The 273,216-nt window shown below is 62.4% G+C and overlaps 9 protein-coding genes, 3 long non-coding RNA genes and 1 gene segment (V, D, J or C); 5 read left to right on the forward strand and 8 right to left on the reverse strand.

The window, feature by feature from the left end:
- LOC130544844 (Ig alpha-1 chain C region-like) overlaps positions 1-14,363 on the forward strand; it is a 137,909-nt gene extending 123,546 nt beyond the window's left edge. Inside the window, 3 exon segments of the C gene segment in view lie at positions 12,921-13,226; positions 13,417-13,767; positions 13,921-14,363. Of these exon segments, the coding sequence occupies positions 12,921-13,226; positions 13,417-13,767; positions 13,921-14,315 (1,052 nt within the window).
- A 34,389-nt stretch (positions 14,364-48,752) lies between these two features.
- TMEM121 (transmembrane protein 121) lies at positions 48,753-52,215 on the reverse strand. 3 transcript variants are annotated; one of them, XM_057318577.1, is made up of 2 exons: positions 52,133-52,215; positions 48,753-50,184 (listed from the first exon to the last, which is right to left on the reverse strand). In XM_057318577.1, the coding sequence occupies exon 2, from the start codon at positions 50,027-50,029 to the stop codon at positions 49,073-49,075; it is 957 nt and encodes a 318-aa protein (XP_057174560.1). In that variant the 5' UTR covers positions 50,030-50,184; positions 52,133-52,215; the 3' UTR covers positions 48,753-49,072. The 3 variants fall into 3 exon arrangements, with proteins under 3 accessions (XP_057174560.1, XP_057174561.1, XP_057174562.1); XM_057318578.1 differs by having other exon boundaries at positions 52,129-52,203; XM_057318579.1 differs by lacking the exon at positions 52,133-52,215 and adding an exon at positions 51,913-51,996.
- A 14,534-nt stretch (positions 52,216-66,749) lies between these two features.
- TEDC1 (tubulin epsilon and delta complex 1) lies at positions 66,750-75,080 on the reverse strand. 2 transcript variants are annotated; one of them, XM_057318639.1, is made up of 8 exons: positions 74,566-75,070; positions 74,371-74,467; positions 73,756-73,958; positions 73,304-73,459; positions 71,538-71,636; positions 69,145-69,231; positions 68,572-68,739; positions 66,750-67,641 (listed from the first exon to the last, which is right to left on the reverse strand). In XM_057318639.1, the coding sequence occupies exons 1-8, from the start codon at positions 74,704-74,706 to the stop codon at positions 67,318-67,320; spliced, it is 1,275 nt and encodes a 424-aa protein (XP_057174622.1). In that variant the 5' UTR covers positions 74,707-75,070; the 3' UTR covers positions 66,750-67,317. The 2 variants fall into 2 exon arrangements, with proteins under 2 accessions (XP_057174622.1, XP_057174621.1); XM_057318638.1 differs by lacking the exon at positions 66,750-67,641 and having other exon boundaries at positions 67,803-68,739; positions 74,566-75,080.
- A 1,993-nt stretch (positions 75,081-77,073) lies between these two features.
- Positions 77,074-79,296, reverse strand: LOC113267173 (cysteine-rich protein 1). The gene is made up of 5 exons (XM_026515137.3): positions 78,536-79,296; positions 77,578-77,672; positions 77,437-77,494; positions 77,312-77,358; positions 77,074-77,201 (listed from the first exon to the last, which is right to left on the reverse strand). Exons 1-4 carry the CDS (start codon positions 78,573-78,575, stop codon positions 77,318-77,320), a joined length of 234 nt encoding a protein of 77 aa, XP_026370922.1. The 5' UTR covers positions 78,576-79,296; the 3' UTR covers positions 77,074-77,201; positions 77,312-77,317.
- Positions 79,297-85,590: 6,294 nt separating this feature from the next.
- On the reverse strand, positions 85,591-90,637 carry LOC113267174 (cysteine-rich protein 2). 2 transcript variants are annotated; one of them, XM_026515138.4, is made up of 8 exons: positions 90,522-90,637; positions 87,637-87,731; positions 87,457-87,514; positions 86,990-87,130; positions 86,832-86,900; positions 86,657-86,751; positions 86,330-86,387; positions 85,591-86,250 (listed from the first exon to the last, which is right to left on the reverse strand). In XM_026515138.4, exons 1-8 carry the CDS (start codon positions 90,562-90,564, stop codon positions 86,183-86,185), a joined length of 627 nt encoding a protein of 208 aa, XP_026370923.1. In that variant the 5' UTR covers positions 90,565-90,637; the 3' UTR covers positions 85,591-86,182. The 2 variants fall into 2 exon arrangements, with proteins under 2 accessions (XP_026370923.1, XP_057174623.1); XM_057318640.1 differs by having other exon boundaries at positions 85,591-86,387.
- Positions 90,638-93,604: 2,967 nt separating this feature from the next.
- Positions 93,605-126,171, reverse strand: MTA1 (metastasis associated 1). 2 transcript variants are annotated; one of them, XM_048220043.2, is made up of 21 exons: positions 126,078-126,171; positions 114,006-114,073; positions 109,848-109,941; positions 107,006-107,056; positions 106,704-106,830; positions 106,572-106,635; positions 105,043-105,160; positions 102,534-102,636; positions 101,843-101,942; positions 101,281-101,469; positions 100,149-100,223; positions 100,002-100,060; positions 99,575-99,690; positions 99,167-99,318; positions 98,885-99,074; positions 98,643-98,732; positions 97,474-97,626; positions 97,289-97,324; positions 94,683-94,714; positions 94,341-94,492; positions 93,605-94,258 (listed from the first exon to the last, which is right to left on the reverse strand). In XM_048220043.2, the coding sequence occupies exons 1-21, from the start codon at positions 126,103-126,105 to the stop codon at positions 94,108-94,110; spliced, it is 2,148 nt and encodes a 715-aa protein (XP_048076000.1). In that variant the 5' UTR covers positions 126,106-126,171; the 3' UTR covers positions 93,605-94,107. The 2 variants fall into 2 exon arrangements, with proteins under 2 accessions (XP_048076000.1, XP_048076001.1); XM_048220044.2 differs by lacking the exons at positions 93,605-94,258; positions 94,341-94,492; positions 94,683-94,714; ... (1 more) ...; positions 97,474-97,626; positions 98,643-98,732 and having other exon boundaries at positions 98,970-99,074; positions 99,167-99,271.
- A 2,828-nt stretch (positions 126,172-128,999) lies between these two features.
- On the forward strand, positions 129,000-139,093 carry LOC113267177 (uncharacterized). The gene is made up of 3 exons (XR_003320608.4): positions 129,000-131,892; positions 137,957-138,090; positions 138,253-139,093. It is a non-coding gene; the product is annotated as an uncharacterized LOC113267177 (long non-coding RNA).
- TEX22 (testis expressed 22) lies at positions 132,762-145,264 on the reverse strand. Its single transcript, XM_057318509.1, has 4 exons — positions 144,747-145,264; positions 144,220-144,443; positions 133,408-133,536; positions 132,762-133,265 (listed from the first exon to the last, which is right to left on the reverse strand). Exons 2-4 carry the CDS (start codon positions 144,379-144,381, stop codon positions 133,086-133,088), a joined length of 471 nt encoding a protein of 156 aa, XP_057174492.1. The 5' UTR covers positions 144,382-144,443; positions 144,747-145,264; the 3' UTR covers positions 132,762-133,085.
- Positions 140,554-151,798, forward strand: LOC123001940 (uncharacterized). Of its 2 annotated transcripts, XR_008961384.1 has the most exons (4): positions 140,554-145,401; positions 146,150-146,801; positions 147,142-147,304; positions 147,527-151,798. It is a non-coding gene; the product is annotated as an uncharacterized LOC123001940 (long non-coding RNA). The 2 variants fall into 2 exon arrangements; XR_006411263.3 differs by having other exon boundaries at positions 140,554-146,801.
- Positions 148,330-202,821, reverse strand: PACS2 (phosphofurin acidic cluster sorting protein 2). Of its 9 annotated transcripts, none has more exons than XM_044389936.3 (26): positions 202,668-202,821; positions 173,183-173,270; positions 170,321-170,410; positions 169,970-170,026; positions 168,969-169,094; positions 167,412-167,574; positions 166,818-166,891; positions 166,491-166,547; positions 165,296-165,355; positions 162,899-163,056; positions 161,064-161,154; positions 160,672-160,746; positions 159,930-160,072; positions 158,844-158,976; positions 158,446-158,550; positions 158,104-158,210; positions 157,584-157,738; positions 157,091-157,201; positions 156,733-156,841; positions 155,894-155,926; positions 152,610-152,652; positions 151,262-151,304; positions 150,999-151,134; positions 149,999-150,225; positions 149,664-149,777; positions 148,330-149,022 (listed from the first exon to the last, which is right to left on the reverse strand). In XM_044389936.3, the coding sequence occupies exons 1-26, from the start codon at positions 202,784-202,786 to the stop codon at positions 148,904-148,906; spliced, it is 2,736 nt and encodes a 911-aa protein (XP_044245871.2). In that variant the 5' UTR covers positions 202,787-202,821; the 3' UTR covers positions 148,330-148,903. The 9 variants fall into 9 exon arrangements, with proteins under 9 accessions (XP_044245871.2, XP_048075920.1, XP_048075919.1 ...); XM_044389935.3 differs by having other exon boundaries at positions 148,803-149,022; positions 166,467-166,547; XM_048219963.2 differs by lacking the exon at positions 169,970-170,026 and having other exon boundaries at positions 202,668-202,820.
- Positions 202,822-211,483: 8,662 nt separating this feature from the next.
- On the forward strand, positions 211,484-214,762 carry LOC130544819 (uncharacterized). The gene is made up of 3 exons (XR_008961449.1): positions 211,484-211,671; positions 212,257-212,344; positions 212,839-214,762. It is a non-coding gene; the product is annotated as an uncharacterized LOC130544819 (long non-coding RNA).
- An 8,147-nt stretch (positions 214,763-222,909) lies between these two features.
- Positions 222,910-273,216, forward strand: part of BRF1 (BRF1 RNA polymerase III transcription initiation factor subunit) — a 57,977-nt gene continuing 7,670 nt past the window's right edge. The window contains exons 1-17 of one of the 5 annotated variants that reach the window (XM_057318515.1): positions 222,910-223,129; positions 230,770-230,850; positions 233,019-233,078; positions 237,606-237,611; positions 241,343-241,480; positions 253,056-253,087; positions 255,490-255,562; positions 261,878-262,027; positions 262,841-262,934; positions 263,769-263,895; positions 264,331-264,370; positions 264,456-264,548; positions 268,538-268,807; positions 270,282-270,343; positions 270,715-270,796; positions 270,871-270,926; positions 271,915-272,171. In XM_057318515.1, the coding sequence (XP_057174498.1) occupies positions 222,946-223,129; positions 230,770-230,850; positions 233,019-233,078; positions 237,606-237,611; positions 241,343-241,480; positions 253,056-253,087; positions 255,490-255,562; positions 261,878-262,027; positions 262,841-262,934; positions 263,769-263,895; positions 264,331-264,370; positions 264,456-264,548; positions 268,538-268,807; positions 270,282-270,343; positions 270,715-270,796; positions 270,871-270,926; positions 271,915-272,171 (1,805 nt within the window). In that variant the 5' untranslated portion in view covers positions 222,910-222,945. Of the gene's footprint in view, positions 223,130-230,769; positions 230,851-233,018; positions 233,079-237,605; positions 237,612-238,385; positions 238,488-241,331; positions 241,506-253,055; positions 253,088-255,489; positions 255,563-261,877; positions 262,028-262,840; positions 262,935-263,768; positions 263,896-264,330; positions 264,371-264,455; positions 264,549-268,537; positions 268,808-270,281; positions 270,344-270,714; positions 270,797-270,870; positions 270,927-271,914; positions 272,172-273,216 lie in introns of those variants that run through there. The other 4 variants (XM_048219974.2, XM_048219975.2, XM_048219976.2 and 1 more) reach the window with 4 other exon arrangements.
- BTBD6 (BTB domain containing 6) lies at positions 256,936-259,139 on the reverse strand. The gene is made up of 4 exons (XM_026515148.3): positions 258,732-259,139; positions 258,550-258,640; positions 258,306-258,424; positions 256,936-258,128 (listed from the first exon to the last, which is right to left on the reverse strand). The coding sequence occupies exons 1-4, from the start codon at positions 259,097-259,099 to the stop codon at positions 257,096-257,098; spliced, it is 1,611 nt and encodes a 536-aa protein (XP_026370933.2). The 5' UTR covers positions 259,100-259,139; the 3' UTR covers positions 256,936-257,095.

The raw sequence follows: 273,216 nt of genomic DNA on the forward strand, positions 1-273,216 counted from the left end.
CCTCCAGCCGGGACCTGTCCGTGTTCCCCTTGGCCTCCTGCTGTGACATCGCCAGTACCCCCTCGGTGACCCTGGGCTGCATGGTCTCGGGCTACCTCCCGATGCCGGTGACCGTGACCTGGGACACAGGGTCCCTAAACAAGAGCGTTGCCACCCTCCCCACCACCTTCCACCAGACCTCCGGCCTCCACAGCGCCATCGGCCAGGTGACCACCTGGGGCGAGTGGGCCAAGCAGACGTTCACCTGCAGCGTGGCTCACGCGGGGTCCCCCGCCATCAACAAGACCTTCCGAGGTGAGCCAGGCCTGGGCTGCCCACACGACCCCGGAGGGAGGAGGGACCGGCTGAACGGGAGCGGTGCGTGGGCTCCCACACTGCCATGCCTGGTAGTGCCCGGCCCACATGGGGCCTAGGCTGGCGGGCGAGTCCTTGGGCTCAGGGAGGCCAACGCCATGCTGCCACCTCTACCCTAGCATGCGCCAGGAGCTTCACTCCGCCCACCGTGAAGCTCTTCCACTCCTCCTGCAACCCCCTCGGCGACACCCACACCACCATCCAGCTGCTGTGCCTCGTCTCCGGCTACGTCCCGGGGGACATGGAGGTCATCTGGCTGGTGGACGGGCAGAAGGCCACAAACATGTTCTCGTACACCGCGCCCGGCACACAGGAGGGCAACGTGACCTCTACCCACAGCGAGCTCAACATCACCCAGGGCGAGTGGGTGTCCCAAAAAACCTACACCTGCCAGGTCGTCTATCAAGGCTTGACCTTTAATGCTAACGCTCGCAAGTGCACAGGTACGGCCCCCCACCCCCACCGACTCCCACACACTCGGGCTCAGAGAGGGGCCACCGCACGCCCTCACGCAGCCCCTCCCACACACGCAGAGTCTGACCCCCGAGGCGTGAGCAGCTACCTGACCCCGCCCAGCCCCCTTGACCTGTACGTCCACAAGTCGCCCAAGATCACCTGCCTGGTGGTGGACCTGGCCAGCACGGAGGGCATGAGCCTGACCTGGTCCCGGGAGAGTGGGGAACCCGTGCACCCAGGCAAACCGGAGGAGAGGGCTCAGTTCAACGGGACAATCAGCGTCACGTCCACCCTGCCAGTGGACACGGAGGACTGGATCGAGGGCGAGACCTACCACTGCACGGTGACCCACCCAGACCTGCCCAAGGACCTCGTGCGTTCCATCGCCAAGGCCCCCGGTGAGCCACAGCCCCAGGGCAGGGGGTGGGCCTCCCGGGCGGGAGCCTGGGCTGACCCCACACCTGTCCCCAGGCAAGCGTGCCGCCCCGGAGGTCTACGTGTTCCTGCCCCCGGAGGAGGACGAGGGGACCAAGGACAAGGTCACCCTCACGTGCCTGATCCAGAACTTCTTCCCTGCGGACATTTCGGTACAATGGCTTCGGAACGACAGCCCCCTTCAGACAGACCAGCACGCCACCACGTGGCCCCACAAGGTCCCGGGCTCCAGGCCCGCCTTCTTCGTGTTCAGCCGCCTGGAGGTCAGCCGGGCGGACTGGGAAGAGCAGAACGCTTTCACCTGCCAAGTGGTGCACGAGGCGCTGTCCGACTCTAGGATCCTCAAGAAAACAGTGTCCAAGACCCCCGGTAAATGACGCCCCTCCCCCACCCGCTGCCCCCCTCCCGGCTCCCTCCTGCTGGGGCAGGGGCGGGGCTGACCAGGCCTCCCTCCCTCATTCTCAATAAATACTGCAGTGTCCGCTCAGAGCCCCGGGCACAGCCATTCTTGCGGGCAGGCAGGGTCGCAAGCAGGGAGGTCTTGGCACAGAGGAAGGGGCCCCCAGCAGAGGGGACAGGAGGGGGCGCAGCAGGGCTGAGGCCGGGCTCGGCCCACCATCGCCATCCAAGTCATGGGGCCTTCCCTGCCACCCCACTAGGGGTCATGCCCACTCAAAGGAGTCCGAAGAGCTGGGGCGGCTGGGGTCCCCGCAGAGGGACCAGAGACTACAGACCCCATAGCCCCTCCCTCTCCTGAAGGCCCAGAGGCCTCAGCCTCCAGCCAGCCCCCTCCCCAGTCTCCTGCCAGCCCTCTGGACACAGACAAGTCCCTATCGCCAGCCCCAGCTGCACACAGGCCCTCTGAGTGGAGAAATGGACCAAGTCACACCCCCACACCGGTACCTGCACGCAGAAACCCCACTGCCCCACCTGTCCGTCCCCTCGCTGTCACCTCCCTCCTACACGCGGACCGGGCAGGCCTCTGACCGCACACTGTGGCCAGTGCCAAGCCTGGTCCCACACCCCACCTCCAGCCGCATCCTGCCTGCCTACTGGTCACCCAGGCAGGGGTCAACACCCTCTGCCCTGCTTTCTGCTCACCGCCGTTCCACCCTGATGGATCCCGGGACCCCCAGGGCTCACACGAGTCTCCCTTCAACCACACCAAGTCCTAGGGAAGCTCCAATATCGCCACGGACCACCAGCACCCACGTGGTCACTAGTGGCCTCCCACGGCCTGCCCTGTCACCCAGGCTACTCCCTAGCCCTTTCTCACTGTCACACCTGGACCAATGTATCCATGATGGACGTGGAGAGGCCTCCTACCCCCACCTGGCAGTCTCCTCCAAACCCTGGCCTCCCAAGTCCAAACCCTCCTTGTCATCCTCTCCCCAGGGACCAACACACACACCCACACCCACACGCACATGGCTAGAGTGTGGACTCTGTCTCCTCCCTCACTGCACCACACCCCAAACAGGCCACGGGCCCCATCCCAGGGCAGGAGGCTGAGGGGCCAGAGCCAGGCTCCAAGCCCACCCCTGCCGTCACCACGCCTCTGTGCAGGTCTCCAACAGCCCTAGGCCCTCTGTTTCAGCCGTGCTCACACACACACACACACACACACACACACACGTCCATGTGAAAAGCGGCACACACCTGGCCCACACTCCGCGCACACAAGGTCGGAGGCACCCGGCTCCGACGCGCCACGTGGGAGCCCCAGGGCCATGCACACGCCACACCCTCACTCATCAGCATGGAAGCCCACTGTGCAGGGGACGGTGGGCCAGGGAGGAGGAGCCCGGGGACACCGGGGGCCCGGGATAGGGCCGGGGGCAGCTCTGGGCACCTCGGGCCTCCACGAGGTCCGCACGGACCAGCCAGCCCCCCGGAGCACCCACGTCATGGATTCCCGGGGCTACCCCAGGTCCTGTGAGCTCGGCTACACAGCTGAGCCCCTCAGGGCTCCGGGCAGGCTGCAAATGCGTGTACACGTCACAGAGGTCCTCAGGCTGGCAGGAGTAAGACTGAGTGGGGACGGGGCTGGGGGACGGGCCGGGGGCCACGGGCCGTGCAGGGACAGCAGAGCCGCTGGGCGGTCTGGGCCAGGGCTGCGGGTGGGGACCCACAGAGAGCGGGTCCCTGCCACACCTGCAGCCCCGCGGGGCATCGGACCCCGGCCACCAGGGCCGGATGCAGAGCGGGTGGGTTGGGCGGCTGGACTGGCCGGCCTGCCACTGCAGCCACCAGCAGGACGGCGGAGGCCAGGGCGTCATGATGCTCTCCTCTCCTCGGGGTGGGGGGCCAGGCCTGCCGTCCCCACCAGCCCGTGCGGAGGCTGCGCCGGGGCCGGCTGACCGGCCCGTGCCCGCAGAGTTGGAGCTCCAGGAGCTCTGTGCGGATGCCTCCGAGAGCACGGAGCTGGACGAGCTGTGGGCCAGCCTGCTGGTCTTCGTCATCCTCTTCCTGGTCAGCGTCAGCTATGGAGCCACCGCCAGCCTGTTCAAGGTGGGAGCCTGGAGGCCCGCGGCCAGGGCAGGGCAGGCCCGGAGGGAGGGAGCGCGCCCGAAGGAGCCGTCCTCACGCGCGTGCCCTGCCCCCAGGTGAGGTGGGTCCTGGCCACCGTCCTGCAGGAGAAGCCCCATGCCAGCCGAGACTACGCCAACGTCGTGCGGCCCGCAGACTAGGTCCGGGCACAGAGCAACGAGGCCCTGCTTTCCCCTCCCCGTGTCGCAGGCGGTCTGCTTGCCCGCCGTGGGAGGCGAGGCCACAGCCAACACACGCTGACCAGCACGCAGACACGCAGACGGCTCCAGCTCAGCTCCAAGGCCCCAGGCCCCACGGGCACCTGCCAATCACAGCCCCGACCCCAGCCCGCTCTGGGACAAGCCCCTCCCACGCAGCGACCTGAGCTGGGCACGGGTGCTGGCCCCTGGGCTCTCCCTGGTCCTGGGGGTCAGGGCTACTTCTGCTCTCACGGAACAGTCCCCAGAGCACAGGGAGGGGGAAGCCCATGGCCCGCCCACCACTCAGAGTCCAGAGCCAAACCGGGACTCACAGTCCAAGTCCAGTGCGGGACCTCGGCTCCCACACTGGCTCCCACCTCCACGGCACCGGGTCCAAGTGCCCTGCCCCTGCCCAGCCCCGGGCCCCTGCCCAGCCCTCCTGCCGGCCACTGGCAGCTCCCACCCTGCACAATGCCAAGACAGAGAAGAGCTGCTGGGGAGAAGCCACGGGACGGCTCGGGGCTGTGGCCAGGACTCCTGGGGTGGGAGGAGGGGTCTCCCAGCAGAAGGAGCTTCCCAGGGGTCCCGCCTCAGCCAGCAGCGCCCAACCCCATCCACCCTGGCCTCCCCTCTCGCTCCGAGCTTGGCAGCCCTGTTGCCTTCCTTTTGAGTCCCTCAGTAAAGTTCCTTTTTACAAATCCCATGCGCCCGAGCACGCTTTGGGAGAGGTATCCACCGACCTGGGGGGCTGGGGGGCGGGCCCCCCCAACGATGTGGACAAGCGTCCAGAGGGAAGGGAGCAGAAGGCCCAGGTGGCCAGCCGGCTGCTCCCTGCGACTGTCCCTTTGACACCCCCAGAGGCACCCAGCTCAGTCCCTTGCACCTGCTCTCCTGGTCTCCAGCCAAGACTCACCACCCTTTCCCACACCGACATGAAAGGCACGGTCTCCCCTGGACACACCCAAAGCAGCTACTTCCGTGGTCAGCGCAGGAGGCCATAGGAACACAGCTGCACAAGCACCAAGCCCAGAGCCACCATGGGCCTCCAGGGACCGCTGGTCGTCCCCCCAGCTGTCCACCCCCTGAGCACACACACACAGACCAAGCCTGGGCCCCCATCCCGCCAGCCAGCCTGGAGGTCCCCATGAGCTGAGCGAGACACGAAGCAAGAGCTGTCGGGGGCTGGCCACCGCCGTCCTCAAGAAGAGGCCTGAAGAGCCCGGAACGCAGGAGCCAAGGTGCGGGACAGATGGCCAGCTGGCCAGGCAGTGTTGGGCTTGAGGCTGCGCCCCTCTCAGAAGAAAGAGGTGGTTTCCCGGCCTGGAGACCCCGTCCCACTAGGGTCTCTGCAAAGTCCACTGGAAACGGGGAGACTATGTGAACACACGTGATGAGAGGCAGGATTCCCTCATCTACCAAGAGTGCTCAGGACCCAAGACAAGGAAAGACGTGAGCAGCCCGGGGCGCCCTCTGGGCCCTGTCTGGGGCGCGTGAACTGTAGGTACCACGGCTCAGGGCCCGTGGCCACACGTCCAGCGCACAAATCCCCAGTCCTCTGGACGGGAGATTCCACACGTGGGGACGGCCCTCTGGAGACAGGCTCCATCCCTGACGCTTGTCACACAGACTCAGAGGCGGACTCGGTCCCGGACCAGGGAGGGAAGTGAGCGAGGCTAGCGTGCAGGCTGACGGGGGTCGGACCTTGGCCGCTGGCCTCCCGCCCGGGGCACAACTCCCAGGACCCGGCAGCTCCGAGGCTCATTCCCAGACCTGGAGGGTTTGGTCTAAATAGAACATCAGGGAAGCAGGGGTGCGGGCTGAAAACAGGACGAGGCCACGGCACGGCCCCACCCGGCACTCATGCAGGGACACACGCCGTCTCAGGAAACCCACCCCCACACTGATCAAATAAAGGAGATTTTCAGCTTTAAGGCCATTCTGGAGCACCCAGCCAGGCTCTACTCTAACTGGGACCAGAGTCACAGGGATGTGACCAGACCTCAGAGCAGGGGCTCCATCTCTGCCCCCAGCACACTCTGCATGTCAGCTTTGGCTGTGGACAACCTGCAGGAAACATCCAGATAAGTCCTCACAACGTCGGAGCCATGCAGCCTCGCACAGACGCAACAAGAGATGATCTGGAGCTTTCTGGAATGTCCTTGGTCACGAAGATCTGTACCTCCGATGGGAGAAACCCTGCCCTAAATGCTGCTGCCAGGGCCAGCGCGGGTCCCAGGGCTGTCCTCACTGGGCCTCCAGGAAAATGCTTCTCCTTCTCCCTTACAGTTTTTAAAAGGGGGTGCATGCTAGAACATGCCCTGTATTCTCCCCACGGGGTCTAGGGCCCATGAGAGCACAGCAAGGGGGGAGGAAAGTACCACGGACCTGGAACCTGGATAACGCCCAAAACTACACATAGATAGATAGAGAGATAGCTAGATGGAGAGAGATGGTTAGATGGATGGACTGATGGATGGTTGGATAGACAGATGATAGATAGATACAAATAGAAGATAGATAATACGTGGATGGATGGAGAGATGATAGATAGATTATAGATAGATAGATAGATAGATAGATAGATAGATAGATAGATGATAGATAGATGATAGAAGTATAGATAGATGGATGGATGGATGGACAGATGATAGATACGTAGCTAAATGGATAGATAGATACATGTATATAGATAGATGATAGATAGATGATGATGATAGATATATGATTGATAGAAAGATGATAGATAGATACAAATAGAAGATAGATAATACGTGGATGGATTGAGAGATGATAAATAGATGATAGATAGATAGATAGATAGATAGATAGATAGATAGATGATAGATAGATGATAGATAGATAGATGATAGATAGATGATAGATAGATAGATAGATAGATAGATAGATAGATAGATAGATGATAGATAGATGATAGATAGATGATAGATAGATGATAGAAATAATGCAATTTTAAGGGAGTTTTGTTCATTTGGAGCTGACAAGACCCACACCTACCAGCAAGGTTCTCCGAACTCAGGCCTGGGTGCCTTCCTCCCATCTCCTGGACTGACGGTCCCCCAAGGGCAGAGCTGAGTGTCTTCCTTCTTCGACTGGTGCCCCAGGTCAGGAGACCTGGCCCGTGGACCCCAGCACAAGGAAAACAAGGGCTCCCTCACACCGGCCCTGAGAGCCAGAGGCCGTTGCACATGGCAGAATGCATCTCCCACAAGCCTGGGAGGCCAGTGTGTCTGTCACCGGTCAGGAGGGCCAGCGGGGTCCTGGCACAAGGGGAACACAGCCTGAGAGCAGGCCGCAGGGTGGACACTGCCAGGGATGCTGCCTTCACGGTCCCTCCCAGCAGGAAGGGGCTCCCTCCTCAGGGTCCCACAGACCCACTTGCTTTCCTTCTGTTATGAACCCAGCACAGTGGGCTCAATGCTGACCCCAAAAGCTATGTCCACTGCCTCATCCCTGCAACCTGTGAATGCGACCTCCTTTGCAAAAGGGTGTTTGCCGATGTGATTGACGTTAAGGACCTTCAGGTGAGATGGTCCAGCCCCTAAATCTGATGGTAGGTGTCCTTACCAGAGGCTGGGGAGGAGAGACACAGACAGAGGAGAAGCCCCATGAAGATGGAGACACGGGAGGGAAGAGTGGGTACAGAAGCCCAGAGGTGACCCTGACCCGTGGAAGGTGCTGGGTCACGTTGGGCACAGACCCTGACCCGTGGAAGGTGCTGGGTCACACCGGGCACGGACCCTGACCCATGGAAGGCACTGGGTCACGCTGGGCACGGACCCTGACCCGTGGAAGGTGCTGGGTCAATCTTAGAAGAATGCACGTCAGACCTCTTTCCTGAGTTCCAGCTGTTTCCACTCGTTGCCGCAGGCAGGTGGGCGATACGATGACGTCATATCTCAGCCCAAACGACACCTCGTCTGCCCTGTGTTCCAGGCTTCGTGTGCCCATGACGCATGGGAGTGTCTGGGCTGAGGAGCAGTGAGGCTGAGGGAGAAGGCGGCCCACCACGTCTGCCCAACCACTGGGTGCTGCCCAAGCTGATTCTCATTCCTCCTGGTCCCTGGGGCGGTGACTGCTTTGGGGGTCCTGAGTGTTTTGGAGCCTCAGAGGGTGCAGAGCCCAGGGACTCACAGGCGGGCTGCAAGGCCGAGCTCCAGGGGCAGTCACCTGCAACACAGACAGGTGTTCACAAGGGTGTGCGGGGGTGTCCCTCACGGTGATGCTGCGGGGATCCCAGGTTTATAATAGTACCCCAGAGTTCCCTTGAGCCAGGCCACAGGGTGTCTGCACCCCCCTGGGCTCCCTTCCCTGCATCCGTCTCCTCCTCTCCCATGACCAGGCCGCCCGAGTCCACAGGGAAGAAGCATGCTTGGCAGAGACCTCCATTCACCCTGAAGCTTGTCGCCACTCCCCTGGTGGTGTCCTTCCTGGGGGCAGACCATCGGCTCCCGGGCGTGCTTGAAGAAGTGAAGGATCAAATGGGCACAGACACCAGCTGGACCCACGCTGCCCCTGGGAGGGCAAGGCAGGGTCCGGGGGACAGTCAACATGGTGCGGCTCGGGCACTGGCGGGAGAGCCCTGGGCTAGAAGCATGGGGCACGGGGGGCCCCTCAGCTGCCCCGCCCCCCTGGGCTCCAGGCTCCCAGACACCGGTACTGCCCCCCACCCACCCCAGCTGCCGGAGAGCTGGCCGAGGAAGGGGAGCCACTGGTGACGGCCAGACTGGAGCGGTTCCTCACCCTCACATCCTCACCTGTGGCCATAAGGTCCACTGAGGCCTGCTGGCTCGCCAGGGGGTCACTCTGGGTAAACCGTGTCCCTCCAGGCCCCACCCCTGCCAGCCGCCTCTCCATCCCCTCCTCCTAGAGCGTCTCTACCCCAGTGTCCCTGAGCCCCTCGCAGTGTCCGCTTCAGCCTCTGCTTCCTTGCCTCTCGTCCCCAGCCGGTCGCATGGAGCCATGACCTCCACCGGGGCACCCGCCTTGAACCCACATGGCCTCAGACCAGAGCCAGGCTCCCGGGGGTCGCACAGGCCAGGCCACATACACCTGGCCCCGCCACAGCCAGACCACAGACCAGACATGACGTGGAGGCGAGCAGCCACCACTGGTGGGACAGGAAGTGGGCGAGTGACCCCATCTGTGGGCCAGACGCAGTCATGCAAACCCTCCCAGCCCACCCCTCACAGCCTCAGCCGGCCTACAGCAGCAAATACCCCAGAGCAGGGCGGGGGGCTGCTGAGACCACACAGCCAGCATGCGGCCTACAGGAGGCCGTGGTCTCCATCCTCACGCCAATCCTCTGGGGAGGCAGGCCGGTGGACGTGCAGCACTGGGCCACCAGGCAAAGGGAGGCAGGCCTGGCCTCTCAGAGGTAATGGACCCCCGGGCAGTCTCGAGCAGGTGGGTCCCAATGTGGTTCAGACCTTATCTCCTCAGTCAGACCATCTTGAACCCTGCTGGGCCCAAGAGGATGGAGAACAGGCACCACGTCAGAGCCGAGGAAGGAAGGAAGATTCGCTGGGAGGCCATAGACATCACAGAACAGAAAACTAGAATGAGCACAATTACGGCTACTGTGGGCTATGCTAGACTGGGCTGAGCTGGGCTGAGCTGGGCTAGACTGGGCTGAGCTGGGCTGAGCTGGGCTGAGCTGGGCTGAACTGGGCTGAACTGGGCTGAGCTGGGCTGAATTGGGCTGAGCTGGGCTGAATTGGGCTGGGCTGGGCTGAATTGGGCTGGGCTGGGCTGAGCTGGGCTGAACTGGGCTGAGCTGGGCTGAATTGGGCTGGGCTGGGCTGAGCTGGGCTGAGCTGGGCTGAGCTGGGCTGAACTGGGCTGAGCTGGGCTGAACTGAGCTGAACTGGGCTGAGCTGGGCTGAGCTGGGCTGAGCTGGGCTGAACTGGGCTGAGCTGAGCTGAGCTGGGCTGAGCTGGGCTGAACTGGGCTGAGCTGAGCTGAACTGGGCTGAGCTGAGCTGAGCTGAGCTGAACCGGGCTGAGCTGAGCTGAACTGGGCTGAGCTGAGCTGAGCTGAACTGGGCTGAGCTGGGCTGAACTGGGCTGAGCTGGGCTGAGCTGGGCTGAGCTGGGCTGAGCTGGGCTCAACTGTGCTGAGCTGAGTAGGGCTGAACTGGGCTGGGTTGAACTGGGCTGAGCTGAGCTGAACTGGGCTGAACTGGGCTGAGCTGGGCTGAACTGAGCTGAACTGGGCTGAGCTGGGCTGAACTGGGCTGAGCTGAGCTGAACTGGGCTGAGCTGAGCTGAGCTGAGCTGAACTGGGCTGAGCTGGGCTGAACTGGGCTGAGCTGGGCTGAATTGGGCTGGGCTGGGCTGAGCTGAGCTAAGCTGGGCTGAGCCAGGCTGAACTGAGCTGAACTGAGCTGAACTGGGCTGAGCTGGGCTGAACTGGGCTGAGCTGAGCTGAACTGGGCTGAGCTGAGCTGAGCTGAACCAGGCTGAGCTGAGCTGAACTGGGCTGAGCTGAGCTGAGCTGAACTGGGCTGAGCTGAGCTGAACTGGGCTGGGTTGAACTGGGCTGAGCTGAGCTGAACTGGGCTGGGCTGAACTGGGCTGAGCTGGCTGAACTGGGGAACTAGGCTGAGTTGGGCTGAACTAGGCTGAACTGGACTGGGCTGGGCTGGGCTGAGCTAACCTGGGCTGAGGTGGGCTGAACTGGGGAACTAGGCTGAGCTGGGCTGAACTAGGCTGAACTGGGCTGAGCTGGGCTGAACTAGGCTGAACTGGGCTGAGCTGAGCTGAACTGGGCTGAGCTGAGCTGAACTGGGCTGGGCTGGGCTGAACTAGGCTGAACTGGGCTGAGCTGAGCTGAACTGGGCTGAGCTGAGCTGAGCTGAGCTGAACTGGGCTGAGCTGGGCTGAACTGGGCTGAGCTGAGCTGAACTGGGCTGGGCTGGGCTGAACTAGGCTGAACTGGGCTGAGCTGAGCTGAACTGGGCTGAGCTGAGCTGAGCTGAGCTGAACTGGGCTGAGCTGGGCTGAACTGGGCTGAGCTGAGCTGAACTGGGCTGGGCTGAGCTGAGCTGAACTGGGCTGAGCTGAGCTGAACTGGGCTGAGCTGGGCTGAGCTGAGCTGGGCTGAGCTGAGCTGAACTGGGCTGAGCTGGGCTGAACTGGGCTGAGCTGGGCTGAGCTGGGCTCAACTGTGCTGAGCTGAGTAGGGCTGAACTGGGCTGGGCTGAACTGGGCTGAGCTCAGCTGAACTGGACTGAACTAGACTAGCTGGGCTGAACTGGGCTGAGCTGGGCTGAGCTGGGCAGTGCTGAGCTGGGGACTGGGGTGAGCTGACTGGCCTGAGCTAGGCTGAAACGAGCTGAGCTGGGGTGAACTGGGCTGGGCTGGGCTGGGCTGGGCTGAGCTAACCTGAGCTGAGCTGAGCTGGGCTGAACTGGGGAACTAGGCTGAGCTGGACTGAACTAGGCTGAACTGGGCTGAGCTGGGCTGAACTAGGCTGAACTGGGCTGAGCTGGGCTGAACTAGGCTGAACTGGGCTGAGCTGAGTAGGGCTGAACTGGGCTGGGTTGAACTGGGCTGAACTCCGCTGAACTGGACTGAACTGGGCTGAGCTGGGCTGGGCTGGGCTGGGCTGAGCTAACCTGGGCTGAGCTGGGCTGAACTGGGGAACTAGGCTGAGCTGGGCTGAACTAGGCTGAACTGGGCTGAGCTGGGCTGAACTGGGCTGAGCTGGGCTGAGCTGGGCAGGGCTGAGCTGGGGACTGGGGTGAGCTGACTGGCCTGAGCTAGGCTGAAACGAGCTGAGCTGGGGTGAACTGGGCTGGGCTGGGCTGGACTGGGCTGAATTGGGCTCAGGTGGGCTGGGCTGGGGTGGGCGGCTGGGGTGAGCTGACTGGCCTGAGCTGGGCTGAAACGGGCTGAGCTGGGGTGAACTGGGCTGGGCTGGGCTGGGCTGAACTGGGCTGAATTGGGCTCAGGTGGGCTGGGCTGGGCTGGGCTGGGCTGGGCAGCTAGGCTGAAATGGTCTGAGCTGGGCTTGGCTGGGCTGGGCTGTAGTGGGCTAGTGACCGAGGTGAATGGGAAGGGCAGGTTGGGTTTGTGACCCACCCCCGAGATCGAGTCTCCAGCCAGGCTATTCCCTGTGTTCTAAGGGGTGCATGGGGGCATGCTACTTAGGCTGTACCCATGATGCTGTCTCTCCCCTCCCCTGTGCCCTGAAGGGAATTGGTCCTGTACACGTAGGTAGACGACACACTGTGTTTCTGGCTTTTCCATCAGGGACATCCTCTAACCGAGCTGGAATTGGGCCTCTGACCTCCAAAACCTCGTAGACCAGAGGTCAACTGTCGCTAACAGGGAAGCTGGGGGTGGGATTAGTGAGGGGTGAGTGGTTCAACCGGGAGCCTGACTGGGAAGTGGCAAGGGGGTCCCAGGAGGAGCGGGCTCTCTCCTCCCCTGTGCCACCCCCTGCACAGCCCAAGAGGCCGAGGCGCAGGCTCGCTTCAAGCTCTGTCCTGGCCTGTGCCCTCCCTCAGGGCCCACCTCTCATGAGCCCCAAAGCCCAGCAGAAAGTGTGTCTGTGCCCGCTGCACATGGGAAACTGAGGCCCCAGCAGCTCCTGCAGACTCAGCCAGTGCGTGGGAGGGCCACGTGCGCCCGGATCCTGTGTGGGAGTGGCTTGTGCCCGAGGCCTTCCCCGAGGAGCCTGTCCAGGTGGTCGTGCGAGAACCCTGAGGACCACGTTCAGAAACAGCACAGCTGGACTCAGGCATCTGGTTCTGACCCCAGCTTGGCACGTGAGCTGCGTGACCTTGGGGCACTCACTGGCCATCTCTGTGCAAGTCTCCTCCAGTGCACAGAAGAAACCAGCTCCGTGCCAGGCTTGTGAGGCTGCGTCAGGGGTCCGGGCCGCACTCGGGCCCCGGCCTCACAGAGCGTCCTGTGTTGCAGAGCCCAAAACCAGCCCCAGTGTCTTTCCGCTGGGCCTCTGCAGCGCTGCCGCAGCCGAGTACGTGGTCATCGCCTGCCTGGTGCAGGGGTTCTTCCCGCCGGAGCCCGTGAGCGTGACCTGGAGCCCCAGCAACGAGAATGCAACCGTCAGGAACTTCCCTCCCGTGAAGGCCGAGGCGGGGGCCTCGTACACCATGAGCAGCCAGCTGACCCTGCCGGCCAACCAGTGCCCTGACGACTCGGTCCTGAAGTGCCAAGTGCAGCACTCTTCCAACACCCTCCCACCTGTGTCTGTGCCCTGCAAAGGTCAGAGGGCAGGCTGGGGAGGGCGGCAGGGCCACCACCTTCTCTCTCTGACCGGCCACCTGGGACCGTCCCTGAGGGCGCTCCACTGGGACGAGGGTGGGCTGCCGAGATGGGGCCCCCAGGAAGGAGCTGCGGGTCGGAGGGCAGGCGGGCAGAGGGCCCCACTGATCTGCTCCAATCTCTCTCTCAGTTCCAGATCCGTGTCCGGTTGTTCCCCCCTGTAAGTGTCCCTCGTGCGACCAGCCCCGCCTGTCACTACGCCAGCCCGCACTCGAGGATCTGCTTCTGGGCTCCAACGCCAGCCTCACGTGCACACTGAGTGGCCTGAAAGACCCCACGGGAGCCTCCTTCACCTGGAAGCCCTCAGGCGGGAAGGACGCCATCCAGAGGAGCCCTGAGCAAGACTCCTGCGGCTGCTACAGCGTAACCAGTGTGCTGCCGGGCTGTGCGGAGCAGTGGAACCGTGGGGACACCTTCTCCTGCGCGGCCACCCACCCTGAGTCCAAGAGCTCATTAACCGCCACCATCAAGAAACCCACAGGTGAGCACAGACCCTGCCCGGAGCCACAAGTTTCTGAGGCGGCTCCTGAGGCCGCCTCCTCCCTCTCCCCCTGGGCTTGGGGGCTCCCACCCACAGCTCACAAAGGGAAACTGAGGCCCCGCCCAGATCCCTGACAGGCTCTCTGCCCTCCAGGAAACACCTTCCGGCCCCAGGTCCACCTGCTCCCGCCGCCGTCGGAGGAGCTGGCCCTCAACGAGCTGGTGTCCCTGACGTGCCTTGTGAGGGGCTTCAGCCCCGAGGACGTGCTGATCCGCTGGCTGCAGGGCACCCAGGAGCTGCCCCCAGAGAAGTACGTGACCTGGAAGCCCCTGAAGGAGCCCGGCCAGAGCGTCCCCACCTTCTCCGTGACCAGCGTGCTGCGGGTAGACGCCGAGGCCTGGAAGCAGGGAGACAAGTTCTCCTGCATGGTGGGCCATGAGGCCCTGTCCCTGTCCTTCACCCAGAAGACCATCGACCGCCTGGCGGGTAAACCCACCCACGTCAATGTGTCTGTGGTCATGGCAGAGGTGGACGGCGTCTGCTACTGAAACGCCCGCCCGCCCCTCCCTGAATAAACTCCATGTTCGCCCGGAGCAGCCCCGTGCTTCCATGAGGCCACTGTCTGTCCATACTCGGGGTCTGTGGCACACTGAGGCGGGGGGGGCCCGAGGAGGAAAGGGCATCTGCTTCCCCGACCCTTTTGGGCCTCACTCGCCTGGCCCAGCCTTCACACCGTGGGCTCGTGTGCGTGTGAGTGTGTGAGCATTAGTGTGAGCGCGTGGTCCATGGCAGGCAAGCCGCGAGCAAACTCTGGGATTGACCATCAGCGAGGGGCACAGCAGGGGGTCCTGAGAGCAGGGGCGCCAGCAAAGCCCTCCGTGGGCAGGGACGTGGTTGCTTGTATCTCAGAAAATGCCTCTAGGGGCAGCCATGAGGGACCCGAGGGAGGCAGGGGAGCAGGGGCCGGTGTCCCTGTCAGGGGTCATGGCAGGAATGGGGGGGAGGGCAGGATTCCAGGAGGGCCCACCCCGCCCTCGGTGGGTGCAGCGCACACAGTTGTGGGACGGCTCCACCGGTGCACTAGACAAGGGAGCCAGCCTGCTCCACACTGTTCTGCACACACGGTCTCCCCCATGCTCGTGCTCGCGTGCCCGCCAGGTGCAGGGAGTGCCCGGCCCAGACCCAGACCCAGCCCCAGCCAGATTGCCCAGGCCCTTCCCTGTGTGCCCCGCTGGGCACAGCTCAGGGCCCAATTCCACAGACCCCACCCAGGCAGCCCCTGCCCCCTGCCTGACCCCAGACTCAGGTCTCCCACCCCTCCCTGAGCCCAAGGATGGTCCAAACCATAGATGGGGAGACAGGCTGGGGAGAGGTCAGCAGACACAGCCCCCACCCAGGGCCCCTCTACAGCTCCTACTGGAGGCTTCTGGCAGAAAGGGAGGTTTGGGGAGACGGAGCATAGACGCAGAACCGTGGCCACCGTGGGGCAGCTGGCAGCACAGTCCCCACAAGGGGGCAGCGGGGCCCCTGCTCTTGTCTCAGACACCTTCCGGCTTCCCCAGGGGACCTGGCCTTCTGGCGTCCTCCCTCTGCTCCCAAGACCAAAGTGAGGTGGGGACCCCTACCCGCATGCCCACTGCTTGCCTCTCAAGGGTCCAGTCTCCACAGGACAATAGGGGAAGCAACAGGTAAATTGGGGGGAGTGCTGCCATAGAGAAGGTACTCCAGCCAGCAAGGGAGCCAGCACCTGGCCCATAGAAAGAGTATTCTAGAGAGATGGGGAGGGGAGGAAGGGTCCATAGATGGGTGGGCAGCACATGGACAGATCATAAGACACATAACAGATGGAAGCATGGATGGATGGATGGATGGATGAGTGGATGGATGGATGGATGGATGGATGGATGGATGGATAGATGGATGGACGGGTGATACATGGATAGATGGACGGATGGATGGATGGGTGGATGGATGGATGGATGGATGGACGGATGGGTGGATAGATGGATGGACGGGTGATACATGGATAGATGGACAGATGGATGGATGGATGGATGGATGGATGGACGGACAGATAGATGGGTGGACAGACGGACAGATGGGTGGATGGATGGATGGACGGATGGATGAATGGATGGACAGATGGACAAACAGATGGACGGATGGATGGATGATTGGATGTGTCAGCATATGACAAGTGGGTCCAAATCCCATTTAACATAGAAGGTCTGGGGCCTGGGATTCTGGAAACAGCCTGTGGCCTTCACCTGGGTCTCCCTCATGCTCCTTGTAGTTCATCAGCCACATTCCCTGGAAAGGCAGCATGCCCGTCCAGCCCTTGGCACACTGAACCCCAGTCGCAGATTTAGATGTCAACCTGGAGCACCCTCAGGGTCCATGTCTGGTCCTCTCTGACCACAGCCAGGGTCCAGACCAAGGCCAAGACAAGAGCAAGGGCTTGGTGAGGGCTGGCTGAGCATGTCCATGGGGCTGGGGCCCAGGAGTCCTTGGGCTTGGGCTCTATTTAGAGCAGCAAAGCCAGTGCCCAGGCCTCTCTCCCTAAGGTTCTGCCAGGACTCCTTTAAACATGGGCGTCCTTTGGGGATCTGTCATCTCATCCTCCCTGAGGCAGACTCAGACCTGAAAAATGGCACCCCCGTTGCCCCTGTCCCGACCCTGAGGGTGTGTGGGAGGGGAAGGCATTGGCTCGGCCCCCACCCACACAGGCATGGGTCTGGCAGACCCACAGTGTCTTGCAGATTGCCAGGAGCCACGTCCCTGGCTGGTGCTGGACCTGCCACAGGAGGACCTGGAGGAAGACACCCCAGGAGCCAGCCTGTGGCCCACCACCGTCACCCTGCTCACCCTCTTCCTACTGAGTCTCTTCTACAGTACAGCACTGACGGTGACAAGTGTGCGGGGCCCAGCCGACAGCAGAGAGGGCCCCCAGTACTGAGCAGAGGCCAGCCAGGCACAGGTAGGGGTGAGGAGGCAGACCCCTGGGCTGGCTGGGGCAGGGATTTCGGCCACCAGAGCATCTGCCTGCTCCCCACCCCTGGGCATCTGACTTTCCAAGGAGGTAGTCCCCCCTCGTAGACGCTGTGAATACAGGCAGTCCTGGGGGCAGAGCTGAAATGTCCCCCAGCAGGATCTGGGAGTTAGCAACCTTAGGGGCAGTCACTGCAGGGTTCAATCCATCTCCCCTGAGGCAGGCAGGGTTGGGGACAAGGCCCAGGAGCTCCCCTGGGCCCTGACCCCACTGTGTTTGCAGGGAGGAGTCCGGAGGAGCCTTCTGGAACCCCAGCTGGACGCCAGAGCTCAGCCCTGCTGAGAAGCTGCCCACCCACCCCACACACAGGCCCTGCTGGTGCAATAAAGTGATACCAAAGACAAAAGTTCTCAGAGTCTGAGTGAGAGGAAGGGAAAGGAGAGGGACAGAGGCTTGGGAGAGGGGAACACTGGCCTCATGGCCCAAAGGGAGGCCCCCTTCACCTAGAGCCCACCTGATCTGGTCTTGCATAAGGCACAGACACGGGACAAGAGCCATCCTTCACCAGGGATAGTATGAAGCAAGACCACTCCCAAGCACTGTACCTAGGACCCTGGTCCTGGTCACTGGGCCCTGATCCTGACCACTGAGCCCTGGTTCTGGTCACTGAGCCCTGGTCCTGACCACTGGGCCCTGTTCCTGGTAACTGAGCCCTGGTCCTGGTCACTGAGCCCTGGTCCTGATCACTGGGTTCTGATCCTGGTCACTGAGCCCTGGTCCTGATCACTGAGCCCTGGTCCTGACCACTGGGCCCTGGTCCTGGTCATTGTGAACCTGGTCCTGATCACTGAGCCCTGGTCCTGGTCACTGAGTGCTGGTCCTGGTCACTGAGCCCTGATCCTGACCACTGGGCCCTGATCCTGGTAGCCGAGCCCTGGTCCTGGTCACTGAGCCCTGGTCCTGGTCACTGAGCCCTGGTTCTGGTCATTGTGAACCTGGTCCTGATCACTGAGCCCTGGTCCTGGTCACTGAGCCCTGATCCTGACCACTGGGCCCTGATCCTGGTAGCTGAGCCCTGGTTCTGGTCACTGAGCCTTGGTCCTGGTCACTGAGCCCTGGTTCTGGTCATTGTGAACCTGGTCCTGATCACTGAGCCCTGGTCCTGGTCACTGAGCCCTGATCCTGACCACTGGGCCCTGATCCTGGTAGCTGAGCCCTGGTCCTGGTCACTGAGCCCTGGTCCTGGTAGCTGAGCCCTGATTCTGGTCGCTGAGCCCTGGTCCTGGTCACTAACCTCTGGTCCTGGTCACTGAGCCCTGATTCTGGTCACTGAACCCTGGTTCTGGTCACTGAGCCCTGATTCTGGTCACTGAACCCTGGTTCTGGTCACTGGGCCCTGGTTCTGGTCACTGAGACCTGATTCTGGTCACTGAACCCTGGTTCTGGTCACTGAAACCTGGTACTGATCACTGAGCTCTGGTCCTCATCACTGGGCCTTGGTTCTGATCACTGAGCTCTGGTCTTGGTCACTGAGCCCTGATTCTGGTCACTGAGCCCTGGTTCTGGTCACTGAGCCCTGATTCTGGTCACTGAACCCTGGTTCTGGTCACTGAAACCTGGTACTGATCACTGAGCTCTGGTCCTCATCACTGGGCCCTGGTTCTGGTCACTTAGCTCTGGTCCTGGTTACTGAGCCCTAGTCCTTGTGAATGAGCCCTGGTTCTTATCACTGGGCTCTGGTTCTGGTCACTGAGCTCTGGTCCTGGTTACTGAGCCCTAGTCCTCATGAATGAGCCCTGGTTCTTATCACTGGGCCTGGGCCTGGTCACTGAGCCCTGGTCCTGATCAATGGGTGCTGGTCTGATCACTGAGCCCTAGTCCTGATCAATGGGTGCTGGTCCCAGTCACTCTCCCCTGGTCCTGGTCACTAATCCCAATTCCTGGTCACTGAGCCCTTGTCCTAAAAACTGGGTCTTAGTGTTCAGTACAGGGTGTAGTCCTGACCCAATGCCCATTTATTCTGAATAGGAGCCCTTGTTCACGGCCTGCATCACACTTAGATCTGGAGTCCTGTCCCCATGCTTTGGGTCCTTAGTCCTGACCCTCATCAGAAGTGACCACATGAAGGAGAGGGAGCCTCCCGGGAGGCCCAAGACCCTCTTGGCCTGGGCACTGGATGGAGAATGAGGTGCTGACCCCCACGTCTGGTTTCACCATTTCCACGGCCCAGAGGGGCATATAGGTGCAGACTTGAGGAAAAGACAATCGGCCCAAGTCCAGGGCCCAGGGGGACATGAGCCAGACCCCCAGTTCATGAGGGTCACCCATACGGAGGTTGTTACCAGGGGAGAGGGCTCAGGTGCAGGGGTGGGGACAGGGGTAGAGGCGATGGTGTTTGCGTTCTCTTGTTTTTCTCTTTCTTCTCAGGCTTCACCTGCTGAACACCCAAAATAGCCTTGGGGAGGCTGAGTCATTGTGAGCGCGGCCTGGCCCAGGTGTCCCCACCCGAGACCGCTGTTCCCAGAATCAGACCCGAAAACCGAGACCTGGCCAGATGGGCCTGGGGCCTGGGCGGCGGGCTGGAGCCCAGAGGGCAATGTGGTGGCAGGAAGGTTCCCAAAGCCTGCAGAACGCCCCAGCCCCCACCTCACGTGGGCCCCCATCAGCCAGGGTCAGCCAGGGTCCGTCCACGGTCAGCTGGGATCACCTTGGATAGCCAACATCAGTCTGGGATCAGCCAGGGTGCACCAGGGTCAGGCCTTAGAGAGGCCAAGTTCAGCCAGAATTAGACGAAAGTCATCCTAGGTCGCCAGTGTCAGCAGGGTCCACCAGGGTCAGCCCAGGTTCAGCCAAGGTCGCGCTAGGATCTGGGCAGATCATTCTGACATCCACGGCATTCAGGCCAGGTCAGTGGGGCTCTCACAGCCACAGGACTCATCAGCATGCGGCCCCCACGGGCTGTGAGGTTTGTGCCCACAGAGCAGCCAGGTTGGCTGGGACCCTGGCATTACAGCCTGGCACTGACCTCTGCTGGTCCTGCACCCACGCACCCTTCCCTCTCTCCCACCAAGGGCAGATGGTGGGCACAGCACACAGCCTGGGCTGTGGACCAGGACAGGCACACTCTCCATGAGGCTCACGGCAAGACCCACATCCCACACCTGGGGACGCTGAGGGTCCAGGAAGGAAGGGAATGGGAGAGACAGAGACAGAAAGGGAGAGAGACGCAGAGATGGGAAAGGAGAAAGGACTGGAGAGCCACAAAGGAAAGGTCAAGGACCAGGACACACAGACAGAGGGGCAGGGCCGGGTACAGGCCCCGGGGCAAGCCCCTCCCGCAAGCACCAGCCCACCCATGTACACTCACACACCCGCGCCCTGCTATGCGTGCACTCACGGACGTGCCTCTGAACACACTGACCTCCTCACTCTCAAGCTCCCACACTCCTGTCCACACACGTGGGCATCCAGACACGCACATGCATACAGCCACACTCCCACCCACCCTCCAGCTCCAGGCCCTGGGGGCTCAGGGGGTCCCTCGCTCAGGCCTGGCCACTCCCTATAGGGCTGAGCAGCACACCCAGGTGTCTGGGGCCCAGCCTCACCACTCACGAGACCTGCACCCTCGTCCAGCCTTGGCGTCCCATCTGTGAGGTGGGCACATGCCCTCTGCGCAGGGAAGGCCCCCCCCCCCCCGGCCAAACGGTGCAGGAGCTCGTGGGCAGAGGTCAGCCAGCAGCGGGGAGCAGCCGAGCAAGCCCTGGGACAGAGCCAGGGGGCTGTGTGCAGGTGGGGACAGAGCAGCTTGGGGACCCCAGTGCCCCTCGGGGGTCCGGCCCCCACGGCGCTGGGATGCCCACCCAGCCCCGTGCGCTCTGCATGGTCACTGCCGGCCTGAGCAGGCCCTGGAGCCTTGGGAAGAACCCCGCAGGCCTGCCTGAGTCCCCAGCAGGGGGCTGGGAAGAGGGGGCCCCCGAGGCAGGGGAGGCACTGGGACTCCAGCTGCGAGGCTCAGGCCTGGGGCCAGTGCAGGTTTCCCCACAAGGAGCTGACAGCCAGGGCCGTGGGCCTGCTGCCCTTCTGGCCGGTGCCTGGGGGACAACCAGAGAGCAGGACGACCACACAGCACAGCCTGAGGACAGGGATGGACGCTGGGAGGTCATCAGGCCAGAGGGACGGGGTGACTCCCAGAGTGCTGGGGGCCCTGGCAGGGCCATGTGTGGCGTCGGTGTCCGTGGGAGGGGTCCAGGAGCAGCCCAGAGTGGCCAGGCTGGGTGGGGAATGGGGGCAGAGGAGCAGTGAGGCGGGGGCCTCTGGGGGAGGCTGACCTTGCTGGCAGGGAGCTCAGGCCCAGAGGGGCTGCCACGTGGGGAATAGCCCTGGAGCGCGGGTGGGGGCAGGGGCATCGTGGGCAGCGGTTGGGGGTCCGGTGGACTGCAGGGGTGCAGGGCGGGGGCCAGACCGGGAGGGAGTGTGGAGGTCAGCGGGGGTTTGGACTGCTCAGAATGGGTGTTTCAGACGTGCCCCAAGAAGAGCAAGCTGGTGGTGGCGGGGGCAGGGGCGAGGGTCAGTGGCATGGATTGAGGTCACGGGGATGAGCGCCCAGCGCGGGAGTGTTCTCACGGGCACGGTGATGGCGGAGTGGGGCATGGGTGCCGCCTGCACTCCCCAAGGGGAGCGTGAGTCCTGTGCAGACCTGGGTGGACTTGTGCCGTCACCCTGTCCCGCACCTGACACCAGCGGGACGTGGTGTGTCAGCTCGGCTCCGTAGGAAGTAGAGCCTGCCCCAGCCCAGGTCCCACCACCTCGCATGTCAGAGTCCCTGCAGCCCCTCCTCTCCTCCTCCGCACCTTTGGAGGCCCATCCGAAAACCCTTGCTGAGGAGGGCGCGTGGCGGGGGGCTAAGGGTCAGGGCACGCCCGGGCTCACACCCTGCCCGCAGCCCCAGACGCCCCAGAGCTCACCTGCGAACCCTCCGCGTGTGCCTCTAAATCCCGGGGCCTTTGCAGGCAGCCAAGCTGTGCTGTGCTCACTGCTCCCAGTGGCGACCCCTGACTTCCCGGTGTCCCCCAGGCCCACTCACATTCCCCCTCCGTCCGGATGGAGTCCGGTGGCCGCCCCCCTCCCACCCACCACATGCACGTCGTGTCCCCTGTCCTTGGCGGTCCCACCCGGACCCTCGCCCTGGTCCCCTGTCCCTGCCCTGCCGTTCCGGGGGTGGGTCTGGGCACGGGGGCAGCCCCGGCTCCTTGGACCCTCCATCCCATGTGGTGAAACCCCAGCTCTCTCTGGAGCTCACGGAGCTGCAGGTTTGGGCATGGTGGCCACTGGCCATCGCTGCCCCGCCGTGCCCCAGACTGGCCCACCGGGTGGGTCGGCATCAGGAGACTCTAGAGTCCCCCGTCAGGACCACTGGCCTCGGACACTGTCACCAAGGGCCACACGACGCCTTGGGGCGTGACCCTGCTGTGACCCCATCCCTTGGCTGCCATGTGCAGCAGGGACCCAGGGTCCAGGCAGAGGCAGGGACACCCTTTCATTGAGGGTCGGGGGTGGGGTCTCCCACTTCATTCCCTCTCCGTGTGTTAGCCGGGAGCCCTCCAGAAGAAGTTCCCTCGTCTGCTTTCTAGCTGGTGGTTGTGGAGCCCAGATCCTTCTGGAAGGCGCGCTCTGAGCCGCTGGGATAAGGCTGCCTTCCCCCCACTCATCAGTTTGAGACATGAAGAGACACCAGTGGAGAGAGACAGATGTGCAGAGAGAGACAGAAAGACAGAGACAGAGAGATAGAAAGAGACAGACAGAGAAAGAGGGAGACAGAAGCAGAAAGACACAGATAGGGAGAGACAGACATATAGAGAAGGACACAGGGAAAGAGAGACAGAGAGAGGCAGAGACAAAGAGACAGAGAGACAGAGGCAGAGAGAGAAGGGGTGAGAGGTAGAGGGGAAGACAGAGAGAGACATGGGCAAGGAAGAGGCAGAGCCAGAGGTTCAGATGCAGGCAGGGTGTGGACAGGTGGGATGGGGACGAGGACAGGCCCAGGCAGGGACAACAGGCTGACCCGGGCTAGGTGCTGTGGACACCCATGGGCCCACAGGCTCGGGGGCCCTGGTGCCCATCCCCACGTGACCTCAGGCCAGCTCCGTGGCCCTGCCGAGCCTCCCTCTCTTGGTGTGTAGCGTGAGGACTACCAAGCTGATGGGGTGGCCGGTGCACGGGGCACAGGGCCCCTGGGCTTGTCCTCAGCACACCCTCTTGCTCCCTCTACACCCCACCCACACTGGAGCTTGGAGCACCCCAGTCTGGCCTCCGGGGCGCCTCCCTGGGGACCCTGGTCACAGAGAGGAGACACGCTGAGAACCATCTTAACTCACTAAAGGCACCATTTGCAGGGCAGTCACTGTGTCAGTAACCCAAGGTGGGCCTCTGCCAGCTGGGAGGGGTGGAGGGCTGCCCCGAACCCTGAGGCCGGGGCTAACCTGGCCGTGCTGTGGGGCGGTGGCTGGGGCTGCAGGTGGGGATGGGTGCAAGCTATTTCTGGAAACAGCCCCCGCGGGTGAGAAAGATGTTTTTCAGTGTGGAACAAACAGCCATTTGCATGTCCCCTTCAGGGCCAACTTTGCCCAAAATGAGTAACTCGGGGAGACACGGAGGCTGGAGCCCTGACACCTGTCTTGGGTGGGGGTGGGGTGGCAGGGGTGGGCGCAGTGTCGGAGCCTGGTGTGGGGACCGGAGACCCTGACGGTGCAGCCCCAGCCCCGCACAGCCGTGCCGGCTCAGCCCAGGGCCTCAGAGGCCGACTTGGGCTGGGACCAGGCCACGCTAAGCCGTGGCCTCGCTGCACGCCCGTGGCCAGCCAGGATGTGGCACCCTCAGGGGGCAGGGCAGTCAGAGGGAGCAGCCGTGAGACCCCGGCTTGCCCTCTGGGGCTCCCAGGCAGAGTGAGGGTGGGGCGCTTGACCAGCGAGGGTGTGAGGAGGTGGGGGTCCTCAGGCACCGCCTCAGCACTCGGGTCTGTGGGACCCCGGCCGGCGCGGCTCCCCCAGCAGCAGTTGTCGCTGGTCCAGACGCAGGGCCGTGCCCAGTGCGGGCGATGGGAAGGCAGGGAGGCCAGAGGGCTGGCTTGAAGGGGGGCACCATGGCGTTCATGTTCCAAAAGTAACCCTTGACACTTGGGACCTGATTCCTTGTTGTGAAAACATGAGTGGGGGGAAGGCAGCCTTATCCCAGCGGCTCAGAGCGCGCCTTCCAGAAGGATCTGGGCTCCACAACCACCAGCTAGAAAGCAGACGAGGGAACTTCTTCTGGAGGGCTCCCGGCTAACACACGGAGAGGGAATGAAGTGGGAGACCCCACCCCCGACCCTCAATGAAAGGGTGTCCCTGCCTCTGCCTGGACCCTGGGTCCCTGCTGCACATGGCAGCCAAGGGATGGGGTCACAGCAGGGTCACGCCCCAAGGCGTCGTGTGGCCCTTGGTGACAGTGTCCGAGGCCAGTGGTCCTGACGGGGGACTCTAGAGTCTCCTGATGCCGACCCACCCGGTGGGCCAGTCTGGGGCACGGCGGGGCAGCGATGGCCAGTGGCCACCATGCCCAAACCTGCAGCTCCGTGAGCTCCAGAGAGAGCTGGGGTTTCACCACATGGGATGGAGGGTCCAAGGAGCCGGGGCTGCCCCCGTGCCCAGACCCACCCCCGGAACGGCAGGGCAGGGACAGGGGACCAGGGCGAGGGTCCGGGTGGGACCGCCAAGGACAGGGGACACGACGTGCATGTGGTGGGTGGGAGGGGGGCGGCCACCGGACTCCATCCGGACGGAGGGGGAATGTGAGTGGGCCTGGGGGACACCGGGAAGTCAGGGGTCGCCACTGGGAGCAGTGAGCACAGCACAGCTTGGCTGCCTGCAAAGGCCCCGGGATTTAGAGGCACACGCGGAGGGTTCGCAGGTGAGCTCTGGGGCGTCTGGGGCTGCGGGCAGGGTGTGAGCCCGGGCGTGCCCTGACCCTTAGCCCCCCGCCACGCGCCCTCCTCAGCAAGGGTTTTCGGATGGGCCTCCAAAGGTGCGGAGGAGGAGAGGAGGGGCTGCAGGGACTCTGACATGCGAGGTGGTGGGACCTGGGCTGGGGCAGGCTCTACTTCCTACGGAGCCGAGCTGACACACCACGTCCCGCTGGTGTCAGGTGCGGGACAGGGTGACGGCACAAGTCCACCCAGGTCTGCACAGGACTCACGCTCCCCTTGGGGAGTGCAGGCGGCACCCATGCCCCACTCCGCCATCACCGTGCCCGTGAGAACACTCCCGCGCTGGGCGCTCATCCCCGTGACCTCAATCCATGCCACTGACCCTCGCCCCTGCCCCCGCCACCACCAGCTTGCTCTTCTTGGGGCACGTCTGAAACACCCATTCTGAGCAGTCCAAACCCCCGCTGACCTCCACACTCCCTCCCGGTCTGGCCCCCGCCCTGCACCCCTGCAGTCCACCGGACCCCCAACCGCTGCCCACGATGCCCCTGCCCCCACCCGCGCTCCAGGGCTATTCCCCACGTGGCAGCCCCTCTGGGCCTGAGCTCCCTGCCAGCAAGGTCAGCCTCCCCCAGAGGCCCCCGCCTCACTGCTCCTCTGCCCCCATTCCCCACCCAGCCTGGCCACTCTGGGCTGCTCCTGGACCCCTCCCACGGACACCGACGCCACACATGGCCCTGCCAGGGCCCCCAGCACTCTGGGAGTCACCCCGTCCCTCTGGCCTGATGACCTCCCAGCGTCCATCCCTGTCCTCAGGCTGTGCTGTGTGGTCGTCCTGCTCTCTGGTTGTCCCCCAGGCACCGGCCAGAAGGGCAGCAGGCCCACGGCCCTGGCTGTCAGCTCCTTGTGGGGAAACCTGCACTGGCCCCAGGCCTGAGCCTCGCAGCTGGAGTCCCAGTGCCTCCCCTGCCTCGGGGGCCCCCTCTTCCCAGCCCCCTGCTGGGGACTCAGGCAGGCCTGCGGGGTTCTTCCCAAGGCTCCAGGGCCTGCTCAGGCCGGCAGTGACCATGCAGAGCGCACGGGGCTGGGTGGGCATCCCAGCGCCGTGGGGGCCGGACCCCCGAGGGGCACTGGGGTCCCCAAGCTGCTCTGTCCCCACCTGCACACAGCCCCCTGGCTCTGTCCCAGGGCTTGCTCGGCTGCTCCCCGCTGCTGGCTGACCTCTGCCCACGAGCTCCTGCACCGTTTGGCCGGGGGGGGGAGGCCTTCCCTGCACAGAGGGCATGTGCCCACCTCACAGATGGGACGCCAAGGCTGGACGAGGGTGCAGGTCTCGTGAGTGGTGAGGCTGGGCCCCAGACACCTGGGTGTGCTGCTCAGCCCTATAGGGAGTGGCCAGGCCTGAGCGAGGGACCCCCTGAGCCCCCAGGGCCTGGAGCTGGAGGGTGGGTGGGGGCTGAGTGTCTCTGCATGTTTCGTGTGGTGTGTACGGGGAGTGGGTTCCAAGTGTCCATCTCTGTGTAGGTCTGGGCCACCTGACCTGAGCCAGGCTCCCCCAGGAGGCTGAATCACAGGGCCCCCCACCCTACCCTTTCCACTCACCCTGCCCCCCAGGGCTCCACAGCTGACCGAGTGCCTCTGTCCCTGCCTGGCTATGGCCCTGACCACCAGCCCAGCCCTGTCACTGCCCACGGGGCTTGGGGGGCACAGGGAGAACCAGGACGACCCAGGGTTGTCCCGGAGGCAGTGTGGTGATGAGCCAGCCTGGAGAGTGAGAGGGGCGCCCACCGCCGGCTTGTGCACACACTCACTGCACACATCTTGCACACCCTCCACACCGCAAGCCCCTGTGTATATCTGTGCACACGCACGCATGCCCACGGGCCCTGCTCGCCCCCACTCTCGGCACACACACTCGTGTGCTCACTGCACACTCGCGCTCACACGAGCAGCACTGTGGAGCTGAGCTCCGTCCCTGGGGCAGGAAGTCTGCCTGAGTGGGCACAGTGGCCCCCCTGGGTCTCCGTGGTCAGAGACGAGGTCAGAGCTGTGCGGCCACGGCAAGAGGCCAGCTCTTGTCACCCTCACCTCAAGGACACCCAGGAGGCCGGTGTAGCAAGTGTGTGCACATGCACGGGCTATGAGTGTGCAGCTGGGACCTGCCTGCCACTGAGGCTCACTTTCCTTCTGTCCCTCAGCCCAGGGACACAGTGCTTCTGGAAGGTTTTGGGTGGCAGGGCCCTGGGCCACACCCAGGACGGGCACCTTGGCCCCTAGGGCCTCCCCACCAAAGACACAACCCAGGCCTGGGCTCCACTTGCTGCCCAGAGTGGAGACACACACCCTGGGGCCTCACCAGGACCCTCACTGCCCTCCCCGTGGAGGCTGGATGCAGGACTCCCCTCCCCCCAGCCCAGTCTGAAAAACATGACCCCGTGGGCACTGGTGCGGCTCCCGACCACACCCTACATGGGCACAAACATACACTTGCAAATATTTCTAAAAACACCAAGGTCAGGAACCGCAGAGCAGGTGGGGGCCGGGATGGAAAGCCCCACTGGCCCCTGAGACTGAAACAGCCCGGCCAGAACCCTGCAGCATTTGCATTGGGGAGGCGGGGAGGCTGGTGCCAGCTGGCTGCTAGTTGGGACGATTCCTGACCACTGTCCCCCTGCCCTGGCCATCCCCCCAGGGGACCAGGTCCAGAGTGGCCAGGCCCCCGGGGTGCCTCCCAGAGGACTGTCTGCTGGAAGGGGCCTCCCTTTGCTGGGGGCGGGAGGGGACAAAGCCCCTGGCCCATAGCCAGTTTCCACCCACCCCTCAGCTCCAACCTGCACGGCCCCTCACAGTCCATCCTGCCCCCAACCTTTGTCCCCGCTGTGCCCAGAATACGGGCTGCCCCCTCCATGGCCAATGTGTGTGCCTTCAGGAGGCAGCCCCTTGCTGAGGGCACCCCTCCCACCCCGGCCCAGAGACCCTCAGGGCCTGCCCCAGCTGGCCACCCTGGATGCAGGCCTGCCCTTGCCCCAAGTGGGCTGTGGAGGCCCCGTGAGCTGCACACACAGAGCTGCCCCTGGTGCCAGCACCCCTGCCTGAGAGCCTTGGAGGACCGGCACGGGCATGACAACCGTGCTGAGGGACACCCTGCGGAGGCCCAGCTCCAGGACGTGGGCTCCCAGTGTCCTGACTGGGCGGGCCGGTCCCCACCTCGGCCACCTAGAACAGGGGTCTCTGCCTGCACCCACCTCCCCATCCAGGCCAGAACCCTCCACAGAAGACCTAAACTTGACCCAGGTCTCCGGGAGGGTGTCCAGCTGTGGCCTAGATGACGGGGGTCAGTGTGGTGGCCCTTCCACATAGTCTCCCACACACGTAGCCACACAGAATCACACAGCCACATGGACAGACACACAGACACACACACACACACACACAGGGCAGAGACACACTCTTAGAGACACACACACGCATATGTACACAGGCTTCCACACACAGAGGTGCCCACTGACCAGACACACGGACACAGACACACACAGACACCTCCCAGCCACTTGACCACACTCGGAGACACACTCAGTCACAGCCACGTGCACAAGCACACATGAACATACACTCAGACACACACAGGTACCAGAGGCTCACAGAGCGGCAGTCACATAACCTGCCACGACCACGAGTCCTACAGGCTCCCACAAACACACCACAGTCACACAGGTGCACAGGCTCACAGTCACACACAGACACACAGACACACACAGGCTCACAGGGTCACACACAGTCCCACAGACACACGCAGCTCACACGGTAACACACGGACACACAGACACGCACAGGTTCACACGGTTACACACACACACAGGGGCTCACACAGTCACACACAGACACACAGACACACACAGGCTCACACGCTCACACACAGTCCCACAGACACACAGGCTCACACGCTCACACACAGACACACAGACACACACAGGCTCACAGGGTCACACACAGTCCCACAGACACACGCAGCTCACACGGTAACACACAGACACACAGACACGCACAGGTTCACACGGTTACACACAGACACACAGGGGCTCACACAGTCACACACAGACACACAGACACACACAGGCTCACACGCTCACACACAGTCCCACAGACACACAGGCTCACACGCTCACACACAGACACACAGACACACGCAGGCTCACATGGTCACACACAGACACAGACACACAGGCTCACACAGTCACACACAGTCCCACCAACACACACAGTCTCATACACTCACACACAGACACACAGACACACACAGACTCACACGGTCACACACAGACACACAGACACACAGACACACACAGACTCACACAGTCACACACACACACACAGGCTCACACGGTCACACACAGTCCCACAGACACACACAGGCTCACACAGTCACACACAGTCCCACACAGACACACGCAGGCTCACACAGTCACACACAGTCCCACAGACACACACAGGCTCACATGGTCACACACAGACACACACAGGCTCTCACGGTCACACACAGACACACAGACACACACAGGTTCACACATGGTCACACACACACACAGGGGCTCACATGGTCACACAGAGTCCCACAGACACACGCAGGCTCACACGGTCACACACAGACACACAGACACACACAGGTTCACACACGGTCACACACACACAGGGGCTCACATGGTCACACACAGACACACAGACACACGCAGGCTCACACGGTCACACACAGACACACAGACACACACAGGTTCACACACGGTCACACACACACAGGGGCTCACATGGTCACACACAGACACACAGACACACGCAGGCTCACATGGTCACACACAGACACACAGACACATGCAGGCTCACATGGTCACACACAGACACACAGACACACACAGGCTCACACACGGTCACACACACACAGGGGCTCACACGGTCACACACAGACACACACAGGCACAGGCTCACACGGTCACACACAGACACACACAGGCTCACACGGTCACACACAGACACACACAGGCTCACACGGTCACACACAGACACACAGACACACGCAGGCTCACACGGTCACACACACACACACACACACACACTCTCTCCAGAGACGCACATGCAGCTTGGGGTGGGTATAGCCATGGATTTCCTGAGGAGCCCGAGGGAGAAGCTGCTGAGCCCAGAGACCCCCAGGCCTGTTGTCCCACATCTTCCCGTTGGCTTCATTCTGGGAACACGGGCCCAGAGATGGACTTCCAGAACGGGACACACAGTGCCCCAACCCCACACCCAGAGCCCCTCAGACACACATCCACCAGCATGGGGTCCACACCCAGAGAGTTGGCGATGGCTCGGGCTGTGAACACATGTCCACCCTGCACACACAGAGCCCAGCTGGCTGGCCAGCAGCCCCTGAGACCCCAGCAGTCCCGAGGGGCCGAGCAGTTCCGGCTCACGGTCCAGCTGTCCTGAGTCAGTCTACTTCAGACCCTGAGTGTGTGTCTCCCCACAGCTAGGCTCTGCACTTCGCCATGGACCCACACTGACCCTTTCCCTGTAGGGCTCTCAGCCTGCAGCACCCCTGACTCCTATCTGCCACCCTGGGGATTGTTTCAGAACCCACAGCAGACCATGGCCTCCAGCACTCTTGGGGTGAATCCTGGCCAAGCCCTGCCCTCCTGCACAGCCACCCTCAGCCCCCTGGTTCCACACACCAGTGCTGGTGGGGTCTCTGAAGCAAGGTCTGTGCATGGAGCTGTGAGGGCCCCAGCCGAGGGCAGCAGGTGCAGGCATGATCACCACTGCCTCTGGTCCCCTCCTGCTGCCCTCCAGCCAGCCTGGACCCTGGTGCAGGAAGCTTCCTCGTCACCAGCCACCACTACCCAAGCAGAGGCCAAGCTCCCCCACGGTCACCTGTGCCCACAGGCTCCAGGGGACTGGAGGGGTACAAGGGCCCCTCAGAAATTGAAGCCATGAAGTCTTGGGTGCTTTGGGAGGATGGGGCTGCTCCAGCTGGGCCAGGGGTGGGTATGCGTCTTGGCTTGGGGCACCGTGCTGTGAGAATGGGACATTTCACAACAAAAAGGGACTTCTATTCTTTAAGATAAGAGAAAAGGAAGACAAGCCCATCCTGGGCAGAGCAGAAGCACGGGCTGCCAACCCGGGTCCCCTTCAGTGAGTTTGGCAGGCTGGGGCCAGGGGAGACTTCAAAGGGTCCCATGGGATGGCGGGTCACGGCACCGCCCAGAAAGCCCCACTCTCGGCTCTTTCCTCCCCACCAGTCCTTCCCCCATTGTCCCTTGGCTGATGGGAAGGAAGTTCTGGTGACCCTGGGAGTGGAGGGTGCCCCCCTCCAAAACCTCCTGCTTAGCCCCCGGCCCTGCTCCACCCAGGAGAGGGAGGGGATGCATATGACACAGGAGCCCTGGGACACCCCCAGGACTGGCTGGAGGAGGGACCGCCATCCTGAAACTGAATGGGGGCTGCTCACCTGGCCTCGCCTCAGGCTCTCCCTGCACGGTTAGAACACCGATGTTGTGTCATATTTCTCTGTGTTGAAAACACTAACTTCTTCTCAACATTTGCTGCAACATGGACGGCACTGGAGGAGATAATGCTAAGTGAAATAAGTCAAGCAGAGAAAGACAACTATCATGTGATTTCTCTCATTTATGGAACATAAGAAGTAGGAAGATCGGTAGGGGAAGAAAGGGATAAAGAAAGGGGGGGTAATCAGAAGGGGGAATGAACCATGAGAGACTATGGACTATGAGAAACAAACTGAGGGCCTCAGAAGGGAGGGGGTGGGGGAATGGGATAGGCTGGTGATGGGTAGTAAGGAGGGCACGTATTGCATGGTGCACTGGGTGTTATACGCAACTAATGAATCATCGAGCCTTACATCGGAAACCGGGGATGTACTGTATGGTGACTAACATAATATAATAAAAAATCATTAAAAGAAAAAAAAAGAAAAAAGAAAAGAAAACACTAACTTCTAACACTGCTCTCATAAAACTCTGACACCATATACCACAAGTTGCAGACATGTGCACCATTTGCGATCCAATGTCCTGAAGGGAAAGGAAGACAAGCCCCCAGGGGTGTCCTCACTGGGGAGCACACCTCCAGCCTTTTCCACGCATCCAGTGTGATACCTTTCCAAATATAATTAGACACAGGCAGTAGCATTGTGTCTCCACCAGGGTCTCTGGAACAGCCCCCTACTCCAACCCTAACACCCCATGGGCTCAGGACTCCCTCCCAGGGCCCTATCTGGGGAGAAGTCTGTTAAGCCTGGGGCCTAGGTCAGATCAGGTGGGGCCTGGTTGATTGACATGGGGCCTGGATCAGGTTAGCTTGGGGCAGAGGTCAGCTAAAGCTGGGGCCTAGGTCTGGTAGGCTAGGACCTGGGTCTGGTAAGCCTGGGACCTGGGTTTGGTAAGACTGGGGCCTGAGTCTGGTAAGATTGGGGCCTGGGTCTGATAAGATTGGGGACTGGATCTGGTTAGCCAGGGGCCTGGGTCTGGTAAGCCTGGGATCTGGGTCTGATAAGACTGGGACCTGAGTCTGGTAAGCCTGGGACCTGGGTCTCATAAGGCTGGGACATGGGTCTGGTAATTCTAGAGCCTGGGTCTGGTAAGCCTGGGGACTGGGTCTGGTAAGAATGGGGACTGAGTCTGGTAAGCCTGGGGCATGAGTCTGGTAAGGCTGGGACCTGGGTCTGGTAAGCCTGGGACCTGGGACTGGTAAGCTTGGAACCTGGGTCTGGTAAAATTAGGACCAGGGTCTGATAAGGCTGGGACTTGGGCCTGAAAAGTCTGGGGCAGAGGTCTTGTAAGGCTGGGACTTGGGTCTGGTAAGCCTAGAGCCTGGGTCTTGTAAGTCTGGAGCCTGGGTCTGGTAAGGCTGGGGCCTGAGTCTGGTAAGGCTGGGACCTAGTTTGGTAAGGTGGGGGCTGGACCAGGTGAGCCTGGGACAGAAGTCTGGTAAGCATGGGGAAAGGTCTGGTAAGGCTGGGACCTAGGACTAATAAGGCTGGGACTAGGTCTGGTAACGTTAGAACCTGGGTCTGGTAAGGCTGGAACCTGGGTCTGGTAAGATTGGGGCCTGGATCTGGTTAGCCTGGGGCCTGGGCCTGGTTAGCCTGGGGCCTGGGCCTGGTAAGCCTGGGACCTGGGTCTGGTAAGCCTGGGACCTGGGTCTCATAAGGCTGGGACATGGGTCTGGTAATTCTAGAGCCTGGGTCTGGTAAGGCTGGAGCCTGGGTCTGGTAAGACTGGGATCTGGGTCTGGTAAAGCTGGGGTCTGGGTCTGGTAAGACTGGGATCTGGTAAGATTGGGGACTGAGTCTGGTAAGATTGGGGCCTGGGTCTGATAAGATTGGGGCCTGTATCTGGTTAGCCTGGGGCCTGGGTCTGGTAAGCCTGGGATCTGTGTCTGGTAAGCCTGGGACCTTGGTCTGGTAAGATTGGGGACTGAGTCTGGTAAGCCTGGGGCCTGGGTCTTGTAAGTATGGAGCCTAGGTCTGGTAAGGCTGTGGCCTGGGTCTGGTAAGGCTGGGACCTGGGTCTGGTAAGGCTAGAACCCGGGTCCTGTAAACCTGGGACCTGCATCTGGTATGATTGGGGCCTAGGTCTGGTAAGCCTGGGATCTCATTGTGGTAAGCCTGGGAACTAGTTTAGTAAGGCTGGGGTCTAGATCTGGTAAACCTGGGAATTGGGGCTGGTAAGGCTGGGACCCGGGTCTGGTAAGGCTGGGACCTCGGTCTGGTAAGGCTAGGGCCTGAATCTGGTAAGAGTGGGGCCTGAGTCTGGTAGGGCTGAGGCCTCGGTCTGGTAAGGCTGGGACCTGGGTCTGATAAGGCTGGGGTCTGGGTCTGGTAAGGCTGGGATCTCATTCTGGTAAGCCTGGGACTTAGTTTAGTAAGGTTGGGGTCTAGATCTGGTAAACCTGGGAATTGGGTCTGGAAAGCCTGGGATCTAGGTCTGGTAAGGCTTCGGCCTGAATCTAGTAAGGGTGGGGCTTGGGTCTGGTAAGGCTGGGACCCGGGTCTGGTAAGTCTGGGACCCGGGTCTGATAAGTCTGGAGCCCGGGTCTGGTAAGGCTGGGACCTGGTCTGGTAAGACTGGGTCTGGGTCTGGTAAGGCTGGGACCTGGGTCTGGTAAGGCTGGGACCTGGGTCTGGTAAGACTGGGTCTGGGTCTGGTAAGGCTGGGTCTGGGTCTGGTAAGGCTGGGACCCGGGTCTGGTAAGACTGGGACCTGGTCTGGTAAGGCTGGGACCCGGGTCTGGTAAGACTGGGTCTGGGTCTGGTAAGGCTGGGACCTGGGTCTGGTAAGACTGGGTCTGGGTCTGGTAAGACTGGGACCTGGGTCTGGTAAGGCTGGGACCCGGGTCTGGTAAGACTGGGTCTGGGTCTGGTAAGGCTGGGACCTGGGTCTGGTAAGACTGGGTCTGGGTCTGGTAAGACTGGGTCTGGGTCTGGTAAGGCTGGGATCTGGGTCTGGTAAGGCTGGGGCCTGAGTCTGGTAAGACTGGGTCTGGGTCTGGTAAGGCTGGGGCCTGAGTCTGGTAAGACTGGGTCTGGGTCTGGTAAGGCTGGGGCCTGAGTCTGGTAAGACTGGGTCTGGGTCTGGTAAGGCTGGGGCCTGAGTCTGGTAAGACTGGGTCTGGGTCTGGTAAGGCTGGGGCCTGAGTCTGGTAAGACTGGGTCTGGGTCTGGTAAGGCTGGGGCCTGAGTCTGGTAAGACTGGGTCTGGGTCTGGTAAGGCTGGGGCCTGAGTCTGGTAAGACTGGGTCTGGGTCTGGTAAGGCTGGGGCCTGAGTCTGGTAAGACTGGGTCTGGGTCTGGTAAGGCTGGGGCCTGAGTCTGGTAAGACTGGGTCTGGGTCTGGTAAGGCTGGGACCTGGGTCTGGTAAGGCTGGGACCCGGGTCTGGTAAGGCTGGGACCTGGGTCTGGTAAGGCTGGGACCTGGGTCTGGTAAGGCTGGGACCTGGGTCTGGTAAGGCTGGGACCTGGGTCTGGTAAGGCTGGGATCTGGGTCTGGTAAGGCTGGGAAATGGGTCTCTAAGGCTAGGGTCTGGGTCTGGTAAGGCTGGGGTCTCGGTCTGGTAAGGCTGGGACCTAGGACTTGTAAGGCTAGGACCTGGTTTGGTAAGGTGGGGCCTGGACCAGGTGAGCCTGGAGCAGAAGTCTGGTAAGCATGGGGCAAGGTCTGGTAAGGTTGAGACCTAGGACTAGTAAACCTGGTACCTGGGTCTTGTAAGATTGGGGCCTGGGGGTTGCCTGGGTGGCACCGCGGTTAAGCATCTGCCTTCGGCTCAGGGCGTGATCCCGGCGTTATGGGATCAAGCCCCACATCAGGCTCCTCCGCTATGAGCCTGCTTCTTCCTCTCCCACTCCCCCTGCTTGTGTTCCCTCTCTCGCTGGCTATCTCCATCTCTGTCGAATAAATAAATAAAATCTTTAAAAAAAAAAAAAAAAGTTTGGGGCCTGGGTCTGGTAAGCCGGGATCTCTTTCTGGTAAGCCTGGGACCTAGTTTAGTAAGGCTGGGTTCTAAATCTGGTAAACCTGGGGCCTGAGTCTGGTAAGACTGGGATCTGGGTCTGGTAAGGCTGGGGTGGGTCAGGTCAGCTGGGCTTTGGTTGGGGGACCTGGTGCCTGCGCTGGGGGACCTGGGGTCCCGGTCAGGTGAGCCTGGCACTGGCCTCAGTGCAGCCTCCCCTCTGTCCCACTCCCAGATGGCGCCCAGCACAGCAGTCCGGGAAGCTGGACCTCAGGCACCTGCGCGCGCCAAGCTCTGCTGCCCTCATGTGGCCATCAGCAGCACTGCATGCACGCTGCCAACCAGAGGTGTTCCCAGACCTGGCGCTACAGACCAGGGGGCAGGAGGCATAGACCAGGGACAGGGGGCATAGACCAGGGACAGGGGGCATAGACCAGGGGAAGCGGGCATAGACCAGGGGCAGGGGGCATAGACCAGGGACAGGGGTTAGACCAGGGGCAGGGGGCATAGACCAGGGGCAGGGGGCATACCCAGGGGCAGCGGGCATAGACCAGGGGCAGGGGGCATAGACCAGGGGGCGGGGGGCATAGACCAGGGGCAGGGAGCATAGACCAGGGGCCGGGGGGCATACCCAGGGGCAGCGGGCATAGACCAGGGGCAGGGGGCATAGAATAGGGGACACGGGGCAGGGGGCATAGACCAGGGGCCGGGGGCACAGACCAGGGGGCGGGGGGCATAGGCCAGGGTCGGGGAGCACAGACCAGGGGCAGGGGGCATAGGGGCTCAGCCCCAGGGAAGACCTGCAGTAGTACAGTCCATGGCCTCACACCTCCGAGTGTCCCAGGAGCTCAGAGGGCCAGGACAGGCCAAAGGGAAGACCGTGGCCCAACATCGGGCTCTGGGCACAGGCCGTGCGGGGGTCAGGCTGAGGCTGGGGCAGCCAGGGCTCAGTCCGCTCGGTCACCCGCCTGCGCGGCCAGGGCCCCATGCACAGCAGTCCGGGTCACCGCGGCCACACCGTGGGGTTCGGGCGCCCCCCGGTGGCCATCCTGCGCCACCGCACGTGCCCCTCGCCAGCCAGACAGGTCAGGGGGCTGCTGCGGCCACCGCCCACGCCCCGCAGAGCCGCCTACGCGAACCGGACAAAAGCGGACATTTCACACGACCAACGGTGTGCCCGAAGCCAGGAAGACGGCGCCCGAGAAAGCCCTGAAGCCCGAGCGGACAGCGGACCGGGAGGAGCCGCACCCGGACACGCAGCACGGCGCGGGGCGGGGCCCTGGACACGCCCAGGAGGGACGGTCACGTGGCGGGCGGGCCTGGCTGGGAGGCCAGGGGGCCACGGTGCACTGACCACAGTGTCCATCAGCCTAGTGACCCGGGCCCCAGCCGATGCGCCCCCGGGGCCAGGCTGGGAGCATGCGCGTCCCTTCTGGTCATGCCCGGGACGAGCCCAAAGCATAAAGTAGTTGCCGCGCCCGCCCTGCTGGAAGCAAATCCTGGAATACAAGATTCCTTGAGCGGGAGACACAGATCTTCCGGGCTGGGAATCCAAACAATTTGGGTGGGCGGCTGCGGGAGGGGGTGTGGTGCGCCCTGGAATTCACCTGTCCCGCTGCGCGTGCCGTTCTGCAGCGAGCCGCCGCTCGCTCGTCTCTGCTTCTTGGCAGGACTGACGCCCCTAATTCCCGCTGGGCTGTCGAGCGAGTGCTCCCCTCTGCGCTGCCCAAAGGGCACAGACCGCCCCGCCCTAGATGCCTGCCCCTGAGATGTTCCGACTGTGCGACGGTGTGGAAGCCTTACGCACTCGGAAAAGCACCCTTTGAACTGTGGGTGCGCTGTCTCCCCGGCACCTCAAGGTCACGACCGGGGCCGCCGGCTCAGTGCAGAGCGCGGGGTGGCGGCCCTCCGGTCAGCCGGTGGTCAGAGGGCCAGCAGGAGCGGCGAGGGCTGCGGGGCCCCAGGACTCACGGATGCGTCCCCTCCTAAGGGCAGGGTTTGTGCAGCCAGCCGTCAGACCCTTCGCTCTCCGGCCCCTCAAGCAGGCTAACCGCGCGGCAAGACGTTGCTGAGTTTGGGGCCGCGACCGTGCGTGATAATCCTGCTCCCCTTGCTTTAGGGCAGGTGACCAAGCGGACCGTACGGGGGCGCGCGGGGGCCTTCAGCGTGCGCTCACCAGGTGCAGGCTCCGAGTTAGAGCGTTTTGCTCAGCTGTGCGCTGTGAGCACTCTGAGCGCGTGGAAAGCGGGCTGTGATGCCCAGCAGGGTGAGTGTGGGGCACGCATCTCTGGTTTAGGACGTTTTCCGCGGACCATAGGCTTCCCGGGAGGTAACCTCACTGTCAGACCGTCTTTCCCGCAGAGCGCCCCTTGTGGCCGTCCTGCGTCACTGCATGCCCTACCGGGCGGGGCAGGTGGTGCGCGGAGACTGGTCCGGCCCCAGCTCCGCGGAGCAAGCCCCGCACAGGTACGCCTGCGTGCGTGTGCCTGCGTCTCTGCGTGTATTCACCCTGGCTCTGCCCAGTCCCGGGACAGTAATCAATAAATGGCATATATGTTTGTAAAGTGCCTGCAAAGTTTCTGAACTTTGAAATGATCTCAGTGTGCACGCGCGCACTGCCATTCCTCGGGGCCCGTTCTCGCAAATGGACTACGAGTGTGACCCCCTCTACGGGGGGCTCAAGGCGGCGTCCTTCCCCTGCTGTCTGCAGCGGAGAGCCGCCGACGCAACACCGCGCGCGGCCTGCTGTGTGAGCTGCCAGACTCCCAGCCGGAGACACTGGGGGTGGGAGGCCCCCAAGAGCCGGCCTGGGTTTCAGAGGACCCAGCCACCAGCAAGCACCCGCACTCGATGCCAGCGAAGCCTGAAGCCCTGTCCACACCCCTGAGACTGATGCGGGGCAGCGGCTCAGACAGGAGTCCGGGCCGCTGGTGATGCAGCGTCCAGAGCCCGCGTGTGTCACCAGAGGTCAGCCGGCGTCTCCACGGAAGACGCAGACGGTCCTCCTCTTCATGCACGTGCAAGGCGCTGTAATTGTCAGAGCCTTCGCAGCCGTACAAGCTATGACTCGGCACTACTGTTCTAGAACCAAGAGCGGCACTCTCAGCTCGAATTGTTGGCCCTCGGAAGGGCAAACCCCACAGCTGTGTGCAGATGTGCACAACTTGAGACCTGGATCCCTGGGGGCCCCAGAGCTCCTGACGCATAGGAGCTGGTTCCCTTCTGGGTCTGACCAACCAGACCCTCCCCTGGAGGCCCAAGCGGCCCCCACAGGCCCAGACTTCCTCCTCCTGCCCTCCTGGGACCCCCACCCTGAAGGGCCCAGCCCAGGACATGTGACCAGGAGTGGGGTCCCTCCACCCTGTTTACCAAGCACCAACGTCAGTGCCCAGGGGCCCAGCGTCCCCAGAGGTGTCCAACCACAGCCCTCAGGGTGCACACTGCTCAATGCAAGGCCAAGGGCCGTTGAGCTTGGCCTGACCAGGGCCAGAGCTGGGGGACCTGGGGCCTGGGTCAGGTCAGCTGGTGCCTGCGCTGGGGGACCTGGGGTCCTGGTCAGGTGGGCCTGGCACTGGCCTCAGTGCAGCCTCCCCTCTGTCCCACTCCCAGATGGCGCCCAGCACAGCAGTCCGGGAAGCTGGACCTCAGGCACCTGCGCGCGCCAAGCTCTGCTGCCATCATGTGGCCATCAGCAGCACTGCATGCACGCTGCCAACCAGAGGTGTTCCCAGACCTGGGGCTACAGACCAGGGGGCAGGAGGCATAGACCAGGAGGCAGGAGCTACAGACCAGGGGGCAGTGGGCATAGACCAGGGGGCAGGGGGCACAGACCAGGGGCAGGAGGCATAGATCAGGGGGCAGCGGGCATAGATCGGGGGCAGGGGGCATAGATCAGGGGCAGGATGCATAGACCAGGGGCTGGAAGCATGGATCAGTGGGCAGGGGATAGACCAGGGGGCAGGAGGCAATGACCAGGGGCAGGGGGCACAGACCAGGGGGCAGTGGGCACAGACCAGGGGGCAGGGGGGCATAGACCAGGGGGCAGGGGGCACAGACCAGGGGGCAGGGGGGCATACCAGGGGGCAGGGGGCACAGACTAGGGGGCAGGGGGCACTGACCAGGGGCAGGAGGCACAGATCATAGACCAGGGGCAGGGGGCATAGACTAGGGGACACAGGGCAGGGGGCATAGACCAGGGGCAGGGGGCATACCCAGGGGCAGCGGGCATAGACCAGGGACAGGGGGCATAGACCAGGGGCAGGGGGCATAGATCAGGGTCAGCGGGCATAGACCAGGGGGCGGGGGGGCATAGACCAGGGGCAGGGAGCATAGACCAGGGGCAGGGGGCATACCCAGGGGCAGCGGGCATAGACCAGGGGCAGGGGGCATAGACCAGGGGCTGAGGGCATAGACCAGGGGCCAGGGGCACAGACCAGGGTCGGGGAGCATAGACCAGGGGCAGCGGGCTTAGACCAGGGGCAGGGGGCATAGGGGCTCAGCCCCAGGGAAGACCTGCAGTAGTACAGTCCATGGCCTCACACCTCCGAGTGTCCCAGGAGCTCAGAGGGCCAGGACAGGCCAAAGGGAAGACCGTGGCCCAACATCGGGCTCTGGGCACAGGCCGTGCGGGGGTCAGGCTGAGGCTGGGGCAGCCAGGGCTCAGTCCGCTCGGTCACCCGCCTGCGCGGCCAGGGCCCCATGCACAGCAGTCCGGGTCACCGCGGCCACACCGTGGGGTTCGGGCGCCCCCCGGTGGCCATCCTGCGCCACCGCACGTGCCCCTCGCCAGCCAGACAGGTCAGGGGGCTGCTGCGGCCACCGCCCACGCCCCGCAGAGCCGCCTACGCGAACCGGACAAAAGCGGACATTTCACACGACCAACGGTGTGCCCGAAGCCAGGAAGACGGCGCCCGAGAAAGCCCTGAAGCCCGAGCGGACAGCGGACCGGGAGGAGCCGCACCCGGACACGCAGCACGGCGCGGGGCGGGGCCCTGGACACGCCCAGGAGGGACGGTCACGTGGCGGGCGGGCCTGGCGGGGAGGCCAGGGGGCCACCGTGCACTGACCGCAGTGTCCGTTGCTGACTCACTACCACGCCCTGAGCTCTGTGCGTGCAGGTTACTGGGGTCACCAGATTGCACTCGTGCTGTCACTCATCACCCAGACTTGTACTGGGAAGGAACTCGCTAGGTCAGCTAAGACTTGTCCAACACGGTGGCACTTAAGGAACCATCACCATCGGGCAGCCGGTCGCCCGACACCAGTGAGAAACCGGGTCCAGTGGGCAGTTCAGCACATGCCCTAAACCTCAGGTGTGCTTACACAGAACTCCACCCAGCACGCACAGCGCCCCGCCACTAGCATTCTGCAGGGCACAGCTAAGATGCTGCCACGGACGCCAGGGCTGACGAACGCCAGGTCCACGGCCAGGGTTCCAGCTCAGGCGTGACCAGCATCAAGTCCATGTTCAGCTGAGCTCAGGGGATTGGTCTATGATGAGGGTCGGTCGGGCGACAAGCCACAGACTCACACGGTCACACACGGACACACAGACACACGCAGGCTCACACGCTCACACACAGACACACAGACACACGCAGGCTCACACGCTCACACACGGACACACAGACACACGCAGGCTCACACGCTCACACACGGACACACAGACACACGCAGGCTCACACGCTCACACACGGACGCACGCAGGCTCACACGCTCACACACGGACACACAGACACACGCAGGCTCACACACGGACACACAGACACACGCAGGCAGAAGCAACCAGGTGTATTCCTGCCCTGGGTCCGTGTCTGGCAGGGGTCTGCAGGATCAGCTCCACATGGCCCCTCTGGGGCCCAGGATGAGGAGGTCGCCCTTCCTCTGCGGACCCCCAAGCTCACAACATCGCAGGTCACAAGATGGCTGACAGCTTACACATCAGCCCAGATGTGACATACGCACCACTCTGTCCTCAGCCCTTTGGCCAGGCCTCGCTGCAACAGGGCAGCAGACGGGGGTCCGGCGACCACCGCGCAGACCAGAGTCAGGGTCTCACTGACAGGTGCACCTGTGGCCTGTGACTCACAGGCCAGCCTGGCAGAGATGAGGCTCTGGAGCCCCCTTGTGGCCAGCCTGAGCCATTGCATGATCTGCCTGCAGGTTGGGGCCCCGGGGCCCCTGAGCTGTGTGCAGGACAAGGTTCCCCCCCACCGTGCCCCCTGTCCCCCCTGGTCCAGCCCCAGCAAAGCATCCCCTAGTGGGGATGACGCCCCTGCTCTCCCCTGCATCGCACTGGCCACCCGCCTGCACGAGACGTGTCTCCCCCAGGCCCAGAGCTTCACCTCCCCGGGAGTGACAATCAGCACAACCTCAACGCCCAGAGGCGACGGGGGCGGGGCCTCAGGGGCGTTCTAGCCAAGCCTGGGGGACACACACACGCGTGTGCGGCTCAGGGCCCCAGGGCGGGCGGGAGGCCGGGGTGGGATCTGAGCGTGGGCTGGGCTCCTTGCTCACAGCCGCCTGGATGGGGCACCAACCGCTCACGCCGCTCTCCCGGGGAGGCATTTCCTGGAGCGAAGCCACCGTCCTCGGCTCTCTCCGCACTGCCCTCACGCCACTCCCAGTACCCTCCGTTGTCACCCACATTCATTAAAATAATAACGGTTCTCTTCCTTATCAAGTGTACGGTGAGGACTTGATTCGCAGCCAGCGTCCACTCACACCCCGTCTCGCCAAATGGAGGCTTCTGTCACTGTGAGCTTTCTTTTGCAGCCGCCGTGACTGCCCAGTGCGACCTTCCTGGGCAAATCTTGCAGCACTGAGTTCCGGGAAGACACTGTGGCCTCCCTGCCGAGGCCTGGCGGAACAAGCGTTCCTGTATGCGGACTTAACACTCCGTCGGTCAGTCGATGCGTTTACCGTTTCATGCTCGATATTCCTTTGCGACGTAATAAAAGGTTGAAAGTTTGTTTTCTGAGACTCCCAGTAGGGCCTAAAGGCTTGACCGTGTGCGTCACTCGTGCTCTCTCCCAAACGGCATGCCGTAAGAACCCTGGCAAGACGGCCACCGACTCGGCTGTGGCTTCCAGACACAGGCGCTCCACCCGGAGCACAGCGTTTGAGGCAGAGGGTGGGACCCGTCTGCTGTGCGAACTCCAGGGGAAGCCAAGCTGGTGGGCAGAGCTCAGGCAGAGGCCGAAGCCGGGGAAACCGGGACCGCCGCAAACGCTCACCGTAACAAAGGGACCTGGAGCTGAACCCGTGAGGAGCTCACAGCAAACCACACAGAGCACGACACCCGCGATCTCACGGGAGCTTTCTGCCCAAAACCAAGACCCGTCCTTCAGACAGCAGAACTGGCACCGATGGCATTCGGAACCTCACCGCCGCTCGATTCCTGGCACAGAGACATCAGGCCCAACGGGGGAGAGAAGCAGAGCTGCGCACAGCACGGCACATCCGAGACCACGGCAGACACATTCCCCACGAAGACTCAAGACTCAGACTCACCGGAGAGTTTCCGACAGCAACACGGATGACAAAAATACCATGTCTGAGAGCATGGCGGGGCCGCGGGCTCCATGCACGATGCCGGGTGTCCCTTGACACAGCACTCTTGGGAAGCCACGTGGCATTGCTTCGGGACGGGTACCATCCCCTTACCTGCGTCCTGGCAGACAGACTGACGGACTGCTGGACGTGTGCCACCAAGAAAGCTCGCCCGCAGGAGGGCTGTTCACCGTTGCAGTGCCCAGCGCTGCTGACACCGGCAAAACCACAGGCAGATCCACGGCCGGCCCCGGGGACAGAGTGGACCAGAGGAGAATGAGCATGCCCTGGAATTAACCCAGACACCAGGCAACACGGGCACATCTTCGTAAAACACGGACGGAAGAGATGAGTCACAGAAGGACACAGAGAGCACGACACCCTTTCCAGGAAGCCAGAAGCAGCTGGCACCAAGGCCAGCTCGCGAGGATGCTTATGGATTCGGTCTGTGCGGAAGGAGGCTCCTGGCCTCGGGGTGAACAAGGCTCGCTCCATGCAGTTATTATCGAGACTCATGCGGGGCGGGGGTGTCTCCAGAGGCACAGATGCTCTCCCTCCGGAACTCTCAAGGCCAGGCGAGGGCGGGGCGGAGCTGCTGGAACCCCCACACTCTCCCACCGAGACCGTAAATGAGGACAAAGATTTTGGAGGGAAAAAACTAAAAACTGGGGTCAAATTCTGAGGTGTTGCTCCTTTGCAGACCAGTAAGTGCCCCCCACCCAGAAGCAGAATGTCACCTGGACCCCTGGGCACCCCGCAGCTCAATGTGCCCACGTGTCCACGTTCAGGACAGTGGGGTGAAAGCCACGGGCCTCTCCCCAACTTCCGAGAGCCACGCGGACATCCCACCAGGGTCCCTTTCAAGGTGAACCGTGGGAGCAGGCCTCGCACAGAGGAGTGTGTCCTTGCCAGGCTGGGGGGGACAGCAGCCTGGACAGCCTGCCAGACTCGCATGCGAGAGGTGTGTGAATGTGCACGTCACTGAGCAACCACCATCCCAGGGGACATGGACGAGGCCACAGTCAGTGGGAGGCTAGTGCACCTTTCCCAGTGACTGACAGACAGAGCCGTGATCACTGGAGAGGATGGAGAGGGTCCCACACTGACCACGGGGCTGAGGAGAGACGCAGGGGTGACCACGGGGCATCCACAGCAATGCCCGACTCACAGCCCAGCAGGCATCACCCGCGCCGACCTTCCTCCAGCACCCAGTCTTCCCTCTGGTGTGCCGTCCGCGCGTGGGCTGCCAACCCCACGGTCCTCCCTCCGCACCTGTGCAGCTTACTCGTACGTGTCAGGGCCCCGGGGTGTGAGGATGGCGCGTCAGACAGGGTGCCTCCACGAGCGATGGGCACCACGTCCGTGGACAGCGTGAAGCAGGCAGCCCTCCCAGCACGGGCAGCCCCGCCCAACCCAGCACCAGGAAGGGCTAGAAGGCTCTGAGAAGGGAGGACTCCGTGCTGGAGCTGGGACCCCCGTCTTCTGCCCTCGGACAGACACTGGGGCCCTTGGTCCCTAGACCTTCGGGCTTGGACTGAGTCGGACCCCACCTGGCAGACTCGGCAGGGGCGGGGGGATGTCCCAGAGCCCAGGTCCTCATCACATCTCTTTCTGTGTGTCTCCATCTGTCCCAGTGGCTGTGTCTCCGCCTAACGCTGACTGAGGCCCACCTCCGGAGCCCCTGCCCCTCCGCTCTCAGCGTCCGGCGCAGCCCTCCCTGCAGCCAGCTCCCAGAAGGGATCCTTCTGAACGCGGCTGCTCACGCATCAGAGCCCCCAGCCCAGGCTGACCCCCTCGCGCAGTACTCTGGTCGGGCTGTGTCTTCTTAGTCTCGCTGGTTAGACGCAGTGACCTTGCCAAGACTGGCAAGGTGACCACAGTGTCCTTCGTCCTTGGCCTGGGGCCACCAGCCCCGCCCCCTCCCCCGCCACGGGAGGCAGAAGACACGGGGCCATCCTGAGCTGGACAGGGGTGCTGGCGGCTTTTCTTCCCGTGCCGTCGGCGAGTGGAGCGCTAGTACCGGCCGCACAAAATGAACCTGATGGTGTGAGGTGTCAGGTGTCACTTAACACGAGTGGGTTCAATTTTGCTAAATTGTTCTACTGTTATGAGGCCGTTTTGCTACAGAAAGTGTGAATGTGCTTTGGGTGGAATGTGGAGAGTCGGACGTTCATGTTTTCTGTTTCCGAGTGACCCCACAGGCAGGTGAAGGTGGGCCTGCCCCCCAGCCCAGGGGAGGACGGGGCTCGGAGGTGGGTGGGGCTCCAGCCAGGGACACCCCAGGACCGCCCAGAGGCCCAGCAGCAGTTCCAGTCTTGCTGTTGGGAGCACTCGGGAAGGGGCGTGATTCACACGGTGGGCGACCTGCACAGCGAGGGGCCCTTTGGGGGCTTCCCTGCATATTTCTTCGTCTGGGGACTTGGACGTGTGCTGGCATCACGCGGAAAGTCTCAGCAATGGAACCGGGGATGAGTACGGCTTTGACCCGGTCAAAGGCAGTGCGCGCACGCCCGGCCTCTGCGGGGGAGCTGGGCCCCCGGGCCAACACCTCGGATGCCACCGAGACATCAAAGGGAGGGTGCCACACCCACCGGGCCCTCCCCGCGCCCCCCCACGGGCCATGGGCAGAGGGACCGGGTGGCAAGCTGGAGCTCCTGCTGCGCCGTAATGAAGTCCCCTGTCTCGGACCCGGGGAGCCGGCCAGTCACGGCCTCCAGGCCCCACAGCCAGCCCTCAGTGGAGGGGCCGTCACGGGAGCCAGAGCTGGACCGTGGGGCCCAAGGGAACCAGAGAAAGATTTTCCTACCAACAGGAGGGGCCTCAGCCCTCTTCTTCCTGCATTTGGACGTTGTTCTTGAGAAGATGTCTGCATGGTGCTGTGTGGACCTTGGGACGACCCAGGGAGACATCGCCAACCCTCCAAAACGCGAAGTAGTCAGACAGAGCCCGCTGCTGCCTGACGTGGCCAACCTGCTGCAGACACCCTGGGAGGGCTGGTCGCAAACTCCGAACAAGGTGACCGATGTCCTCAGGGCCACAGTCTGACCTTCCCACCTGAAGCAAGCTAAGCCCGAGCTCTCGTTGGAGGTTATCAGGCTGGGGCCTTCTCAGAGCGGGACCAGTGGCCCTGACGTCCCAGGTGACCGCAGAGCTAGGGCTGGAGCAGCACGGTGAGCAGCGAGGCCCCGCTGGGGACCTCACGTGTCCAGGCACGACACCTCTGGTGGGCTCAGGACGGCACCTCAGATCCTGCTGGGGCCAGCTCCCCAGGCAGCTGGAACTGGGGGTCTCTCTGGCCAGGACAGCCCACGCTGGGAGGAGGGCATCCCCAGTCTGGGGCATGGGCGCAGATCGCAGTCCAGCCGTTACCATATCGGGGTTTTCTCCTAGGACCCTCCATGGACTCTCCCGTTGGCAGAGGGTGGGGAAGGGCGGGGCATCTGACCTGGCCCGGCAGGAAGGGGCTGCAAGACAGGCAGGCTAGACCCATGGGAGGGGCACGGCTCCCAGAAACACCCCCTCTCTGGACCTCACTGCCCAGGTCCTCCCCTCTGCCCCCCTGCTGCCCCTCCCCACGGAGCTGGCCTCACCCCTCTTCATTCTCCTTCCCACTCCTACCTGAGCAGCCCAGACCAGCCGCCACCCAAAATCCATGGATGCAGTTTTATCAAGTCGCCAGTGGTCTCCCGGGGGCCCATGGACGTCAGTCCACCCCACATCCCCCGGCCCACCTCTCAGTCCCTGCCCTGCTGGCCCAGAGCCCATCACCCTCACTGCAGCCCCTACACCGTCTGAGGAAGGCTTCCCCGCTCTTCCCAGACCCGACCTCTCCCTCCAAGAGTGTCCCGCAGGGTCTGGCCGCCCCCCAAGTCCGCCCCCCACCTACACAGGGACAGCCTCTGCCTGGGCTCAGCACCAGGACCAGCACAGGGCTGGTCAGTTCAGCCACTGCAGAACTGCATCAGGACCTGGGAGCTCACCAGCAAGAGGACGAGGGGCAAGGGACCAGGGGCTGGCTTCTCTGCCACGTCTGGCCACGCAGGCCACCTCAGGAAGCCAGAGAAGGGCAGGCTGGAACTCGGCCGTCCGCATCTTGTTGCCAAGGCAGACCCCAGAGAACAGACACCTCAGGCCACAAGCCTTCCAAACGCCCCCGGTTCCCAGACCTGCTGCAGCCAGAGCCCAGCTCTGTCATGAAAACAGTGGACGCCGGCCACAGGCCTCACTGCAGCCAGGGGCCCCTCGCATCCTCCACATCTGTCCAGATGCCCTCAGAGACCATCGGAAGGGCACATAGGAAACCAAGTCAGGATGGGGTGGGGACAGTGTCCTCGGCACTCAATGGCCTGGGGAGGCCAACGGAGGCAGAGATGGGAGGCAGTGACCAGTGCTGAGGGTTTACTTGGGAGTCTGACCAGTTCTCACTTCTGACACTGGACGCGGGGGCCTCACAGCAAAGCTGACCCCCCAAAATGTTCCCCAACCCAAGGGCCAGCAGGGGCTCCTCTGAGAACAGGCTTCCAGGGTAAGAGTCAAAACAGGCCACGGGGAGAGGGTGGCAGGAGCCTAGACTTGTCAGCCCCCCACGCACCCCTCACAGCATCCCTGTTTCCACAGACTCACCAAGGACACACCACAGAGACCGGAGGGGACAGGATGGGCAACACTGAAGCTCACCCACTGCCCCCACCCCAGACCACACACTCCCAAGACTGCACCCACACCCTGCCCCACTACCCCCTGCCCCACTCGCAGGCTGGACCCCTTGCAGCCCCTCACGCTCTCCGGGCCTCGCCTGTGGCCTTTGCCGGGCAACTCCCCACTAGCACCTCCTCTGCACCACCTCCTCCTCCCCCTTCCCTCCCCCCCTCTACTTGCCAACACAGGAGGACAGAGCACCCCTGCTCCACAGCTGGGCTCCCCAGGCTCAGAGAGACACTGCCGAGGTTGTGGTCAGAGCGCGGGGCCGAGCGGTCACGTTGGAAGACAAGAGCAGTGTTGTAGCCGTGAGTAGTCCCTGCGTATCTGAGGACAGGGACTGTCCTCAAGCTGGGGGAGGCCAGACATTAGGGGAGCGGGGACCCACACCCTGCCAAGGGGGCCCAGCGACCAGCCAGCCAAGCCCTGACCAGCGGCTGGCGGAAGGGAGCTCGGACAGGACCCTGCTCTGCGCCCACTCCTCTGAACCCTTCTGGGAGCTGTGGGTTCTAGACACAGTCAGGCAACGGGGTGGTGGGCGTTGTCCCCCAGCAGGGACGCGAATGCATGAGCGCAGGCCTAGCCTCACGGTGCCATCAGCCAGGAATCTCACAAGGCGTCCTCAAACAGCCACGTCGACAGCCTGCTAACCCTGAGGCAAAGAGCCCCTTCCCCAAACGCTATGGAGACTGTCCCTGGCCGGGTGGGTGCCCAGGGCCACATCACAAGGGCTTGGTGCCAGGCAGAGGCAGGTCAGACAGCCTGAGGCGTCCCCTCTGCCCCACCAGGGCACCAAGCTACTGGGGCCACGCTGCTGTGGGCTCCATGGGTATCTGTCCCCACCAGGCCCAGGTGAGGTGGGGCCAGGCTCCGTGCTCCTGGCCTCAGCCTACGAGGTCCACCTGGGAGCAAAGCCGGCACCTGGTCCCACACCGCGCCCCCCCCCATCCCACCTCCACCTCCCACCCCACCTCCCACCCCTGACGCTGAGGAGAGAACCCGGGGCTCGGGTCAATTCTGGCCCTCAGGTGTGCACGCGCTTACGTGGTTAAGATACCCCAGGAAGCCCAGAGTCCGCGTTCTGGCACCTGTGCGGGTGGGGACGGTGAACTGGGACAGGGTCTCTGTGACAGCGCAGCAATGGTCGCGCAGCCAGGAGCTGGCCCAGACCCCTCGCCGCTGCCGCCCCCCCCCCCACGTCCCCCTCCCACCCAGTCCGGCTGTCAGAAACAGGCTCAGGAAACACGCAGGGCACGGCGGCTTTGGATACAAAACTGTAAACACGAGTCTTTAAAATGAGAGGCCTCCTTGGCCCCAAACTCTGAGCCAGAGGCCCCCACCAAGGGACCCCGAGGGACGGGACCTCCGCCCGCTCTGTTCTCCCTTCCCCCCACCAGGCCCCCACAGGAGGGGTGCGCCCAGGCCAAGCACACACGGGCCCACGCACTGGGGCGGCCGCGCGCTGGGGGAGCGGGGCTGCGAGTCCACGGTCCGAGGGATTCCTGAGATGAAGAAGTGGCCGCGGCCCCCGGGCCCTGTGGGGAGCCCGCCCCCACTCCATCCCATGCAAGCCTCGCGGGCACTGTCACGTGCCCAGGGCGTCACGCGTGGGCGAGGGCCCGTGGGGGCGGCCGGGCGGGCAGTGCAGCGGCGGGGGCGGTGGCACGGAGTTGCGCTGCGGGGGCGGCGGCTGCAGCTCCAGCGCCAGCGCAGGCGGCGGGAAGTCGCGCACCTGGCGGCGGTACTCGAGGAACGTGCAGGCCTTGGTGGCCAGCGCCACCACGTTCTTGCCCACGAAGATGGCCGAGACGCGGCTGTCGCGGAAGAGCGCCATGTTGGCGGCCCGCGCCAGCACAGCCACCACGTTGACGGTGGCGAGGCTGAGCACGGGGTAGAGCATCATCTTCTGCGGCGCGATGTGCTCGCCCTGCATGCTGACCTCGCTGAGCGCCACGCACGGCAGCACCAGCAGCAGCATGTAGCAGTAGAAGAAAGTGAGGCCCTCGGCCCACAGCGGCAGCCCGGTGCGCGGCGGCTCCCACAGATTGGCCTGCATGTCCAGCAGGTCCAGGAGGTCCAGCGCCACCCAGAAGAGGCGGCCGCGCAGGTCCTCGCGCTTGCGGAACGTGCGCACGTACTCCATGCGGTCGAGCGCCACGAGCAGCAGGAAGAGCCCGGGCACGCACACCGACAGCAGCAACGTCAGCGCCTTGCGCGCCACCGGGTCGGCCGCGCCTCGCCGAGCCGCCTTGTAGTTCTGGAAAATGAAGTAGAGTTTGATCTCCAGCACGAAGATGTAGAGGAACCAAAGGATCATGGCGTAGCCGCGTTTGGCGGTGCGCACCTCGGCGCCCACCCACACGGCCACGTAGCGCAGCACCAGCAGGAAGCACACGTCGCCCACCAGCACGATGATGCACACACCGATCTTGCGCGGGCCCTGGTTCTGCTCCACCAGGTACGCGTCCATGACCGCCATGCTGCCCATGATCACCAGCGTGGTCAGGCACACGTGGCGCCGGTCCGGGGGCGGCAGCACCATGGTCGGCCGCCGGGACCCCGGCCTGGGCTCACCTGGCCCCCACGCGAGGCGGGACGAGGCCCTGCGGCGGCGGCGCTCAGCCCGCGGGCATGGCGCGACGTGGCCTGTCCAGCCGCTCTGAGGGCGCCACTGCTGCCGACTGCCGAGCTCGGAACCTGGGGAGACCAGAGGGGACAGTAAGGACGCAGTGCGGGGGCAGCCTCCGCCCTCCCGGGCCCCCGCTACGTGCTTCCTGCGCGGGGCGCTGTCCCCTCGGCGGGCGCCCGGGGCCTCTGTGGCACGCACGCGCCGAAGCGCGCGGGGGACCGGGAGCGGGAGGGGGAGCAGGGCCTCCAGGGGGCGCTGCAGCCCCACCTGAGACCCGAGACCTGGTTCCCGCGCCGCCAGGAAGGAAATGGAACGGAAGTGGTTTCTCGCCGCCGCGCGCGTCCCGGGGCCCCGGTGGTTTGTCCCTGCTGGGCCCACGCCGCCGGCCCTCCGGCGTCCTTTCCCCCTCCCCGGGCGCCTTGCTTAAGCGGGGAGTCGGGCCCGCGGCCTCCGCTCTGCGCGCTCGCTCGGGGAGCGCCGGAGGCCCGCGGAGGCCCAGGCCCCATCCCCGGCGCGGCGGCCGCGCTCCCGGCATGTTTTCTGGTCCAGGACTGAGGACCCTCTCTCACAAGCCTCCCTACCCCAGCCTTGCATCTCTTCTCCCTGCCTCGGCCGACTCAGTGTCCCCTACTCACCCGTCCACCCACCCCAGGCCGTGTGGACCATTCCCAGCCCCGCTCCCACCAGGGCCCCCCCCCCCCCCCCGGCCTACAGAGGCTCGCGTCCCAGCAGCGTCTCCCGCCAGGTGCACGGCCCCGCCTGCGCGCCCGCGCACCCACACTGCCCTGCTACTGTGAAGGGGTGGACCCTGGCCACTCCCCCCCCCCCCCCGCCCCGCACCTTTGGGGCCATCTCAGGAAGCCCGCCCTCCACTGTCGCCCACCCGGACCTTCTCTGGGCTCTGCAGCCCCCTGCACCTCTCCCAGCCTTGGCACAGACTGTTGTGACTGTGCTGGTCGGTGTCCCACAGTCCACTGGGTCCTCACACCTGGGCCCGCACGCCCGCCCGCACCCTCTGACCGTCACCTGCACTCACTTCCAGCCAGGCCCCCTCACCCCGCCTCCTCCTTCCACAGCACCCCTGGCCCTGGGCTCTGTTTACTGCCCTGTCTAGACAAGAACATAAAATTTAATGTCACCCGTGACTGTGAAGCGAGTGCTCAGCTTGCCCCTGGTGACACCACTGCCCCCAGGACTGGGGAAGGAGGCCCTCCTCCAAACAGGCACCTCCATTCCCCACCTCAGCAAGCCTGCTGCCCCACCCAGCACCCGCCCCCCGGGGACCCTGCAGCCACACACAGGACCCCCACACTGAGTTCAGACACCTGGAGTGGAGGGTATCTGGGGGAGCGCCATATACGGCTACCTCCACAGTTCCAGGAGCTCCTGCTCCCCACCCACCCACTCACCCCATTTTCACCCACCAGGTGGGAGACCCCTCCCACCTGGGGCCTCCGCGGGCCGCAGCAGCCTTCCGGCCAGGCCACGTAGCCGAAGAGCCAGAGCCGCTGCCCCGCTAATCCCTCCCCCTCTACTCCTCAGCGTTCTCGTTCCCTCTCTTAGCCACTCGTCAAACCCGGGCTGAGGATGCCAGGGCAGACCCCGTCCCGACGGGAGTTCGCAGGAGAAGCCCCCGCCCCTGCCCCAGGAAGCCGGAGCCAGGGCCTCAGCACCCTTCCCGCACACCCTTCCCGGCCTCTCCCTGGAGACCTGGTCCCAGGCCCTCCTGCCTTGGCTGTCCTGATCCGGCCCTGCAGTCCCCTGCATGCCCCCTGCCCGCCCTCTCCCCTAGCCACCTCCTCAGTGCCCACTGGTGGGGGCCAGCAGGAAGGGGCCGCCAGCCCCGACCAGACCGAGGCTGCTTGCGGCAGGCTGCGTCTCCGCCCTTCTGCCCGCACCGCCGGCGCCCCCAGCCGGGGCCCGCCCTGCAGCATCGCTGCGCATCCCAGCCCCTGCGCCCGGGCCCCCGCTCGCCCCGCTCGCCCCGCTCCCGCCTCCGGCCCCGCGCCTACCCACCGCCGGCCCACGGAGCCTCCGCGCCGGGCCGAGGCCGCGCTCCCTCCGCTCTGCTCGCTCGGCTCGCTCTTCTGCAAGGCCCCCACCAGAGGCCCCGCCCCTGCCCGAGGCCCCGCCCCGCACGATGGGGGTCCCGGCGCCCCGCCCCCCCCCCCGCAGCTCCCGTTGCCACGGCGACAGCCCTGCACCGCAGCGGGGTCGGGGACCGGTGACCCTGGGGAGCTGGATCACGCCAGATCCGCGCGCCGTCCCCGGGAAGCCTCTGCACCTTGCTTCACCCCACAGCCAGGATCGATCGCCCCGCGGGCCCTCAGTCCTGCTCACCCCCTGAAATTCTACTGCAGCCCCACCCAGGCCGCCCACCAGGGTGACCCCACTCACCTTCGACAGATGGCCCGAGGACCCCGTTAGCTGATCGCGACGTGGGGCCGTGCTGACCACTGGCCCTCTGCAAGTGGCCTTTGAGGGCGGAGAAGTGCGGTGGGCCTCCGGGCACCGCGCCGCGTCCTTTCAAAGACGCCCCACTGATAAGCAGGCTGTAGGTTGTTGTGTTAATTCAGATTATGTTAGGCTTTGATACCCATGTAAGACGTACTAGCACTATAGTAGGAAAAAGGATCTTAGCATTGTAGGAGGTTGAGTCCTGGGTTTCTTCTGAGGGTGGAAGGCAGGGCCGCTGGGTGGTCTTCATCTTCAGCATCCCGGGGCATGCTTTCCCCCAACCCCAGCCTGTCCACCCTGAACCCCCACACCCACACCCCAGCCATCTGCCCTTAGGGTGGAGGAGGGGAGTACACCTGCTGCTCTCCCCAGAGCCGCTTCCAGGTGCCTCCATCCCTCCAACAGAGGAGGGGACGCAGGATCTCCCAGGATCCCCCTGATGCACAGGGGTGAAGCATGACTCACACCCACGTCTGCTGACACCGAGGCCCTAAGCAGTTCTTGGGTCTGTGCAGGTGACCCAGCCCGCCACCCTCCGTCCACGCCGGGGGCCAGGGACATGTCGGTGCCCCTGGTAAGCGAGGATAGCTGGCCGCTATGGCCATCCAGGAGCAGCACAGCTGAGGTGCTGTGAGAAGCTCAAACCCTCGGGATAGCTGGTTGGGAAAGCAGCCCCCACACCCACTCACACAGCTGCTTCTCCTTCCCTGCCTTTGTGCCCAGGGAAGAGCCCCCACAAACCTCGGGGATGGTTCATCTCCCCCAGGGATGCCTCCAGAAGCCCCCCCCACCCCGCCTCAAGGGACAAAGGACCTGCATTGAAAGGCCACACATGCAGCATATGGAGGGAGGAGGGGAGGGAGCATCAGCTGCCCCCTGACAGGTCCACCCTGGCAGGCCCAGGAGGCCGAGGAGGGGCAGGTGGAGTAGGAAGAGAGCCAGAAGCACCTCCCTGTGTCCTCCACTCTCAGGGAGGGGCTGCCCCCCAGGTCCCCCTGCCCCTCTCAGCAGCCGTTCTCCCTCTGCCCTCCCCCACATCCCCCAAAGGCATGCTCAAAAGCCCCATCTTTAGCCCCAGACCTGCAAGGCTGCATCCCTACTCCCGTCACCCCAGCATCCTGTTCTTGTCTCCAGTTAGGCAGCGCCCAGGCCCGTGTCTGTGCTGACCTCACTGGTGCTCCCCCCAACTCTTTGTGTTTCCATCTTCTCCGGGTGGGGGGTGGAGCCGTGAGTGGGTGGGGGGTGCAGGCTGGCCCTTGAGGGCAGGCCCAGAGTGGTTGGGGCTGGGACCCTGGGCAGGGTGGGCTCCTAGGGCAGAGTCTGTTCCTTGCCGGTTCAGCCGCAATGCTTAGCCTTCCTCAGCTTGTGGACGCACCACTCCCATCTGCCTTGGACATCAAGGGGCCTTTTCCGTGTCGTGAAGACACGTGTCATGTTGGAAAGGCCCACCCTAGTGACCTCATCGTAACTCGACAACATCTGCAAAGCCCTTGTTTCCAAACAAGGTCGCCTTTGGACACGCCAGGGTTTACGCTTGAACGTACCTTTGGGGGACATAGTTCAACCCAGAAACACCTTCCCAGCCTGCCAGTCTGTCTCCCCTCACTGCCGTGCGTCCCCAGCTCCTAGGCCTGGCTCTAAAGTCCCCCCACATGCCAGCTCTGGCCCTGCCAGCCCCCCAGCCATGTCTCTCATGACAGCCCTCGTAGCCTGGCCAGGTCTTGTTTCCCTGCCGCACACATTGTCCTGGGGCTCCCCTCGCTTTGGGCGGCAAGCCCGACCCCATGCACCTCACTCCGGGCCAGGCTTCCAGCCAGCTGCCGCCTCCGCTCCGGGGTCTGGCTGCCTGCCCCAGCCGCAGCCCCTCCGCACTGGCCATCAGTCCATGCAGTCACCAGGATGGGCTCCATGCCCCCAGCCCGCCTGGAAGGCTGGTGAAGCTGATCCAAGCCCACAGAGAGAGCGCGGGGAGCCCCGCGGTGCCCGGAGTCCCTCAGGAGAGAGCAGGAGCAACTCCACATCTCTGGCGGCCATGCCAGATGAGCTGAGAGCGGGTCATCAAGCTCTGGAAGGGCCCAGGGTGACAGCAGCTTGGCCTGGAGGGCTGGGGTCTCGGGCCCTGACCTTGGCTGCAGGTGACCGGGGCAGGCCTCACCTCCAGGGCCCGGCAGAAGCACGTGGAATCGCTCAGGGCGGGAGGGATCTCCACACAGCCCTCACTGGTCCCACAAGTCATTGTTCAAACACAATAGCCCAGCACACTGGGCTCCAGGAGCGAGCCAGCAGAAACACAGACAGAAGCCAACAGAGACTGGAGGTGCCAGGCGGGGTCCAGGACCCGGCCCTGAAAACCGTCGATGCCACGGACAAGATGGGGAAGACGCACTAAGCAGAAATGGTGGGACTCAGAAACACGGTGACCAAAACTGAGGATCAGAGGAAGCATTACGAGCAGAGTGGATGCCTGGGTGAGCCCCGAGGATGGAGGGAGGGCGGCATGGAGGGCAGGGGCGGGGGCCACGGAGGGGAGAGGATGGAGAGCAGTGGCAGGAAGCTCTACCCCGCATGTCACTGGAAGCCCAGCGCCCCGACCAAGGCACAGCGGCACTCTGAGGACGTGGCTGAGACGTTTCTGTCTGTTGAAAGCGGCCAAACCCCGAATCCAAGTAGCCCAGCCAACCCCTAGCATTATTTTAAAAAACAAAACAAAAAACAAAAAAAAAACCAGAGCTGGTCCCCTCATACAATCTGTCTTTGGTGAAAACCAGAGGCAGAATCTTGAAAGCGGCCGGACGTCGGAGGTCTGAGAGCTCTCTGACGGCTGACTTTTCGGCTGCAACAGCAGAGCCCACCCGACAACGGGGTGATGTCTTCACTCCGCTGGAGGGGAATAACGGCCCCAGAGACGTCCGCGTCCCAACCGCCAGAACCTGGGATCAGCTGGCTCTGCACGGCAGCCGGGATGCCGCGGCTGTGATGGGAGTACGGCCCCTGACACGGGCGATTGTCCTGGGAGCGTCAGAGCCCGTGAGGGCTCCGCGGTGCGGGGAAGAGCCGAGGAATGCGACTGGAAGCTGGGAGGGCAGGACAGCAAAGCCTCCAGAAGGAGCGGCCAGGATTTTCGCCCAGTGGGACTGCTGACCCCCAGACCTGCAAGGGGGTCAGTCCGTCCTGTTGCTTTCAGTGTGGGCCACGTGTGGCCCGCGTTACAGCACCGACAGGTAAGCCACGTGGTTGCCGGCCTACAACAGTTCTTCCCTCAAACAGGAACCGAGCGCGTCAGCGGCAAGACAAGTGTAAAAGATGCCGTCCCGGCAAAGAAAATAATTGCAGAACGAGGCTGGGGGGGGGGCAAGGACGATTGAAGAGCTGAGAGCATGTGGTCGTTGTGATGAAATGCTGAGGGATGAGGATGTGTGGAAAACACAGAATTAAAGCATGACCGGCCGCGGCATCTAAGGCCAAAAACAAACAGGAGAGGGTGTCAGCGAGCTCTGGGGAGGGGAGCGCAGAGAGCCCCGTGGAAGTGTCCTCAGAGTCAGCCCGAAGAAAAGAGAGGGAGGGAGAGGGAGGAAGCGGCTGCGTTTAAAATGGCAGATTGAACGCTAACCTAGCAGGGATCACATCCGATGTGAATGGCCTGAACGTGCCCACGGAAAGGCCAAGACGGTCAGTCTGAGTTTTGTTTAAAGAACAAAGTGCATCCGTTTACCAGGGACGCATGTAAACCACGAGGAGGGAAGGAAGAGGCGTCGTCTCACGTTCGCAGGAGGAAGCGTGGTGCACGGGAGGGCTTCCGCCGTCGGTGCGCAGACGGCCTCGCGCCTGCTGAGAGCATTCCCGCTCTTGAGTGGTGCGTGACGAGTGTTCAGGGTGACGCGGTGCCCGCGCTTTACTTCCACGAGGCCTAGGACACGCAGGCGCCAGTCAGGATCAGCCCCGTGGGGCTCGGGCGTAAGAGCTGCTGAACCCAAGCCAGGGCCGCAGGTTTGCGCCCTGCGCTACTCCTCTCATGTCCTGGGTTCCCTCCCCAGGTGAGACGAAGCAGACGCCGTCGGCCCTGCCTCTCCCACCCAGCGCAGCTCTGAAAGAACACGGTGAGTGGGGCTGAGGGGACTCTGGAAAGCGCATAAGAACAGGCAGGCTGTGGGGAGAGCCAGAATTTGAGGTGGGTCTCAGGGTCGTCCTCCAACTGCCCGGCCTGGCCTCAGCCCACCCTGAAAGCCAGAACAGGGTGGGGACCGGGGCAGGGAAAGCTCCAGGGAAGCCCTCTAGGGTGGCCCAGGGGGCAGGAATGAAAGGGGCAACCCGAAGCCCACGGAGATTGAGGGAGCTGCAGGCAGAGGGTCGGGGTGTCCCTCACATCTGCCCCTAGGCGACCCCACCCAGCCGGCAATGGAGACACAGTCTCACCAGCGCCTTTAGGGGGACGACCTTCATCTCCCGTGGGAGGAGACGTGGTCCCCAGAGGGTGAGACCCTCCTGCCCGAGGGGAAGGGCAGAGAGCCAAGCCCTGCTCTCTGTCTGCAAATGCAGGCACGGTCATGGGGAGTGTGTAGTCGGGGCGGGGGCGGGGGCGGTGACTAAAGCCCCAGACTTCTGACAGAGGATTGGAAAGGGGAGCCCCAGGGAGCCAGGAATTCCTGGAGAGACGGCAGAGGGGAAGACGCTCCAGAAAGCATCCCCGTGGCATTTGTGCCCAGACCGTGCACGCGTGCCCAGTCTGCACGTGGAGCCACGGGACAGACCACGGCCCGGTTCCACACTGGCCACCAGGTCGTGCTCACACAGGACGATCCAAGTAACACTGAAAAGGCTTTGAAAACAGAGCTGATGCTGAAACCACACCACAGAAGGCTGGGTTGATCGTGTGCTAAACCAAAAATATCGACATTCTTGGGGCACCTGGGGGCTCAATGGTGAAGCGTCTGCCTTCGGCTCAGGTCATGATCCCAGGATCCTGGGATCGAGTCCCCCATCGGGCTCCCTGCTCAGCGAGGAGTCAGCTTCTCCTTCTCGCTCTGCAGCTCCCCCTGCTTGTGCTCTATCAAAAAAATAAAATATTTTTTAAAAAATACATCAACATTCTCAGTGGGATTTTCAGAAGATCGGGTATTCATAACATAATATTTGAATGCACAGGATACAATCCAAAATGATTCTGCATGTGAAGAACCAGGAAAATCCAACCCACAGGGGAAACGGAAATCTAAAGCCACCAGGGCCAATGGGACAAAACCCTAACAAAACATCAGCAAACAGAATCAGTCCACATGACAAAAAAAGTAGCACAACCACGTGGCTGGACAACGTACATTTTAGTTAACTTTACAGTAGAGGGATCCGTCAGATGCCTTTCTCACCGAGTAATAAAAATGAGTGGCACCAACCGCGGGACAGCTTGGCCCCCCCGTGGGCTCCCCAGCTGGCGCACTGAGAAGGCACGGCCTCCCTCGAGCAATATCCATGCCCACCAGTCGGGGACGCGATGGAGAGGCATCCTACAGACTGGTCATGGAAGTCAGGAACACACGGAGGAGCGTTCCAGGTGGAGGGACACGAGGGAGCGGTGGCGGCCAGATGCACACACGAGCCAGGCCTGGTCACGGACCCACGAAGGGTGTCGGCAGCACCGTGGGGGAGTCTGCGTGGCCTCTGCCAATAGACGGGGACGCTGGGCCCCGGTGTTTCCCTGATTCTGAAGGTGGAACTGAGGTTATGTAGGAGAAAGTCCTTTTGCTTCCGGAATACTCCGAGGTGTAAGGGGAACAGACGTGTGACTGCAGCCTGCTCCCCGAAGGTACAGAAGAAGCACATGTGTACAAACACACGTGAACGTACACATACCGCACCTATCACACGTGTGTACGTGTTACATGCGTGTGCAGACCGAGAACAAAGGGGTAAAGTGTAGGAATCTGGGTGAAGGCGTACGGAAGGTATGGGTATACCGCTGCAGGCTTTTTATTTGAAATGATTTCTTAAACGTAATTCTTCACATTAACAAATTAAATGAAAAAATAAGATTATATCAATAGATGCAGAAGGGACACTTAAGAGAATTCAATAACTGTTGGTGACGTATTTAAAAAAACCTTCAGGGGACTAAGAGTGGAAGGGAATGCTTTGATCCGATAAAACGCGTCTACAAGAATCCGTCGCAAAGAGCAGTCCCAGTAAGGAGCTGGAACCTCTCTCAGCCACACGCAGACAGACGCCGGCAATGGCCCTGTTGGCCGCGTCGACTCAGCATTGTGCTAGGAGCTCCCGGAAGCAGCCCCTTCTCTCAGGAAGCAAGAAAAAGAAACCAAAGGAATAGGAATTGGAGATTAAGAAATGAAGCCCTCAGTTGCTGCAGGTGATATCACTGGGTGCTTCGGAAAGTCCAAAGAACCATAGGAAAGTGTTCACAACTGACAAGTGAGTTTAGCGAGATCGTTTATACCAGGTCAGTACGCAGAAGTGAGTTGTATTTCTGTAGCTTTCAGCAGACTTAGAAAATCTGTGTGTGTGTATAACATACATATGTGCTTGTGTATCACATCCATGCACACGTATTTACACGTGCTGTTTGTAATCCTGAGGAACAAATCTAACGAAGGAGGTATTTCAGGTCTATCTGAAAACCAGAAAGCATTAATGAGATCGCCACACCTAGGATGTGTTCATAAATTGGAAGGAGCAACGTTATAAACCGGTCACGTCTCCACAAACGCATCTATACGCTCCATGGGATTGCAAGCGAAAAGCCAACAGTTTTTCCCCAATAGTTGAGAAACTGATTATAAAATGTGTATGGAGATGCAAAGGGCCAGGCAGACTCAAAACCTTCGTGAAGGGGGAGCCTGCGTGGCTCGTCGGTTAAGCGTCCCACTCTTGATGTCAGGATTGTGAGTTCAAGCCCCGCGCTGGGCTCCACGGCGTGAAGCCTGCTTAAAACAAAGACGAAACAGAAAAACCTCCGTGAGGCAGAGCAGGATGACGAACTTAGCTAACGGGGTGGAGACGGTGGTCAGGCCGGAGTGGTTACCAGCGCGCGTTCACGGGGGCGGGGAGAGCGGCGGACGCGCCCGGGCACCGAGGCGCCCCGCCGACGCGGCGAGAAGGCCGGTCTCAGAGCGGGAGGCGCTCTCTGCAGCACGAGGGACGGGGGACCCCCGTGTGGAACGCAGTAGCAGCCTCTGCATAGCGGAGAGAGGACAGGCAGCCCAACGGGGAAATGGGGGGAACGCAAACAGGCACGTCCCGCAGTGTCAGTGAGCAGATGGCCAAGACCTCGCTGTGGGTGGGGCCGCAGTGAGACCCCAGCGCACAGCCCCGGGCGCGGCTGCGGGCCAAGTGCGGGCCGGGGTCTGGAGCCGTGGCAGCCGTGCACGCCGATGGGGTGCGAGCCGGTGCACCCGCCTAGGAAAACGGGCCTCGCCCCTGCCGCTGAGCGCAGGCCCGCGGTGCGACTGCAGGGCGGCACGGCGTGCGCGCATGAGCCGCCGGTGTCCGCAGACGCATTGCCCGAAATCGCTGAAAACGGCGAGCAGCCCCACGTCCCCAGCGCGAGCCGGGCCGCTCCGTCCGGCGGTAGGGATGGCGGCTCCGTGCAGCAGCGCGCCTGAAGCCCACAAGCACGTCGCTGGGGAAAGGACACGGGGAAGCTGAGCGTAGGACTTCGTAGAGCTCAAAGCCAGACGGAGCTAAGGGACGGCGCTGCCAGGTGCGAGCTTCGCTGTCCGCCGTGCGGAAAAGCGCTGGCGCCCCGGACGCGGTGTCCTTCCCCTGCCGCCGGCCGTGCCATGCGAAGTCCCCGGGGCTCGTTCGCCGAGCTCCGCGCCGAGTATCCGCAGCTTTCCGTACCCGCGCGTGCCGTCGCCCACAATAAAACGCACCAAGGAAAAGATTAATGAAAGAAGACAATGGATAAAACATTTTTGTAAAGATTTTATTTATTTGAGAGAGAAAGAGAGGGAGAGACCAGGGGAGGGAGGGGCAGAGGGAGAAGCAGGCTCCCCGCGTCTGACGGGCCGGGTCCCAGGACCCCGGATCATGAGCTCAGCCGAAGGCAGATGCTTCACCTGTGGTCGGAGCCCCCAGGCGCCGCGTGGATAAAACGTTTTTAAGTATTAAAGTGAAATAACTGGGTGCCTGGCGGGCTCCAGTGGTGGAGCATACGCCTCATGATCTCGGAGTCGTGAGTTCAAGCCCTGGGGAGGGTATAGAGATCACTTGAAAATACAACATGTTTAGGGGCGCCTGGGTGGCACAGCGGTCTGCCTTCGGCTCCGGGAGTGATCCTGGCGTTATGGGATCGAGCCCCACATCAGGCTCCTCCGCTGGGAGCCTGCTTCTTCCTCTCCCACTCCCCCTGCCTGTGTTCCCTCTCTCGCTGGCTGTCTCTCTCTCTGTCGAATAAATAAATAAAATCTTAAAAAAAAAAAAAAAAAGAAAATACAACATGTTTAAAAATAACAACAATAATAAAGGAAAATAACTATGAACCTAGAATTTTATATCCAAGCAGGTTTTCACTCACATGGGGGGGGGGGAACAAAGGTATTCTCAGGCACGAAGGGGCCCAGAAAGTTTGTCACGACAGGATTACTTGAAAACATGTTTGGATTAAAAGCAGAAACGAATCTAAGAGACTCGTAAGGGTACTCATGGTTTCAGTAAAGTTTACGGTTATCTTAAAGAAAACACATTCATGGGGCACCTGGGCGGCGCAGTCGTTAAGTGTCTGCCTTCGGCTCAGGTCATGATGCCGGGGTCCTGGGATCCAGCCCCACGCTGGGCTCCCTGCTCAGCAAGAAGCCTGCATCTCCCTCTCCCTCTGACCCTTCCTCCCCCTTCCCCCCATGCTCGCTCTCTCTCTTGAATAAATAAATCTTTCTTTAAAAAAAAAAAAAAGTTAAGGGGGCGCCTGGGTGGCGCACTCGTTAAGCGTCTGCCTTCGGCTCAGGGCGTGATCCCGGCGTTCGGGGATCGAGTCCCACATCGGCCTCCTCGGCTAGGAGCCTGCTTCTTCCTCTCCCTCTCCCCTGCTGTGTTCCCTCTCTCGCTGCCTGTCTCTCTGTCAAATAAATAAAAAAAATCTTAAAAAAAAAAAAAGTTAAAATAGGGCTTTTTACAGGAATGCAAGGATGGCTCGACGTGCGAAAGAGTATTGGTGTAGTTAATGCAATGTATTTCATTACAAAAGGGAGAAGGAGAAAATCCTGTGATTGTCTTGATTTGTGAAGACAAAGCATTTGAAATCTATGATCTAAAAAAGCTCTTCAGAAAAAAAGAGCAGAAGAAAACTTTCTAACAGTCCCAAAACTCCACAGAAAGCACCCAGTGAGCGCAGCAGTTAATGGGGAAGCCTTGGGTGTGCGTCCTGGCAGAGGGACATAGGGACGCCTGCCGTCCCGCTGCTGATGGGTGGAGTGTTAGCCACGTGGCCAGAACGAGACTGCAGCCGCCACAGAGGCTTTCCGTCCCTTTGCCGGAGCCCCTCCAGCCTGTGCCCTCCAGGTGCATCCTGACGCAGAAACAGAGCCCTGGGACAGATAGGAACTGAGTTTGGAGGACGTGGCAGAGCAGATCAATGAGGAAAGGGCGCGTCCGTGTGGAGACGGTATTGGGCACTGGCTCACGTGTAGGAAACCATGACACCATCCACGCGGTGGACTCTGGACGAGGGAAGACGTGAGCGTGAAGGAAAAATCCGAGAGAAGGAAACGCAGGAGAATATGAGGTAGGAGAGGCGGCGTGTCTCCAGACGCTCGCCGTGAGAACCAAGAAGCAACAAGATGATCGATTGGGTGAAAACAAAATGTAAGTTCTCTGTTCAGCAAAGGGAAACCATGAGCGAGTGTTTAACCAGATGGCAGAATGGAGACCATACTTGTGATGAGTAAAACCAGTCAGGGGTGTGCCGTCCCAGACACAAGGGACCCAAGGATTCGAGCAGACAGCCGCATCAGAGGGAACCTGAGAAGTGCAGGCGAAGATGCTCACGGGCAGTGAGTGGACAGATGTCAGGTAAATTCGGAGACCACTTAATGCCCATTCCCCTGCAAACCTGTGGAAGCCGGACGATGCTGAGGGAGGGTCTCGGGGACAAGGATGTCACAGCTGGTGGGAGTGTGGGCGGGAAGGGAGCCCAACCAGGTGTCCCCAGCCAAGTGCAGGGCTCCGCTGCTCTGCTCCTGGGCTCCCAGGCTCGTCGGAGGGCGGCGTCTTCTGTGATGGCAGAGCTGGTGGCAGCAGGTGTCCCCCCGTGGGAAGTGGACAGGTACTTGTGGGCTGTCACCCACTGGACAGAAGCAGGGATGGGCTGAACACACAGCTTCAAGGACAGATCTGAAAACATGACACCAGTGGAGGGAAACAGAAGGGGAAAACACAAAAACTTGCATTGCCTAGACCCACAGTTCCCAGACTGTGTGCCGAGGCACCCAAAGGTGCCACAGCGAATTCTCGGGGGCACCGCAAGGTATTTGAATTACCAGACAGCTCGGAGTCCAGGAAGGCGCAGCACTGCTTTCCCTCCTACGGCACCTGCACAAACCTAGCTTCACGGCCCTTGCCGTCATCTGTGGTGAAGAGCAAACACCAGCCCGAGTCAGCAAGGCCGGCGGTTCCGACGGCGCGCGCGACCTGACTGAGGTTCCAGAGGCGCGCAGAGCCTCACAGTTCCTGCTATCCTACGCAGGTCAGTCTAGTGACGCAAGAGTTCGTGTTTTCAGTGTGCGGGTAGTTGGGTTTTTGCTTTTTTCTGAACTGCGGCTGTGGTGTTAGGACTAAATACATGTTACACTGCTGGGCCCTGAGGAAATGTTAGACATTTCTCCTGTGAAGAGCCCTGAGGGAGGGCAACGCCAGACCCCAGGACGTGACCTTGGGGGAGAACCGCCTGCTGCTGCCGAGCTCCCCCCCAGGGAGACAAGCCCCAGGCCCGTCTGGTCCCTGCACCTGCGCACGGCCCAGCGTCGCGGGGGCTGCCCTCCCTCATGGCCACATCTGGCCCCTGGCGATCCAGGCAGCCCTAAAACTAAAGCAGAAGAGGGGTATTTGCACACCCACGTTCACCGCCGCATTATCCACAACAGCCAACAGCTGGAAGAAGGAGAAGAAAGAAAATGTGGTCTGTCCATAAATGGAATCTTCTTCAGTCTTACTTTAAGGGAGGAAGCCTGACACCTGCTACCGTGAGGACGAACCGCGAGGACATCATGCTGAGTGACCTCGGCCAGTCCCAGGAGGACAGACACTGTGTGCTCCACTCCTCGGACGTCCCTAGAGGAGTCCAGTCCACACAAAGTGCTGGGGAGGGGCTGCGTGTTGATGGGGCCAGGCAGCACTTTGGGAAGGTGAGAAGGTTCCGGAGATCTAATTCACAGCAGGTGAATGTGCGTAACAGTGCTGACCCATACACGTAAGAATGGTTAAGATGGTAAATTTAAGGCTAGCTTTTTACCACCAAAATTTAAAACTGTCCCCAAAAGGGGAGGGAACAAATCTTGGCTGTTATAAATAATCATCTGAATAAACCAGACGGGAAAACAAGAGCGCTGTCAGCTCACATGCCGCACAACCTAGACAGCCACGACCCCGGACCTCAAATCTACCGGAACCCGCCCGGCCCCAGCCTGCCCCCCCCCACCGCCCCCGCGGTGACCCCCAGCACATCTCACCCAGCAGCACAGGGGGCCTTCAGGAAGAGCCCAACGGCCGGGAGAGTCTGCAGCCCCTGCCCCTCCCTGTCCCCCCTCATTGCTGTGCTGCCCCCCTCCACACAGACCCTGCTTCCTCTGTCTGACCATCCTCCGTGGTCACCAGTGCCCGTCCTCCAGGCTTCCAACCACCACCCTCTCTGACACCTCAACCCCAATCACACGGCCACGGCCGCCCTGTTCATGAGGGTCATTCTCTGCACCCCAGGGCACTGCGTGAATCCTGGTTGACGGATGAGTGGGGAACAGCCAGCTCAGCCAAGCAGGGGCAGAGAGGGGAGGGCGGCGGCTGGCCACACTCAGTACCCAAGACCCTGTGGGGGACACAGGAGCGTGGGGCCCAGGCAGGGCTGGGGGCGACAACTGGCAGGGCAGGACCCGGGCAGGGGGCGAGGGGCTGGGTGTGGACCAGGCCACCAGCTGTGCCCTTCCGGCTGGATTTCTCTCCTATGTGCCGCCGAGAAGCGTCGCATCCCCGGAATCTGGACTTTGAGAGCAGGACACTGGAAACACCCCGCCCACAGGTGTCCACCCGAAGGTGTCCTGACCGGCCGGCGGCCAAGCCAGCCGCACCCCGCCCCAAGCCCAGGTCTGGCCAAGGTCAACCAACAGCGTGAGAAGACCCTGACCTGAAGGGACAGGAAGCTGGCCAGTGGGTGGTGAGGTCAGGGCCAGGAGGCGGGAGCTGGCACGGGAAAGGTAGCCGCGGGTGCCGGAGATGAAGCGGACGCACCTGCTGGCGCCATATCCGATAAAACGCCGAAGAGGCCAGCACAGGTACGGCACACAGGTCTGCAAAGCCGGCGGGCCACGCCACGGAGGCCCCTCCTCGCTCTCTCTGAGGGCCTCCTCGTAGGTCCTTCCTCTCACGTTCCCCAGAGGCCTGGTCCTCTTACTGAGGCGGCTGCTGTGCGGGGCAAGCTCACAGGTCACGGAGCAGCCCACCCCTGCCCTGCGCAGGCCCTGCGCCCACCCAGCGGGTCTGGGTCACACGATGATCCCGATTCCTCTTCTGTGGGGTGCCTGCCTGTGTCCGCCACGCTGGGTCCTCACAGCGTCACGGGGATTCTGCTCTGGCTCGGCCCTCCTTGTCTCTGTGGGGTCTTCTGAGAAGCGGGTTTCTGGGGTGTGGTGCCCTTGCCTCCCGCAGGCTGCGCAGCCCTGCACGTCTCCCTGGGGAGCCGTGCTCACAGACACCCGCCTGCCCCCTGCTGCCCCCGCTGGCCGGGCCGCCGTGTGCCCATAAGCTCGGCACCTGCGTCTGCCCCAGGGGCTGCCTCAGGCCTGTGGACCTGCGGTGTCACCACAGGGGAGGCGGGAGAGCGTCACAGACCGCAGCCTGCGGGGGACGGACATGGCTGGTCTTGCGCCTCCTACCGCCTACAGAAAGGCAACCCTTCATCTGTGCTTCCGAAGCCACGGAGCGTGTGCCACCTTCCCGCGGTGTCCTCAGCAGCCAGAGTGCACCTGCTCCCTGGGCCACCTCAGCGCGCCTCGCCCCCCACAGACTGGGCCTCCCGGGGCCTGTCCCACCCCATGTGACCCAGAGTCCACACCAAAGCCGCACAGACACGCATGGGGTTCTGAGTGGGGTTGTATTGGATCCGCAGATGGGTCTGACAAGGGCGGCAGCTCCATGACACCGAGCTTGCATTTGGCTTCTAAACGTCAAGCTCCCAGGGGCCAACGGGTGTCCTGGCTCAACAGCAGTCCCTGGACGGCAGGGAGTTTTGAGTGCACTGTTTCCAAGATGAGAAGGGTCCCATCCGGTGGTCAGGACAGCTGAGGGCATGGCAGGCGGAGAGGGCCGGCCGCAGGGACTCCAGAAGGGACTTCAGACATTTGGAGGTCGGCAGGCAGAGGGTCGGGGCCCCGTGTGCCCTGGAGCACAGCTGGAGCCCCGAGGAGGAGCTGGGAGGGGGGCTGTGGTTTGGAGGGAGGGAGGGACCCCAGGCCAGAGACTCTCCAGGGTCCAGGCCAATGAGGAGGTCAGGGATGCACTCCTGACCAGTGTGCCTGGTCTGACCAGTGCCGAGGGAGGGCCCCAAGGGACGGGGAGGCGGCCGGGGTGGCTGAGACCAGCCCAGATGTTGCTGCAGCACACCCCCAGCCACGCAGGAAGAGCCACTGAGAGAACGTTCTGCCGGGGGCCCCAGGTTTTGGAAGTGTCCGCGGGCCTGACCTGGCTGGCAGCAGGAGGCAGCCGACAGGCCCTGAGCCCGCCCAGCAGGGTTCAACTGGGAGCCAAGGGGAGCCAGGCGAGGGAGGCGGATGAGGCTGAGCCCCCTGGGACGGAGGCGAGTCTGTTCCGGCAAGCTGGGGGTACATCCCCCGGACACAGATGGCCCTTTGTCAGGACCGAGCCCAGCTCCCTGAACAGTCTCATGAACAAAGCCCCCTCTGTCCACAGTGGCCTCCCCCTCACCCCCAGCACCGCCCCCAGGAAAGGAACAGCATCCCACCCCCAGGCTCCCAGCCAGCGTCCCTGCCCAACACACACGCACACACACCAGGCAAAGGCACAAGGTGGGGCGTGCAGTGGGGGCCCAGGACACAGTGTGCATGGGGTGTCAGGGCTATTGCCTCCCCCAGGACACTGGTGCCCAGCCCATGCTGCAGGCTGTGCCTGACCCTCAGGCACCGGGGCAGCCCTGGAGCCGCCCAGCTTTGGCCACCACGACCCAGGGTCCCCTTCCCCTGGGGCTGAGCACAGACCAGACCCTCCCCAGACAGGAACCGGGGGGGGGGGGGCAGGACAGAGCCTCACCCCTGCAGGGAGGCCTCTACGACTTATTTCTGCGTGCTCTCTTGATCCTGGATGCCCACGGACACCACACTGGGGCTGTCATGCCTGCACCCGGTACTGCTAGCCAAGGGCCTGAGCTGGGCCCAAAGCAGGGACAGCCTGGGGCTCAGGGTGAGCACATCACGGGGTTGTGCCTGCATCATCCCTAGGGCCACCCTGAAACCTGCGCCTCCGAGGCCCAGCCAGGGCGTCAGGGCAGGTCCCCTCAAGGAGAACACACCCACGGGCCCTCAACGAGCAGGCGGCGGGATCCAGATGAGGCCGGGTGTGGCTCTGGCCAGCCTGCCCAGCTCCTGCCGACACTGTGTCTGCAGCCGGCACAGCTCGGCCTCCAGGCAGCTTTCTCGGCTCCTCAGCGCCCCAATCACCTCGGCAGCCCGCAGGCCTGGGCCCCCCGAGGCTCCAGTGTCCCTCTTCACCAGCCGGCGGGGCCCATGGGGCTGGGCCAGGGCCCCACCTTGCTCCCAGGCCCACTGAAGGGCTGTCAGCTCCCGTCCCACGGCCTCCTGTGAGGCCCGCTGCACAGCACTCCACTCTGGCCCCCAGCCTCCACCCTGCACGGGAGAGAAGGCAGCTCTTGAGCCAGGGGTAGCCACATCCTGCCCAGGACACAGGCTTCGGGTCCTCTCAGCCCCAACACCAGCCCCCAGCAGCGCCCTGAGATCCCACTCCTCCCTGGGAAGGGGCCGACCCCAGTGCCAACCCTCACCAAGCACCTGAGCCAGCACTGGGGCTCCGGGGACAGGGCCAGCAGCCTGACCCCCCCGAAGGCCCTGTAAGACTACCCAGCTGCAGGCCCAACCCACTCACCCAGGTCACCAAGTCCCCCCGTTCAGAGCTAAGTGCAGACCCTCGAGCCACCTAGCCCCAACCCCACCCACCGTGCCGGAGTCAGTGTCAGCGTCCCACACCCTCTGCTAAACTGGCCTCCTGCCTTCCCAGTCTCCCAGGACAGGGAGCGTGCAGCGGGGCGGACCCCAGAGGACACCACCTGTGGAGGCCACTTCTGACCCTCCAGGCAGGCCCATCCCAGAGGCTCTGTAGGCAGCTGGCCTGGCGGGGCAGGGGAGGGAGGAGAGGCTGTGCCCCCAGGTCGTGGCCCTGACCTGGCCCTCAGGGAGCTCGGCTCCAAGGCCCTGCGGTGTGGCAGACAGCCCGTGAGAAGTGCCTGCAAGCATCCAGCACCCTCCAGCGGTCAGCACAGCAGAGGGGAAGGGGCTGCAGGCTGCTGGGAACACCCCCCTCTTGATGGGGTCCTGAAGATTTCGGGGGGAAACTATGCCCCAAGTTCCTTCAAGACGCTTCAGAAGACGTGAAGCCACTGTGGCTTGCCCCTGCTTGCAGACAGCAGTGCAGCACGCAGGGGGCTGTGCGGGGGGACAGTGGGGACTCCTCTCGCCACGCTCCCTCCCAGTGGATTCAACGGCAGCAGTTCCACGAGGGGCTGCGTAAACACACCCTATGTCAGCGCCCCAAGCTCTCACCCTGGCCTCCCAGGCCGCCCGCCGAGATTCTGCAGCTCCCTGCAGCTCCTCGTGCACGGCCTGCAACTCCCGGGCCACCAGCTCCAACTCGCCACCCCCCGACGCGGGGGTCCTGGGCGGAAACGTGGGCGGCGAGGTCTCCAGGGGGCAGATGTCCAAGACCGTATCCTGCAGAGAGAGACCCAAGTAAGAGGCAGGCAGCGAGCCCGGGCCTCATCAGCACAGGCCCAGCTCCGCAGCCAATGGGGACAGACGGCACAGAGGCCTGGGGGCAGTGCCCACCCCCCTGTGCACAGCTACCCATCACGCCAGCAGGCCTGGAGGCCAGGGAGGCGCAAAGGCCAGATTTCTGGGAGACTGGACCCCTAAGAAGTCTGGGCTCCTCAGGAGCTGGGACAGACCTCTGGGAAGGGCCCCTGGCTCTGAGCCCGCAGGCCTGGGTCGTAACACCAGCTGCGTGGCCAAGTGTGTATGTGGCCTCCCCCAGCCTCCTCTCCTGTCTGGGAATTAGGGAGACCCCCGCCCCGGGTTGCTGTGGTCAAGGCTGGGAGAAGAGAGGGGAGCCGGCCACACCATCCAGCGCCAGAACAGCAGCTCCTGACGTCGCCAGGCCAGGGCGGCCTCCAGGCGCACATTCTCGCTCTCCAGCCTCCGAAGCAGCTGCAAAGCAAACCACAAACCGCGGCCAGGTCGGGACCCTCCTTGGGCACCGACAACCCGACCCCCATGCCCACCAGTGCCTCGGGCCTGCAAGCTAGTCACTCACCAGTCACCGTCCAGCAGAGCCGTCTCCCTGCGGGGCAGGCCGCACCGCCAGGCACAACCAGACCAACCACACCCACGGTCCCCACGCCAGCCCCAAACGGGAGTCCCCACGGGGCCAGGCGGTGACATCCAGGACCCTCGACTCAGGGCCTCTGCCCCACGTCCCTCACTGGCTGGGGGCTGCGGCTGAGATGTGGGCTGAGGAGGAAGCCCCACAAAGGGCAGCCTGCCAGGCTCTTGGGAAGGGAACCCCTCCTGTGGAACCTAGGAGCCCCAAAGGCAGGGAGGAGGCTGGGCCTGCACACCCCCACCTGCAGACCCCACACACACACGGGGGCCCACAGTGGGCCACGTGCTGCAGTTCCGGCTGTGGGCAGCACCTGCCCCAGCCTTGGCCTCCAGAAGCTGGCGGGGAGAGGGCAGGAGTCCCAGCACCCGAGGGCCCACTGATCGCTGCAGAGGTGCGGTGCAGGCCTCCCCCAAGCCCCACCCAGAGCCCCCCTTCTCCCCTGCACCTGCCACCTCCACCAGGAAACCACAGGCACTGCTCCTTGCCGGTACACACGCCCTACACAACAACAGGCACGCATGACCTGCGGTTCCCGCTGGCCAGGAACGGGCCCCTGCTCAGCGCCTGCTCCACAGAGATGGCCAGCCAGGCAGCCAGGAGCCTACTTGCTGCAGCTGGAACGGGGGCTCAGGGGTCAGGATGGAGGCTCGCCTACAGAGAGAACTGCCCGTGGGCCTAGGGGAGTAGCGCCTGGGAGTGCTGAGACGGGGGGGGGGGGGGGGGGGGGGGGGCTGTGTGTGTGCAGGCCACACGCATGCGTGCACACAGCTCAGGGGGTTTCCGACAACAGTCCCCAGGGGCTCCCCACATCCCCGGCTTCAGGCAAGGGGGGCAGGCACAACAGGAAGGGGCAACAAGTCCTCTCTGCACCCCCACTTTCGGGCCCAGTGCTGGAGCCTCCTGGGGCAGCCACTCCCCGCCCCACCCCACTGCCCTGCGGCCAGGCACGGGGACGTGAGAAGGCTGCAGGCCCAGCCAGGCAGCAAGCACGCTCACTGCCCCGCGGCTCACTGCCCGGCTAGTCCGCAGCACACCTGGCCACGCAGCAACCACAGATCACTCCAGAAGCTTCTGGGACCCATCCCAACAGTGCAGGCCGTTTGGGTACACTGGAAGGAAGCCAGTCGTGACCCCCCATCCACCTCCTGCCATCGCCAGTCCTGCAGCACCAGCACACCCCAGCCTCAGAGAGGTGGGGGAGCCACACAGGCCCCCACGCCACAGGGGCCGGGGCCTCAGGCAACACCTGGCTGGGACTAGTGCAGCCTCTGCTCTGCTCCAACCCGGGGCGACCAAGGGCAGGAAGCCTGGGCCTCGCTGAGTCACCCGTAGAAGGGGACCTAGCCAAGGGCACCTCGGGTCGCCGAGATTCTGCCTCCGCACCGCCAGGGACAAGTGCAGCCCTGCCTGAACAGGGCCAGCCAGGTATTGGCCAGGGACACAGGCCTAATAGGCACCCCCAGGTGGCTACCCCAACCCCACAAAAGGGAGCACACGACTCCAGAGCTGGGATCTGTGGGACCTGGAAAGAGGAGCCACACCAGCCCTAAGCCTCAGCCCTCCTGCCGGGCCAAGTGCCCCCTGGGCTGGACAGTGCCAGCCTCACACTCTGGGCAGCCAGAGCCCAGCCCTCAAGTGACAGCTAGCCCTGGGCCTGTCCTAGGACACCCTGGCCATGTCAGCCCAAGGGAAGGAAACAATCATGACAGATGGGGTCTCCTGAAAGTCAGCACACGAGACCAGCCCTCCTCCCACCACCTCAATGGCCAGCTGACCCCTGCACGGGCTCTAGGCGCCAACACCGTGAGCTTGAACCCTCAAGCAGTCTTCCTTAATTCCAGAGGCCCCCTCTCACCCAGCTGCCAGCCCAGCCACACACACACACTGCAGCTGGTCCAGATTCCTGCACCAGTGGATGGTCCAGGGAGCTGGGAAAGGCCCAGAGGACATGCCTGTCCCCCACACCAGCAAGATGGTGAGTTGGTCAATCACACGGAGCTCAAAGCTGGTCGGCTGCACCCTCCTTCTCAGGCTCCTTCCCACCTCAACCCGCACCACCTCACGTCTCTGCAGTACTACACACCAACACACGCCAGCCTCAGACAGGAAGGGGTCCCACACCAGCCCTCACCTGCCGGCCGCCCTCCGGGTCCCTGAGCAGCTTGGTCTCAGCAACAGACAGGTGGCCAAGGCTGTGGTCACTGTGGCAGCCACGGGTATAGGAGTGGATCTGAAACAGGCAGTGCAAACCCCAGGCTGAGCAGGAGGGGCACCTCTCCCAACACCAAGTGAGGTTTTTGGAGCCTGCCTTGCCGGCAAGGAAACAGGCCATGCCTCGCCAAGGTGCTCCGCGGCAGGCCAGGGTCAGGCTCAGGAGAGGAGTCAGCACTGCTGGAGCACTGCCCCAGGGCCCAGAGCGCTCCAGGAGGCCCCTGCAGTGTGAGGGGCACTGGGCACTGGGCAGTGCCGCCTATAGCCTCCCCATCCCACGCAGTTCCCAGGGGTATAGTGGGGATGGAACGGGGCACCCCTGTTTCTCCCTAAGCTCATCGACTGCCAGGTCCAAGTGGTGGAAGAAACAGCCTCTTGATGGGCTGGGGGTCCAGTGGAGCCAATGGTGGGGACACAGAGTGACTTTTGGGTTTGGGGGGCAGGAAGGCTGCCTGGCAAGGTGAGACCAGAAGGCATCACGGAGGTTAATGGGTAGCCATGTCCCAAGCAGGAGGATCAAATGCAGCCCAGACCAAGCAAGACAGACACAGGTTCCAAGAAGGGCTGAGGGAGCAAAAGGCCTTCTGCAGGGGTCCAGAGGAGCAGCATGCAGAGGTGCACAGGTGCAGGGTTCACAGGTTCAGGGTGCAGAGGCGCAGGGTGCACAGGTGCAGGGTGCACAGGTGCAGGGGTGCAGAGACGCAGGGGTGCAGGATTCACAGGGGTGCATGGGTGTAGGGTGCCACAGGTGCAGAGGTGCAGGGGTACAGAGTGCACAGGTGCAGGGGTGCACAGGTGGAGGGGTACACAGATGCAGGGGTGCAGAGGCGCAGGGTGCACAGGTGCAGGGGTGCAGAGATGCAGGGGCGCAGGATTCATGGGTGCATGGGTGTAGGGTGCCACAGGTGCAGAGGTGCAGGGGTGCAGAGTGCATAGGTGCAGGGGTGTACAGGTGGAGGGGTACACAGATGCAGGGATGCAGAGGCGCAGGGTGCACAGGTGCAGGGGTGCAGAGGCACACGGGTGCACAGGTGCAGGGGTGCATGGGTGTAGGGTGCCACAGGTGCAGAGGTGCAGGGTAGGGGGCCCAGCATTGAGGAGCCCTATGCTGGTGGGAGTCTGAGACTCCCTGCCCAGCCACCTCTCAGCCTAGACTATGCACTAGACCTGTAAGACGGACCTGTGCCCCCACAGCTGAGGCTTACCAGCCCTCAGGAACCCTACAGAAGCTGCCCACTGCCCATGAGCCTACACCCAGAATGTGGTAGAAGGAGGGGGTACCTTCCTCCCCGAAACAGGCCCAGGCAGCAGCAGCTCCCCCAGAGCCCAGGGCCCATTTCTTCTCAGAGACAGAGCCTAAGGCCTCTGATGACTTCCAGGAACAGGAAAGCCAACCACACAGGCTCCCTGCTCCACTGGCTCCCTGCCCCAGGGATGCCCAACTCCACCTGCCCTAGGACCCCTGCTGGACCACCTAGAGCCCTGGGCTCAGGTTCTGGGCCACTGCAGGGCAGTGCCCAACCGGTCAGCTCCCAGCCAGAACTGGGAAGGGCCCCGTGCATCCCAAGACCAGGCTCCAGCCTGTGCCAGGCCTGGATGGACAGGCCTCGGGCAGAGAGAGGCAACCAACAGCCTGTAGCACGGAGAGTAAGTGCTCCTGGGTGGACAGTCCTCAGGTGACAATACCTTGCCCAGGAGGGCACACTGCTCCTGCTGACTGGTGCTCAGGTTTCGCCACTGGAACCGCAGCTTTCCCATCAGCCACTGCAAGTGGCGTATGTCCACAGGGCCATCTGCTTCCCGCCGGGGTGCGGGTGGGCCAAGACTGGCCAGGGCTTCACACTGGAGAGGGCACAAGGGTCACACCCTGCTCCCATATCCCCTGCGGAGACCCCAAGAGAGACAGAGAAAAGAGGCTCCTGGAGGGAGAGCCATGGGCCCCCAGAGGTACCAAGGGGAGATTTGGGGGCCACACCCTGTGAGCATACACCCCACTCTGACCGGAAGCAGGGGCAGGGGAGGACGCAGGAGCAGGGGGTGGCAATGCCGACCCCCACAGGGCTGCCCTGAGGGCTGGCCCAGGCTGCACCCAGGCTCCCTGCCAGGACCCAGCCCCACCCCCTTCACCGCATACGCACCTCGCACAGGGGTATCTCATCGCCCAGCCGCACATGCGTCTGGGCCAGCAGCTGCTCGAGCAAGGGCCCGCGGGCCAGGAGCCAGGCCAGGGCCAGCAGAAGCTCACGGCTGCCCTGGGAGCCGTCCTCAGGAAGCTGTGCCAGCGCCTGCCTGGGGTAGCCCTGGGAGCGCAGCGCCGACTTCACCAGGCGGACTTGGGCCTCTGGGGATGGGGGACGGCCTGCTCAGGGGGCCGCCCACTGGGAGAGACCCCGCATGACCCCCAAACAGCGGCCAGGCTTGGAGGGAACAATCGGGACTCACGGGATGAGGGGACCAGGGCTAACGGGGACTGGGCTTATGATGTGGGCGGGGCTTTGCCCGAGCAGGTGGAGTGGGCGGAGCCAGCGCCCGCAGGGGCTTCTTGCCAGGGAGGCGGGGCTAACCGGGCCGGGGCTTTACAGGAGGCGGACCCAGCCACAGGGTCTGAGTGGACCGAGCCAGCGCCCGCGGGGACGTGGCTTGCTGCGGGGGCGTGGCTAACAGGGACAGCTGGGCTAACCGGGGGCGGGGCTTGCGTGAGCAGGTGGACTGCGTGGTGAGTGGGCGGGCCTTACGGGAAAGATGGGGCTTACCCAGGGCGGGGGAGGCCGGGGACCCCGGGGAGGCCGAGGCGCCGTCTGCCGGCAGCGGCAAGAGCACGCGGAAGACCAGCTGCCAGAGCGCCGGGGCCTGGGGGGAATCAAAGAGCGGCATTCAGCGGGGCCGGCCGACGCCCTGCGTCCGCCCGGGCCCCCGCCGGGCCCCGCCGCCTGCCCCGCGGGCCTCACCGCCTCCGGACGGTCGAACTTGGCGCGGCGGAAGATCTCGGGGCTGGGCCCGGCAGGCAGCGTCTGACTCAGCGCAGCGATGGCCTCGGGCAGGGCCCCGACCGCGTTCCTCCGATCCCCCCGGCACCGCCGCCGCCCCATGCAGCCGGCTTCCCGCTCGGATCTCGCGCCGCGGCCTGCAGGGGCTCCCGGCGTCCAATTACCGCGCAGGTGCCGTCCCTACTGGGCCCTCGCCCAATCACCGAGCGGGCAGGGGCACGCCTCCAGCGCCGGCCCAATGAGCGGTGCTCCAGGCCTTTGAGTGCAGTCTGTTCCGTCCAGTGCGGAGGCATTTCCTGTGCAGCAGGGACCAATTGGCGTCGACAGCTCCGCGGGGTCCGCCCTTGCGGCCCAATCGCGTCGACCCGACACCCGCCTAGCTCAGACTCCACCAATCAGCGCCTCGCCCACCCTTGAGCAGAAAGGCAGCCCAGGCACCGCGGGACTCCCGCGGCCCCGCTCCGGGCGCCCCCTGCGGCCGGGATCGCTGACCCGCGCGGGAGCCCCTCGGCCCGGCCCGCACGCCAGGGGCTCGTGCGGGATGCGGCGGCGCCGTCCGCACCCCAAGCCCCCCCCCGGGCCCCGGCGCGGCCCTCCGGGCCTGGCTGTCTCCACGCTGAGCCGCTCCTTCCGCAGGCGCAGCGGCGCGGCCCCTGGCAGAGCAGTGTGGCGGCTCCCCGACGCGGTGCCAGGGCGGAGAGCGCGAGTGTCCGCCGGAGGCACGGCGGCCGCGGTCCCACGGCCCGCAGGGCGCGCGAAGGAAGCCGGCAGCTCAGCGCGGTCGCGTGTCTCCGGTGCGCGCACGAAACGCCCCAAACAGCACAGGGTCGGCACGGACGGCGCACGGCACCAGGGGCAGCTGCAGAGCCCTGCGCGTTGGTTAAAGCCGGCGAACCGCACAGGTGCATTTTGAACGTGTGGCGTGGAAAGTACACCTCCGCGAGGCGGTGGAAGGGACCGATCTACCAGCCCTCCGAGCCCAGCCCTGCCCACGCACCCCTCCGCCAGCCGGCCGTGGCCGCGCCTACAGGAAGTGCATCGCGGGGGGCCTGGCGTCCCCGGGTCCTCTCCCTCTCCCGCAATGCCGGCGCCTACCTCACCCCTACCCGGGAGGACCCGCCCCCGCCCCCGCGGAGCCGCTCTCCTCCCCCTCCCGCAGAGGGCAATGCTGCCTGCTCCCCAGCCCCCACCTTCCGTCCCCTTCAGCTCTGCCAGGTCTGGTCTCCGCGCGCCACTCTGCGGGCGGACGCCAGCTATAGCTCCCTGTGGACTTCGAAATAAAGACCACGTTCTTGACGCACCCGCCCAGCCTGCCGGCCCTTCTCTCTGGGCCTTCTGTCGGAAGTGCTTTTCTCCACCTGCGTCCCGACCCTCTCCGGCCGCAGGCATCAGATCTCAGCACTCCTGCGGCATCTGCCCCACCTGGCTGCAAGTTGCACCCGGCTGGCCGAGCCCCAGAACGGGGAGGAGGCAGGAGCCTCTGCGCCCTTGTTCAGCGCTGCCCCTCCAGCACTTGGTGCAGATTTTCCTGTGTACCGCAACTCCTCACTCTGGCACAACACCCGGCTGAGTCTCAAAGCCCCCAGCCCCCACCCTACCACTGTCCACTGAAAAACCCTGCCTCACCTTAGCACCATCCGTTCCCTCCTACCCCATCCCTGCAGATGAACTCTGGCTCCCACCCTACAGGTGGCCCTGAGACGCCCCCAACAGACTGTCCAGCTGTGGCCTGCAGTGCCACCAGCAAAACCCTGGAGCAGGGCTGAGTGCTGGGAGGGGTGGCCCTCTGCCAGGGCTGGAGTCTGAGTGGCCAGGGGTGGGGAATGGGGAGGGCTCTGAGTGTGGCCCAGTGTGCAGTTGCTGCCAGAATTGACATGGGAATTTCCAGAAAGCCCCCACCTATGCACTGCTCAGCCAGTCCTCAAATTCCCCATTTAGGGGCTGGCCACTTGGTACTAGGGGTGGTGAGTGTGCGGGGAAGCAGGGTGTCCAAGTGCATGCTCCTGCAGGAAGGTAGCTGGCCTGGTCCATCAGGGCTGGTGGGTAATGGGGACAAGGGTGGGGCAGGAAGTGGAGAGAGCAGGCAAGGACTCCCTACCACAAGTCCCCCAGAGCTTCTCAAAAACGGAACCAGGGTGAGCACAGCTGATTCACCCTGTGGCCACCACCCACCAGCTCTTAGGCCACATGTTCCCGCTGACCTGTTGACCATCCCTTCAGGCCATTCCAGAACCTCTGGAGGGCTGGGACATTTGCAGGGCTGGGAGCTGGAGAGCTGAGCCACCATGGGGCCTTCCATGGTGGCCAGCGCTTCAGCCTGAGGTGGCCCCCAGCACAGCATCCCGCCAGGGCAGTGGGCAGCAAGGCTGGCTGCAGCAGGAAGAGCCAGTGCCCTGGTAGGGCCTGAAGTCAGAGCAGCCAGCTGCTCCCCAGCACCATCCCCCCATCCTCCACGCACACAAGCAGGGCTTCTGAGTGTTCAACTTTATTGAGGGCATGGGAGTCGACAGGGGCCCCCGGGAGCCTGGGGATAAGGCCTGCCATCAGCCTGGAAGGGCAGTGGCCCGGCGGGCAGCCAGGGATAGCGTTTCCATGACCTGCGCAGAGAGAGACAGAGGTGAGTGCAGGCCCAGTGAGCAGTCAGCCCTCACTCCACAGTGGGGGGACCATCCCAAAGCCCAGAGGGTCTGGGCTGGGGGAGACCTACCTGGCTTTACTTGAAAGTGTGACTCTCGGCTCCGCCCCGCCCAAAGCCTGCAGAAGAAGGGTAGGCAGGTTAAGGTGTCCAGGGGCGGGGAGGGGGCGGCGGGGTCAGGGCCCTGGGAAGCCTACCTTTGGGCCCGAACATGGACGCGTAGCAGGGATGGTTGCAGTAAGGTTTGCCTTCATGCTGTAGAGAGAAGGGCCTGATGGGCTGTCCGCCCCCACCTTGGCCCCCACCGTGGCCCCGGCTGCCCTCCAGGCCCCACCTACCTCAGCGTGGCCCCCTGACGTCAGCGTTTTCCCGCACTTCTCACACTTCAGGCAAGGCCGATGCCAGTCCTTCCCCAGAGAGGTCACCCGCTCAGCTGCGGAGGCAGAGAACAGCCCCGCCCCCAGTATGAAACCCTGCTCTGGGGTCAGAGGGCACACCCCCTACTCACACACCAGCCTTCTCCAGTTCCCTCTGCCCTTGGTCTCACGCACGCACGCCTGGTGGCCCACCCCGGTCTCAGCCCTGCGCCCCATCAGTAGGGAGGGGCACCTCCAGTCCCCTAGGCCAACCCGGCCAAACAAACGGGAGGGGGCGCTGGATGGTACTGCGGAAGGAGGCCTCGAGGGCCAGGGGAGGGGGCCGGGGTGACCGGCAGCGGCGTAGGGGGTGGGGCCTTCAGGGCGCCCTCCTCGGGGCGGAGTCGGGAGAGACACTTCCCACTTCCTCCCGCCTCTCCCCTGGGTGGGCCCCGGGGCGCGGGACAGGGAGGCGGCACCCGGGATCTGAGCGCGCCGGGGATCGCGCCCCGGGCGCTGGTTTCCGCGTCTGTTTCTACTTAGCGATGGGAGGGGCGGCTAGAACTCAGCGTTTCTCCCTCCGCCGCGCGGTCTGCGCCCAGGGCGCGCCGAGGGGGGCCGGGAGAGCTGCGGAGACCCAGCGACGGGGAGACCTGGCGAAGGGGGTACCCAGACAAGGGGAGACCCAGAGGGACCGAGAGGAAGAGACAACGGGGCGGAGACAGAGACAGCTGGCCGTCCGACGCCGGGGTCCTGACCCGCACACCCAGGCGGTCGCCCGCAGGGCTGAAGGGTCGGCTCTCGGCACACAGCCCCAAGGTCCCCCGGCGCGCCCAGCCCTCCGGCGAGGCCCGACCCGGTCGTCCCTGGGCCGCGCTTCCTCGTGGGGGCGGCGCGCTCCCGGGCCCGGGGTGAACTGGGGTAGGCGGGGGGCGCTCACCAAAGTACACCTCCTTGTCGCACTTGGGGCACTTAGGCATGGCGGCTGGGGGTCCGGCGAAGACGTCTGGGCAGGAGCAGACAGGAGAGCCGGACTGGGTGGGTCCGGCTGGGAGCGCGCCTTTCAGGGACCCCAAGACCCCGCCCCTCTGACACCCGCCCTTCGAGCCCCGCCCCCTGAGCCCGGGATCTGGACCCAAGGACCTGGGTTCCACACCAACCAGCTAAGAAAGGTCATCTGGTCCAACCCCGCCTCCGGGCAGCACCCAGGCCTAGCCGACAACCGAGCAGGGGGGCGAGGGGTTTGGGGGGGTAGCCAGGGAGCGCGCGGGATCCCTGGGGATGCACTGAAGGGGCGGGGCTCCTCCGGGGGCTGCAGCCCCGCCCCTAGCCTAAGGTCCAAGATCTATGGAAGGGACTCCCCAGGGTCAGGAAGGCGCTCCCTAGCCCTAGCCCCAGCCCGCCGGCACGTGCCCGGGCCCCCAGATATTCGGGAGCCAGGGAGGGACGAGTCGCCGCTAAAATGCAAATAGATGCAAACCAGCGTGGGCCAACTTCTCCCCACACACTTTGACCCGACCAGGGACGTCTCAGCCTGGTAGCCCCCGCCCCCAAAACTCCCCTCCGGCCTTAAGCACACGCGGGGCCAGGAGGCCCGCCCCTCCCCAGTTCCACATCCCCAAGGGACATCCCGGCCTCTTTGAGCCCCCCATCCCCGCCGCTGCCTGGGAAGACCATTGGACAGCACCCCGGGGAATTTGGAAGAGGGGACTCCGAGACAGGGCGTCCCCTCCTTCCGTGGTAACAGCGATCCGTGCGGGGGCGGGGGACTTTGCCGGGGAAGGTGGACGCGGCCACGTCCAGGCCATCTCGTCTAGGGAGGGCTCCTTATCGTTGCGGGAAGCGCCCGAGTGGGTAGGGCGGGGAGTGGTTCCGTCCGCCGCCCAGGGCAAGTGGGGGCTGGCGCCAGGTGAAGACCGTCCGACTCCACCCACCCCGGGAGTAGAGAGGGCCCAGAGGCCCGGTGGGGTCTCCCATCCTCCTTCTAGCCCAGGCCTGGGTGGGGTCCTGGCCTCCATGCCCCCTTGGGAAACCCCTGCTTGTAGGGCGCTGTTTGCATAACTGTCCTCCCTCCAGGTTGGCAGCCCGCCTGCCTCCCTCTCTCTCTGCTGGGGAGGGGCCGTCCCCTTGCTCTGTGGACCCTTCACCTCCCGGCTCAGCGGCACCACACCCAGGTTCTTAGCTGCTCCATGCCTACTCGGGCACTCGCTCAATCCCGGCCCCAGTGTATTTGCTCCTCCTGCCCTTCCTCCCCTCTGTCCACCGTCCCTCCCTTCAGCTACCATCGTCCTCATCTCCCCTTGACACACCCATCTCTCCAAACAACACTCAGAGTCTGTGCCAGCCCCATCTTCATGGAAGGTGCTGGAGACCACCTTCTAACAGGACCTAGGGGCTCCTGGCCTCCCCACAAAGGCACTCAGCCCTCCAACCTCACCCTCCCTAAAGCCCATCTACCACCATAGGCCCCTTGCCTGGCAATGGGAGAGGGGAGGGAAAACTTGGGTGCCCCCATCCCTCACCCCCCAGTTAGGCCTGGCTTGGGGTGAGGGTGGCAGCTCCCGGGGTAAGGGCCAAGCCTCTGTGGGGATGGCACACTAGACCCCACACCCTCATGTCCTGCTCCTTACGCTTCCCTCCAGTTGCCCCCTGCTCCCCGGGACCCCCCCCCCCTTTCTGAGGCCACAGTTCTGCCCCCAACTGGACTCTGCAAGCCCCACATCCAAGAATCTGCCAGTGGCTGGCTGTCCATTGTCCTCAGGAGTGGGGGTGCACACGGCACACTGGAGCAGCCCCCAGTCTCCCGCCCACGGACACGGGCCCGCTGCAGCCTGGAAGCCGCGACACCGTCGCGTCCCGGCCCGAGGTCCTCTCTGCCCGGTGCTGGAGCACCTCGGCTCAGGTTCTGGAAGTAAGGCCGGCAGCCCAACCTCCCGCACTACCCCCACCCGTCCCTTGGCATGTCCCTGGCCTGTGCCCAGTGCTGCTGCAGGCCGGTGGGGGTAACTGGGGTGGGTTCTGACTTCCCTCATCTCCCGGCTCCAGATCCAGAGAGATGCCGAGCTGGGGAAGAGCAGGAGAGTGGAAGGGGGGGCAGACAGACACACAGAAGCAAAGACACAGCAGGGGACAGTGTAGACCGCCCAGTGAGGTGGGCAAGCAGGAGGACAAGGGCCCTAGGCCCAGACCACTGGTGACGCCACGGGGGGGTCACAGTGGCACACACATGTCGCACAGACCCCCTGGCAGCTTCCTGAGAAGGCTGCCCTGCAGGGGTGCCCTGGGCAGAGGCCTGGGCTCCAGGGCAGGGCTGCCTCCACCTCTAGCGGGATCATGGGCCACACACAGGGTGCGTGGCTACGCCCACATGTGTCCTGGTGCCCTTGGACACAGCTGTGTATGGTGCATTTGTCTGGGGATCCCAGCTGCCTTCCCGTGTTCCCCGTCCAGCCCACACCCCCGGCCCACGTTCAGGCTCCAGGCAGCTGGGGCGGTGAGCCGGCCTTGTCCACTTCTCCACCCCACCCCTCCCACCCCAGGGATGCCCCCCCATGTGACGCCAACCCTGCGCACCACGGGGGAGCCCCCCCTTTGAAAACTGGGGTGATGAGTTTCTTGAAAGTTCCCTTGCTGTTATTTCCCGTTGCCATGGTCACAGGGCTGCAGAGGGAGGAGAGGATGCCAAAGGGGCCCCAGGGCCATGTGACCAGCCCTCCGGTCGGTACACAGCACAGTTTTTCCAGACACTTAGACACACTCACACGCACAGGCATGCGCGTGTGCACACACACACACAGACGCACACACTCCCCAGACCCCTCCCAAATCTCCAGCCATGGACTGGCACGCTCCTCCAATCCCCTGAGCTCTCCACCCATCTTGCCTGCTATAAGGACGGGAACCCCTCAGCCACGGCAGCCCCCATCACCCCCCAGACTCTGTGTCCAGGCACACCCCGTCTCAGGCTTGGCTGGGTACCGGGCAGGGCCCGGACAGCCTCCCTGGAGACCCGGGCCCCACCACGTGCGAGGCCACCTCCTCCCATCAGCTCCCCTGGCTCCAGATGGCCCTAGGGGGGAGGAGCACTGACCTGGCCCAGGGGGTCAACCTGACCAAGAACCAGCCAGCCAGTTCAAGACCCAAATCTGCCCTGCGCAGACTCCCAGCCCTCGCCCCACTCCTCTGTGGGTGCTGTGGCCTCTGAACAAACGGAGGACACAGTGAGCCTCCTAACACACCCTGAGGTGTAGCCTCCCCCCTACCTTACCCCCTCGTGCTACCGCAGACGCAGGGACTGTGTCTGGAGCCTGAGGGACAACGTGGCCAGGACAGAGACGCCAAGCAACTCAGCTGCTTGCCCCAGGCTGCCTCTGTGCCCAGAATGCCCCACAAGGCACCAGGACAGCACGAGGGCACCCCAGGACCCTGAGACCTGGGGGGAGGCAGCGGTGGGGTTCGGGGTGCACCAATCGAGGCCACCTCCATCGGCTCGCCCTTCCCTCTGCACACCCCCATGCCCTTGCCTGTCCGTGCACTGCCCGGGGAGCTGGGCCTGGCCCAGGGGACCCAGATGGGAACCAGGAGGAACCTGCCCTGCAGGACAATTGCAGAGAGGGCCCAGGTGCAGCTCCCCAGCAGTGCTTGGGCTCCAGGCACCTGAGAACCAGTGAAGGCAGGGCTGCACCCAGTGACCCCTGAGGAACCCACCTATGGGGCCGGCCACCCACCCCCACTGGTAAAGTTCTGCTGCTGGAGCTGGACAGTCCCCCTGCGCTCCCTCCCACTGTGGTCTGTGATACTTGCTCTGGCCTCCCCCACGTCCTCGAAGCCCCCCACCCAGTGTCCTGGCCTCCAGGCCCCTTCCTCAATGTGGACAAGAGGGATGTGGACAGGTGTAAGGTTGTTCCCTCCTAAGGCTGAATGGCCAAATGCCCGGGGCAACTGCTGGGCTCCCTCTCCAGTGTCCACCCCCTGCCCCTCCCCCAGGCTCAGCTGAGTCATGGACACTCAGACATTCCCAGGGCCTATTTTCAGCTGCTTGTCCCCCGGGACCCCCAGTCTGTTCTGAGGTTCTGCCCCAGAGTGGGTCTGCTGGGCCCTCCATGGCCCCTCCTTGGCCCTGAGGCAGGGAAGGGATCGGACACTGCACTTTCCCACAAGGACTCTGCTCCTGTCCACCTGGACCTCACCCAGAACAGGTGAGAGGGCAGGTCCTCTCCTCCTCACTTGGAAGCAGTGCCATGCAGAGAGCTTGGCAGCACGTACAACCTTGAGCTCCCTCCGTCAGCCCTGCCTGGGGTCCATACCGTAGTCTGGCCAGGTCAGGAGACCGCTCCTTCCCCTGAAGGCTGAGCCTTGTTCCAAGAATCTGTCCTACAGCCGAAGCCCACGCAGAAGGGCCCCAAATTCTAGCCCCACCAGTCCAGCAGCTAAGCGTTTTCATGCCCCCCAACCCCCCCTCCCCCCGGAAGCCAGCAAAGCCCTGGGAAGGTGTGCTGCCTACACCTGGCTGCCCTGGTCCCCTGCCAGTCTTCATTTGGCCCAGCCTCCAGCAGCCCACCGATTTCGTGACACTCAGGCCCTGGGACCACAGCTAGGGGCCAGTGAGCTGGTGCTTAAACCCAGGGACAGGAAGGAGTCCTGCCCCCATCCACCAGTGCTAAAGAGATTCAGGGAGGTGAGCCTGAACTGGGTGGGGTCCTCAGGGAGCCTGCAGCTGGGTAAGGGCTGCCCAGGGCTGATGCCCAGGGTCACTGACCCAGGGGAACCTGGACAGGGCTTGGAGGGAGACGGGCTGGGGGTCTAGGACACGAGAATCTGGGATCTGGACCTCAGGGAAGTGGGGGCAGAGGGAGGTGCAGGCAGAACAGGCCCCACAGCAGACTGGGGACCCCAGCCAGGGCCACCCTGGCCCAGGTCAGAGGTGGAAGGCACGGGACCTTGGAGGAGCCCGGCTTTTCCAAGTCCAGAAGCCTGGGCTGGTGGGAGGTGGGGTTCAGCTGGGGAGCAGGCCAGCGAAGCAGGCCTGGGGCTCTGGACCCGGAAGGAGGCTGTTAGATGGCATTTCAGGGCCGCCTCACTGGCTGGCGCAGAATGGAGGGGTGGAGGTGGAGGCCAGGCGAGGGGCAATGGCCAAGGCGGCGGACCAGAGCGCACGGGCCCGTTGCCGCCTCCCCTGCCTCTTGAGGGAGGGTCGGGGGCTGCGGGCGTCGGAGGAAGCACCTGACTTGTCGGGTTTCCTGGAGCCAGTGCCGCCGAGGAGGCCGGGGCAGTGCAGGGGCGCGGGCCGTCCCACCGACACGCCTAGCGACGCGCGCCTGACCACGGGGAGCGGCACCGCCCCGGTTTCCACGACAACCGCGGGGAAACAAACAAGGCGGCGCGTCATCCTCCGCCCGCAGGAAATGGGACGCGCCTTCCCCCGCCAGCCCCGGGGGCTGGGGCGCACTGTGTCCCGGGCGGGGCCGGGCCCGTCTTCCCTGAGGCGATCCCTGCCCCTCACCCCCGCGCTGCCAAGCGGGCTTCCACCCACCGAGGGGCCGCGGCCGCTCCGGGTCCGAGGAGAGGGCGCGCTGCCTACCACGTCTCCTCCGCACATAGTTTCCACTGCCGGCTCCCGAGGGAGGGCCCGAGCTGTGCCCTTAGCAGCTCCCCACGCGGCAGGGGGCAGGAATTTCCCATCCAACGCCGCAGCGAGGGTGGGCAGGCCGCGCTCAGGAAGTCTGGAGTCTCCCCCAAATGTCCCCCCCAGGGAGTCAGGCCTGGCGGTAGTTGGGCCTTCGGCTGCGCTTGCACCGAGCGCCCCCCCGCCTGAGGTGGACGCCGGCTGCCCCTGGGGTACCAGCCCCCCCCCTCCCCGCCGATGGCCGCTCCCCTGCAGTCTGGCTGCCTTTCCAGGCTGGCCAGGTGGGAGGAGACACTGCCGCTCACAGTGGGTACCTGGATTGGACGCCGGGGAGGACGGCGGCCTGGCATCGCTGGACACCGGAGCCAGCCGATCCACCCCCAGGGACACGGACGGCTGCTCGCGGGACAATGGCCATCGCGTCCAGCTCAGCTATGTCTGAGCCAGTGGGCTGGAGGGTGGGTCAGGGAAGGGCCTGTGCCAGGGCCTGGGGCACAGGGAGCTGGAACTGGGGAGTAGGGTAGGTGGGCCTCGAAGGGCCAGGGCGGGTCAGCCTGGTTTCCTTCCCAGAGCCGGAGTCGAAGAGACGGTGCGCCCTCTGGTGGGCTGTCCGGGAGCAGCAGATAAAGGGAACAGACCGTGAGGAGGGGCTCCTGGCGGCGGCCAAGGGGTCCTGGTTCAAAGGGCAGAGCCGGACCGCCTGGGGAGGCTGCGGTGACTCCATTATCACCGCAGCCCCAGACACAGGGACACTGGTTGGGCAGGAGCACCTCAACGGGGGGACTCGAGCCTCAAGTCCTGGCCCTCAGACTGCCTGTGTTCTGCCCCCGGCCCCCACTAGTGCTGAAACAAGGGGACCAGGCTCCTCTGACCACACCCCTGCCCCAACCAAACCCACTGTACTTCCAGGCTGTCCTGGGCTGAAGGCCCACCTCGCCCCTGCCTCCCCTCCCCAGCTCCCTGCACTCCCACACGGGACCCCTCCTCTGGCCCCCTGCCCCGCCCCCCACGTGCCAGGCCCCGGGCTCTTTCCTGAGGCCGACCCCTCCCTTGCTTTGGGTCTCTGATGGATACAGGCATCTCCTGGCATTTCTGGAGACCAGAACCCCAAGCCCAGAGCGCTTGCCATGCTCCCCTCCCCACCACCTGGCCTGGTCCCCGTCTCGGGGGCCTGTCCCACCGCACTGTTGGCGTCACCGCCCAACAGAGCTTCCCTGCCTCCCACCCACCCCAGCTAACCTTGGGCACAGGACCCCAGCCCCACCAGAAGCCAGCCCACAGGTGCTGGGCGCATCTGCGATGGCACGAGGGAGTGCTGTCCTGATTCACCTCCTTCCCTTCCCACAAGAGGAGACACAGCACTCGGCCCCCACTCCTCAAACCTTTTATTGCCAGCCAGTCTCAGCAGGTACGTGGGAGCCATGTGAGGGTGTCAGACAAGCGCTTGCAAGGCGGTGTGCGGGGTGGGCGACGGGCTCCTGGCAGGGACGCCCTCGGTCTGCCCAAGGAACACCGTGAAGAGCGTGGCTGTGGCCGTCACCGGCAAGGGAAGCAGAAATAACACTGTGGGGCAGGCCTGGGGCAGCAGGAGGGGGGAGTGTGATGGCCACCTCAGAGAGACCCACCCAGGGCCACGGAGACACACACACAAGGGACACACAGGGACACATGGGTCCATGCGGACTCAGAGCCATGAGGACACAAAGGAGGATAAGGGGCGGGGGGGGGGGTACAAAGTCAGACACACCCAGAGAAACGGGGATGGGCAGGCAGGTCTCGTCTGGAGACAGCCCAGCGGGGTCTCCTCCCCCATAACACTCAGGCCCTGGACTTGTAAGGCAGGACGAGCCGGGGAGGACGGGCCAGCTGGTTGCTCTCCCCCATGGGGCCAAGCAGTGGGCTCCGGGGCAGGGGCCAGCAGGAGGCGGATGGGCCCATGCCCCCCTGGGAGGGGCTGCAGCCCTAGGGTTGAACTTTGCCCTCTGGGTCTCTGTCGTAGATGTAGCTGCCCACAGCTCCAGTGTTCACGCCTGCAGAGAAAGGTGGCAAGGTGGGGGGGAGCCGTGGGGAGCTGGGCACCCGGATCCCAACCCCCCTGGCCACACTCACCCTTGGGTCCAAAGAGAATTCCATAGCATGGCTTGTGGCAGTAGGGTTGGCCATCGTGCTGGGGGCAGAACGGGGAGTGAGCAGGGATTCCAGCCCTCCTGTCTCCCCACAGGACCCCTCCCCCGCCCCCACCGGCCCTGGACACCTCAAAGCCATCACCAGGTCCACTCAACCAGTGGAGAGGGCGGGGCCTCCGAGCATCAGTGCGCCCGCGTGCCTCCACTCTGGCCACCAGGGGGCAGCACCCAGCAGCGGGTGTCACACAGACATACAGACACACCCCTGCCCCCACCAGCCCCCTCCTGGGCCACCGCTCCCCGCCCTCACCTCCGCATGCCCGCCTGGGGTAAGCGTCTTCCCACAGCGCTCACAGCGCAGGCAGGGGCGGTGCCAGTCCTTGCCCAGAGAGGTCACCTTCTCGGCTGGAAGGGGGAGAGACGGTGAAGCTGGGGACCCTCCTGGGCTGACCCCCCAGAGGCTGCTGCCGGCCACAGTCACTCACCAAAGTAGACCCTCTTGTTACAGCGAGGACACATGTTGGGCTCCCCCGTGAAGGTGGTGACGCTGGAGGCTGCGGGACACACCATGAGTGACACCACGAGTCGGGGCAGGGCAGGGCCACCAGGACACCCCTCCTCCCCCACACCGAGCCCAGCCCACCTTTGCTGGGCCCCTTGGGTGGACCGCTGGCCTTGCGCTCCTCAGCCCGGACCACAGGCACCTCGATGGGGCCAGTGACCTGAGGTCCTTCCGCGCAGGGCTTCTCATAGATGTAGGAGCCCGCTCCTCCGATGTTCACACCTGTGGGGAGCCAGTCGCTGCAGGGGGAGCAGCCAGCAGCCTCGCCCACGCCCACCCCTCACACCCCATCCAGCTTCGCAGAAAAGGGCCCTCCACAGCCCACTCTACAGGGTCAGGACTCCCCCACCCAGAGGGTGCCTGCCGTAGATTTCTGGGAAGGGCATGGAGAATGCTAGAATTTCAAGGGTGGAAGGGGTTGCTGGGGAGGGTCCAGAGTGGGCAGTGGGGGAAGGGGCCAGGGAACTGTGCTGGGTCCAGGATGCACAGTGGCCACTCCTCCCGGTGCCAGAACGGTTCACAGGCAGAGGAGGGGGACCCGAGCTCACCTTTGGGTCCGAAGAGCGTGGCATAGCAGGGCTTGTGGCAGAACGGCTTCCCGTCATGCTGGGCAGAGGAGTGCAGAGTGAGGGCTGGCCCCCTGCCCACAGCCCCAGACCCGGCCCGAGGGTGCAGAGAGCCCAGGAGCCTCCAGCCCTGCTCCCCTCACCCCAGGGGAGGGGGCTCACCTCAGCGTGGCCCCCAGGGGTCAGCGTCTTGCTGCAGCGCTCACACTTGAGACAGAACTTGTGCCAGTCCTTGCCCAGAGAGCTCACCTTCTCGGCTGGGGGCAAGAGGGGAAGTCAGGGCCAGGGCCCGGAGCCTAGCCTCACCCCCCCATCCAGCCCCACGCGGGAACCCCCGAGCCCCCACCGTGCGCCTTCTGCCCCTCAGGGTCCCTGCTCTCCTGCTGGGTCTTGGTCACCCTCACAACCCAAGGATCACTGCTGGGTCAGCGTCCCAGCTCGAGCACCTGTCAGCGCTCTCAATGGCACACCTGCCCCTCCCTCAAACACCTGCTTCACACTCACACACCTGGCCCTCCCTTGAAGGTTCCTGAAGGCTCCTAATTGGGCCCTAAAGGCGTTGGTAGAACCGGCCGCTGAGGGGAAGGGGGGACTGACCCTACAGACCCCTGTGGGGAGGCCCGTGATGTCCCCCCTCCACCCCATGGGACAGAATGCCTACCTGTCTATATTTGGTTTCCTCAGGATAAGCCCTGAGGACCCCCTGCCCCTGCCTCCAGCTGCTACTCTGACACTCACGGTCAGAGACCAGCTGCTAACGGCCCAGTCACCACCCCCCAAGGCCCCATCCCTCCCCCTGTCCACTGGGCCACCTCCTAATGGACGGAAGTGTGGGGGGCCTCCCCAGGAGAGCACGGCAGGAAAAGGGCGGTGGAGGAGAGGGCAGGAAGAAAGGCTGGAGCCAAACCGGAATTCCAAAGGGAAGGGGTCTGAGCAGAAGCGTCAGGGAGGAGGAGGTCAGGCGGGCTGGGCCCCTGCCACCCTGGCAGAGCCCCAAGAGAAGGCCAAGAACCAGCGGATATCTTCTGGTCCTCTCACAGAGAGGTTGCAAGCCAGGCTTTCCTGAGGGCCCTGGCAGAGCGGGTAGTGAGGGTCTGGCCAGCTCACTCCTTGCCCCCAGAAGCCCATGGGTGCTGCTGCTGGTGGCCCAAGCTCAGGGCCCTGAGTGCTGGCTTCCCACGGCCCTGGCAGACCCTGCTGGGCCCAGCCAGGCCAGGGCCGGCCTCCAGGACCCACTCTCCCCACGCTCTTCCCAGAGGCAGCACAGGCTTCGATCCCTATGGCCACTCTACCCAAGGATGCTGGCACGGTCTGGTCGGCCTCCCCTCCTGCGTCCAAGGCAGGCTTGGGTCCCCTGCCAGCCCCGCACCCTCTCCCAGTGCTCCTGCTGGCCAGCAGCGGCCACAGCAGCTGTAGCAGGGCCTCCAGAGCCACGCCGCACTGGCCAACTCTAGCATATGGCCATGCGGGGGCAGGGGCATGACCCTGAGACCCACCGGGTGGGTAGATGGCCACACGTTACCAGCCCAGCTGAGAGAATTGATTGGGTGTACCGGAGCTGGCTCCCCTCTGGGCTGCACCATTGTTAAGGACACAAAGGCAAGGCATTCTGAGGTCACTCTGGGGTGTCCTGGCCCAGGTTCCACTCCGGTCAGGGTGTTAGCTGCTTGGGGGGGGGTGCCTGACTGGGGGATGGGCAGGATCCCAGCCCAAAGGCCCCCCTCCCTGCGCCAGTGCCTCCGGCCCAGGACAGAAGCCAGCGAGTCTGAGCTGCCTTTGTTTTCTGCTGGGAGCCAGCGGCCGCCCCAGCAGGCAGAAGAGCTTTGCCGGCCGTCCACAGGACTGTCGGCCCCAGCCCTGGAGAGCCCTGAGCGGGCCCGGTGGGGGCAGACTCGTGGGCAGTGGGGATGGCAGGAGGACCCTAGCGCTGTCCCCCACCCTGAGCCTTGCAGGGATGAGCCCCCTCTGGGATGGGGACCAAGGACTGGGCCAGCTCCTGGGGAGGCAGCCGGAAGCCCCTAGGCTCCCAGCCAGGCCAGAAGCACTCGGGGCCAAATCCGGTCCCTCCCCTCTGGGAACAGCAAACAACCGTCCACCTCCTTCTCCCTCCTGTCAGCAGGGAAGCCAAGTGGCTTCCTTCACCTTGGCCTGTCCCTGTTCCAGACCCTGACCACTGCTCCCACAATGACCAGGAAAGGGTCCCCTGTCTGTCCCCACCCTTCTGACACTATGTGTCCCTCTGTGAGGGTGTTGGCGGGAGGATAGGGGCAAAATCAGGAGAGGTCAGCCGAGAGAAGAGAGTGTTGCTCAGTAAGCCAGACTAGCGGGTGCGAGCGCCAGGGGGTGCAGCATACCCAGGGGGCATATCTGCAGAGACCTGCTGCCCCCTCCAGTCCCAGGCTGCTGTGACCTTGAGGAGGCAGGGGCGCTCGGCCACCTGGGCTCCAGTGCCCTCTCATGCTTGTGGGGCCCCGCTTGTCATCCCACCCCACCCACAGGAAAGTCCTGGGGAAAACTCGCGCCAAGCAAGGGAGCACGCTGGGACACGCAGGAGTTAAGAGGCCAAGGTCGCCCCCGCATGGACTGGGTCCAGACAGAGCCCATATCTGGCCGCCCCGGTGTGGGCAGAGGTCGAGGTGGAGGTTGGGGGGGGGAGGTCACTGCTCCGGGCCACGCTGTCCCGGCCACGTGTCCGCGGGGAAGGGCCGTGAAAAGCAGGAGCGCGCGGGAGGCTCCCACAGCGTGCGTGCGCCCCGCCCGACACCGCCCCGCTCCGCGCCTGTGAATCCCCAACGTGACCCCCAACCCGGCCTCATCCTGGGAGGACCGCGCACCCCCGCCCGGCCCCGCCGGCCGCTGCGGGGTTCGGGCGTGGCTGCCCCGGCCTCGTCCAGCTCCACCCTCCGGCGGCACCCGCGTGGGCAGCGAGGCTGACCGGGCTCGGGGCCGCGCATCCCGGGACCGCGCATCCCGGGGCGGGGCGCGCGGCTCTGCGGCCGGGGGTTGACCGCGAAGGGCGGCGGGCGCTGGTCCGGCCCAGCACTCACCGAAGTACACGGTCTTGTCGCACTTGGGACACTTGGAGGCCATGGTCGGTGCGCCCGTCGGCCCGCGCCCTCAGCCCGCGCCGGTCTCCGCGCCGCCGCCACCGCGCCACCGCCCCGCCCCGCCCGCCGGCTGCCCGCGCACCCATTGGCTCCGCGGCCGGGGCGGGGCCTCGGGAGCCCGCTCCCCGGGTCCAGCTGGGGGCGCCGCGGGGGCGGGGGCGCACCTGCCGGGGCAGCGAGGGTGGCCCGACCCGCCTGGCGCCCCGACGCCGGTGTCTCGCCCGTGTCCATGGCAACGTCGGGGCCGGGCCGGGGCGGGCGGGGGTCTGCAGCCCCTACGGTTCCGGGGCATTCCTGGCTCTAAGGGCCCTGGCCCGGAAGGCCGGCCCCTGGACACGCAGACGGACGCTGGTCTTTGGCGCCCGGTCCCCACCCCTGGATGACCCCACCCACCCCGCCGCGCGCCCCCCGCCCGGCGTCCCTTTGTTGCTCAGTTTCTATAGCAACGGCCGCGAGGCGGGATCGGAGCTGGATTCCGGGCGGGCGCGGCCACCTGGCCTGTCCGGGTCCTGCCCCGCCGCCCGCCCCCGCCTGACACCGTCGATGGTGCCGAACGCTCAGTGGGTGGAGGGCAGGGCGCCCAACACTTCCAAAAACAGCGGGAGAGAAACTGCTGGAAGCGGGAGAGGGGGAGGGAGCTAGGCGGGGAGGGGACCTGGGCGTGCCGCAGGCGCGGGAGGAAGGCATTGTCCCCAAGCTCTCCACCCCGGGACGGTAGGCACGGGAGAAGAGAAGGGGGAAAGCCCCTGGCCGTGCTCGCTGTGCAGGCGCTGTGCCCCGGTGCGCTCGCACTGCCATCTCCCTGCTCCCGCCTCCCCACGGCTTCCGCTGCGGGGCATCCCTCCTCTGGACCCTCTAGCTCAGGGCCCAGGGCCTCTGACCTCCGGCCTGCTGGCCCCAAAGCAGCAGTGCTTCTGCCAGAACTGAGGATACCCCCCCTCCAGGGCTCCACAGTCCTCCTCCCAACAGGGGCGTGGCTGACCCCCCCCCCCCCCCCCCCCGCCTCCATCCGGGAGCCTGAACAACCCGGTCCTACCCACCCTGGGGTTGGGGATCCAGGAGGACGCCCTGGTCTTCTCCCTCCCAATAAGCCCTTCCCTGGGCCTCCAGCCCAGCTGAGCCTCAAGCCCGACAAGTGGACAGACCCCCCCCCCAAGCCCAAATGACCCCGCTCAGTCCAGGCAGCTCCCCCTGAGCTCCCCTACCCCCACCCCCCTTTCCTCTGCCCCGTGCACCAGCCAGGCCCCTGGGACCAGCTGTATTTCCGCACTGGAAGAGTGAGAGAGTCACGGTCCCACAGACCTCCAGAACCCAAACTTTCACCACAGCCCCTCCTTGGCCCAGCTCCCTGGCCACCCCCCTCCCTGCACTCACACCCTCACGCCACTGCTACTCCTGTGAGGACAACAGCACAGAAACATGTGGTCCCCCCTGCAGCCTGACTGACCAGCCTGACCGGCCCCCCTCCCGTCCGCACCCTGACTCTGGCCCCTTGCCAGGCAAGCCAGGAGATGGGGGTGGGGAGGCCTCAGCAGTCCTTTTCCTGGCAGGGTGGCCAGTGCTGGGGCTCCCCACAGGTCACACCTTTGCAGCCCACTGCCTGCTGAGGCTGGGCATCAGGTATCTTCTGTAAGGAGGTTATGTGTGGGAGGGGCCCAGGGCCCAGTCCTGCCGGGACAGTGATGGGGCAGAGCAAAGGGAAGGCCTTGGCATGGGCCAGGCACCCCTGGGCAGAATGGGGGACAGGTCCCTAATGTGACGACTCTTCTGGATCAATGGACACTGAATGGCAGTGTCCACCTCTGAAACCACAGAGGGATACAGGCGGGGGCAGGGACAGGGCAGGGAGATGGCGGGGCCAGCTAGCCAGCCAGGTGTGGGGGCAGGGCCCTCCCCTGGGGCCTTGGTGGCATGGTGTCCTGGCTGGTAAAGAGCACACAGGGGGGTTCTTGGCTCTGCGGCAGGGACCCCTGCACAGCGCGGGGGGGGGGGGGGATGTTTGGAGGTTCGCCCCTCCTGGGGATGACTCTTGTACCTGGGTCTGAGGAGGAAGGAAGAGATCCTTGCCCCCTTCTCAGACCCCCAGGCTGGGAAAAGGCTCCTCCGCGAAACTCCTTCTCAGGGCAGGGAGGGGGCACCAGGACTCCAGAGGACAGTCGGGTGGGAGGGGCCACTTCAACACCCTGGCCTGTCACCTTACAGGGCCCCATCACAGGATGGAGGTGGGAGGCCAGGACTCCCGTATCTGTCTCCTGCGAGGAAGCAGAAGTAGTTTCTATTTTAATCCCCCTGGCTGAGATGTGCACACACCACAGTGGGACTGGGGAGGGCAGGAAGAGGGAGCCCCACCTCAGGAGGGCCCGGCTCACCCTTCTCCAGGCCGGCTGGGGTGGCACAGCCTGCACAGACTGCGAGGCGTCCCCCCCCACCCCTCTCTTCGGGGGCTAGACAGCTTGCACCTGTCTTGCTGGCCTGCAAGGGTGGGTGCGGAGGGATGGCTGGAGGTAGAATTTCTGAGAACAACGTAGTTGCTGAAATCTGAGCAAATTCTCACTTAGGAAACCCCACACCTGCTGGGGGCTGGCCCTGTGGCTCTGGGCAGGAACCCTCGGACAGCTGGGGCAGGGCTCTGCCAGGAGCAGGGTGGTGGGCCGGCCTGACCCCAGCTATGCTGGCTGCCCTGGTTGGAGGGGAGCCATGTGGCCACAGGGAGCTAGGCACCTGCCAGTCTGGGTCCCAGGCCACATCCAGGCCACCCCCGTCTCAGCCAGACACGGGGGGCCTTGGCTCTACCTCGGGAGGGGCCTGAGCTCTGGCCGGCCCTGTGCTCTGTGAGAGAGGGGATCCTTGGGCCAGGCTCCGCACAAGGCAGGTGTGTGGGGCAGAGGCAGGGGAATGACAGAAACCCCAGCCCAGCCTGGAGGCCAGGAGAGCCACAGGTCAGCTGGTGCTCATGGGGTTCCCCCTGCCTGGCACACGGGCCTGCAGGCCCCGGGTAAGGGGGGGGACAGGACGGGACACAGAAGACACGGGAAGGGCTCGTTGGTTTTTTCTTTTTATGAGTTTTTTTTTCTTTGTTTTTTTTAATATGAAAATTACTTGAAAAGACCAGGGGCCAACCCCACCAGGCAGCTCGGCCAGCCGCTGGCCGAGCCGATCCTAACGTTCCAGATGTAAGTTACAGAGCTTAAGTTCATCTACAAAAAAAGTAATAAAAATAAAATTTAAAATGGCACCTTCAACAGAACACAACAACACTTGCGGCCGGCCCGCGAGGCCCGCAGCGCACTGCAGGCACACAGGACGGCTCCTCAGCTCCGCTCCGGCCAAAAAGTAAACACAAAGCTAAAAACGACTCCTCGGCCTTCTGGGAATAAGTTAAAGTACTTCTTCCCCAGGTGTCCTGAAGGAGCAGCTTCTCTGCAGTGGGGGGAGGGGGGCACTACCAAAACCGGGCGGCGGGCGGGCGGGCGGCGGGCGGGGACGCGGGCTGTGGTCGGAGTGGCCTCGCGGGGCAGCGGGGCGCCTAGTCCTCGATGACGATGGGCTCGTCGTTGACGGGGGCCGGCGGGGGCGGCCGCAGCGGCAGGGCTTGGCTCTGGCGCAGGGCGATGGGCTTGTAGGGCCTGCGGGCAGCACGCTTGGTCTCCGAGGACGATAGCAGCTTGCGGATCTTCCTGTGGACAGAGCGGGGCCCACGGGTGACGCGGCTGCGGCGGCCGCCCCCCTGCTCGCCCGCGGCCTCGGGGAGGCCCCCACCTGGTCTCGTCGGTGGCCATGTAGAACACGTCGTCGGGGGCGTCGATCCAGTTCATCCTCCGTCGCTTGACGGGGGGCAGGGAGCCCCCGCGGATCAGGCGCACTTTGGTGGGGTAGGACTTCCCATTGAGCAGAAGGTTCCGGCTTGGTCCCTGTGGCAAGGGGCGGCGTGAGGGGGGCACCCCGGGGACTGCGCGCTGCACCCTTCACCCCAGGCTGTACTCCAAAACACGGCAGGAGGCACACGGGCCCGGCCTCCACCCCAGCCGCCAAGGGAGCCGTGCATGACCGCCCGTCCTGGGCACACGTGTGGGGAGAGGTCCCGCTAGCTCGCCCTCTTACCATGTGCCTGGTCTGTCCGTGGTTCGCCAGACCTGACAAGGGCAAGAACAGAACGTGAGGCCCGGCCGCCAAAGGGCAGGAAACCTGGAGCCACAGCCTGTGCCCTGGGGGGCCTGGAGGACAGGGGTGCCTCGGCCTCCCCCAGTCCCGGCCCAGCCCAAGCAGCCCCCAGGCGATCCCACAGCTGCCGGGGGCCCTGAGGACCACCTCTGGCCTGGCCAGTAGGAGAGGTACCGTCTTGGGCTCGAGGCAGAAGGCCAGGAGTCTCGGGTGTGACAGCCCACTCCCTGGCACGCAGGCTGCCTGCCCGACGGGGCTGAGACAGATGAAGCCCGGTTTACACAGTAGCCAAGCAACGCCGAGCCCGGCCATAAACACGGTGGTACCAGAAGGCCCTCTGCAAGGCGGCCCCTCTTCAGGCAGCGCTGCACAGGCCCCAGGAGGCCAGGCCGCGCCGGGCTGCTTCCCAAGGGGCTCCAAGCATCCCTCACTGACCCTGGGGCCAGCTGCCCTGCACGAGCGGATGGAGCTCCCACCCTGCGGGCTGGGGTCTGGAGCTGCAGTGCCTCGGACCGAGAAGACACCGTCCTGGGTCATGGTTCCCACGCCCCCAGACCCCAGCCAGGTGACCCCAGGGCCGCCGCTGCCTCCCCTGCTCCACCTGTGCCAGTGAGCGTGCACGCATGGGTGTGCACACGTGTGATCACATGTGAGCATGTGTGCTTGTCCTGCCAGAGGCCTCCCACAACTAGCTCTTCCCAGATATACTTCTTGACCGAGGCCTGTCTCTCGAGGAGCAGCTGTCCAGCCCTCCCCCCAGCAAACCACCTCCTAGCCGGGGGAACCCCTGGGCAGGGCGGAGGGAGGGGCCCTGCACCTGGCCGGCAGCCCCAGGCCCGGTGCTACTTACCCAGGTAAGTGCCTATCAGAGTGATGGGTGCAGAAGGAAGAAAACAGACGGTCAGTGTTAGACAGTGAGCACGTGCACGGCCACAGGCCGAGGAAGGTGGGTGAGGAGCAGACGTGCCTGGGGGGCTAGGTTAGTGAGTTAAGGCCAAGGGTGCCGGGATCCAGGCCCTGGCCCAGAGCTCGACTCATGCCTGCCCAGCAGTCTGGCAATGCCCCCAGGCCCAGGCTGCCCCGTGCTGTCTCAGGGGGCCAGCTGTAGCCTCCTTGCAGAGCTTGTGTGTGTGGCCCCCAGTGCTCCTGGAGGGTCGCCCACCAGTGATGCCCTTGGGACCCACCTCTGAGACTTAAGGAGACACAGCAGCTACCGGTTTGGATAAACTGAAGAATACAAGTAAATTAACCTTATCCACGGCACTGGCTAATGGCTTTTTACAAAACAAGCCCCAAGCCCACAGAGAGCTGCTGACCAGCACCGGGCTCCACTTCTGTGGGATGCGATCAGGTGGTGCCTGAGGAGTCTGTAGCACAGGGCGGGTGAGCAGGCCAGCCCCCGCTGCTGACACAGGGCACGGAGGCAGCCCCAGGGCAGCACCCAGCGGCAAGGCCAGGCTGGATGGCCGGTGCCGTCTCGCAGGTCCCTGGTGCCTGGCCCACCACCTTGGGGGCAGGGGACTCTGGGCACGTTCATGCTTGCTGGCCCATGGTGTCAGAGTGCCCACACATGACCCTGAGCCTCCCGTCACCAGGGGCTCTGCGTGCATCTCCCCCGTCGTCCTTCCTTCCAGCCTGCTTCACCTCTCTCTCCCTCCCGCATGGATCCTGCCGCGGGCTGACCCTGGGGGAGCCAGAGCCTCCGGGACCCACAGGCCCCTCACTGCCACCACGGCCACCCCTCCCCTAGCACCTCACTCTGGAGCAGCCTCAGAGCCCAGGGATGCCCCTCGCCCAGCCAAGAGGGCAAAGCAAGGCCTTGAGCCACTGGGTGGGAAACTGTGGACAGGCCTGGACGACGAAGAGCCCCACTCCCGACATGCTGACAACCTGGGCACTTGATGGCAGCAGGGTCAAGGCACCCGCTTCCCGTGTCCCCTCGGCCAGCCTCAGTCCCCTTCCCCTGGAACCCCAACCCTTCGTGCGCCTCCCTGCGAGGCCCTGGCCTGGACATTCACTTGGGCCTTGAATGCCTCCCCCAGAGGTGCCGACCACGCCCTCAGCTTGGGCCTATCTGCCCCCACCGGGGAGGCCAGGGTCCCCAAGCCCCCCCCCCCACCGGGCAGGGCGCACGAGAGGGCTGTCGGCACAGCACGGGCAGCCACGTGAGCGGAGGCTGACGGCATGCGGGCAGTCACAGCGCGATGGCGGACAGTACAGGCAGGCGGCGGGGGCGCCAGGGCTGCACGAGCGAGGACAGTCCACTGACCGGGCACTGGGCCGGGAAGGAGGGGACAACCCGTGAGCCAGAGGCCCCAAGGAAGGACTCGGCATTTGGGGGCCTGCGAGGCAGCCCTTGGTCCTCTGCCCAGTGACACGGGAAAGGGGGGGAGCGCGGGGAAGCGGGGTGTGGCCCGGCCCGCGTGGACTGCCCCATGGGCGAGCCCTGAGCCGCCCGCCGTGCGTCATGCACGCAGGAGCACAGCACACACAGGCACCGCACGGCGCTCGCACGGCGCCCACGCCGCGGCCGCCCCAGGCCTTACCCCTACTGGGCATCAAGAGGCGCTTCTTCATGTTGCCTGCCAGCGCCCGGCGACGGGGGAGAGAGGGAGAGAGAACACGGTCAGCAGGCGTGGGCCAGGCAGGGACGGGGCCGGGCACCCCAGGGCCAGCAGGCCCCGCCGGCTGAGCGTGGAGGCCCCACCTGGCCGCCCCACCAGAGACTCACCGTCCACCCCGTTGTGCTGTTCATAGCTCCTCTTGCCCAGGATGGTGGGGGAGCCATTGTTGATGACAGGGGCCGACTTGGCAGGGGTCAGGCCGCCGAGCACGCCGGACACGCTCTTCACGGGGTCGGGCTTGGGGGGGCGGGGATGGGTCTCTGTTGGGAGAACACAGCAGGCGCACGCTGTGTGGGAAGGCAAGAGCAGCAGCAGCCCCCCAGGCCCACCGTGGCTGAGGGCCCACGGGGGGCAGAGCCTACCAGGCCCGCCCGTCAGGGCGTCCCGGGAGCAGGGAAGAGCCAGGTGTGGCCGGCCCCACAGATCACTGGGCGCCCGCCAGCACCTCGCGCGCTCCAGACACAGGCCCGTGCACAAGCAGACCCATCAGGGTGTCTAGGTCCAGGCCACCAGGGCTGATGGCAGGGGGCTGGCCCCTGGCCAGACGATGAATTAACAGCCAGGCACGCCCAGCCAAGGATACGCCCCACGAAGGGCTGGGCCACGGCAGGCTCAGGCTCCTACCCGCCAAGGCTCCCCAGCCCTTGGTGGCTCTCAGGATGGGGCGAGGCCCAGCCCCACGACCCAGGCCCTAGACATCCGATGACGCCAAATCCACTTGCGTCCACACAGAACACACTTAGCTCATGGCTCTGGAATGTCCTTCACAGAAGGTCAGTCACCTCCATGCTGGGAGGGCCTGACTCACGATCCCGCCCTGAGCCCAGCAAAGGGGCCAGCCCTGCTCCCTGCTGCCCTAGCTGCCGGTGGCTGGCTGAGCGGTGGGCAAAGCTGAGCCAAGGGGTGGCAGGTGTGCGTGCCGCTCACGGGGCAACTGGCCTTCCCGTGGGGCTGGGGTGAAGAAGCATCCCGCAGGTGCCTGCCAGGACACCCGTCCTGGTTACCTCCAACCCAAACCCTGAAGCCCCTGAGCGCCCCCAGGCCCGCCCCCAGGCTACAGCAATACAGAAGCAGCAGGATGGGGGTGGGGAGACAGGGACCACGGCAGCTCAGGCCCAGCACCGGGCAAGGTACCACAGAGGGGCAGGCCAGGGGCCGGAGCAGCAGGCACGGCTGTGGGCACGCTCGCGCGTGGTGGCAGCATGGAGGGTGGCGCCCCCTCTTGCGGGCGCCCACGAGCACACCGTCACATGGTGCTGGGGTGGGACAGGCTCACCGAGATACCGCAGCACGGCTTCCAGGGGCTTCCGCACGGCCTGCTTCAGCACCAGCGGGCTCTGGGAGGCTTCGGGCAGCCGGGCCGTGCCTGTAGGAGGAGCCCGCACGCGTAAGGGGAGCCGGGGCCAGCACCCCCACAGGTGCAGCACCCCCACCCCCGAGGGCCCTCCCCCCACCGCACAGGTGAGCCCCTCCTGCAGCGACACAGCCTGGGGCTGGGGGCGGGGGGCCGACACTCACACTCAGCCTTGATGGCCGCGCTGTTGATGGGCATGTAGGGGTGGCGGGCCGCGTGCCATGGGCGCAGGATCTCTCGGCACAGGCGCCGGGCGATGCGCGTGAGCTTGGTGGTGTGCAGGTAGAAGGCCTGTCTCGTCTTCATGGCAAACTTGGGACTCCCGCTGCTCCGGGCTGGGATGCCGTGGGGGCTCTGCGGAAGGGGGCGCGCCGCCCCGACACAGCGCCATGACCGCGGGCCGGGTGCCCAGCCACACGTGGGGGCGGGGAGGGGTGCCCACTTACCATGTTACTGCGGTTTGGTCCTGGCCTCTCTCCATCTAACCGGGTTGGCATTTTCAAGCCACCATATTTCTTCCAATATGTCCAGCAAGATGCGCAGAGGCGACACTGCATGTTAGGGGGACCCCAAGAATACCACTGGTAAGACTGGGCGGCTACGGACAACAAAGTTGGAAATAGACGGGTCCTTAAGCAGAACCAGTGACGGCAGAGAGATTACACAGTGTCGCCCCCCGCCCACTGAGCCGCCCCGCCGGGCCCAGGCACCCGCAGACCCGCGAGGAGGGATTTCCCGGGGAGGGAGCGTCCCCCCACCCCCCCGCCTCCCCCCACCCTGGTGCCAGGACCCATCGACGGTGCAGGGCGCCCAGCGCTGCGGGTGGGCCCCGATGCTGGGCGGCGGGCACTTACTGTAACAGCTCTCGCAGGCTCGGCCGGCCCCAGGGCTCTGGCCTGGCGCCCCCGCGCCATTCACCACGCCTGCCTTGACGTTATTGACGCTGATCTGGTTCGGATTTGGCTTGTTACTTAGGGTGAGGGAGAGAGGGAGGACGTCACGGGAGCGCCAGGCCGCTGGTGTGCAGCTCCCAGGAAGGCCAGGCGCTCGGGCACCGGCAGCCCCGTCCACGCGGGGCGGGCGCGCCGGCTCTCTCCCCTGCAGTCCCGGACGCTACTGCGGCACGCTTCGGGCCCCAGTCTACACCCCAGCTCTGGCTGGCAGAGCGGTGCTTGGCTCAGGTGGGCTTCAGTCCTGACGCCTGTACCAACGGAGGACCGCTGCCCGCCCACCCCGCCCACGGTCCCCAGGGGCAGCGAGGGCACGCGGGGATGCACTTACTAGTTCGGAATATACACTTGCTTCAACTTGCTCTCCGCTTCCGCTGCTTTCAAGCGTTTCTGGAAACAGGAGACAGAGGTCAAGGGCCCGGGGCGGGGGAAGGGCTGCCGCGGGGGCGGTGTCCGCGCACAGGGGCGGGGCGCTCACCTGCTGCACGTATCTGTCGGTGGTCTTCCACATGTAGTAGTACTCGATGATGCTGGTGAGGGACTTCCAGGGCAGCTGCGCGAGGGGGGCCGCCTGTCAGGCAGCGGGGGTCCCTCCCCGAGCAAGGACCCTTCCCCCGCCGCGGCGATGCCCCGACGCCCCCTCCGAGCCCTGCCTGGCGGTACCCCTCCCGCGGACAGCAAGTGCCCGATCGCGCTCTCCCCTTGAGTTCTGTTCACGCCATTGTTTCAGGCGCCGGCTCACCCTGCGGGTGGAGGGGTTCCCGCCAGCCATTCCTGCTCTGCCTACGGAACCAGCGTCCTCTCAACACGGAGGAAGCGTGTGCGTGGTGTGGACATAACTCAGAAACCTGCCTCCTTGCACCAGGGATTCAGACAGCGTCTATACTCTGTCCACTGGACCAGCTGCTGAGGCGGCCGTGTGCTCCCGTGGGGTCCCAGCCCCACGGCCTCCGCGTGTGTCTGGCCACGTGTTACCTGTGGCCCCAACTCCTAGCTGCTGCTCTTCTCTGGGAAGGTCTCACTCGCTGTGTCTGGGACGTCAGCAAGTGACCCCTACGTCAGACTCAGGGCAAGTGAGGTCAGGGGCTCCCTGCTCTGCCCCCTGCAGGCCGGTCTCTCTACCTTTGGCGGGTCCCTTCTGCCCTCTGGGGGCTTGTCAGGTGCCCGCCCATGACCTGTGGCGCTCCTAATCAGACACCGGCTGTCCCGCCGAGTCCCGTCTCCGCCCTGCCCCCTCTGACAGACGCGCTCCCCGCAAGGTTCACTGTGGAGGCGGCTCTCCGCTCAGCTGAGCACAGGTGTGGTTCAGCGGGGCGCAGGGAGGGGTGCGCGAGGGCACGGGCCCTGCCCCGGCTGTAAATCCCACATGCCCCCAGGCAGGGGCGGGGAAGGGGGTGGACACCCTCAAGGGACGCAGAACAGGACACATAAGGAGAGGCTCAGTGGGGTAAATAGAACCAATGAACTCCAACAAGCCGGGAGGACGCTGGTGGCGCCCGGCAGTGACCCCTGACCTGGGCCCGGGCCGCTGGGAGCTGCAAACAGACGCAGGTGCGCTGACACACGGCGGCCCTGGGGAGGGGGTCCCGCGCCCACCCTGTGGCACTCACGAAGTCTTGCTGAATGTCTGTGAAGTCTTTCCCGTACTTCTCCAGGGCCTCCTCGAAAAGGCTGGCCTCAGAGGCCGACCACTCCTCCATCTCGTCCCTGCACAGCACGGGCCCGCCCTGTGGCACCAGCGCCGAGATGGCCTTGGCGACGTCGTACACGCTTTTGTGCAGCGTGTCCATGGCGTGGAACTGTGGCGGGACACACGGGGTCACCCAGGCCCACCCACCCGAGAGGAGAGGAGGACAGTCCCGGGAGATGGAGGTGGGCTTGCTCCCGGGACGAGCCTGCTGGGCTCTCCTGGAAGGCAGGGGGCGGGCTCATCCCAGCTGCGTGGAGCCAGGAAACGTGGGCGGTCGACCTGCTTCGTCACTGCCATCCCGTCCCTGCTTCTCGGCTAGTGTGGTGACCCGAGGGAGCAAGGGGCCCTGCACGGGGCAGGGATGGGGCAGCCCAGACACAGCAGGCCCCGCCAGGGCCTGAGAGCATAAGGGCCACCATGGGCCCCACCGGCACCGGACGGGGTCCCCACCTGTGCCGATGCCCGGCATATGGCCCACTCACCAAGGTGATGTCCCGGGAGGCGGCTGCGGCACTCATGTGCAGGCTGGGCTGCCGGACGGAGCTGCTACAGTCCAGGGCTCGCGCAAAGGTGCCCACGGAGCTGGGGGCAGCGGGGAGACACTGACCACCGGAGCCCGATGCACAGAGGTGCCCCAGCCCACCCCAGAGCACAGCAAGACAGGAGGACACGGTGGGCTGGGAGGACCCAGGGACAGAGCATGCCACTGGCAGCCACCGCCCACGGCTCAGCTTCCTGAGCTCGTGGCAGGGCTCCCCCTCCACCCCTCCACAGCGAAGGCTCAGGGTCCAACTGAGTGCACGGGGGCCCCTTGCACCCTCACAGGGACTCCCCTCCGACTGGCCCAGCCCCAGGGCTCCATGGGGGTAGGGGGTGGGCGGTGGTGTCCTCCTCAGAGCACTGCCTCCCTCGTGGCCCTCAGGCCCTGGGGCCTTAGGAGCCACATCCTCCCTTCTCAGCTACCCCCCAGCTGTCTGCAGGGGAACAGCCCACAGCCTGTCCACTGTCCAGAGATGAGCGTGCACTTCTGCCCAGTCCTCGGGTCCTGGGGAGCAGCCCCGTCTGTGCCTGGCTGCTTGGCCCCTGCCGCTGGCTGGCCCTGAGCGATGTGGGTAGGCACACAGGCCCGGGGTCCAGGCAGCACCCCTGCCGCCCCTGGTGCCCAGAACTCACCGGGCCACCACCAGGAACTGGTCGATCTGCTTGTCTATGAGAGGGTTGTGTGCCTCCCACACCTTGGTCTCCAGTCTGGACTGGTCTCGGCCATCCTCCTCACCTACAAGAAACGGAACGGTGATGCCAGCAAGACCCTAAGGCCCCGAGGCTTGCAGCAAGGCCTGTGAGAGCCAAGGGTCTGCCTGCCTCCAGGGGCCCTGGGGGACCGGCCCGAGGCCACACGTGCAGTTCCAGGCATGCCCGGCACGCGACGATATTCTGCGCTCCACACGCGGCCCGCCGAGGCCCCGCCCGCTGGGGGCTGGAGCAGCCAGGTGCGACAACAGGGGCGGAGGTCCTACAGCCTCGGCAGCAGTGCGCCCAACGACCAGGACACGGGACGCCAACGTGGCCGCGTCCAGCGCGGACGTCTGCCACCCAAGTGCCCCTCACGGTGCCAGACAGGCCACGTTTCAGTGTATCCTCTTTCCAGGAAGGCCCCCCGCCCCACAATCCGGCGGGCCCGACGGCTTCTGAAGAAGGAAGCTCACTGGCAGAGACCAGCACGGACGGTGCAGAAGACACCTGGGGAGAGTTGGCGCCCCAGCGCGGCCAGCCCGCGTGAGCGAGAAAGGCCACGGCCACAACCAGCTCAGGCTCACAGGCCGCACACGTGCCAACAATCCACTCGGCGCCCCTTGCTTGCGGGGGCAGCGAACTCCAGACCAAGGACAGGGACCTTCACGGGTGTGTCCCACCTGCGTCAGGGCCCCGCGAGCCCACCGTGGAGCCTGTGTGAGCAGATGGCTCGAGCCGGGCTCAAAGTCGCCAGGGAAACACGCACTCCCTTGCCTCAGGGAGGGTCAGGCCTCGTGGGCCCATCTGGGGTCGTGGCAGGAAGGCCCCCCACTGCAGGGGTGCGTGACGGATCCAGGGCAAGGATCTGAACACCCCTCCCGGGTGCAGGCCGGGGTTTTGGGGGCCACCGCGAGCTGCAGGCTGAGTATGGGTGGGATGTGCCTGGTGTCGTAGGTGGTGTCCTTCCGGGGGAGCTGTGTGCCGAGACCCCTCACCGGGGTCCCACGGCTCCTGGCATCGAGGGTCGAGGGCCACCCTGAGCTAAGCCTCTGCCGGCCGTCACTCTGCACCCTTGAGCGTTTCCAAGGCATTAAAGGTGACGGTGCAATTTCATTCCCTGGGAGGGTCCTGGCTCCAGGGCCCGTGGAGACCCCCTCTCGGCAGCACCCAGGAGCTCGGTGGACCCAGGCCCAGGCCCCACATCCCCGAGGCAGCCCTTAGAGCCTGGCACCCAGGTCCCTGCCGGGGAAACTGAGGCCCTCTGACATTCAAGCCACTCCACGTCCTCCTTTGGTCGTCACCAGACCCGCCCGCAGACCTGCTGTCATCAGGAGGCCAGCAGAGGCCCTGAAGTCCACGTGGACCCAAACACCAGCTGTGCGCACAGCAAGGGGAGGGGACCGTCGCGAGGCAAGTGACGGGCCAGGATGGGCAGGTAGGAGGTGGGGCGCAGTGCTCAGGGAAACCCCCAGACGCGGCCAAGGGCCAGAAGGTGGGACGCAGGGCAGAGGGAACCTGTGTGCCTCCTGGCATGGCTTCCCCCCACACCCCTCCTCACCTCCAACCGGCAGGACCCCCCCAACAAAAAACCAATCAAGGAGAAGAGGAGACCAGTGTGCGACTCGCACGTGTAGACGTGGTGTCACGTAGGTACGTATGTGGGGGGCACACACGTGCAAGCCAACGCCAGACATTTAAAAAAAAAACAAGATCAGTCTCAGAGAAACAGGTCATCACATCCGTGGAGGAGAGCCGGAGGCCATGGGAGAGGAACGTGGACACTAAGAGAGTGTCCTCAGAGAATAGCAGGTGATGGCAGAGATCGGGTAGGAGGAAAGGAGCCCCAGGACCTCCATCTGGCCGGCCCGACAGAGCGCGGGCACATGCTGGCCACACGCACTCCGTCGCCAAGGGACTGGCCGAGGGGCCGAAAGACTGCCAGGCCCAGAGACCCCGGCGGGGCCTGGAGCAGAGATGCGACACCGGGGTGCCGAGAGAAGCAGAGGACGCGGGATGGAGGCTGGGCCGTCTCCATAGAAGGAGCAGCTCAAGTGATGGAAACCCACAAAAGATCATCACAGCCGCCTGGCGAGCGGCGGGCCCTACGCCACAGCTGGCGACTTTCAGCAGAAAGAGAAGCAGGGGCGGGACGGGTGACGGGAGCACACAGGGGGGCGGGGGGGGGAGGGGGGCAGGGCAGCTGCCCCAGCGCAGGCTCCCCTTCTCAGTGACTGAGCCGCTGACAGCCCCGTCCCGCCCGCCACCTCCACCTGCTGCGAGACACCGCGAGCCATGACGGGTCGCAGACGGCACTGCCCACTGGCACAAGCAGCCCACACAGGCACACTCATTCAAAGAAGATTTTTCGGAGAACAAGCTTAAAAGAGCCCCCTGAAGGAACCTCGCCCTCCTCGCCCGCGGCCGCCCTGCCCACCGCCCTGTGCCCTACCTTCCTTCAGCAGGTCAGTGATGTCCGCCTGGTACCGATTTCCCACGCGGATCTCTCCCTTATCAGCCAGCAGGGTCTTCTGCTGGGGGTCGTAGACTAGAGAATAGAAGAAGAAATCCTGAAAGACAGCACACGAGACGGCATCAGCAGGGCGCCCCGAGCCTGGCCTGGAGCCCGCCCCGGGCACGGGGAGTCCTCCGAGCGGCCCCACACAGGAGCGGCTGTGGCAGGGACCCCGGGCACTGCGCTGCTGCCCCAGCAGACGAACACGTGGGGCCACAGAACGTTCTGGACTCGACGCCCAGGCCGCCTTCCTCGGAGCTGGCACAACCAGCCCTTCTGACCCCAGCTCCTTGCGTCCTGACTCGCGGCCAAGTTTCTCAGGACCCGCGTCGAGCTGCCTGGGTTGTCTCCCAACAGCAAGCGTGCTGACCTAGGCCGTGCGTGGAGGCCTGGCCGGCCAGCATGTGGGGTTAGGGCGCCTGGGGGCCAGCTCACCCCTTGATGCTCCCTGGACCCCGCTCCACTCCCCGACCCCCCGGAGGCCGGGCGCAGACACAATTCATGGCGTCTTCACCACTGCTCAGCCGCCTGCTTCTTCCCTTCCAACAATGTGCTTCCTCAGCAGGTGAGCGGACACCGGCAAGAAGAGCCAGGCCCTCGCCCTCGGGACACACGCGTGCCGCCCTTACGCCGTCACGTATCACGGCGGGCCGTCGCGCTCAGTCCCTACAGCGTGTCCTGCGGGGCTCCACGAGCACGGGCCCCCTCGGAAAAACAGGCGGCACCCCCGCCACGCTCCCTCCCACCCTCCGCCATCCAGCGCCTTCTCCAAACATCTCCCTGCCTGCTCTGCAGGACTGTGGGCTCATCCCCGTCCGGGCGGCTTCCCGGACTCCCGACTCTGAGTCAGGCCTGCGCACGGCTGCACCACGGGCTGTCCTCGTGGCCATTCTGCTCACGTCCGCAGTCCGGGCCCCTGCAATGCACCAGGCTCTGCACGCTGGGAGGGGCTGTGGCTGAGAACAAGCATGCCACCTCGGGCCACTCGCCCCTCCCCTGCCCCTCTCGTCGCCAGCGTGCCCCCGCCCCTCCAGACCCCATCTGGCCCCCCACGGGCCGTTTCTCCATGACCTCAGTGCACGTTCTGCCCAGGTCATGCCATTCCCCAGGGACACATGCGCTGTCTGGAGACATTTTCGGTTGTCACAACTGGGGGATGGCCTCGGTGGGTAGCATCCTACAAATGCACAAGGTCCCCACTCTTGCTCCATGGCCCCAAGCCCCTGACGACCCTGATGTTTTTGGTTTTACAGAAACAGAAACCCTTCCCGTTGTGCGGCCAACACGGCTGAGGCTCAGCACAGCGCGGCTTCGAGGTGGCGACCAGCGCGGGCCGTCAGGATGCCTCCAGGCCGTGCCCCTGCTGGTCCTCCAGGGATGCAGACGCCACCCGGGAAGCCAAGCAAAGCGCCCAGCGCCCAGCCGCGGGGTGGGGACGGCCCCGGGGACCATGCAGCTGGCCTCACCTCACGCTCCAGGTAGGACTTGAGGGACTCCGTCTCGTTGAGCAGGGTGACGCTGCACTTCCCTCTGCAAGAGGGGGGCGCACCGTCAGCGGAGCAGGGAGGCCCCCGCGCACCCTCCAGGCCGCTGGCTACCTGATGTGCGTGGCGGGCAGCGACTCCAGCTGCCGCGAGAGGAACAGCTCCCGGTGCCGGAGCTGGTGCTTCAGCTTCTCGGGCAGGTCCACCATCTCGGGGTTCTCCATCTCCTCCTCCACCTCTCCTGGGGGGGAGGGGGCCGTGAGCCTGCGGCGGGGCTGGCCTGCCCGCGCGTCCACTCACCCCGGCACCGCACGGGCGGGCAGGGCCTCCTCCGAGCAGCAGCCCCGGGGACCCGGGTCAGGGGCTGCCGCCCACCCAGCGGCATGCGAGGGTCCTCTGCAGCGAGCGTCTCTTACCTTCCTCGCCGTTGTCGGCCCCTGGTCCGGTCTTGTAGCAGACGGACAGCGCTACACAACAGACAGACAGCGCCCCAGCCGCAGGTGAGCGACGGAGCAGCGCCTGCCCGCCCACCTGGCCGCCCGTGGGCCGTGAGGACAGGACGCAGGGAGGGCAGGTGGACACGGGCTCCGAGGGCCTCAGAGGGGGCAAAGGGCAAGGGACAGGCCCAGGTCAGGTGAGCAGTGCCGCCCGGGGCCTCAGCCACACCTCCGGGGTGGGGACGCCGGAGCACCCGGGAGGTCTGGGGTGGTGCGGGGGGCGGGGGGGGCCATGCCAGGGGCATGCAGGGGTCGGCCACCTCACGGGCCTGCAGCACCTGGGCCACCCTGGGTCTCCATCCCGGCCATCAGCCCGCACGCGGCCCTCTGCTGCCCCCCTGTGGTGACCGAGGGGAGTCCCCAGCAGCCTGCGGCTCAGACAACAGGCCAGGGCTGCCAGGGGGAGGCGGTCCTGTGTTCGCTCCAGGTGTCTCGCACCCCCCTGCCCACTCCCGCAGACCCCACAAGCCGCTTGCACCCCCAGTCTGGGGACGTCACCCATGTCCAGACACCCACCCACCAGCCCACCTGACACTCACACCCGCCCTGGGACAGCACCGTGGGCCGGGGCAGCATGGCTAGGAACGGGGCCAGAGACAGCCATCCTGGGCCCTTCCCCAGCGGACACAAGCCCACCGGGGCTCCGAGACCCCACCCATCAGAGCCGCCAACAGCAGGGCTGAGGAGGGGCCCCAGGCGTGGTCAAGGCGTGGGTCACATCAGCACCCCCAGAAGACTGGGAGCGAGACGTCCCACAGCCTTGTGCCCCCGCACCACCCAGCTTGGACACACCCCAAGAGCCGCCCAAGGTTTGCTCTGGGGGCAGAGTGCTGCTTTTGGGACCACTCTGTGTTGGCGTGTGCACGAGGGCACATGGGCGCGTGGACGTGCGTGGCTTGTGCCAGGGGGCTGTGGCCACGTCTGCTGTGGCTTGAGGAGGCTGTTCTGGGTCCCCACAAAGGGTCAGGGCTGAGCAGAGAGAGGCCAGGGGATCCCAGGAAGGCCTCACTGCTGCGGGTCACCCATGTGGCCCGGGGGGCATCTAGCCGTTGCTGGGGCTGCAGGCCTGGCAGTGGAGGGCGGGGGCTTCTGTCTCCCAGGGCCCCAGACCCAGAAGAACCCCTGTCAGCCGATGGACCGTACGGGCCAGAGGCCTCCCTGACTGAGCAGCGGGCTCCCGGGGTCTCCCCCTCCTGCCAGAAGAAGAGGCCCCTGATGCTGGGCTGGGGCCTGGGCAAAACGGCCAACCAATCTCACCCTCACTGCCCCAGCCGAGATGGCCCCGCGGAACGTGGTTTCTGGTAAAACCGCTACAACACAGAACAGCCAGTCCCGGAAAGCACAGGCAGGGTCCTGCCCTGAGACGGACCCCGTCACATACCCCACTGCAGGGCTCTGCGCAGCCTCGGCGGCCACCGCCCATCCCACAGCTCCAACATGGTCCTTCTGGCAACACTGCCCCCCCCCCAGCTCCCATCACATAATGCCAGCCCAGGGCCCTCCTCGAGCTGACCTCCAGGGTGCCCCATAGCAGGACAGCCCAGCCGTGGACCACCATGTGCTCAGGGGTGAGGACCGCGGCACTCTGGGCCAGGCAGGGGACATGGGTGAGGAGATCTGTAAGCGCCAACACCCCAAGCCAACAGTGACCCTGTGTCCCACCTCTCATGCTTCCCCTGGGGGGGGGGGGCAGCTTCCCCATCTACAACTGGACACACAGCCACCTGTAACACGAGTGCACAGTGGCCAGTGAAACCAGAGCCCAGGCCCACAGCCGCCCCCACGAGCACAGACAGCCCCTCAGCGGGTAGGACCCGGGATGAGTCCTCCTGGGAAGCCAGATGAGGCCAGCAGGTACCAGCTCTGCTGTCAACCCTGGCACGGGGCAGGGCCTGCCCCAGGGGCCCTTCAACGCACCTCACTACTTCTCTCCCTCGTCCCCAAGGCCCTGGGAGACCTAGTCCTGGACCGACTGCCCTCGAACCCCTCCAGGACCCAGGGAGGAGGCCAGTGTGGCCTGGGCATCCAGCCTCTCACAGCACCATGCTGGGGGGCACAGGCAGAAGGGCTCCCCTGGCCTGAGTCCTGCCTTGACCTGGGGCCTGGCCAGGAGGTCCTGGCTCCCCCGTGTCTGGACCCCCACCCAGAGGAACAGATAGGGCCCTGTCCCCAGGGTGGACAGCCCTGTAGGCAAGCACCTGGGGGACCAGGGCAGTCACAGTCCACGCCCGCTGGGAGCCGTTGCCTCACAGAGGCCAGAACCCCGGCCCAGGCTCAGGCAGGTCCTACCCTGAGGATGGGGACTCTGGGACCACCCCCCTCACTGCTGGCCGGAGGGGCCATGTGGGACCCCAGGGCACAGAGGCAGGTGCAGGCCAGTCCCCAGACTGTGGCCGCCTGAGAGCGGGAACACCGGCCCCAAGCAGGAGGGAGACCCTGGCGCTCGCGCTACGCTGCTGGGAGTCCCTACACGCCAGGGCTTCTGAGAATCGGGTTCAAATGACAGACGGACGGACTCCGTTTCTGAGAGCAGTGCTCCGAGCAGCAGTGAAAACCTTTCGGTCAGGTCAACAGGAGCAGCAGAGGCCTTGCCCCCCCACCCCAACATCCAGGGAACGCTCCCCAAAACTAATCTCGTGAGGAAGAAACCCCAGGGAAACGACCCTGGGCCAGGGGTCTGCAGCCCACGGCAGCACACCGCAGGGCAGCGGAGGGCCCAGGGCAGGTGGGAGCCACCCCCGGGGGAACGGCCAAGACTCACTGGCGTGCTTGTCGGCCAGGGCGATGAGGGTGCTGGAGATGTCCCGCCTGCGGTAGAAGCACACCACCTTGGCCTCCACGTTCCCGTTGGCCGTCTGCAACAGCGAGGCAGGGTCTGAGGAACACATGCCTGGACTCCCAGCTCCCAGCAGGGACAGCCCCCAGAGGGGACCTGGGGTGTGACCAGGGCTTCCCAGGAGGAAGGGGCAGGGAGGGGACGCACGGCGGACCTAAGCCCCGTCAGGGCCCCTTCCCTCCAGGTCTATCTTCCCTCCACCCCCGGTGCCATCTTGTGGACCCCAGCCCGCCGGCCCGGGTTCCCTCCCATTGGCCTCGATGTCCCTCCCCCAGGTCTTGCTTGCTCAGGGCCAGAACCTGGCAGACATCTGGCCAGCAGAAAGGACAACCATGTCCAGAGGTCGGCCGCAGCCTGCTGTGCCTTCAGCACCCCTCTGGGCCTCGTCAAGGCGGGCACAGCCCTGAGCAGACCCCGGTGCCAGGAGCCTGGATCCGCATCAGAAGAGAAGCAGCCAGGGGCACTTGGGGGCCCAGTCCAGCCAGTGTCCGCCTCTTGAGTTCAGCTCAGGTCCTGACCCCAGGGTCGTGGGGTCGAGCCCCACCTCAGGCTCCCTGCTCAGCAGGGTCTGCTCAAGATTCCGTCTCTCCCCCTTTGTCTCTGCTTGCGCACCCACCCCCCCAAATCAATCAGTCAATCGATCTTGAAAACAAGAAAGAAAGAGAAGCAGCCTGGAGGGGCTTGCAGCAAGCGCAGGGAGGGGGCTGCCACGCCCGCGCTCGAGACACTTTTAAGGACTTCTGAAGAGCCGCGCAAACAGGATGAGAATAAGACGCGGAGTCCGCTGGGGGTAAGCTTGCAGGAAGCGCGGACTCTTCTCCACTCCAGGAGCTTATGAAGCGTCTAATACCAACACAAGTCTTCCACCGCGACTCTGTCCGACTCCGCGCACTGGCATTCCTATCATTAGACAACATCGTCCTCACGACTCCACGTTTGAGTTATTTAATCCCACGAGGCCGACAATCTTTCAAGAAATCTGGGGACTTTTCACACCTGGGCACGACACAGAGGCAGGACCAGCTCTGGACCCCATGCGCTCGCACGCGCAGGGACACACACGTGCAGGGCCGCGCCCGACAGCGACAGCCCTCCATCGGGAGAACGAAGACTCTCGTGCCAAGTATGAAAACAAGGGGCAGCGAGACTGCTGGCAGGCGCCCTGTGTCGCGCACGGACACTAAACCGTTAGACACACCATTTGTCACAATGTCGGCTACAGACTCGTGGACACTTTGCATTCAAAGGCTTCATGAGGCTGCGCAAGCCACGGATCCCAGCTCACAAGGATCTCCTTCCTAGGAACGGTTCCAGAAGCCGCCTGCTGGGCTCCAGACGACAAGCACATCCGCAGGACCGCCGTCAGGGCCATGCGGGAGTCCAGGGTGAGGTCTGACACAATGGCCCCTGGGACGGGATGGGATGGGAGCCCTGTGTCCGCAGGGCACAGCCTGCGGCTCCCACTCCCAGGGCCCTGGTGGGGTCCCTGTGCCCCGGCCAGGGGAACAGGCGCTGCTTTGCACGGCCTAGCCCACGTGAGGCCTGGCTCAGGCTGGGCCCTGGAAACCCGGGACGTCCAGGACTCCCTTTCCCATGAGCTCCCCTCCTGGTGCTCCCGGGGGCCCCACCCCAGCTGCGCTCTGCAAATGTGAGAGGCTGGCAACTGTCTCCTGTCGTGAGGGCAGCATGTGGGGCTGGGGGCAGGCTCTCTGGCAGGTCCCCAGACCCTACCCGTGGGGCTACAGCCCCAAATGGTCTACCGTCTGTGCTTTGCTGTCCTCTTCTGAGACTCCCACATCCTGTGTTCCAAACCGAGGACCAATCCTCTAATTCCAGGATTCCCTGCAGGGCCTCTGCTGCCTTCTGGGCACCTGTGGCCTGGCCATCACCCCAGGCCCCTCCCCGCGCCTCCTCAGTTCCCTTGCCCCAGGTCCTGATCCTTTTCTTCCAAAACAGCCATTTCCCCCAGCGCTGTACAGACCCAGCACAATTGTGAGGAGAAACCATGACAATTACTTTGAAGGTCTGGATGGCCCAGGGTCACTTCACTAACAAGCCAGGCTTTGCAGGAGGCCTCAGGAGACCCCAAATGCAATAGGACCGCTGCTACGGGTCTGTAAGGAAGACTCCTTTTCAAACTGTTTTCCATTTACGGAAAAGGGGTGAAACATGGTGCCCCTGCCCTCCCCCCCCACCAACATGCCCCCCCCCCCAGGTGTCAGTTCTGCCCGGCCCCACCGGCCACCCGGCCCAGCTCTCAGGCCAGGGCTGGTCTCCTGAACTTCCTACTGACCGCACGATGGACTCTGGGTTTCCGGGCACACCCTCAGGTCCTCAGCTAACCCCGGGCTCTGGCTTTATTCCTGCCAACAGCTCCGGTCCTCCCTCACACCCTGGACCTGCTGCCCCACAGCGTCCCAGGCCCCTTTCTCTGCGGCACCAGCACTCCGGCTGGGCCCTTCGTTTCTCCTGCGGCCAGTTCCACCAGGTCCTTCTCTCCGTGAGCGCGGACACGGCTTCCCACGCTCAAGGCCTTCCCTGAACACCTGGCACGTCTGGGCCGTTTCTGCGGTGCCTGAGGGCCCTGTGGTCCTGTGGGCAGGGTGGCCCCACCAGGAGGGCCTGCAAACTGATCTCCTAGAAGCCCCTGCTGGAGCTGCACCTGCCAGGTGGACCTGGAGTCCACTTCTCCAGCCAGGACTGAGCCCCATGCCCCATGGGACAGCATGGGAGGTCGGTGGGGCCCGGGGGCCGAGCACATGCCCAACCCATGCCTGAAGGCCAGCACTGGCCCTCCTGCCTGGCTCAGCTGGCCCCCACTCTCTTCGTCCTCTCTGGTGCAGGGAGGGTCCGGAGGCCAACAGGACAGGTGTTCGATGGACCTCCTGCCTGGAACTCCCACTGCTGGTGGCATCTCGCACCCTGTCGGGGCCCCCCAGCCACGGACACAAGTGTCGGCTGTGGCCTCTGCTGGGTTGGGCCCCTGCTCTGTCTGTGCCTCACTGTCACCCACAGGCAGTGCGGCCTGCCCTCTCGGTATCACAGCCAGAGTGAAGGGCAGGGGCTGTGCTGGCCTGGTCAATGAGGCCACCTCCAGCCACCTGCCCGGGTCCTGAGACCCACCATCTGTGGCAACTCCAGGGGTGGCCCCTGGCTGCCCCGCCACCCTCCCCACAGCCATGGAAGGAGTCCCCAAGTCAGCACGTGCCAGCAGGTGGATGGGTGACCACGGGCTCCTGTCCAGCTGCGGATGCCGCCCACCCCTTCTCCTGCTGGCCCCAGCAGGCAGTCAGCACAAGCTCACCAGGGGCCCCACGACGTCCTGGCCACTTCCCCTTGGCCCTGCCACCTCCAGACCTGGCACCAGGCCTTCCAGGGGCGGCCGCTGCTCCAACCAGCCCAACATACCGTACCTGGGGCTGAGGCCTCACGAGCACAGGCTCCCCACCCCCACGTGGCACGTGCGGAGGCAGCTCTCGCTGAGCAGGGACAGCGGGTCAGGGCTCGGCCGCAACCGAGTCTGACCTTTGGGAGACCAGCACCCTGGCCTTCCCGCCCCATCGTGCCCAATCCCAAGGATCCCCAGCCACACTGCCACACAGCCTGAGGCCCCAAACAGCAGGTCCTCGAGGGCTGGCCTCACCGAGCAGTGAGGTCCTCCCCCGCCGGTTAAGGACAACAGCTGCTTTCCCTAAGGAGGGGCCACAGCAGCCCCTGGGACTCCGTGGACCCAGGGCCTCGGTGGCCTATGCAGGACACGCCTGCCTCTCCCCCAGCACTGCCCGGAAGGCCTCCGATCAGGAGACCAGCAGGAGAGGTGGGGAGGGTGGCCAGCGGCTCACACCTCTGGGTGGGAGAGGCTCTGCAGGCCTGGAGCGAGGGGGAGGAGGGCGCCTCGGTGAGCGGGAAAGAGGCAGCAGGTGGGCAGGGAACCCCCCAGCAGGAGGACCCCACAGGGCGTCCAACCCAGACACTTTCTGGACGCTCATGTCCAGCTGAGGGCCCTGCAGAGCACACCCGTTTACAAGGCCACAGGGACCCCACTGACCAGCTCTCCAAGGAGGGCACACGTGCACACCCTACCTTGTTGAGCTCCTCGATTCTACGGATCAGGTACGGGTTGCTGGAGGAGTTCTCGAAATAGACGTAGTCTGCAAACAGAGTAGAGAGTGTCAGCCCACAGCACTGAGCCCTGGGGACCGCGGAGTCCCGACCCCCCACATGCCCACGCCCTCAGTTCCAGGGGCCGGGAAACAGGAGGGAATGAAGGAGACGGTGCCCCCCCATACCGCTGGGGAGACGAGGTAACCAGGACGTGCTGGCGGGTGCTGGGCATGGGGCCAAGATGCAGAAACCTGTAGCAACCCCCCCAACCCAGGTCCCACACCAGCTGCCCCCAGGAGCTCCGTCCCTCCTGGGAGACACTGTGGGAGCCAGATTGCAGCTTCCCCATGGGGACAGCTTCCTAGGGGCTGCTGCTGGCCGGAAAGGCAGGCCCCCAGTCATGCAGGCTGGTGGGCAGACAACCGAGCACAGCCACCAGCAGTCCCAGAGACCACGTCAGCGTGAGGGGTGGGGCTGGGGGTGGGGGGCCTGCCGGACCCCTGCACCTCCTCGCCCTGGCCCCAGGAAGCCCTGGCAGCGGCAGAGCCCACTGGAATGGGGACGGCATCACGTGCCAGAGGGACAAGGTCCAGAGGCCCTGCCGCCACCCGTCAGGTCCCCCGGACGCCATGTCAGCACGAGCATCCCTCCGGCTCCGCAGCGGGCAGCCTGGGCTCTATCTCAGGGAGGCTGGCAGTCACCTGCGATTTCCCAAGAGGCCCACGGTGGGAGGCTGGCAAGCTCCCACAGTAAGCTCAGGCCAGCCATGAGGCCACCCAGTTGCCAGCCTTCATGTCGCAGGTCCTTCTGCGCAGCTGGGGGAGATTCAGCGCCAGGAAAGGCCAGACTGCAGCCCCCACCAGCCTGTCCCAGGAACGCCTTCCCCCGGTGCCCACACGGAAGGCCTGCGTCCCTCCCCAGGGCAGCTCTGCAGGAGATGGCCAGCAGGAGGCTTGTCTAGCTGGAACCCGGTTAGGGCCTGCAGGCAGCCAAATGCCCACACTGAGCACAGTTTCTGCCGAAGGACCTCGCCCAGCTCCATCCCCACAAGAGTTCTTAGGGGTGCTTGAGAAGTCTAAATAAGCACCTGCCTCCTGCCGGGGTCTCCCCTGCCCTGCACCCAAGGGGGCTCCCCGGCCCTGCACACGAGGGTTGTCCCCGGCCCTGCACCCGAGGGTTCTCCCCTGCCCTGCACCTGAGGGGGCTCCCCGGCCCTGCACACGAGGGCTGTCCCCGGCCCTGCACCCGAGGGCTCTCCCCGGCCCTGCACCCGAGGGGGCCCCCGGGCCCTGCACCCGAGGGGGCCCCCCGGCCCTGCACCTTAGGGCACAGCTGGGTCAGACGTGGCCGCGTCCTCACAGAGACCAACAACCCAGAGGGACCGTGGCTACGGTGCTCAAAGGGACGTGCTCATGGGTTAGCTGAAGAAAGAGAGGTCTACCGAAGGGCACCCATGACAGGCACGAGGTCGGCCTGAGGGCAGTGGGAACGCTCTGAACACACACTGTGGTGATCCCATGCAGCCCACGAAATAGAAAATTCAGCGAACACTACACTCAGAAAGCGTGAATTTTATCACACAAATTGTTGCTCAAAAAGCCATTTTTATGCACTTATATCACTCTTCAAAACTTTCCTCATAAGAAACTAAGGAACCAGTTAAACCGAAGCTGTTATTCACGTCTAAACCAGTCACGGCCCAGGAGAAGCCCCACCGCCCCCGCCGCCCGCCCGCCCGCACCCACTCTCCACCCCTCCCGGCCGGCAGTCGCAGCCCTGCGTGCAAACACGCGAACACACGCTCAAGCAAGCTGCTCGTGAAAACGACCGGTGAGTCGATGAACCTCAGGTCGGGCTGACACAGGAAAGAGCGAGAAGCTACGACTGGCGTGGGGAACGCAGGCGAGCGAGAGCTGGCGGGAAGGGACCGCGGCACGGCTCTGTGCCAGCAAGTGTGGGGGCTCCGATGAAATGGGGCGCACGCTGGACAAACGCAACCCCCCAAGCTCGCGCTCGAGAAACAGGTAACCCCGTGCCTGTTAAAGAAACCGGGCTGAGGGCGCCTGGGGGCTCAGGCGGCTGAGCGTCTGCCTCGGGCTCAGGTCCCGATGCCGTGAGTCGGTGTCTCCCTCTGCCTCTGCCCCTCCCCCCGCCGTGTGCTCTTCCTAAAATAAGTAAATAAATATGGAGAAAAAAAAAATATCGACCCATAGATTAAAAAACCTTCCACTTGCAACCAAGAAAATAAAATTAAAGGACAAAAAGGCGGCCCTCCAGGCCCGGCGGCGTCACTGGTGAACCCAGCCACCACCGAAGGGGGACGGACGCCAGGCCCACAGACACAAGGGAGTGGACGAGAAGCTGCAGCCACAGGGATCCAGCTGCGAACACAAGGTTGGTTCAACACTGGAAATCGCAGGGGCAGAATGAGGAGGGCAGCCGCGCGGCGGTCTGAGCAGATGCGGGGGAAACTCCAGCAAACGGGAAGGTAGAGGGAGCTTCGTCACAGACGCACGGGGAACCCACGGCTAACGTCACACTGGAAGCTTCCTCCCCACCAGGACACGCCAAGTCCTAGGACGAAGGAAAATAACACCCAGGCACAGCCCTGTGCGCACAGAAATCCCGAGTCCGCACGGACGCCACGGACGCTCACGAGGGTCTGGGAGCTCAGGGGACACATGCAGCACCACGCACAGCAGCAGAGCAACGTCCCTTTAACCGAAGACCCACGGTGCCGCGCGGAGAGTTGCACACACAGGACCGCCACAGGGTCGCAGGCGAGGGGTCGCGGCGGGGGCGGGGGGGGGGGGGCTTGCTCCGGGGCAGGAGGCTCCGCCCAGGACACCCTGTAGGCACTCACCCAACATTGCCACTCGCCTTCCATCAATGACATTAAAGACGAGAGTAAGTGCATACAGGGCTTTAGACCAACACCCGTCTACGCAGAAGCACTGAGAGGTTTTGGGGGGAGGACCTTTTGTGTCTCTGGGGTCCAAGGTCAGTGCTGTGCACCGTCCAGACCGACCATGACGTCCGTTAGTGCAGACGTGTGCTGTAGCCGACGCGCGTCCGATGAGAAAACCACACGGAGCGTGTGAACAACGTCATGACTGTGGCTGGCGGCCTCGGGCGAGCGCACAGGCGTCTGGTCATGCGAGGCTGACTGAGAATCACGCGCTGTCGGTGGGTCCCTGGGACAGGCCGGCCTGAAGCCTGGGCCCTGACTGTGGCCTGGACGCGGCGGGAAACAACCGTGTGGTCGAGGCAGCACCAGACGGTCACATGCGTCCGGAAGCACAGAGCCCCCCGTGTGCACGGGGTCCGCGGTGAGGCCTACATCCCTGCACGCAGGGCTTGCGCCCAGCTCTGCCTCCCGCTGTAACCGGGACTGTGTGGACACCGCAGGGCAGTGACGGTCTGAGCTTCGCGCCGTGTCCGCCGGAGCCACCACGGCCTCACCAGGTGTGAGTGTCGCTCGAGGGCAAGTTCACACGGCTCGCAGAGGACGGGTACCAAGCACACGGCAAGGACCAGCTTCCACAACCACGCAGTGACAGTGCTGGGCTCCCCAGAATGTCAACTTCTGTCCCGGATTTAAGAAATCGCAGTAAAATTACAGCCCTGCTGAGCCACTGAGCTGCAGTGGGAGTCGGGTGAAAACACTCAGCCTCGACCTGGGGTCGGAACCCACAGGCTGAGGCCAGTGAAGTCCGCGAGGTCGGAGGGAGGTCGCGCTGACCCATGGGTTCAGCGGCAGGAGAGACTCAAACGTTCCCCCAGAAGCCACCGGCCCGCAGCGCAAGGGCTCTGAGCACTCGCCTCATGCGTTTTCCGTCCCCGTCGCGCGTGCCACTCCTGTGCCGGCTGGGGGCCCCCAGAGAAACGCCCGCGCAGGACCGTCTCTGGTGGCGGCCCATGGCAGCTCCCCTCCAGAAACCACGTCTGCGCAGGCCCACCGCCACGGGCCGGCAGACCCCACTTCAGTCTGCGCGGAGCGGCCTCCCCCCAACCTGTCCAGAAACACGCTCGGCTGTGGCCAGTCCACGCACGCCGCTCGGAGCCTGCTCCCACGTGACTTCGCGCCACCCCGCATGCCGCGTGGTCTCGGGCCACCAGCTGTCCCACGCCGGCCGTGGACACGCCGCTCCGGTGGCCGCACGCAAACACCATGTGGTCACGTCAGCGCCGTACGCGGCCTCCCTGCCGAGTGATGAATGAGGGGTCAGGAGCGTGGACAGCAGCACGTTTCGGTCACCATCGTGGAGAAGCTCAGCGGCGACGAGACGCTCCGTCAGATCTTCCACGTTTCCGACCGTCATCTGCTGCGAGCTACACACACGCTGCTCTTACTGCGGCGGCCGTGCCCCGTGACACACGGTGCTTTACCAGCCGAGCCACCGACACGGTGATGCCCGCCGCGAGGGTCAAAGTGCACACCCCCCCATGTCTTCCCGCGATGGGATGTCACAGCACGGAGACCTGCGTGGTGCTCCGAGCGCGGCCGAGGCGGGACCGTGTCCGCGTGAGTCAGGGGCAGCGTGGTGACTTAAGTGGCTCGTGAATATACCAGTCAGACTGCGTCCAGAGAGAATTTACTACGGGCACGGAGACGGGAGCCGCACGGAATCTTCGTGTGCAGGACACGCCGCCACGCGGCAGGTGTCCGCTCTCCCCACACTGACCTACACGGGAGATCCGAGACCTCACAGTGGGCTAGGCAAGTGGGGCGAAAGCCAGAGAACCTGCGGGCCCGACTCGAGGCTTCCCGGGGGGACCGGCGGCAGGAACCGCAGACACCGTGGGAAACCGTGTGACAAAGGGCCAGCACGTCCGGCAGAGAGGACAGCCAAAGTTCCAACAAATGGTAACAGACCACAGGACATTCGTGAACACGCAGACCCAGAAGTGAGAGCCTCCAACTTCACCTCGCACAAAATGTAACCCGACACGGGTCAGACCCGGGGGGGGCTCCGGGGGCTCAGTCGGGGAAGCGTCTGCCTTCGGCTCAGGTCATGACCATAGGGTCCCGGGATCGAGCCCCGCGTCAGGCGCCCCGCTCAGCAGAGCCTGCGTGTCCGCCTCCCTCTGCTCCTGCCCTGCTCACGTGCACACTCGTTCTCTTACTCTAATAAATAAAATCCTAAAAAAAACCCAAACAGTAAAACACAAAACTACAAAAATTCTGAGAAAACAGGATAAAAATCATTGTGAGCTTGGATCAGGCAAACTTCCTAAATACACAAAATGCACAAATTATAAAACAGGAAAATCTGCAGAGCACACACGTGAAACCCAGAACCACGAACACGCACTCACAACTCAACACTAAGAAAAGCAAATAACCCGATTTTTAACACAGGGCAAAGGCCTGTGCACACACGTGAGAAGAGGCTCAGGGCTCGTCACCAGGAAGGGCCAGCAAGGGCCCGAGGCACCGCACGCCCCGAGGCCACCGGCTGGCGCCCAGAGCAGCCCACGGTCTGCTGCTGGCCGAGTGAGACACACGCTCGCGGGCCTCCGGAGCAACCCCAGTCCTGGGTATTTTCACCCTCGGGAAACAAGAAGGGGCCCACAGCACTCGGCACAGGGGTCCACGCTGGCTTTACTCTCGCTGGCGCGCCAAGATCTCCCCGTCTTCGTGCCTCCAAAATTCCTGCTGAAACCCAACGCCCCCTCCCCCCTGCCCGTCTCAGGCACGAGCCTCTGGGAGGGGCCCGGGTCATAGGCGGAGCCCCCACGCCTGGGATTCCGGCCCTTATGAGAGGCCCCAGGATCGGCTCACCCAGGATGGCGGCCTCAGCAGACAGCCCATCTGTTGGAGCCTTGGCCTCCCAGCCTCCGGGGCGGGGAAAGTCTGTGTGCTCTCTCCAAGCCAGCCAGCCTGAGCCCAGCCCACACGTCCGCCACCACTGCCACGCGCGAGCGCGTCGGACACTCACACTCCGTGAGTGGAGCCTGACTCGGAAGGCTGCGTCCGGGGGACTCCATTTCCAGGACATTCTGCACGGCGGAGGCTGGCGGGGCCCGGGGGACGAGGAAGCCCGTGGGGCTGTGGAGACGTTCTCCAGCGCTGCGCCGTCCCCGCCAGAATCAGGGGCTGCAGCCACGAGGCACGTGCGGCACAAACCTGACCATACACAAGATCCCACACACGGCACGCTCACTGCTACCACCACCTGCGACCCTGGGGGCCGCAGGGTCAGGGTCGGCCAGCCTGATCAACACATGCCCTGGTTCCGTGCGGGTTTCTGGTTAGAGACGCCTTAGCGTCCGCGGTGGGCTCGCTCGCTCGCTCGCTCCAAGCTGCAAGCAAGTGTCCCGACCCAGGTGTGTTCCCGGGAGGCGCGTCCCAGCCTCCCCGCACAGACACGCCAGACTGGACAGCACTTTAAACAAGTTTAAAAGAAAGGACAAAAATGTGGAAAGCGCGTGAGGCCGAAAAGGACCCTTGCTCACGGTGTGGAATGAAACCAGGAGGCAGGCGTGGCTGCCTTCGGCCTTAGCTGGGACCTGCTGGTCGGGGACGTGGGTCTCAGAGCCTGGCACAGGTGCCCCGAGTCCTGACTTGGGTCACAGATCGAGGTGGGTAGTAGGCGGGGGCAGTGGTATGGTATCTCGCCCATGTGAGAACAGAGCCAGCGCGGCCGAGAGCAGCCACAGCAATGAGACTGGCCCACAGGGTCAGGGGTCACGGGCAGCCAGGCAGGGACAACAGGAGGTCTCACAAGAACACGGATAGCTCCCCTGTGCCCAGCACACCACGGGAGGGCCCTGCCGACCATCCACCTGACCATCCACCCCCATTTGTCCGAATCCCTCCAGGAGCCACTCCCGCCAGCTCTGCTGGGGACCAGAACCCCCTAGCCCCAGGCTCCCCCTTTGCTCCTCCACAGTGGGGACACCTGCAAGTCTAGCATTTTTTTCTTCTTTCAAATTTGGGGATGGAATCAAGAGAAACACACTCAGTGGCTAGTATCCCCAGCCTGGCACGGGCAGAGCTGGACACACAGCCCTGGAGCACAGGACACCAAGTGAAACCTGACTCATGTCTCTGCAGGGCCGTCTCCCAGACAGTGCACAGGGGTCCCAACACCTCTACCATCTAGACCTGGACATCCCTGCAAGCCGAGGGCCTGGCCACCCTCCTGCAGGGACCCTCCCCCGTCCTTGCCGTTGGGCCTCCCACCCACACACCCTACTGGGCTGGGGCACAAGGGGACCCGAGAGGACCCCCCCAGAATACAGTGACGGCCCTGCAAGGACAGCCAGCAGCGTGGAGCCATGTCACTGTCCCCACAGAAGTCTGGGGACCGGAGCCTGCCTGGAGGGGGAGATCCGCAGGACAGAGGGCAGAGGCCGAGGTCAACTTCGGGCAGGTGGTCGGACGGCGGAGGGCTCACAGACACTGGGCCTGAGTGGGGCAGGGGCCCCGTGTCCCTGAAGACATGCATGCTGCGGGAAGGGACGCCGCTGCCCCCATCCAGACCTCCCCCGCCACCGCCTCCCTGTTCTCTGAAGACGCTGCTGGTTCTGCTGCCTAGAGTGAAGGGTCAGTGGGAGCTGCGCACACGGTGGCCGACTGCGGGCTCTGAGGCTTCTCCTGCCCACATCACAGGCGCCCCCCTGGGAAGCCCTGCCCTGCAGAGGGTGGGGGGTCCAGCCGGGCTGGCCCTGTGCTGGGGGGCCTGCAAAGGGTTGCTGCGCAGGGGCGGGGCGGGGCGGGTTAGGAGCTGTCTGAGCCTTCCGACTGGACCTCCGCTCCGTGGAAGCCGTTTAGCAGTTTTAAGCAGCGAGACAGAGCTTAGAAGGATCATCTCCTAAGGCAGGTCACCACAGAGCCGGGGCCCAGCCTGGGGCCGCCAGGCAGCTGAGGGTCAGGGAGGGACCGCAAAGGCCCAGCTCCCACCCCCATCCCACTGATGAGGAGGAAGGAGGCCTGCTGGCCCCGAGAACCTGGACCCCGCACATGCGGAGAGCGGGCAGCATCCACGGCGCCTGGATCGGCAGTGTGGACTTGAGCACCTGGGAGCAGCCTCCAAGCCCAGCCTCCTCCACCCAGCCCCCATGAAGACGGCCCCCTGGCTCCATCCGTGCACACAGCCCTGGGGAGCCTTGGGAAAGCTGCACCCCAAGCTTGTTGCCAGATGGGCAGGGGTACAGGGAGGGACACGAGCGCCCCGGGGAAGCCGGCGCCTGCAGAAGACAGCCTTCAGAACGTGAGGTCCTGGAGAGCTGGCCCGCTGGGGTACCAAGGGCGCTCCTCCCCGGCAGCAGACGGCAGACACTCGAGGCCGCCCCTCCCTCCAGGCCTCAGGGTGCCCACCCCGCCCCGGGCGGCCAGCCCCACATCCACACCCGCAGGCACCCGGGGCCCCGCTCTGAGCTGGCGCCCCGTCCCGTAGGCTCCAGGCGTGAGGGATTCGCTTCTCTGGACCATTTACTCTAACATCCTTCATCAACAGCTGCTTCTTTATTAGTCCAAGACTTTAACGGCCAAATTCTTCTCTCCAAAGAGACACACGGGAGGCCAAGGCAGGGCAGGCTGGTCGCGGAGGGCCCACCCGAGGGACAAGACAAAGGGCTGCAGACGCAGCAGGGGCTCCTGACCGCACCCCCAACAAGTTTGGGATTTTCCGTGTGTGGACTTCTCACCTGGTCAAAGTTTAAATTACACGAAAAGCAACGGAGGAGTGTCTGACAAGAGGCCAGGGCCGCGAGAGGCACAGAACCCAAGCACGGCCGGAGCGAAACTTGCCCAGCGGCCGGGAGCCTTGGGGTGCTCCTGTCACCTTTTTTAGGTATGTTTTTAAATAGCAAATTGCTGTCCAAAAGGGTGGGTGTTAACTTGTAGCAATGAAAGAAAAAAGGGGGAACCCCAACGGAAATGTTATAGTCTGTCCAACAGTGACCGTGCTGGCAGGTGGCTCGCGGGTGCCGAAGCCTTCCTCAGCACCTCTGCGTGAAACATGCACTGGGGAGAGTCACCCCACGGCGCCCGCGGCCCACCGCCGGTCCCAGAGGCCTGCCGAGGCCTCGGGAAGACAGACCCCAGAGGAGCAGAGGTCACGGACCCTGACCCTGCCACCCACAGCCGGGCCCCGCCTTTCCACACTCGGCGCCGCCAACAGAAGGCCTCTGTCGGCAGCCAGGTCACTCCCCTGGGAAGAAGCAGGCCCTGTCCCCTCCCAGGCTGACCCGCTCCACCCAGCTGGTCAGCTGGCACAAGGCCGCCACCCGGCCTCCGCCCCGCCCAGACATCCTGGCAGGGCCTCGGAGCAGCCTGCCAGGTAAAAGGCAGGACACCCAGATGATGGGATTTCTGGTACAGGTTTTCTAGCCTAAGTACGTCCTCTGCAATATTTGGGACATACTTAGACCCAAAACTCGCTTATGTGACCGACAGTCACACCTAGCTGGCGTTCTTACTTTCCTCGCCAAATCCGGCACCTTTGGAAAAGGCTCTACTCTTAGGGTCCTGAGTGGAGATAAGAAGGTGGGGCGGGGGGCAAACTCCGGGCTGCAGTCAGCTCCAGGAGAGAGGAGCACGTGTTCTAGATGCCCCCTCCCTGAGCAAGCAGCACCGAGGGGCAGGATGCCAACCGGCCCACACCTCAGCCACCATGAGCACCAGCCCCACCAGGCCCCAGGGGTGGCGCCCCAGACACCAACCACGAGTCAACGCAGCTTTCGCTAAGGGACCCGTAGGGAGTTCTGAGTGGGAGCCTGTGGTCACACCTGGAGCTCAGAGGGGGGACCAACAGACGTGGGGCAGGCCAGGCCTCTCCTGGAGGACATGCTGTACAACAGAGATCCTTGTCCAGTGTGGGAAACTGAGGCAAGGAAGGTCTGGGGAGTGGTCAGGCCCCTGCCAAGTTCTCAGCCAGACAGGCCTAAAAGCCAAGCACCACAGCCCACACAGCAAGGGGGCCTATGGCCTGGGCGGGGGCTCTGCTCAAGCCCACTACCCCAAAAGGCGTGAGCCAGTGGAGGGTCGCCAGCCCCGCGCAGGGAAGGCGATGCCCCGGGGCCCACAGCCCGCCACCCTGCCTGGCCCCTCTCGCGTCTCCCTCCAGGGTGGGTGCCTGTGTTCTGGTGATGACGCCTTCATTTAGTCAATGAACCTCGTCGCCCAGACAGCATGTGGGGACCCGGTGTGGGCTGGGGGCCTGCAGGGCCTTGTCGCCAGTCAGTGGGAGCCGTGGGGGCCTCCCGCCAGGAGAGAGGGGTTCTGCACTGCAGAAAGGTGGATCCAAGAGAGCACGTAGAGGGGAAAAGAACGGAAGGACTGCGTACAAGACAGGGAGGAGCCCGGAGCCACAGCAGGGGGAGGGGTGCTGAGGAAGGGACTGGGGGCCACTGTGATGGAGGCAGGTGAGTCGCCCCTGGGGTCCGAGCATCTGTCAAGGTGCCTCCCTGGCAGTGTGTTGGGGAAGGGACCTCTGGGGTGACACTCCCACCTCGCCCCCAAGGTGGGAGATGAACAGCCCCTCCCTTGCAGGGCCCCTGCACCCCTTCCTGCTGCCCACATCTGTCCACCAGGGGCCTGGTGCTAAATGGGGTGGAGGTCCGCATTCCCATGACTGCCCCTGAGACAGAGAGGGTGGGGGAGGGCCTGATGGCCCGGCAGGTGCCGTGCTAACCCACTGCACAGATGAGGGCAAGCCCAAGGTCACAAGGCTGGCCCGGCTGGATAGAGATATGAGTCCCAGGATCTCGGGGGGCCAGCCAGCCAGTGAGGAGGGTAGACTAGGACAGAGATGACTTAGAGAGTTCTCACCCCCGACACACTCCGCCAGAGGGGGGCCAGTGAGTGTCTGAAGTCTCAGAGGCAGCAGATGCCAATGGATAGGGGACAGTAAGGGTACCCCACCATCCTGTGGGGATACCAAGTGAGGACTGGCCCAGGACCCCATGGAACAAAGTGCAGCAAGGCCCAGAGCTGGGGGCTTCCTAGGACCCAAAGGAAAGGAGGAAGTGGGGGAAGCCCCCCAAGGCCCCAGCCAACTCACCACCACCCCTTCCCCGCCCAGGGCTCCTTACCTCTCCCCAACCCTTGCAAAGCACCTCCTTGCTGGGCTGGGGCAACAGGAGGTCGTGAAAAGTTTGGGGGTGCAGGAGAAGTGTGGTCAGGGCAGCCGGCGGCTGCTAAGCGCTCCCTGTGGGAAGCCTGCCGGGGAAGCCCCCACGACACGCCAGGGGCTCCCGGGCTCCCAGGGAGGAACGCGGCCCCCAGCGTGGGGCTCCCCAGCCCCGCACACCCCCGCCGCCGGGAAACGTGGTCCCAGGAGGGCAGCCAGCACGTCCGAAGGCCGTGTGCCCCAGCTCAGGGGGGGTGGGGGCTCAGGCGGCCCCGGCCCCCCGCGCTCAGGTCCACCAGGACCGAAGGATGCTCCGTACCGCCCAGCGTCTCCCACACTCGTGTGCCAGGGCCCAGCAGGCCCGGCGCCGGCCCCCAACAGGTGGGTAGCGTCTCCCCCGCCTCCCTGGAGCCGGCCCGGCCTCCACCACCCGCTGGCCCCCGGTGGGGCCCGGCCCGGGGGCCGTTCCGGGCTGCGGGCCGGGGCGAGCAGGGCCGGGGCCGAGGCGGCGGCGCAGCAGGCTGCTCAGAAAAGATGGAGTGGGAAGGGGAAGGCGGCGCGGGCGGGGGTGCCGCGGGGGGGCGCCGCGGGGGGAGGAAGGATGGTCGGCGCTGGGGCGGGCCTGCGGTGGGGGAGGGGTGCAGAGGTGGAGGGAGGGGACCAGAAGTGGGCCGCGGGGGGGCCGTGCGGCCGGCGCGGCGGGCGGAGCGGGTGGGGGAGGGGATGGAGGAAAATGGGGGAAGGGGAGGGACGAGACGGGGGCCCGGGCAGGGGGGCCGGGGGCCGGGTGTTGGGGGGGCGGGGGAGGGATGGCGCGGGCCCGGGGCGGCGGTTTGGGGACGGAGGCCCGGCGGGGGCGGCGGGCGGCCTGGGGGGCCGGGGGCGGCCGTGGGGGGGCCGGGGGCCGGGGCCGGGCCCGCGGCGCATAAAGGCGGGCGGCGGGCGGCGGCGGCGGCGGCGGCGGCCTTACCTCCGACCCTGTACATGTTGGCGGCCATGTCCGGGCCGGCGGCGGCGGAGGGCCGGGCGCGCGGGGGCGCGGGGCGCGGGGCCTGGAGGCGGAGGCGCGGGGCGCGGGGCGCGGGCGCGGGCGGGGGGCGGGCGGTTTAAAGGGGCCGCCGCCGCCGCCGCCGCCGAGGCCGCCGAGGCCGCGCAGGGACCGAGGGCCGCGGCGCGGGCGGGAGAGGAAGAGGAGGAGCGGCCGCGGGCAGGGGAGGGGCCTCGGGCGCCACCGCCCACCGCGCGGCCGTTACCCGGCCGGCCCTCCCCGCGCCTCCGCGCGCCCCTGCCGGGGTGGGCCGTCCGCGCGCCCGGGCCCGGCGGCCGGCCCTGCGCGCTCCCCCGGGCGCGTCCTTCCGGGAGCCCCCCGCCGGGCCCTCCCCGCGCCTCCGCGCGCGCCTGCCAGGGTGAGCCCTCCCCGCGCGCCCCTTCCTGGGTGGGTCCTCCCACACACACCCCCCAAGGTCTTCCCTGCGCCTGGGCCTTCCTGGCGTCCCCGGTGCCCTTTCCCCGATGGGTCCTCACCCCCCCACGACCCCTCTCCCCAGGTGGGTCCTCCCCGTGCGTCCACACCTGGGTCCTGCGAGCCTCCCAGGGACCCCTTCCCGCAGTGGTTCTCATCACACCCTGCACGCTGGTCCAGAGTCCTTCCCAGGGCCTTCCGCCCCCTCGGTCCCATCTCCCTTCCCTGGGGAGGATGGCTCCTCAAGTCCCCCGTGCCCTGAAGCTCAGCTGCCCAGCCCTGACCGCATGGCCCCGTCCCACACCTCCCTTCCAGGCCTGACGCTCTCCACACAGCCCAGGGTCTTTGTCCCAGCCCTCGCTGCCCAGCCGGGTTAGCCATGCTTGCACAGTGGTGGTGCCCCCAGACACGTCCATGTGGGCTCGCTCCCCAGCTGGTGCGGCCTCCCTGAACTGTGGCCTGATGAAAAAGCCAGAGGACGCCCTCTGGGAGGCCCCGTCTGAGACCCATGAGGTTGGGGAGGAGGAAGGTGACATACCCCAGGAACAGGGAGGCTGGAAGGGCCACCTCTGTGTGGAGGTACCCGCTTCTCCTTCCCAGCCCCGGTCAGGATCCCTAGGTGTGTGTGTGTGTGTGTGTGTGTGTGTGTGCACATGTGCGTGTGTGCATGCACGCGTGTTCCTTAAGGTGCAAGGATTGTGCTTCCGCTGACCGTGTGGCGGGGCGAGACTGGTGGCCCTGGCCAGGATGAGCTTGAGGTAGAGGGGGTGGCATCCGAGAAGCAGGCCGCAGCTAGAGTTTGAAGCCACGGTTGACATAACTGCTGGGGGAGAGAAAAAGGAAGTGTCTGGGCTCCCAGGGTGCTGGTCTGAGCACTACCGTGGGTTAATGCCCTTTACGCAGGGGGGCAGGTCTGCGGCTGGAGGCCATGGTGTTGAGGGACATCCCTGTGGGGCAGGGAGGGAAGCGTTCAGGGGGCGGGCCCCCCAGCAGTGGGGGAGGCCCCCAGGGACAGACCCCATAGCTCCCTCCAGGGGACTAGGAAGGTGGGCAGGACCCCAGAGCAGGTGCTGGGGTAAAAGCCAGGGGTTCCAAGGAGGGCAGTGGGCTGCAACCACAGGCTGTCAGCAGCCTGTGTCTCCAGAAAAGGGAAAGCCCACCATGAATCGCGGGCCGCCAGCTCTCTGAGGAGGGGCCACCAAGGGAGAAGCGGTTGATGGTCCTTGGAAGGGGGAGGGGAGGAGGAGTTTAGGTACAGGGCAAGGGGTGCACAGGTTGAGGAGGCTCCCCAAATGGGGAGGTGGTGGTGGGGTGGTGTCCCCCCCCATGGACCCCCTTCCCAACACCGTGGCCCGAACCTTGAACCTCCTCATCTGGACAGTGAAGCTGCGTCCTAAAATCTCCCAATACTCAGCAAATTGACCGAAAAGTTAGAACTACCGAAAAATACCCAGGCAGCCTTTAGGCATGGAGAGAGCCCGAAACCGCATGCCTTCTGCAGTGCCCGCTTCTGCGTCCATCCCGGAAACAGGGTGGGCTTCATCCTGGGACGTGTTGCACTGCCCCAGTCTGGGAGGGAAGCCGACCGAAAGGTGGGGGCTGACTTCCTCCCTGCGATGGGGACAGAGGACAAGCATGGCTGGGGAGTGGGCAGGCAGGCATGGCATGGGCAGCAAGGCCGCTGGGGTCCAGGGTCTCAGGGAAGAAATCCAGGTCCCAAGCTGCCCCATGAAGGATAGGGATACGCCCCTCACAAAGCAGAGTAACGATTACTACGGCCTGGGACCCCGCAGAGCCTGGCTGGTCTGGCTGGGACCTGCTTGCTCCCCTTTCCAGACGAACAAGAAGAAAGGGGACATTGCACGCAGCGCCCTGCCCTGCTCCGAGGCGGTCAGCAGGTCTCAGGTGAGTTGCAAGAGAGACTTATGAATCCATACGTTTATTAGCAGCGCAGAGACCCATTCAGGAGATGGCTCCTCACGGCAGAGCAGGAGGAGGGAGGCCTGGTGGCCACGTCCACGCATCCAACAACAGAGACAGGAGGAGGGAGGGCGGGGGCAAGGAAACCCCTCGCAGAGATGGCGCGGGGAGCGGCAGGCAGGCCAGAGGCGGTGGGAACGGGTCAGCACCTGCCGTCAGGCATCAGCAGTTCCAGGGCTGGATGGCGCAACAGCAGGACAGAGCGAGAGTTAGGAGCCGAGGAGACGCCGTTCCTCAGAATCACGCCATCGCGAGAATAAGTGAGGGACAGCAGGGGCAGGACGCGGGATTACTAATGCGGGAAAGGCTGGACACAACTTGGGGGCGAGACTGAGCGATTAAAACAGTAACTTCTTCATTCGGTGATGACTTGTTAAGCACCTACTTCATGCCACACTGTTTAGATTGGGGGGGGGGGACAAGGTCTCTGCCCTGGGGGAGGATGCTGGCTGGCGGGAGGAGGGCAGGGGCCGTACACAGTATACGATGATGTCACAAAAGGACGAGGGTAAGGGGACGAAATGGTCATGTTGTTGAGAGAGATCAGGGCGTTGGTGAAGGAGGGGCCCGCGGTGGAGGAGGAAGCCCCTCGGGGGGCCCACGGTCCTGTGCAGGGGCAGCGCCCCGTGGGCCACACTGGAGGGCTCTGAGTGACCGTTCTGCGGGGGCTCCCTCGGCGGCTGCGTGGTGAGGGGTGAGAAGAGGCGAGCAAGGAGACACAGGGAAGCACGTGGCTCCAGAGGCCAAGCGCTAGAGAGAGCGTTCGGAGATGGAGTGAGGGGGCCCGCACGCCGGGTCCGGAAATCCGGACAGAGCGGCATCCGCGCTGAGGCCCGTGTTGCCTGAGTCGCTGGACTTCAAGGGTCACTAGAACTGGCTTTCAGAAAGAGCAGGTCACGTGCCAGACAGAACCCCAGCTGGGTCCTCATTCCGCGGCAGCAGTCAGCGCTCGAAGACCAGGCCGGGAGGGAAAGTGCGCATCAGCTGAGAAAGGACGTGCCCGCTGCTCCTTGGGGGGGTCTGAGGGCCGCAGGAAAACACCTGTAAGCCTCCAAGAACCCCAGAAACGAAGCTCTCCTACCACGTAAGGGCTGACCTTCCCTGCGGCCAGTAAGGATCTACGAAAACAAAGAGTGGCCACATGGGGGTGGGGAGCTCACCCCGGCCCGCACGGCACAGCGCCTGGAGGGGGGGACCGGTGGGTGGAGGCCTGAGACCGGTGCCAGCCCCGAGCGGGAATGACGGTCTCCGCGGATGGGGGCGGGGAGCCAAGCGCCAGCTCCCCAGCATTTGAAGCCGGACGTCAGCCAGCACTGTCTGAGGGGAGCGTGCTGCCAGAGCCACGTGACACCGTCTCTTGATTTTTGCAATTTCTAAAAATAATCTTAGAAGCTTTTAAACTTGGGGTGAAGACGCATTCGTCTAATTCAGCAATCATGTTTTCCTTTAAAACTAAAATTTTAAAAATTTGCAGGGAGGAGCTCTGTACTTATTCTGCGTTTCCGCAGGCTCTCTCCTCACTGCCTGGGTCTCTAGAAATACCTGGATAACCTTCACCGAATGTCCGCAGCCTCATCTCGTTGAACTTGTGGGCGAGATTTCTAAAACTTTATTGTTGGATTGTTGAATAGCAAGCGTATTCTTACAAAGCCCACGGAGTCATTTTTTTCAGCAGGGGCAGTGCTGGGTCGTGGTCGTGGGCTGGCCCTCGGGAGGACGCAAACGACACCCCCGGAACACACCTCCCTTCCTACTTGGGGTGTCTACAGCAGCCTCTGCTCCCTGCTCCAAGCTGGCCTCCCTCATGGGCATAGACAGGTGCTAGGGCGCAAGGGACACCATGCGGCCAGCCCGGGCAAGCCTGCTGTGGGACACTGTCCGCCCTGCCTCCAGAGCACCCCAACGCCCCCCACCCAGGAATGTCCCCAAAGGGCCCCCCACCTGGGGAGGTCTCTGTCAGTCCTGGGGAGGTGTGTTATTCCTCCTGGAGCTTGAGGAGAGACCCACCTGGCTGAAAGGAAGGGAGTGGACAGTGAAGAATGGACATGGGGGGGTGCCCGGGGGGGCACAGTCGGTGAAGCGTCTCACTCTTGATTTTGGCTCAGGTCGTGATCTCAGGGTTGTGGGGTTGGGCTCTACGCTCAGCGGGGACTCTGCTTGGGATTCTCTCCCCCTCTGCCCCTCCACCCACTTGCGTTCTCAAAATAAATAAGATCTTAAATCAAAATACAACAAAGAATGGACATAGGGTGGAGGCACTGTCGTGTCCGTGGCTGGGGGTGGCCCAGGTGATGTCCTCGCCAGACTGATGCTGGCCCAAGACTGTCCCTCTCTGCTCGTCCTACTGACGCCCACTCTGTCTGCTGGGTGGACCCTCTTCTCTCCCAGGGACTCTCAGCGGTGGTACTGTTCCTATTTGGGGCCCAATCATCCTTGGTTGTTGGGGGCAGCCCTGTGTTCTGGGGGATGGAAAGCAGCACCCCCAACTTCTGCCCGCTCGATGCCAGGAGCTCCTGTGGAAGGCACAGTGCCCCCTAAAAAGATGTCCACGTCTTCACCCCAAGCCTGCGAATGTGCCCACGGGAGCCCGGGACCGTGCGGCCGTGACGACAGAGTAGCAGCCCGCAGCACCCCGGGGCCGACGGAAGAGGCAGAAGCCCAGAGAGGACGTGGCACGGGGCAGATGGAAGCTGCGCTGCTGGCTTGGAAGCTGGAGGAAGGGGCCATGCGCTGAGGCATGCGGGCACCTCCAAAAGCTGGAAAAGGCCGGGAGCACGTTCTCCGCATGAGCCCCCAGAAGCCAAGGCAGCCCTGCCCACAGCCTGATCCTAGGCTGCCGAGGCCCATCTTGGATTTCTGCAGAGCCTCCGGTCAGGGAATCGGAGGGCGTCAAGTCTGGGGCAGTAGTAGAAACCAACACTCCCCAGGTGGTGAGGGACACCTGGCTGGGGCACTGCGCTCTACAGGACGGGACGAGGCCGCTGGGCTGGTCCTGGGGCCTTCGTAACCATGGTAACCACGGAGGAGGCAGAGGAGGGTGCTGGGGGCCCCAGCCCTTCACAGGCCCCTCTCCTCTGCCCTGTGGCGGGAGTGCTGGGTGCTGGGCCCTGGGTGGCCGGCTCCCAGCCGGGGAGAGGCGCCAAGACCACGTGGGAGGCAGAGGGCTGGCCATCGGGCATCATCTGACTGCAGCCTCATGACTGGCCCTGAGCGAGACCAGCACTGGTAGGTCAGCCCAGTGAACCTCCAGATCTCTAGAGACAACACGCAGACTTGAAACCCGCTCCGTGACAAAGAACTCCAAGGCCCTCGTCACCTCTACCCTTAGCTCCCCCTCTGCACTGTGAGTACTAGTGGGGGTGGGGACCTTCCTGCCCAGCAGGGAGCCCGGCCCTGGACACCCACCCCTGGCCTTCATCATCAGAGGTCCCTAAGGGGGAGGGCGTCATCATGCCCCCGGGCGCTGCCTACCCCTCACCCCGCCCCTCAGGACACGCCCCCCGGCCTGTGGGGCAGCAGCAGGCTCCCGGACCCAGGGAGGCTGGTGCATGCAGGTGCCCAGCTGCTGCGCAGGCCTGGCTCCTGCCCTCACCCCAGACCGGGGGTTGATCACCTCATCTTGCCCCAAGTCCCCTCCACCCAGCTACTCCCACACAGAAGCCCGTCAGCCCCTGAGACTCAGTGGCCAAGTCCCAGGGATGGCACCCACCCCCTGCTGCTATCCTCCCATGGCCCCTGAGGGCTGGGAGCCTGCCAGCATGCCCTTACTTCCCTCCTCCCACTCCCAGTTCCCCTCCAGCTTCATCTCCCCAAACGCGGCTCCGCCTCGTCACCCCCAGCTCAGAACCCTTCCTCCCACCCCTCAACCTCCCCAAGCAGACACCTCGGTGGGCCCAGGGCCAGCTCATCGCAGCTTCCCCATCCGCTCTGCCCACACTGCTTTCTTAGCCTGTTCACCAACCACTGTGCAGAGCTGGGGGACGCACCACCTCCTCCAGGAAGCCTCCCTCTGTGTTCTGCTCCCCCAGGGTTATTATGTGTGCCGCTTTGGGCCTCCTGCAAGCAGGGCCCAACATGAGACCTGGTGCCCGCAGTACCCAGCAGTTCATGACATCAAAATCCCCACCCTCCTGGAGGACCAGCAAAGGAGTTGGTCCTGAACCAGGCTCTGTAGGTGGGGCCTGTGAGCCACCATGGCCCCCCCCCCCCCCAGGTCCTTGGCAGCTGCTTGGCCCCAGGAAGGTGCAGGCGGCCTCTCTAGGCAGCAGAGGGCTCTCCTGGAAGGCCCCACTCTGCCCTGTCCCCCAGGCCCCTCCAGGTGGCTTCCTGGAGGCTGGGCTGGGGCATGGCACCCCTCCCCGAGGTGGCCTCCCAGGCCTCAGGGCTGTGTGTTCTCAGGAAGGGGCCTCCTCCTGGGCCTGTGTTCTCTCCCTGGGCTCATGAGCCCCGGGTGGGGTGTGACGACGACTCAGCCGCCGCCTACCCCAGGACCCCCAGGAAAGGCGCTGGAAGACAGACACTGGGCTGAGCCGGCTCTTAGGACGGTGGTGACCTCGAGACCTGTGCCTCCGAAGTCACAGTCTGCCAGAAAGGCGCGCTCCGGGCCAGGAAGGCGTGGAAGGCGTTGGCGGACTCAGAGGACCTCGGAGGGTGGGGGAGGAGCACGTCCTTGTCCACGTCCTCGGACACCAGCTGGGCCACGAGCTGCGCGATGTCCTGAGGGCAACCGCGGGGTCAGGGGGCAGGGCCGGGAAGGGGCTGCGTGTGGCCCGCGCCCACCGTCCGCCCCGCGTGCCCCCCGCACACCGGGCAGTGGGGGACAGCGGTGCCCGGCCTCTCCCCGCCGCCCGCCGCGCACCCTGCCGTGGGGGGGAGGCCCGCCGGTGCCCGGCTCCTCCCAGCCGCCCTGCGTGGCCAGCCGCCGGCGCTCGTCGATGCTGACGCTCCAGTGGCGGCTCGGGCGCCTGCTCTCGGGCGGCTCGCGCACCTGCGGGAACAGGGAGGCGGTGGGCGCGGGCCACACCTGCGCGCCGCGGCTCCCGCGCCCGCCGACCCTCGGCACGCCGCACGAAGAGCGTTCTGCTCGCTCCTCCCCAGGATCCAGCTCGGCCTCCAGTGGCCGGGGCGCTTCAGCCTCCCGCCCTGCGCCGGTGGTGGCTTTCCGGAGCAGCTCTGCGCCTGGACGCCCCGGCCCCAGCACGGCCGGCTTTTCTGAGCGAGGGTCGGCCCCTGGACGGGGAGGTCCTCGCAGCGTCGGCCATGGCCCTTCCCACTGGGGCCAGGAGGGGGCAGGAGGTAGGGATCCTCCCAGCCGGCCTGTGAGAACCTCAGGAGAGGCGGGACCTGGGGAGGGGCACTCCCCCTCCAGCCCCTCTAAAGTAAAAAAAAAAAACCCGCAGGAACCGTGAGGACACACAAAGAGGTGGCAAGGGGCCAGTGGAGGAGGGTGGGAAGAGGTCAGTAACTGGGAAAGGTCAGAAGCAGGTAGCACCCCTGCAGGACCCCCCCCATGAAACTTCCCAGGTGGGCTGTCTGTGAAAGACCCTCAGACCCCCCCAGACTCTGCCCAGCCTTGGGGGGCCCCTGCTCCCTCCTGCACAGTGAGACAGCCAGTCATTGTCTGGAATCCCATGGTGGGGGCACGCTAAAAATGGAGGACTAAGACAAGTGCAGAGTAAAGTCCCCATTCCTCAAAAAATTAAAAGTAGGACTCGCATATGAGCCAGCAGTCCCACTTCTGGGTATCTACCCAAAGGAACAGAAAGCAGGTCTCGAAGAGACATTGCACGCGCACGTCATGGCCGCATGACCCACAACAGACAAAAGGTGGGAAAACCCAAACGTCCCCTGATGGGTGAGTACATTGCCTGGAGCGGTAAATCCACACGGTGGAATATTATTCAGCCTTAAAAAGGAAAGGACATGGGGGAAGCTTGAGGACACTATGCTGAGTGACATAGGCAGGTCACCAAAGGATAAACCCTGTGTGATTTCACTCATAGGAGGTCCCTAGAGGAGCCAGGTTCACAGGGACTGGAGGTAGACGGGGGCGTTGAATGGGGACAGCATCAGGTCCGCAAACAAAAAGGTCCTGGAGATCTGTTTCCAACAACGTGAATGTACTCAATACTGCTGAGCCCTACACTTACACATAATTAGCAAGACCAGAAACAAAACCCCCAAAGTGCACGTTAGCACTGAGAGGCACACACAGAAGGAAGATGTGAGGGGACACAGAGCAGAGGGCCAGCTACGAGCCAAGGAGGAGGGCCTGAGAACAGAGACAACGCTGCTGACACTCAGGCTTTGAACTTCCAATCTCCAGACTTGGAGACAATACGTTTCTGTGGTTTAAGCATCCCTCCCCCCAACTCCTGCAAAAAAAAATCGTGAAGTCCCCAGCCCCTCTTCCCACTCTGCCACTGTGCACCAAGATCCGTGGGGCCGGCTCTTCTCCCTCTCCTCCCAGGAGACGAGGGTTCCTTTCTGGGGAAAACGGGCAGCCTGACAGACCCAAGGGTGGGGCGCCCAGGGCAGAGCCCCAGAAACGTGCCCCAGCACACCCCGAGCGCCCGACCGCTAGCAAGCCTCCAGCCAGCCCCGCGCCCCGCTTTTCGGCACTGACCAAGAGCAGATGCGGCCTCTGCCAGGGAGCAGAGACACTCGGGGGACAGGAAAGAGTCCCCCGCCCGGTACCTGTTGTTCTCCTAGACACGGGAGTCCATGAAACAGAAAACGGGTGGTGTGGGAGAGGAGTGCTCAGACGAGCCGGAGCTCTTTAAACGTGGAAATGTGGCGTCCGCAGGGAAAGCGCCACAGCAGGCGAGGCGGGTGGTGTGGGATCCCTCCCTCCCGCTCCGCAGACCTGGGTTACCAGAGCGTGGCTCCAGCGGTGCCGGTGGGCCCCAAGCCCGCCTCTCGGGTCTGCGCCATCGGCGTGGGTGCGGCGTCCCCGGGAAGACCCCTGGGACCGGGAGGCACGCGGAGGATGCAGAGCGCAAGCACGCGGCTGTGGTTCAAGGAAGTCGTTACGGAGTGATCTCAGAGCAAATGCTGACTGATAATGCAAGGACTGGCCAGACAGCAGACATGAAGACGCAGTGAACAGGTAACAAGTCCTGAGAAAACTGGAAAATCAACCATGGAGGCCGACATCCAGCTAATTGAATTTCCAGAAGGAGAGAGAGCCGAGAAAAGGACTGCGCACACGCCCCTCCTGAGATGAAGGGATCAAGGCTCCAGACCGTGAAAGGAAGCAGGCCCGCACAAGGGGTAGTGTGGGAATTTCAGAAAGCGGCAGAGGCTGGCACGCCCCGCACGTGCAAAGGGCCTGAGGCACACACCGCCGAGGGCATCACGCAGCAACAGCAAGGCTTAGAGGCCACAGCATAATACCTTACACGTCCAGAACGAACATGATTTTCACAGAGAGTTTCCACCCACGAAGGCACCATGCAATGTGGAGGCAGAGTAAAGACATGGGAACAGCTTTACAATCGAGAACTCCCATCTGCCGGGCCCTCCCAAGGAAGGTGCGTATGCGCCACTCCACCGAAAAAGGGGAGTAAACCGGGAAGTGGGGAGACTGGGGGCCCAGACACTGGGGTCCTGCCGAGGAGAGGCTCCCCTGGGAATAGAGCTGGGCTCTGGGCTCCCCCAGGTGTGGCCTGTGGGACCCTGGAGCAGCCACGGGCAGTGGTGCCCGTGCCCGGGGCTCTGAGGAGGACGGAGCCGTAAGTGCAGCGTGGGGCTTCGGCCGCAGACACACAGCAGCTCTGGCCGTGACCAGAGTCCCCAGGAAGAGCGCACGGTGAGGACAGGCCCCCAAATCCTGGAATCACAGCTGGCGGTGGGAGCAGCCACAAGAGCAGGAAGCGGTGGGCGCCTTGCTGTGCCACCTGGGACCCCAAGAGCTGGGGCAGGGCTGTCGTTCTAACCTACATGCACACGTGTGTTAAAGGGAGCCCAACATTTACAAAATAAAGACTGAAGTGATTGGGCCGGGCGCTCTGACAGAACACATGCACACTGCTTTGACCCGCAGAGACCCAGGGTCTCACCAAGCGCGTGGAGCCCACCCAGATCGGCCACGCCTCAGACCGCCAACCAAACATGTGAGCCAACACAGGACTCCCGGGTCACTTCGGGCGACCGCAGGGCAGTGCAATTAGAAATTAACAGCAGAAGCATATTGGGGTGTACGTCCAAAGGACCCCATGTCCACACGAGTGAGAGGGGAAATCCAGGCTGCAAGCCGGCTCCCTGCAGCCGTCCTGTGAAGACAGAACTTGAAATGCTGGAAAATTAGGAAAAAGCCCCAGAGCAGGTGAGGCCAGCAAGCCAAGCAGCGAGGAAAAGAATAACAAAACCACTTCAGTAAAAGTTAGAGGCAGAAGGAGGAAAGGCTAATGAGTAAGTTAAAATGAAAAGAAAAAAACAGTGACAACCGTGGACAGTGACCGTCCACTGGCTCTCCGAACGCCAACACAACAGAGGGACTGGCGGCCCGGCCCAGGCGCCCTCGCCCGTGGCAGCCGGTCTGCTCCCGCCCAGCGTCCATTTTGCGTTTCTCGTGAATCGAGTCCACAGGCCTCAGACGCTCTCTTACTCGAAACCTGCCTTCTCGCTGCTGGGGAGCGTCTCTGCGGACATTCTGGTGGGTAAGCGTTAGAATGTTATACGTAGGACAAGCCTTATCTTCCGACCGTCGGTAAGATTTTCCTGTCTTTGTTCCAACCTTTAAAATCCGCAGGCGGATTTGTCAGCATTTCCCATTGTGGATTTAGCGTGGGCCCCGGGTCGGGACGCCCCTCCGAGATTCTGACGCTGCCCCGCACGCTCTCCTGGCCCGTCTGCGCTGTGTTTGATCTAAACAGGAGGCATCCGTGGGGAAGTGTGTCCCCCTCTGCTCCACAATGCCACGCAAAGCGCCCGTGAAGTCCCCAGACTTACACCGGGCCCGTCTCTGGACTCGCTGCGCTGGACCGTGGCTCACTTGCCCGTGTCTGTCTGTCCCGATGCCGCACAGTTTCAGCTGCTGCAGCTTTGAGCAGACAAGTGCGGCCCGCTCTTATCTTTCAGGATCCTTGCATGTTTCTTTTCCGATCCCTATTCTTTCGATACTGTGTTTACTGCGCAGTAACACACGCACGCTTTTGAGCTCTGAATAGAGGAAGCCACGCTGCACACACGTGGTGCCGCCTGCTTCTTTCCGCCACGACGACGTGTCCTGGGCCACCCTGCTGCCCCGTGGAGGGGCACCCACTCGCTCTAACTCCAGACCCAAGGCAGAGTTTGGCACCAAAGCTCGCCAGAACGGGGGGAGGTCTCGGTCTCTTGGTGTAATCACTGCGTACGCGCACGCTCAGCAAAGTCTAAGTCAGCCAACGCGCCGCTTGCCTTCTTAGGGCCTGAGGCAGTTTTGAAAACTTCGCTCCAGTGACAGACCACGTCCCGACGCTCGCGCCATCGTGGGTGCGTGTGCTCGTCTACCCTGAGTCCTGGTGTGTGGCCCACGTGGGGTGTCGTGGTGCCCGTCCAGGTTAGTTCCTGTGTGCCCCCACGCAGAACGTGCCACCTTCTGTCTGAGATCAGCTGCCGGCTATGTGAGCTCTGTTCTCCACACCAGGGGGAGGTCCTGCTGGGGCAAATTTTTGTCTTGTTTTTGTGCATTGTTTTATTTATTTTTCCCTCTTCTTAAAAGATTATTTCTGCGGGGCATGAAATTCCAGGTTCACGGTCACGTCCTCAACCGTATCGAGATCTCTCTGTCGCCGCTTTCAAGACTGTCCTTCCTCCTCGATGGCTTTTGAGAGCTCCTCTCTGCCTCTGGGGCTGCGGTTCCACCATGATGGCTCTGGTGACAGTCCTTTCACAGCTCCTGCTTTGGGCTTGCCGGGCCTGTGGCTGTGGTCGACTGCCCGTGTCAGGCAGCCTCTGACGTGGCTCTCGGGGGGGAGCAAGCCCTCCTGCCCGTGGCACCGACCTGCCAGCCACGTGAGTGAGCCACCGTGGAACTGGATTTTGCAGCGTTATTCAATGTTCCGATGACTGTAGCTGTAACATCCGACTGTAACCTGACAGACCAAAGCCACCCAGCGAAGCAGCTCCCAAATCCCTGCCCTACAGAAACAAACGTATTTATTATTGTTTTAAGCTGCTAAGCCTCAGGGACATTTGTTGGGTGCAACGGATAATTAATACATGGACAGAGACGTATGTATATTTAGGATAAAATCTTCAACATTCGTGAAAAGTTTGTTTTTTATAAAAAAATTGGTATTGCGTTGAATAAGGTACTGTGGGGAAATCTGGTAGGTTGACGGCGTCGAGTCTTCCCGTCAAGGAAGCCGGCGTGGATTCCCGTGAGGTGTCGTCTGTGCTGCTCGGAAATACTGTCTTCACGAGAGCAAACTCGGTCTTGAGGACTTTGCAGCTTCTGTTGTCGAAGGGAATGGATCCAAAAACGACCAAAAAAAAAAAAAAGGTAAAGGGAATGGATCCTTTTTTCCCCACTACATTCCTGCTTGGTTATTTTCAGTGTATTGAGGAACTATTAAGTTTTATATATTTTAAAGATCTTTTTTTTCTGGGGCGCCTGGGGGGCTCAGTCAGTGAAGCGTCTGCCTTCAGCTCAGGTCAGTCTCAGGGTCCTGGGATCGAGTCCCGCATCGGGCTCCCTGCTCAGCGGGGAGTCTGCTGCTCCCTGTCCCTCTGCCTCTCCCCCTGCTTGTGCGCTCTCACTCTGTCAAATAAATAAATAAAATCTTTTTTGAGAGCGAGCACAAGCAGGGGGAGAGGCAGAGGGAGCAGCGGACTCCCCGCTGAGCAGGGAGCCCGATGCGGGACTCGATCCCAGGACCCTGAGACTGTGACCTGAGCTGAAGGCAGATGCTTCACTGACTGAGCCCCCCAGGACCCTGAGAAACTCTGAAGTTTTAAATGGAGACCATCTCCAGCCGTCCTCTTTTCCTAGTGGTCTTCTTTCTTCACTGGCTCACATGGCTTTTTCTCAACAGACAATAGATTAGCTGCAAATAGTGCCCATCTCATGTTTTCTTTTCAGGTATTTATAGCTCATTTCATTTTCCTGACTTGGGCACAGCCTTGGTGTCTGATGGGCTCGTCGTCATGGCGACCCCCTGTACCTGTGAGAAACAGTCCGGGGAAGCCCAGTCGAGGCTCTCGGGAGCTCCCTTTATCAGGTCACAGGAACGCCCATCTCTTCCTACCTTACTCAGAGCCCTAGGTTCTCACTGTCTTAATTATGCTTCAGTTAAAAAATAATCAATAGGTTTTTATGTTTAAGGAAAGATACTGGAATTTATTAACACTATTTCTCCGTATCTATTGAGATAATCGTGTGGTCTTCCTCCTTTGTTAATGCAGAGAATTTTATTAAATGGATTTCTATGTTCCCAAGTGGCTTCAACCGGCGGGTTCACCCTGGGTCAGCGCTCCGTCTGCACACGCCACCACGCGGGCTGCCATCACCAGGGGGCGCTGGCTCCCCGCACGCCTGACCGCACCTGTGTCCGCCGCCTTCTCACACCCGGGTCAGAGGACTTCACTCATCGCCCTGACACCAAACACCTTTCACCCTCTTGCCTGCCAGCGAAGCTGCCCTCCAGGTGCCAGGCCCTCAGTTCCCACGACTGCCTGTTCGCTGCAGGTGCGCGTGCTGCATGACCCACGTGTGGGTCTCTGCCCCCCGGGGCCCCGTCCCTCCGGGCTCGCTCCTGGTGCCCTTGTCCGGTGCTGGGTGTCAGGGCAGGGAGGCGCCTGCTCACCTCTGTTCTCAGGACAACCTGCTGGCCTCACTTGCCCCGGGTGTCCAGTTCAGACTGGCCCAAGCCCCGCAGGGTTGGCTGGTGGGGCAGCCTCGCTCACTGTCCCTCCTGTCCTTTGGAACTTCTGTTTGGCAGGCGTGGCTCTCCAGTTTCCCTCAGTGCGTGGAGCTTTGCTTCCACGCTGGCCTGCTGTGTCCGGAAGTCTCGGTGCTGCCGCGTCCCCACTGGACTCCCCAGGACCACACAGCACTTGCCAGCAGTGCCTTGTGGGGCCGGCAGCAGCTCTGCCCTGTCCCCCATAGGGAGCTGCATGTCCCCACATGACATTTTCCCCTTCTTTTCTCTTCTCCTTTTATGTTTTCTCACATGCCCAAAATTACACATAACTCTTACCATCGTAAGCTGTGCGAGCTCAGTGTCATTAAAGCACATTCACAGTGTTGTGCACCCGCCACCACCGCCCGGCTCCAGAACGTTCTTGTCTTCCCAAACGGAAACTGTGCTCCCTACACGCTAACGCCCCAGCCCCTGGTGCCCCCGCTGTACTTTGAGTCTGACCACTCTAGGGACCTCGTATAGGTGGGTCATACAGTGTTTGTGGTCTGTGACTGGCCGACAATTCAGCACAATGCCCTGAAGGTTCACCCACATTGTGACATTTGTCAGAACGAGCTTCCTTTTTTAAGGCTAAATAATGTCCCACCGTGCGTACACCTCACATTCGGCTTCGGTGGACCCCTGGGTGGCTGCCACGTTTTGGCTCTTGTGCACAATGCTGCCGTGGACGCGGACGTACACCAACTGGCTCGAGTCCCGAACTTCAGTTCTGTCGGATGTGCGCCAGTGAAGTCCTGGGCCATACGGTAATTTTGCACTACTCTTTGGAGGGACTCCATGCTGTTCCTCCCCGTGACCGCACCACTCCCCACTCCCCGCGGCGCTGCACAGGGTTCCACTCTCCCCACATCCTCGCTGGTACTTCTCTTTATTAAAGATTTACTATTTATTGGACAGAGCGCACGAGCACGAGAGGGGTGGAGAGAGAGAGGGAGAAGCAGGCTCTCCGTGGAGCAGGGAGCCCGACGTGGGACTCGATCCCAGGACCCGGGATCACAACCCGAGCCGAAGGCAGAGGCTTCACCCACCGAGCCCCCCAGGTGCTAGGTTGGAAAGGCTGGCCCTACGCCGCTGGGGCTCAGCTTGGTGCTCAGTGAGAGGCACGGGGACAACTGTCGGTCTTGTACATAGCTACACTGTGGCCCCCATGACTTACTGGAAGCCCCTCTGCCCCACTGATCTGAGATGCCATCTTCGTCCCGCACTAAGTGTCTGTGAACATTTGGGTCCGTTTCCAGACTTTCTTTCCAGTCCTGATATTCATGCATCACAGGCCAGGACTCTTGCTTTGTGATATGAATTCACATTTGCTAGGACTGAACCTATTTTGGATTATTTTTTCTATTTTACCAGTTTGGCATACTGAAAAAAACACATTTACCTTTTTTTTTTTTTTTTAAATGATCTCTACACCCAACAGGGGGCTGGAACCCATGACCCCAAGATCAGGCGTCAAATGCTCTTCTGACCAGGTGCCCCCAGTACTTAGCATCTGTATTGTTGATGACACTGAACTGTGAGGTGCCTTAGGAGGACCCTTGGCGCCGGGAGTCTTCCCCTCCGAGAATGGGGTGTCTCTCCCTGCTGTCAAGTCTAAGGCTTCAGGGTGTTTTAAAGTTTCCCTCTAGTAGGGTTGCCTATTTCCCATCAAGTTCACTCCCATTTTCAGATTGGCCTTTTTCACTTTTCTTCTGGAGTCTGTCCCTAACCATGCAGGGCACTGCATTGCACACCGCTGTGTGGACTCTCTTCCGGAACCCTCCGCTGTGGACCGGTTCTGGTCCAGTCTCCCACGCTGAACAGCACAGTCACGTCCCCCGTGGTGCTGCCGTCCCGTGTTCATATCCCTCTGTCTTGGCTCGGTGGGCCAGTTCTTCCAAGATGGCACACGTGACTCGCCTGCAGCCCCATTCTGCTCTGCTCGGCACTGCTGTGGTTGTCTCTAGCTTTACTCTCCTTCCTTATAGAGGGTTTCTGCAAATGTCTGGTGCCCTTAGCTGTCAGGTGGTATGGACAGGACACCAAGACTGGATTAGCAATGAGGGTGGACTGGGGCTCAGTGGCTAGGGCAGCAAGCTGTTTCTGCTGCCCCCCACCACACAGCTGGGAGCGGACCCTGCTGCTCTGGCCAGTCTGCGATGGCCCACCGGAATGCGACTCCTATTGGCCAGCCCTCCTGTGCTGTCTGTGGGGTCTTGTCTTCTTCGGAACTCTCTGAGGTCATTTCAGTAAGCTTGTCCAGCCCTCAGTGAGGGGCTGGATGTTGGCAGACCCTCCGTCAGAAAAGGTCCCCTTAGGCCCCTAGACCTTGGCCTCAGCCTGAGCTCACTGCCCCTTTAGGAGCACATGGCCTCACTGTGTGGGGCAATGGGGGGCCATGGTGAACATTGCAAATGAACACAGCTCTTGTGGGGACTGGGATGGGATGACACAGGGACGGAAGGAATGGTGGACTTAACTTATGTCAGCCAGGCTGCAGGCGATGCCTGACAAGAGGCCAGCTGCAAGCCGGTCTACGGGAACAGCAATCTACACCAAGGAGCACACAGGAAGGACACCACGCAGGACAGTGAGACAGAGGATAGCCCAGGGAATCCTTTAAAGCTGCAGTGAACAGCTGCCATTCCTGAAGGGCTGGGAGCAGAGGAGGGAAGTAGCAGGAGGGAGAGGAGCTCCCTGCCCCCAAAGCAGACACCTGAGTCTGCAGAGATGAGTCTGCACCCTCATCTGGCCTCCACCCAAATCCCTCCCCCTGGCCACCTCCCACCGGGCCCTTGTTTCCCGCTCCCCTGCTGCACCACTGGCCCCCACCCACCTCTGAGAACCTCAAGCTTGGGGGCTGGGGGGGGGGGTGGCCTCTGGCCAAGAGCTGCCAGAATGGTGGTCCCTGCCACCCGTTCAGGAAGGGGTGCCCCGAGTCATGCCCTTCCTCCTGCCAGGTGACACGCTTGCATGTTTACGTGCTAGTCCAGCAAGTCGAGGGGTCTGCAGCTTTGGCCCCCCAGGACCCTCACAGTGCCCTCACACAGCCGTCACAGGTACTCGGGCGGGGGCCTCGGCTGGAAGAGCACACGGTGGCCACAGGGGGCAGCTAGGGAGCCTGCCTTCCCTTTTCCCGCCACCTTCTTATGTGAACCTCTGACCATGGCAAGCACACACGCACACGTGTCTAAGCGCACAGGCTGACAGACTCCCACTCATGCTGGCCCAATACCAGCACCGCGTGTGCCCGCCCTATCACACCTGGCATGCGTCCGGCCTGGCTCTGACCCTTGCACGCAGGGATCCACGCAGAACTCTGGGCGTCTGGCTTCTCTGCTCCTGAAGCACCCCCCGGGGCTGTCCCCCGCTCATGGCTCCGTGGGAACCTGGCAGCTGCTTACCCATCTGGCGTGAGGGAGGGGGGCGGAGAGGTGCCTCCATCTCGGGGCCGTCACAAGCACAGCCCCTGGGAATGTTCTGTCACCACTTTGGGAACAGTCCTGCTGTCTGCCCCCCCATCACTGGGCTCCCTCCTTGCGGTGCTGCCCTCCCCGCCCAGGGTGCAGGTACTGGCCTCTGAAGTGCCCAGCAGAAACGGACAGGGCCCAGAACGGGAGGCAGAAGGGGCCACCCTGGCACCCACCCAGGGCCCCGGGAAGAGAGCTGATACTCTGTGAGCCTCCCACCAGACAACGTTCAGCCCTCCCCGAGGCCGAGATGCCCCTTCTGCAGCCCATCCAGACGCCCCCACCTGCAAAGCCAGTTCCCGGGGTCCAGCTTACCCAGTCCTGAGTCTGCGGCTGCTGCCCTTCGCTCTGGGCACTGGGCTGGCCCCAGGCCACGGTCGGGCTCAGATGGGGAGTGGGCTGCCTGTGCTCTTGGGGCAGCGGCAGTTCTGACTTCTTCCCCATGGGGGCATTAGACAAGTGCTCCGGACTGTCCATCTCCAGCCCCACAGGCTGCTTGTCTGCACCTCCCGGGCTCTGGGAAAGCTCACCACCGCTCCCTGGGCCCCCCAAGCAGATGGAGGCAGTGTCAAGCTCTGCTAGGCTCACCTTCTAGCTACCGGGCAGCAGTGCCAGGGGGTCCCCAGCTGCTGCTCCCGCCCTTTTTCTCGCCATGGTCACCCCGGCAGGAGTACCTACAGCACCCCGCCGCCCGCTCTCCAGGGGCCCGGGCTTCCCACCTTGGCTCCACCCCGGGGGGCATGTGCCCTCAGCCGGATCCGCACAGAAGACCCAGCGCAGGCACAGAACGAAGGGCTCCAGGGCTCTCCCTGCCTCCCTCCTCCTGCCCGCTGTGACCTCACCTCGACGCCGCGCGGACCACACCCCAAGGGGGGCGGCAAGCCAGACGACGCTGCCCCTCTCCCCTCCAGGGGCTCTGCGGCCAACGAGTGGGCTGAGGGGGGCTCAGGGCGGGGGTCAGGGGGGCACATGGTGGAAGGTGGGGAGGAGGGAACCATTAGGGAGGCGGTAGTCCCTGCCGGAGGAGCGGGGTACTTGCGGCTAGAGGAGCGGCTGGGTACGGAGGGTGCGGGGAAGGGTGCGGGACGCTACGAGTACGTGGTGGGGCAGGCCGGGGGCGCGGGGAGGGGGCACCCCAAGCCGACGCGGTGAGGTACGCAAGGAGTTCAAAGGCGCAGAGCTGGGGTACGCCGCGGGTGCAGAGGCGGGGGAAACGTCGGGTACACCGGGACCCTCGGGTGGGGAATGCCGGGGGGTTCCGAGGCGGAGGGGCGGGTCCTCCACGGGGGGGGGGGGGGCGGAAGGTAAAAAATACGGGTGTGGCCCACAGCGATTCCGGGAGCGCGGAGGGGGCGGAACCGAGCCCGGGGGAAGTTCCGCTGCGGATGTCCCCGCCCCGCCATTTCCGCTTCCGGCCTGCGCCGCGCCTGCGCTGTGGCCCAGGGGTCCGCGGCTGGGCCTTCGTCACAGGCCAGTGGGGAGTGCAGCCCCTCGCAGGTGCTTCCCGTCTCCGCCTCTGGAGGGTCTGCGAGGCGTAGTTCGGATATCGGGGCTACTCGGCCGGAGCTCTCCCAAGCCCAGCGGTCGTGCCCCCGGCCTCCAGCCGTTCGGCCTACAAGCTCTGTACCTTCCTTGCCCGTCGTCCTCCGGCGGTGCTCCCAGCTCCGCAGGCTGCGCCCCCACATACCCCCGCTCCTCCGGGCGGTGCCCCCCGTTTTCCCCCCTACGCCCTCCCGGCGTCTCTCCCGTCCTCCCCCGCTCCCCCGGGCAGTGCCCCCCATTTTCGCCCCCACGCCCCCCGCCGGCGTCTCCCCCCACGTCCCCCCCCCGCTCCCCCGGACAATGCCCCCCATTTTCGCCCCACGCCCCCCCCCCGGCGTCTCCCCCGACGTCTCCGCCCCCGGGCAGTGCCCCCATTCCCCCCCCACGCCCCTCCCCGGCGTCGCCCCAAGGCGCCCCGCTCCCCCGGTCAGTGTCCCCACGTCCTCCCCCGCAGCACCCCCGCTGCTCCCCGGGGACGCGAAGCGTGGGCCCGCGGAGTGCGTGCTGGGGCGTCGTGGGTGAGGGGCTCTGCCGGCCGACGCCCAGGAGGAATCATAGCGGGGGGGCGGAGGGCCGGGGTGCCCCCAGGTTTATTAGTGTTGCATCAGCACCTTAAAACAGTCCACGTGGTCACTTTCGTGACGGATTAGAACGTGTTCCCCAAAGAGGCTATTTACATTAATCCTGTTTTCCATTTAAAAAGAAAAACAAGCCTAGCCACAAGGACATCCTAGAAGCTAAACAATGCACGATGAGCTGGACGGGGTCTGCGGAGACAGCAGGGCGCCCCCCACCTCCCGCAGCCTACAGGTCCAGCCCTCGCCCCCCGCCCCCCGCGGTGGCCGCCAAGCCCAGCCCTCGGGCTCGCGCAGGCTCCTGCCAAGACGCGCTCTCCCACCTCTGCCCACGGAGGCCAGGTCTGGAAGGGGGCAAGGGGCAGGCAGAGGCGCCCAGGCAGCTGGCCCACAGAAGCGCGTGGCCCCGTCTCCTAATGAAGCATGTGCTCCAGGACAAAGGGTCCAGACCCGGGAGAGTAGTCCGGTCTTCCCATCTGGGGGCGAGGACAGTGCAGCAAGGCTGTCCTTGGCCCCTCCTCTGAGCTGCAGACATGACCGACCCTGGCCGCATGCCCTGAGGAGACAGTGACCCAGGGGATGGACGTGGCAGGAGCCAGGAAGCAGTGGGCCCCTACCTGGCCTGGGCCTTGCCCAGTGGTGATGGGTGGCTTGCCCTTTGAGCCCCCCCCCGCCCCCGTGCTGACAGCTGCACCGCTCGGTCACGGATGGCTTTGGCTTCTGCATCTTCCTCGGAGGAACAAAGTGCTTTTCCATGGATCCTCGGGACAGCTCCATGAGGTAGGCAGGGGAGATGTGATCATCCCTGTTTAGCCATTGGGGAAACCGAGGCACACAGGTGAGCGCAGCCCAGGTCTCTGAGGGAGTCACGGTGGCCGGGGCTGTGTGCATGACCTCCTGGGCCTGGGGACGGTGTGGCGGGTGGGCCCCATGGCACTTAGGAACAGGAGACTGTAGCCGGGCTCTGTAGGCCCAGGGGCATAGGTGCTGTGTGGCCTCCCCTTGCGCATGTGAGGACACAGCTATGGAAGTGGACTTGGGTGGGGAATGGTCCGAGGAGAGGGACGGCCCACAGCTAGAGAGGACATGACCGCCCCCACTTTGGCCCCTTTCTCTATAGTGAGTTCTGCAGCTGGAAAGTGAAGTCAGGAGCCTACCTGGACCTCCTTCCTGCTGTGTGTGACTTTTGGAAAGGACCCTTGAGGACCAGTGACCAAGGCCCTGAGGCCCAGCGGTGGGAACCAGGGCAGGGAGGCTCAAGGTCCCAGGGCCTGCTTCTGAGGGTAGGTGCTGGCGGACGCCACACAGGCCACCGGAGGTGCTGGGGCTCGGTGACCTGCACCCTGACTCCGTCCTTCCAAGCCAGGGCTCAGCTTAGGGCCCCTGGTCCCAGGATTTGTCAGGGGAAGAGTCTGGGCCCTCATGGGGAAGGTCCTCTGCCCACAGGCACCCTGAGGCAGGGCCACACACAAGGTCAGGCCCATGTCTTCCTGTTCCCTAACTAGCCCAGAGCTGTTGGCCATGACGCTCAGACCCTGTACTGCCTTGGGGGAGGAAGTAAACAGGTAGGCCACAGGTAAGAAAAGCGGGCCATTGCTCCCCTGGGGGCTGACCTGGCGGTGCCACAGACTGTTGCTGAGGCCTGTCCTCTGGAAGAGCGGGAGTGGCCTGCAACCTGCCCTGCATTTGACATGGTGTTCTGAGCATAGCCTGTGTGGTCTCCTGGGTGGGCTACCAGGGTCCCAGGGCCACAGCTGCCAAAGGATGGGAACTGGTGGGTTCTTCCTGTGCAGAGTGGGCTGCAGGGTTGCGGGGGGAGCAGTGGGACCGGTCTGGACTCTTACTGCAGGTCAGGATGTCCCTTTTCTGCTGCATGGGAAGGCAGGGGGCAGTGCTACCACCCAGGGTGGGACCCAAACCCGAAACCTTGGTCTAGGGAGCTTGGCCCAGAGAGACCAGGGCTCTGTGCCTCTTCAGGGTACCCCCAGGTGCACCTACAGGTCCAGTGGTGCCTGACCCCTGAGGTCAAGCTGTCCTGCCTGAGCTTTCACTGGCCACATAAGTGCTGCATGGGCCCAGACACCCCCCCAGCCAGCAGGTGGGAGGAGGAGGCCGAGCAGGCTGGGGCCAGCTGTGGGAGCCACTGTGCTTGCTAAGTCTGGGGCAGGGAGAGTGAGGCGGGTGCTGGGGGGCTGGGACGCGGGATAGCGCTGGCTGGCTCTGCCCCAGGGCCGCTGGGACGTCGAAGAGCAATGTCTGTTTGGCAGCTACATTGTAACATGTATTAAAAAGCATTAAAAATATCTGCTCCTGTAAAACCGCCGCTGCCCCGCGAGGCTGGAGTTTATTGGGAACCACACTGGGCGCGCTGGGCGTCTGTCGGCGGCTGGGCGGCTGGGCCCGGGCTGCCCCGCCTCCACGTTCTGCTCAGGGCGCTCCCACAGGAGGCTGGCCTTCAACCACCGGCCACCCAGCTGTGTGTCTGGGTACACGGGCAGCCCGCGGGTCTGTGCGGCCTCCCGCCTGACCCCAGCTCCCTGAGGAAGCAGAGTCCTGGCTTTCGGGAAGAACAGGACGCAAAGGTGAGGACCCTTCTTGCTGGGGGGCTCGGGAGGTCCTGAGGCTAACACACCTTCTGTGATTCTCAAAGCTCAGTGCTGTCCGCCTGACCTCCCACCCCGACGGCACACCTGGGTCATGCGCAGAGCCGGGAACGGGCTCCGGGGTGGGGGAGCCTCCCCATGAGTGTCCAGGTTGAGAGCACATTCATACTTAAGACTGTTTCTCTTTGTGTTTTTAAGGGTCTCTGTAGTAAACTGAAATGTTAACAGAAAAGCAGCTGGGCCCTCCCGGCGCTCGCCGTCCAGGGCTTCGGGGCAGGGCTAGCAGGTGGACTTGGAGTGTCCGAAGATGCAGATGGGGAAGTGCTTCACGTGGGAAGACCACTGGGCCGCCAGCTGGAAGAACTTGACGTCGTTCCACTCCACACCGTCGATGAGGACTGTGAGGACAAGACCACCTGACCCTCCTGCCCACCGAGCCCCAGCACCCCTGGGGACCCCAGGTGCCCATGAGACACCTTCTGGTCAGTCCTCCCACTGCCCACCCTTCCCTGGCTCCCAGCCACCTGTGGTGGCCAGCTTCTCCCTGATTTCGGGGACCTGCTAATCCACAGCCCTTCTGCCCCAGCAGAGGGTCTGCAAACTGGGTTCAAACACACTCCACTTAAACCACAGGACCAACGGTCCTAGAAGGCAGGGCGGTTCTTGACCACAGTGGTCATTAGACTCCAACTCATGGGGAGAAAACCATTTTGGGTTCCATATTCTGAATTAACTCAGAGTAAGGTCTGAGATACATAAATCAATCTTAACAGAAAGGATTGAGAAATTATTTCTCAGAATTTAAAAAGCTGTCCGATGCGTACAAATGCTTTATCCAAATGGGTTCGAACCACGGGATACGCATTTCATAGCAAGACAGGTGTTTCCAGAGGTGAAGTTAAAGCAGCGCTCTGGCTTCCTCTGGCTCACTTCCATCAGGACCCGGGTCGAGGACACGCCTTCCTGCAGGCTCCCCGCTGCAGGAAGGACACCTGGACAAGTGCCCCCCGCCCCCAGTCCTGGGCCCGTGGCCGCTCACCCCTCAGCATGTTCTGCTGGTGCTTGGCTGTGCAGATCAGGCGGCTGATACCCTCGATACACTGGCTCTTGGACTCCACGTCCTTGTCCTTGGTTTTCTTGGGCAGAAACATCACTAGGAGGGAAAGGGCTGCAGGGCTCAGCCACAGCCCTTGGAGCCCTGCTGTCCTGAGCCACCCATAGTCCACTGTGGCCACAGCTGCCAGCCCTCCCGCCTGCCCAGGTGGCCTCTGCTTGTGGCCGTGGTGCAAAGTGGCTCCCAGACCCGTGGCGACCTCGGGGCCTGCACAGCCACCCTTCCAGTTCCCCCAACGGTCAGCCCACCCCCCACCTCACCCTTCTTGTTCTTCTCCTTGGTGACCACGGTCATGGACATGGTGGGCGTGGCTGCGGCCTCGCCACTGCTGGGCAGCCTGCTGACCTGGAGAGACCGGAAGGTGCACTTGAGCGTGTTTTTGGTGGCGGGCAGGTCCTTCTTCTCCACCTCTCTCTTCCTGTCTGCAGGCGGGGCTGCCGTCCAGTAATCCACCTGCAGCCCCATCAGCTCGGCGCCGACGCCCTGGCTGCAAAAGCAGAGGGGGCCTCACTCCTCTGTCCTCGCCCGGTGGCGGCACAGGCGGGAGGAGGTGCCGGCTGGCATCTGCGCTGCCCACTGCCCGGGGGCTGCCTGCAGTGGCTAACCTGCGGAGGGGAGCCCCAGCCCTGGAGCCTACTGCAGTCTGTCCCTGGCCCCCGGGGACAGCCCAGTCTGCGCTTGTGGGTGGGCACGGTCGCGATGCTGAGCTCACCCAGGAGCACGTGGTCCTGCCACCTGCCTGCTCTCTCGAGCTAACCCTTTGAGTCTGGAGGGCCGAGGTCAACCAGCCTCGTCTGAGGTGTGGACCCCATGGGAGTCGGAAGCAGCCCTAGGACCCTGTGGACCGTGGCGCTATGGGGGAGTTCTGCTCACCAAAGACCCGAGGGTGGCTGGGAGGGGCTGCCGACCACCTCCCAGCTCCCACAGCTTCTACCTACGTCGTAGTCTCCCAGGCCCTGTCTGCGTGTGGAGTCCTCCGTTCACGTACTCTGTGTGGCTTCTGTCCCTAGTCTCCCAAGCCAGCCAGCACCTGTGCCACCCCACTGATGGGGCACCTGGCCCCAGCAAGCCCCTGTCTTCCCCATGGCTGCTCTGAGCACCTCCGCCGGCCGGACCCTCAGCTTGCTGGCATCCCAGAGGTGCGGCCGTGGCCACGGCCACGAATGGTTCTCAATGCTCTCTAACCCGAGGCCCTGCTGCATCAGGGGTGTGCTCGAGTCAGGATGGGGTGGGGCGCCTGCCTCGCGTGGCCACGTTTACCTGGGGGAGGACAGGCCCCCGCTCACCGACGGGGAGGAAGGCGGGGTGGGTGAGGCCTCCTTGGCTGCGGGAGACGTGGACGGTGGGGTGGACGAGAGCACGCTGGAGCCCGAGGGGGCCGCGTCATCTGAGTCACCTTTGGGAAGGAGTTGGGCAGTGCTGAGCTCCCCTCTGCCCCTGCCCCCAGAGCAGCTGTGGGGGCAGGGAAGGAGCTGCCGGGCCTCCCACAGTGGAGGGAACCCCGGGGCAGGGAGCAGGGTTACCTGATGTGGCTGAGGACGGTTCCACTATTCCAACTTTCACCACCTGGAAGGCAATGGGATGCTGGCTTGCAGCAGCGTGCGAAGTTGCCAGCCCTCCCTCCTGCGCGCTGGGGCTCCAGACAGATGCCGAGTGCTGTGTCCCCGCGGATGCCAGGCTGCCATGCCCCCCACCCCCCGGGAGCTCCTGGGCTGGAGCAGGGTCCCAGTTCTTCCTGTCCTTGCAGCAGAGCTGAGCCCAGGGCGGCTACTGCCCACATGGTCAGCCAGGACATGGGCTGTGGCCCGGGACCCTCCCACTGCATGGCTGTGTGGGTGAAGTGGCACAGGGCTGCAGAAGCACGCTCCGTGGCCATCCTGCACGCCAGGAAGGGTGCACAGGGCCCACACTCCGGCCCTCAACAAACCGTGAGCCTGTGGCTGGCCTGGCCAGGTGTGAGGGACCCCTGCCCAGCTAGGGGCCTGCACAAGGCGCCATGTGGGCTGACTGCTGTGGGAGCCACGTAAAATTGAACAAATAAAATGACAACTTATGTCTCAGTCACGTGGGTGCTTCAAGTGTCCACAGAGGATTTGGAGCTGCTGCACGCAATGGGTCAGGACCCTCTGGTCACTACAGAAATTTCCCCAAGACAGGCTGCCCTGGACTAATTCAGTCTCAGGAGGGCCACTAGCTGCCCTGACGCCCGGCCAGGGTAAACGATGGCATGGACGTCCTGCTCTGCCTGGTGGCCCCGTCTGCCAGATTGCCTGTGGCTCTCACAGCAGATGCCGGGGCTGCAGGCCACGCAGTGAGGTTCCTGGCTTGGCTAGGAAAACTTGGGGCAGTGGCCCAGCCGGCACGGAGCAGCTGTTAATCCTCAGCCGTGGGAGAAAGACAAATGTCCCAATTTATAAACCACACTCCCAGCTGAGCAGGCTGGCATGGGAGGCACCCCTTCCTGTCCTAAGGAACAGAAGCGCCCCTTTGCCCCATCCCGGTGGGACCTGTCCCGAGACCCTGCTGACCTTGGGCGCCCACCCACCGCGGAGTCTGACAGCCCGTGTGCCCAGGACGTGCTGAGCACTGAGCCCTCGCCTCCAGGTGAGTGGTCCGTGTGCACCTGTCAGCCCCGAGCATAGCTGGGGGCAGTCACCACCTCTGGGCCTAGCCCTACTCAACATGGGAAGGAAACAATGAACTTTGAGATGGGGGGGGTGATTTAAAGGAGTCCTCAGCTCAAATTGGTGAACATATCAAGTTAATGCAAAACCAGACATTATAAAAGACAGTTTAGAGGCTGATCGTAAAGCCAGCCACGTGGGAGGAATGCCTCGGGTCAGGCCAGAGCCCCACCAGAGAAGTACTCACCCCTACGAAGGGAATGAACTTCTGAGAGGACTCTTCATCAGGGCTAAGGACAAGAAACACAGACAGTTACCTCTCACTCCACCAGGCAGACAGCATCCAGGGCCTCACGCCACCCAGGCCATGCCCACACCCACCCCTGCAGTGCCTGGCCTGGCCCTCCAACCCTCAGCTCAGCTCTCTGCAGCTGAGGTCAAGAGACCTGTGGGAAGCCATGCAGAAGCCCAGCTTCTCCAGCCCAGGGGCCTGGTGTCCAGGCCCGACTGCCTTTCTGCTAGCTCTGCAGGCCTCCGTTTCCACTCAGCCCCAAGACAACAGCTTGCTGCACGTGCCCCAGGACCCCCCAGGGGACAGTCTGGGCTTCCTCCAGCAATCAGGGGTGACCGAAAGCCAGGGTGTGGTTTTCTCCCAGGTGTCCAGTTTTCTCTCTCTGCCAGCCAGAGATGGGGCAGGGGCGGTTCCCGGGCCTCAGGCCTCGGGGATGGGGTGCACACACTACGCTTTGGCAGAATGCCACCCCAAGAGCAGCCTGAAGGTGAGACTGAGGCTTTGGGGCCGTGCTGCTGTAGGCGGCCAGCCAGCGCTGGCGGCCGTGAGGTTCTGTCTGGACTGGGCACCGCGTATCTTTTAGCAGAGCTCGGCTTCAGTAGGATCGCTGGTGAAGGCCTCCATGTCAGAGGGCCCTTGCGGGCAGGGGGATGTGGGCAGCAGCCAAGGGGACACAAACCACCGTCTGAGCTCCGTGGGCCAGGCCAGTCCTGCAGCTCATCTCTGCAGCTGGCTCTGCAATGACTGGTCTCCACCTCGGGGCCGGGGTGGGGCCTGAGTGGCTCTCCTGGTGGGGGACGGGGTGCTCGGGCACCAGGCTCCCCTGCTGCCTGTAAGAGCATCTCCTGGCCTTTGGGGAAATCCAGCGGCAGGGCCAGTCCTGGGCCCCCTGGGCCCCCTGTGACTTGCCCCGGCTTCCCTGGTTCTCAGGCCGTCCTCCCAGCTCTGCTTCTGCCTCCCGTCCCCGAACGCAGAACGCCGGGGCTTGACGTCACAGAGCTAGTCTTCTGCTGGGCTCTGCTGTGCCGTGTTGGCTAGGATGGTGCCCCCAGGCACAAGGCCACTCGGGGAGAAGCCTGGGCAGCACCCCCCCCCAGGGGCCGGCAGCAGTTCCAGCCCTGCTCTTGTGGGGATGGAGGCAGGTGCCTGGCCAGCACCCCCCAGGAAATGTGCGCCCGGACAGCACAGAACGCACCCGGGGCACCCAAGGCCATCCCAGCAGGAGGCGCTGTCCTCGCCTGGTGGCACCACCCACAGGAAGACACAGCGGCTGGCAGGCCCCTGGATGCCACCTGGACATGGGGACCCATGGCCTCTGCCCCAGCACCGCCCATCACACCTCTGAGGAGGACCTGGCAAATGTTTTTGGATAAAAGAACCTACAGATTTGGGCCGTCATGCTGAAAATGGCCAAATCCCCAGCCTTTCTGACCTGAGGGGAACAGAGGTTATCCACAGATAACACAGCAATTGGCACCCTGTGCCCAGGCAGGCTTTCGCATGCGAGGTCCTCATGGGGCCCCCAGCCCAGGGCAGGGGAGGTTCCAACCCACACAGGCCCCAGGACCCTCCCCACGAGCAGCACGCAGGGAGGCAGACGAGGGCTTGGGGGGGCCACCACACAGGGGTGCTGCCGGACTCTGAGAAGCCAAGCGGAGCCTCTGGCCATGCAGACAACATTCAGCACTCGACACGCGCCCAGCGGGACAGGGGTGACACCGGCTTGCCGCTGAGACCTCACCACCTAAACTCTGGACGCAGAGGGAACACACGTTGTGGGCGGGACAGAACCCCTAAGGCTCATGCATGTGGCTCCGTGGTGGGGGCCCCTGGGCCTCTGGCTCATGAGACCACGTGGGGAAAGCACAGACGTGCCTCAGCTCAACACTGGGAGCACGGAGCTGGGGGTGTGAGGGCCTAGTGCCCTGGACGTCCCCCCTCCCCCCGCCCCCAGGCGCCCCCAGGGAGCTGGTGTGGCCTGACGTCAGGCCAGGAGCTGCATGAAGCGTAGACCCTCCCTGCAGGTGCTCTCACAGGGGGCAGGGGGAGACGGGACCCCAAGGGCCATGTCCACTGCCCACCCTCTCCTGGGTCTCCTGAACCCTCTGTCCTCTGCCAAGCAGACAGAGGTGACCTGCTGACCTCCTGGTCCCGGGCTCTAAGGGTGGCCAACACACTGGGCCTCCCTGGGGCCATGCCCCAGGTGCTGGTGTCACCGCTGTGACGCAGAGGTGGAGGCAGGAGGCACGGGACGAGGGCCAGGGTCCCCTTAAGCCCTGGCTGGAGAGACGAGAGGCTGGTGCCAGGCAGCAAAGCGGGCTGCAGGCATCCGCAGCACGGCGCCCGGGGCGGCTCGAGCAGTCACGGGACACACCACGGCTGGTCTTTCTTTAGCTCACAAAGGCTTGTTTAGCAGGACCATGGAGGAGCGCGACCCCTGCTCCTGGTCTGTCCCAGCGTCCCGCAAGGATGCTGCCTGGGGCCTGGCGACCCTGGGTGGAGCAGTGCCCTGAGGGGGGACACTGGCAGGCAGGCTGCCAGGACAGGAAAGGGGAACCCCAAACGAAAGGGCAGCTCTGGGGGCGGCCCGGAATGTGGTTCCCAACGTGCAGGTCTCCAAGGGTGGACCCGCCAGGGGGTGAAAAGCCCTTCACTGCACGTGGGGGTCTTAGCGGTCTGGCCGCCTGTCCAGTTGAGCCAAGAAACTGAGCTGGGAAACGCTCTCTGCCGCTCTCTGTAACCCCGGGCGTGGGGCCCAGAGCCAGGCTCGGAGTGCGTGCCATCCGGCGGGCCCCCCACCCTTTGGCCCGCACACCCCCGCACGGAGAATCAGCAGCAGTGAGGCCCTTGTGAGGTGCCGAGCCCCGGAGCCGGGTCAGCTGTACAACGTGCTGGGACCAAAGTCCACACACGACCAGTGGGGCATGAGTGGCCAGCGGGACCCAAGCACCTGCTTCTCCTGTGAGACGCGCTGCCCAGGGCTTCAGAGACAGACACTCACAGAGGAGCTCAGCTTGGCTGCTTCCTCAACTCAAACTCTGGACTGCGATGGACAGAGGACAGCCTGCCCGCTGTGACATCCAGCCCTTCGACCTGGGCGGGGGCCGGACAGCACCTGGCTTGGGGCGCCCACCCACCCGACGCTCAGCTGGAGGGGCCTGCCTGACCTGCTCATACTGCTAAACAGCCCTAAAGACCAGCCTGGGGACACGGGGGCGCAGACCCAGGGACAGTGGTACCTGAGGGTAAAGTCAAAATGAAAGTTCTTTTTCCTTTTCAGAAAGCCACCAAAAGAGAAAACACAGACATGTTATTACGTGCTCAGGACGCATGTCCCGGCGTGGCATCGCCGCCCAGCTTCCGGCTCGGGGCCAGCATGGCTGTCGCACAGGAGACCGGCGCGTTGAGCTGGACCAGCCGCTGGACCAGACACGCCCCCTGAATTTCCTATCTCCCACACTGGGAGAGCCGGGGGGCGTCCCGCAGACGGGAGCAGAGATGCGTTGCCTCCTCCGACTGGCCTGGTCCCTCCAGCCCGCCCTCCCTGCACTGGCCCTCTGCCCTCGCAGGCCTGGCAGCCAGACCTCCACCTGGCCTCGGGAGCGGCCCCCACTCCTGCCCGCTGTCCTGCCCGGGGTCAGGGTGAGAACGTGTCTCCGGGCCCGGGAGGCCCAGGAGGTTCAGGGAGCCTGGGCCTGCGTTCCCATGAGCAGGTCACTGCTGGGAGGGGACCGTTAACAGGTGTTCCCTTAATCTTTATTATGGGAAATTCCAACATACAAAACAGAGAAAACTTTACCAGCTCCTTCTACTCAGAGGAAGACCTGGGGCTGCCAGTCCCGCTCACAGTGTTCCCCCCAAGCCCAGCTCGGGTTCTGTCCCTTGGCCAACCAGGTTTGTCCCTGATCTCCGTCCCAAGGAGCCCCCCGCCCCAGGTGCTGCCTGAAGGCTCTGAGACCAGCAGTGGGCAGGGAGGCCCACAGGGGGACAGTAGCTGTGGGCGGCCTGCTCCTGCGGCGTGGAGCTGGTGCCCCCGCCCTGCCCCACACCCTGCCCTGCCCGGGGCCCAGTGAGGTACCTCTTCTGCTTGTAGGTCAGCATGGCCTCCGCGATGGGCAGCTGGTGGGCACAGTTGGCACCTGCGATGTACTGTGTGATCCTTGACACAATGTCGGGCGTGTCCTGCGCTGCACGAGAAGGCCAGGCAGGGTCCGTGAGTGCCACACTCCCCTTCCACCCCATGTGCTGCCCCCAGGGCCGCCCAGGACCCAGCCCCGGAGCAGTGGCAATGCTGGGGGCGGCGGAGGGGCCCCTCTGCCTCCACAGCTTCTCTGAATCCCTGGGAGCCCTCGCCTGGGGCCCCAGTGGCCAGCCAGCTCTCATGGCGGCAGGGATCCCAGGGCAGCCTTTCCTGGCCGGCCGGCCCCAGGCCTCACCGGTGCTCTGGGCCTCCAGCTTGTTGAACAGGTCTCTCCAGGCCAGGTCCTGGAAGAAGTTGTTGTAGCGGTAGTCCACAGAGCCCAGGTACCTGGCCACGGGGTGGGAGCCTGCGAGCCGAGGGGAGAGTGTCAGGCTGCAGAGCCTGCCGCACCTCCCCTGCGGACCCGCTCTGTGGCCCCTCCAAGCCCCTCCCTGCTCCCGGTGGATGGAGGCGCCGCTGTGCCCGGTGCGCCCTGCAGACCAAATGGTGCTCGGGCGCCAGCGATTCTGTCCCCTGTGACCCAGCACCTCCCAGGAACAAAGGTGCGAGTCCATAGGTGCAGGGCCACGTTACATGGGGTTTGGTAATTCGCAAGGACTCGCAAGCACCCCTGGTTTGCTTCTGACAACAGCATCAAGCTGGCCGGCCATGGAGCGCTGGGCCAGCGCGAGGGGTGCCCAGCGCGGGCGGTGAGTGCTCCACGCCTCTTCCTGCGCGAGAGCCCTCACCCAGCGGGATGATGAGAAAGCGCATGTAGCCCAGCCAGTCGGGGGTCTTGTGGGACAGCTGCTCCACGAAGAGCCGCAGGACGGCGCTGAGGTAGTGCTGCGCTCCTGCCACGGCGATCTTCACGGGCGGCGGCGGCTGGGAGTTGCAGTTGCAGCTGTGGCCCCGAGGGCAGGACAGAGAGGGGACAGATGCCGTCCTTGCCGCCCGAGCAGGCCCCAGCGCCAGGACGGGCTGAGCCCGGTGCCGCGGAGCCCTGCTCGGGCAACGGCTGTGCGCTCACGACCCCGGAGGGCCACCAACACCCAGGTCCCCACCAGACGACAGCAGCCTTGGGCAGGGGACGGGGCCTCACCCAGGAAGCCCCCTGCGTCGCAGGAACCGCCCAGATCTGGACAGAAGACGGGGCTGTGGGCAGCCTGTGGGTGGGCACATCTGGAATCCGCCACCGCCCCCGGGACAGCCACAGGCGAGGCCGGGCAGCAGGGACCCCGACAGACCCCACGCGGCAGCTGGACTCACTATCTCTGTATCCTCGAGACGATGGTGCTGAAGGCTGCCTGGACATCAGCCGCGGAGCACGTGCACACCACGGGCAGCGTGTGCCTCTGCAGGACCTCCGACAGGAACTGGGGGCGAGCGCGCGTGGTGAGCCTCAGCACTCCAGCCAGCCTCCCGCCAGCGCCGCCACGCCGCGCCAGCAGGGAGGACCCCCCCCACTCCCCAGCGGGGGAGGAACCCCCCACTCCCCCAGCGGGGAGGAACCCCCCCACTCGCCCAGTGGGGAGGAACCCCCCCCACTCCCCCAGCAGGGAGGAACCCCCCCACTCCCCACTGCAGGGAGGACACCTGGCCCCTCCCCACCTGCCCCTGCCAGTCAGAGGTGTTGACGAGAATGATGTTTTCAGGGAGCTGGTCATCAGAGATGAGGATGTGGTTTAACTGGTCATATACGGTCTTCCTGGGGATCTGGAGACACAAGGCCCATCCATGCTGGTGGGAGGGGTTGCTGCAGCCCCTCACCTGCCCAGCTGACCCCCCCTTGCTCCCCAGCAGCCACCCAGCAGTGGGCAGGAGAGGCCGGCCCTGTTCTTGCTCAGGACCTCAGCTTTCTTTGCACTAGACAGAAGTCACTGGCCTGAAGGCGTGGTGGCACCATCACAGCCCACGAGGTGGCCAGACTGCCTCCCCCCAAGCTTCCAGCAGTGGGTCAGTTCTGGGCAGCCATGGCCTTTGCCCGTGACCTCTCCTGGAGCACGCACCTGCAGCTGGCTCCTTGTGTCCGGGCAGCGCTCATTGTCCAGACTGTTGGCCCGTTCATTCTGTGGCCTAGCGGGCTGCCGCTCCTTCAGGGACGTGCTCCGGCCCCGGCGGCCAGCCTGCTTTCCCTCGGACCTGCAGGGAAGCAGGGCAGGCTGGGGCAGGCCCGCATGCTCACTGCCCCAGGGAAGGGGGCTGCTCAGTGGCAGGGGCGGTGGTGGATTCACATAGGGTGGCCGGGCAGGTGGCAGGCAGTGCGGGCTCCTCTGTGGGGCCACGGGCTGACGTGCAGGCCACGTCCACACTTGGCACATGCACTTTCAAGGCGGGCATAAGCCTGATACAACACGTGAGTGCCGGTGGCATGGAACCACGGCCCCAGGCGGGGGCAGGGCACCCACACCAGCTCCACTGTCCCCCTGCAGAAGGCCCCAGCCCAGCGGGTCTCGGGGTAGGAATGCAGGTCGCGGCGGCAGTGGCAGCACGTGGCCACGTGTGGCGGCACAGAGGGCGCTGGGAGTTTGGCCAGGTGCCCAAGGGAGGTGAAGACGAGATGGGTCGGAAAGCACGTCCAAGGAGGGGCTCAGAGATGACCCTCTGACTGACCGAGATGGCAGTGGGGACACACAGAGACGCTGTGGGACAGTCCTCCATGGGGAAGCTGCCAGGCCCTGGCCACCCAGGCCCTCACCTCTGTGATGACCACCGTGAGGGGTAGGGTCCTGGCTGGACCCAGCAGCACTGCCCGGGGGCCGCTGTGCCTGACCACACTGGGCTCTGGGCCCAGCTGGCCATGCCCCTCCCACACTGGCACCCAGGGCTACGCCGGTCCACGAGGTGCCAGCGAACGGAGCCAGGGGCAGGAAACCATGAGATGGGCAGCAGGGGCCACACCTCAGCCCCCAAAGGCCTGCTGGCAGCTAGCTACACACAGGGTTATGTATGGGGGGTCCCATGTGGGCCTCCAGGGCGGGCCCCGAAATCTCCGTGCTTCCAAGTGATTGTCATCCATTCAGACGGGGCCCTGCCCGCTGCGCTGGCCCACGTGGGCAGTGCCTGGCCGGCAGCCTCCCAGAGCGTCCCCTCACCTGGTGGACGGGATGACAAGGGACTCCGTCTTGGTGATGCGCCCGCTGGGCGGCAGCTTCTCGGTGAAGACGTCCAGAGTGGGGGTCTCCACCTCCAGGCTGTCCTCCGGCTGCGCGGGCTGCTCCCCGGGGGCGGGTGTGCTCTGAGAGGCAGAGAAGGGGCCCAATGGCAAAGCACATCCTGGGGGCCTCTTCTCGAGGACCACGGTCTCAAGCCTGAGGAGCCCCTGGTTTGGCCGGGGCGTGTAGCCTAGTTTCGGGCTGACAGCTCTTCACATGGGACACAGACACACACTCCCCTGGGGAGCCGAGCTGACCTCCATTCCAACCACAGGGGTCCTGGTCCTGGCTGCCAGGGGAGACGCACCAAGCCTCCCCCAAACCTCCCTAAAACCTGCTCTGTGGCCCAGGACACCTTCCTTGAGAACCCCAACGAGGGCAATAGGCGTCAACCCTAGTGTTCACAGGGTCTGCGCTGGCAGCAAAGCAGGGGGACACCTCCTGTCCTCCCAGAACTAGGGTGACTCCGGGGGACCCTGACCATCCCCCAAGGTGGGGGGTGAGTCCAAGGGGGCCCTGACCATCCCTCGGGGTGGGAGTGAACCCAAGGGGGCCCTCATTGTGGTTCTGTGCACCGGTCCTGGGGGGTGTGAGCTAAGACCCTCGTGTCAAGGCCTGCCCTAAGGCCGTGTGTAAGTGGGCTCTGTGCTTGACCAAATGCACGTGTCCCGCGCCTGCTCACGTGGGTCACCGTGTCCGAGACGCTGTCGCTTGGCTGCTTGCCTCCCAGGGCCCGAGTCTTCTCGGGCACGTCCGCCTGCGAGGACAAGATGGGAATCAGGATGTGTTCAATGGTGGGCACGAGGCTGGCTCACCTCTGGGGAGGGGGATCTGGGCTTGGAGGCAGCCTGCGAAGACTGGCCGGGGCTCTCTTTGACCTCGGGCGCAGCGTCACCCCGTGACAGTCACGTGGCATTGGGCAGGGAGATTCCCGCCACACGCAGACCCAGGAGCACAACGTAACACTGAGTATAAGCAACACTGAGTGACCCGGAGAGACAGGACCCTCAGGACGGCCCAGCCCTTGCCTGAGGTCCCATCAGGAGGGAGGGGCTGCCGGTCCGGCCTGCTCACCGGACTCGGAGGTTCCTTGTGGCTCCGGACGCTGTGGATACTCCCAATTTCCGTCTGCGAGCTGGAGTGTGACAGCCCTTCGAAGTAGGGCCTGGGTGTGGGGACGGAGACAGGTCATTCGCCAGGACCCTCCCCACACTAAAGGCTCAGCAACTGTGCTCGTGGGGTCTGCCGGCCATGCAGGACCGGGGGCGGGGTTGGGAAGCGGCAGGGGAACCACGGCCCAGGGGAGGACACTGAGTGCCATGCAACCTGCAGCCCTTCTCGGCTCCCCACCGGCTCCAACATCCGCTGGAGACAACCTGCGTCCCTGAACCCACCCACTCCTGGCCTTCACCCTGGGATGGGTGGCTGGCGGCCACACAGGAGCACGCTCAAGACTGCCACGAGGGTGCCAGCAGCAGGGTCCAGTGACTCCGGGCCAGCCAGACCAAACGCCCTGCCCCCAGCAGACAGCTGAGCAGAGGTGGGGGATCTCAGACTCAGAGACTCAGAACACATTTCAGGCTGAAATGGTGCGTGGGGCTCATGCAGGGACAGGTGACAGAGCCACCAAGGGACAGGGAAATACGAGGGCAGGACCAGGGCCGGAGAGGCCCATGCGCACCCCCGGACTGTGAGCACCAGCTGGCCCACGACCAGCTCTGCAGGTGCAGCCAGCGGCAAGGGCGACAGACAGGTCAGCCGGCAGCCAAGGTGACCACATGAGGGACAGAAGCAGAGACCCGGGTGTTCCAGCTGAAGGCTGGAAGCAGAGCCCAAGGCACCTCGATGGGGGGGCAGCAAGCAAGACTCGCGGTGGGCTGAGCCTGTAAGTGGACCCCCCGAGCTGCATCTGCAGCGAAGGCCAGTGGCCAACACCTGGACCAGAGCCCACAGATGCCATGGGTGTCCCCACAACGGGACAGTAACTGGCCACGGCTGGGCGGGCTGGAGGGTCGGCGACCGCACAGAAAGCCCACCCTCCCCATATGCGTCTCTGTCCCACTGACTTATATCGAAGAGTTAAGAGGACGCCTGGGGGGCTCAGTCGGTGAAGCGTCTGCCTTCCGCTCAGGTCATGATCTCAGGGTCCTGGGATTGATCCTGCGTGGGGCTCCCTGCTCAGCAGGGGGTCTGCTTCTCCCTCTGCCCCCCCACCCTGCTCAGCTCTCTCTGACTCAAATAAAAAAACACACATTCAAAAAGCGAAGCTAAAATGCCACAGATCTTCTGGACTCCAATACGGCCCCCACTTGGCAGCCACACGCTGTTCGGTCCTGGGGCCTCCTGCCCTCTCTGCCCCAGCCAGGCTGACACCTGGCTCCTCGGGGACAGGCACCAGCACTGCTCACTGCCCCCACCTGTGTGGCAGGGATGCTCTGTGGTTCCCAGCTCGCCGTCTCCCCAGTGCACAGAAGAGTCCCACGGCCCCACACCGCTGGCCACCTCCTCCTGTGACAGGCACCTCACTTGGCTCAGCCAAGACCCTGGGAAGACCCCCGACGACATTCCCCACCCAAGAGCTCTCGCCCCTCCGTCTCTGACACCCTGGCCTCTGGCAGGGGCGACCCCAATGCCTCCTAACAGGTCTCCTGTGTTCACGCTCCCAGTGGATTCCAGAGAGATCTTTCCAGAATGCAGACGTGACCCTGTCACTTTGCTACTTCTCTCCCTCCACAAAGACCGCAGACTCCGGCCACCTGCTAGGACGCATGTTTCCCCCTCCTCCCTGACCCAGAGCCCATGTTCCCAAGTGCACACTTCCCTGTGGCCCCTGCAACACGTGGGATGGCATGGGGGTGCCCACTGGGGCCTGGGGCCGGGCGGCAGACGGAGGTGGCACATGTGCTCACCGGAGCTTTGGCTTGGGGGTGCTGAGGACACTGTCGTCGTCCTCCAGGTCCGGGCCACTGTCGCTGGGGTTCTCCATGTCCAGCGTGTCGTACAGAAGGTCCAGGTCCTCCTCTGCCTCGGGGACGTGTTCTGCAGGGTCCTGCTCTGAATCCAGGACCTACAGTGAGGTCAGATGTGTGAGGGCTGGCCTGGGGGGTCCCCTTGGCAGGACAGACAGGAAGAGGACATGAAGCCACCAGCCCAGTTCTGCCAGACACCGGGGTGACCTCTGGGACCTCCGGTCACCAGGTGCCAGGCACAGCATGGCCATTCTGCCCCTCGTGACTCGTGCTTCAACAGAGAAACGCACGGCAGGAGTGCAGGGCAGGAGCGCCACCTGGGACAGGCCCGCACCGGTCAGGGCTTGGAATGCCTCCCTCCCCAGGGCCTCCCCACGTCTCACCGTCCCCTCTCTTCCTCCCAGCCCTGAACTGACTTCCGTCCCCATGCGGTGGGCCTCCTCCAGAACGTCACAGAAATGGTCACACACTATGGAGCCCTCCGCGTGGGCTCCTCCCACTCAGGCACGTGTATCAAGAGGCGGCCGTGCTGTTTGTCCCATCGACAACTCCTCCTCACGGCCCGCCCACCCGCCCGCCCTGAACGCGGCCTGGGTCTAGCCAGCTGCCAGAAGATGGACGCTGCAGGCTTTGCTGCCGCAGATGAAACTCTTGGGACTGTCTGCCCCTCAGTCTGTGTGGACGTCCTGGATCTCGCGCGGCGACAGCCATACGTGGGATTGCCGGGGGGTCGCCGGTTAAGCGTGAAGTTGACACTTGGAGGTGCTGTCTTCCGTAGCGGCTGCCCCGCGGGGCGTTCCCGCCAACACTGCAGGTCTGGCTGCCCCCCGTCGGCACCTCCGCTCTGTCCTGCGAGGTCACGGCTACCGTCTGCGGCCCCGGGAGGTTGCCCACGGCTCTCAGGGGCTTGCTGGCCATTCAGGCTCCTCCTCAGAGAAACCCTCTAGTCTGAGCCTCTGACCAGCTCTTGACCTAGACCATTCATCTCTCATCCCGACTGTCTCTTTATTTGGGGTTGCAAAGGTGCCTTCTGTCCTGTGGCCCGGGTCCCTCACGGGGTCTACGATTTGCCAGGACCTTCTACATGACAGCCATCCGTTCACCTTCCCGATGGTGTTCGGAGCACAGACGTGTTCACGCTTTGACGTGGTCTGACTTGCCCGTTTCCTCTGGCGGCTTGTGCGTCTGGTGTCCTGTCTAAGCCACACGGCCCGGCCCCCGGGGCCAAGATCACTCTCCTGAGTTTCAAAGCGTAAGCGCTTACGTTTAGGTCTTGATCCGTTTGGAGTCACTTTTGCACATGGTGTCAGGTTCTCTCGCGTGTGGCCGTCTGGCTGTACCATCGTTATCTGTCCCAAAGCCCACTTTCCCCCACTGAACGACCTTGGCATGCTTGTTGGAAATTGACCACAAGTAGAAGAAGGATTTATTTCTGGTCCCACTGATCTCTCATACGGTCTTGATTACTGTACCTCTTAGAAAGTTCTGAAATTAGAAAGTGTGAGGCCTTCCACTTTGCACTTTTCCAAGATTGTGTTGTTTATTGTGGGTCCCTTGAATTTCCGGCAAGTCAGGGGACGCGCGGTCTGCAGACAGGCAGCTGGGGAATCTGACAGGGATCCTACTGAGGCTGTAGACGGATGTGGGGGAACTGAGGCCGAGTCGGGTCTGTTTCTAGCGCCGGCATCTGAGAAGAGCCGCCCGGCTGCTGCCACCCCCGTGAGACCCCATCACATGTGTGGACGGACGGCCATCGCTTTCCGTGCAGCCACGGCCACGTGTGGCGGTGACACGTGGACACTTACACGCCCCCCTCCCGGGTGGCTACAGGACCTGTGGACTAACTCTCCTCCATCCCCGTTAAAAGGAAAACCGAGGTATTTCCTTGTGGTTATAAAAGGTACGCAAGCGCATCCCCACAAATCTGGGGAGAACACAGCTAAGGCAGGAGCCCGCAGGTCAGAGCGCGTCGGTGGGGGCCGCACGTGCGGCGACGCGGGCACGCAGAGACCACCATCTGCCACACGCCGAGAACTGCCCTAAAATACACTCCACTCAGAAACAGCACAAAACACAAAATGCATGGTCACACCCCCAAACGACATCCAGCCTCCCTCCCGGGCTGTTCATGGGGCTGCGATTCCAGACACACGCTGGCGGCCTCGGCTTGGCCCTCGAGGCGCCCCGGGGGTGGGACTGCCCGCTCTCGTGGACAAGGACATGGTGTCCTGAGGGCCACAGGATGGTCAGCGGCAGAGCCAGGACGAGGCCCAGGTGCCTGAGAGCCCTGGTCTCACAGGACGCCGTGGGCCTGGCGGTCCAGGCGGGGTCGCTCACCTCGTCCGACACTTTGAACCGCCGCAGCAACGCCACGACCTTCTGCTTGAAGTTTTGTTGCTGCAAGACAAGCAGGACAGAATCAGGACGCAAGGGGCGGCTTCCCTCAGAAGGACGCGGCAGGCTTGGCGGGAGGGAGGCACAGTCCCCGCGGGCTCACGGGAGCCCAACCCCTTTACAAGCACTCGACACCACAGCTGCGGCTGGACTGGGGGCCAGACCCGGGGAGGAGCCGGAGGGAGGGTGCGCACTACCCCTTCCTGCAGAGACCGCCCCGTAAGTAAGGCTGCCGGCCCTCGCCCGAGGCACCACCTCACCCCAGCGGGACTCAGGGGTGGGCACACGGCGGGCAGGAGCGTGGCAAGGGCTCAGCAGGGAGCCCAAGCGCCACTGTGCCCAGCGCTGCCCTGGGCCTCAGAGCCTGAGCTCTGGCCACTGAGTGAGGCAGCTGCCCCCAGCCACCCTCGAGGTCCCCCACTCCGCTCCACAGGCGTCAGGCCCTTGGGCCTGGAACTGAGGCTCACACAGGCGCTGCCATGCTCGACCTGCTGAGCCTCCCAGTAGAGGAGGGGCAGAGGTTTCTGGGGCTGGGCTTGTGCCCCAAAGGTTCCACGGCCACCCACTGTGCAGCCCGGGCCTGGGGCCGTGGCCATGCGCCCAGGAGCAGCTTGGACGTGGGAACTCTCCCGGGGCTCTGTGCCCAGTGGTGGGCGCTCTGTGCCGGGCTAAGGCCTCTGCCTGGAGCTTTCCTCCCAGAGGAGGAGCTGGAGAGCCCGGGGCCCCCGTGCTGGGTGGGCCAGAGGCTAAGCTGACACGAGGGACTGGCTTCGCACGGGGCCTGTCTGGGCACATGCAGGAGGGGGACACCCTCCCCAGCTCTGCTCGTGGAGCGGTTGAGCAGGATGGCCGCTGTTCCACCTCATCCCTTGCCCCCTGGGCCAGGGGCGGCCGCCCCGGAAGAGCACAAGGACCCCACCGGTGAAGCTCCCGCGGGTGGACGCTGGCCTGCCCGCCAGCACAAGGCTGTGGAGTCTCCCTGCCTTCACGCCCCACCGAAGAGGCTGGGCCCTGGAGGGGTCCTGGACGGCTGCCTCACGTCCCAACGCCCAATCTGGGCCCCCACCCCCCAGCCCGCCCTTCCCCAGTGTTAGTAAAACCAGTTTCCACCGACCCTGGTCATGGACGCCGTTCTTACTATCGATCGCCGCTGCTTCTTGGGTTTCCCCACATCGAAGTCCTCCTCGTCCAAGTCCTGGGGAGACAAGCACAGGGGCTGGCAGAGGGCACCCCCAGAGCATCTGCGGGCGCATGGCAGGACCCCGGGGCGGGAGGCATGTGCCCGCAGCACGTGGGGGGCCGGCTCCCAGCCTCCACCCCCCCCTTGGCACCACCCTCATACCAGCAGCGTGGGGGGGGGGTCGCTGGCCGTCCACGCCCCATCCACACCCAGAGTGTCTTGGGGCCACGCGGCCGCCAGGAGCCCACGTGGCCGCTCAGCCCCACGCACTGCGCCCGAGGTTACCTGCCCTTGTACGGCATCGTCGCTGGCCTCCTGCTCAGAGGAGAAGCTCTCATACTCCTCCTCGGAGTAGTTCTCTGTAGAATGAGCAAACGGAAGGGGGAGCACCTGGACATTCCGACTGGTGTCCTGGCAATGAGGTGGCGGCCAGAGGATGGGTCCCCTGGACCCACGTGGGCAGCCGTGTCCAGCCCCAGCAGGCAGACTTCGGGGATGGGGTAGGGCTGCGCTTCTCCACTCCCACGGTGGCCCCTACAGACCTCAGACGCTTCAGCCTGGATCTCATGCCCAGCTGGGTCCCCTGTGTGCCCTCTCACACCTCAGGGGGACAGCAGTCCCCATCATGATGGTGGCGACAGCCATGCCAGGACCTGTGCCCAGACCTTGGAGGGCACTGCCATCAAGCCCATGACCTCCTGCCTGTGGCTGAGCTCGCACACCTGGAGCCCCGGCTCCCAGAGCACGCACAATGCTGCTTGTGGGGTTGGAGCCCAGAGAGAAACCCATAAACCCTCCTGGTCCCTCCCCAGCTTCTCAAACCCGGCAGGAAGGGGGCCAGGAGGCAGCAAAGCGGAGGCCATCGACAGCGGCACTCACCTGCAGACTTGGCCTTGGGCCCTGCCTGCATGGCGCTGTCCTCGTGGTCAATGGGCTGGCTGGACAGGGAGAAGATCCAGATCTCGGCCACCTTGACCGAGGCCTCCTTGACGCTGCTGCAGAGGCTGAGCACCTGGCCGCCCTCGGAGGGGAGCTGCATCACCTGGGGGCAGGGCTCAGCTCTAGAGGGCGCCGGGGTGCGGGCCAGGGCCCAGCAGCGCCCCCTTCTGGGTGCACGGGAACGGGTCCGTCGGGCAGGAGGACGCTGGCCAAGACTCGGGGGTCAGTGCCAGGCTCAGCCACTGGGGACTGAAGGCCGTCAAGGAGGGGAGGGTCTGAGCCCGCCTGTCCAGAGGCTGTGGCAGGAGCAGACTGTGTGTGAGGCTATGGCTCTGGGCCACCAAGCCCCGGGATCCGCGTCCAGGGACCACGGAGGACCGGCCACCAGCACAGGCTGGGGTCTTGTGTGGCACAGCCAACAACCACTGGGGCGGCCCACTGGGCCAGTGAGTCCTTGGAGCCATTCCGGTGGTGAGAAATTTCCAGCAGACCAGGGACAGGGACACGCGCCCCCGTGCACCCCCACGCGTCCTGGAGGTCGAGCCTCTGCATGCCAGAAGCTGCCTTTGGGGTCATCTGACCAAAACCAGATGCTGGGATTTCACGGACCTGGTTATTTTTAATTTTGGGAACCTGATTCGGGGTGCCAACTCTTGAGTCCAATACAAAAATTAAATTTTTGAGAAAGGTAACATCCGCAACCACTACCATCTCAGAAACGAAATTAGGAAGGTTAGCCAGCACCCAGACGCACCCCTGTGCCGTGCGTGTGCGGAGCTGGACAGACAGGTGCACGGTCTCCCTCCTCACACCCTCCACACCTGGGCCACCTGCCTGAAGGATGCCTGCCGACAGTGTCAGGCAGGTAGGGTCTGAGGGGAAAGAGGTGGCCTGCAGCTTGACTGGGCGCCGTGGGCACGGGGGTCCTGGGCCAGAGGAGAGGGCTGAGGGGTGTGGGGGCAGCCCTGCTGCAGGTGGGCACAGCACAGCTCCGCATCCCCGAGCATCACAGTCGCCTCACAGCCCGGAAAATGACCCCATGACGGCGAAGGCCCCAAAGCACAAAGGACACGAGGGACCTCAGCTGCCCCTTCCCCAGAGCCCATCCTATGGCTCCCGAAGGCCCCATGGGAGAGTCTGAGTTCCTCCTCCTGAACCCCACGCCAACCACACCTTGGGACGCTAGGTCCTCCAAGACACGCTGGTGTCGGCCGGTCAGATCCGTTTCCACGAACTTCTCCTCCTTTCCCCACCAGGGAAATTCCTCACGCTCGCATCCCCCCGCCCCCACCCACAGCAAGCACGTGTCGCCCGCCTAGGCAGCCCACGGGCCAGGGCCCGCAGGAGGGGACACGGATGTCCCAGGAGGACGCTCTCCCTGGGAGGGCCCAGGACGGACCCACGCTGGGCCAGAATGCACCCGCGGCTAAAGGGCAGCCGCACAGGCCGTCAGTAAGGCGCGACAGGGGACCTCTGGCTGAGTGGGGACGCGCTCACCTCGGCCATGTTGATGGAGCCGGCCGCCAGCGTTTTGTAGCCCAAGATGGTTCGGTTTTTGTAGCGCTTTCTCCGCTGCAGCATGATCTGGAGCTTGTTGCCTTCTCTCTTCAAGAAGTGAGGGTACTGCAGAGAAGGGGGGTCACAGCTGCCATCTGTCCCAGTGGCCACGCCAGTCCAGCACCAACGAGCCTGAGGCTCACTCCTCGCTGGGCCGTCGTGGGCCTCTGTCTGGGACACAGGGAGAGCCGCTGCGGGCAGACGTGAGCAGCTGGCTAAGGCCTCTGGGTCATCCATGGGGTCAGCCAGCGCATCTGCCCAGGACGCAGACGGCAGAGGGTGTGACCCCATAGGTGGCGCTGGTCCAATGCCCCAACAGAGCACGACAGGGGCTTCTGCGAGAGGCTCGTAACAGTAACCCTTAACACGCACGGAAGCAGGCCGCCGGTGCGTGGCTGTCAAGCGCTCAAAGACCGTGAACTGCACGTTTTGTAAATGACACTCCGATAAAGCTGATCCCACAAAAAAAAACTTCCACAGAAACCACAGAAGGTCCCGTGGTGGCGCCAGAGCTCGTGTCATGTGCCCTCGGCCCAGGCACCGCCAAGCTGGGCCGAGAGAGGCTGCTGGGCGGGCGGCGGGAGCTGGCGGGGTTCTCACGGACTCGGCTGAGCCACAGCCCTGCCTTACACTCTCAGCAGGAGAAGCTTCGGGCCGACACTACGTTCAGTCTTCGTCTCTAAAGCAAGTGTGTTAAGCACATCTGCGGACCCTACACAGCACCCACCTTAAAACAACTGTGCGAAGAGGAACAGAGGCAGGAGGGGCTGCCCTGCGGGTCGGTTGGGGCCGGCCTGCTCCTACCCGCAGACCTGGGCTCTGGAGGGCCCGGGGGGAGGAGTTTCTGTTTCACCTGGAGGGGGGGGCGGCATGTCCCAGCCGCACAGAGCCCCTGTGCACTGCCGGCACACCCAACATACTTCCAAGGGGTCAGAACTTACAAAACTGGGGTCCTCTACGTTCCTCCTCGTCCTCTCTGAACACTGGAACCAAATGGCCTTTTTAAAAAAAAGTTTATTTAATTAAGTGATCTCTACACCCCACATGGGGCTTGAACTCACCACCCCGAGATCAAGAGTCACATGCTCTTGTGACGGAGCCAGGCAGGCGTCCTCGAAATGGCCTTTTGAGGGAGAGTTTGGGCCTCACTACGTTCCTCAGCACAAGAGCGGGAGGGAAAACGTGATCTCATAGAGCACGCACGTCTCCTAACACTTAGGAGTACAGCACCACGGAAGGAGAGGATCTGGGCAAGGTGGGCCGCGGCCCCCAGCCCCACATGCCAGGCCCACCTGCAGTGAGAAGGTCAGCGCCAGGTCGGTCTCCACTTGTCCACTGGGGGGCAGCACAATCTCATGGGACCGCAGGATCCGTTTGGAGCCCTGGGACAGAGCAAGACCGATGCACGTTCACAAGGGGGTGTCTCGCGGTGAAACCCGCTCCCCTCAAACTCTCAGGGTGAAGAGCCACGGAGCAGGCAGTGGGAGTCATTAGCTGGCGGGATTCCCAAGAGCATCTTTGCGGAGATTGGTCAGAGCCTTAAAAATGTCCCCATCCTGTGACCCTCCAAGTCCTCCCTAGATGACCCAAATTGCTCGCTGCCACATTTAATGTAACTACCAAAATTGCAGCAGTGGGGTGCGGGGGGTGACGGGACAAGGCTGGGGTGCGGGGGCTGGGTGATGGCCTCCCCAGAGGGCAAAATGTGGTACAAAGGTGTCATAATTACAGCATGACTGCTCTGTCGCAGGGACGGAGACGAGAAGTCTAGAAATACATCCAAGACGACGAGCCCACTGCATCATAATGAGCCTTCAGTGACCAGGAAAAATTACTCACTACATAAGGAGTAACAAACCATCTGTATAAACCCTACAGACCCTCACCTCAAACCCTATACCAAAATAAACCCCAAACGGATTAAAGATTTCCTCATAGAACTGGTTTAAAAATGGCTGTCCCCACACGGACGGAGCGGAGACTGAAGGCTGGGGGCAGGACTCCACAGGATGAACACCGTGCGGCCCCATGCGTGCGGGACACCGACAGCCGTCGGAGTCAGAGCCACAAAGACCAGTGGCTACCAGGGTGCGGGGGCCGGGGGCTCCGGAGGCATCCGACAAGATGAGGGTGCAGAGCAGTGACTGAGGGCAGGAGCTGGGTGTGGGTCCAGGACAGGGACAGCACAGGTGTGTGGGCTGATGGGAGTGATGGGCAGGGGTCCTGGGCACAGGTGTGGAGCTGGCTCCACTCTGGCATCCTGACATACCGCCCGGTGGACACACTCTGGGCCCCATGGTGCTCTGGGGACAGGCACCCTGTGTGGGGTCTGGCTGTGGCCCTCCAGGCGTCTTCTGCACCAGATCCCTCAGAGGACCTGAGCTGACCGGCCTCTGCTAAGGGAAGGAGGTCAAAGAGCACAGGCGAAGAGGCCCAGGCCAGTGGGGAAGTCTGGCAGGCCCGTTCCCTCTGGGAACTAAGATGCAGGGCCTCAGCAGGGGAGGGGGTGCTGAGGACACAGGAGCGTGGCTCGGGGAAGGCCAAGGGAGGGCGGAGGAAGACGGCCCAGCTGGGGGCTGACTCCTCGATGCAGGGGCATAGCAGGCAGACAGCAACTGACCCAAACAGGAGATGACGCCCAGAGAGGCGGCAGGAGTTAGGGGTCTGCAGGTGAGGCCAGGCACCAGGGTAGATGCTGAGCTCGGGGCAGTGCGGGGGTGGGGGGCACGGGAACGGGTGGCCAGGGAAGGGGGAACTCGGGTAAGCTGGAAAGGTAAGGTGGGTCCCGGAGCCTGAGTCCTGGAGATGGTGGAGTCTGGGGCAGGACCATGGAGACGGGCAACGGGAAGGGGTTGGGATTCCAGGAATGCGGCCAAAGTGGGGGGCCAGTCATGTCAGAGGTCAACGGTGCAGATTCAGAGGTCAGGGATGGGCGAACTCCACCTTGCTCTGAAGCTCTGGCGAGACCGTGAGCCCTCCCTGCCAGGAGTCCCAGAGCACAGCCCGGGCCACAGGCGGCCTCAGGACAGGCTGGCCCCCCATGGGGCACGTCCCCATGGTCCTGGCATGCAGCCGTGCACACCTGGCTTCAATGATGAATTACAGCAGCATCTTCAGGGAGGAAAGGGTTTCTTCAGATCTTTACTTAAAACACGGTGGCTGAGCTCTCAGCTTGGAGGAGAGCCTGGCTTGATGGCCCGGAGATCCACGAGCCAGCAAGCGCTGGTGAACCTGCACTGGGAGCCGCAGGCCGGGTCCCTGGCACCCCCTTGGCCTGCAAACATGGGCTCCGGAGCCTGGGACCGAAGGTGAAGCAAGACCTCGGTCCTGAGGGGCTGACAGTCGGGGGGTCCTGGCAGGCCATGGACTGATACTCCCATGGCTCAGCTGCAGGGGCAATGGGGGAGGGAGGGACCTGCGGAGTGGACCCCAAACCCGTGGGGGGGGGCACATCTGCAAAGGGCCACAGGAGGCGCCATGAGCAGCAAGGGCTGAGAGCCACCTCCCAACCCGGGAAGTGGACATGGAACCGGTGACCCTGAAAAGGCCGAGGAAGCACACACAGCCGGCAGGACCCCTCCTCCACGGCTGCTGGGCGAGGGGTGCAGGCAGTGCTGAGGGCTGGGGGCTGCTGTCCCCCTGGGGAGCTGCGGGTCAGGCCCTCCTGAAACATGGCTGTTTGTTCTAAGGCAGGAACCTGCGAGGCCCGGGGAGGGGCGTGGGAAGAGAGGTGAGCACAGCTGGGCCAGCACTGGGTCAGGGGCTGGCAGAGAAGGGCCACGTGCGCTGGGTGAGAGTGGGGGTGGGCAGGGAGGGTCTGCGCCACAATTCTGCTCTGTGAAGGCCCATTTGCAAGTGACCTACACACTCTTCCCACCACATTCCTAAACACCAGGCTGCCTGCCCTTCACGAGGGACAGGACTGTGCCCTGGGTATGGTGGTGGTGGTGGTGGGGGTTTCCAATCCTGCCAGAGCATTAGGACCATCTTCCAGGTCAACCAGCAAGGGCAGAGGCTCCCCTGCGTCCTGGGCAGAAGCAGGTTCCCTGGCCCCCTGCACAGGTAAGCGTCCAGCTGTCAGTGTGGCTGTGCCCATTCTCATGCTAGGTCACACTCACTGCCCTGGGATGGCAGCCAAGGGTATCCTCACCCACCTGCATCTTGACGGCAATCACCACCGAGATGAGCTCCTTCTCCAGCTCCTTGAACACCACCAGCTTCTTCAAGGTCAGGCTGCACAACCTGCAAAGGGCAAAGGTCTGCTCAGCAGAGACCGCACTCTCCCACACCTTCTCAAGCCCTAGGAAGATCCCACCGCCACCCTGGGCTTCGTACGGAGACCCCACCGGCATCCTGGGCTTTGTACGGAGACCCCATTACCATCCTGGGCATGGTGCAGAGACCCCATTGCCATTCTGGGCGTGAAATGAAGATCCTACTGTTCTGTGTTTTATTAGATTCTGTATTTGTCTATTCGATGCCCACTCCTAGGGCCAGCTGACAGCCAGAACTGTTTACATCTCCCCTGGATCCAAAGCCCATATCCTGAACCCCTCCTTATTCAACCCTCAGCGCCCAACCTAATATCCCCCTGTCCTACACACCCGGGCCCAGGAAGCAGACAACTAGGGGCAGCCCCTGGGACCTTGTGCCTCAAGGTCCACTGGAAAGATTCCAACTAGCCAATCCTAAGCCATTTGCCCTGCCATGCTGTGCCTTTCCCACGGAAACCCCAGTAAAGGCTCTGATCCGGGCCTTCCCCTCAGTCCCTCTGCCCTGACTGACCCTGGTGTCTCCCTGTGGCCTCTGTATGGTCCCTCCTGTTTCTAGGGGACGGTGAACATTAAACTCTCCTGTCAATGGCACTGACTGCTGTGCACTGTCACTCAGTCACCTTTACAAACTAAGGCCGGCACAAACCACCAACTCCCATCCTGGGCGTACCGCCAGCCTGTCACAATGCGGCACTGGGGGCCACACGGAGGATGACGGTGACAGTACGTGCATGTGCACTCAACTGAGCCCAGAGGAGCGAGGAGACAGACACGAGGGCTTCCCCAGGCAGCAGGGCACCTGACTTGAGCAGCAAGACAGCTCCAGGCTGGGGGCAAACGGGATTGTTCCTGACAGCCCCCTGATACGCGGGTACCCTGGGGAAGCCCAGCCCACTCTGCCCATCAGGCCACTCTGACGCTGCAGGAGACAAACTGGGAAGGAAAGAAAATGGAGAAAGGTGGATCGCAGGGGCCAGCATCCACAGGGACCAATCGTGTCCCAGCCACAAAGGAGCACCAGCACACTTAAAAGAACTGAAGTCGTGGGGCGCCTGGGGGCTCAGTCGGTGAAGCGTCTGCCTTCAGTTCAAGTCATGATCCCAGGGTCCTGGGATCGAGTCCTGCACTGGGCTCCCTGCTCAGCGGGGGGTCTGCTTCTGCCTCTCCCTCTAAAGCTCCACTTTCCTGTGTTTTCTCTCTCTAATAAATAAATAATAAAAAGAAGAAGAAGGAGGAGGAGGAGGAGGAGGAGGAGGAGGAGGAGGGGGAGGAGGAGGAGGAGGAGAGGAGGAACTGAAGTTGTGTAAAGTATGTTCTCTGACGACGGACTCAGCTAGAAATCAATAGTAGAGGGGCGCCTGGCTGGCTCAGTCGGCAGAGCAGTAGAGCACATGACTCGATCCCGGGGTCATGAGTTCGAGCCCAAAGTTGGGCGTGGAGCCTACTTCAAACAAACGAACAAAAGATAATCAATAGTAGACAGAAGGCCAGAAACACCAACCACTCAGGCCAGTAAGCAGCACACGGGCCCAGGAGAAAAACTCCAAGGATCTAGAAATACTTTGCGCCGATCCTAAGTGAGCTACAATTCGAGCCCCATGGAAGGCGGCCGAGCCCTTACTGTGTGCTCACAGTCTGAGCTTCACCTCAAGACACCAGGGAAGGAGCACACTGAACCCAAAGTGAGCGGAGCAAGGGAGCAACAAAGACAAAAACAGACACCATGAAACAGAAGAGAGAAAAATAACAGAAAAATAAAATATAAAATAAAGTATTAAAAAAAACCCAACACTGGTTCTTTGGGAAGAGCAATAAAATCGATAAAATCTCTAGTCCAATAAAGAAAAAAGAAGAGGACAACATGAGCCATGTCAGGAATGAAAAAAGGAAAATCACGCAGGTTGCACAGAGGAGGAAGCTACAGACAGCAGCGGCAGGTCGGGCTGGGAGCTTGGATACAATGTGACAATATGCATCAACATGAAACAATGGCTCCGAGCCACAACCTGCCAGACTCACCGGGATGAACAGATCATCTCAACAGCCTGATCTACCAAAGAAATCGAATTAATAGTTTAAAACCTTCTGAAAAAGAAAACTCCATGTGGATTTAACCAGATAACAAAGGATGAAACCACACCAATTCTACATAATATCTTCCAGAAAACAGAAAAGGGAGGAATACTTCTCAACTCGTCTTATGAGTCAGGAATTACCCTGATACCAACACCAGACAAAAACATACAAAAAAGAAAACTATAGACCAATATCCCTCTATGAACATAGGTGTAAAGATCTACAACAAAATATTAGCAAACTGAATTCATTATGTATGAAAAGGAATGATTAGCACAGCGTGACCAAGCGGGGTTTGTTCCAGGATGGTCAACATTTGAAATCAATCAGTGAAATTCACCCCATCAACAGGCTAAATTAGAAAAATCATAAAATCTCCTCAAATGATTGAAAAAACTTGACAAAATTCAATCCCATTTGTGATTAAAACTCTTGGCGAACCAGAGACAGAAGGGAACGTCCTGAACAGCCAATGTCATGCTGGCAGCAGGATGGACCCCCACGCCCCGGCCCCGGAGGCACAGCTGTGCCCTCACACGCCTGCGTCAAGGCACAGAGTTAAAGGCTTGCCCTGTGCAATAAGACAGGAAAAGGGAATACACAGCTCTTCTTTGCAGACAACGTAACAGTTTATGCAGAATACCCCAAGGAATGTGGGAAAATGTGAAAGCAGCCCCCAGAGCTAATGAGCTTATTAGCAAGATCATATGATACAAACTCGACATATAAAAAGTAGTCCCATTTCTACACACTAGCAATGAATGATTACAAGTCAGTTTTTAAAAACTTCCAGTTATAGTAACTCCAAAACAAGAGGAAAATACCTGAATTCAAGAGCAGTGCAGGATCTGCAAGCTAGCGGAAGGAGCCAGCGAAGGGCTGAGCAGGTGGAGAGAGGAGCCCCCGCATGGGCACTAGTGGTCCCCAGACCAGAGGTACAGCCTTCCTTCGTGAAATGCCAGCACGACGCTTTTGGATGTCAATAAACTGGTTTTTAAGTTTATACGGAATGGCAAAGGAACTAGGATAACTGAAAGGACTTTGAAAAGGAGACCCAAGGAAGGTGGAGGCCGTCCAGACTTGGGTGGAGTGTGGTGCCCACAGGGCAAGGCAGCGAGGTAAGGAACAGAAGCGGGAAGTCGGGTAAGCCAGACTTCATCAAGATTTCCTGAAAGAAGGCAGAGAAGCTAAGGCTGGGAGAAAATACTTGCAAACTGCATATCTGACAAAGGTTTTAATCCAGAATATATAAAGAACACTCCAAACTCAACAATAGGAAAATAAAGAACCCAGTTAAAAAACAGACAAAAGATTTGCAGATGTTTCAGTAAAAAGACACATGGTCAGTAAATTAGCACATGAACAGACACAGCTGCAAACCACCAGGGGTCAGGAGTCACCACCTCACACTGATGGCCGTGGCTGGTGAGGAGGTGGGTGACAGGGCACCAGATGTGGTCACACGTATGCCGCCCAGACCGGCACTGCTCGGCACGTGTTCACACACGGACGCTCACGCTGGCTGCGCGCAGCTGCCCAAGCCTGGAGACGCCCTTCGAGCGAAGATGAAGGAACTGGCCCATTGCACCAGAAGGCCTGCTGGGGGACAAGAGGGCCAAAGCATCGGCAGAAACATGCACACAGACACACACGCACACACAGGTGTGCATACACACCCCACACGGGAAGAGAAACCAGACCAAAAGGCTGGGTCCTGCACGTTAGTCCACTAACGTGGCGTTCTGGAAAGCACACGTCAGCAGCGCAGGGCTGGTGATAGCCATGGTGGTGTGGGCATGCTGGGACTGTCCACTGTTCTGAGCCTGGCTGATGGGTAACAGGCACGTCTGGGTTGTAGACAAACATGGGGGCAGGCTGAATATTACTGTGAGTTTTAAAAAGTTACTTTTGAAAAGTTAAAAAAGCCACAAAACCTAAGGGATATATCAGCTAATTGCAAACAGGAGGCCTTGTCTGGATCTTGCTTTGAATAAACTAATTATCAGGAATACCTGCACAGCCCTTATTTGGGATGGGGTCTCTTGCTTCTCGGGGCCGTCTCGATGCCTATTTCTAGACAATTTGTTTGAGCAGGGGCCGGGGGTGAGTCCGGCATTTGCTGCTCACAGCTCAGAGACGCTTCTTACGGTGGCACCCCCACACTGACGTGTCCTCGTCACAGGGAAAACTCAGGAGGCCACAAGCAGAGCCACTGGCTTTCCGTGGAAAGGGAAGGGTCACTCTTCTTGCAGCCTCCTAGAGGCAAGCTCATGGCCACACAGAGGACCCATCTAAACCAGCACTGGCCAGCTTACTTCCTCAGAGTCACGTCCCCCATATGATGGGACAAACACCTATGAGCCATTTGGATTTTCCTCTTTCCTCTCTTCTTCTTTTTTAAATTCTAAAACACATTCAAACTGATGATACTTGTGCAAACAACATAAAAAGCATAAAAAGAATCATTTGCATACAGAAATTGGGCTAGACAGAACACACGTTATTTGTTTTTATACAAGACTGGCTCTGAGAGAAAGGCCTGAGGGCTGGAGTATAGATTATAGCCAAGGACGAGATTTATTGCATAATACTTGGCCCTCAAGGAAATCATGAGCAAATACACTAAAAAACCCCCACAAACGATGATTCATCACTAAGCCAGGGCTGTTACTGTGTAAGACGCCCTGCAATTGTACTAGACTCAGCAGTAACAAAAAAGGAAGCCAGCCGTATCTTAACCACACTGTCAGTATAAAACACAATCCTCTCGATGGGCAGAAACCCAATATCCTGTCCAAGGGGCACTGGCCCCACACTGCGTGCTCTCTGCTTCCTCTCGGATGATGTCTGCTCAAAAGAGCGGAAAGCCAACGTCCATCCCTAACCCTGGAGAAGCAGTGTTCTGGTTTTCTGAAACCGAGAAGTGTGGGGCTTACAGAAAAATCACAGAGTGATGCCCCAAAAACCCACATATCCAACAAGAATTAACAAATGTTCTCTGTGCTGACTTGAGATCTTTTTAAAGAAATCGGGACCAGAACCACAGACATCCACCATGTGCTCCCCACCCCTCCCTCCTTTCCCTCTGCAGGAGCCACCATCTGGAGGGGTGTCCTTCCAGGGGACCGCCCGCTGTCCCCAAATCAGGCCTCCCCCACGTTAGCTGGGGGTCAGCTTCCCAGCCAGAGACCAGTCTTGCCTGGTGGGCAGCGGGGCGAGGCCACGAGCAGCCCAGGAGTCAGGGCCTGAGCAGAGGTGTGCGTGTTACGCTGGCTCGCCCCGGCTCCTTCCCTTCTCCAGGCTGCAGTGGCAGGGCCTACGCAGCCACCTCGGAACTGCAACGGACGCCATGCGCGGAGCGGCAGGGCCCCTGCGGGCGCTGGACCACAAACACCTGTGAGGTGCTACGAGGCGGCCGTCGGCTAGGGTGGCTGGGTTTCTGGCTCCCTGTTCACGGAGCATCAGCTGTGTGCCCGGCTGCCAGGCAGGCCGCGGTCTGCACCCGCAGACATGGCCGTGCACATTTGTTTCCTGAGGCGTCTGGTTCATGTCACGCTGCCTACGCATCTGTGACGTGTTCTTTCACGTCGCAGACGTGCACGCCCCTGCCTGCTGTGTGCTTCCTCACCGTGTGAGCGCATAGCTTCTCCACGTTTGCCGGGGGCCGTTCATCCGACACCATACACACGCGCCGGCCCGTACCTGCTCCGTCGCGGGAGCTGCACGGAGGGGCGGGGGGCATCGCCCCCCAAGCAGGGTTGCGGGGTCCAGGCTCTGTGCCCTCGGAGCCTGCCCAGGGCACAGTCACACCGTGCCCCCGAGCTGCAGGATGCACACGCATCCTCCTGGCCCAGAGGAGTGCTGACTCCCACGCGCCCGGTGACAGTGTCCTCTGGGCGGCCAACAGCGGTGGGACATCCCCCCCTCCTCTTCACATGCCTTCCCTCTGCGCATGTGCACCCCTGGTGTCTCTTCCTCTTCTTAAGAGGACACCAGTCATAATGGATTAGGACCCACCCTAACAGCCTCATTTTTCTAAATCTCCTGACGATGGTCTCATCATTTCAACGTGATCCAAGCCTCTGTAAGGCTCCAGCTGCAACACACCGTCCGAGGTTCTTCTGGAGATGGGAATGCACCTGAGTCCGAGGGGGACACAGCGCAGCTCTAGACACCAATAGCCCAAGGGAACGGAGTCTCTGGGTCTGGGGCACCTGGCACGCGTGAGGCTGTGTGGTGCGGCCACGTCTGGCAGCGTGGCCGGGGCGGCACCTGTCTTCCTACGGGACTGCTTTCCTCATTACTCTGGAGAACCACACGGCAGAGATCACCTCCTGGCGGGAGGCCGTCGCACCGAGGTGTTTCTGAAGTGTGTTCACACTACAAGTGTCTTCGTGGTTCACGCTCCGGGTACTCTGCCCCCCGCCCCGCCTCCCAACCGCTCCCCCTGCGCTGTTCACAGCGAGGTCATTCGTGCTCCCGGGGTGCGGGGCGTGCGGTGAGACAGCCACCTGACTGCTGCTCCCTCCGTGGGGGTCCAGGCATCCCCAAACCACTCACTCCAGAGCGCGCCCTGTCCTCTCCGAGGCATGCCGCGGTCACGCGTGGGATTCTGCGCCATCGTGTTCCACGACGCCTCGGTCTGTACTTGTGCCAATATCATACTGTTTTAATTAGTGTGGCTTATTTAAATAAATACCTATCTGCTCAGGAAAGTCCTCCCCCAGCACACATTTCGCTCTTCTTTAAAGCCGCGTGCCTGTTTCACAGAAACTAAACTGTAGTGAAAGCTCGTCAGGCTCCTTCCCCGCGTGGGGCCTCATGCGCCTGACCTGTGTCTCGCGGGAGCGGGGTCTCCGCACCCCCCCACCCCGCCGTTTCACGCCCTTGAACAGGCGCTCTGCCGTCCTGGGTTCGCTGCTTCCCAGACAGCCACCAGCTGCTTCTATGAACAGCGTTGCTTCTCTCATTTCCCGATCGCTCCCTGCAGGCGACCCCGTACCAGACGACGTCACAGAACTGAGCCCTCCCGTTGTCGGGGTCCTACCGCCGGACAAAGCGCACAGCCGCACCTCTACTTTTAACCTCTAATCCCCGCGGCACTTCATACGACATAGGACTTTTCCTTCAAGATTTGGCGAAGTTCACCAAGAAAGCCATCTGTGCCGTTTGGGGAAGACAAGGCGTTAATGGGAACTGCAGTGTGGTTTACATCTCCTCGTGCACTCAGTCAGTACTGACTCATTGTTTCACAAAATCGTCCTATCGGTTCCATCCTGACGGAGCTGCTGATGGTGGTCTTCGACTGTCCGTGTGTCCCCGCAACGACCACGTGTGCGCTCTGTCCTCTCCGAAGGCCGACCCTCTCATGTCTATTTCATTAGGTTGTGTGCTTTATTCTGTTTCTCTCTTTTTTAGACTTACGCTGTCCTTTGCGTGACCTGAGCTGGACGAGGTGCCCGTGACGGACGCCCACTCGGCCCCTTACCACGAGGCGTGGCCGTGCTCAGAATCGGCACCGGCGCGCGACACCGACACGGGCTTCTGCACTCCAGGTGGCGGCCCGCCATCCAACTCACAGGGGCGACCTCGTCACCTCGGGGTTCAGGAAGGGCGGCCTCTGTTTCATGAGAGCCGGCACCAGTACAGCACCCCCAGCACTAATGACACTGTCTTGTCACAGGCCTTGGTGTGTCAGGGGTGGGGGCGTTCCAGGAAAGATGCTCCGTCCTGGGAAGGGGTGCCTGTATCTCTGTGGGGGGGGGCCTGAACACCTCAACACATACTTCAATCCTCAAGACAGGAAGAGCCGGCCGACAGGACTGCTGCAAACATCAAGGGACATACAGGGACAGCCACACATCCCCAAGACCTTGCAAAGCAGGGGCCAAGGAGTGCCTGTGGGAAGCCAGCCATGATGGTCAGCGGTGCCCTTGGCCCAGGACAACTGGACGCCCAGGCTGGGCTGTCATCAGGCTGAAGGCAGGTGCCAAGCCTCCTGCCCCTGGGTCTCCGTCTCTCCACACCAGCTCTGGGTGCTGTGGCTTCCACGTGTCCTCAGGTCAGTGGTCCTCACGGAGGCCGGGAGGGTGCCAGCAGGACGGAGCTCCTGGACCTCGCAATGCTAGAACCCCTGGCAGGAGGGCAGGCCTTTGTGGAGGCAGTCCTCCCAGCCCAGGGCTGCTATGGGAGCCACCCATGCCCGCCCATGGACAGAGCCTGGACAACTGGGTCGTGAGGGCCAGCATCTGGAGGAAGAGGGAGGTGCTGGCAGGGTCAGAGGGGATAGCAGCTGGGAGTGAGGATGGAAGGAAGGACAGGAAGGCACCCCAGGAGCGGGGACTTGCGAGGCTGGGCCACGACTACTCTCGGAATGACCCGTACTGGTGAAGGCAGAGGACCTGAAGGGCAGGGGCCAAGTCAAATGTGGGACTGGGTGAGGGGTGGGCCCTGGGGACAGAAGGCCAGTGGGGGGAGCAGAGCACCCTGCAAAAGGGAAAGTGGGGCCACACAGGCCTGCCCTTGGGTCACCCAACAAGCCCCACAGGCCAGAACACACACAGCCAGGGGAGAGGGACAGGTGCTCTGCCCTGGGGTCAGCGAAAGCATCCTGAGAAGCCTGGGAGAGAAGGCAGCGGGTGCAATGCTGTTCCCCCAGGGTGGTGACACCGGGGCGGGGGGGCAATTATCATGAAGCCCCCTGGTTTTTGTGAGTTGCAGAATAAGTGACATTTCAGAAAGTTCACCAGAAATTTCCATGCACGCAAGGCCTGCAAGGCATTCCCATTTCCACCAGTGCCATGTGGTTAAAGCCCTGCAGGGGCTGCTGGGAGGACATCCAGCCACCCCTCCCCCAGTCCTGACCCTGGGGACCCACATGCACGCTCCACAGCAGGAAAGGAACACTAGGGGTCCCTCATGCCCCACTTCTGCCTCCAGAGACCCGGCCAGCACCTGCCCCCATCCCAAAACAAAGACCTTGGCCCACCCACCTCCAGAACCCCAATTCTACATTTGGGGAGCAGAACCCTCAAGGGGGTAGACAAAGCTGGAAACAGCACAGGTGAGGCTGAGCACCCCCACCCTCACGTGTGTGACACAAACCAGAGACAGGAGCCCAGGGCCCTGCTCCTGGGGGTGTGCACATGGCTGCCAAGGACGCATCCGGTGTCACAGCGGAGCGGGGGTGGCATCTCCTTTAAGCCACCACATGCCCCAGAGGCCGGGCAGCAGTGGACACTCCCGAGTAGCTGGGTGGGGTCCAGCTGGGACACTACTGGGGTCCCTCTGGCTCTAGGAGGTTGAGGAACAGAGGAAGGTCAGTCCCCACCTGAAGGTCTCCGGCTGGGCTGAGGCTTTGGAGACCACGCCTCAGTCCGAGCAGGAACCCAGGCACACCTGTCACCTGGGCTGCTCCCTGGGTGTCCAGCTGAGCCCAGCCAGGCTCGGGGAAGGTCAGTGCTGGTGAGCAGCATGGCTTCTGGTTTTAACTCACCCACCCCCTCCCCTGTGGGAGTGTGAATCTCCACGGGCTTCTTTTGGGGGACGGTATGGCAATGCCTAGCTTGGTTTTTATTATGGTAAAATGAACGTAATATAAAATTTACCATTTTTAATTATGCAGCTCAGGGGCATTAAGCACACCCACACTGTTGCACGCCCATCACCACCATCTCCAGAACTTTCCATCTTCTCAACCTGAAACTCTGGCCCCATCAACACGCAGTCCCTCCCCAGCACTTTGTGTGGACTGGACTCCTCTAGGGACGTCCGAGGAGTGGAGCACACAGTGTCTGTCCTCCTGGGACTGGCCGAGGTCACTCAGCATGACGTCCTCGTGGTTCGTCCTCACGGTAGCAGGTGTCAGGCTTCCTCCCTTTCACGGTGGGATGATGCTCCCCTTCACGGATCGACTTTTGCTTGTGTGCTCACCCACCGACGGACCCCTGGGCTGCTTCCACGGCCTGGCTACTGTGAACCAGGGGAGTGTGTGTCCGAGACCCCGCTGCCAGGCCCTGAGGGATACACACCAGGAGCGGGACTGCCAGTGACTCTGCTTAGCGCCTCCACAGTTCCCCACAGGGCTGCACCATTTCATGTTCCCTCCAACAGAGCACAGGGGTTTGCTTTCAACGTCTGACCAAAACCTCTGCCAGGAGGAGTTCTCCCACAGCCTGAGACGCAGGCAAGACTGTCTCCCCGACTGTCCCCCAGGCCCGCCCGGGGCGTGGGGGGTCCTCCGTTCATGCACCGGCTGAGAACGCCGGCGGACAGCGCATGGAGAAGACACTGCTCCCTCGGACCAGAGGAACTGACGTGTCAGGAGGGACCTGCAGAAGGGGCTGTGTGCCTGCCCAGACCCTGCCTGCAGTGGATGCAGGCGGTCAGGCAAGGCGCCTGCGCGGCCTGGTGGGGGGGGCGGACAATGGACCCGCCTGAAGGAGTGCCAAGGCCCCTGCCCTCGGCACAGGCAGCACCTGTTTCTGGGATGTTGGGGCGCCTGCAAGGGGCCCAGTCTCTTATCTTTTCTGTCCATTTCCACCCTGTTGCTGCTCTGTTCTCCTTGGCTTTGTCTTGCCCCCCTGTGCTGAGCTTTCTGTCTGCCATCAAGTTCTGGCGCTTACAACGGAATGTTCTGGAATGTTCCTTCACCAGAGCCTCCCTTTCCCATTTCACAGATGCAGCGATGTGCCACCATTTAGTTCTGCCCCCTGCTCACCTGCTATCCTGGACCCACGTGGCTGCTGGAGCCCAGAGTGGGAACGAGGAAGTCACCAGGCTCCACCCTCTGCCTGGGCCCCGTGTCTCGGCCTCTCTCCCTGCTGCCAACCTGGCCCAGCGGCCCTCCTGGCTTTGCCGGGCTTGAGGCACAGGTGTCCGTGTACGTGGGCACCACCTGCGCCCACTCTGCTGTTCTCTACATCCTACCCAGGATGAGAAGTTCCCAGAATGCACCTCTCCCCAATGCGTGGCCAGTGTCTCCAAGACCACCCAGGACTGCAGCCCAGGCCCGCCGGCCCCGACTTCTCTCCACCTCCTAGAAGCCCTCTGTTCTCTCCTCCTGCGTCGCCTGCCCTGTGGGCCCCCGAGGTCCTGTTGGTGCCAGCCGGTATGGAGATGCCTCGCTGCCAAAGCCCAGTGCCCACCTCCAGCCAGCCTCTGGGCAGGTGCGATGGGCAGTGCCACCTGACACCTCCTGCCTCCAGCCCAGGATCCGAGCCAGCCCCCTACCCCCTTGTGGTTCCCCCAGCAGCAGCAATCAGGCCCGTGCTCCAATGTCACCCCCCCCCACTGAGGGCACTCAGGGCCGGGAAGTGCGCGTTCCCCACCATCTGGACGGGCCCCAGGGCCCAGAGCAGTGCCAGCACAGGCAGGCAGGGTCTCGCCGAGGAAACGGGGCCGGGTACACCAAGCCACACGGAGGAAGGCACAAGGCCCCAATGCAGGAGACCCACTCTTCCTGAGATGGGAGACGCGGACGTTACCGCGAGCAAAGTCAGACAACAGATGCAGGAAAACAGCCACCGGCAGACAAAGGGCTAATGTCCAGGGCACAAAGCCTCTTACAGAAGCACAACAAAAAGACAAGCAAGCCACAGAACGTGGGCGACAGCCACGAAGAGGCGACCCACAGAAATGCAGACCCACAATCCCAATGACCTCAGGCTCCAGAACCTTCCAGGGCTGCTGTCCACCCCCTGCTGCCTGGAGCCCCGAGGGCGAGGGCGGGATCAGGCCACACCCACTGCACACCCCTCACTTCTCACTTTGAAAAGATCTAGCTACAGGAAAGTTAGTGGTTCAGGGAGTGCCCCGTCCCCCCTACCACCGATGGACACCTCCAGGATTTCCAGTCAAAAACCCAAGACCGAGTCAGGGCATCAAGACCCTAAGCCCCCAGTGAGCAGCCCCCAGGACTTGGGGGCTGTCTCCTGAGATGTCCATGGGTCCGGCCACCTGCCACACGCAGAACCGCCGCCCCCCGGGCAGATGCCCCGACTCGTGAGGCCTGGGGTGCCCTCCACCGTGGGCAGCATGGTGCAGGTAGGCTGTGAGCCATACACCAGTTCACCTGCCTGCTGTCTCCTCAAATCCAGAACGATCCCCGCCCCACTTCCTTCAGATTACTTTCTGTTGTGGTGAAATACGTACAACGTAAAGTTGGCCATTTTGAAGTCTTCAGGTCGGTGGCGCTTACTAGGTTTAACAGGAAGCAACTACCACCTCTCGGGGCAGAACGCCCTCATCGGTCTGTGAAGCAAGCCCTGCCCTGGCACCTGGCGGCCACCGGTCCGCTCTCACTCCGTGGGTCCTCCTGTCCGGACGTCCCGTTGAACAGGAACCGTACAGCATGTGGCCTTCTGTGTCTGGCTTCTTCACCGAGCACGTTCTCCGGAGCCGTCCATGCTGCAGACTTTATTCCTTTTTAAGGGCTGAATAAGAACCCACTCTCTGGACATTTCTACGCATTCACCCTCCCTGATGCACGTGCGGGTTGCTTACTCCTGGCGACCGCAGGCCGCCGCGGTGGACATTTGTGAGGGAGCCTCCCCTGGTCTGAGACCCCCGGCCCCACATATGCTCTGTTTTCCCTACACGCACACACCTACCATAAGGCTGGGCTTACACATTGGGCACCGTCCGTGCTCACACAGCTGCGGATGGTCAGAGAACAGTGAGGGTCAGAGGTCAGAGAACACCGCCAGCGAGGCTCCAGGAAGGCAGTCTGACTACTGTCCAGTCCCGCACTCACCCTGCCTGGGGTGACATGAGTGATGTTGGCGTGTGACGAGCATGAAGCTGCCACTGCCCTCTGACCACGTCAGGAGGAGGCCCATCTGCCTCCGGACCACAGCGGATGGCAAGCCACTGAGGCGGCCACGAGAGGGCTGCTGGGAGAGTTTCTGCGGGATGCCCTGCCCCCACTCTTCTGAAGAGTGATTTGCTGAGCCACCCGGTAACTCCACCCAACCCTCTGAGGGACTGCGCACTGTTCCAGGATGGCTGGCACGGAGCACCCCACGTGGCCAAGGAGGGGCCCCTCCAGGCCCAGCTCCGCGGGTGGCACACAGGGCCTGCAGGGCTCAAGGGGAACACTTCATGGGTTTCTGCAAAACGGACCAGCACTCCGGCTGGCCCTCTGAGCCAAACACTGACTTCTACAGTTTTCCTCCAGGCACGGGGGCGTGGTTAACACTGCACCCACGCGTGGGGCATACCTCCGTGGTCCCAAACGTGCTGACTGTGTGCTTAGTAGGAGGGAAAACTGAGGGGCCTTTTGTGTTCAGAAGCTGACCCGTCTGTGCGGTCACGTGTCTGCCCTGGTGGGAGCTGAGGCTCTGTGGTGGCCACTGGCCAGGGGCCCCCACACTCCAGCCACCTCTTGGGGATCAGCCAGTCCAACAGCAGGGCCGCCAGGCCCCACTCTAGGCTCCAGGTGTGCCGGGCCACAGCCTAGTCTCGGGGCAAGGCTGGGGGAGGTGGAGGCCTGGGGACCAGCATTTGGCCGACATGCTTCCTTTAAAGACCTTCCGGCCATGCAAGGCGGTGGCCAGACAGTTTGTAAGAACAAGTTCTGCAAAAGGCTGAGGGTTCCAGTTCCGCCCACATCCCAAGCACTGGTCTCCTTTCTCCGGCAGCCTCGGGTGGCTGCCAGCTCTCACTGCCCAGTGCAGCTTTCTCTGGTGTTTGAGACTTATCAGGACATGGTTGCTTCCTGCTGATCAAGAGGCAAGGTCAGCGGTGCCATCTCAGTGTCTCTGCTGGCCAGCATAAGGGGCCAGGATGGCCTTCATCACCGAGGCTGGGAACCCCTGGAAGTGAGGGGAAGGAGGAAGAGTGGCTGGGTCACTGTGAGCCCACCTTCTGGCCCCGGTCCAGCCAGCCTGCCCATGGTGGGGTCAGGGCACCAGAGGAAGGGGGGAGGAGCCAGTCCCCGAGAGAGGTGCTGGTGTCAGAGACCAGCGTGGCCACCTGAAGGGAGTCAGCTGCCTGCAGAGAGCACTGCGTGTCTGCGGGGGGTGCTCTGAGGGGCTCTGGGACCCCAAAAGCTCCAGTCAGCCAGCCACGAGACCATTTTCCACAAGAGCACTGGCCATGGGCCACTGCCTGCTCTAGGACCAACCAACCATCAGGAGATCTTCTCCTGGGGCTGTGTCCTCCACTCTGGTGACCCAAATGCCCCAGAGGTCACCCCGGCCCCTCCTCTAGCCCAGCAGCCCCAGGCATGCAGGTGAACCTCACCAGCCACTGGAGGGGAACCCCACATTGTCTCCAGCAGGCAAGTCCCTGCCCAGCGCTGTTCTGGAGGGAAGTTCACCCAGTCATGTCCCCAGGCTAACCCAGAAGGGAGCCGAAACCTTCTCTGCGGGGACAGCAAGCTCCCGATTTTGGGCAGTACGGCCCTCAGTGATGGGCTTCTACGAGGGCCAGGAGGCGTGGGGCCCCCCAGCTGACCGCAGAGAACCGTGCAGCAACCCCATCATGGGCCGGCTTAGGGGAGGGACAGAACAGCCCCCACTGGGCATGGGCTGTGGCCATCTGGAAGGGCACTAGGTGGTTCTGGGTTGTCCAGCAACGGGACTGTGCATGGGGCAGCCCGACCTCCCAGAGGTGAAGGGAGGCGGGGGCAGACGGGGCAGGTATGGTCCACGTGGGCCTGACCCAAGTCCTGGGCTCTGCGGGGCTCCGGGTCCACGTGGATAAGGAGCGACGACGCTGCTCACAGGTGCGGTCTGGGGAGGGGACGGTGGAGACCTGTGATGGGGAGCAGGACCCCCATGCTGTGGGCATCCCTCCAAACGCCAGAGGGACAGTGGGTACTACAGACTAAATTCTGTTTCCCCCAAATTCATGTCGAAACCTGACCTGCTGTGTGATGGCATGAGGAGGTGGGTCTCTGGGGGTGAGGCCTGGGCGGCAGAGGCTGTGGCTGATGGACTGAGACTTCCACGGGCACTGATCCACTGGGGCCACACGGCTCCCCACACAGCAGTCTCCCCGAGGACGCCCGGGCACCCCGAAGGCCCATAAGCGACGACAACCCTGCCATCACAGGGTCGGGCGCCCTGCCTGCCCGCCCGTGCGCCCCTGCTCTCACCCACAGCCACCTCTGGCCAGGGGAGTGTTGGCACGGCCACGGCTTCCGTCCAGGGCTCCTGAGACCCCACTGTGTCCCGTGTGCCCAGGGTCACCCCAGAACAGCGGCCTGCCCCCCGACAGTGCGCTGACACGCCCAGCACACAGGGGCCACCAGGGACGCATGGCCACGGCAGCACCCCCCGGAGCAGTCCCGGGGGAGCATGGGTATTCCCGACCGCGTCAGGCACGCGCCCACCGAGCCCACAGAGGCCGAGGAACGGACCCGCGCTCGTATTCAGCAGCGTTGCAAGGACAGCAGTGGTGCTGATGACGGACTCGCGCCGCGTGCACCAAACCCAAAGGAAGCCCTTCCGAGCAACCAGCGGGAGCACGTGTTCCCCGCCGAGGGACCAGGAGCAGGCCTATCTCCACCTTCTCAAAGTCGCAGCGGAGGCCCGAGGCCAGACCCTCAAAGGGCCGAGGGCAGGAGTGCAGGCGCCCCCGTGCTGGTCCCGCTGTGCAGGGGGCCGGGGGCGGGGTGGTGGGGGGCGCCGCTCTCCCTTCAAGGTCCCTAACACCACTTTCACACAAGCCAGCCACAGAGAAATAGACCAGAAAACACATTTCCTGGAAGGGGTAATAAAGGAAAGCCAATCAATCTTGATCGGTTTTTGAGGAAAAAATGACCAAAACTAGCGAAGGGGAAGCACAACAAAGAGAAGATGAGGGAACGAGTGCAGATACATCGGTTGCCACAGAAACACAGACCTGCCAGTCAAAAGTCCACGCGGGTTCTCACAACCCTGTAAGCGCCAGGAGGCCGACCCCACGGGCTGGGCGGGGCTGCACCAGACGCAGCTGGCACCTCAATGATGTCAGGACGTGCTTCACACCAAGAGCAGGATTCGAGCAAAGAGGGCAGAGGGGACCACCCCCGTCACCAGGATGCGGAGCCACGGCCGGCTCTGGCCACCTCCCGATCTCCTGCGGGAGATGGGAATGCTGGGTCCTGAGCAGGGCAGGTGGCCCGGCCCTGGTGGTGACCTGGGAAGTACCAGATCCACCCCCAGGACCAGGATCCACAGGGATGCCACTCGCCCCACTGGCCAGGGCACGTGACCGGAGGCCGGCAGGAAAGGAGCATGGATGTGGTCCCCATGCTCGTGGCCTCCGCTGGGAAAGGACCCCAGACGAAGTTCCAGGAAGCCCTGAACTGCGCCCTCTCACAAACACGCCGTGGGCTTCTTGGCACATCCAGCCCAGCTCTCTGCTGAAACCATCCAGCAGGCACTTCCAGCCCACCTGGGCGGGGTCCTGGCCCAGGAGCCACCACCCTCTGGCCTCCATGCACGTCACAGGGCCTCTGCCAGCACCAGGCCCCCCATCCTTCACTCCATGCCGCCCCCAGCCCAGCGCCCCTTTCCCCCCACTGGTGCCACCGGGGCACACCCACTTCACCAGCAGCTTTGCACCTAAGATGCTGGACACAGCCACAAAGAACGTGGGCATCAACCACCCACCCAGCTCCTCCACAAGGCCTCGGGTCTCCACCGCATTCCCCGGGCCACCGTACATCCCCTCGCACACCCTGCTCTGACCCCTGCTCTTCTGAGCAACAGGGGATCAATCCAGGAGGGCCGCTCCTCGTGCCAGGAAACACATGGCCACCTGCTCCCCCTGGCCTGCAGCCCTCGCTCCCCTCCCTCCCATTCAAGGCTCACACACACCGCCTGCAAGCCCCTCCAGCTACCACCACGACCCTCCTCCCCCAGACAGCACCCATTCCCTCCAGTTCTCTCGTGGCCACGCCCATCGGGCTCAGCGCCACGGAGAACTTCCCGGGCAGCCCCAACGAGGGGCTCGTGCTCACACATCTCCTCCCAGGAGCAGCCTCCCGGAAAGCCTGGGTCTGGGGCCGCTGGCTTCCAGGGATGTTCTCACCCCTCCCACCACTCGGTGCCCTGGAGCCCAGCGCCCAGCACCCAGCCCGTCAGCCCGTTCTCAGACACACGCCTGACCTCGGGCCAGAAGGGAGTCACTCAGGTACACCAGGGCTGTTACCAAGCAAGAGGCAGGTCATACCGAGGTTAAGCCCCGGTCAGCTGCATCGGCCTGCAGCCTCCTCCGTGGGTACAGAAGTCATCACTCAGGACCCCTAGCTCCCCGAGCAAACGTGCGAAGCCAGAATCGTGCCCACGCGTGTAAGAGCCAGGAAGGTGCCAGCACATGGGGTCAGGTGCACCTGCTCGGGAGGGCCCTGCTCGCAGCCCTTCGTCTCCAGAGGGGCTGCGAGAGCCCGCGAAGTGAGGGGCAGAACTGGGTGCCGGGTGGAGCCGGCACAAGGAGGACGCAGATGCGGGTGGGCCCCTGCCTCTCCTCCGTGTGCACCCTGAGTTCCAGATGCGCCATTTTCCGACTGGGAGTCTTGTTCTGTCTGGTGGCACCTGACGCCGGGCGCCACGTGCCTGCTGGGGTTGGTAGTGAAATGAACCCACTGTGGGCCTGCCAGCCACCTGGAGCCTCAGGTCTGGGGACAGTGCTACAGGTGTGCCCCAGACACAGAGGGACTGCCTGCCCCACCCCCAGCCAGTTCGAGCAGCCCTCTGGGTGCTTACACCACAGCAAGCCCCCCAGAGGTTGCTCAGGACCCCCGCCCCCAACATACCACACTACAGAGATGGAGACTGTCCCAGAGCTCCTGGAGGCCCCCGTGTCCTCCCCAAACCAGCAGCCAGGCCGGTGCCCAGGATGGTGCTGGAGGGCTGCAGGCAGCACATGGGGGACGGCAGGCTGGGCCTGCTTCCGGGGAAAGGCAGCAGCTCAAATGACGATGGGAATGCCAAGCTGAGCGCCTGGTGCAGGGGGGAGGGGGTGGGGACGGGGCCGCGCTGGGGGCCTCAGCACCCGAGGGGGGGGCACAGCGCAGGTCCAGCAAGGATGAGAACCCCCCGCCCTGGCTTCACCTTGCCCTCCCACGAGGGTCAGTCCACAGCCCGGGGGTGTCGGACTGAAGCCCGCTGACCACAAATCTCCCTGCTGCACGACTGAGTCTGCCTGCCTTTCTTCCTGGGCCACCAGCCGCAAAAATGGGCTGGGCTGCCAGGTGGCATCTCTCGGGAGCAGGGATCTCCTCGTCCCTCCTCTTAAAGGTAAGTGGGAAAATGCGCCGGTGGAGGGAATTCACCAGGCGCTCTTCTAAACAAGGCTAAGCAGACACGTCTCTGTCCAAACACAAACAGCGTAACTGGAAACGCTCCGTACATTGCCCAGCGCGCTCCAATTTAAAGGAAAGGTGGTGGCTGGGGGCCGATCCCGAGGGTCCGTGTGGCGGTTTCCCCACCCGCCTGGCCCATCGCACCCGTCCCGAGAGCCCTCTGCCTGGAGAGGCAGCCGCAGCCGCTATTCCAGGACAGAGTGCACGCCGGACGTCCCAGCTTTCCAGTGACCGTGAGGCCGGCACAGTAGTTTCCTGTGTCCCCCACAGTGACGGCTGGTGACACAGCTGTCCCCTCCCCAGGAGCTTGCTCCTCCCTGGCGGGCCTCTGTGCTGGCACAGGATGGAATGTCTGCCTGTCCAAACCGCTGAGCCGGGGCAGCCCGCCCCCCTGCCAGCCACACGCCCCAGGGGACGGCCATCATCACCTTTTCTTGAGAAAACTATTCTCCAAGAGGCAAAATAGCAAAGAAGAAAGCAGGTGTGGTCATCCTCGGTTCAGGTCAGAAGAAGGCGGAGGGCAGAACCTCGCAGGGCCTACCCCATCCTCGCCAGCTCCTCCCAGAGAACCTTCACCGTGGCCCCCACAGCCGTTTGCCACCTGCTTGAGGCTTTTTTCTGCCGAGATCAACACCATGGGGGCCGCTCGGGGGACTCAGTCATCGGCAGTCCTCCTCCAGGGCTGGGCTACAAATCAACACGCTTCTGGAACCTTCTGTGACCTGCCAGGGCCACAGTGACACAGTCCAGAACCCACAGACGGGTGCGGCCCAGCCTCCCCGGCACACGCAGGCAAGTCGGGGGCAGAGGCGTCCAACCCTCCCCCCCCCGGCCCCCGGCCTCCTCGCGGCAGGGCCCTTCCCTCAGCTGGGCGAGGGCAGCACATGCGAGGCTGGGGCACGAAGCAGGAAGGCGGCCTCTGCTCCTGCAGCACTGCCTGAGCGGCGAGCCACTGGTAGGGCGTCCTTGTATGCCCCCACCCGCCAGATCCTCAGCCTCCCCGACGTCCCTTCTCCTCTGGGATGCCCCCACCATCTTCCCTTCCCTGGGCTCGCTCTGAGCAGGGCCCTGCCCGCCCACCCGGCCACAGCTCAGCCCCCGCCCTGTCCTCACGCCTCTCTCGAGGGCCCCACACCCACAAAGCAAACGCACCCACAAATGAGTTCATCGTCCTGAATGCTCCATCGGACAAGCACTGTGTTTGTAAACACACACCACGCTCACGCGTTTCAGAGAGCGGGTGCACCCGTGTCATTCCTCATTACCCGCCCAAAGTTACCTTCAAGTTACGGGGACCCTGCTCTGGAGGACTGGCCGCACGGCCTAGGACCCCCACGGGGACCCCAGTGAACAGCGAACTGGCTGCAGGCTAGGTCACCAGAGAGCCCACAACCCAGGACAGGTCTTCCCAGCCAAGGCGCCCCCCTGCCCCCTGGCCGAGCACACCCCAGCCTGGAGCAGGGGCAGCGGGGGAGTGCCTGGGCCACTGCAGAGTGCCAGAGGGCTACCTGACCCCCGCTCCCTCTCTGGGCCCACTGCAGAGCGTCTCCAGGCAGCCTGTGCCCAGCCATGTCCTCAGTGGTACTCGGAAGGACAAGCCAAACTGCCCGTGCAGAGGGAGGCCCTAGCATGGCGACTCACTGACCAGAGCCTGCCCCCCCCCAGGACACCTGCCCTTCAGATGCCCCGGAGGCACCCAACATCCACTCCCTGGTGGGCAGGGCTGAGCCTGTGAGAGACGAGACACCACAGAGCACCCTGCCGAGTTCAGAAGCGCGGGACACCTGTCCTCCCGGGGTCTGGGGACACCTGCACAGAGCCTTCCCTCACGCTGTGGCAGGGAGGCCCAGGAGAAGTTCATCGAAGACCAGGGAGGTGCTCACCGGCCACGACAGAAAGATGCACCATCATGGGACGCGAGGTCAGCAGCAGCCACCCTGGAGAGTGAGCCTCAGGTTAAGTGAAAGACGCAGGCATCCCTGCTGTCCCCAGTCTGAGGCTCTGACTCATACACAATCACCCCAGAGGTCACCCGAGGGTCTGCCTAGGGGGGCACCACCACTGTCCCAATGCGGGCAACGTGTGCCCCACAGATTGAATGATCGGGGACAGGAAGGAGCACGTGCCACATGTAGGCTGGAGGCTGTGCGGTCCACACAGGGCAGAGCCAGCACGCTGGTGAAGGGCACAGCCACATCCAGGCAGAGAGAAGGGCCTCCGAGGGCCTGCCCAGGGCTGGGGGGCAGAGACAGCGGCCAGCCCCCTGCCAACAGGGCTCCGCCTCCAGAGGCCAGAGGGCGACAGCACCGACAGACCCCCGAACCCGCGCTGCTCACCTGGCCTGCACCATGTAGGGGGGGCACACGCTAGGGCAGTGGAACGGCCACAGGGAACCAGGACATGAAGCCAGCTGACAGCCAGCCGTGAGGCATTCGAGGCACTGCCCTTACTGCCAAGAGCAAGACCTGGCACGGGGGAGAAAAAAGCTGGGCCAGGCCCCTCCTGAAGCCCACCCAGCCCACCTGACGATGGGGGAGCAGAACCCCACTGGGGGTCGGCCTGACCCTCCTGTGGCCACTGCCATCCTGTCCTATCCTCTCCCACCATCGGGACAACGGTGCCCTCAGGGCAGGGCCACCAAAGGTGCCAGCGTCCCCGGCACCATGGCTGGGTGCTACCTGCAAGGGGGCCAGGGGGCTGTGAGAAAAGGCCACTGCAAGCCTGGCCACAGGAAGGGCTGGTGCGCTCACTCCCTGGTGCCTCCCACCCCCACCTCTGCCCCTCTGAGGTGCAGTCGACACCGTCTATCGGGCGCCCCCACAGAGGACCCACCCTGGGCAAACCAGCCGCAGACCCAGGGCTGCAGCCTTGACTCCGCGGGGCGCGAAGGGCCAGGCCAGCAGCAGCCAGGCTCTGCCTGTGGACGGCTGCTGACAGCGGCCCTGAGGGGCGTGTGCTTCTCCACGAGTCAGGTGCACAGCACGGAACACTGCCTTCCTCCAGGGGAGACGGGGCCCGGGCAGGCGGGAGACGCTTCAAATCACACAGCGCTATCACTAGGCACAGATGCCCTGCAGACAGCGCGGCTCTCAGCGCGCCACGGCTCCTGCACCGTCCGCCCTGACTTGGGGTGCCTTTGAGACGACCTGCCTCAGGGCACAAGGGAACACTCCCACGCTATTTTCAGGGCTGACTTTCCATTCCATGCCGCAGCCTAGCAATCCACGGGAGCTGACAAGGCACAGGCCAGGAAGGGGCCAGCAGCTCCACGCGCTTGCCACGCTCTGTGCCATGTCCACACTCTGCCCAGCACCACCAGCAGGAACACAGGGATGTGCCAGTTCCCAGACAGCAGCAGCCTGAGGCCGGCGGTGCCTGCGGGGAGGACGCGCTCAGTGGCACTGTGCTCCCCACCCTGCCCACCTGCATCTGAGCATCTCTGTGACACCTGGGCTCCAGAAGGACCCTCAAGATCTGACCCATCACAGGCCCAAAAAGACCCATCATTTTTCCTGATTGTAGAGCTGCCCTCTGGAATGGTCTCCCTACTCCCACCACCTGCACCATGGACACCCTCCCTCATCTACCCCTCCTGGGTGGGATGGCCGGCACGTTGGGCAGAAGCAGGGGGAGATCCCAAGGAGAGATGAGGGCACAGCAGGGCACCCGAGGGGTCCCCACCTAGTTCACAGACCCTTAAGCACCCAGTGAGACCACACACCTGCCCCAGCAAAGCACCTGCTCAGGTCCTTTCAGGCAGCTCTTCCTTCCTCACAGAAGCCCTTTCTGCACGGGAAGCACGGGAAGCAGACCGCAGACTGGGCGTGCACATGTGTGCACGGGAAGCACGGGAAGCAGACCGCGGACTGGGCGTGCACGCGTGTGCACGCGAATAGGTGGGCTGAAATGAGCTGCGGCGAGGGGCACTGACGGCCCACGTCCTCCTCACAGCCGCAGACCGCAGAGCCGGCTTCCTTGGTCCCCCCACAGCAGACTTTACCTTTCAGACACTGCAAGCATGTGATGCACTCTCAAACAAATGCCCCCCTCCGTCCATGCACACATCCGACGACCCCCGCTGCCAGCCAAGTCCACACTGGATGCAGCCTGCGGCCCGCCCTGCACGGCTCTCCCAGCACACACCCTCAGTGAGAGTGGTGGCTTCCTCCCAACTCACAACAGAACCCACACTCTGAGCAGAGCCCCTCCAATCAGCTCCAGGAGTGCTTACCAAGTAGCTACTCCATGATCACGCCGTGCTCTGGGCAGGGCCGGGGGAGAGCGTGGTCCCCACCAGCCGCAGCAGCTCTCGTGTGGGCCACAGGGGCAGCAGGACGTGGACAGAAGTAGAAGGAGGGGCTGACAACTGGCTACCATTACAGGGACACGTGAAACCTGCCCAGCCCGCCTCACCATGACCACCCAGTGGGGGAAGGGCTACTACACATCCAGATGGCAACCCAGACGGGAAGAGAAAGAGCACAGGACAAAGGCAGCAACTGGACTGAGGGTGCTGACCCTTCCCAACACTGGTAAAAACCACCAATCCACAAAGTTGGAAAGTCCCAACACTGACCATGGCGGCATCAAGAGAAAGCCACACCTGGACACAACGGAAGTGATCGCAAAGCCACCAGGGAGAAGGACAGACCTTCAAATGACCTGCCTGACTGACAGCTGACCTCTCAAGGGCAAAACTGTGCAAGTCAGGGAATGTGCATCCTTCACATGCAGAAAGGAGATGCCGCCTGCACCCCCACACCCCCCAGAACACCTGCACGTGCAGAGGGGACATACCGCCTGCACCCCCCCGAACACCCTCCAGAAACAAGGGTAAGCATTTTGAGAACACAGAAAGAGCAGTTAGTTACCAACACACCCTCACTAAAGAAAATCCTGAAGATGCATTTTCAGACACAAAAGGGAGAGAAAGAGTTCCACGTTCTGAGTTGCCAGAAGAATGAAGAAAAGCGATGAGTTCTGAGGTTACTCGAGGTTAATCGAGTGCTAGCAGAACAAAGAAACAACAACCTGTCGTGGGCTGAGCAGGACAAATAAGATACACTGAACCACAGTGCGGGAGCGTGAACAGGCCGGGTCAGAACAGCACATCGCGAGGTTCGTGCCTGCACCTGTCAGGAACAGGATAAAGATAACTTTGAAACACAGCCAGTATGGGGGCACCTGGGGGGCTCAGTCAGTCAGCGTCTGACTCTTGGTTTCAGCTCAGGTCATGATCTCGGGGTCGTGGGATCAGCCCGCGTCGGCTCCGCGCTGGGCACACTGGGTGTGGAACCCGCTAAAGGTTCTCTCCCCCGCACCCCCCCATAAAATAAATACAGCCAGTACGCAAATTACAGTTCACGCAGTAACCACTAAAGAGGCAGAAACAGTGCTAAGTTTCAAACTAATACATGAGGTGGAAACAGAATAAGGAAAAAAACCAGCGCAGACTAAGGTAAAACAAAAGAGAAAAACAGACATAAAAACAAGAAAATAATAAGCACAAAAACCAAAATAACTATGAACCCAAATATCAATAATTCTGATAAATGACAACAGACTGAACGTTGTAGTTAAGAACAAAGATTGTCAGATTGAACAAAAATGGGTCCTAGCTCCACGCCGAGGTACCAAAGACACATCTCACGTATAAGGGTGCGGAAGAGTCTAAAGAAAAGAGATGGAAAAAGAAATAGCAGCAAATACTACGCAGAGCTAGCCTGTCACCAAAGCGCATGTCCAGGCGGAAAGCATCACCACACAGGGTCACATACGCTCCAAGTTCAAAACCCCCGGAAGGTATTCTAACCAACCGTGTATGCCTAAAAATGTAGTTTCAAAACGAGAGAACTCCAAGAGAAACCGATACATCCAGCATCAAGTTAGGAGGTTTTAACACGCTTCTCCAGGAGACAGGAAGGGGAACAGACCTGCAGACCGCAGCGAGCAGACATCCCACAGCGTCCACTGCCAGACGCACAGTCCTGCTCGGTACAAAGAGGGCAGGCACGAAAACGGACCTCAAACTGAGCATAAGGCAAGTTCCGAAAAACGTTAAGGACCTGGTGTGATACTGACCACTTTCTCTGACCACAACATGACTAAGCTAGGAAAGAACCATGGGAAGAAGAAATGAACTGGATCATGGAACAGTAACTAGGCTCGTACGTTTGCCTGTTAGGAAACTTTGAAATATCCCGACAGGTTAAAGAAAGAATGATGGGAAATTAAAAAAACTATTTGAAGCGGGACGACTGTCCATATAAAAGCTTGTGAGCTGCAGCGAAGGCAGCCCTTGTCTGAAAGGTACAGGTGCCGCAGGAAAGGAAGTGAGGAGCAAAATAAGCAGCCGTGCGCGTACGTTAACAAAATTACAACAGCAGCAGCAAAATAAACCCGAGGAGCTCCTGGTGAGGCAGGTCGGAGCGTCCCTGTCCACCTGCACTGTCAGCGGAGGGAACTGAGGGGGACAGCTCTACAGATCCTGCAGCCATCTAAAAAATAAAAGAATATTATGAGCAACTTTGTGCCAATAAATCCAAAAATCTGGACAAAGCGTACAAATTCTCAGAAATACGTATTTTTAAAAAGCTAACTCAGAGAGGGCGGATGTGTCCTACAACTGCTAAAGACACTGAGTCCGGGTCGCGCTGCCTAGGAAGGAACCCCAAGCTATGGTGACTTTATGGGTGACTTTCCCCGAACATGCGGACACACAGTCCCAGTCCTGCACAGGCGACACTCTGACGTGCGTCCTACGAGGCTTCCTGGTGCCGAAATCCGGTGAGGTCGCAGACCCTGCATAAACACGCAGCTGTGCCAGAGTGTCATCACCCAAACCCACCAACGAACAGCAAGGGTAACGCTGCATGACCAGGCTTTCTTCCCCAGGAATTTTTCCAAGGATGGAAGGTTAGTTTAATACTAGAAAATCCATTTATGTAAGATAACGTTACGTAACGTAACAGCAAGTCAAAGAAAATGACGCGATGCTCTTAATTTTTAGAGAAACCTGTTTGCTTATGCTCAGCCTCTACTCCCACCAAGCACAGAACGAGTCTCAGGAGAAGCCGCTGCCAGCTGAACGGCTGCAAGTCGCGAGATGGCGGCATGGAGTGTCGCAGAGTCATGGGTGGTGCCACCACTCCAGAAAACGGCAGTTCCTCCCAAAACTGACACACGCCCACCTCCCCTGCAGCCAGTCATTACCAAAGAGAAGTGAAAGCATAGGACTTCCAAAGTCCTGCACCCAGACGGTCATGGCAACTTTGAACCCAAGAGCCTCAAACTGCAAACAACCCACCCACCTACCAGAAGCGGCGGGCTTCCACAACGTGTGGTTTACTCCTGCAGTGGGATACGGCGCACCGGGAGCAGGAAGCTGCGGAAACAGACTCAGCACGGGTGAGCCCGAGGGCCGCACGCTGCCCGTGCCACCACACCGACCGTCTAGAGCAGTGGGACCGGCCTGCCGGCACGCACAAACCAACACTCTCGTCTCGCTGGGGTGTGGCTGGTGCGCACAGCGCTGCCAACACACGCGCTGCCAGCCGGCCATCCCTCCAGCACGTGAACCAAACCACAACCAGATCCCTCAAATGGCCCAGGATACAAACAAGGAGTTCACAGACTAAGATTTCAGCGAGTGTTAAGCACAGGAAAGGATGACCAGCCTCACAACATTTAAAATTGGTGAATAACCCCAAACAGGGAAGAAAAAATAGTAGGAAGCTCAAGGGTCTCAAGGGACCCAGAACCTGCTGGGGTCCAGGGTGGGGGCCCAGGAGGCCGCTTTGGGAACCCCAGTGGTGGGGCACGTCCAGGTGGCGGCTGGGAAGGGTCAGACACCGCTGCTGATGGTCACCAGGGAGGAGTGCTGCCCGTAATGGTTACCTCGAGGAAACACACGAGATCCGGCCTCCCTCGAGGTACGGCCCTGACACCTGGCAGGAGCCCCTGCGAGGAGCAGAGCCCCGACCAGAGGGAAGAGCAGGAAACAAGCCAGCCAGGCCGAAGGCAGGTGCACAGGCCTTGCAGACGGCCAAGAAATTCACATAGTTGGAAGAAGACAGTTTCAACACTTCCTGCCGGGGAAGGATTACCCTGAAGAAAACGCTGAGACTCAAGTCGGCAAGAAAAATAAAAATAAGAAGGAGAAAGAAAAATTGGCCAAAGAAGTGACCTGCAATTTCGCTGACAAGGAAGTGCAAATAGCCTGCATTAGTATCAGGGAAATTCAAATTAAAACCACAAGACCATTTCACACCCACCAGACTGGCAAAAATTAAAAGTCAGGCGAAGTGCTGGCAAGAATGCCGAGCACTGGGGACGCGCATCCCCGCCGGTGGGGGCTGGAGTTGGCACAACCACACTCCATGAAGCCGCCTGGTAGTAACACTGAGCACACACCCCCTACTATGGGCACATGCTTACCCCAGGCCTGGCTGCCCACAGCCACACACGTGCAGAGCCCCGGCACTCAGAGGCCGACGGCAACACGGACGAAACTGGCCGCCACCTGGAAATAAGCCACAGGTCGCCTAAAGAGCAGGGACCCACACCATCATTTTGTAGGAACCACCACACGGCAGTGACAGCCACTGGCCCAACGTCACTCCAAAACGTAAAGACTGGGCAAAAACTAGACATGCGAAGGAACAGAGAGAGTACGACCCCTTTTACAGAAAGTCCCAGGAGCAAACTAAGAACAGCCCGTCCAAGGACTCTGACCTGCAGGCAGTACAAGCAGGAGACCAGCACCACCTCTCAGGGAGGGGCTCTGGTCACCGTGGAAAGTAGGGGGCCGTTGCTCTGACGTTCTGAACGTTCAACCCATCAACTCTGAGGGCCTATCAGACGACTCCATGGCCACAGGACACAACTTGCCATCACCCCTCCCCCATCCCCAATATCCCATCCAGGCGGAGCCATGGAGCCCCCAACACCTGTGTTGTCCAGCCCACTGCACACCCTCCCCCCCACACTCACTGGAGTGCACTTCCCAGACCAGCTCCAGCAGGGGCTCACGAGGCCCCTAAATGCAGCTCCCACCCTCCTGTCATCTCCTGCAACCAACCCCCAACACCCCCAGTTAAACTTCAGTGGTCTTTTGAGGGAGCCCCAGAGAGCTGGTGAGGAGGCACAGCAAAGACAGGATACAGTCTGCACCCTGTCCGGGGGCACTTGGAGTAGCAAGGGAGCAGTGACAGGAGGAGGCAAGGAGGGGTACAGGCATGGGTTTGTGGGACGGTGATGGGGAAGGAGCCAAGGAGGGGAACAGGTGTGGATTTGTGGGCCAGTGATGGGGAAGGAGGCAGGGAAGGAGACAGGTGTGGATTTGGAGGGCACTGACAGAAGGCAGCCAGCAGAAGAGGTCTGCTGGGTTGTGGCGGTGACAACGCAGAGGGGGATAGACAGAAGCATGGGGGGAAGGAGAGTCCACAAAGACCCCTGGCAGTGGGGCTCGAAGCTAGGGCAATTGCCCAGGATGGGAAAGGGTGAGCAGGCTGGGCCTGGGGAGACGCTCCTGAGCTTGGCTGAGAGGCCCAGAGACTTCCCAGAGAAGAGGCAAACAGGTGGATCTGAAGTCCTTGGCCCCAAAGCCTGGCTAATGCTGACCCTCAGGTCACACAGGAGGCAGGTGTATGGAGGGCCCATCCTCTTCACTTGGCACAGCCAGTGCTCTGACCGCCCAGCCCTGCAGTCCTGGAGGGGAAACCCCAGACTGGCAGCCCCAACACCTGGCCCCACGACCCCTGTAGGATGAACCGGCTGCATGTGTGGCACCCCCAGCAGTTCACCACCCACGTCTTGTGTCTGGATGGCAATCCTGAGGTCCTCACCAGGAGGTCTCCCCAGGAAGCGCTCTTCCCGGCAGCCCTCGAGGTCTGGTGTCCACTCCAGAATAGACCCTGGTCCAAGTCTGTCTGTCCCCCTCAGCCTGAGAGCTTCATCATCGGGGACCACTGAGTCAGGAAGAAGCCAAGAGAGCTCCAAGCTGACAAGAACAACAGGGAAGTCACCAGTTCGACTCGAGTTGATCTGGATACAGCACTGGCCTGTGGCCTAGACCTCCACCAGCTATTCCCACAGGGGTCCAGGCACTTCCCCTCCAAGTGAGAGGGCGGTCTTTCACCACCGCGAAATTGACAGCCTGATGCAAAGAACCCAGCTTAGGCACACACGCAGGTGTCTCTGAACTAGGAAGCACAATGCAAACAGGTAAAGGGCCGGCAGGACAGAGCAGGCCCCCGAGACCACGAGTAAAGAGGCGTGTGCTGGATGGGACAGAACAATCATAGTTCCAACTTTAGGTGTTCTATGGACACTGCGGGCCCTGAGGGTCACTCCCAGGACGCTCAGGCTTGACGGGGTGGCTGACCGCAAAAGGAAATCTGACAGCAGGGGAGAGAGGAGACACCCTGAGTCAACTCACCAGCACCGCATCAGCGGACAGGTGCAATGATGCCGCCTGGGAGCAGAACCAGGTGAGCTCCCTGAGCCTCGGAAGACTGCGGGGCCAAAGAAACCCGCGCCACTCCCTCCTGGCGGTGCCAGGACCTCAGAGGCGCTCCCCGCGTCAGAGGCTGCTCCCACCGAATACGCAAGCTCGAGTGGGGAGCGCAAACGCGAGGCCCTGAGTGCGGGACCCCGGGGCAGACGGTCCCATCTGCGGGTCCTGGGTGGACCGTCCCGGGTGGGGCCTCCGGGTGCGAGGTCCCAGGGGACTGCCCCGCTGCACTATCCCGGCTGCCCCCCCTTCCGAGCACGAGGTCCCGGGTGGAGTCCCGGGTGGGGACCGCCCGGGGCGCAGGTCCCGGATGGACAGTGCCGGGCGGGGACCCCGGGCGCAGGTCCCGAGTGGACGGTGCCAGGCGGACAGTCCCGGGTGGGGACGGCGCGGTGCGCAGGGCCCGGATGGACAGCCCGGGCGGACAGTCCCGGGTGTCCGGCAGGTGCGCGCGGGAACAAAGCGGCCGGGCGGCGGCGTACCTGGGCACGCAGCTGGGGCTGGAGCCGTCCACCTCCCAGGTGGCGAACAGGTTCATGGGCACGGGCGTGTTGAGCGCGGCGGGCGCGCCGGCCAGGCCCAGGCGGCCCCGCTCGGCCATGGCGCCGGCCCCGCCGCTCCCTCGGCGGCCTGGGCTGCGGCCGGGCCGCGGACGCGCGGCGGGCGAGCGGGCGGGCGGGCCGGGCGCGCGGAGGGCGGCGGCGCGGTCACATGGCTGCCGGCGGCGGGGACGGCCGGGCGGGCGGCGGACAGGCCCGCGGGCGGCAACCAGGCTGCGGCCGCCCCGCCCCGCGCCGCGCGCCCCGCCCCGCCCCGCGCCGCGCCGCGCCGCGCGCCCCCGGCACGCGCCCCGCCCCCAATCCGCCGCCGCCGCCGATTGGCTGGACGGGCGCGCGCTCGCCGCCTCGAGCCCAATCGCGGCCGGCGGAACGCTCGCCGGAAGTGCGGGGACGCGCGCGCTCCCCGCCGCCGACTCGCGAGGCGTCCCCGGCCCGCGGCCCGCGGGAGCGCGCGCCCGCGGGAGCGCGCGCCCGCGCCAGGGCACAGGCCCCGCCCGGCCCGCCCCACCCCGCCCCGCCCCCCGGGAGCCGCCGGGTGGGACCCTCCTCCCCCTCCCGCTCCCCCCTTTCCCCCTCTCTCCTCCCCCTCCCCCCGGGGTCCGCGCGCCCAACGCTTTCCCGCTTCCCCGGCCTCCCGCACCCGCCCAGACCCCAGCCCCGCGCACTCGCGTGTCCGCGGCGCCCCCAGGGGCACTCATTGTCGCCCGGCGTGCCCCATGTCTCCACGCACCCACCCCGGGGCCTCCGCGAGTCCTCGCCCCCCGCGCACTGCCCCTGCCCCCGGGGTCCCCAGTACCGACGCCCTAGCGCACCCGGCCCCGCGCCCCTCCTGTCCCCCGAAGGCTCTCCCACCCCGCGAACTCTCCGTGCGCCCCCGCGCCGACACCGCGGACCTCGGGCGCCTCTCGCCCCGCACCGACGCCCTTGTCCCCCCACCCCAAGGCCCTGGCGGACCCCCGCTGGGGCGTGCGGACCAGGGCCGCAGGGCGCTGGGGCCCCACGACTGGCCCCGCGTGTGGAGCTGACCTTCGGCCGGTCCCTCTGCAGCGTGCTGTCCCCGCCCGAGCCCCCTTACTGCCCAGCAGTACCCCGTGCGCTCTTGACCAGAGACAATGGAGAACAAATGTCTGGCCCAGGGGCTCGTGGTGCACTTGGGTGTCCAGGCGGGTAGGAGACCGTGACCAGGACGACCCACTGGGCCTGTGGAGCAGGGAGGGTGGGGAAAGCACCCAAGAAAGGCCATCTAGATTTGGGGGCCCAAGGAAGAGTCCCCTGCCCCATGCTTTTGGCGGTGGTTGTGGTCAGTCAACAGATTGCTGCCTGGGACGAGGGAAAAGCTTTTCTGGCTCCTTCTCTTTGTATCCCCGCTACTACACCCTCGCCTTTCTTTCCGTTCCTGTCTGTGTTTCGTTGTCTACAAGTAGTTTTCTTGAAACGAGTCCAGTCCAAGCAAACCCTCTTTCTTCCCTGGCCCTGGGGCTTTGCCATCCTGGGTCTGCTGTGTGCTGCAGGGGACCCCGTGCCCTGCTCCCTGTGAGAGCCGGGCCTCCCGCCACGGCTCAGTATCCACAGCTACACACAGACAGGCCACACTTGGGAGAGAACACGAGGGTCCGTGTCTCTCACATGCTCCTGCCCCTGTGGGGTGGCACGGCCCGAAGCCCGAGGGCCTGTGTCCTCAGCTAGCTGACCGGGTATGGTCATAGAGAGCTGGTCCCGCCAGGCAGAGCGCCTGGGGGTTGCCTACCTGCGAGGTGGGGGGAGGGGGATGTGGCGGTGTTCAGGGAGCACGCAGCAGTCCCTTGTGAGGACAGGCCGCCTTTGGTGGCGGGGCAGAAGATAGACAGCCACCAACCTCAGCGTTTGGACAGCGCGAGGAGCCGTTGCACTCAGCTAGACGGGCTGCGCGGCACTCCATGTCTGTGTGTGCCAGCATTGTGCCAGGCAAGGAGTACAACGGGGTGAAGAAACGTGGGGTGACCACGCCAAGCATGTGGGGGCTTGACCCCGGCGGCCCGTTCTGGCAGACCCGCGCCCTTCCTGGACGTGACAGTCCTGTCTGCATTCCCACTTGACTGCTGAGGAAACTGAGGCACAGACGTTATGCAGCTGCAAGGGGAGGCGCCCAGGCGTGTGTCCCACAGGCTGGCCCAGAGCCGCCCCAGGTGACCACCACGGTGGAAATTCTGAAATACTTCTTCGAGTCAGGGAACCAGAGACGGAACACACGCCCACCCCACCCCGTGCACTCTACCTGTGAGGCTGCCTGTTCTGTTTTTTATTTTTTATTTTTTTATTTTTATTTTTTTTTAAGATTTTATTTATTTATTTAACAAAGATGGAGACAGCCAGCGAGAGAGGGAACACAAGCAGGGGGAGTGGGAGAGGAAGAAGCAGGCTCATAGCGGAGGAGCCTGACGTGGGGCTCGATCCCATAACGCCGGGATCACGCCCTGGGCCGAAGGCAGACGCTTAACCGCTGTGCCACCCAGGCGCCCCTGTTCTGTTTTTTAAAGTGGGGAGATGAACACCAAAGTGTTTGTGGGGATGGGATCGTGGCCTTCTGTGTTTTCCAAATTTTCTATAGCGGTGATCAGAGTTAACTTTTTTGGCCAGATACTGTTATTTGCATTGTCATTCTCTATAGTTGAAAATGAGTCTATGTTCATCTTCCACTTGTGGAATATTCCAGGAAGAGTGAGGACACCCCTCCACACAAGCCTGGCGTGGTCTTACACACACACACACACACACACACACACGCTCACCCTAAGTGTGGGCAGCGTACCTGCTTTCTGGCGGCTGTTTCTTTAAGGCAGGAACTTAGTTCAAGAGGAATTTCTCTGGACTGGGTGTGGTTGGGGAGGGATCCCTGAGAAGGGGCTGTCCAGAATCCTGGAACCCAGGAGGGCTCCCTGATGACCTTTCCTGAGGACCTGACTGTCTTGGCCAGACCTTTCCTGGCCTGCCACCGTTTTTAAAATGAATTAAAGCCTCAGGTTTCCAGCTGGTGCAATGGACTCCCGCTGTATTGCAGGTGGGAGGAGGTCAGGTTCAAAGCCCCTTTGACCCAGGCCCCACCCACCATCGCTGAGAGCCTCGCTGCCTGCAGGTTGGGGCTCTGGCATTTCTAGGTGGGCCCTACGGACCCGCTGACTCTTTGGAAACTCATCCATCTATTTGGCCTGACCAAGGTTATACACCCCAGGTGTGGGGACATGGTGAGGCATCAGGCAGGTGTGGCCCCTGCTGGCAAGAGGTTCCCCTGTGGGTGTGGGACTGCTGGGCTCCCCTGGGTGCAGGAACTGGGCATGCATCTTCCCAGCAGGAGACCCACAGGCTCAGGGGCACAGTTGGCAACAGATGGCGTGCAGGCGCCAAACCTCGGCTGTGCTCAGGTGGGGAGGCCGGTAAGCTCCTGTGCACTGTCGGGGCGGCTCAGCCTGTCCGCTAGGTGGCCGGGGCCTCCTGTCGGCCCGGGCGCGGGTGAGGTGCATGGCCTCTGCCTGCTCTAGCCTGCAGCTGTGCCGGCCTTCTCTTCCTTCCGGGAGCCAGGCTGAGGAGGCTGCCCTCGCTGGAACCAGTGTTGTCTAGTCTCTGCTCCTGTCAGAAGAGTAGGTCTGACACTCCAGCACGTGGCCTGTGTCGCATCCACCGCCCTGGGCGGAACAGGGGTGTGCCCCAGCCCCCACTGCTGAGGTAGGCACAGAAACTCCTTGCACAGAAGGCACAGCAGGTCTCCAGGAGTGACCAGGGAGGCCAGCCTCCTACAGGGAGAGGAACCGTGGTCGCCAGGGGCCCAGGCAGCTTCCTGACGCAGGGCAGGCACACGGGGGATGGTGTGAGTGGAAGGCAGGCTGCTAGCCCCCGGGCACGTCTGAGATGCTCCAGGAGTGCAGCAGGGGTGTGGGCACTGGGTGCATGAGCTGCAGAGGGTGTGCGGACTCAGCTTACGAGCACTCCCAGTTGTCTGCCTGTGGGTATTCCAGCCCCATTAACCACGGCTGCTGAGCCACTGCTTCAGAAGCTACCGGTTCCCTCAGGAACCTCCAGCACGTTCCAGGTAACCCTCACAGGGTTGAGGCCAAAGGCTCAGATATTTGCTCATTTGTTCACTAAATAGATGATAATCAAGCCAGTTTCAAACCTCGAGAATACAGGAAAGAAACCGCAGGACAGTTCTCACCCTCGTGGGGCTCGCATTCTCCCCGACGAAGAACGTGAATGGTCAGCTGACACAGAAGCCCTGAGCTTGCAGATGGTGGGGGTGTAGCCAGCAGGGTTCGCAGAGCTCGGTGGATGGGCTACGGTAGCAGACTTGGTTCTGCGGACGGCGGAACGGGAAATCACCAGATGGCCGCGCTAATGGGAATTACAGAAGAGAGGTAGAGAATGTGGAGACAGGTATGAAGGCTAATGATATACTCACCCAGAGTTCTGGAACAAAAGAGAAGGGATGACTGCAGAGGCCCTGCCACCAACAGGACCCCTCGGAGCAGCGGGGCGTTGGGGCAGTGCTGTGAGCAAGACGGCAGAGCCGACGTGGAGCGAGGAGGCCCACAGCCAGAGCTGGTGTCGCCCTGGCTCTGCAGGAGACGGGCAGAGAGGCGGGCAGGGAGGAGCCCATCAGCCACGGTCGGGGGCTTTACTCCCCTCTGAAGGGTGCTGCCTCCACAAGGCTTTCCAAAGCAGGGAGAGGCCGCCTGCTTCCTGCTTCTAAGGCACCCCTGCTTGTTCTGGGGAGCACGGACTATGGGGGCAAAAGTGGGTGGAGGAGACCCTGGGGGGGCATGGACAGAGGGGAGGCAAGGAAGGGATGGGCACGATTGTAGGTGGCAAGGGTGTTAACTGGCGCACAGGCTCGACGAGGAAGACGGGGGTGTGCGGTGCAGAGGAAGATGGCGGCCACCGTGTTGCTCACGGCAGGAGTGACGGGGGCGGGGGCGGACAAAGGGGAGGCGAGCTGCACCCAGTAGGCAGGCGATGATGAACTTAATGGGCCTGTTAATAATGCAATGTTGATGAAGACCACAGTGTATCTGGAAACGTCCTTCTGGCAAACACCCACCTGGGGGCGGGTGTAAGGGAAGCCCAGACAGGGCAAGAAGGGACCGGGAAGGGGAAGTCATAGAAACCTGGAAGAGGGAGCAGCATGGAGGGCGCCGAGCGGCCCGTGAAGGCTGACCTGCCCGGAAGCCCAGACACAAGGGAGCCCGTTCACACAGAGGCCCCCCGTGGTAGTGGGAGTAGCTCCACGCGCATCTGTGGAATGGCCAAGTGGGTGAGAAAGAGCTCACAGAGGAGACGGTGAGCAGCGCGTGGCACCCCTACACCCAGAACACCGGCAGGTGGAAAATAGCAGGGAAGCTGGGAAAGAAAAACAAAACACCTGGGAACAAATGTTGTCAAAGTTAGAAAGTGTTAAAATTCTACTGAGGCAGATAAGAGAGGTTTACTCGCTCCTGACTTGAACTTGGACTGTGATCTACGCCAAAATGTCGATTTGGATATAGTCACATTAATTCTCAGATGGACGTGCAACGCTGGATGTGAGCGTATGGCCAGGACGCTTTTGCAAGGGAAGAGGGAGGAGGGGCTGCCTGACCCTAAGGATGGAGTGACTGGTGTCACGAGGTAGGGACCAGCGGGGGCGTGGGGGGGGCTGAGAGCCCGGGTCGCACCTCAGGCACTCAGGAACCGAGGGGGTGCTGACAGCTGCACAGCACGGGGATTATCAGGGAAAGATGGGTTACCCCAAAAATGGTATGGGGACAACAGGCTGGACTCTTTTTGTAAAACCTTAATCTTTACCTCACTTTTTACACCAAAATAAATTCCAGACGGAGCAAGAATTTAATCATGAAACGTGAAACTATAAAGGCTCTAGAAAAAGTTAGAAAGAGTAGTCCATATTTTTTTTTACTGAGGAGGGTTTTTACAAGCAAACCACAAAGCGCTAAAAGATGAGATTCATAATCTTGTCTATGTTCCTAAAAAAAAAGCCAAAAAGACCACAAACTTGGAAAAAATGCAAACGATAGATCAAAAGAATAATTTTTTTTAAAGATTTTATTTATTTATTTAACACAGATAGAGACAGCCAGCGAGAGCGGGAACACAAGCAGGGGGAGTGGGAGAGGAAGAAGCAGGCTCATAGCGGAGGAGCCTGATGTGGGGCTCGATCCCATAACGCCGGGATCACGCCCTGAGCCGAAGGCAGACGCTTAACTTCTGTGCCACCCAGGCGCCCCAAAAGAATAATTTTTTAACACATAAAGAGGTCTTGGAAATCAGTTAGGAACAAAGAGAACCAAGTAGAAAAATCTGCAAAAGATACGACCCCCGTTTTACAGCCACTATTAAAAATTAAATCATATGAATTTACAATCAAATAACCGCTATGAAAATGAAAGGTAATAACCACTCTGAACTCACGCTACTAGGTGCAAGGCATTTTAGGACGCTCTGCGCTCCTGATGTGTTTGTGTCTGGGGCATCCACTGGTGAAAACGCGGCTTGCCACGCTCCCTGAGCTCACGGTGGGGCCGGTGCATGCGCGGCCTGAGCTGGCCATGTGGGAGCGTCTAGACACTGGCAAACACCCGGGACTGGAGTCACTGCTTTCTCCGTGGCAACAGCCAGGTGGCTTGTCCCACAAGAGGGTGCCTCTCAGGTCTTGTCGCCAGCCGCCAGAGCTCCCGCCGCGCAGGTGATGTCCTACATTCTGGGGCTTCTCCCCTGCAAACAAATCCTCCCCTGCAAACAAACCAGGAAACCGATGTTGAAAAGAGCGTTGAACACAGTGGCAGATGCTCCACTTCCCAGAACAAAAGACAAAGGCCGTGAAACAAAGACGGCCGGGTGGCGCCTGTGGTCCTTGCCGAGCAAGCGTGTGGGAGAAGAGCGCGTCCCCTCCTCCTGTGCCGAGCACCCTTCCGGAGTTATCCTTGCCCCCAAACGCACGACCTCAAATGCGCCTCCCGAGATCCAAGATCCCGCACCATGGGCCCCTCCTCCAGCTCCCAAGGGAAAACGTGCAAAGGACACCCCTGTGTTTCACAGAAAAAAGTCCTCTGATGATGGCAGTTGTGCCCAGGAAGGAGGGACGTAGACAGGGCACTGTGGGGGGTGGGGAGCGCGCTCTCCCCCCCCCCCCGGACTTTATGTCTGCACAGACCACGGCCTCTGTACAGCCACTCCGTCCACCACCAGGTCTTCCTAACTTTGGACTGGCTGGTGGCTCTCACCCCTTCCCGAGGCCCCTGGGTCCTCCCGCCAATGACCACCCGTTCCTCCTCTCCTCCAGGCCAGGGGCAGCTGCAGTGGATGTGGCCTGCATGGCTCTCAAGGCTGGTCGGAACAGGCACCCTGCTCACAGGCGCTCTCCCTCCCCCCAGCTCCTCCTCTCTCCCTGCCTCTGTGTCTATCTCTGTCCCTCATTCTCTGCTCTCCCTGCCGTGTGAGCACAGGGCAGGAAGGCAGACTTCTCCGAGGCAGTGGCTCCCCAGGGGCCTCACTGGCAGCACCTTGACCTCAGGCTTCCAGCCTCTGGAGCTGTGAGAAACAGACTGGAGTTCCAGGTGTCCCGTCTCTTATGGCGGCCCGAGCCGACTGACTCTGTCTCCCCGCTGACCGTTGGAAGCCAGCCACCCTGCACTGGTACAGACGTGGTAGGTGAGCGAGGGCGGAGGGCCCCGCGTGACCTTCCTACCACGGGGCCGCACGGCAGCTGGATCCAGCCTGCTGAGCCCCGATCGAACGCCAGTCCCGGCACGATGGAAATGTTGTCCTTCATGGATTTTTTTAAGTAGGCGCCATGCCCAGGGCAGAGCCCAAGGTAGGGCTCGTTCCCACGACCCTGAGATCAAGGTCTGAGCCGAGATCAACAGCAGGACGCCTAACCGACGGAGCCACCCAGGCGTCCCATCCTTGGTGGGGTTTTTAACAGCTTTATTGAGGTAGAGTTAACGTGACAGAATCCATGGGGCGCCTGGGCGGCTCCGTCGGTTGAGTGTCCGACTTGATCTCAGCTCGGGTCATGATCTCAGGGTCGTGGGATCAGGCCCTGTGTGGGGCTCCACACTGGGTGTGGAGCCTGCTTGAGAACATACAACAAAATCCACCCATTTAGAGTATAATTAAGTGATTTTAGTAACTGTAAAGTTGTACAGCCATCACCACCAATTTGGGACTGTTCTCGGCACCCCCAAACTCCCTTGTGCCCATTTGCAGTCATGTCCTGTCCTGTCTCCGGCCCCTGACAACCATGGTCTGCTTTCTGCCTCTACAGACTGGCCTCTTCCGGGCATTTCACACAAACAGAAGGATACTGTATGTGAGCTCCTGCAGGTGACCTCTTTCACCTAGCACGGGGGTCCGGAGGTTCCTTCACGCAGGCCTGGGGTGTTGTGTTCTTTCTGTGGCCGGCCACGTGCCATTGCGTTGTTGAGATGTGCCGCCTTTAGTCTGTGCATTCAGCAGCTGGTGGACATTCCGTTGCTCCCAGATGGGGCTATGTTAGGGGTGATGCCGCCATGCACGTCCACATACAAGTGTTGGTGTGGACCTAGGCCTTCAGTTCTCTTGGACAGGTTCCCGGGAGAAGAGTCATGTAGTATGGTAGCTCTTGACAAGTGAGACGCTTAGAGAAACTTGTAAAGATCCTCTTAAGACTTTATGAAATGGCCAAAGTCTTTTTCCAGAGTAACTTCACCGTTTTCCATTGTTTTTAAAGATTTTATTTATTGAGAGAGAGAGAGCACGAGCAGGGGGAGAGGCAGAGGCAGAGGGAGAAGCAGACTCCCCGCTGAGCAGGGAGGCTGACGTGGGGCTCGATCCCAGGACCCTGAGATCATGACCGAAGCCGAAGGCAGACGCCTCACCGCCTGAGCCGCCCGGGATCCCCAGCACTTTCCATTTTCAGCAGGTACGGGTGAGGGCTCTTGTCTCCCCACATGCTCCGCCGCCCTCACTGCCCGTCGTTTCCGTTACACTGCTGAGTGCAGAACGGTGTCTGCTTGTGGCTGGACGTGCGTTTCCCTAACGCGTGATGACTGGAGGGTCTCTTCCTGTGCTGCCTGGTCGTTTGTGTGTCTTCTTTGCTGAAATGTCTACTCAAATCTTTTAATTGGGTTGTTTCTACTTGAATGATTGAGTTGTAAGAGTTCTTTGTATACTCTGGATATGAGCTATCCACCAGATTTGTAATTTGCAAATACTTCTCCGATTTGTGACTTGTATTTTCGTCTTATTAATGCTGTTTTTTGAAAAGCAAAGTCTCAAATTTTGATGAAGGTCAATTAGTCAGCTGGTCCCTTTATGCTTTTGGTGCCAGATCCACGAACTCCTTGCTCAACCAAAGGTTCCAAGGATGGTGGTTCTGGTAGTTTCTACGGGGACCCTTTGGGACTTTCTACATTTAGATTCTGTGCTCTTCTTCCTGTCCAGTCTAGATGCCATGCTGTCACTGTTCTTCCCCCTAATTTTTATCTGTATTTTATTTTCGTTCCAGTACACTGCATTAACATACTGTGTCGTATGTCAGGCTCCACTGTGACACACTGACGCTACAGTTCTCTACGTACTCGCTGCTCGTCACGGTAAGCGCTCTCTTCATCCTTCCCCTGTTTCACCCGTCCCCCCCGCCTCCCCTCCGCCAACCGTCTGTTTCTTTGCTATAGTTAACAGTCGGCCTTTTCTGTTTGTCTCATTTTTAATTCATTTGTCTTGTTTCTTAAATTCCACATTTGAGTGAAATCATACAGTATTTGTCTTTCTCTGACTGGCTTATTTCATTCAGCATAACACCCTCCAGTTCTGTCTGATCTGTGTTGTTGCAAATGGCAAGATTTCACTCTTTTTACGACTGAATAACCTTCCATTGTACATACAGACCATCTCTTCCTTACCCCCTCACGTGCCCGTGGACACTCAGGAGCTTCCACGGTTTGGCTATGGTAGATGTTGCCGCTATAAACACAGGGGTGCGTGGACCCTTGGAACTAGTGTTGGTGCTGGAGCTTGCCACGTGATCAGTCACGCTCCAGGCTGTGCACCAGGTGAAGTTAGAGCTTATGGTCACCACCCTCCTCAGGCCGCCGGCAGGAAGATCGAGTTTCAGCCTTCCCCCACAAAACACCAGCAGGAAACCCAGACAGACCTGCGGTGAGGCAGGAGAGGCCTCAAGCACAGCAAAGCCACCCTGAGACGCCGGGGGTGTCTCAGTGTAGACGCACCCAAGGACATTCCTGGCGGAGAGCCTGCAGGTGTCAGATGTGTCCGCGGACAAAACCACCATCAGCAAAGTTAGACGGCGAACGGGAGAAGCATGTTTGTGACCCCGAGCACATGACAGCCTCCCGCGAATGGATGGAAACAGTGCAAAGGCCGGGAAGGGCGCCCCTGCAGATGGTGTGGACCGGCTGGAAGTCACGGGCGAGGATTCCCACACGCGAGGTGCTCCTGTCCTCGTCAGATTGCGGGGGGTTGAACACCAGGGTCCCTGCGCCTGCGCCGGGGGGCGGGGGATGGGTGCCAGCGCCCTGGAGCAGTTGCATCAGGCCGCGGAGGAACTGCTGGAGGGCAGGTCAGGAGAAGACCCTGCGGTGGCAGCACCGCGCAGTGATGCTTGCCGGTGACCCCAAGGTCACCATCAGACCAGTGGGGAGCAGCGTAAGTCTAGAGACCCAGCCGGCGCGGCTCCTGAGACTGACTGTCCAGGGTCACAGAGTAGGGCGTGGTTAGGTCCCGCGGCACAGCCACGCTGGCAAACGTGCCACAGCCGTGAGAAATGGCACGTTTGCAGGTGGCTAAAAATAGAACACTCGATGCGATCCTGTCTGGCCGACAAAGGCGTGCACAGGTGCACAGGTGGGACAGACATTTACGTGTAAGCAATGTAGCACACGGAAGACGTACTTTCAGGTTGGAAATGAACCAACGTGGTAAGAAGTGACCTCCATGGTGGGAATTCACTCGATTTAGTTTCTCCGTTTTGCTTATCTTTATTTCCAATTTTCTCTGCAATGGACATGTACAAATTGTGTACTAAAAATAGAGGAAAATAATACAAGCTCAGTCATCAGAAGCCAGCAGACCAAGCCGACTGCTGGCCGGGCGTCGCGTGCCGTCAGGCTGGGGCTCCTCCCAGGCCTGGAAACTGTACAAAGGGCCCCCGCCCGCCACCTGCTCCCACAACAAGCAAGAATGCTGTCTCTCCAGGGTAACACCCCAATATCAAAGGGAAGCGTGCAAATCTATGAGGCAGTTAAAAGGTCCCAGCGCAAAAAGTTCAGAAAAGCAGAAGATTCAGACAAGACGTTGGATGAAACATCGCATTGCCCATCGGCTCCAGCATTAGGAGCTACGAGTTAAAACAAGATGCGTGTTTCATTGGCTCCTGGATACGGATGAACGTGGACGAAACGTGGACCTCAGGTCACCAGGACACCGTGGTGTCTCAGTTTGCTCACGGCAGGTGTCCTTCCCGCTCGTTCTCTGTGCAGGTTGGGTGCCCGCGCGGCCTCTCGAGGGCTGGACCGCGCAGCCCCTGTCAAGCGGCTCAGCCTTGGGTCTCGGGCTCATAGACGTCTCGCGGCATCTTCAGGCGAAACCGGGAACATCAACGGGGATGGGGAACAGGTGCGTGCCACATTTCAAAGAGCAGAACTCGGGGAGAGGAACGTCTAAGTGTCAGTATCAGGGATGGCACGTCCGCCCGCGGAGTGGAGTCGCCAGGAGAACGGAGGCCCACGCAGTTGTTCCACGGTGGGGAGGCGCTCGCTGCATATCAGCGTGTGAACGTCAGCCTGCACAGCCGAACACAGCACGCCCTCGGCTCAGGAGTAGTGCGTCCAGGCGGCGCCTGGGTGGCGCAGTCGTTAGGGGCGTCTGCCTTCGGCTCAGGGCGTGATCCTGGCGATCCGGGATCGAGTCCCACATCGGGCTCCTCCGCTGGGAGCCTGCTTCTTCCTCTCCCACTCCCCCTGCTGTGTTCCCTCTCTCGCTGGCTGTCTCTCTGTCACATAAATAAATAAAATCTTAAAAAAAAAAAAAAAAAAAAAAAAGGAGTAGTGCGTCCAAGAAGCACCCGCGGACAGCCTCCTGCCTCCTCCCCGGGCTGTTCTCTGCCCTGAGAATAAGGGCCGCCATTGCGTTTAGACTTGAATATTTCTCTGTGTTTCCCACAATGGAAACCGCGTCACCATCAGCCACTACAGCAGGTAAACGTCGGAAAAGAAGGGGAAGCAGTGAGGCCGTAGCACAGACGTCAGCGGAGGGAGCTCGCCGGCACTTGGTGGAAGGTGGGAGCTCAGCGTGCGCGCTGCCTCCGAACCACCCGCCCGACGCACGGCTGCTCAGGTGGGTGTGGAGCTGGTGTCTGGTTTTCCTTACGGCTTTCTTCATTTTCCTAATGTTTTACAATTAGCTAAAAATGACCATGGTGATCTGAAGACAACAGGATTTCCTTTTTCTTTTTTTTTTTTTTAAGTTGTCAGAGAGAGAGAGAGATCGTGAGCTGGGGGAGGAGTAGAGGGAGAAGCAGACTCCCTGCTGAGCAAGGAGCCGGGGGTGGGACTCGATCCCTGGGACCATGGCCTGAGCCGGAGACAGAGGCCCAACCGACTGAGCTCCCCAGGCGTCCAGGCAACAGTATTTCTTAAGTCAAAGAAGTGAAGGTGGATGGGCTGGAGGTGGGCCCAGGAGGCTGGGTTTGGCGCCGTAGCAGGGCCGAGGTGGGAGGGAACCGCACAGTTCTGAGCAAGCAGGACCTGAGTGACACGCACTTTTCACAGCCTGTGGGACACAGGGCATGGGACGCTGGCGGCACCTGCGGGGGTCGCTGCCCTGCTTGGCCTGGCGGAGGCTGTGGGGTCCAGGCGAAGAGCCATGGGGAAGAAGCCTGCCCGCGACTCGATGGCACTCGGGGCTGCGGCAGGAGGAGAGAGGAGTACGAGCCAGCTCAGGGCTGGAAACTGACAGTGCCCAGGAGAGAAAGAAAATTCGGGAGGAGGAGACACAGCGCAGAAGGCCACACACGCACACGCACGCGCACACGCGCACACGCACACACACACGCACGCACGCACACGCACGCACACACGCACACACGGGCCATGCGAGCGTCTGGATGTGGAGCTGTGTGCTGGAGGCGCTGGTCTGCAGCACACGTCTGCAGAGCAGCACGGAGTCACACGGATGCAGAACGTCTCCTGGAAACTTCCAGACACTACAAATGGGTGGAAGTCACCCTGACAGGTTTGGTCAGTGGAGGGACAAGAGGGAATTGGTCGGTGGGCTGCCTGCACAGGGTGGAGGGACGGGCGTGCGCTTTGTGAGGCGGGGCCAGCCCAGAGGAGAGCAGGCTGGCGTTGCCCTTGTCCAGGAAGGAGATCCTGTCCATTCGGCAGGTAACTACTGGGTGTCGTACCCTTTGGGCCAGGAGTCACGTGTTTGTACATAATTTTAAATTTTGCAGTAGACTGGGAGTTTGCAAATATAGATCCAGCCGTTCTACTGACTAACGTTGCGTGCTCACCTGTCCAATCCAGAATGACCCTGGTTCAGGGGCTGTGTCACCACTGTGATGTCCCCTCTCCCCGGGTCCTTCCCTTCTTGGGACGTGTGTTGGGGTCCTTGGGTTCAGCTGAGGCTTGGAGACATCAGGACATCCCAAGAGCCCCAGTTCTTGCTTTGAGTGTCAGAGGTGGGGTGGCCGTGCTGGGTCTGGACATGGAATGTGTGCCCTGGCCCTCGGCTTCCGTGGAGGAGGACGGACTGAGCCCCACCAAGCCTCACGGTCAGGGAGGTGTGTTCTGAGCTGTCTGCAAACAAAACTACTGTCCGTAGGATATTGGTTGCTCCCCCTAGTGTTCCCACAATGCTAGCATGGAGGTGCCATCACCCCTATTATGCAGACTGGAGAGGGGAGCTTGGAGAGCTGGCCCGTGGCCGTGCACCGGGTAGAAAGGCAAGGTCATGGGAGCCTTAGGATCGGTCTCTGGGGTGGAGGGGTGGCCTCTAGTGGTCTGGAAGCTGGCCCTGGGGTCCTCCGGGGTGGGGGATCATGTCCCGGATTGCAGGAGAGGGATGGCATGGGGAGACCGGGTCTGTCTGGGGTTGGTTGGTGTGTGTATCAAAGGAGAGCTCAGGCCAGCTGTTTGCTGTCTTGAGGAATGAGCTGACCCTGGGTCTGCATGGTCACAAGACATCAAAGCATCGTAAAATATAGAAAATTAAAAAAACAGCATGACGAATACAGAAAGCCACGAGGAGTGGGCAGTTTATGGGGCCTCATCGTTCCCCTGGCCCTGGAACCCCTCTGGCTAGGCTGTTTCCCAGGCCCCGAGGTAAGGAAATCCTTTCTGCTTTGTCTCTGGGGTGCGTCAGCTTCGATTAAAGCTGGTGTCTTTCCCGTCTGATGGTCACACTGCTTTCTGGGGTCCCTCTAGGAAATGGCCGTGCCCTGAGCCCCCAGTGGGCCCGGCCTGTCTGCTCATGTGTTCCTGGAGTCAGACAGAGCAGAGAAAACCCAGGGCCCTTGTCACAGTTGACTGGAGAGCATGGCTTACCCTTCCCGGGGCCTGACTTCCATTCCCTAACCTGCTCACGCGGGAGCCCTCGTGGGTGCTTGGGGGTGGGCGTAGTGCCCTCTGTCTGCCCACGCTTGTCAGGACAGGTAGTCCGTCCTAGGTGTTCAGTGAGCATCTTCTGTGTTCTCGCGGCCGGGGTCCCCCAGGGGCCTGACAGGTGTCTCAAGGGGGCAGCATCCCTACATTCTCCCTCCACACTGACTCTGGCCTTCGTACCCTCACTCCACCTTGGGGTGGTTCACTCCGCCCTGTGGTCCCTCTGAGCAAAGGCTTCTTGGCCCAGGGGCGCCTGGGTGGCTCAGTCAGTGAAGCGTCTGCCTTCGGCTCAGGTCACGATCCCAGGGTCCTGGGATCGAGTCCCACATTGGGCTCCCTGCTCTGCAGGGGGTCTGCTTGTTCCTCTGCCTGCCCTTCCCCCTGCTTGTGCTCTCTCTCACTCTCTCTGTCTCTCTCTCAAATGAATAAACGAAATCTGCAAAAAAAAAAAAAAAAAAAAAAAAAGTTTTCTTGGCCCGGACAGCACCCACTTCTCCCCAACCCCCAAACCAGCCGCACTCTTCAGACCTCTTGCCCTGGGGGGTGCCGTCATCCCCACCCCTTTCCCCTTTGTTTAGTGAAACCCGAGGCCTGCCCTGCGCCCAGGAGGCCCCAGGGCCTTGCACGCGTCTGCCTCCAGGAGCTTCCCTGTGAGCCCGTCCGGTGTACCGGGGGAGACTAGGATTTAGCAGCCACGCGGATGCAGGCTGGATTCTAGCTTTGTCCCCTGTTGGCTGTGAGTTCGGGGCTGTCACCCCTCAGGTTATCAGGGGTTCCCTGCAGAGAACGGGACCTGCAGCAGAGTGTTGCCGCGAGGACTGGTGCAGCCGTGCACGGAGAGAGCAGTGCGCCTAGGAAGCAGTAAGAGAGAGATTTGAGACACCCCCAGATCCCATTCCCCAAACTAAACAACGGGGCTTCCAAATAACCCTTGGGTCCAAGAAGGAGTCGAGAGTGGGATTAGAAAGAATTGCAGATTGAATGAAATGAAAACCGGACATGTCGAAATTTGTGGGATTTGCTGAAGGAACCCTTGGAGGCCGACATCTAGCACTACGCGGCCTGTGTCGCAGAGGAAGGGAACTGTCGATGAGCTCTTCTCCCCACGACAAAACCAGGCAGGAAAAGAACTAATTAAACCCCACTTAAGCAGCGGGGAGAATGGAATAAATGTCAGAGTAGAAATCTGTGAAATAGAACACAGAAAAACAATAAAGAAAATCAATACATCCAATATGGTTCTTGGAGAGAGTCGGTCACATTGATAAGCCTCTGGAGACCAGAGACAGAAGACAAAAACGGCCAGTTCTAGACTCGCGGACGTGACCACCGGGGCAGGAGCAAACATTTTGCTCGTTGTGTCTGTGGTGCTGATGGGTGTCAGCCCTGATCAAAGTTACCAAATAACCCCCGTGCCAGAGAAGAAACCAGAAGGGAAACTCATCAAGTTATACACTTTATTATGCGTGGCTACTGCATGCCTGTTATATCTCAATAAAGCTGTAAACAAAACCCGAAAGCATTTTTGGGGAGAAATTTAGAAAGACCCAAATAAAAGGCAAGGGGGAGAAGCGGCAAGCAGAGGTCTGGGAAGTCTCAGGAAGGTGGAGTTCAAGTCTTGCCCTGCAGGGTCCCGGGTCCCTGTTGACTCCTCGGACTCGGGGTTTGGCCCCTAAAAGGCAATGCCTGCAAACCAGGAAACAGAGCACCCTCCCAAAGCCTGAAACAAAGCTCGGAGTCCTATCAGTGCCCGATTGTATCAAAGAGCCGCCCCTACCCTATTTGACTGACAGACTAGAAATGAATTCTCTCTGAATAGCAAAGCATCTCCCAGAGCCTCAATGTTTTCCAGCAGGGTGATCATCATTTATCCCGAAACGGTCAGGTGTGCCAGGAAACAGGGTCCCGTGAACCGAGAATCAACAGTCGACATGAACCCTGGGTCACCCCATAAGAGAATCACTGCAATGAACTTTAAATGTGATTGGTACATGCAAGAAAACAAACAGGAAGAAACGGAGCATTTCACCAGGGAACTGACATCTAAAGAGAAAGTACCAGATGGATGCTGGAGAAGTGAAATCCAAAATAATCCAAATCGACAATCACAGAGATGGTCTTAACAGCAGATTACAGAGCGCAGAAGAGGGGATTTGTGAAGCGGAGCCTGGGTGAGCAGAAAATGCCCAGGGGGAAGGGCGGAGGGCGACCGTGGAGTAAAGATAGGGAGCGGAGTGCCGGAAGCAGAGGGCCGACAGAGGATGGCTCAGAAGCACTATTTGAACGATACTGGCCAAGAATTAAAAAAAAAAAAAACAGACGAAAGACAAAAACGATAGATTTAAGACACTCTATGAATTTTAATTAGCATAAATACAAAGAAAATACACCCAGGAATATCCTAATAAAACTGCTCAAAATCAAAATGTAAAAGCATCCAGGAAAAACTGGTACATTATCCTTAGGGGGCAACAGAAAGAGCCAACGCAGAGTTTTTGGACAGAAATGATGGGAGCAGGAAGACAATGGAAGGATGTCTTAAAGGTCCTTAATGGCAAGGACTGCCAACCTTCAATTTCGTATGGGGGGCCGGCTACTGCTGCCGGCCCCTGTCCCCAGTCTCCTGGTCCTACGGCCCAGCTGCTCCCTGGCCCCTCACCTGACCCCACGCTGTGGGGATGCCCCTGTGCCCTCTCACCGTCCCCCTCCTCGGGGCTGTGCATCTGGGCCTGACACGTCTGCAGCCAGGCCCCAGAGGGGGGGCTCCCCTCCAGACGCCCTTCCCCCTCCCCACACAGGGCCCAGCAGGGACGACACCCACTCCTCTCCCTGCTCCCAAGAGCTCCCCACAGGAGGCCTCTCGGGGTCGGCTGGACCCCTCTCTCTGGAGGCCCACTGCTCCCACTCTGGGGCTCCTGCCGATGGGGAGTCCCACCCACGCCTGGGATGGCCTCCCCTCCTCTCTGCAGGTGCGCAGGACAGGTGGCTGGGTAGAAGGGCACTCTGGGTGCTTCCCTGGCTCTGCAGCTGCTGTCTTGGGCTCGTCCGATGCCCTGTCCCCTTAGCTTAGCGTCCGTCTGTCCTTTCACGGGTGAGTATTCCCCTCCCGCCCCCCGGCCTAGGTGTGTCCCGTCCACACTGGCAGCAGCGGGGGCTTGGCACCGGCCCTCCCCTCCCAGGAGCCTGCAGCGCCGGGTGTGCCCGAGTCAGAGTGACTGCAACCTTACGGGAGACCCCGAGCCGCAGCCGCCCCGCTAGGCTCTCCCGGATCCCTGACCCTGAGAAATGGCGGGAGAGGACAGATGTTTGTTATTTTAAGCTGCCAAGCTTTGTGGTAATTTGTCAGGCAGCAACTAGCAATTACGACACCGCGTGGGGGTGTGTGCATACTCCCTACTCCCCGATGCTCCCCTGGGGTCCTCGTGGGGAACGCCCACACGCTGGGGGCCCACAAACACAAGGCTCACCCCTGGAACAACCTCAGTTTCCTAAGCAAGAGATGCGTCCAAAAATCCCCTGTGGTTTCGACCGTCGACTCCGCCATGGTGGAAAAGAAGGTCTCAGGGTAAGGGAATCTCAGCAACACTGGGAGGGAGAGAAGGGACATGTAGAAGGCTCGATTTGGGGAGATTTGTGTACATTTTACAAACATTCAAAACCACAGCTTATAGGGAGTATAAATCCTCTTGGGGTGGAGACGCGCCCGGGCTGGGGAGTGCTCACCTCCAGGTAGGGAGACAGGGGGATGAGTTCGAGCCCCCCAGGGCTGTGTGTCTCACAACATCCAAAGAAGACAAGTGCAACAAATGAGGAGAGGTGAGCCCGGCAGGCAGGATGGGAACGTGCTAGACTTTGGTGCGGCTGGGGGACTTTGCCCGACTGTTTTCCCACGTTGCTCCTGTTTTTAGTCATGAAATATTTTTATGAAGAAAAGCCCCTAGTTTAAGCTTATCAAAGCAGGTAAGTTCTGGCTCTCGCCCCTTAGGTGGCTTTGCACACTGTTAGGACTCAGGCACGGTTTCAGCTGCATGGGCTTGGGGCCCACGTCCGTGGTGAGGGCCGGTGCTGGAGAGCTGGAGACCTCACACCAGGCAGGGGCTCAGACGCCAGCCACCCACCCTCACAACGCACAGCTACGGGAAACTGAGCTATGCTCTTAAGTGCTCAGTTCTGTCTGCTGCGTCTTGCTTTGACTTTTAGCTCGGAGTGCTACTTGGGATTTATTTTTAGAACAGTGTGAGGCTGGGGCTCAATTTACCCTCTCCTACTCTAAGGGAAGGAGAATGCTAGCAGGCAAGAGTCTGTCTTTTCCTTAGTGGCTTGAGGCCCCTGAACTGTCGTGTGCAGTGGGGTTTGCTGCTTTTATTGTACTTGTGCATTTGTCCGTCCGTGTACAAAGGTCACGTGGTTCTAACGCCTGTAATTTGATAGAATATTTTGATATGCAAAAGGACAGTTTTCCTCTCCTTCAGTTTTGTTTTTTTTTTTTAATTTAAAAATCGTCTGGACTATGCTTGTGAATGCTCTCCTGCAGATGACTCTGGGAATCAGCTTTCCAGATTATTCGAAAACCTCGTTGACATTTTGATTGGGATTAAACCGGCTTTACGAAGGGACTCAGGAACGGCTTGTGTATTTCCAACTCTGATGGTTTGAGCCCCGGCCGCGTCCTACAGCGAAACTTCGGAGCGTTTACAAACCGTGGTCCTGCGCCTTTCTTTCCAGGCTGTTCTCAGGGACGCCACGGGCATTGCGGTGACTGGGATGGCACCTGCAGGTGCTTGAGGGCGTGCGTGGGTCGGGGGCACAGAAACGTCACTGCCAAGGCTACCGGCGCTGCGCACGTCACTGTCAGCAAGTGGGGACTTCTGCGGCGACACGACAGGGGCCGGGGGCGCAAGCGGAAGCCAGGGAGCCGGGGCGAGCCGCGAGGCGGGCCTGCAAGCTCCGGGGAAGGGGCGGGCGCCCGGGCCCGGGGTCTCCACTCGCCACCTGCGCCGCCGGGCCCGCCCCAGACATGCTTGGGCCCCGCCCTCCGTCCTGGCCCCGCCCACGACTCCCGGTCCAGTCCCCGGCGGCTCTCCCCACCAAACCCCGCCCACCGCCCAAAGCCCCGCCCACAGCTCCGATTCTGGTCCCCGGCCTCGCCCCCCCACCCAGAGCCCCTCCCACCGCCCCGGCCCCGCCCACCGGTCCCGGTCCCGTCGCCGGCGGCGCTCTCCACCGAAGCCCCGCCCACAGCCCTGGCCCCGCCCGCTGCTGACGCCTGCGCGCAGCCAGCGAGGCCTACCGCCCGGTGGTTCCGAGGTCCGGTAGTGGCGCCCGCGTCCGGAGGTGGCGGGTTCGAGTCCTCGCGGCCGCGCCGCAGCTCCGGTGCCCGTCCCCGACGCGCGGGCGCGACCGTTGCGGGCGGCGCGGCCGCGGCGTGCGCGGCGAATCTGCCGCTGCGAATCGGCGGGCTCGGCGGCGGCGGCGGCGGCGGCCTCGCGAGAGTCGGGCGGGCGGACGCGCGGGCGGGCGGACCCGGGCCGGGGCCGGCGGCGGGCGGACGGGCCCGCGCGGGAGCCGCCGGCATGACGGGCCGCGTGTGCCGCGGCTGCGGCGGCACGGACATCGAGCTGGACACGGCGCGCGGCGACGCCGTGTGCACCGGCTGCGGCTCGGTGCTCGAGGACAACATCATCGTGTCCGAGGTGCAGTTCGTGGAGAACAGCGGCGGCGGCTCGTCGGCCGTGGGCCAGTTCGTGTCGCTGGACGGTGGGTCCGCGCGGGGGGACGCGGGGGGACGCGGGAGCGGGGGGAAGCCAGGTGGTGCCCAGCGCCGGGCCGTGGGGCGGGAGGCCGGCGGGCCGGTGAACTAATAACGGAATTTACAAGAGGGGGAAGCAGGCGCACTCCGGCCCCCTGTGTGTGGACCTCCGGTGAAACGGGCCCCTCGGGCACAGCCCCGGGGCTGTCAGCGCAGCGAGCGTAAAGAAAAGTTCCGGAGCCCCACATCGCCGACAGCGGCTCTTCGGGGCGCCCTGTCCCCAGGCGCAGCAGGCGCGGGATGCGCTCTGGGTCCCCACCTCGGGGGACTGGCATCTCCCCTCGCCCCTGCCTGTGACTCGGCCCAGGACGGCGCCGCTGCAGTACTTGGTCCCGGGGGGCCGGGTCGTGCGCCCTCCAGACGATGGAGAAGGTCGAGCGAAGGCGCTTTGGGGGGGGGGGTCACTGTGGTGGCGAGGGACAGCGAGCGTGCAAGCCTGGCGGTGGCCCTGTGTGCGAACACGGTTTCGCTCCTGCGGGCCGTCCACCTGGGCTACGAGCAGCTCCGGCCAGCCCCAGCCGGCGCTCTCAAATACTCGTCTTTCATGGTTGATTGCTGGTCTATGGCAATACGGTTGATTTCTGTTGTTGGCCTGTTTCCTGCGACTTCGCTAAACTTAGTTACTAGTTGTGGGAGTTTTTACATTTCGGGATTTTCTATTTTGACAGTCATGTTGTTTATAAATAAGGTCTGTTTTATTTCTTCCTTTTGTTTCTCTTTCGTGCCTCACAGCGGACGTGCTTGCCTTGTTCCCAGTCTTAGGGGAAGCGTTCGGTATGTTTCCAGTGTCCACATTACCTACAGGTTTTTGGTCCATAAAGTTGAGGAAGTTCCTTCTCTACTCCTAGTTTGTTGAAAGTTTTTATCACGAGTGGCTGTTGAATTTTGTTAAAGGCTTTTTCTCTATCATCTGACACAGTCGTGGTTTTCTTCTGGAGTCTGTCTGCGTGGCTGATTTTTGCCCATAGAGCTGCCTTTCCTTCTGGGGTGAGCCCACTTGATCGCGGAGAGCTGTTCTTGTACGTGCGGCTGGATTAGACGTGCTGACATGTTGCCGAAGGTGCTTGTGTGGAATGTGGGTATGTCTTTGCTTTCGATACCAAGAACGCTTTGGGAAATGCTCCCTTCCCTTATTTATTATTTTTTTTTGGAAGAGACTGTGTGGAATTGGTGTTATTTCTTCCTTGAATGTTTGGTGGAATTTACCAGTGTAGCCGTCTGGGCCCAGAGGTGTTTGTTTTGTTTTGTTTTGTTTTTTTTCCAGAAGGCTTTTAACTACACACTCAGTATCTTTAATAGTTGTAATAGTTATATTTTAGATTACCTTCTTCTCCGTGGGTGAGTTTGTGGTTTTGAGGATTTGGTCCATTTGATCTAATTGCTGAACTTATGCCTGCAGAGCTGTTGGTACCGTTTCCTTGTCCTTTTGATGTCTGCAGGGTCTCTAGTGATGCCTGGTTCTCCATTCACACACTTCCTTTCACATCTTCACTCTTCTTCCCTTTGTCTCTCTTGCTGGAAGTTTATCACTTTAGTTGATCTTAGCAAAGAACTGGCTTTGGGTCTCGTTGGCTTCTCTCTCCCACTCTCTCCCCATCATCTCTGACACAGGGCACAGGTGTTCGTGCTCTTCTGAGGCGGCTTCCTGGGCTGCTGGGGCGGAGAATCCGCAGACCATGTTGTGGGTTTGTCACACATTGTCAGACTGTCCCTCGAGTCACTGGAAAGAGGGTAAGGACCACAGTAAGAACAGATGGTCATAGGAGCTGACTCTTAGGGATTTCCCGTGGAAAGGCACTGTGCTGAGTGCACCCCTCACCTGACGGCCGCCTGCCCTCACTGCAGTTGGGGAAGCAGGCTGTAGAGGAGGGACACCCCGAGAGTCCGGGACGTGAGTGATGTGCTCCCTCCTGTGTGCAGTGAGCTTGGTCACACAGCCGGGTGCTGTTGGAGGGCGTGATTTCAAGGGTGTGAAGACGCTTCCCCAGCCCAGCCCGGCTCTGTCCTACGGGCTTGTTCTCTGGGGGGCCCGCAGGGAAGCGCTGCAGAAGTGTGGTGGGTTCTTAGCTCCCAGCCTGGCAGGGCGACTGCTCCTGGGAGAGGGGAGGGGCCTCAGTCGGCCCTCTGCCCCGGTGGCTTCGTCCCTTCCCACTCAGGGCAGTGATCACACGGGCTTCTGACTTGGGTTACTCTGGCGCCCCTGGCAGAGGCCATGTGCCAGCTGGCTCTTCTCGGGTCCTCCTTTGCTCTAGCCTCACCCTGAAAGCTGAGCTTGCTCCCTGGGCTGCCCTCATCCGGGGCCTGTGCTCACTATCTTTCCTAAGCATTCTTTCTTATTCCTTGAGAACTGCGTCAGCTTAGGGGTGTACCTGGGACTCTGTAAGTTAGACACCAGGGCCTTGTGGCCAGAGGCCCTGACTGTCCAGGGGCCTTTCCTGGTGAGCACCTGTTGTGTGCCAGGTCTGGCCTCCAGGGCCAAGGAGCTCTGGTCCCCGATTCCCCGGAAGATGTTCTTGGACCAGCAGAATGTGAGGCCAGCATCCATTGGTGGTGTGAGTGGTACTGGGGACATTGGAGCCAAGTCCTTCAGCTGGTGGGCATAGGTGTGAGGAAGGCGGCCAGCGCAGAGGACGGGTGGGTATGTGAGGACTGCATGCAGCTTGATGTGGCCAGAGTGGCAAGTCAGTGGGCAAAGCTGGACTGACTGGGGCCTTAGTGGGGTCCTGAAGAAGGGTCCTGCTGCTCCCCTGGGGAGGGACTCACCCCAAGTGTGTCGGGGAGCGGGAAGGCAGAGCAGGGTTCCCAGCAAGGTACGTGTGAGCGTCCTGGGCCATGTGTCCACCCTGAAGGCCTCAGAGCCAGCAGCTCTTCCCCTGGGCGTCCCCTCTGTAGTTGATGGTGACCCCCCTGTGGCCCTCCCCTGGAGTTGTCAGCACTGCTCCCCTGAGACGCAGCCTAGAGGCAGAGGGAGCTCCGGCACCAGGCAGCCTGTGGTTCCTGTTCCCCTGGGGTCCTTCCCTCTATCTCCCGGGGAGCACTTGCCATGGTTTCCGTAGTCACAACTTTCGTGACTACAGACTTCGTCTTTTAGTCAAGATGTCTGTAAGCACTGGCGTTGTCACAGATAGGAGCGGTGAAGTGCTTTCCACACATTCGTGTTGGATGAACTCCCCCAGCCGTAATACAATGAGAAAGGTTTGCAGCCCCCAACCCTGGACGGGGAGGGCGCCCAAGAGAGGGAGCTGCTCTTGTTGCTGGGGAAGGTCCCTCTGCCCTAAAGAATGGTGGGACCTGCACCCACCTGCCTAGCTGTGCCCTGCCCCTCGGGGGCTTTCCCAGGCACAGCCCCCCTGTGTCTTAGGCCTCTGAGCACAGGATGGTGTCCTGGCCGAGCTCCAGTTGAGAGGTAGAGGGTTCTGCCTCTCTGCTGCTGTCCTGTGGCCCCTCAAAGCCTTGTGAGTCCTGGCCAAAGTGCCTGTTCTCAGGAAGCGTTGGCTGAACTCTGTGCCAGAGGCACAGAGTGAGAGGGCTGCTCTTTCTAAGATGTCATTTGCAGCTTTCTCCATCTACCACGCTCCATACTGCGTGGTTTCCTGAATCAGAGTGTTAATCCCCACGAAACAGGCTCTTCGGAGCTGTGCCGGGTGGAAGGAAGTCTCCACTGCTGCCCTGCTTCGCTCCCGGCGTCACCAGATCCGTGTCTGGGCAGCGTCCTGGGACGCAGCACCCTGTGGCCTGGTCCAGGGTCTTTCAGGAGCCCCAAAGAGGCTTGTGTCCACGTGGGGACCCCGGCTGCAGGACTGCTGAGCCTACTTCCAGGGCCCTCTGGAGAAGGGCTTACACAGCAGCGACAGAAACCCTCCCTTTAACTTATTAAAGTGCTAACCCATGTTGGCGGAGCCTGTGGGTGACGTGGGGACACACGTGTGCAGTCCGGCCCTCCTCTCCCTGGTGTCAAGGTGTCGGTGCTGCTGGCTCTGGTCCTCGTGCTCCCAGTGATCAGGCCTGCGTGTGCCCCTCCGGTTCCAGGGTCTGCAGGCAGCGGGGGCACTGGGCGTGGCATCGGGCCCTCTGCCGCCGTCCACGAGGGGGCGGTCTTGGCCTGGGTGTACCTTCCACAGTGCCTTCCAGCTGCTTGTGCTTTTTTTTTTTTTAAGATTTTATTTACTCATTTGACAGAGATAGAGACAGCCAGTGAGAGAGGGAACACAAGCAGGGGGAGTGGGAGAGGAAGAAGCAGGCTCAGCAGAGGAGGAGCCTGATGTGGGGCTCGATCCCGGGACTCCAGGATCACACCCTGAGCCAAAGGCAGACGCTTAACGACGGAGCCCCCCAGGCGCCCCTGCTTGTGCTTTTTTTGCTGCAAGAGCTTCTTACAGAAAATTTCTCATGTTTTCAGAAGTAGAGGGAATAGCGTGAAGGGGATCTGAAGGCCAAGAGTACCCTCTCCTGGCAGTTGTGACTGGAGGTGGTAATTCAGCTTTTTTCGTGCTTCATGGGACCCTTAGCCTCCTGGTTTTCATGGGCTGAGATTTGCTAAATGCGCACTTTTTATAGTATCCATGCATGCATTCCAGATTTTATCTCTTGTAACCAAATCCTGGTGGGTGCTGTTTGCTGAGTAAAAGAGTCTGCCTTAGCTTGGCAAAGCAGGCTTTGACCCCCACCCCTCGCCACAGAGAACCGAGTCTGTGGAGGGGACAGGATCCCCGTGTCTCCTGGGAGCACCTGATGCCCTGAGGCTACGCACAGGGAGCTCAGGGAGCACGGGGCAAATGTGCACATGTGTGACCGGGGGGGTCAGGAGACCACCCCCAGGGTTGAAGCCACCCCAGGAAGGGTGGCTGGGTCCTCAGGGAGAGGCAGGGAAGGACAGCACAGGAACAGGAAGTAGAGGTCTCGGGAGAGGGCTGGGGGTCCTGGGGGGGGTGCTTGTGGGGGAGGGTGACCCCTGGAGGTTTTGTGAGATTTTGAGGAATAAGGAGATTGCATTTAATACTCAACCAGAATGAAGTCCCACTCTTCTTCATTTTTTTTTTTTAAGATTTTATTTATTTGAGAGAGAGAGAGAGATCATGAATGGGGGAAGGGGCAGAGGCAGAGGGAGAAGCAGACTCTCCACTGAGCAGGGAGCCCAACGCGGGACTTGATCCCAGGACCCTGAGATCCTGATCTGAGCTGAAGGCAGATGCTCAACCCACTGAGCCACCCAGGCGCCCCCCGACTCTTCTTCAAATAGCATCTCTGTGTGATCTGCCCTGGCCACCTTCTGTCTGTGTCTAAGCAGGGAGTGGTGGCTGGAGGAAGGCCCCCTGGGGTCCTTGTTCCTGCAAGGTAGGGCTTTGTGGGGTTCACACCATTTCATTGTCCTTTTTCTTTTCTTTCTTTGTTTTTTTTTTTTTTTTGAAGTTTGTATTTACTTGAGAAAGAGGGGGAAGTGAGCACTAGAGAGAGAGAGAGAGGGAGAATGAGCACAAGCAGGGGGAGCAGCAGAGGTGGAGGGAGAAACAGACTCCGCTGAGCAGGGAGCCCGACGCGGGGCTCGATCCCAGGACCCTGAGATCATGATCTGAGCTGAAGGCAGACGCTTAACTGACTGAGCCTCTCAGATGCCCCATTATCCTTTTTCTAATGCAGTAGTCCAAGTATTTATTAAAAGTACATATCCATTGTGATTAAGACAACATGGCGATTTTTCTCTTTTCCTAAATTAAAAGTTGGGGGGGGGTTGCTGGAAACAAACAGGCTAAGATGTGGCTGTCGTGCTCAGGTGCTCTGAGTGAGAGGGCGTTCCTCAGTGGTTCTCGTGTGAGAAGATTGCACATGTAAAGATCCTCGAGTTGTAAAAAGCCACTGCCACCAAAACCAGAGGGTAGGAGGTGCAGAGCCCTGATCTCAGCCCAGTGAGCCTGTGTCAGGCTCTGTGGAGCTGACAGGTGGCATGCTGGTGGTTTTGGAAGCTCCTTGGTGCCTGTCCAGGTGGATGAATCTCCTCTGGGCCCTGCCTGAACCTCTCCAGCCCATGAGGGCACACTGCCGGCCCCTCTCCGTCTCCATCCTCTGTGACCTATTCTTGGTGTCAGGTCTGCGGTGGTGGTTTGCTGGGGCAGCAGTAGAAACCAACACTCCCCAGGTGGTGAGGGACACCTGTCCGGGGCACTGCACTCTACAGGACGCGTCCGCTGGGCTGGTCCTGGGGCCTTCGTAACCATGGTAACCACGGAGGAGGCAGCGGAGGGTGCTGGGGGCCCCAGCCCTCCACAGGCCCCTCTCCTCTGCCCCGTGGCGGGAGTGCTGGGTGCTGGGCCCCCGGGCAGCCGGCTCCCAGCTCTGCTCCTGGCCAGCCTGTGGCCTAGCCCCTAGCCCAGCGTTGCCCAGCAAAGCCCACCTGTTGCTCTTTTCCACATTCTCTTGGCTTATCTTACTTGTTTTTGTTGCCGGCTAAACTTGGGAACTATTTTGCTGAGATCTTTCAGGACTCTTGTGAGTGTTGGTTTGGGATTTGATTGCAGTCCCAGATGTCCTGGAGGTCATGCTTGTTCTGCACTGTGCTGCTGGCTGCCCGTGGATGACCCTGAGGTCCCTGCTGGCCCTGGGCGTGGGCCATGTGCTTTCCCTGGGGGCCTGTTCCCAGATGTGATTTGGGTTCCCAGGTCCCTGCCTTGTCTCAGTTTGCATTTCATTGTCACGTGTGTCCTGGTCCTTTCTGCAGGCCTGACATCCTGCGGCTGAGGCTCTGGGGTGTCCCCTAAGTGCAGAGGCCTCTCACCCTGCGGTGTGTACTTGGTCACACACTGGCCCGTGGGATGGGCAGCGCTTCCCAGCTCCACTGCCTTGTCCTGGCTGCCCAGACACCCTTTGGCTTCGATGGTGGAGTTTGTAAGTCTGGTGAACAATCCAGATGTCCACCTGGCCGTTTTCAAAGGGTAACAGGGCAGAAGTCCCAGCCCCAGTGCCTTGCAGAGCAGAGTGCATGGCACTTCCTGGGGCATCTCAGCATTGGTGAGAGATCCAAGGTAGAGTGCCTGCAGGTCTGGCTGTGGCCACCCTTTGGGACCGGGACTCCCTAGGCTGCGGTTCTGTGGGTGGGCAGCGTATAGGTGGGTAGAGGTTTGAGTGCCTCCTGTAGGCCAGCTGGCTCACAGGCTCTCGGCCACAGAGGCCCACGGTCCTATGGGTGGGGGGGCCGGGTGTGTTGACCAGCGGCCACTGTGCAGATGTAACTCCTGTGCACGGGCTGGCTCAGGGCACACAGAGGGCCCTGGGATGGGGGGTGCTATCATCTGCAGGTGCGCTGTGCTCTCTCTGGCCGCCATGTGGCAGCGTGCAGTCTGGAACATGGTTAGAGAGTGCAGGTGGGTATGGTCCACTTCCCACGGCTCAAGGTCAAGGCCACATGTGCACTGGCATGGCAGAGGGAGGTGAGGTTTGCCAGTTGTTAAGAATGGCAGGGGGAATCCCCAATTCTCCAGCCGTGAATGCTGATCCCACATTGTCCTTGCTGCAGAAACACCCCCTGCAATGAAGGTCTACTGGTCTGGCTGTTTCCTGCCAAGTTTTGACTAATCAGTCGGATTTGTTTTTCTAGGTGCTGGCAAAACCCCAACCCTGGGTGGCGGCTTCCATGTGAACCTGGGAAAGGAGTCAAGAGCACAGACCCTGCAGAACGGTACCCATGGCGGGGGCTCTGGATGAGGGCAGGTTTCAGGGGTGAAGGGCAAGAGCAGGCGGCCTGCAGTGACGCGTGGCTAGTGCTTTCTGAACCGTGTTGAACAAAAGTGTCTTACTCCTGACTTCTGGGGAAAGCGTCCAGTCTCGCGCTATTAAGGAGGACGTTAGCTGTGGTCAGCTCAGGCAGGGACATGTTCTGCCAGCCCCTCTCGACGTTTGCATGAGGACACTGTCAGGAATGTCAGGGCATGGAAGAATGACTCCCCTGTGCCGCGTCCCCTTGCTCTGTGGTCTTTACGGGTGGACCTCGGAGACACTGCGGGTTCGGTTCCAAATTGCCACAGTAAAGCGGGTATCGCGGTAAAGTGAGTCACACGGACTGTTTGGGTTCCCGGTGCGTGCCAAAGTTATGTTTACGTTATACCGCTGTCCGTTACGTGTGCAATAGCATTATGTCTAAAAAGTCAGTGTTCAGATCTTAATTAATCATACCTCACTGCTGACAGCGCTCACCGTCATCGAGGCCCTCAGCCCGTCACAGTCTCCCCGCCGCAGGAGCGCTGGCCCCATGGTGCTGGCGGCCGACTGGTCAGGGTGGTGGGCGCTGGAGGCGGGGGAGCCCCCGGCGATGTCTCAAAATAAGACAAGCAGGAAATGTGCTGCACTGTGGGCCCTTCCCTCCACGGACGATGTCTCTGGAGCAGGCGAGCTGGTCGATGGCGTGTTGGCCACAGGAGAACGTCTCCCAGAATGGGGGTCGGTGCTCTCGAACCGGCTGCAGCGTGCGGACCGCTCGTGGACGGCCTCGGTCCTTCATCACCGGCCGGCAGCGTTCCCAGCGTCTCCGCCAGGAGCAGTTTGCATCTCAAGAATGCATGGTCTCTGCTCACCCACAAGAAGCCAGTCCTCCTCCTCTCAAGCTTTCCCGTGAGATCGGAGCTGTTCAGTCCCGTCTTCTGGCCCCACTTCTGATCCTAGTTCCTCGCTGTTCCCACCACATCTGCACTGACTTCCCCCCCTCAAGCCTGAGCCCCTGCCCGTCACCCCGAGGGCTGGAGTCCACTTCCTCCAAACCCCTGGGGGTGGTCTGAGCTCTTCATGGGTCACGAACGTTCCTCACGGCATCGGGAACGGTGAATCCTTCTCAGGACGTTTCCATGTACTTCGCCCGCATCTACCTGACGGCGGCCACGGCCTCAGACGCGTGCTCCTTAATGACAAGACACAAGGATCAAACGAGCCCTCGCCCCGCGGGCTGTTGGGCGGCCGCTGTGGTGGCCGCATGAGCACGACACCGGCCTCGTGGTGCGTCTCGGTCGCCGCTCTGGGCGCCCGGTGCTGCCGGTGAGCGCTTACACTCTGGAAGGAAATCTCGCTCCGACAGCAGGGCTCCACAGCGGGCTGAAGTACTCAGTGACCCGTGCTGTGGACACACGTGCTGCCATCGGGCCTCGTGCTGTCTGTGGCGCTCAGGCAGAGGAGATGGAGTCGGATGTTAAGGCCCCGGGGGTTCAGGGTTAAACGAACATCGGCTTCCCTTGAGGTCCCCGGCTGCAGTGCGGCTCACGGGGTCGCCTGTCCTCTGGAGCTTTGAGGGGCACGGAGCTGCCTCTCGAGCTGATGAGTCCTTGATGGCACCTTCTTAGGGAGAAGGCTGCTGCGTCCGCACGGAAGATCTGGTGTTGAGCGCGGCCACCTTCCCGGTGACCCTCGCTTGGTCTGCGGGAAAACATGCTGGTTCTCCCTCAGCCCGGCTGCTTCACCTTGCAGGTGTGGGCTGTGGTGTAGGTGCAGGTGTAGGCACAGGTGTGGGCTGTGGTGTAGGTGCAGGTGTGGACGCAGGTGTGGGCTGTGGTATGGGCGCAGGTGTAGGCGCAGATGTGGGCTGTGGTGTGGGCGCAGGTGTAGGCACAGGTGTGGGCTGTGGTGTGGGCGCAGGTGTGGACGCGGATGTGGGTGCAGGTGTGGGCTGTGGTGTAGGTGCAGGTGTGGACAAGGGCTTGGGCGCAGGTGTGGACGCAGGTGTAGGTGCAAGTGTGGGCGCAGGTGTAGGCGCAGGTGTGGGCTGTGGTGTGGACGCAGGTGTAGATGCAGGTGTGGGCGCAGGTGTAGGCGCAGGTGTGGGCTGTGGTGTAGGTGCAGGTGTGGACGCAGGTGTGGGCGCAGGTGTGGGCTATGGTGTAGGTGCAGGTGTAGGCGCAGGTGTGGGCTGTGGTGTAGGTGCAGGTGTGGGCGCAGGTGTGGGCTGTGGTGTAGGTGCAGGTGTAGGCGCAGGTGTGGGCTGTGGTATAGGCGCAGGTGTGGGCGCAGGTGTGGATGCAGACGCTCTGGTTGGCTCCAGACACTCCTCCCGCGGGCCCCTCCCCTCTGGGCCTCCTCCGGTGGGGAGAGTCGGGGCCTGGCTGGGGACCAGGCTCTGGCTGCAGGGAGTGCTGTGGTGGCCAGTGTGGTCTCCTCTCCGGACCACTCAGACCGTCTCCAGATCAGCATGAAGGCTGTTTCGCCTTCTCATCATTCTTGTGCTCGCTGGAATGGCACTTTTAATTTCCTTCCAGAACTTTCCCTCTGCCTTCACAGCTGGGCTCACTGTCTGGTGAAGAGGCCAGGCTTTCGGCCTCTCTCGCCTTCGACGAGCCGTCCTCGCTCGCTGACTCACTCCTAGCTAGACTTAGCGTGAGCACCGGCACTCTCTCCTTGCGCTTGAATACTCAGAGGCCGCCGCAGGGTTATTAACTGGCCTAATTCCAATATCGTTGTGTCTCGGGACCAGAGAGGTCCGAGGACGGGGGAGGGGGAGGGGGGAACGGCTGGTGGGGGAGCAGTCAGGACACACACGACATTAGGTTCGCGGTCTTCTATGGGCGTGGCTGGCGGCTGGAAGCAGTTACAACAGTAACATCAAAGACCGCTGGTCACAGACCACCGTGATGGATAAAACGATAAGAAAAAGTTTGAAATGTTGGGAGAATTACCAAAATGTGACACCGAGGCACGTAGCGAGCGAGTGTGGTTGGAAAAATGGTGCCCACAGACAAGCTGGAGGCAGGGGTGCCGCAAACCTTCAGTCTGTGAGAAGCGTAGTGTCTGCATAGAGCAAACGGGGTGCACCTGTACCCGCCTGTGGGAAGGCGGCCGGGCGAGCTCCCGCACACAGGGACCACCACCCCTGTGGGTAGGTGTGGGGCCCCAGCACCGTCCACGGCCCTGGGCTAGTGCTTAGCACACCACCCTGGCTTTGCATTTCCGTTATGCTTCTTCCTTTGACCCCGTGGTTTACTGTTAGTGGAGTTCGCTCTCATTAGAGATCACACTGTGTGCAGGACCTCCGTCCTTTGAAACACTGGACGCTTGCCTTACCGTCCAGCACACGGTCACGTCTGGTCCGCTGGGCCCTTGAGAGGAGTATTGTTCTGCACACGTTCTGTACACATCACTCAGGTTTCCTCGTGGTGCTCGCTGAGTTTGGTTCTGCTTGTTATGTCGCTGGAGGGCATGGGAAAATCCCCCATGGTGACCGTGGGTCCTCCCCGTAGCTTGGTCGGGTTTTTGTGTGAACAGTTTGAAGACCGTGTTCTTGGTGCGTACAGACGTGGACATGTTCGTGGCTGGCAGCCCGACCCTCTGCTGCACAAGGATCGCTCTGCCCTTGACCCCCTCCCTGTTGGCCCAGCTCCGCCCGCTTCCTTCTGACTGGTGCTGCCACACTGTGCGCTTTCTCTTTGGCTGACCTGCAGATCTGCATGTGAGGAGCTGTTTCCCGGGAGAGAACGTGCGTTTCTATGGACCGGCATGCTGTGTTTACTAGAGTAGCGTGTGGGTCACACCCAAAGAGTTGGAAAGGGTAGCATTCATGCCGACACACAGCAGTAAAACCGGAAACTAGTGACAAAGGCGGAAATAATCCGCCCTGTTAGAAATGGTGGCCTCGTGGTTAAGTAAATCAGAATAGAACTTGCAGAGTCCTCAGAGTGGGGTGTCAGCGAGGTCTGAGACTGAGGTATTTGGGGAAGCGCTAGGCAGCCCCAAGAGCCTGCAGTCTTGAGAAGACCCTTGCCTCTTGTCCTCTGCAGGCCTTTCTGCGGAGCTCCTGCCTGCGGTTGGTGGCCTGCGGTCAGCGGCCTGCAGTCAGTGGCCTGCGGTCGGCAGCCTGGTGCCTGCACGAGGGCCTGGCTGCCCTGCCGCCTGGCTGGGCAGGCATCTCCTCCCACCATTGTCAGCATCCGGTCTTTGCCCGAGTCTGGGCTGCAGGGGCAAAGGGAGGCCAGCGGGTCCAGCCCCTGGTTCTCTCGCTTTAGACCAGAGCCATCTGCGTAGCGCCTGGCACCCAGCTTGCTCTTTGCTTGGCAGTGAGCCCGCGTTGTGTCGTCCCCCTGTCCTCAGAGATCTTTCTCTGCCCTGGCGAGTGTGTGCCGATTTTATCTCCTTCCTGTCATTTTCCGTTGCTCTTGGGGCAGGTCCCAGCAGGTCTTGTCCATGTCGTCGAAGGTGTAATTGGCGCATCTGTGATGTGTTGGAGCTCCCCCGCCTCCTGTTCTCGTTGTGTCCTGAACTTGTGAAAGAGCTGTTATTGCCCGCTGCTGCGTCGGTCCTGGCGGGTGCTTGTCTCCCCTCCTGCCCCATGTGGGAGCGGCGTGCTAACGCGCCGTGGGGATGCCCCTGTGCCCGCGCCGCGGGTGTCTGCAGGCGCCTCCACCGGGCAGAGTCCCGGGTGCCGCCCCGCCTGCCGGGTTTGGGTGCGGTCTGGGAACATAGCTTCCGCTGTTGCGGGGTGTGAGGTGCCGCTTGCCTTTCTGAGGAAACGGGGAAGCTGGGAAGTGAGCAGACTGGCGGCTCCTACGGCCTGGTCGAGAGTCACGCTCACGTGGGGTTTGCAGTCTCCCGGCCTCCCTCCCGACTAGCGCGGGTGCCCACGCCTTTCCTGGGTTTGTCTCTGGTTTTGTTGGGAATGCACTCTGGTTGTGGTTGGCAAGCCATCAGTGAGCGAGACGCTGCGTATGTGTGCAGGGGCCCCACAGGTACGCACAGAAAGCAGGAGCTGCCGATCCAGAGCCGTCAGCGGGGAAGGTGGCTGCCAGTCCCGGTGTTGGTCTCTGTCTTCATCTTTCCTAACCGGGCCCTTGTGGGGTTTTCCCTCTGTCTTTGGAATGGGGACGCGCCGCTGGGCTGAAGCTTTCTTCATTGACTCGATGAGCCCTTTTACTGGGGAGACATTTCTGTTCTGTTCTTTCTGCGTGTCTGTTTCTCTTGGTTAAACACACGTGGAGTAATGCTTCTTGAACCCGGGAAGCCCCTCAGCTCTGGGTTCTGGACCGTGTGCGGACTTCATCGCATGGATGCCCCACTGTTCCTGGGCGTGGACAGTCGGGGATTCCCCGCTGGCTGCCGCCCCCCCCCCCCCCCCCCCCGCGGATGTCGTCGTTCGGCGGCCACTGCCAGGGGGCGTGCGTGCTCATGTCAGCACGGCCGTGCCGTTCACCCACCTGGCAGCAGCTGCGTGGGCGCAGGGGCCGTGGTGGTCCTTGGCGTCCGTCGGTCTCGCACCCGCAGCGATCTCGCTTGCTCCACAGCGGAGTGATGGCGCGGGCCGCCTGTGTGTGCGCTTTGGCCGTTGGGAGAGTTGTGAGTTGCCTGCCCGTTGTGTCTTTTGCACGCATGTTTTGAGAAGCGAGCTGCCATTTTGTTACTGCTTGGTCGATGTTTTCACAGATCCTGGGTTCGAGTCCTTGCCTGAGTACACACACTGTGAACCCTTTTCCCAGTTGATGGCTGAGCTTTTCACTCTCCTGTCTTTTGTTGAATAGAAGTGTCTTAATTTTAGTGAAGTCCCAATATGTTGGTTTTTTATGGTTGGGGGTTTTGTGACTTAAATTCTGGTCTATCCCAAGATCTGAAGACGCTGTCCTGTGTTTCTGCCGGAAGCTTGGTTGTTTTCTAGTGTGCATTTAGGGTTGGGGTCCACGTCTGTGGTGGCCATGACCCCCTCCCTTCCCCATTGCGTGCTCCCACTGTGCGGCTACTCTCCCCAGGGCGACGTGGGGCAGGGTGGTGACGTGCGTGCTCTCGGCCGGGTCCTGACATTGACGTGACGGTGGCTGCCAGCTTGTCCGCAGGGACAATGTTCGCACTTCATCACCTGCTCCCTCCTATCTGCTGAAGTGATTCTATGTGTTGTCTCTTTATTTTGTTCCTGTGGTGGATTGCCCTGATTTTGTGAATGTCAAGCTCTCCTCGACTTCTGGGAGAAGCCCACGGGGCCACGGGGCACTTGGTCTGCTGTCTGTCAGGGCTCAGGGTCCTCCGGGACGTGTGGGGGGACGCGAAGCCGTCTGGGCCTTTGTCCGGACCTTCAGTTTTCTTTCTCACTTTTAAAGATGAAAGATGCCATTTCTTTGATGGGATGCTTTTTTGTAGAGTTTTAGTGGGACCGGTCAGATTTCCTCTTCCCTCTTGTCAGTTTTGGTAAGACGTCCTTTTCCAGTTGGTAAGAGTGATTCAGACTCAGACTGTCGTCACGGTCGTTCCTAACACCCTCGTCCTGTGCTCCCTGGTCTCCTGATTTGGGGCACGGCCTTTCTTCACTCATGACCTTGGTCATCTGCCTTCTCTGCGTGTCCTTAATGGCTCTTGCTCGGGATTTAGCGGCGCAACAATGTGTTAATCTCTGCAGAGCGTTGGCTGTGGGTCTTCCGTCCGGTTTGCTTCCTTCTTGACAGCAGTCTTCTCTCCGTGATCCCCTCCCTTCGATGTCTTCAGCTCCCTGTTATTTCTCAGCTTCTTAACTTGGAAGATTTTGTCCCTTTGTTAAGCCCCTGGTTCTGATGTTTGCAGCCACAGCTGCTCATTGCGGTGCTCCGGCTCAGCCCGCCAGTTTACAGACAGCTATTTCTCCTTTTTGTTCTATGGGCTTTTTTAAGTTTTATTTTAAGCTACCTCTAGTCTCCCAGGAGAGCTGCAGAGACAGCCCCCGAGTGTGCCCTCCACCCGCTTCCCTAGTGCAGACATCTCCCATAGCCTGCCTGCCGGGCCGCTGCTCATCCTGGGCCGTCCTTGGCCCCCTCCCGTCTGCGACCATTTCTCCCAGCCTGGACGCACTCGAACAGTCCTGGCTCGTTGGAGTCAGCCGTGGATTTGAGGTGATCCCTTGTCTTTGCCCCGTATCAGGGTGTACCCGGGCTCCCGTGGCTTGGCACTAGTGACCCAGCCTTGTGTGCTGCCACGTTCCTCCCTTTCCCGTGCTGTGCTCCTTAAAGACCAGTCCCTGAGGCCGGCCCACACGCAGACAGGAGGGCTGTGGCTGCACCATGATGGCAAAGCCGTAGGGAGATGGGTGGCACTTCTCCTCCGAGCGTGGAGCTGCCCCGCGCTGCCTTGCTGTCTGCCTGCCTTCTGCACCGCAGTGCTCGCGCCCATGTCCTGCCCTCAGTTCTGTGTGCGTGTGGAGTCCTTGCTCTGCGGGACTGCTGTTTCTCTGTGTGGCGTCCGTTGTCCTTATGCTGTGTCCTTGTTCTTTCTGATGACCCTCCTGCAGGAGTCTGCGCCCCGTCTGGAGGGAGAGGCCTGTCGAGCCAGCCACGAGCCTCCCCCGTGGACCCTGCCGGCCGCTGCTCTTCCTCCGTCCCTGAGCCCACTGTCAAGGTCTTTATCTGTGTCTGTTGGCCATTGCTTAATTTTGAGTTTTGTTTTGTTTTGTTTTTAAGCAGGCTCCACGCCCAACGTGGGGCTTGAACTCATGACCCTGAGATCAAGACCCAAGCCAAGATCAGGAGTTGGACACTCAACTGAGACACCCAGGAGCCCCTAATTTTGAGTTTTAAAACAAGTTCAGTGATCATATTTTTAATTGTCAAGGGCTGTATCTTTTTAATGATACCTTCTCGATACTTTTTTTCTTTAAGATTTCATTTCCTGATTAGAGAGCGAGAGTGTGCGCGTGCGTGCGAGCACAAGCAGGGGGAGCAGCAGAGGGAGAAGGAGAAGCAAGCCCCCGCTGAGCAGGGGGCCCGATGCGGGACTTGATCCCAGTACCAGGATCATGACCTGAGCCGAAGGCAGATGCTTCACCAACTGAGCCACCCAGGCGCCCCTCTCTTGATACGTTTCTATGCATTGATATCTTTTCTGATACCCTGGAGGATGTCATGGGCTTTGAACCTTTTTTCCGACACCAGTCTGCTCGTGGAGCCTGGTGTTTCTCTTCCCTTTCGTTGCCCACGGAGATGCTGATTTTCGGTGTCTGTTCTCACCTCTGCAAATGGGCTTCTGTTGTGTGGTGCCCCCAGAGCCAGTCTACGTGGCCCTGCTGGGACACCCCAGTATCCGCTGCGCTGGCCTGACCTTGGGGCCTGGCTGGTGTCACGAAGGTCCTCCTGCCTGGGGAGGGTGTGAGGGAGGTGCCCTGTGGGCGGAGGGCCTGAGACTCGAGCGGTTCTGACCGAGACCCTTCCTTCTCCATGTTTCTGGGGCACCTGCCCCAACCCTGCGCTGGGTTCATTTTCCTGCCCTCCCGGCCGTTGCCACGGGCCTGGAAAGATGCTGTTCAACCGCTGGCTTGCATGGAGAGATGGGCCTGATTTTCACAAAATGCCAAAATGAGGAAGGGAACTATGTGCTAGGGTGTTTACTTTTAGCATTCATTTTTTGGGAGGAAGCCTAAGGAGAATAAGCTATGGTTATTAGTTAGTTATATGGTTTTTCATTAGGAATTGATTTTATAAGAATTTGTACTTAGTAACATCGTTGTACGACTGTACGCGCATGCCTGGGTCATGGGGTTTATTCAGTTTGCCTCTTGTGCTTGCTTTCCTCTCATGGAGTAAAAACTTACTTTGGGGTACTGCTAATGGGTACAGGGTTTCTTTTGGGGTGATGAAATTTTTAAGTTGTGGTGAATATGTTAAAACCATTTTTAAAAAGATTTTATATATTCATTTGAGAGAGAGAGAGAGCACACAAACTGGTGGGAGGGGCGGAGGGAGAAGCAGGCTTCCCGCTGAACAGGGAGCCCGATGCGAGGCTTGATCCCAGGACCCCAGGATCACAACCTGAGCCGAAAGCAGACGCTTAATGACTGAGCCACCCAGGCGCCCCTAAAACCATTGAGTTGTATGCCTTAAGTGGGTGGATTTTACGATATGTGAATTAGATGCAATAAAGATATTGTAAGATAACTCATTGCAGTAATTCTGAGCCCCCAAGCCACCAGGAGTCCCCTCCACTTTGTTCCCAGAACTCCCAGATGGGCACCAGACGGCCGGCAGGTAGGCTGTTCACAGGTTCTCCGTCACAGGCTCGCTGGGCTGAGTGTGTGTGTGCCAGCGGGGAGCCAGTGATAGGCTCTGGGGACAGTGACCCAGCCCTGTGTCGGCTCAGCCCGACAGGGGGGCTCCAGGCAGCACAGGGATGCTGCCCTGGGAGGGGTGCTGATCATCAGGTCTCCCAGCTGCCAGAGCACATGCGGGCTGCCCGTCCCATTCTCTCTGGCGCTGACTCTCTGGGCCCACCTGTGGCTGGTGGTCATTGTTGGCTGTGCGTGTGGGGTGGGCAGGCCGGACCATGGGACCCGAGGAAGCCTTCCTCAGCCTGCTGTCCTTGTTGGACAGCAGGGGACTCTGCACTTAGCTTTTTGTGGGTGATACACGAGTCCCTGGCTTCTTTCCCTGGCCCAGCTTAGGGTGCCCTTCGCCAGGAGAGAGTGTATCTGGGAAGCCAGAGGGTGCTGGGCAGAGTGGGGAGTCTGTGTGGTGGGGTCCAGTGTGGTAGCCGGGAGTGGGGTGTGGACGGCTGCTTACAGTCCAGCTCCTGCTGTGCCCCTGATGTGGGCTTCGGACTTCCTGGTGCCGTGCTGTGCAGCCCACGGCAGCCCCTCCTGTCCACACAGCACGCCTGTCTCCTCTCCTGCTGCTGCCCACAGTTCTGGGACGGGCTTACCCAGAACCAGGTGTGTGCAGATCATGTCCGGGGTCCGTGGACGTCCTGGCAGCCCCTTCCCTCCCTGAATCTGCCAGGTGCTGCCCCTGCCCTTGTCCAGGTGGCACATGGGAGGCTGGGGGCTGGAGCAGCAGCTCTCGGTGGAAAGGCTGGTGTGGGGCCGGCTAGCCAGGACACACGCAGGCCCTGCTGGGAAGGCTGGGTGGGCATGACCTGGCCGTTGGAGCAGGAGGCAAGCCTGGCACTCAGCGGTGGGCGAGGGGCCGTGTTGTCTGCCTGTCAGGAGGCTGTGTCTGTCTGGAGCACGTGGCGATGTTCACTGGTGAGGAGTAGCCCCAGGCTGGCCCCACACACAGCCCTTTGCAGGCATCCTGAGCTCGGGCTGAGAACCGATGCTGCTGTGGTGCAGAGAGGAGTGAGAGGCATAGGCCCCAGTGTCCACACGTGGAGCTTGGAACACATGAGAAGTGAAGTTGAAACCGTAGAAGGGAGAGGGCCGGTCTGTATCCTTCCCGCTGGGAACCAGTGGTAATATGTCGTGTTGTGTCCTAGGGAGGCGTCAGATCCACCACCTGGGGAACCAGCTCCAGCTCAACCAGCACTGCCTGGACACAGCCTTCAACTTCTTCAAGATGGCCGTGAGCAAGCACCTGACCCGCGGCCGCAAGATGGCCCACGTGATCGCGGCCTGCCTCTACCTGGTGTGCCGCACGGAGGGCACACCGCGTATCCTTTGCTTCGGGGCCTCGCGGAGGAGCCCTGTCTCGGCTCTGTGGGGGTCATCCTTCTTCCAGTAGCCCGGTGTTTGTGTTCCATTGAAACGCCGGGGATGAGCCGTCGGGATGGGTGCGAGGCTTCCTGGAGTCGAGTGGCTTTTCACCAGTTGCGAACCGGGAAGCTGGGCGCCCTTGGGGAGGACAGAGTGCACTGTGCCTGTGGCTGGCCGCTGGCAGCCAGGCCACTGTCCTGCTGTCCTCCTGCCACCGGGCCTTCTTGGAGAGGATGGGCGTCTGTTCTGTCCTTGTGCTTGGACTGCCTGCTCTCCTGCGTGGCCCTGGCAGGCTGTCCTGTGCACCCAGAATTCTCTCTGGTGCGTCCCCCTGGGAGAGCCTTCCGGGGCTTTCTCGCCCTCCACCCTGGCTGTCCGCCCTCTGCACCTGCTTGCGTCTCTTTTCTGCTGTCCTTCTGGGCCCCCTTGGCCTCTCTGGCACGGGACCCCTGCTCCTGGTCCTGTGACCTTGTTTCGTGTAGCACAGCCTCCAGTGGTTTCCTGCAGGTGGTCTCCCTTCAGCCTACGCTCTTGGGGGTGGCCTGGTGGACTTCAGTTTCCATGTCGGTCTCCAGATTTGGACAGCGCTGCCCACGGTCTTCTGCTCCTGGGCTCCTGTCGAGCAGCTGAGCACCCTGACCCTTGGCCCTGTGCCCGTGGTGGGGGTGCTGTTCCCTGGAGGCCTTCGTTCTCCCTGAGCTGTGGCCCAGAGTCCCACCACGGCCTCTCGAGCTGTTCACGATTCCTCCCTTGGCATCACTCTCGTTCACGGCCGGCCTGCCATCTGCCTTCTCACATGTACTCTCTCCTCGTCCCCACTTCCCTTTCACCTTGGGGACTCTGTCTCCTGCCACGTTCTCATTTCTGCTCTCGAGCTTCCAATTGGAGGAGCTCTTTGTGTCCTCTGAGCACTTCCTCTTGGTGATGCCCCGTTCTGGGGGCGTGGTGCGCATGCCTCTCTTGGGGCAGCAGCCACCCTCTGGGCGCTTCTTGCGGCATCTGTGTCCCCGTCACAGGCCATCCTCATGGGCAGCCGGCCTCGGCTCTGGCTCCTGTTAAGTAAGCGTGGGCTGCTGGAAGGGTCCTGGTGGCAGCGTGCGTGGCTGGGCTTGTTGGCTCTCCTTCTGGTTGGGTAACCCTCAATATGAGAATCTTTCATTAAAATGCGGTAAGATTTTGGAAACGTGTGATTCCAGCATAAAGTGCCTGAAGCAGGCGTAGCTTCGAAGCAGAGACAGGCCTCGGGTTCCCATCACAGAACCGCCAGACACCGCCACTGCCCTTGGGCGCCTGCCTTGCCTCGGTTACGCTCTGCTCCTCACAAAACCTGTGTGTGATGCCGACGTCGCCGAGCGGGTGCACGGAGCTCAAGGGCGAGCTGGCTCTGCCACCCGAGCTCATGGGAGCGCCGGGGAGCAGGACATGGTGTGCAGGCCAGGCTCCGGAATCTGGAGCAGACGCTCCCGTGGCAGAAGTGGGTGTAGGCAAGCCGGACAGCACGCTGGCCGCGGGAAGAGTAGTGCGGTGCCTTGTGCGTTGCGGCGGGAGGGAGAGGGTATGACACCCGTGGTAGAGCCTTTCTTACTACGGCAGAGTCCCACTCGGCCCTGTGGCCCCACCCTGTCCACCAGAGAAGTGTCCTCGGAGATGCTGGGACGTGGTGCCCATGGCAGCACTGTCACGGTCGCCTGAAGCAGGGACCGGATGGGGGCCAGGCCTGTAGCCTGCTGTCCCTGGGCAGAACCGTTAGGGCGGTAGGCAGACACCCCTGTTGTTGCCAGGCGGGTCTGTGCGCTCCAGCGGAAGGGGCCTTGCTGCGCAGCTGGCGTTGGAGCCTTTGGTACTTACGGGATCCCGCCGAGCCGCCAGCAGGCCTGTCTGTGAGCAGTGGGGTCTAAGCCTGGAAGCTGTGTGTGCACCGGGGAGACCTCTGTCACCTGCGACTTGCCATCACCTGCACGGGCTCTGGGTGGGAGGGACGATGCGCACTGAGCGGTCCCAGGGCCCCCTGGCTGCACCCTGCATGCTGCCGCCTGCAGACCCTCCTCGTCCAGCTTCAGACCCCTGGGGCTTTGTTAGGGTTAGGGTTTGGTTCGCAGCCCTGGGCCGGGCTTCCAGGGTCTGCCTTCTGTGACTCCAGCCGCTGCGTGTCTCCCTCACGTTCATCTCAGGACCTTGTTTCTTGCTTATTCAGAGGGCAGTACAGTCTACGGATGTCCCTTCTGCCACCGGGCTCCCCAGCACACCTTTACTTGCTTCCCTCTGCCCCTCCCCGTGTGTCCCCAAGGACAACCAAGAGTTTTTAAAAAAAAGTTTTTAAATAACTGTTTTCTAGATGAGTTTTAGGTTCACAGTGAAATGGAAGGAGAGGTACAGAGATTTCCCATGTGCCCCACTCCCACACGCACATCCTCCCTGGTGTGGACCCCCCCCCCAAGATGGTGTGTCGGTTATGCTGATGGACCTGTGTGGGCACACCAGCCCGGAGTCCCTGGCTCACCATGGAGCTCACTCCTAGTGACGTGCCCCCTGTGGGTGTGGGCAAATGGGTAATGACACGTGTCCATCTCTGTGTAGCTGACGGGGGGCCTGTGGTTGAAAGAAGGCCAAGGCACTGCTGGCTGGCACGTGTCAGAGGCGGCCAGTGTCACCAGGCACCAGGAGGTTGCAGGTTCAAAGCCGCCATACGCTGATGTGGAGCGGGCTGTCTGCACGCAGGTTGGCCAGCCGGGGACTTCTGGAATCCTGCGGACTGCGTGTCCGTCCTGCCCTGACCAGTGCGTGTGCAGCTCTGTCCTGCGTCGAGGCCCGGGTCAAGTGTCTGTGTGGCAAGTAGCCTCCCCTCCCGGCTGCATCCATCGTGGTGGGACCTAACTGAGGACCACCTTCATGTCTTGTCCTTTACGGCACATGTGTGCACCTGTCTGCCTGCCCCAGATCGTGGGGTTCCTTCCAGAAGCTTTTGGTTTTATGGGTCCCCTCGGAGTTTGGGATTTCTGAGGGGTTGGGTTTGCTTCTCTCCGTGGGGCATCCAGCACGCGGTGCAGGTGGGTCTGCCTCCGGCGTCTCAGAGCTCTCCTGAGGTTTGCTCGCCTGCCCGATGGCCAATAGCGGACTGCTAGAACCTCGGCCTGGGCACACGTCTGAGGGCCTGGAGCAGAAGGCTTCCGGCCGCAGCTGCCCTGCGGTCTCGGGTGTCTGCGCTGTCCTTGGCCCTCTGTCCTTCTGTGGAAGGTTTTGAGTCAGATTGTCTATTTCTATGAGAAATCTCGTGGGATTCTTTGATTGGGGTGTATGGGTCCATTTGTGGGGGACTGAAGTTCACGTTGACGTGAACAATATTGAATCTTCCAATCAACGACTATCCCGTGTTCCTCCAGGTGTTCCCTACTTGCAGGGATGTTGTGTTACTTTTTTTTTTTTTTAAAGATTTTATTTGAGAGAGTGAGAGGGAAAGAGATTAAGAGAATGAGTGGGGGGAGGGTTAGAGGGAGAAGCTGACCCCCCGCTGAGCAGGGAGCCCGATGCGGGACTCGATCCCAGGACCCTGGGATCACGACCTGAGCCCAAGGCAGACACTTGACTGACTGAGCCCTCCAGGCGCCCGACGTGTTGCTTTTGACGAGGGGGCGTCTCCTGTGCTTTATTCCTGAGTGCGTGTGTGTTGGACGAACGTAGGCGGCCTCTCGCTGGTGATGTACACAAGCATGGTCGAGTTTCGCGTGTTGACGTCACATCCGATACAATGGGGTTGGTTATGAATCTTACGAGTGAATGTCGGGATCGTACACAGTTGCGTGTGTCGTTCATCCCTTCCGATCTGTGTGCCTGTCACCCGTTCTCCTTGCCGGTCTGCACGCCCGTAGCGGCCTGCGTGGTGTGCGTGCCGCTGCGGGAGGCTCCCTTGGCTGTGTCCAGGCCGCGGGCGGCGCTGTGCTCGCCCGCTGTGGAAGTCTGCAGGCTCTGGCAGATGCACCTCCTGGGATGGAGAACGCGTCGTCTCTCCTGCTGCCGAGGGCTCTTGTCAGGAAGGGCGCGCGTCTCCCACCTGTTCATCAGAGTGACCCTCCTGTGGGGTCTGACCCTTCGTGGGGGCTGAGGTGAGTCACACTGATTCTCGGATGTTAAAGCAGCCTTGGCCATGACGCGTTACCCTCTGTAGGCCTTGCCGGGCATCTCTGCTGGGGTCACACAGGAAGTCGTGCGGTTCGCCTGTTGTTCTTGTCATGTCCTTGTCAAGGGGCACGGCACTCGGTTGGCTTGGAGGCCGTCGGCACTGTCTCTTCTTTTGACATCGGGGGGAATCCACCGCGAAGCCATCTGGGCCTTGAGCGTTCTTTGTGGCGGTGTCGTAACCATGCTCCATTTAGCAACACGATGCGCGGCTGCAGGCACTTTGTGCCCGCTGTGCCCGTTTTGCTCAGTTTTCTCTTCCAAGGCACTGTTCACGTTGTTTCAGACCCCACGTATGTTGGCACAGTTTTTACACCTCCTTGGCACCCCGCCATCATGGCTGGACGCCCCCTCCCGTGTCTCTGCAGGTGCTTCTCCCTCGTTTTCCTTCGCTCCGTCTTGCTGGGGTGCTGCCAGCTTTATGAGTCTTTTTTCCTGGGTGCTGGCTTTATGGAGACGTAAGTCACATTCCGCACAGTTCACCCAGTCGGTCCGCGACTCAGCGGGGCCCTCGCCCTGTCGCCTGGGAAACAGCCCGGCCTCGGAGCCCCCGTCTCTTGGCCCGCGTCTGTGGTCTGTCTGTCTCCGTGGGTCTGTTCTGGGCGTTTCAGGGAGGTGCGGAGCACAAGCGGCACATCGTTGGCACTCCGTGTGGAACCATGTGCGGCACCGTCAGGCTGCTGCGCACGTTCCCGCCCGCGGTGGGGGCGCCCCGGTGTCCGTGTGCCCGCCAGCTGCCGGCAGTCCTCCCGAGGATCCAGACTTCTGCTTGGTTGGTGACCTGTGGTGCACGCTCACTTTTCGTGTCATTGATTTCTGTTTTTTTCTCTCCACGTGTTTGCTTTGGGTTTGACTTACCGTCTTTCCTGCTTCCTGATGTGGGAAGCTCACGTTCTTGATTGCAGTCCTTCGGCTCTTCCTCAGAACAGCACTCAGGACTGGATTTCCCTCCAGACAGGTTTCAGTGACATCACACAGCTGATGTGTCACCTTCTTGTTATCCGTCTGCTCCAGAATGTTTTCTGCTTGCTGTCGTTACTTTGTTTTCAGTCCCCGAGTCACATGGGAGTCTGCTGATCATTTTGAGAACAGTTGGGGTTTTCTAGTTATCTGTGTGCGATCAGTTTGCAGCACGGCTGTGTGTGGGCCCGGGCGTCCACCGGATGCGGCCCCGCATTTCACGCGTACTGCGCTTTGCATCACAGCTCAGCGCTCGGTGCCCTCGGTGGTTGGGAGAATGCGTGTCCGTGGTTGCTGGGCGGAGTGCTCTTGGAATACCCATCGGCTCGCGGTGCTGGGCCAGGGTCACCTCACCCCTACTGACGTTTGCCTGCTGGACCGGAAGGAGAGCGTTGGGCCTCCCACGTCTTTCCCCCGACCCCACCAGCTCCTGTTGTGCTGGGCGGCCTTGTGGGGAGGATGAGACCCAACACGGTCTCTCCCCTGGGGGAGCCGACTCTGAGCCTCACGAAATGTCCCCCTGATGACCGAGCACCTCTCCCCCCGATTCTCCCGAGTCCGACAAGGTCCACGTACACCTGCTGTCTTCCTGTGTGTGCGCGTGGTCCGTCTCTTCCAGCTTGAGATCCAGTCTCTCAGGAGCAACGTATAACTGTGTGCTCGTCTCTGATTCTTTAATCCAGCCTTAAAATATTAAATCCAACGCCTTACCGGGGTATTTGTGTCTAATTCCGCTGTTTGTTCCATTTGTCCTTTGTTCTTCCTCACCACCCCTCAGAGAAGTCAAGTATTTCATCCCATTTTCCTTTACGTAGCTTGTCTGTTCTGCACGGATTGTCACCGTTTCGCCCACCACCCCGGTGGGCACACCTCTGCGGCGGCACCCGGGCCCCCGAGCAGCACTGCGCGGCGCTGTCTTGCCGCCTGATGTCGTCACGCTCACTCACGTCTCCCTGTCGTGACCCTTCCCATCCCGATTCTGTGCGTTCCAGAAGTCCTGTTTGTGCGTTTGGTCTGTCTGCTTTGTTTGGCAGGTGTTCGGGGTGGCCGGCGGGTCTTTCTGTGGTGCTCGCTGGACCCGTGCTGTCGAGGGGACTCCCCATCTTGTCGTCACTGTCGTCAAGGCCCTCACCTGCCCTCACTGCCTGCTGGGAGGGAGTGTCTTTGTCCTGTTGTTTGTAGGCCTTCTAGAATTTGTGGCTTCGTGTGTGTTGTCTGTTCTGGGTGAGTCTGGGGCAGCGTGGTGTCTGGTGCAGTGCCCGCCCCGCCCTCTTTTCCCTTCTGGGCTCCGGGCTGCACACAGCATCACGTCCCACCGTGGCTTTGGTGTTGCCCGTTCTGTTTCTTTTCCTTCTCCTCTGTTTTGGTCCGAGTGTTTTCCAGTCACCTATCTGTGTGTTCCCTTGACCTTTCCTTTGCTGTGTCTAACTGGGTGTTAAACCTATCTATTCACTTTTTAATTTCAGTTATCACTTTTTATTAGATTCTAAGTCTTTGGTAAAATTCTCCCATCTCTTCAGTTACACGGAAGTCTTCAGTAAGTCCCCACAGGAGGCTCAGTGGTGGTTCTGTTTTTACCAGTTGGGGTATTTATTTGGTCTTGCCTATTCTCGTGCTTGGTAAGTTTTTATTGAACTGATGGATATTATATTTGAAAAATTGTGGGGACTGTGCGTAATTCTTCACCAGAGGGGGTTTCCCACCCTCTGGCAGGCAGGCGGCAGGCAGTGTGTGGGCAGCTAGGCTGGCCCCTGCCTGCGAGCCTCGGGCGTGCGCTCTCCTCAGGCCCTTTGTTCCCTGCCTGCTCCCACCCTTCCCAGCTGACAGCTGCCGGCCAGGGTCTGGAGGGAGCCTGTGCACGCTCTCCGGCCGGCCCCATGAGTCTGGCTGTCTTGGAAGCGCCTGGACCCTAAGCTTCACCTTCCTCCAGGCAGGACTGCGTGCACCCCAGGCCTCTGCACTTGGCCCCGGGGCAGCACAACCCGCTGCGTTGGCCCCCCTTCTTTTGAGGGTCTTCCCCACAGGTGTGGCTCCCCAGTTGCTGTCCTGCACTGTACCAAGCTTTTTGGCTTGTTCTCCTGTGCGTCGTGCTAGAGGGGTTGTTGCCCATGCACACTCTCGTGGCGGTGAGCCGCAGCCCCTCCTTGCCTGGCATTCACCCCGACTGCTCCCCCAGCTTCCATGGCCAGGCCCTGGGTGGTTTGCCTCTAGTTGCGGGTGAGCCTTTCCAGACTGAAGTCAGGCCTTGTTCCCTCCTTGCCTGAACTCTCGGTGGCTCTTCCTGTGGCCAACAGGCTGTAGCTTCCGGCTCCTGTCTCCCTTTCCCTCCCTCCCTCTTCTCGCCACAGCAGCTCCTGACATCAGGTGTGCTGACCTTTCCCGGAGCCCTCCAGTCAGAGATGTCGGCCTGACGCCAGCTGGTGGGGAGCGGACACTCCTGCAGCACAGCGGTCGGCATGATACCAGAGTTAGGACTGTCCCAGGGCTTGTGCTGCTTAGCGCCTTGCTGAGCCAGGAGCCGCCAGCTACAGGATGGACCGTCTCTGCGTGCTGGTGCTGCAGGCCTGAGCTCTGCCCTCCCCCAGCAGTCAGGGAGGCAGGGCCGCTGGTGTGCCAGTGCATGCGGCTGACCTGGGATCTGGCCCGAGGCCCTTCCTATGCCTCTTCCTGGCCCAGACCCTGGCACGGAGCCGGGAGGGCAGGCTGCAGGCACCTCCAGACCATGGGATTGTCGTGCGGAGTGATGATGGTGGCCTGTGTCGATTATACATAAGGGAGAGTGATGTACACAAGGGAGACCCCACCACAGGATGCAGCGGCCTGGCTCCGTCTCTAGGCAGGTGCACTGTGCTGGGGATGTGGAGCACTCCGGGAGCAGGGTTGGCGTGTGCCTGCAGTGTGTGCGCGGGGAGCAGGACCGGCACCCTGCAGGGTACCGGGCTCTTCTGCCAGGCACAGCCAATGCAGTGGGCAGGGTGTTGAGGGTTCCTGGTGGCCTTTGTCCTTGCTGGGGCGTGGCTGTGAGCTCCTCTCTAAACAGAGATGTGTGCTGGGCCGTAAATAAGTACCATGTGGTGTGGCTGCCTGGGGAAAGATGAGTCAGAGCAGAAGCTGGCCTGCAGAAGGGGGTGCGGGCTGGACGGTGGACAGTGGGTGGGTGCTGGGCAGGTCATCCTCTTCCATGAGGTGCAGGTGTCCACTCCGTGGTGCTGACCGTGCTGCTGTTCCTGGGCCTCCCTGTCTCTCCTCCCGTCTGGACCGGGGAATGGCGGTGCTGGCACGGGCGTGGCCACCCTACCACCCCCACCATCGTCTGCTGGAAGCTCATGCGCGTCCTGCTAGACCTTCCGTTGGACTGGACGTCGAGGGCTGTTTCTCCGGTTCTCCCTTCGGTCACCTTGACAAAGCTCGGAGCATGAGGCTGTGTAGAGAAATCGCATGTGCTTCTGACTTTCTCTTCTGCCTGCTTTAAATCTCTGTCAGCTTTTCCACTTACCGAAAATGGGTGTGAGTTTAAATCAAGCCCTGATTGTTCTCCGGAAGCAGCACGCAGACCAGCCAGATGGTGTCCTGGCCCCCGGCGTTGGGGCTGGGAGCGCCAGCCCCGGGCGCACTTCCTCAAAGCCCGCTGGCGGTCTGCCGGAACCCCCTCCCTGAGTTTTGATCTGTTGGGACTCTCAGGAGTGTCTAGAATCTTCTGACGGTGTTTATCTGCCACCGTTCTCTGCGTTTACGTGTCTCTTCCGGGACCGGCCCTCCAAGTTGGTGCTCACCGAGCAGAAGCCGCACCGAGCAGGGCACGTCGGGGACCAGGAGGGAGGCCGTCAGAGCAGAGGTGCTCGCGCCCGAGTGCTGCGCTCAGCACCGGCACACAGGCCTCGTCCTTTTTTAGGATTCCAGCAAATTTGGACCTCTGGTTGGCGTCCCTGTGCCAGGAAGGTTAGAAGCAGCTGCTTAGCAAAAAGGTAGAGACGCAGGCCCACTGGTCAGGCCGGACAGAAGACTTTCCAAAGTCACCCTAAGTGTCATCCCAAATGCTCATTAGTCGGGGGACCCGCTGTGGGCCAGGCCCTGAGGGCATTAACAGGCCTGGGCCCCAGACAGGTCACGGGAATGTGGACGCCCGTGTAGGGACGCACACTGTTGATACTGTCACTGTGTCCAGGCGGCCAGTGCACCCCGGCCATGTGCCCCACCACCTCTGGTGTCTCACGGAGACCAGTCCTGGCAACTCGGTTACATTGTGAACTCCAGTCTCCCTTTTAAAGTACACACACTGTCCCCCGTCATTTTACTGTGGGGATCTCAGACCCCTGGCAAGGTCGAAGGACTCACACAGTGGACACCCCGCCCTGCTGTCCTCCCCAGCCTCACACTTTGTGGCACATTTCAGAGTAAGGCACAGGCCTCTACTGCCCTGCAGCTGGCAGGTCGCTAACTCACTAGATGTCAGTATTTGCTAGATCTCTCTCTTCCCTTTTGTGGTAAAATTGGCATCGAACAAAGTACACGAGTATTAATGGTACCGTTTGAGGAGTTTTGCCAAGTGTGCTTCTCTGCAGCCAGGCCTCCCAGCAGGATCCAGGGCGACACCATCCTGCGGCCAGCTGCTGCGGCCCTTCTGGTCAGGCTGCTTGCCCTGCCCCAGGGTACCTACTGTCTGAGGATTCCCATTGGTTAGTTTTGCTTGTTCTGAGTGTCCGGTAAAGGGAAGCCCTGTTCTGTAAGGTTTCTGTCACTAGGCAAGCTTTGGACTCATCGGTGTGCTGCGTGCCAGGATATGCTCCCCTCCGTTGTGGGAACGTGGGACTGGCCGCGGGTTCTTCTGTCAGTGGACGTCTGGGCTCTTCTTGCCCTTTGGCTGTTTGTGTGAGGCTCCTGGACGTGTCCGTGGGTGAATACCTTGGTGTGGACTAGCTGGTCAGAGGCGGGTGTGTGGTTAGTATTACAAGACACTCGTGGCCTTTTTCCAAAGTGGTCGTTCCATGGTGGCCCAGCCAGCTGAGGACGTGGGTTGGGGTGGCCCCGCCCCTGCCAGCATCTGGTGCTGTTGGGGGCACTTTGTGTGCATTTCTCGGAGCTCGGTGCTTCTCGTCTTGAAGTGTCCATCACAACTGTTACCTGTTACTTGGACTTTATTTTATTATTATCTTTTGAATAGACTTCATTTTTTGAGCAGTTGTAGGTTAAAGACAAAACTGTGCGGACTTCCCCATCTCCCCCCGCCCACACACAGTTTCCCGGTTCACACCTGCACCGGTGTGCTGTGCGGCCCGTGTTGCTACGTGACAGCTCACTGGGGTGCCCGTGCCTGTGACATCATACGGAGGCCTCACGGCCCTGCAAGTCCCCCGTGCTCCCCTGTTCATCCCTGGGCACCACGCCCACCCCCGCAGCCACTGACCCGTTGCCTGTTTCCGGAGCTCCGCCTCTTGGCTTGCTGCGTCTCGCGTGTCTGTTTCGACGCCACGGGTTTCTGCTCTGTCCTGTAGGACGGCTTCCTTTCCCTCCTCTGTGCTTCTTTCCGTACTTGGTCCCGCCAGCTGGTCAGTCTTCACTGGCAACCCTCCCGTCCGAGTGTGTGCCTTCAGAGACCGAGAAACAGGGTGCCTTTTATTCAAGGACCTTAGAGGTTGTGGTGGTGTGTGTGGGACCTCATGGGAGGCTGTGGCATCGGGGACTTCTTTCTCCTCCTGTGTTTGGGCCTGACGCCTGGTCCGCTCTGACTCAGCCCCTCGATTTCTCTGTCACCCGCCTCAGAGCCACAGCAGACCCATGAGTGAATGTGACGTTTCACCACACCCGACCAGGGGCCTTACTCAGCAGCTGGTGTCTTGTGTGTTTGTGTGTCCAGCTGGGTTCCAAGTCACGGGGGACATCATCTGGTGACGCTTTGATCACCTGCTGAAGCACGAGGACAGGTCCCGTGCCAGAGTCCCCGCGGCTGTCCCCCCGAGCACCAGCACCCTGGAGGTGCCTGCCAGCCACCAGAGGGGGCCCACTGTGTGTGTGTCTGTCCCCAGGAGCCACGTGTCGTGGGGCAGAAGCCATGTGCAGCACCGGCCAGGTCTCAGGAGCTGCTCGAGGGATGGAGTGAGTGTCGTCAAGTGCTTCTGGGCTGTGCCCCATGAGGCGTGGGGGCTGCTCTGGGAAGGCAGTGAGTACTCTGAGGACTGCGTCGATGGCCCTGGGTGTGGTTCACGGGTTCTGGTCAGCCCTGATGCCGACGCCTCACCCCTCTTGGGAGAGCCAGTGCCGAGCTTGGATTCACAGCAAGGTCCTCTGGCCGGGTGGTAGGTCTGCGCCTTGGGGAAGCGATCGGGTAACTGGAGCCCGTGGGCTTGGGTGCAGACGTTCCTTGACTCCTGCCACAGACATGCTCCTCGACCTCAGTGACCTGCTCCAGGTAGACTGGTTTCCTTCCTGAGCCCCTTTCCCAAGGGAGGCTGGGCCTGGGGCCTGGAGGCTGGTCCACAGAACAAAGGACATACCAGGCTGTGGTCTGTTTCAAAACCAGTAGGGGAGCAGTAAACACAGGTCACAGCGCTGTCCTGGGAGCTGGGCGGCCTCGGCCTCAGAACCAGTGGAAAGACCCAGCTGGACTTGGTCTGAGGGAAGGGAAATACTTTAAAAGGAAAAGGGAACTCAAACTCATGTATCTTCAACAACATAAAACCCCATGTGATAGTCTGTTTAGGGACTCTGGGTACCAGGAAAGCATTTTCTGTGGCATCTCTTGTTTCCAAACTACTGAAGAGAATGGAAAGACCCAGCAAGAGGGACTCGGCAGGGATGGGGCCATCGAGGTTCTGCATGTGTTCCGTCCCTGGGAACAGCGCTAGGGCAGGCAGGGGGATCCGTCCACGGAGGACTCGGAAAGAGCAGGGGGATCACGGAAAACAGACGTGACCACAGCGTGAGGGTGTGTGTGGGACTCACAGAGATTGCACCCCTTTGAGGAAAGCTTGGTCAGGACTGGGTGCCCCACATGCCACAGAGTCCCTGTGGTGCCAGAGCTTGACTTCCGTGTAAACCAGATGCTGCCTGTGTCTGCCCTCCCAGCTGTCTTTATAAATGGCATCTCTCAGGAGTCCTGCAGAAATATTCTGTGGCCAAGCTAATAATAACCTGTTGGAATTGTGGAAACCCAGCGCTCCGCGTGCAGTGCACGGTCAGGGCGTGGCCTCACGGCCTGTCCCTCCTGGGACTTCCTGGGACAGGAAGCAGGGAGGGAGGCTAGAGCAGGGCTGCCGAGGGCTGACACAGGTTCAGGGTTCAGCTCCCCCAGCAGAAACGGGGGGGGGTGTGTCCTGGCACCCCATGAAGGCGTAGCTGGCACAGAGATGAGCCACAGACACAGGCAGGGGTCCTCGGAGTCCGTGTCATTGTTTCTAATGTCTGCTGATGAATGTCAGCATCTCCGGCAGGAACCACACACATTGTAGGAGCACGGCCTTTTAAACATTGGACTCTCCCTTTGAAGTCTTTTCAGAGAACCCTTTTCTGTGGTGTCCAGGTGTCCATCTGCCTGGGACAGGGCTGGGGAGGTGGGAGGTGTGAAGGGGGTTAGCTGGGTCAGGGAGGTGCTGCAGAGAGGAAAGGGGCAGCACGCTGCGGGACCACTCTGGACCACTCTGGTCCAGACGGGCATGAAGTCAGGAGGGTGAAGATGCAGGAGCTTGGGGTGCTCCTAGAAGATGCACGCTTCCGCACACACGCACACACACACGCATGCTCGCATGCACGTGTGCCCTGGTGGGCAGGCCAGGGGCAGAACCCATTGAGAAGGCCAGCTCTGTGAGCCACCAGCCCTACGAAGGGGGCTTCCCGAGAAGGAGGCCTGGGGGTGGAGCACCCTCCATCTCCCCCAGGGGGACTTTGTACTATTCTTCGGTGCTCCCTGACGGCCACAGGCGCCCATCCGTGCTGCCTGAGAGCCCTCCCCCCCATGGTGTTCTCGACTCTTCTTCGCAGTCTTTTCTGGTGCTTCTTGGGCACGAGGCTAAGGGGCCCTCGTGGCAAAGGGACTCTGCGGGGACACCAGAGGCAGAGGGCCAGGGCGAGGACACTGAGGCCTGCGAGTCCCAGGGGCAGGGCCAGCCCTCTCCAGCTCAGGCGAAAGGGGCTAAGGCCGGGCTCTTCCCAATTCCGCACCTCGTCCGAGCTGTCCAGCTTCTGCCACGCCTGCTGTCAAACACCGCTCAGAAGGCCCTCCCCACAGCCCTCCCCCCAGGCCTTGGTCAGCACAGAGCAGGCTCTTGGGACAACGCCGGGCTCAGCTGCACTGGAGGTCTGCACCCTGGAGTCCTTGACCATGTGTTCAATTGCAAGCAACCTGGTCAGGCGAGGGACTCCACAGCAGATTTGGACTTAAGGTGGGAGCAGTGCGGGGGGGGGGGGGGGGGCTGGTCACTGTGACCTGCAGAGACCGCGGCCATGACAGAGCTGGTCCACAGGGACACAGACAGGGATCCCAGCGAGGGCTGAGGCCACGCCCCCCAGGGAGCATGCAGGGGTGCTCTGGGAGCTCGCACCGTGCCGGCCGTCTCTCAGCACTTTCTCTTAGCAGATCTGGTCGTTGCTGAGACAGCGGCAGGGTCTGAAAAAGCTGTCTGGGATTGGGAAGCAGCGCCATGGGCTGCTCTGTGGGCTCAGGGCAGGGGGCTGGCGGGGGGCGGGGGGCGCTGGCCAGGACCTCTTATGTGGGGATCTGTGAGAGACTGGACAATGAAACGCACGTTGTAAGGAACAGAAACGCACGTTCCCTAAATCCCAACGCTGTCCTCAGTTGTGGCTTCTTTCTCACAGGTGAATGTGTATGTGCTGGGGAAGACGTTCCTTCTTCTGGCACGAGAGCTCTGCATCAACGCGCCAGCGATAGGTATGGCAGCAGCCGGGCCCGGTGCTGGGAGCGGGGGGGGGGGGGGGAGTCCTGTGCAGGGACAGGGGCTCCACCAGGTCATAAGAAATGTCTGAGAAGCAGCCAAGAGCCCAGCAATTTGGGGGTTCCTTCTGGGTACCCGGCAGGTGTGGGGGTGGACACAGAAGGAAACAGGACCCATCTTTCTACCTCTTGAGGAATACACCTGGTGGCAGGTGCCCCGGGGAAGGCAGGACCTCTGCGGACGGAGCAGGTGCTCTTCTAGCCCGCTCTGCCTTCACGGGAGCTCTACCTAGAGGGCTGTGTTCAAGTCTGCTTGCAGGGACTGCTCCCTGTCTTGCCCATCATCCTCTTCAAGCGTATCTCATTTCAAGGAGGCAGAGGGCAGGGCCAGGGAGGGTGGGCTGAGGGTGCAGTGCCAGCTAACCCACAGGATGGTCCCCTGGGGCTGGGAAGGTGGGTCTGGTGGCGGGTGGGTCAGGAGGGGGCGCCGCTGCAGAGGTGCACCAGGCTTGGCCATTCTGCTCCAGCCCAGACCCTCTGCAAGAGGCCGCTTCTCTGTGCCGAGTGACAGGTCCCTCCAAGCTGAGGTTTTTCAGAAACAAAGCAACCGGCCAGAGTGTGCTGCCTGGGAGGACAGGGGCAAGGGGCTCAAAGAGCCTGCTTTACCCCAAAGCATGCCTGCACAGGGGCCACCTGGGGCCTGCCACGGGAGCTGCTGGCACACCTGAGGCAGACGGTTGGTCTCCAGGGCCTGCAGCCTTGGGGCTGGCAGACAGCCTCTCCTCACCCCGCCACCCTCCAATCTGTGAGTCCTCCAGGAGGGCTTTGTCTGAGAGGCTGGCATGCCCCAGGAAGTAGGACGCAAGCAGAGCGTTCTAGCCACAGACCCACGGAGGAAGCTGACAGGGACAGAAAGGCCTCCCCGAGGCAGTTTCTAACCAGGAGGCATGGCTTAGCACTGGAGGCCTTCTGGTGTGCTGGAAGGGACACGCCATCACAGACACGTGGGAAAGCATGCCTCAGCTTCACACTCCTTTGCTCATTTCTCTTGATGGCTCTTGTTTCACTGAAACCTCATTATGAAAATCTGGCTAGACCTAGTGCACTATTTTTAGGTCACTTTTCCCAATTCTGGATTTGAAGGGAAGGTTTTAGGTTAAGCATAGTGCCGCTGCAAATTCACAGGCGTGGGAGGGATGGCAAGGCCCACAGAGCAGGCAGTGTGGGCACCATGGGGAGGGGGCCTGCGTGAAGCCTGCCTTGGGCCCCCAGATTGGCCTAGCAGCCAGGACTCAGAAGCCCCGGCTCTGGTCGTACTGAAGAGCCTCAAGTTCCCAGCTTCGGGCGCAGCTGACTATGCATAAGAGAGATACAAAGGAAGCGAAGCCTTTAATGGTCTCAGCAAGGCAGCTGGCAGCGGGATAAAGGGGTCGCACAGTCTCCTGCACGTCCCTTCCCGGCAGGGCCGGCTGCAGAGAAAGGCCTCCTCCTGGTGCCCGTCCTAGCGCATCCACGGCACCCCACGGCACCTCAGGCATAGAAGATGAGCTCGGGGATCTGCCCACCCTGGACCCCGGTCCCGTTGGTGCTGTCTGAGGAGCACTGGAACTGGAAGGTCACCTTCCCACATTGTACTTCCGTCATGCCTTCCTGCCCGAAGTAGCTGAGCTCGCTGCCGTCCAGGACAGCGCTGGCCGTGTAGAAGGTGTCCTGCTCGACCTGCACAGGGTGTTCAAACCACACTGAGAAGGTGTTGCTGGAGCCGTCCGACACAAACTTGGTCAGGTTCTGAGCCAGGACCACCCCCAGCCGCTTCAGTTCAATCTTCACACTGTACTCGGCTTTCCCAGAGCTGGACCCGTACAGGCCCAGCCCTGCGACAAACACCCTCCTGTCCACGGCAAACTGGATGCTGTCACAGCGCCCGCGGTAGCGCCACTGGTTGCTGCGGTAGGCGGAAGACTGGAAGCGATGGCAGCGCTGCGGGGCCAGGCCCTTCCTCTTGGTCAGGGGGAAGCTGAGGAGGGGCTTGTTGGCCGCCGTGTACCACAGGAAGATGTTGTGGGTCTCCTCCAGGGTCAGGATGTCCGACTGGGCAGCGCCATTGGCAAACTCCTCCAGGGTCATAGTGGGAATTCGGACCAGGTAGAGGGCAGGTCCCAAAACGTGCCTCTTGTTGCGCGGGGTGACTGGCAAGCCCTGTCTCTTGCACTCTGCCTCGGCCCAATTCAGGACGGCCTCGAAGACCACTGCCTCCTTGGCGTTGAGGGCTTCCCGCGTCACGATGATTTCCAGCGTCTGCCAGTCGATTTCACAGAAGCCCTCGGACCTCAGAGCCATCTCAGCCTGAGCATCAATGACCTCCCAGCAGCGCTGGGTCAGCTCCGGCTCCTCAAAGAGCCGACTCTGGGACAGCAGGACGCAGGCGTTTTTGGCTTCCAGACTCGTCTCCAGGAAATTGACACAGGCTTTTGCTAGAGCAGGGACGATGTACTTCTTGGCAGCATAGAGGGTGGCCAGCACCGTGTCAGCTTCCAGATCAATCTCGTCACTGTACATATACCTGGGCAGGGTGGGGACTGCATCACAGGCTGCACGGGGCATGCCATGGCCCCTGGGATTTGGGACGCGGGGGCCCTCAGTCCTTACAGCCTTCCGGGGTGCAGCTGGAGCAGGCCAGCTGGTGGCAGCCAGGCGGCAGCAGCCACCCCCTCCCCGCACCCTCATGCAGCCGACTTACTTCAACAAGATGAGAAAAGCTGCGGGCTCCACGTCGGGGATGTGGATTTCTGACTTGACTTCTGCCAAATCGCCGTAAAACATGGCATAGAAGACGGAGCTCCCGACGGCTAGGACATACTGCGGATGAGACAGAAGCTGCCCTGAGCCCTGCCCCCCCCTGCCCCCAGCGGATGCCAGGATGCCACACCCGGGGGAGAGGACAGTTGTTGCTCAGGAGCTGGGCCGAGCGTCCGTCCACTCACCTTGTGGGCAGGCACCCTGCGGGCCGCTCCCGGGGGCCCCACGATGAAGTGCACGTCGGCCATGAGCTCGTTGTTGAACATCAGCGCGTTCCTGCAAAGGGCAGAGGCACACGGCTCGCGGCTCGGGGGTCGGGCCGGGGCGGGGGCGCGCGGCGCGGGGCGCGGGTGCGGCCCGGGCTCACCTCTCGCGCAGGGTCGGGTGGAAGGACTGCCAGTTGGGGCTCTCCAAGTTGTTGTTGTCGGGCGCGGGCGGCGCGGGCGCGGGCGGCGGCGGCGCGGGCGGCGGGGCGCTGGGTGGGCCTTTCCTGCCCGCGGCGGCGGCGGCGGCGGCGTTGCTGTTGGCGATGTCCGTGGCGGTGGCGGCCGCGGCGCCGGCGGCCGGGTACAGCTCCGCGGCCATCTTCGCGGGCAGGGCGGCCTCCGCGCGCGCCGTTGGTGCGCCGTGCGCCCTCGCGCCGCGCCGGGGCCGGGGGGGCGGCTCTGCGAGCACCAGGAGCGCCGTGAGGCACTGCGCCACCCGGCCGTGCAGGCAGGCCAGGGGCAGCAGCATGGGGGCCGCGGCGGGCGCTGCTGCCTCGGGCCGCCCCGCCCCGCCCCGCCCCGCCCCGCCCGCGCGCAGCCCGCAGCCCGCAGCGCGGCCGCAGGGGGCGCCGTCCGGCCCGCCCTCGCCCCTGCCGCCGCGGCGCCCGCGCGTCACGCCGCGTCACGGCGGGCCCCGCCCCTTCCCCCGCGCGGACGACGGGCGCGCTCACGGCCTGGACGGCCCCGCACCCCGCGCGGACGACGTGCGCGCTCGCGGCCTGGGCCGCCCCGCCCCGCCCCCGTGGGCGGTCGCCAGCTGCGGCGGGGGAGGCGGGGGTGCAGGTGGGAGCGCTGCGGGGACAGCGCTGGCGCGCGCGGTCCGCGGACGCACGTGTGTGTGTCTCCGTGCGGGGCGTCCACGAGCCGCTTTCCGGATGCAAGCTGTGCACGCGCTTCCTCGTGTGTCGCTGGTCGCCGCGCCGGTGTGCGAGCGCTGTTGTCGCCGTGCTCCCCATATCGTCGTCCACCCCCCCCCCCCCCCCCGGGGCCTGTCGCCCGTCCGGGGCCGGGGTGACCGGCGCAGGGCGGGGTCTGACCGGGTCCGGCCTCTGCAGCTTCTCTGCCCTTTTATGTCTTTTTCTGCCTCTTTGGAGCATCTTACGTGTGTGTTCCTTGTTAGTTCTTAGTGTATGGTCTCTATCATTATGGGTTTTATCTATTGGGGAGCGAGAGCGAGCAAGAGGCCGGGCAGACGGAGGGAGAACCGTAAGCAGGTTCCATGCCCTGCGCGGAGCCCGAGTCACACCCTTGACCGAGGGAGCCCGCCAGGCACCCCGGTTGTTGCTTCTTCATCAAACATGGCAGTTTTCACAGGTACCTAAGAGGTTGGGGCGCTTGAGGCAGCGCGCCCTGGGAGGGTTCCCTCTCTGCGGTGTCCGGAGGCTTTCCTCCCCATTGCACAGGCTTTGGAAAAGCCGGGCCCCCCTCTGCTGGTGCTGGGTCAGTGGGGCTGCTGGCGACTCTAACTGTTCCTTGTTTTGTCCTTTCTGCCTTCATCTCTCTGTCAAGTTGGACAAACTGCGTTACCTCTCACCTTGTTGTGGTTCTAAGACTGTGGTTTCCAGTGCCTCCTGCTGTGTTCAGTTCCTGCTGTGTTGGGTGCGTCCACAGGCGTGTGGCCGCGTGGTCTCCTGTGAGGTGGTTTTCCCTCTGTCATAAAGTCCTCCTCTCGGCCCCTCAGGGCCCCCTGCCCCGTGTCCCTGCAGCTGCCTCTCTCCAAGGTGGCGAGCCTGGTGGTGCCCGCGTGGCCTTTGTCACCGTTCCGTGCCACATTTTTAGTGTCTCTTGTAAACAGCGGGTGCTGGGTCTTACCTCTTTCTCCCAGCTGGTGAGAGGGTTTACCTAGGTGGTGTGATGTGTTGTGGTTTCTTACCGTCCCCTGTATACGGTTTGCGTGGTCAGCTTTGAGCCTGGGCAGTCTGGAGCTAGGCACCCCTCTGCCACTGGCTTTGTTCTGTTTTGGTCAGGTTTTTGTTTGTGATTTGGTTGCTAAAAGACATGTTATTGGGAGAAAACAGGTATATTTTTAAAGTAATGTTACCGTCAGGGTTTCAAACTGATTTTGGTAAAGCACGAGCGCCAGAGCTAAAGATGAAAGCTTGATGCTGGTGCGTTCTTGAAATACTGACCGGCACGTTTGAAAGCTCCTTCTGAGGTTTGGAGACAGATGTGCCAGGAGACTGTGCCGTGCTGCCGTAGCTTCACGTGCCGCCCAGCCTGCCCCACCCAGGACCCAGCTCCTCACAGACCGCACAGCACCCAGGGCCTCTGGAAAGGTGGATGGGTGGCAGCTGCTCGCCGGCTCAGCCTCTGCAGTTGGCTGCAGGATGTCGCTCCGGTCCTTGCCATCCTTGGGGTGGGGCTGCTGCCCATCTCCTGTGGTCCTTTATGTGAGCCAAGGTGGGCAGAGGGAGGAAGGGGTACTTGTAGGCCGACATGGGGCTTCCAGGGGCCAGAGCTCAGTCACGTAGGCCCTCATAGATGCAGGAAGTTGGGAGAAGTGACCGGGCTGGGGCCCCAAAGGCAGGTGCTTGGTGTTGGTGGACAGCAGGGTCCTGCCGGTCACCATCTGCCAGCACACGCCTGCTTTCTGGCTGGCCTGGGGCCCCCTCGGGACACCCCCTATTCAAGTCTCAGCAAGGCCTTCCTGGTGATCCCGTCCAAAGCAAGTCTCGCCCCTGATGTTCCGTCGGGGGCCGTGCATGATTCCTCCGTGCACTTAGGGCAGTGCTGCAGTCAGCTGAGTTCATGAGGTCACCTGGAGGCTGGACGCTCCCTAAAGCCTAGGCCAGGGGTCTTCCAGGGGTCTTCCAGGGAGCGGGGCATGAGGGAGGGAGAGTGTATGTGTGCGTGCATGCACGGGTCCCTCCTGAGCCTTCCTTTGCTAAGAAAAGTGTGCGTGAGAGACACGCACACACCTGTAGACAACAGGGCAGAAAACGTAGGTCGTGTTCTGTGATAGTAAACTAGACCAACGAACAGCTGAGAGATAGGCTCCGGTTCAGTCCCGATGCGCAAAATGCCAGAGCGGCAGGGTACTGTGTATGCGTGAACACGAGCATGTGGGAGGCCTCTGCGAGCAGCAGCTGAGGGTCGAGGAGCCTGTGCGTGGAGGACTGGAAGGACGCGCTGTGTGGTGTCCGTGTGCCTCCCGGATCTGGAACACGCACATTCCATGAAGCCTGGTGGGGGGTGCTCCCGTTCCCGGCCGCGCCCTGGGCGCACTGAGGCCTTGTGTCTGCGGCAGACCCGTGCCTGTACATCCCGCGCTTTGCCCACCTGCTGGAGTTCGGGGAGAAGAACCACGAGGTGTCCATGACGGCCCTGAGACTCCTGCAGAGGATGAAAAGGGACTGGATGCACACCGGCCGGCGCCCCTCGGGCCTCTGTGGAGCAGGTATGACAGCCCTGGGGTCATGCTGGCCAGGCCCCCTGGCCGTGGGGGACGGGTGGGCTGTCTCCAGAGCTGACCCGGCCCTCAGGGGCTCCCATGCGGCTGGCCCTGCCCTGACCCCAGTGCCGAGTTGTTACTACAGAGAGTACCCGGGCCTTTTGGGCTGTGTCTCCTCGCCCCCCCACCCAAAGGGCAGCTGTCCGGGGTCCCTCAGAGTCCTCCAGCTCTGTCCCCGACGCCGTGAGGTCTGATGCAGCCCTTGGGCCTGGGGTCCTCCTCAGCAGGCCCTTACTCCTCTCTGGGGGTCCTTACCCCAGGACCCCCCACCCCCCGGCTCCAGGCCTTCCTGCAATGCCAAGGGCCCGCGTTCCCATGCTCAGCTACCGCCAAAAATCACTTCCCGGTGCACTGCCGACTCCGGGCCTCTCGTAGTCAGCCCGGCTGTGGCCGCCACACAGGGCCCTTTGCCCCCCGACCTGGGCTGTGTCCACAGAATCCTTACCTCTGTTGCCAACCAGTGTGCCTGTTCGGGTCACCTCAGAGTTCGCTCACCGGCTTTGAGGGGTCACACGAGGTTCTCAGAAGACGTGTTTTTGTTCCCTTCGTGTTTAAGATGGGGTGTGTGACGCGGCACTCTCTGCGATTCTCGTCTGTGGCTCAGTTGCACGCGGGGCAGCGTGCAGCTCTCGGGGGTCGGGACCATCGCATACACGCGTAACTGTTCCTTGCTGTAAGGCTGGGGACTCGCCCCGCGCAGGGCGCTCACTGCCCGAGTACGGAGTTCCGATCGTGACTCCCCGTCGTGCTCCTCTCCAGCTCTTCTGGTTGCGGCCAGGATGCATGATTTCCGGAGAACCGTCAAAGAGGTCATCAGCGTGGTCAAGGTGTGCGAATCCACGCTGCGCAAGAGGTAGGTGGCTCTCGCTCATGGCCTGGGGCTCAGACACCTCATCCATCTGCTGGTCAGAGCCACCTCCTGAGGGGTCCTTGGGGCGTGGCCCTCCCGCGGTCCTGCTGCCTGCTGGTCTGGCCAGGACCCAGTGCAGCCCAGGTCCCAGAGGGCCGCCCGCCTCCCTCCAGGGCGTCTTGGTCGGTCCTCCTGACGCCACGCCAGCTGCACCTGCAGTGGGGCCCTTCCACCCCGCGTTTCTCTCCGAGGTAGGTTGGGGTGGACTGAGAGCCCGAGTGACCGGCCCCCCCACGGCCGGGGAAGCCGGGCTCAAACAGAGGGCCGGGTGCCTGCAAGCCCCTGCTTTGGGGTGTGCTGGTTGTGGGGTGGCAGAGCTCAGCTCCAGTGTCAGCTGTGCGTGGGCTGTGACGGGTAGCCGCGAGCCGGATCACCGGCAGACCTGTCCTTGCAGCTGTTTTACCGCCAGTCTGCCACATTTGATGGCTGTTTCTCAACTGAGGTCCTATCCTGCGGCACTTTCGAAAGGCAGAAAGAGAAATATTTTGCACATTTGACTCCTAATTCTCTTTGAATAGATTTTTATTGAAAGAAAACTTTTTTAATTTTTAAACGTTTTGTAGGTTGTATAAAAGGCAGGTGATTAATCCCCAGCTGTCGACCACCTGGGGCTGCCAGCTTGGCCTCCTTCCTCCTGGGCCTCCTCGGAGTCTCCCCACGGGCGCGACAAGCACACGTGGCGTTTCCTTCTGGGGTGCCGCCGGTGGCCGCGGCGAGTAGGGCTCATGGCCGGGTGGGGCCGGTGTGCCGGGCTCCCCAGGACATGGCTTGTTCCAGGCTGACGGAGTTTGAGGACACACCCACGAGCCAGCTGACTGTGGACGAGTTCATGAAGATCGACCTGGAGGGGGAGTGCGACCCCCCGTCGTACACGGCCGGGCAGCGGAAGCTGCGCATGAAGCAGGTACGCCCCACGCTGGCCGGGCCTCGCCTGTGCAGCATGCCGGTGTCTCGCCTGTTCTCTAATGTCCTGTGTCACGTTCTCATTTTAACAAGTGAGTTAGGTCCAAAGGCTAGGCTGGGTCTGTTTCCACATGGTGCACAGGGAGAGGTAGACAGACGGGTGGGGTTGGGGCTGAGCCCTGGGGGTGCAGGAGGGGCACCCTTGCCGCTGGCCGGGGGGTGGCAGGCTGCCGGGTCCCTCGATGGCCCCCACGCCTTCCCCACAGCCGTCAGGGTCTGCCCCGGCGCTGCCCTGGGTGCTTGGGGTGCAGTTCCTTTGGGGCACCGGTGTTGGCCTGTGTCGGGAGGGCTGGGGACCCTAGGCGCCGTGAAGCACACTGCTTCCCCAGATGGCCTCCTCGTCTCTTTGCTGAACGTTCTCATTGCTTTGTTTCAGCTTGAGCAAGTCCTGTCCAAGAAACTGGAGGACGTTGAAGGTAACCGACCGATCTCGCCGCGACAGGTGCCTCCGGCTCCCTAGAGAAGTGGGTTTGTGCTTACTGGTGCTGTCACTCATTTCAGGTGAAATATCCAGCTACCAGGATGCCATCGAGATCGAGTTAGAGAACAGCCGGCCGAAGGCGAAGGGGGCCCTCGCCAACCTGACTAGAGACGGTGAGTCCGGCTGTGTCCCCCACGGCCTCGAGGGGCTGGTCCTGCGCACGTTACCCACGCCAGGCACTCCCCTGATGGCTGACCACCTGCCCCTGCCTGCTGCCGCCCTATCCAGGGCCACAGGGTCCTCCTTTACAGGGTCCCAGCCCGGCCGCCGGCCGCCTCCTGGCCCCGACGTGCTGTGCTGAGTGTCCACCTGCTCCCAGGACCCCCATCCGCCCAGGTTCTAGCCCGTGGGGGGAAGCAGCTCCTCGGCACCTGGATCTTCCTTCCGGACTGTTCTGCCGCCGCCCACCAGAATCCCTTCTGCCGTCGCCCACTCTGCCTGTACCTTCCTCGGCTGCCTTGGGGCCTCCTCCCCGTCATGGCCCCCACGCGTGTTTCCACCCTGGGGCATCGCAGAGCCGCTGTGTGCACTCTTGCACGGGTGTTCTTGTGCGCACGCGGTCTTCCTTCCTCTCCTGGACGCCCCCACGTTGCCTTCCGTCCCAGTCCTCGGAGCCCCCGTCTGTGGGTCTGCAGCTGGGCCCTGCTGCCCCGTCTGTCTGGCTCTCCAGGCCCAGGTGCTGAGTAGGCGTTGCCGCCGACGCTTACCGCCCGCGCGCTTCGGACCGTCGAGGGTGGGCGCCTCCGCCCGCTCCTCTTCCCCAGGGTCTGCAGCCTTTCGTACTCGTTTCCTCACGCGCTTCTCTTGCCCGCCTTGCCCCATCCCAGCGCCCTGTCGACCCCCTCCCAAGAGCGAGCATCTCCCACCCCGTGGCTGTTCCTCAGCCGCCCTCTGGACCAAGCCACCTGCCCCCTGCTGCTGCGTGAGCGCTGTCCTTCCCCTGGTTTCTGCTGCCGCTTCTGTGTGCTTGGGGGTCAGGAATGCTTCCGCTCTTGGTAACGCGCGCTCGGTCGTTGGGTTTTCCACGTGAGTAATCCCGTCTTTACAAAGAATACTGCTTCGTGCTCGCCACCGACTTTCGGGCCCCTGATGTCTCCCAGCGCCCAGGCTGTGGCCTGGCCCTTCAGCGCCTGCTGAGTGGTGGCAGCAGGCACGTGGCCCAGGGGCTGCCCAGGACACGGAGCAGGCTTTGGGCTAAAGTGCCATCTTGCCCCGAGAAGGACATGCCCACCCACCGTTTTCACTGGGCGTTGTCTTGGCCATCGGTGAGTGTTTCCGGCATCTGCAGGGCCTGTGGAGAGAATGTAGGGTTTTCTGGGCCCAGTGAGTGTGTCCCGGCCCCCGCGGGGCGCCCTGGTGTCAGGCCTGCCCTGTCTGGGCCTCCACGGTCTGCACGGACTTGGGCAGAGCTGCGTCTCAGGGTGCGTTTGGGTTTGTCAGTCATGTGCGTGTGTTCTTCTCCCCGTGTTTTCTGGTTTTGTAGCTGATTATTGATTTCCCGCGAACGCTGCTTTTGGCCTGATTCGTCTGTGGTGCGGCCTCCCTGTTTGCTGAGTCAGTGATTCGTGCTGCTGCCTCTGCTCCTTCCAGCCTCCCCCGCATGCTGACCTTTGGAGTCACTGCTGGACGGGTTTGCTCTGGCGTTTGGGGCAAATGCATGCAGGGAGCCCCGAGCCTTGGCGGAGCTCTGTGTCGCTCAGACTTTCAGCTTTTCTTTGATGCTGAGGTTCCTGGGAGGGACTTAACATCTGGGGCTGGGGGCGGAGTCTTTTGTTTTCCCGTCTTGGCGTAAATGTCCACACTTATCGCTATTCACGGGGGTATCACTGGCTCTCTCCCCCAGGTGGTCTTTGGTGTGTTTGTGGTTGGGGATGCCCATGGGCCCCTGTGTCCCCCGGGGCGCCACCAGCTCTTCTGGTCCTCACTCACTCTGCCCGCTGACCCCTCAAGGACGAAGGTGGCCAGTGTCAGCTTGCCCCCGCCATGACCCCTGCGGCCGCTGTTTTCTGGCAGGCGGGCATGTGTGTGGTGTCTGGCTCTGGGTGACGTGGGGTCCCTCCGCAAGTGTGCGTGTGCTGCCTGCTCCCCGTACCCCCGCCGGAAGCTCTTCTCCTCTAGCGGTCGGAGCCCGTTCCTAGCCGCCCCTGTGACTCGGTGGCGGTGTTCTCTGACTCCGGGGAGGTCTGGCTTTGCACCCGTGCTTTTCTTCGTGCCATTTCCTGGGCAGCACCTGCCGCGAGGAAGCCGGCCGGCTGTCCGCCACCAGCAGGCCACCCCGCCTCCTGCCCTGGTCTCAGCTTCTCACACGCGTTCTCCTGACAAGAACGTCGGGGGTGCGTCCCTCTTCCTAGCTCCCCACAGTGTGGTTATCCAGACCCTTTCCGTGTCATCGGGATGGTGGACGTTTTGTCCCCTCTCTCTGGACTGAGCCTGAAACCAGGTGGGGTTGTCCAGCTGCCTGGGGTCACAGGAGGCGGCCTGGCTGACAAGGCCGTGGCTCCTGTGATGTGTCGTGGGGATGTAGGCAGCGGGCCACCCTCCCGCTGCCCGCCTCCCTGCGGGGACATCGGCTGACAGGCAGTACTGAAGGGACCAGTGAGGGCAGGTGATATTTCGGGAGAGGCTGGTGCTCATGTGGGGTGCAGTGGGGGCCATGGGAGGTCCCGAGCAGGGGCGGAGCGGACACGGTCTGACTCAGGTTGAAGAGGAGGGTCGACTGTGAGAGTGGTGTGGGCTGGGGGCGATGAGGCCAGGGGGAGACCGGACGCTGCAGGTGCTCCTGCGGCCGGCCCCACTGGCAGGACGGGAGTGCGGACTCCCCGGGCGCGGCAGCTGAGGCCGGGGCCTGGCCTTTGGGCGGGGGCGCCCCGAGATGAGCGCGGAGGCCCAGCACTGTTATCCGGAAGGATTGTCAGCCCACATGATTTTCCTGCTCACAGGGAATTAGATGGTTTCCTGCCCCTAGAGAAGCATTCGCGAAGGTGTGACATCCCCGTGAGCCTCGGTGCTTAGCGGGAGCGCCGAGTGTTACACGTTAAGAGCTAGAGCCAGAGACGTGGTTCTTAAAAATTAAACATTCTGATGGGTGAGTTTTTAACAAATTTCGTGCGGCGTAACTCACGTACATCAAACTGCGAATCTAAAATGCAGCCGCGGTAACTCTCGACAAACGCCGCCTCACTAGACGATGGCGGTGGCTGAGGTCGGGAACGTGCGTGCCCCCGGGACCCTCGGGCCTTTGCTGCCCCGCCCGCCCACGCCCGCCCACGCCCGGCAGCCTCTGAGCCGCCTGCTGCCCCGAAGTCCGTCGTGCTTCCTACGGGCTTGTGTCCTGACTCCCCTCCGGCTGCCGTGGTCTGGGCAACGGCGCAGCTCCCCGTCTGTGGCTCCCTGAACACGCACGGGTGGCCGGTCCAGCCGAGGCTGCGGCACCTTTGGGGGGTTTCTAGGTTTGGGTTGTTGTGCACACGGCTCTGGGAACATTTGTGTGCGTGTGTCCGTGTGGACGCTTGGTGTCCTCGGCAAGCGCCGAGCTGCAGACGCGCGGGGTGGACCGCAGGGCACGTGCCCAGCCTTGTCCGATGCAGCCGTGCTGTGCGCGCCCTGCCTTGAGTGGGAGCTGTTTCCCGGCGCCGCTCCTGGCCTGGAGGGAGGGTGATGGCGCCCTCAGGCCTTCTGCCCGGTTTGGTCGGCTTGTGTGTCTTCCTGTCGCGGAGCCTGGAGCGTTGTTTGCGTGCTCCAGACACACGTGCTTACGGGAGGACCGGGCTCTCGTTTGGCGCAGTCCTGCCTGGTGCTGTTTTATGGGTTCCTGTCAGTGTCCCATCTGGGAAGTTCTGCCCGATTCAAAGCCCCAAACGTCTTCTCTCCTCTTAGTTTCTAAAGTGTTAATGCTCTTAGCTGTTATGTTCATCTCGAGTTAAGTTTTCGTGTGGTGCGAGGCACGTAGGCCGAGGGCTCTCGGTGGGCGCGGGGATGTCGGGCAGCCTCTGCCAGTGAAGCATCACATGCCCTCGGCAGCCAGACGGCCATGTTTTCCTGCATGCCGGCGGGGCTGTGGCGCTCTGCCTGCGTCACAGGGTGTGTGACGTTGTGTCCCTAGGCTCCGTCGAGGACTCCACGTCCAGCTTGTGTGGTGACGAGGACCCTGAGGACGAGGAGCTGGAGGCTGTCGCCAGCCACCTGAACAAGGATTTCTATCAGGAGCTGCTCGGCGGCAGCATGTCCAGCAGCTCCGAGGTGGCGGGTGGCCCTGAGGGGGGCAGCAGGCCCCCTGCCCTGGAGTCCCTGCTCGGCCCCCTGCCCACGGCAGCCAGCCTGGGCATATCGGACCCCATCCGAGAGTGCATCTCCTCCCAGAGCCAGGACCCCCGTGAGTGCTGGGAGCCCCGGGGACGGGTGTTGGATGGGGAGAGGGTGGGGTCTCCTCTGGCTGGTGGGGTGGGGCCGTGGCCGGCAGATTCCATGTCACCCCTCCCCATCTGGGAGGTGGAGGTGCTTTTGGGGTGCAGCCTCACAGAAGGGCAGGCCAGGGAGGGGAGCTTCCAGTTTCGCTGTGCAGGGCGGTGTGAGCCATCGTTGACCCCAGTGTGTGCGGACACCCTGAACACCAGCAGGGCTTGTCACCGCCTCCAGAGCCCTCCTCCACTGGCCCACTGGCTTGGGGCCTGTCCGGAGCCCTCTGCTTGGTTGGGCTGTGGCCACAGGCTCCTTCATGCCCGGGTGAAGCCTCCTGCACAGGGACGGGGACTGGCTTCCCTGCCCGTCCTTCTGCGTCTGTCCAGGCCGAGCGCAAGTGCTGCCTGAGGGCACAGTCCCCACGCGTGGCCCGGCATCACCCGCTGGGCTGCCGTGCGGGCAGTGCCAGGGTGCCTGAGCAGGACGATGGCCTGGGGCGCTGGCAGCTCTGGGAGGACGGCCGGTGTGGTTCCGCTATGTTGTACTGTCCAGAGCAGGCTCTGGCCCTCTGCCAGAGGTCCACCAGGTGCCTCCAGGCTGCAGACAGGCCCTGCCTGGTCCCTGGGCGCCTAGGGCTTGGCCTCTGTGTGCCAGGGGTCCCCGTGAGGGTGCGCCGCGCAGACGTTGGTCACGTGCCTCCGGTGACAGGCAGGCACACGTCTGCCCTGATGGCACTGCTGTCTAGGGTTAGAGGGACCACGACAGCCCGAACCCGTCAGTCACATACATGAAGGTTGTACTGCGAGGGTGGGTCCCCCAGAGCGCCAGGCAGAGGGCCCGTGCAAAGGCCCCGAGGCAGGAAGAGACCCTTCTTGTGGGAGCTGAGGGAGCGGGCAGTGGGGCAGAGTGTGTGAGTGCCGGGGAGCCTGCCCAGGGCCTGACCGCAGAGCCACAGCACGGCGGGAGAGCACCCCCCTGGCCCACTGGGTGCGGGTGGACCACCTGGTGGCCGGGGTCTGCTCCGATTTCTGGGCTGTGCAGGTTGTGCTGTTGACCCAGTGGGGGGTACAAGGGGGGTGGCCAGCAGGGTTTGGCGATGTCCAGAGGACATCACTGAGGACTCGCTGAGGGCCCGTCTCCTGGGCCGGTGAGCAGAGAACTAGACGACCCGCTGTCCCGCTCTGAAGGCGCCTCTGTCGTAGGGAGTCCCGAGGGCTCTGGTTTAATGTCCTTCCTACACGCAGCCCTGGGGTGTGAGCTGCGCACTGTGCGCGGAGCGGGGCCGGGTCTGCTGGCGACGAGGGGGCTTCTGTCTGCCCTTGGCCAGAGCCGAGGTCCCCGAGGAGGGGCTCCTACCCTGGAAGGGGTCCTGGGACCGCCCAGGGGACATCTGCACTTGCTCTCCAGAACCTGACCCCAAATGACCGTGGTGCTGTGCTTCCCCATAGCGGATGCGTGTGGGGATGGCGAGCTGGACCTCAGTGGCATCGACGACCTGGAGATCGACAGGGTGAGCGTCCACGTGCGCTCTGCGTTCCCCTTCGGGAGCCCCAGGTGCCATGCCAGCCCCGCCCGCACCGGTCCCACAGGCCCTCCCGTGGGCGGGGCATCCCCCCCCCCCCCAACAATCATGCCCCCACACGGCTCCTAGGACCTGTGTCCGCGCACTCTGGCCAGCCTGGCTCCTGTGCCCGCGTGCGGGTTTGCAGACACAGCCCCCGCTATCAGCCTTGGAAAGGGTGGAGGAGGACAGGTGTCCCTGACTGGCTCCCAGTAATGAGCCCGCGGCCCCAAGAGTCAGAGGCCCACCCTTGACCAGCTTCTACACGTGGGAAGCGTTTTGGTGGCTGAGACCTGAGTGTGGTGCTGTGCTCTGCCCAGTATATCCTGAACGAGGCGGAAGCCCGTGTGAAGGCCGAGCTGTGGATGCGAGAGAATGCAGAGTACCTGCGGGAGCAGAGGGGTAAGCGCCCGCCTACCTGCCCCGGAGCCTGGCTCCAGGGTCCCTGCTGATCCTGCCATTTGGGGACTTTTCAGAGAAAGAAGCAAGGATAGCGAAGGAGAAGGAGCTCGGCATCTATAAGGAGCACAAGGTAGGTCTCCTTCGATGTGTGTGGAGACCAGCCTTGCCCCTCCCCAAGTCATACGAGTGCTCCCAGGGGGGTGGTCCTGGCCTGCGGCAGACCTGGGTCCCCGGCCACCCAGTCCTGCGTGGTGCTGGCCTTCCTTCGGACAGGTGTACCCTTCAGCTTTGGGGAAGACCTTAGGCAGGCTGAGTCGGGGCCTCAGGACCTCCATTGAGGGCCCTGCCCCACCTCTGGGACCCTCTCTGGGACCTGGGAAAGCCTGCTTGTCATGTCCATCCTGTGGCTGGTCACAGAGCCGTGGTTTGCTGCTTCTGAGCGGCTGGACGGGGAGTCTGGCCGTGAGGCCGAGCTGAGGAGTGGTTGAGCCTCTGAGCAAGAAAGGCAGGAGCCAGGCGTGCCGCAGCCCGGGTCACTGCTCTCCTCAAGAGCCTTTCCGGGGAGGGCCTGCAGCTTGGGGTCAGGGCTTAGGGCCCCTAGCAGTGTGGTGGGCAGGCTGGTGGGCAGGGAGGTGGCAGAAGGCACAGCTGGGCTCCTCTGGGTGGTGCAGCACCCAGGACGAGGTCCCTTCATGCTGGGCCACCTGTCCAGAGCACGGCACCCTGCTTTGCCCTGTTCGGGTAGCCACAGTGTCCAGCACAGCCTGGTGTCCGTATGGCAGGCTTGTGGGCAGCTCACAGTGCTTGCTGCTGGGTGACCCCTCCCCAGGGGCTCACTGAGCTGGCCACACACCCTGAGACCTGTCTCTAGCCCCCCAGCTGATGGATGGGGGCTGGCTTCCTCCTGAGAGGAGGAGGTTGGAGCCGTCCTCTGGGGGCCTGGGCCAAGGCCCTGCACACCTCAGCTCCTGGGGGCGGGGGTCCCCAGCAGACTCTGATTGCCTGGTCCCTCCCCCCACGGTGTCCAGCTGGAGGTGCCCCCACATCCCACGCAGCACCTGGCAGGTCTGCAGGCGTTGAGACCTCCAGGGGGCAGTAACTCTCCTGTTTCCATTGAGCCCAAGAAGTCTTGCAAGCGACGGGAGCCGATCCAGGCCAGCACGGCTGGGGAGGCCATTGAAAAGATGTTGGAGCAGAAGAAAATCTCCAGCAAGATCAACTACAGCGTGCTCCGGGACCTCAACAGCAAGGGCGGGGGCAGCCTGCGGGGGGAGGACACGCAGCCGGAGGAGCGGGCCAGCGCCCGGAAGCTGTCTCGGAGGAAAACGCCTGCCAGCAGGAACCGGGCTGACTCCGTGAGCAGCGTGGGGAAAAGGTACTGCGCCAGGTGGGCCGGTCCCCCACCTGGATGCTGGGAACAGATGTCTGCCCTAGCCAGCTCACATTTGCGTGTAGGGCTGGGGGCTGAGGAGGGGGCTCCTGCCCTGCAGGGTGTGTTCTGTCTCAGGGAGCAGACAAGCCAGGCTTTTGTCCTGGGAGGGGCCCTCTGTGCACCCCTCCCCTGGCTGCGCAGCTCTCTGCCCTCTAGGAGGAAGGGCGGGGAGCAGAGAGCAAACTGTCGAAGGGGGCAAACGGGATGGGGGGAGAAGCCGTGAGCCGCGGCCAGGTGCCCCTCCTGGCGGGGCAGTGAAGGCCAGCGCCCTGCACAGATGGGTCCGGGCAGCTCTGCCCCACTCCCTGCGCCGTGGCCTGCTGTCGGGTGGCTGCAGGCTGGCACTGTGGTCCTGAGGGGTCCCAGCCATGCCCAGGCTGGTCCTCCAGGTCATACGCCTGGCGCGGAGTTGCCCCTGGATGGCCTGGGAGCTTAGGGGTTGCCTGGAGGGGCGGCCTGGCCGTACTCCCACCCACTCTTCCCCGGATCTCCGTTGTTAGCAGTTTCTAATCTTGATTCATCTGAGAAGTAAAAATGTTCTATTCTGGTTTTATTTCTTGTAACTTGTAGTAAACGTTTTTCATGGTTTTGTGGCACTTTTTTTTTTAAAGTTTATTGAAGTTTTTTTAAGTTTATTGTTCGAACATGGGGTTCGAACTCACGACCCTTGAGGTCAGGCGTCCCAAGCTTTTCCAGCTGAGACCCCCCGGGCGCCCCTTGTGACACTTCCTATAAGTTAATTCTTCCATTTCCTCGTTCTGTGAGTTCCGGAGCGCCCAGACAGCCTGTCACTGTCCGGCATCCCTGTGTTCCTTTCTGACTGGGGCCTGGGGCCACGCACCCCCAGCCTGTCTCCTGCCTGCTCAGTGGGTCCCAGACCATGAGAGGCAGCGCACAGGGTCCTCTCAGATGGCTCCTTGGGGAGGGTGCATCACCCTGTCTGTGGTACAGGGGGGCTGCTTTCCTGGAGCCCCGGATCTGCCTTTGG

The sequence above is a fragment of the Ursus arctos genome, unplaced genomic scaffold, assembly GCF_023065955.2.
Source record: "Ursus arctos isolate Adak ecotype North America unplaced genomic scaffold, UrsArc2.0 scaffold_25, whole genome shotgun sequence".
Taxonomy (NCBI): domain Eukaryota; kingdom Metazoa; phylum Chordata; class Mammalia; order Carnivora; family Ursidae; genus Ursus; species Ursus arctos.

Bases quoted from the DNA above. Each gene is read 5' to 3' on its own strand.
- TMEM121 (XM_057318577.1), bottom strand. From the start codon at position 50,029: ATGGTGCTGCCGCCCCCGGACCGGCGCCACGTGTGCCTGACCACGCTG.
- TEDC1 (XM_057318638.1), bottom strand. From the start codon at position 74,706: ATGGGGCGGCGGCGGTGCCGGGGGGATCGGAGGAACGCGGTCGGGGCC. The intron at 74,468-74,565 runs GTGAGGCCCGCG...GATTCCCCCCAG, and splicing joins AGTTCGACCGTCCGGAGGCG to GCCCCGGCGCTCTGGCAGCT. The intron at 73,460-73,755 runs GTGCGTATGCGG...TGCCCTCTCCAG, and splicing joins ATGAGATACCCCTGTGCGAG to TGTGAAGCCCTGGCCAGTCT.
- LOC113267173 (XM_026515137.3), bottom strand. From the start codon at position 78,575: ATGCCTAAGTGCCCCAAGTGCGACAAGGAGGTGTACTTTG. The intron at 77,673-78,535 runs GTGAGCGCCCCC...CTGCCTCCGCAG, and splicing joins CGACAAGGAGGTGTACTTTG to CTGAGCGGGTGACCTCTCTG. The intron at 77,495-77,577 runs GTAGGTGGGGCC...TTCTCTCTACAG, and splicing joins CGTCAGGGGGCCACGCTGAG to CATGAAGGCAAACCTTACTG.
- LOC113267174 (XM_057318640.1), bottom strand. From the start codon at position 90,564: ATGGCCTCCAAGTGTCCCAAGTGCGACAAGACCGTGTACTTCG. The intron at 87,515-87,636 runs GTGAGCCCCCTC...TCCTCTGCCCAG, and splicing joins CCCCTGGGGGCCACGCTGAG to CATGACGGGAAGCCGTTCTG. The intron at 87,131-87,456 runs GTGAGCTCGGGT...GGCTCCCCACAG, and splicing joins CACGCTCTTCGGACCCAAAG to GTGTGAACATCGGAGGAGCG.
- MTA1 (XM_048220043.2), bottom strand. From the start codon at position 126,105: ATGGCCGCCAACATGTACAGGGTCGGAG. The intron at 99,691-100,001 runs GTAAGTGCATCC...CCTCACCCTAAG, and splicing joins CAAGTGTATATTCCGAACTA to TAACAAGCCAAATCCGAACC. The intron at 98,733-98,884 runs GTGAGTGTCGGC...CTCCTCCTACAG, and splicing joins CGCGGCCATCAAGGCTGAGT to GCACGGCCCGGCTGCCCGAA.
- TEX22 (XM_057318509.1), bottom strand. From the start codon at position 144,381: ATGGACAGTCCGGAGCACTTGTCTAATGCCCCCATGGGGAAGAAGTCA. The intron at 133,537-144,219 runs GTAAGCTGGACC...CTGTTCCCGCAG, and splicing joins AGCCGCAGACTCAGGACTGG to GTGCGCGAGCCGCCCGAGAG. The intron at 133,266-133,407 runs GTGCGCGGCGGG...GGTTGCCCTCAG, and splicing joins GGCCTCCCCCCCACGGCAGG to GACATCGCGCAGCTCGTGGC.
- PACS2 (XM_044389935.3), bottom strand. From the start codon at position 202,786: ATGGCCGAGCGGGGCCGCCTGGGCCTGGCCGGCGCGCCCGCCGCGCTC. The intron at 163,057-165,295 runs GTGAGCGACCCC...ACCTCACTGTAG, and splicing joins GGTTCAAAGTGTCGGACGAG to GTCCTGGATTCAGAGCAGGA. The intron at 155,927-156,732 runs GTACCTCACTGG...CTTTCTGAAAAG, and splicing joins CTGACCTACAAGCAGAAGAG to GAAAAAGAACTTTCATTTTG.
- BTBD6 (XM_026515148.3), bottom strand. From the start codon at position 259,099: ATGCTGCTGCCCCTGGCCTGCCTGCACGGCCGGGTGGCGCAGTGCCTC. The intron at 258,641-258,731 runs GTGAGCCCGGGC...TGCCCTTTGCAG, and splicing joins CACCCGACCCTGCGCGAGAG to GAACGCGCTGATGTTCAACA. The intron at 258,129-258,305 runs GTAAGTCGGCTG...CACCCTGCCCAG, and splicing joins GCTTTTCTCATCTTGTTGAA to GTATATGTACAGTGACGAGA.